Source organism: Jaculus jaculus, chromosome 8, assembly GCF_020740685.1.
Source record: "Jaculus jaculus isolate mJacJac1 chromosome 8, mJacJac1.mat.Y.cur, whole genome shotgun sequence".
Classification (NCBI taxonomy): domain Eukaryota; kingdom Metazoa; phylum Chordata; class Mammalia; order Rodentia; family Dipodidae; genus Jaculus; species Jaculus jaculus.
Genome location: NC_059109.1, coordinates 129,754,861 through 130,039,947, shown reverse-complemented (window position 1 = coordinate 130,039,947; position 285,087 = coordinate 129,754,861). Strand labels below are relative to the sequence as shown.

At 49.9% G+C, this 285,087-nt stretch overlaps 3 protein-coding genes and 1 non-coding gene across 8 annotated transcripts; 2 read left to right on the top strand and 2 right to left on the bottom strand.

Annotated features, from left to right (window-relative positions):
- Window positions 1-16,532: 16,532 nt before the first annotated feature.
- On the bottom strand, window positions 16,533-40,091 carry Pard6b (par-6 family cell polarity regulator beta). Its single transcript, XM_045155665.1, has 3 exons — window positions 39,940-40,091; window positions 33,592-33,814; window positions 16,533-19,577 (listed from the first exon to the last, which is right to left on the bottom strand). Exons 1-3 carry the CDS (start codon window positions 40,003-40,005, stop codon window positions 18,748-18,750), a joined length of 1,119 nt encoding a protein of 372 aa, XP_045011600.1. The 5' UTR covers window positions 40,006-40,091; the 3' UTR covers window positions 16,533-18,747.
- Window positions 40,092-53,396: 13,305 nt separating this feature from the next.
- LOC123463230 lies at window positions 53,397-53,527 on the top strand. The gene has a single exon (XR_006638821.1). It is a non-coding gene; the product is annotated as a small nucleolar RNA SNORA33 (small nucleolar RNA).
- A 37,287-nt stretch (window positions 53,528-90,814) lies between these two features.
- On the top strand, window positions 90,815-176,253 carry Ripor3 (RIPOR family member 3). 2 transcript variants are annotated; one of them, XM_004663864.3, is made up of 22 exons: window positions 90,815-90,836; window positions 143,192-143,310; window positions 151,954-152,100; window positions 154,027-154,105; window positions 156,858-156,881; window positions 157,287-157,340; window positions 158,442-158,591; window positions 158,684-158,747; window positions 158,999-159,042; window positions 159,154-159,279; window positions 159,357-159,502; window positions 160,412-160,541; window positions 162,443-162,994; window positions 167,049-167,179; window positions 168,036-168,159; window positions 168,677-168,812; window positions 169,287-169,448; window positions 169,962-170,123; window positions 171,435-171,637; window positions 172,517-172,600; window positions 174,794-174,884; window positions 175,282-176,253. In XM_004663864.3, the coding sequence occupies exons 2-22, from the start codon at window positions 143,201-143,203 to the stop codon at window positions 175,380-175,382; spliced, it is 2,820 nt and encodes a 939-aa protein (XP_004663921.2). In that variant the 5' UTR covers window positions 90,815-90,836; window positions 143,192-143,200; the 3' UTR covers window positions 175,383-176,253. The 2 variants fall into 2 exon arrangements, with proteins under 2 accessions (XP_004663921.2, XP_045013657.1); XM_045157722.1 differs by lacking the exons at window positions 90,815-90,836; window positions 143,192-143,310 and adding an exon at window positions 148,114-148,383 and having other exon boundaries at window positions 157,284-157,340.
- Window positions 176,254-177,078: 825 nt separating this feature from the next.
- On the bottom strand, window positions 177,079-246,333 carry Ptpn1 (protein tyrosine phosphatase non-receptor type 1). Of its 4 annotated transcripts, none has more exons than XM_004663865.3 (9): window positions 246,183-246,333; window positions 197,022-197,112; window positions 193,428-193,528; window positions 190,878-190,976; window positions 185,861-185,998; window positions 182,636-182,845; window positions 181,949-182,110; window positions 181,243-181,448; window positions 177,079-180,050 (listed from the first exon to the last, which is right to left on the bottom strand). In XM_004663865.3, the coding sequence occupies exons 1-9, from the start codon at window positions 246,243-246,245 to the stop codon at window positions 179,834-179,836; spliced, it is 1,287 nt and encodes a 428-aa protein (XP_004663922.1). In that variant the 5' UTR covers window positions 246,246-246,333; the 3' UTR covers window positions 177,079-179,833. The 4 variants fall into 4 exon arrangements, with proteins under 4 accessions (XP_004663922.1, XP_045012555.1, XP_045012553.1 ...); XM_045156620.1 differs by having other exon boundaries at window positions 197,042-197,112; window positions 246,183-246,309; XM_045156618.1 differs by lacking the exon at window positions 246,183-246,333 and adding an exon at window positions 218,456-218,518 and having other exon boundaries at window positions 197,042-197,112.
- Window positions 246,334-285,087: the final 38,754 nt, after the last annotated feature.

Here is a 285,087-nt window from a genome sequence, read left to right as displayed (position 1 = left end):
CGCACACCTTTAATCCCAGCACCTAGGGAGGCAGAGGTAAGAGGATCACTGTGAGTTTAAGGCCAGCCTGAGACCACATAATGAATTCCAGGTCAGTCTGGGCTAGAGTGAAAACCCCAAAATAAAATACATTTCTGTTCATTAGATAACCCGGTCTGTGGTGTCTGTGACAGCAGAGCCAGATGGGCCGAGACAGGGATCATTGTGGCTTCCAGGAACAGGAACATAGTTGGGCTCACTGTCCTGGAAGCCAGGTAATGTTGCTTCACTGGAGGCTCGCACTTGAAGGTCATTGATAACACTGACCAATATTTAAAGCGAAGGGGCACTGACTGGCAGCCATTCCTCTCCCAGGGCTTATCCTACGGGTCTGCAGAAAGGCGAGTGCTTTTGCCCGGCTTTTGCTTTTCATTTTTTGAGGCAGGGCCTCACACAAGCTCAGGCTGACCTGGAAGTCACTCTGTAGTCCCAGGCTGGCCTCGAACTCACGGTGATCCTTCTACCTCTGCCTCCGGAGTGCCGGCATTAAAGGCGTGTACCACCATGCCTGGCAAGCCCTGACATTTTCCATTTGCAGCATGTCCATACTTTAAAAAATATTTGGGGGACGGGGCGTGGTGGCACACGCCTTTAATCCCAGCACTCTGGAGGCAGAGGTAGGAGGATTGCCATGAGTTCAAGGCCACCCTGAGACTACATAGTGAATTCCAGGTCAGCCTGGACTAGCTCAAGACCCTACCTCGAAAAACCAACAATAAATAAATAAATATTTAAAAAATATTTGGGGGGCAGGATGGAGGGATGGCTTAGTGGCTAAGGCATTTGCCTGCAAAACCAAAGGACCCAGGTTCGATTCCCCAGGACCCACATTAGCCAGATGCACAAGGGAACACACGTGTCTGGAATTTGTTTGCAGTGTCTGGAGGCTCTGGCATGCCCATTCTCTCTCCTTTCTCTGTCAAATAAAAATATTTTTTTAAATATTTGGGGATGGCTCAGGGGTTAAAGGTGCTTGCTAGCAAAGCCTGGCACCCTGGGTTCAGTTCCCCAGTACCCACATAAAGCTAGGTGTACAAAGTGGTGCATATGTCTGAAATTTGTTTGCAGTCGTAGGAGGCCATGGTGCACCCATTCTTTCTCTCTCTGCTTGCAAATAAATAAATAATATTTTTATATTAATGAGTACATTAATTATATAATTATAATAAATATGTTATTTATTTGTTTGAGAGTGAGAATGGGCATGCCAGGGCCTCCAGTCACTGTAAAGGAACTCCAGACACCTGCATCACCTTGTGCATCTAGATAATGTGGGTTCTGGGGAATCAAATCTGGGTAGGCATCAGAGTCAGGTGACTTAACCACTAAGCCATCTGTCTTTGCAGTCGCCCCATCTCACTCTTAATTCTGGCTTCTCAGAAATAAATACATAATCCCGTACACCTTGATGATTTAAAACAGAACGGAGCCAGGCGTGGTAGGAGAACTGGCTGGAAGGAGTAGGCGAAGGACTTAAGTAACTTCCCATCGAGAATCTCACACCGCCGGCAGCAGGAAAAGCCTAGTTTTAGATACTTTGTATTTATGGGTTTAAAATAGAAATGCAGAGACCTGGTATTTTCCTCCTAGCAACGGCGGACCGTAGCCTCAGGGCTTCCCGCCTTCCGGCTCGGGCTCTGCAGGAGGGTCCAGTCGGATGGGACTCCGCGTGGCCAGGGCCGAAGTGGGCACAGAGGCTGGCACACCCCGGAGTGCCTCGCAGGTACGCTGCGGAAGGATGCTCGGGGAAGCCGAGGTCGCGATCTGTGCGTTCAGAGTCCCCGATCCCCGCCCCGCCTCGGGAGCGCGGGGGCCGAGGGCTGCCCCGGAGCTGCCCGCCCCGACCCCGGCCCGCTGCAAGCCCCGAGGCCCGCCCGGCGGAGGCGGGGCAGGTGCGCACTCCGGATCCCGGTCCTCTGCGACGTCAGCGCCGGCCGGGTGGGCAGTGCCACCTGGTGGTAGCCGAGCGCACTGCGGCAGCCCCTGGAGCCGCGCTGGTGTGCAAACTCCAGGTTCCAGTGACCTGGGCCTCTCTGGGGTCCAGACCTGAGCTTCAGTATGTTCGAAACTCGGGGTGGTTCCTCACACAACCAAGTCTGGCAAGGTGAATGACCCATTGCAAACCAACCGCGCTGCTTGTGCATGGTAGTAGAAGGATCAGGAGTTCAAGACCATCCTCAGCTACATAGTGAGTGAGGCCGGCCCTGGCTATACAGGGACCCTGACTCAAAACTCTTCTCCCAGCAAAAAAAAAAAAAAAAAAAAAAAAAACCCAGAGCCTGACTTCACACTAGCTTTGGTACTCAGTATTGATTCGTGGGCTTCTTGCAGGGTAACCACACCCCTAATCCCACATCCATGGTAGTTTGTTTTGTCTCTTCAAGTTAGGGTCTCACTCTAGCCCAGACTGGCCTTGAACTCACAGCGATGCTCCTATCTCGGCCTTCTAAGTGCTGGGATTAAAGGCATGCATCACCACACCCACTCAGGCCATTCAGAACATTCTTTTTTTTTTTTTTTTTTTTTTTTTGCGTGTGTGCGGTATGTATATTGTGGTGTGTGATGTATGATGTATGCATGTGTGTGTAGATGAGGCTAGGAGACCTGGTGCCCATCGCTGTTGCTCATCCACGTAATTTTATGAGAGCATGTCTTTCTAATTCAGAGGGAGGGTCTTACACTAGTTCAGGTGACCCAGGATTCACAATGTAATCTCAGGATGAATTCAATTTTTAAATGACCTAGTCTCAGGGTGTAAATAAATTTATAGCTGCCCCTCACCCTCCTGTTATTGTAATTATTTTTGGCTTTTCAAGGTAGGGTCTTACTCTAGCTCAGACTGACCTGAAATTCACTGTGTAGTCTCAGGCTGGCCTTGAACTCACGGCGATCCTTCTACCTCTGCCTCCCAAGTGCTGGGATTAAAGGTGTGAGCCATCATGCCCGGCTTTATTATTATTTTATCTTTTTTTTTTTCTTATTATTTTCGAGGTAGGGTCTCACTCTAGCCCAGGCTGACCTGGAATTCACTATGTAGTCTCAGGCTGTCCTCAAACTCAGATATCCTGCTACCTCTACCTCCTGAGTGCTGGGACTAAAAGCGTGTGTCACCACGCCCAGCTCTATCATTTTTTTTAAACTTTATTTATTTAAAAGGAGAGAGATAGAAGAGAGTGCACCAGGTCCTCCAGCCACTTCAAACAAAGCCCAGATGCATATACCACTTTGCATCAGGTGGCTCTTCTAGGCAGTTAGGTTGACTGGGCCCCTAAAAGTAAAAAGAGGAATGTCTTTGTGCCTATTCTTGCAGTCTGCACTAGAGATCAAATGATGATCTGGAATCTTATATCTTGCCTAAAGGAGATCTGTTTCTCCACAAACAACCTGGGCCCCTCTTGGGAGGGAGGTCTCTCCTAGGATTTAAATCTAGCCCTAATGTTGTGGCTGGTCAAGTTCAGTCCCCAGAACTGGGGATCATGGTTGGTCTTTTCATGAGACAGCCCCTAGCCAAAGCCAATCAGCTGCCCCTCCGCTCACCTGGGCTGGAAGGTAGGCCCAGCACTGTAAGGTTATAAACACGACCGAGCAGCAAGGGCAGCTGTCAGCTGTGTGACCACTAGTGAAACCCCAGCTGCTGGTCAGTTTCTTGGGCTTGGTTCAGCTGGGCCGAACTCAGGGGAGAGCCCCCAGTTCCCACTTTCCACATGGGCTCGCTCTTCCACCACCTGGCAAGAGCTCTTTGTACTACTCTCTTGTCTGTTTTCTTGGTATTTCCAGGCCCACCACGTGGGCTCTCAAGCCATATGAGTGTATTCATTCTCCTTTCCCTGGTTCTGTTCTTCCCTAAACAAATATGACTTAATAACTATCTTTCTTGGTCTTATTTTGTTCAAGTCCTCACTTAAAAGTAGACACAAGTGCTGGAGGGATGGCTTAGTGGTTAAGGCGCTTGCCTGCAAAGCCAAAGGACACCAGGTTCGAATCCCCAGGACCCACATAAGCCAGATGCATACATCTGGAGTTTGTTTGTAGTGACTTGCCTTGGTTTGCCTACTCTCTCTACCTGCCTCTTTCTCTCCCAAATAAATAAATAGATGAAATCTAATTAAAAAAAAAAAGTAGGGGGCTGGAGAGATGGCTTAGCGGTTAAGATGCTTGCCTGCCAAGCCCAGAGGTAGGAGGATCGAGGCCACCCTGAGACTACATAGTGAATTCCAGGTCAGGGTGGACTAGAGCGAGATCCTGCGTGGAGAAAACAGACAAGTAAACATAAATGTTTTATAGGAAGTCAGCCCATACCTGGCAATTATCCTTCATGGTCATGGTTTTCCCAAGGTCCAGAGATGGTCACTGTCACACCCTTTTATCAAGGAGTTTTAGCTTGTGCCCTGGCCTGGCTGAGGACATGTTCTGGAAGAGTCCAGACTAGGTTGGGTTGACCTGTGGACCTAAGAGCCACAAGCCACGGGGAACACTAGGGTTAACGAATGGCCACAGGGTATCTATCCTCATCCCTGTGTTCTGTATGGACAGCTGTGGCCGTGGCCAGCCCAGCACTGCACTGAGACTGCTCCTGGCTCCAGAAAGGGGTCACACTGGGACGGGGAAAAGAGGGGTTCCAATCATAACGTTTTATTTCTGCAGATGGTATTGGTTATCATGCTTAACCTTTTAGATGACGCCCAAGTGACTTTTTCTTTTTTTCCTAGGTAGGGTCTTGCTCTAGACCAGGCTGATCTGGAATTCACTCTGTTGTCTCAGGGTGTACTGGAGCTCACAGTGTTCCTCCTACTTCCCCGAGCCCTGGGATTAAAAGTGTGCACCACCACACTGGGTAGGGTGTTTCTTTTCTTTTCTTATCTTTTTGTAAAGTTACTTGGCCAGGTATGGTGGCTCACACCTGTACTCCTAAAACCTGTGAGGCAGAGGGAGGGGAACCGACGACAGGAGTCGGAGGCCACCTTGAGACTACATAGTGAATTCCAGGTTAGTTTGGGAGACAGGGAAACCCTACTTAAAAGAAAAGATAAATAAATAAATAAAACAAGAGATAGGGAAAGAAAGAAAAGGCACACACCTTTGGTCCCACACCTCTGGACAGAGGTAGGAGGATCACTGTGAGTTCAAGGTCAGCCTGGGCTAGACTGAGACTCAACCTCAAAAAAAAAAAAAGAAAGAAAGAAAGAAGAAAACCAATCCCCCTTCTCTGGGGAGGCAGGGCTCCCAATTTCACCAGCAATCAGGGAGTCACACCCTAGGCCAAGTTGGCCAACCAAAAGTCATTCTGCTAGTATCTTTCCTCCAAATAAATAACTATGCCTTAGAAATGTAGGCTTCACCTGGGCCTGCGTGTGCCAGGGAACAGAGGCCACAGGAAGTTTCAATAAAGCCTTGCATCCTCAACATCTGTCTGGCCTCCCTGCTGCGACCGGGGTCATGCTCTGGGTCTCTGATCTTAGGGAGGCCCTGGGAGAGAGAGAGGCCCAGAGTGGTCTGGAATGCAGCCAGCCTAGGCCGCACCCAGCCCAAACCAGTTTGAACCAGCTTGCAGGAGGGAGCCAGGCGCGTCTCCGCGAGCTCCCTCTGGCGCCCAAGCGGGGTTCGGAGCTGCCTGCAACCGGAGGCCCCGGCGGTGACAGGGTTCCACAACTCTGTCTGGGCCTGGGGGTGGGGTGGCTGCCTGGCAGAGACTTGCAAGAGCCCCAGCAACCCTCCCCTCCCACACGCCCTTCCACCCCAGTCCTATCAGACATAATGGGTGGTCTGTTCTCTGCAAAATTCCCCAAACGCAGACCCCAGACCCAATGCCTCTGAGCACAGTATGAGACACACCTGCAATACCCACTAGGGAGGTGGAGGCAGGAGATTCGGGAATTCAAAGTGATTCTTGTTACATATGAGTGTGAGGCCAGCCTGGGCTACATGAGCTCTCGTATCCGGAGCTAGACATGGAGTTCAGTTGGTAGAGTGCTCGCCTGTAATCTCAGCACTCGAAAGGTAGAGGCCGGAGGATTACCAGAAGGTCAAAATCATCCTAGGCTGCATAGCAAGTTTGAGGCCAGCATGGGTTACATGAGACCCTGCTTCAAAAATAGGACTCTAGGTTGGCCTGGGCTAGAGAGAAACCCTACCTGGAAAAACCAAAATGCCCAGTCCTACCTTGAAAACAAAGCAAAAAAAAAAAAGTGGAGGGACTGTAGGGCGTAATGGTGAAAGGTACTTGCTTGCAAAGCCTGAAGACCCAGGCTCTCTCTCCCCCTCTTTCTCTATCAAGTAAATAATTAAATAAAAATGGGACCAAGGCATGGTGTCACACACACCTTTAAATCCCAAAACTAGGGAGGCTGAAGTAGGAGGATAACATGAGTTCCGGGCCAGCCTGGGGTTAGAGTAAGTTTCAGGCCACTGAGACCTGCTTTAAAAGAAAGAGAGTAAGAACAAAAAAGCCAAGCATGGTGGGAACCGAGCCTCGAACCGGGGTCCTTAGCCTTCACAGTCAAGCGCTTAACCGCTGAGCCATCTCTCCAGCCCTCATTTCTAATTTTAATCAAAGAATTGAATAAAAAAGACTGAGAGGGATAATTATTAAATTATTATATTTATTGAGGGAAGTACAGAGCCAAGGAAAGGCACTCACGTGGCTAGAGAGCCCACGCGGAGGGCCTGGGAAAACCATGCAAATGAAAGAGAGGAAAGAAAATTTCAAGGAGCTCCTGCCATGTGGTGAGCTGGAGGGGAGAAAGAATCCATGTGGAGGGTAAGGGATAGGGGGCCGAGCCAGCCCAGGCCCAGCCGAGGAAAAAACTTAGCCACAGCTGGAAGTTCCCAAGTGGTCAGAGAGCCTGCCCTCCCCTTGCAAGGGCATTTATAACCTTATAGTGGTGGGCTGTCTTCCAGCTCAGGTGAACCCGAGGGACAGCTGGTTGGTCATGGCTAGGGGCTGTCTCAGGAAGAGGCTATCCTTGACACCATGTTCCGGGGGCTGAACTTGACCAACCACAATGTTTAAATCCTCAGCCCTCCCTCCCAGGAGGGGTCCTGGTTGTTTGTGGAGGCCTAGGGAACTAGGCCAGAGATAAGAAGTCAGGTCATCTTTGATTTCTGGCAAGTGCAGACTTTCCTGCCTTTTTTACTTTCAGGGGTCCAGTCACCCTAACTGTATTCCTTCTCAATGCCTTGAATCCCAGCACTCAAAAGGCTGAGGTAGGAATATTGCTGTGAGTCCAGCCAGAGACTACAAAGTGAAGTGTTGCATGCATTGGGAGTTCGTTTGCAGTGGCTAGAAAACCTGGCACACCCATATTCATTCTCTCTCTCTTTGCAAATATATTATTAAAATTTTTTTTTAAATAGGGAGCTAGAAAGATGGCTTAGCAGTTAAGCGCTTGCTAAGAAGCCTAAGGTCCCCAGTTTGAGGCTTGATACCCCAGTTCCCACGTAAGCCAGATGCACAAGGTGGTGTATGTATGTGGAGTTCGTTTGCAGTGGCTGGAGGCCCTGATGCGCCCATTCTTCCTCTCTCTCACTCTCAAATAAATAAATAAAAATATTTTTAAAACTTTAAAGTAGAAAAAAAAAAGTTAAAAAATAATTAGAGCTGGGGAGATGACTCAGTGGCTAGAAGGCACTTGCTTACAAAGCCTGCCAGCCCTGGTTTGATTCCCCAGAACCCATGTGGCCCTCAGATGTGGAGCTCATTTGCAGTGGCAGGAGGCCTTGGCATGTCTCTGCTGGTAAATAAATAATTTTTGTTTGTTTGGTTTTTGGAGGTAGGATCTCACTCTAGCCCAGGCTAACCTGGAACTCCCTAGGTAGTATCAGGGTGGCCTCGATCTCATGGCAATCCTCCCATCTAGGCCTCCCAAGTGCTGGGATTAAAGGTGTGTGCCATCACGCCTGCCCAGATTCAAGACTTCTATGGGACCTCTGGGGAAGACCTCCAAGAAAGCCTGAGCAAGACACGCCACCTGTATGACTCTGCAAGCCTGCAGAGCACCAGTCGCCAAGGACACTGAGAATGGTCCCCGGTTCAGAGCTGCCAGGAAAGAGGACAGCAAGTTCTACTTTGGCCTGAGGATAGCTGCCCTCTAGTGGCAGGATCTGGCATGACACCCTCCTGGGAGCCTGAGTGAGCCCGAGTCATGACAGGCGGTGTCTCTGGAGATAGGGAATTGAGTAGTTGCCTGTGAGCTCATCAGAGATCACCCTGGGTGGACTGGATGTCATCAGCTCGGCCCTTAGAAGAGGGCTGGGGGCTCAGAGATGGAGGGAGTCTCATTGCAGGACGGCAGAGTTGGTGGAGCCAGGGTCTCCGACCTACCCTTGAAGCCACCGAGTTCTCCCAGCAACTCTGATGCACCTGAGGAGACCAGAGCCTCAGCCTGGTCACACACTGTGTGCCCGGGACCTTGATGTGACAAGAACCCACGGACAGGAGAGTCCATGTGGGAGGACGGCCACCTCGCAGAAGTCCTGGACACACAGGATGGACTGAAGTGCCAACATAGAGAGCTGTACGCGGGACACGTAAGGCTGGCCTGGCGTTCCTGGAGGACATGAATGCTGCAGTGACAACCCCGCTGGTGAGTCACGGAAGCCCGAGCAGGCCCGTGCAGTCACCGGGAGAAGCTGGTGGGACTTCTGATGGTCTTGGAAAAACTTGTACAAGTACTGTGTTTGTGCGGACACAGAATGGAGAATGAGCTGAGCCCACCAAAGGGTGGCTGCTTGGGACAGCAGTTGCCTCTTGTCCTGCTCTGTACGTTGCCCTCTGACAGGTGACCTGGCCCATGAAGGACATTAGCTGTCCACAGTGTCACTGACCTGTGCTCATCTGTGCTTTGGATTTTGTTTATTTTTTCTTTCCGAGAGAGGGTCTCCACTTTAGCCCAGGCTGCCCTGGAATTCAGTGATCCTGCCACCTCTGCCTCTCGAATGCAGGATTAAAGGCATGTGCTGCTATGTCTGGCTTTTATTTAGTTGTTTACAGGTAGGGTCTCACTCTGTAGTCTCAGGTTGGTCTCAGCCTCCCAATGGTTGAGTCACAAGTGTCACCAGCTGTGATGGTTAATCTCCATTGTCAATTTGATTGGTTTTGGGATCGCCTTGAAGACAAATCTCTGGGCATGGGATGAGATAAGCACCCACATTCATCTCTCTGCCTCTTGATCGTGGACCATGCGACCAGCTGCCTTCCCAAACTCATTAAGTAGCCCCAAGCTGGCCTCGAACTCAAAAAGTTCCTCCTACCTCTGCATCTCAAGTGCTGGAATTAAAGGCATTCATCACCTCACTGTCTCAAATAATTAAAGAAAACTCATCCCTAAAAATCATGATCAAACCAGGCCTGGTGGCTCATAGCTTTTTTGCTTTTGGGTTTTTCAAGGTAGGATCTCACTCTAGCCCAGGCTGACCTGGAATTCTCTATGTAGTCTCCGGGGTGGCCTCGAATTTACAGCAATCCTCCTACCTCTGCCTCCCAAGTGCTGGGATTAAAGGCGTGCGCCACCACGCCTGGCTTTTTTTTTTTTTTTTGGTGGGGCTCATGGCTTTAATTCCATCACTCAAGAGGCTGAGGTAGGTAGCATAGTGCCTTTGGGCCTTCCTGGGCTACTGTGAGATCCTTCCTCAAAAAAAAAAAAAAAAAAGATTAAGTGATAACCAGTGTGTTAGCGACTTTCCTCCTTGCTCTAACCAGCCAGAAGCAACTGAACGGAGGAAGGGTTTATTTTGATTCACAGTTGGAGGGCACAGCTCTTCCTGGTGGGAAGGCAGCTGGTCACATGGTCCACGATCAAGAGGCAGAGAGACAAATGGTGCTTATCTCATCCCACGCCCAGAGATTTGTCTCCAAGGCGATCCCAAAACCAATCAAATTGACAATGGAGATTAACCATCACAGCTGGTGACACTTGTGACTCAACCATTGGGAGGCTGAGACCAACCTGAGACTACAGAGTAAGTTCCAGTCTACGACAGAGTGAGACCCTACCTGTAGACAACTAAATAAAGGCCAGACATAGCAACACATGCCTTTAATCCTGCATTCGAGAGGCAGAGGTGGCAGGATCACTGAATTCCAGGGCAGCCTGGGCTAAAGTGGAGACCCTCTCTCGGAAAGAAAAAATAAACAAAAGCCAAAGCACCCAGGCGGTCTGTCTAGATGAGCACAGGTCAGTGACACTGTGGACAGCTAATGTCCTTCATGAGCCAGGTCACCTGTCAGAGGGTGTTGCAGTCCGGTTCGCATTGCTGGTAGAAATCACCCAACCAAGAGCAGCTTCTGGGAAAAAGAGGTTTATTTGGCTTACAGGCTCAAGGGGAAGCTCCACGATGGCAGGGAAAAATGATGGCATGAACAGAGGGTGGACATCACCCCCTGGCCAACTTAAGGTGGAACACAGCAACAGGAGGGTGTGCCAAACACTGGCATGGGGAAACTGGCTATAAAGACCATAAGCCCGCCCCCAACAATACACTCCCTCCAGGAGGCATTAATTCCCAAATATCCATCAGCTGGGAACCTAGCATTCAGAACACCTAAGTTTATGGGGGACACCTGAATCAAACCACCACAGAGGGCAACGTACAGAGCAGGAGAGAGGCAACTGCTGTCCCAAGCAGCCACCTCAAAAGAAAGAAAGGAAGGCAAAAGAAAGAAAAAAGAGCAGGGTGTGCCTTTAATCCCAGCATTCAGCAGGCTGAGGTAGGAGGATCTATGTGAGACTACGTAGTGAATTAAAGATCAGCCTGGGATAGAGTAAGACTACTTCAAAAAAACTTAAGGGACGGAAGAAAAGGAAGCAAGAAAGGAAGGGAGAGGAGGGAGGGAAAGAAAGAAGGAAGGAAGTTAGGGAGGGAAGGAGAGAATGCCTAGGAAGAATCACTTCAACAAGAAAAGTAAACCCATTATGGTCAGGAAGGCTAGTAAGGCTGGGCAGAGACAACGATTCCCCTAATGGAGAGCAAGCCGCTGGGCTGGAAGGAAGCGCAGGATCAGGGATAAATTATGTATGTCCCGTGGTAAATATTTTATCTGTCCTTAAGCACTGTTTCTCTTCGTACAGCTAAATGAGGACCACGGAGAACAAGCCACATCACAGCCTTGTCTGCGTCCCGTGCTGCGGACCCGCCGTCAGCTCTTCTGCAGGGGACATGGAGTGATGGAAATGAGTGGCTTCCCCTCCCCCGTCGAGCCCGTCACCCTTCAAAAATCAACATTCCCCCCACCCCTGGTTTCAAAACTGCAAGTGTGGATTCTCAGTGTCGCCTTGGCCAAGGGGGTCGCCGAGGGGAGGCCTGGTGCACAGCCCCATGCTCCGCAGCTCTCTGCTCTGTCTCCTACTGCTCATTTTCTCTGGTTTCCTTGGCTCTGTGTGCCTGGCTGCTGCTGCTGCTGGTGCCGCATGCCAGCCCCACTGGGCACGGGCCCTGTGAACCCAAGGCAAGGCCTCCTGGAGGAGGAGAAAGGGCCCTAAAGTCCCCTAGAACACCCTCCTGGGTTGCAGTCTTGCCCTCCCAGCTTCCCTTCCACAGGGCTGACAGCTTGCTGCAGCCAGTGCAAACACATCTCAAGCATTGTGTGGCACGTGTGTGTGCAGAGGCTTAATTTCACATTTAAGTAGGTCGTGTGTGTGTGTGTGTGTGTGTGTGTGTGTGTGTGTGTGTGAGGTTGTATGCATGCATACAGCTTAAAACTAGTAAAAAAAAAAAGGGGGGGGGCTGGAGAGATGGCTTAGTGGTTAAGGTGCTTGCCTGTGAAGCCTAAGGACCCAGGTTCGATTCTCCAGGTTCCATGTAAACTGGATGCACAAGGTGGTGCACATGTCTGGAGTTCATTGGCAGTGGCTAGACACTGATGCACCCATAGTCTCTCTCGCTCTCTGTCTCTAAAAATAAAAATAAAAAACCTAGTTTAAAAGTTGTGTGTTTGTGGTTTTGTACAAGACAGGGTCTCCTATGTATCCCAAGCTGACTAAAATCCTGGTCCTCCTGACTCAGCATCCTAGATGCTGGGATTACAGGTGTGCATTCTCTCTGTGTGTTTTGTTTTTTGTCATTGCTGTTTTTACTTTTATTATTTTTATTTAGTATTAGTATTTTTTTTGTTTTGTTTTGTTTTTTTGAGGTAGGGCCTCACTCTAGCCCAGGCTGACCTGGAATTCACTATAGAGTGTCAGGGTGGCCTTGAACTCACAGCAATCCTCCTACCTCTGCCTCCTGAGTGCTGCGATTAAAGGTGCGTTCCACCACTCCTGACTTAATTTTTTTTTTTTTTTTTTTTTTTTTGAGAGAGAAAAACAGAGAGAGGGGCAGATATATATAGCGCACTAGGGCTTTCAACTGCTGCAAACAAGCTCCAGACATGTATGCCACTTTGTGCATCTAGCTTACGTGGGTCCTGGGAAATCGAATCTGGGTCCTTTGGCTTTGCAGGCAAGTGCCTTCACAGCTAAGCCATCTCTCCAGCCTCTGGCTTAAACTTTTTTAAAAAATTTTTTATTTTTTGTTCATTTTTTACTTATTTATTTGAGAGCTACAGACAGAGAGAGAAAGAGGCAGAGAGAGAGAATGGGCGCTCCAGGGCTTCCAGCCTCTGCAAACGAACTCCAGATGCGTGTGCCCCCTTGTGCATCTGGCTAACGTGGGATCAGGGGAACCGAGCCTCAAACCAGGGTCCTTAGGTTTCACAGGCAAGCTAAGCCATCTCTCCAGCCCTGGCTTAAACTTTTTTAAACTTAATATAATATCAGAGAGAGCAAGAGAGGACAGAATTGATGTGCCAGGGCCTCAGCCACTGCAATTGAACGCCAGATGCTTGCGCCACCTAGTGGACATGTGCAATCTTGTGCTTGCCTCACCTTTGTCTGGCTTATGTGGGATCTGGAGAGTCGAACCTGGGTCCTTAGGCTTTGCAGGCAAGGGCCTTAACTGCTGAGCCATCCCTCCAGCCCACCCAGCTTAAACTTTTGTATTGACAATTTTATCCATGTATATGAAGCATTTTGATCATTATCTCACATTACCTTCTTGTGTCCCTCTCCCAGTTCTGCCCCACTGACGCTCTTCTTCCCAGTCAGTCCTCCTTCCACCTAGATGTGTATTCTTCATGCCTGTGTGTGTCCCGCTGAATTTAACCAGGGCTGCCTGCAGGAACCCTGGCTGGGGATTATTTACCAGAAAGAGTCAATCTACCAGGGACGTGCCCCACTGCAGAAAATGCCTCCCCTCTCCCCCACCTGGCAACCATCAGCTGCCCATAACTCCTAGGGAATGGCTGGGTCTCACGCCTCCTCTACGAAATCAACACTTTTCACCAGTTATTCCTCAAGCCAACGCTGGGATTCCTGGCCACGGGTGTACCTGGGAAGACACATGGCTGGGCATGCTTCCTGGTACAGTCACCGTCGCTGGTGTCCTTGGAAGGCACACACTGGCTGGCTCCTCTAGCCCGCCTTACTCACGGGCTGGAATTATCAGCCTCGTTAATGATTGAATTTCTGAGTCACTGAGCACACACGCTTCTGACTGAGTCAGTCGGGGCACATACCTGAGACCACAGCTGAGGGCTGCAGGCATCGGGATCAAAAGGCAGAGTGTGGCAGTGGCAGCAGGGAAGTTAAGCCTGGGGAACCAAACCTGTGTTCTAGAAGAGCTCAGTTGTGTGCTTGCGAGAGGAACCTGTAAGTGACCAGGCCGTGTGTGCTGTGGCTTCAGGCGGAAAGGAATCTGGGCTGATAGCATCTGTGGCTTGGGCTGTGAGGCCAATTCTAGCTTTTCTTGTCCCTTCTCCCGGCAGATAGCAGGAAAACCCAGCCTGAGGATCTCAGAGGCTCATTTCTGGGTGCCTGCAGGTCGTTTCTGCACTGATTCCCCTGGGTTCCCACCAACACTGCATTTCTGAAATTCCAATTCCCTGCACCATGCTGTCGCGCTCTGCAGGCTGGGGACGGGTCCCCAGCTGATGGGAGCCACTGCGGAAGGAGCTCTGGCACAGCTGCCCAGGATGTCCCAGTCCTCCCTGGGGACTGGCATTAGCAGTGCAGGCAACAGCTAGCAAATGAGAGCCAGGGAGGAAGGAGAACTCCAGCACTGAAGTTTAGCCAGAAGCATATCAGCAGTTAAGAACAAGGACTGGAGAGATGGCTTAGTGGTTAAGACACTTGCCTGGGAAGCCTAAGAATGACCCAGGTTTGATTCCCCAGTACCCACATAAAGCCAGATGCACAAGGTGGCACATACATCTGGAGTTCATTTGCAGTAGCTAGACGTCCTGGTGTGCCCATTCTATCTGCTTCTCTCTCAAATAAATAAATAAAATGTATATTTTTATAAAGTTAAGAACAAAAGCCAGGTGTGGTGGTGCACACCTTTCATCCTAGCACTGGGGAGGCAGATATAGGAGGATCACCATGAGTTCGAGGCCACCTTGAGACTAAATAGTTAATTCCAGGTCAGCCTGGGCCAGAGTGAGACCCTACCTGGAAAAACCAAAGACAAAAAAGAAGTTGAGAACAAACCAAGAATAGTGGCACATGCCTTTAATCCCAACACTCCAGAGGCAGAGGTAGGAGGATCACCATGAGTTCAAGTCCAGCCTGAGATTATATAGTAAGTTCCAGGTAAACCTGGTATAGAGACCCTACCTCAAAAATAAAATAAAACAAAAAAAGCTAAGAACGTGTGTGTTTAAGAACAGCTTAATAGGGGTGGAAAGACCTAAGTGAGATTGAGTAAAGGAAAGGTGGGGGAGGGCTAATCAAAATCTAAGAAGATATAAATAAGTCATATGGAAACCTACTTTTTTGGTCAATGGCACACCTAGAAACCATAGATTGTCACTAGAAACTGTTCAGTGCCAGGGATGGGATACCTTCCAGTGAGTTGTTGGCCAGGGAGGTCCCTGATGCCCCTGAAACATTACAGGCCATTGCCGAGGCTTTTGGTTTCCCACCAGAAATAGGTAGTAAGATCTTATAGCTGAAGACGCCACATGCTTGGGCTACAAAGTCATTGAGAAACCCTGCTGGAGCTGAGCTGAAAACCTCCTCCATGTAGACCAACTGACAGAAAGCTGGAAAAAGCTATGCTGCATGCAGCTCCATGGGACAGAGAGAAGACAGTGGAGATAATCAACAGACAACACTGCAAGCCTTAAGTTTGGTTAGCCATGTCAAATGAGCAAACAGGTGCAACAGCGTGTCTATTATGGGGGGAATCAACCACCCTCTAATTGGACTGGAGGCCTGCTCCACAGGAGGGAATACGTGCCTGATACTGAAAATCTATGATGGGGAAAGTCATGAGCGCTGCTGGTGTAATGCCTTCTGGTGTCTGGCTAAATGTATATACTATGCTCACCAAACTGCCTGGTAAACACTTCTTAGTGTTTGTACCCACGTATTGTTACTCTCACTTTTGATTAGAGAAGCTTCTCTTTTTAGATGGCGGTGACCTCTGGGATGACTCATAAAGGCACCATGGTGCTAAGAAGTGACAGAGGAGTGCTCAGCACTGAAACATCTCTATCACACACCTTCCAAGGCTCAGGGTCCATTGCAGAGGTGGTGGAAAGAATGTAAGAGGCAAAGGAAGGACAGGACTCCTTACAATGCACTCTTCCAGAGACACAAAATGGCCTGGATATCTGACCTCGCAGTGCCTGACTCTACTCACACAAGACCATCATAATAGGAGGAAAGGATGATGACATCAAAGAGAGAGACTGAGCCGGGCGTGGTGGCACATGTCTTTAATCCCAGCGCTCAGTAGGCAGAGGCAGCAGGATGACTATGATCAAGGCCACCCTGAGACAACAGTGAATTCCAGGTCAATCTGGGCTAGAGTGAAACCCTACCTTGTAAAACCATAAATAAAATAAATAAATAAATAAAAGCCAGGCACAATGGCACACGCCTTTAATCCCAGCACTCAGGAGGCAGAGGTAGGAGGATCACCATGAGTTCGAGGCCACCCTGAGACTACACAGTGACTTCCAGGTCAGCTTGAGCTAGAGTGAAACCCTTCCTCAGAAAAAAATAAATTAATTTAAAAAAAAAATAAAGTCTTGGAGGAATTCACTTAAAATTTCAATTCTGGGGCTGGAGAGATGGCTTAGTGGTTAAAGAGCTTGCATGTAAAGTCTAAGGACCTACGTTTGATTCCCCAGTACCCATGTAAGCCAGATGCACAAGGTAGCACATGTGTCTGAAGTTCATTTGCAGTGGTTAGAGGCCCTGGTGTGCCCAATCTCTCTCTCAAATAAGTAAAAATTAAAAATATTTTGAAAATTTCAATTCTGACAAACCAGAAGTGACTCTTTTTTTTTAATTTCATGTATTTGATAGAGAACAGATATATATGTGTATTTATATATATGTATATATATAATACAAAAATATAAAAAGATCTGTGCTATAACTTAGCAGATTTCCCCTTATCCTATTTCTATAATGGGTGCTTAGTGAATTTTCATGTAATTTCAAACAAGAAAGTAACCTTTATACAAGTCTATCTTTATTTGTAAAAAATAATATACAACTAAAGCTAATTTGATTTTTAAAATCAAAGTTCATTTAGTGATAATGTACATTTTATAATAAAATTGTAGTAAAATACTGACATTTGATAGTTTAAACAAAGTATTATTCATGTAAAAATCATGTTATAGCATGTAAAATTTAATTAGAAAATTCATGGTTCACAAAAGCACATATGTCATGTTGACAGCTTGAGAACGTCGTCAATCTGAAGACAGAAGAGACTTCAGCCGGGCTTGACGGTCAGGACCACGGCCTGTCCACAAGAGCCGCTGACACTTTCGTTAAGGTGCATCTGAAGCAGCAGCTCTGATACCCGTGAGTCAGCATCCGCTGTAGAACCCAGGCCGCTGGCTTTACAGCATGCCATCCATCAGTTATCTCCCCAGAAATTTAAGACAGAGAGATGGAGACCCACTGACACTGACACACCCTCACAGGACAGCTAAGAGTAGCTAGCAGCTTTCTTCTCCATTTTCACAGATTAAGATAAATCTGTACTTTACAGTTAAAATTTGTACAAAAGTCAAGCCCTGAAGTGTTTTTCCCCAAGAGAAAAGTTCTATGTTAAAACTTTGTTTAAAAAAAAAAAAAAGAGGTAGTGTGTAAAAGTACTTTTACTTACTAACATGTTGAGCCCCTGCGCCACTCCTAGTAGAAAGGAAAGGAGGCCTTCCACACCTGGCATTATCTTGCCTTTCAAGAGTCAAATATTGACGACTCCTGAGCGTGGAACTTGGAATGCCATTATCAAGTAGTGGTGTAAGAGGAAGAATGTGGAGAATGCAACAGGAGTACTGTGTCACGTGACACGCCCTCAGCTAGGTTTCGCGATCATGTGCTCGGCGGCAAGGTGGACAGCAGGGCAGAGGGCCGAGTCTAGTGGCGTTCACTCAACTGACACTTCAATTCCGAGCCTACCATGTACAGAGAACATCCTTCACAACGGAGTCATTGGAATCTTCATAGTTTTCATAGCACACGATGGTTACTAAAGGCATCCATGCCCTACCATAAGGTTAATAAATAACTCTCCAAAAGCTCCCAGAGCCTGGGTCACGGGGCAGACTGCGGTGCTATGGCCTCAGCGAGACGGAGGAAGCACTGTCCTTCCCTGACCCTCACTGGTGCACTGGACAGTAGTAAACAGCCTCATAAGTGACCCTCCCAGCCGGAGGAGAGCAGTACAGACGGGTCACCAAGTGTCAGCTGTGCTCCTCGGGACTATCATAAAGGACAACCCAGTAGTTCTAGTAAAAAGTGCACAAGTATGTCCCGTGTGTGCCTCTCTTAATCCAGGCATCTTCCCAGTCCACACGGCTCACACGAGCAACACAGGAATGATTTCCAGTGCATTGGACAAGAGCAGGTCACAGGAGTCAGTGGGCTTACGGCAGCCTGAAACTGTGAAGCTACGTGGTGGGGACACCAGTGAGAGCTGTATGTGACCCAAGCCTGGAGCAGTGAACCACCCAGAGATGGGTAACAGGAAGCACAGACAACTGGTTTGGTTCTTAGAACTGAGAAAGGAAAAAACACTAAACTAAAAACACTGCATTTGAACAAAAAAATCTGTCCCAATTAACAACAGAGGCACATTTTAAAAAGTTAAAACTGTCTTAGGAAGCTAGAGCTGAGATTCAGCATGCCAAAAGCATCAACTTCGTCCCATCACAGATTAAAAATACAGGACTGGAGAGATGGCTTAGTGGTTATGGCGTTTGCCTGCGAGGCCTAAGGATCCATGGTCTCCTCTCCAGGTCCCACGTAAGCCAGACGCACAAGGTGACGCAAGTGCCTGGAGTTCAATTACAGTGGCTAGAGGCCCTGGTGTGCCAATCTCTCCCCCCCACCCCCGCCATAAAATTTTTTTTAAACATAGTAAGAAGCCAAATGAACCAGGTTCTGAATAGCAGGTTAATATGCAACCACTTCCAAAGAACTTTCAGCATGGGGCCTGGCATCCACCTTTCAGAGAAAAAGTAGCAGAGGCCCTATGCGCACGCCCACGCACTCTGAGCTGCTTCGTACTTCCCAGCAATGTGTCAGCGTGAGGATCTTTCTCATGCCTGCTCCCAGCTTTGAGTCAGAGGTATATAGCTTTAATTATGAGCCCAACGTCCAGGTAGGTCCCCATGGCACCCTCACTCAGGAAACATCCACACAAGGTTCATAGAGTGATGATGGTCCCATCTTCCTCTAAGAGCTTTTGCTCTGGAGCACGCCTTTCAGACTCCGGGCTGGCGCGGCCGGCCGCGGGAGCAGGGCTCGCCTCAGCGGAGGAGAGAAAACCATTCTGTCCAGACTCAAAGCTGAGTTCAATCTGTGTCAAGGACTCCAGGCTCTGGGCATCGGGCACAGCTTTGGGGATCTGCTGCGGTACCCCACTGTCTTCAATAATGATGTCATCTTCGTCACTGTCTTGGTCATCGGGCTCAAAGCTTGGCTCCGCCTGCTGCGGGTAGCTAACTAGGCTGTTATCGGTAGACTGGCCAGAGCTGCCGGAAGTCCGACTGTTCCTAACAACGTTGTTCCTCTGGTTGGCTGGCCTCACCGTGATGATGAGGTTGCGGCTGTTGGCAATCATCATGTCTGTCACTTGATCTAGGCTCTTTCCAGAAACTTCGATGCCATTCACTTCTAAAACCTCATCATTAACAGCTAGCAGTCCTGTGCTTTGAGCCAGACCTCCTGGGACAAGCCTGGATATAAAGATCCCTGGGACTTTCTCCAAGCCGTGTGGGGTCACCCTAACACTGGAGCCATCCCGGATGTAGAACCCCAGAGGCTTCTCGGTGCCATACTTGTACAGACGGACTCTGCGGTGGGTTTCGGGCAGAATATCCACGTCTATGATGGAAGACACGGGCCTGAAGTCTTGGGGCATGCTGATGACGATGTGAGGCTTCTTCCTATGGTTGTCTGGGCGTAACACATTGCCTAGCACAGTCTTCTTCTTGATGAGCGTGTCAGTACCAAAGGCACTGTAGTCGGCCTCTTCTGCTCAAATAAGACAAAAGCGTTACTGAGATGCTGTGAGAGATGCACACTGCCTGCCGCTGAACGGACAGACCCTGACGGACTTGCACATAAAATTACTCCCATTCTAGTCAGACCATGTGGTAACAATGCCATGCCAGGAAGAAGCACTAGAGGGCCTCTCAAATCCATGCCTCAGAATTCACCACACATTGCATTCAATTCCTTATGGCTACAGCCGGGTGTGGAGGTGCATTCCTACAATCCCAGCACTTAGGAGAGGCCGAGGTAAGACCGACAGTTCAAGGCCAACCTAGGTTACATTAGTGAGACCCTGTCTCAAAGTCTAAAAAAAAAAACAAAACAAAAAAAAAACCACCAAAAAGTAAGGTGTGATGACCCATACCTTTAAGCCCAGCACTTGGGAGCTCGACGGCACCGAGACTACACAGTGAATTCCAGGTCATCCTGGGCTCGAGTGAGACCCTCAAACTCAGCACGATCCTGCTACCTCGGCCTTCCGAGTGCAGGGATTAAAGGTGTGCGTCATGATGCCTGGTTACTTATTTTATTATTATTAATTTTTGTGGGGTTTCAAGGTAGGGTCTCACTCTAGCCCAAGCTGACCTGGAATTCACTATGTAGTCTCAGGGTGGCCTCAAACTCAGTGATCCCACTACCTCTGCCTCCTGGGTGCTGGAATTAAAAGCATAAGCCACCATGCCCAGCTATTTATTTATTTTAAATGCTTTGTTTATTTTTCCAAGGCAGGGTCTTACTCTAGGTCCAGATTGGCCTTGAACTCACATTGATCCACCTACCTTAGTCTCAAGCCCCCCACCTTGTTTTTGTCTGCTTTTCGTAACCCTCACCCCTCTACTCCCAGGTAGGATCTCAGTTTAGCCCAGGCTGACCTGAAACTCACTCTGTAGTCCCAGGCTGGTTGATCTTGGAACTCAGAGATCTTACCTCTGCCTCCCAAGGGCTAGGATTAAAGGCATGCATCACCACACCAGGCTTCAAATTCACTTTTAAATACTTATTTGGGGGGGGTATGAATCAATATGCCAGGACCTCTTATCACTGCAAATGAACTCCAGATGCATATGCCACTGTGCATCTGGCTTTATATGGGTACTGGGGAATCAAACACAGGCAATCATACTTGGCAAGCAAGCACCTTTATCCACTGAGCCATCTCTCCAGCACACAAATTCACTTTTAAAAATAGTGGAACATGCATCTGGCTTTACATGGGTACTGGGGAATGAAACCTGGGCTGTCATTCTTAGCAAGCAAGCACCTTTAACCACTGATCTACTTCTCCAGCCCCTGAATAAAATTTTTATTTATTTATTTATTTATTTGAGAGCGACAGACACAGAGAGAAAGACAGATAGAGGGAGAGAGAGAGAATGGGCGCGCCAGGGCTTCCAGCCTCTGCAAACGAACTCCAGACGCGTGTGCCCCCTTGTGCATCTGGCTAACGTGGGACCTGGGGAACCGAGTCTCGAACCGGGGTCCTTAGGCTTCACAGGCAAACGCTTAACCGCTAAGCCATCTCTCTAGCCCCCTGAATAAAATTTTTTAAACCAACTTTTCTTGTGTGTTTTTTAAAAGATGTTTTTCCCTAATATAGACAAACACCTTAAATGCTAAGCCATCTATCTCCCTAGCCCTCTTGTGTATTTAAAAAAATAAATTTCAGATAGCTTTGGCGTAGGCCAACCTGGGACTCATTGTGTAGACCAGGCTGGCCTCACACCTGCAATGCTGCGGCACCAGGCTTAGCTTAAACCAGTTTGCTGAAATATGTTTGTCCTGCGTTTATTTTTATTTATTTATTTTTTTTAAATATGTTTTTTATTTATTAGAGAGAGAGGCAGATAGAGAGAAAGAGAATGGGCATGCCAGAGCCCCCCAGCCACTGCAAATGAACTCCGGATGCATGTGCCCCTTTGTGCACTGGATGGCTTCTTGGCTGTGTAAGTGTGAGCAGATTTAAGAGTGGAGTAGCCAGGTGCCCATCATGGTGGCACAGCCGTAATGCCACCATTTGGTGGAAACAGGAGGATCAGAAGTTCTGAGTTATTCACAGAGTTGAAGATCAGCATGGACTCCATGAGACCTTGTCTAAAAGGAGGAGGATGAGGGCTGGAGAGATGGCTTACTGGTTAAGGTGCTTGCCTGCAAAGCCAAAGGATCCAGGTTCGATTCCCCATGTCCTGCGTTTATTAAAACCCCTCTACACTTTGCATGTTTATCATGTTCAACTCAAGAACATGAGATGGGACACCTGACTCCCAAGGTAAAGCAAGGGTGCCTGCCTCCAGCACCAGGGGAGGAGGAGGAAGAAGAGGGAGGACTAACAATGAGTTAACTGCGTGAAGCAGGCAGTCAGCAAATACTCAGGGATGCGTTGGTCTGTAAGTCCATCTGCCTTTCATTCCCCACTTCCCACAGAGGCAGAGCTATAGGACTGCTAACCTTTTTCTTTAGTGTGTGAAAATTCAAGTGCAGTGACACTTGTCTCAGCCTGTGACAGGCAAGAGAGAGTGGTTAGGACTCTGGCAGCAGAAAGTACCTCCCCAGTGAATGGCACTGCTGAAAGCCTTGTTTTCAGGGGAAAGCTTCTGCCTTGAAAATGCTGAGCTGGGGCTGGAAAAACAGCCCAGCTGTTAAAGGTGCTTGCTTGCAATGCCTGCCAGCCACCCTGGTGAAGCCAACAGGCATTTGTCTGCAGCACCAAGTAATCCTGACACACTAATACACACGCACACATACTCACTGATTCACTCACAAGTAAATAACAAAATCAAGACTAACTGGGGCCGCGTGTGGTGGTGCATGCCTTTAATCCTGCTGAGGTAGGAGGATTGTGGAGTTCGAGGCCAGCCTGAGACTACATAGTGAATTCCAGGTCAACCTAGACTAGAGCGAGAAAATACCTAAAAAAAACAAGGGCTGGAGAAATGGCATAGTAGTTGAGGCGTTTGCCTACAAAGGTAAAGGGCCCAGGTTTGACTCCCCAGGACCCGCATAAACCAGATGCACAAGGGGGCGCATGCACCTGAAGTTCGTTTGCAGCGGTTGGAGGCCCTGGCGCGCCCATCCCTTCATATTCCCTCTCTCTCTCCACTGCCTACTTCTCTCTTTCTCTCAAAGAAAAAAAAGAAAAAAATTAAAGGGAAGAGAAAGGAAGGGAGGAGGGTACTTAATAGGTTGATACTGTATATATGTAAGTACAATGATTGTGATGGGGAGGGGATATGATGGAGAATGGAATTTCAAAGGGGAAAGTGGGGGGGGAGGGAGGGAATTACCATGGGATTTTTTTTATCATCATGGAAAATGCTAATAAAAATTAAAAAATAAAAATAAAAAACAAGCAAGCAAGCAAACAAAACCTAACTAGGATAACAATAAATTTAAAGTTGTGAATTCCCAAGGACAAAAAAATTCAAGAGGCTAGCCTGGGGACAGAGTGAGACCTCGCTTAGAAACAAAACAGAAAGGCTTCAGTCGAAGAGCCCAGCACTCGGGAGGATCTCAGGAGTTCAAGGTCATCCTTGGCTACACAGTGTGGTGGGAGACCAGCCTGGGCTACATGAGACCTTGACTAAAAAAGAAAAAAAGAAGAGGGGCTGAGGAGAGCTTGTGAGCAAGGCCCCGCACCAGGATTAAAGCTCCGGCTGGATAGGGTGGCCTGCCCCCACCCAGGAAGTAGGGGTACACAATGATTTCAGAGAAAGGCCAGGCTCAGGGCGGCTCATTAGGCCAGCAGCTTCCAGGTTCCCACAGAGGGGTCAGGCATGGGTGTGTCAAAACCAGGGACACCTATTTCTGGCATTTCCTCCCCCTGGGGACACTTTTACCTTCATTTATAAAGAATCTACACAGTGTTCTTTCATTGTGTAATCGTCTTACAAATTTAGTCAGAGAAGGAAACCCAATGATGGGGAGGCCCTTGCGAAGTTTGGCCCCAGCCTGCAGGGGCAGTCTTGCCCTGGGCGTGTTCTCAAACACACTCTATTTGAAAACGACGAATAACGAAAGTCTTCGTAACACTTATAGGGAAATTCCAGACCACGTAAATGGAGAGAGCAGAGCCCAGCTGCCCACATACATACTCATGGGAAAGCTGACCAAGAAACCCCAAATCTGCATATTTTGGCATAGCATCCAGCCTCCGTTTGAATGCTCTCCTGTAAGCTCTCAGAAGCAGTGTGCCCCACACAAAGACACCTTTGTTCTCCCATCTAGCTAATCAGTTTCCAGCCACTGGGAAAGAAGTGCGCTGGCAGGAGGCCAGGGCCAGGGCGCTAGCGCGCAGCGCAAAGGTGAGCGTCCAGAGCCCGGCTGACTTTCGACCAGGCCTACAGTGTGGGGCTGGGAAGGTGCAGGGTTTGCTCTAACGAGGTTCTGCTGACTTAACTCCATCTGGTTCAGGCTAGTTTACAAACACGCACATATCCCTGCCTGTCCTTAAGCCAATGATCTCCACTCTCTGTTCCTGACAAGGACTCATCCAGAAGCTTCTAAACAGACAAACAAGACATCCTCTTCCTCCCTCCCTCTTGGCCTCATCACTCATCCTCTTTACAAGTTAGTTCTGGAAGCCTGGTTCTGTCATCCTGAGTTTGCTGAAGCCCCAAGTCCAATGCTCAGAGAGTGAATGGTGAGCAAGGGTCCACTGTGGGCAAAGATACAAGAAATGAAGGCCGGATGCAGTGGCGCACGCCTTTAATCCCAGCACTGAGGAGGCAGAGGTAGGAGGATCTCCATGAGTTCGAGGACACCCTGAGACTACACAGTGAATTCCAGGTCAGCCTGGGCTTGAGAAAGAAATGAAGGCTCACAGTGGACAAAACCCTAAACAAGGGCTGGAGACATGGAGCAGCAGTTAAGGCACTTGCCTGGGAAGCCTAAGGAACTAAGTACAATTCCCCAGAATCCATGTAAGCTAGATGCTCATGGTGGTGCAGGTGCCTGGAGTTTCTCTGCAGTGGCAGAAGGCCCTGTCGTGCCCATTCTCTCCCTTCCTCCCCCTCTTTCTCTAATAAATAAATTAAAACGCACACACACACTACAGGAATCTCATACAAATGCCACCAAGCACTCCCACATAGCAAGACAGCACACACATGGGAAGGTCAGAAAGAAAACATATGGTTACACTCCATTTGGAGCTTGAAGACAGCAAAAAACGAAGTAACTGTTTAATATGTCTGCTGTGGGGGTTGGCAAACTATTCACGTCAGGAGCCAGGGTGGCATGGGCCTGTAATCTACCTACTCAGTGACTGAGGTAGCAGGATCAGTTCAAGGCCAGCGAGGACTACTTGTGGAGGCCTGGTCTCTGAATAAAGAGCTGGGCACTGTGGTTGGAAGAAGGAAGAGGAGGTAGGAGGAACAGGACCCTGGGGATAAGGAAACAGTGGGAGCAGGCATACAGCTCGCAGGCTGGTGTAGTACACTCGCCTAGAAAGTGGGAAGGCCTGGGGACCTATTCCCAGTTTAAAAAAAAAAGTGCTGGGTTGGGCATAGTGGTGCATGCTTTTAATCCCAGCACTCAGGAGGCAGAGGCAGGAGACTGCTGTGAGTTCCAGGTCACTCTGACATTACATAGTGAGTTCCAGGTCAGTCTGGGCTACAGTGAAACCCTACCTTAAAAAACTGAAGAAAAGGGCTGGAGAGATGGCTTAGCGGTTAAGCGCTTGCCTGTGAAGCCTAAGGACCCCGGTTCGAGGCTCGGTTCCCCAGGTCCCACGTTAGCCAGATGCACAAGGGGTGCACACATCTGGAGTTCGTTTGCATAGGCTGGAAGCCCTGGCACGCCCATTCTCTCTCTCTCTTCCTCTATCTGTCTTTCTCTCTGTGTCTGTCGCTCTCAAATAAATAAATAAATTAAAAAAAAAACTGAAGAAAAGAATAAAGTGCTGGGTGAGATGGCACATGACTGTGATCCCAGCACTCAAGAGGCTGAGGCAGGACTCTCATGCTTTCCAGGTCAGCCTAAGCCAGGAGCAAGACCCTGTCGGAAAAAGCCAGAAGGCTCATGCTTTAGGTCTTGCAGGCTACTCAGGTTCATGCGAAACCAGCTGGAGGCAACATATAAAGAAATCAGTAGGATGTGCTTCAAGAAACATCACCCAACTCGTAGACCTTAGCTGGCAAATCCTTCTCACCCAAAACAGTGCAATCAAATAGACCCGGCAACTTTACAAGGATTAAACCTCACTTTGGGCAACATTCAAGTTTTGCAGACCCCTTCACTTTCCACAACAAAAAAGCCAGTGAGCGAACACGTCACGAACACTGTGTGGTGCGGATGCAAGGAACACAGCAGACAGCGCGCTGCTCTCACTGGCATGGAGGTCTAAAGATGGACCAAGGGCTGCCAGCTACAGCATGAAGAGGGCACTGAGAGTTGGCAGTGTGTAGACAGGGATCCAGCCTGGCTGGCAGGGGAGCAGGCCCTCTCCAGGAAGTGAGATTTCCATGGACAAGGGAAGCAGCAGCAGGTGACCAGGCAAAGAGAAAGCAGGTCCCAGGCATAGAGCATAACAAACAGCAGAGTGAAAGTGGGGGTGTGCAGGCTGGGGGGCAAGGGCCAGGTTGGAAGGGCAGGCCAGCCTCCGGGCAGTGTTGTGGCTTCAGAACTTTAGCCTCAGGCCCAGGAGGAACAGGGCTGTGATGGTGATCTCAGCAGGTCTCCACAGGCTCTCCTGTGCCAGCAGGTAGGAGGGTGAGCCTGGGGCAGGGGCAGGGGCAGGGGCAGGGGAGGGGATAAAAACGTGAAAAGTAACAGTCATTGACTTCAAAACGAGAATGGGCAGAGGCTTCGGTCTGAAATGGGACTACCTCTCTCATAGCAATCCTGGGATTAAAAGCTTGTGCCACCTCACCTGGCTACAGTTCATTATTATTTTTGTTTTTTTGCGGAAAGCCTAAACAGACTTTGTTTTTTTTTAAAAATTTTTTCTTTTTATATGTGTGAGGGAGAGAGTGAAAGAGAGAACTGGCGCACCAGGACCTCCAGCCACTGCGGTCCAGCTCCAGACACATGCACCCCTTGGGAACATGCGCAACCTTGTCCACTTGTGTCACTGGGCATCCCGTTAGCTTCGCAGGCAGGCGCCTACACCGCTAAGCCATCTCTCCAGCTCCACTTCACTGTTTTTTGTGGAAGTACTTAGGCTTGTTTTCTTTTGACATGGAGTCATGCTATGTAGCCAGGGCTGATCCTGCCACAGCCTGAGAGGGCTACGGGGTCAAGGCATGCATCACCATGCCCGGCTCACTGTGAGACTATTTTTGCTATTTGCTACTACAATGTACATCTTTTCGATGACCATTCTAAAACCAAATCTGGCCCATTAAAATGTTACCCTAAACTGGGCCTGGTGGTGTGCGCATGTGCGTGTGCACACACACACATATCACCTTAAAACACACCTATGAGGAATGGAGAGATAAGACACTTGCATGTAAAGCCTAAGGACCCAGCTTCAATTCTCTAGTACCCACGTAAAGCCAGATGCACAAAGTGGCACATGCATCTGGAGTTCATTTGCAGCGGCTGGAGGCCCTAGCACACTCATTCTCTCTCTCTCTCTGCTTTCAAATAAATATTAGAAAAAAACATATATACTTATATAGATTTATTAAATATAGTTATATACGTATATAAATACACACACACACACACACATATAAATATCTTTTTTTTTTTCGAGGTATGGTCTCACTGTAGCTCAGGCTGAGCTGGATTTCACTATGTAGTCTCAGGGTGGCCTTCAACTCACTGTGATCCTCCTACCTCTGCCTCCCCAGTACTGGGATTAAAAATGTGTGCCACCACACCCGGCTCTAGAAAATATACATTTTTTAATTTAAAAATAAAAACCACACATCCACGAAACCATAGCCAGGTGAAGCTTATGAGCAGATTCTGCTGCTTGGTTACAGGTGTGGACCACAAAGGCCATGTCCTTGTGAGATTCACCTTGGCACAAGGCCCCAGTACCGCAAACAAACTCCTCTGAAAAAAACCAGGATGCAGCAGTATGGCCAGTGCACACCTTTAATCTCAGTGCCTGGGAGGCACAGGTAGGAGGATGACCATGGGGTGGAGTCCCTACCTGGGGGGGAGGGGAGCCAGGATGTAAACACCTTCCTCTGATCCTCAGCAAGAAAGAAGTCTGGTAATGATATTCTGATTAGATAGGAGGGTGAAGGGACTACTGCCTAGAAAGCTATGAAGAACATTTCCCTGGCTCAATCCCACAGAAGTGATTTTTTTTAAGGACTCATGTAAGCCCAGGCTGGCCTCTAACTTATGTAGCAGAGGATGACCTTGAACTTCTCATCCTCCAGTTTCTCCCTGGAATGACTGGCATGTGCTTCCACACCACGTTTATATAGTGCTGGGGATTAAACCCAGAATTTAGGGTGTGCTAGGGTAACACTCCCAAACTGACAGTTATTCAAAAATATTTGTATTTATTTGTAAGCAGGGAGAGAATGAATATAAATATGGTGCCCCGGGACTCCAGATGCACGTGCCGCTTTGTGCATCTGGCTTCATTTACATGGGTATTGGGGAATCTAGCCTGGACTTTGCAAGCAAGCACCTCTAACTGCTGAGCCATCTCTCCACTTAATTTTTTTTGCAGGCAAGCACCTTTAAACATTGAACAATTGCCTCAATTTTTTTTTTTTGTTTGTTTTTAGAGGTAAGGTCTCACTCCATAGTCTAGGCTAACCTGAAATTCATCATGTAGTCTCAGGCTGGCCTCGAGCTCATGGTGATCCTCTTACCTCTGCCTCCCAAGTGCTGGGATTAAAAGGTGCGCCACCACGCCTGGCTACGTCATTTTTTTTTTTTTTTTTGAAGCCCAGTCTCACTCTAGCTCAGGCTGACAGTGTTTTTCTGTTTCTATTTTTAAATACTTTCCTGTGTGCACATGTACATGTTTGCCTATGGCCACACCAGGGTTTCTTGCTGCTCCAAATGAATGCCAGATGCATACATCAATTTTTGTGTTTTTTGCTTTGCTGGGAAACTGAACCTGCAGACTTTGCAAGCATGCATTTTTAACTGCTGAAATATCTTCCTACCCCTTATGATTTTTTTTTTTTTTTTTGAGGTAGGGTTTCACTCTAGCCCAGGCTGACCTGGAATTCACTATATAGTCTCAGAGTGGCCTTGAACTCACAGTGATCCTACTACCTCTGACTCCTACTCCTGAGTCCTGCAATTAAAGGCGTGCACCACCATGCCCAGCTTCCCTTATGTTATTTCTGAGACAGGTCTTGCTATATAGTCCAGGCTGGCCAAGAACTTGTGGAAAATCTGCTGCTTTAGCTCTGAAGTTTGAAGTGTGCAGCACCACACCCAGATCCCCTGCGTATTTTTTGTTTGTTTGTTCGTTCTTGTTTTTAAGTAGGGTCTTATTCTATCCCAGGCTGACCTGTAATTCAGTAGGTAGTCTCAGGCTGGCCTTGAACTCACAGGGATCCTCCTACCTCTCCTCCACGCCCAGCCACTGGATATAAGGCAACTTTGAAGATTTTCTTTTTTAAAAAAAATTTTTTTTTTGTTCATTCATATTTATTTGAGAGTGACAGAGACAGAGAGAGAGGCAGAGAGAGAGAGAAAGAGAGAATGGGCACGCCAGGGCTTCCAGCCACTGCAAACGAACTCCAGAAGCCTGCGCCCCCTTGTGCATTTGGCTAACGTGGGTCCTGGGGAACCAAGCTTTGAACCAGGGTCCTTAGGCTTCACAGGCAAGTGCTTAACCGCTAAGCCATCTCTCCATCTCTGAGACTGCTTACTTAGTGCAAAAAGGAGCACTCTCTTCTGTGCCTTCTCTTTCCTCCTCCAAATGCAGCAGATAAATTCCAACATCCTGACAGGGAAGCTGGAGAAATACTTGTGAAAATAACTTCCACCAGCTTTTACTTCAGAGAGGCTTTATCAGGCAGAGTATCTGGTTTTTTAGGTCTTATGGGGGCTGCAGCAATGGTTCAGTGGTTAAGGAACTTGCATGCAAAGTCGAACAACCTGAATTAGATTCCTCAGCACCCACATAAGGCGAGATGTACGATGCTGCATGTATGTGGCGTTCATCTGAAGCAGTTGGAGGCCCTGGCTCACCCATTCTGTGTCTCCCTTCCCTCTATCTTTCTCTGTTTTAAATAAATAAATTTTGTTGTAAATAAATAAATAAGAATATTTGGAGTCAGGTGTGGTGGTGCATACCATTATTTAATCCTGACACTCAGGAGGCAGAGGTAAGAGAACTGCCATGAGTTTGAGACCACCCTGAGACTACATAGTATATTCCAGGTCAGCCTGGGCTAGAGTAAGACCCTACCTCGAAAAACAAATGCAAAAATCAAACAATAAAAAAACCTGTTCTTTGCTTTCCTGGGTTTGGTGAAACTAAAGTGCAACACAAACCAAGACCAACTTCAGTCTGCATCTCTTGACTGATGTATAGAATAATCTTATGCACACGTTTATTTTCCAGAGTCCCCACATGTGGATGGCAGGCTCTGTAACAGGCATGCTATGGGCAGGGGCTGACTGCAGGAGGGACCCATGGCTGCTCAGAGTGAATCAGTGTGTAGCTGTCCTACTGTGGAGAGCCCAGAGCAGGAGGCAGAGAGGTAAAACCCTGCTCAGCCTTGGCTCCTAGGAGTTTCCTGCTGCACCGTGAAGGACTCGCAGGGCACAGCTAGAAACGGGTTGCGTCAGAAACCAGCAGAGATGGACTTGGGGAAACGATGTTTGGGCCTAGGACAGAATCTCAACGGACTATGGAATTTAACATGCCATGCAAGAGACTGGAGATAGCAGATGAGGCCAGGGTGGAAATAAGGAGATCAGTGGGTTCAGAACAGGACAGTTGAGTGGGTGGGAGATGTAAGAGCCATACCAGACATCTGGAATCCCAGCCCTTGGGAGGCTGAGGCAGGAGGAGTGCAGAGAGTTCAAGGCTAACCTGGGCTAGCGTGAGACCTTGAATACACACAAAGAAACCTGTAATCCCAGCACTGGGGAGGCAGGGACAGGAGCATTACCAGGACTTGTTGGCCAGCCAGTAGTCTATGTGAATGATGAGCTCCAGGTTTAGTGCAAGAACCTATCTCAAAAGGTGGATGGGAGCCAGGTGTGGTGGCGCACACCTTTAATCTCAGCATTTAGGAGGCAGAGGTAGGAGAATCACTGTGAGTTTGAGGCCACCTGGAGACTACATAGTGAATTCCAGGTCAGCCTGGGCCAGAGTGAGACCCTACCTCAACACCCTCCCCAAAAAAAGTGGGTGGGCTGGAACAATGGCTTAGTGGTTAAGGAGCTTGCATGCAAAATCAAAGGACCCAGGTTTGATTCCCCAGGACCCACATAAGCCAGATGCACAAGGTGGCACATGCATCTGAAGTTTGAGGCAGCTAGAGGCCCTGGCACACACATTCTCTCTGTCTCTCATTCTATCTGCCTCTTTTGCTACCTGTCTCAAATAAATTTAAAAAAAAAATTGTTTTTAAATAGGGACTGGAGAGATGGCTTAGTGGTTAAGGCGTTTGCCTGCAAAGCCAAAGGATCCCGGTTCAATTCTCCAGAACCCATGTAAGCCAGATGCACAAGGGGGCACATGTGTCTGGAACTCGTTTACAGTGACTGGAGGCCCTGGCACGGCTATTCTCTTTCCCTTCCTCTCTCTTCCTCTCTCTCTCAAATAAATAATTAACTAAATATATTTAAAATATTTTAAAAATAAGTAAGGTGAGCCAGGCATGGTGGCACATGCCTTTAATCCCAGTACTCAGGAGGCAGAGGCAGGAGGATGACTGTTGGCTCATGTTCAATTCCTTGATCACCTATGTAAAGCTTAAGCCAGACAGGCATTTGTTTGCTGTGGCATGAGACCCTGCCCACCCATATACAGCTATGAGGGTGTGTGCAGGCAAGCAAGCAAAATAATTAAGTAAATAAAAAGGCTTGCCAGATACTTGTATCCAATGTTTTTGTGTAGTAAGACATTTACAATCCTCCAAAATCATGACTTACTATCTCATTTCACAGCCAACTTTATGCTGTTTATGTGAAAAATACATTAATAGGGAAAAGAGACATTCCCTGGGCTCCATTCTAACTTAAGGCAGTGTACTCCACTCATGTAGCCTGCATAATAAGGCCTCAAGGTGCTAGAGTCACTCTATGGAGATATGGAGGGAATGGAGAGATGGCTTAGTGGTTTAAGGACTTGCCTGTGAAGCCTAAGGACCCATGTTAAATTTCCCAGATCCTACATAAGCCAGATGAGCAAGGTGGCACATGCATCTGGAGTTCGTCTGCAGTCACTAGAGGCCCTGGTGCGCCCACTCTCTCTCTGCAGTAAATAAAAATAAAAATTAAAAAAAAATGGAGGCAAGAGGGAGCCAGCAGGTTTGATCAGGGTCCAGTGGGTGATAAATTCAGAGCTTCCCCTTAGTTTTTTTTTTTTTGTTACCGATGTAGGGTCTTGTTCTAGCTCAGGCTGATCTGGAATTCACTCTGTAGTCTCAGGGTAGCCTCAAACTCACGGCAATCCTCCTACCTCTGCCTCCCAAGTGCTGGGATTAAAGGAGTGTGCCACCAGGACTGGCTCCCCACAGCTTTTTGAATGGACAAAACACCAATCAATGTCAGGCATAGTGGTTCACCCCTTTAATCCTAGCACTCTTGAGACAGAGGCAGGATTACCATGAGTTCAAGGCCACCCTAAGACAACAGAGTGAATTCCAAGTCAGCCTGGGCTAGAGTGAGACCCTACCTTGAGAAACAAAACAAAACAAAACAAAACAAAACAAAGGCCGGAGGGCTTAGTGGTTAAGGCGTTTGCCTGCAAAGCCAAAGGCCTTGGTTTGATTCCCCAGGACCCACATTAGCCAGATGCACAACAGGGCGCACACATCCAGAGTTTGTTTGCAGTGGCTGGAGGCCCTGGTGCACCCGTTCTCTCTCTCTTTCCCTCTTTCTCTGTCAAATAAGTAAATAAATAAAAATAAAATATTGAAAAAGAAAAAGCTAACCAATGAAATAAAGATATAAACTTCTGGGCTGCAGAAACGGCTTAGCAGTTAAGGTGCTTGCCTGCAAGGCCAAAGGACACAGGTTCGATTCCCCATGACCCACATAAGACAGATGCACAAGGTGGGCACATGTGCCTGGAGTTCATTTGCAGTGGCTGGAGGCCCCAGCGTGCCCATTCTCTATCTGGCCCCCCCCTCTCAAATAAAATATTTTTTAAAAAGATATAAACTTTTAATTCCTAGTTTTTGTTTTTTCTTCTTCTTCTTTTTTTTTCCGAGGTAGGGTCTCACTCTGGTCCAAGCTGACCTGGAATTCAAAGGCTGAAGGAAGATGATCACGGCCTGCCTGAACTACATGAGATCCTATCTCAAAAAACAAATGAAACATTGAAAGAGAGTCAGCTCAAGGCCAACCTGGGCAAGCTTGTAAGACCTTATCTCAAAATTTTAAGAAAAATTAAGTATAGCTTGGTAATAGAGTACTTGCCTAGCATGCTCAAAGACCTAAATTCAGTCCCAGTACCACCAAAAATAAAAGAATAGCTCAATTCAGGAGCTTAAGGCCAGTCTGGGCTACATAAGACCTTGTTTCAATTTTTCTTTTTTTTCGAGGTAGGGTCTCACTCTAGCCCAGGCTGACCTGAAAGCCACTATGTAGTCCCAGGCTGGCCTCAAACTCACAAGTGATTCTCTTACCTCTGCCTCCCGAGTGCTGGGATTAAAGGTGTGTGCCACCATGGCCAGCTCTTCTGAGTAAAAATTATTCAAAATACAACTGTATAGATACTAAGCCAACAGCATCACAAATATTTTAATCTACTTTTTTCCTAACATAGTAAGATTTACACAGAATGTTTATTCAGTAGGTTTGTGGTCAAGTCTGTGTATCCCATGCAAGAGGAAAATACACTCATTCCACTTCTAAAACAACTTTTCTAAACAGCGGTACTCACCCTTCTTTTGTATAAAAATCCTAAGCAGTGGGTTGGCCGTGGAAACCGCCTTGTGATAATTGTCGTCGTTGTTTATGGGCAGCAGGTCTCCGTGGATGTCTGCGTAGCCCACCAGAACCTCAACATTGGGAATCTTGTGGACATGCTGCAGTAAGCCGTAAAACTCCTCAAACTTTCCAGGTTTTGATCTTTCCAATGAAAACCGGCGAAACTCCGCTCCAAACTACAAATACAACATGCACGTTAAGGCGACAGAAGACTCACTTTGGAAATGCAGGCTACAGAAGACGAAATGAACCAGCAGAGCAGCACGTCCCTTAGCAAGAACCATGGCCCATGTCGGCAACCTCAGTGCTGGGAGAAGCACAGGGGCACCTAGTGGGCCTCTTCCCTGACCCCCTCCTCCCCAAGGGTGCTCCTGTCAAGAGATGCTGCACTCAGTCAGTCCCCAGGTGCCCAGGCCCCATGGGGGCAGCCCTGCAGTAACTCCGCTCAAACTTTGTCTGGAGCTCACAGTGACAACCAACGCTCTCCCCTCTGATGAAGTCCCAAAGCCCAGCCTGGGTCTTTGTCCCGGCTACTGGCAAAAGCATGTTTCCCTCCCCGGCAGGATCAGCAGTGGAGTGTGTCCAGAGCCTGGCAGCGTCCTGGCAAGGCAGTGTTTCCACAGAAGGTCTAAAGAGAGGTGTCTTCCCTCAGTTAATGCTCACCCTACAACCACCCAATTAAGTCCTAGTGTTTATTTGCTTGCCACAGTGCTGGCCCCGGGGACCAGAGGCTCAGGTCTGCTTCAAAAGCTCTCCAATTAGGGGGTGAGAATAATTACTTCAGGGAGACAGGCAGGATCACACAGTAGGGAGGCAGGCAACTTTTTCATTCCCCATTCCATGCTCCTGGTTCCACAGCCCCACAGCTCTCCTCTCCCAAGAGGAGGCTCTGCAGTGCCTCGGAGGTCTACGCCAGCCAGCACATCCAGCCAGCCCATCGGAGACAGAGCAGAGCCCACCCACAGCGGGCCGCAGGACGTGCTCTCCGGCAGGAAAGCCTCAGAGAGGCCCATCGGCCTCCTTCGGAGAGTGTCCCGGTCTGAACAATTTGGGAAGTGAGCCCTAATGTTAAGCCCCTTCTCGGGAGTCACTAGATACCCCAGCAACATATGAAACACTCAGTTAAATGGCAGGGGCTGTGACTCAGGGATAGAATGCCTGCCTAGCATGCTCCAGGCCCTGGGTTCCATCCCAGCACTTTAACAGGAAAAGTGGGGTGGGGGGGAAGGCCCAGTTAAAGCCTTACAGTTTTGTTTTTTTTTTTTTAAGTTTAGGCCAGGCTGTAGCTCAGAGGCAGAGCACATGCTTATCATGTGCAAGGCTCCAGGTTCGAACCCCAGGAACAACAAAAAATGTTTTAAACAAATGTCTGGCAAACGTGTTTGACCACCTAACTTGTTTTTCTTCTAAATCCCTGTTATTACCAGGAAATGTACTATACCACAGCCTTAAGCGCCTGCAGAGAAAAGCCCTTCTAAGTCTAAGCAGTTTACAGACATGCGGCTGGCTCCCTTTCCCCAGGCTGGGCTGCCATCTGGACTTCCCACCCTCTCCTCTACAAGGTTCACCCTCCAGGCTCACACTCCACCACTCACCAGTTGCTTGTTTGTTTGTTTTGGTTTTTGGAGGTAGGGTCTCACTCTGGCCCAGGCTGACCTGGAATTCACTATGTGGTCTCAGGGTGACCTCGAACTCTTGGCAATCCATCTACCTCTGCCTCCATGCGCCACCAAGCCTGGCCTCACCAGTTTTATATTAAGTTAAAATCAAATTTCTCTGGGCATGGTTGTACACACCTTTAATCCCAACACCTGGGAGGCAGAGGTAGGAGGACTGCAGTTGAGTTCAAGGCCAGCCGGAGGTGACACTGTGAATTCCAGGTCAGCCTGAGCTAGAGAGAGACTCTACCTCGAAAAACAAAACAAAATCTCAATTAACCAAAACCACCTCTTACCTGCAACAAATAAGTAAAAGTTTCCAAAATACATTCCTGAAATATAAACACCAGCATTTGTCAAGAATATAAGGTGACTCATATCTAAAGCTCTCAAAAAGTCAGTCACACCTTCTCAGTTCAGAGTAAATAAAAACCCTGGGAACACCCTTCCTATCAGTCAGCCTCCAGATGTTATCAAAGTCACAGTTTCTCCTCCATTTTCTGGAGCTGGTATCACAGTCCGGGTCCACAGTGCGCTGACTCACCAGCGGGTCACTGATTCCAGCGGTGCACACACGATGAGGCGTGGGAAAGGCAGCTAGTAACTGAACACTGGAAGCTGCTATGTTGTGACTGAAGCTCTGGAAGTACGTTCTTGGCTCAACACCCCCCAACCGTTCAGATCAAAGCAATGGGAAGAGGCTGGGCAAGCAAGCAGCTTAGCATGCACGGGGCTCTGGGCTTGACGGCAAACACCGCACGAAGCATGGCCATAGTTCTGGTACTTAGGAGGTAGAGGCAGGAGGACCAGCATTCCTGGTCATCCTCGGTTACATAGAGGTTCAAGGCCATCCTGGGCTACATGAAACCTTGTTGCATAAAAAAAGCAAGGTGTGGTGGTGCATACCTTTAATCCCAGCAGGCAGGAGGCCAACCTGGGCTAAAGTGACCCTACCTCAAAAGAGAAAGAAAAAAAAAAAGAAAGGGAAGGAAAGGAAAGGAAAGGAAAGGAAAGGAGTGTGGCTTCCCAATTCAGAATTCAGATGTTCTTTTTGCAAATGTTGGGGTGGGGAATGGTTCAGCTTCTTACCTGAAACAATAGGTAAGGAAAACAGGATAGAGATAAAACCCAATCAACAAATTACTCACCTGGTGAACCATACACAATTTTGTTTTGGTGTTATTTTTCCCCTGAGATAGGGTATCTATCACTCTAGCCCAGGCTGACCTGGAACTCAGGCTATAGTCCCCAGGCTGGTCTACAACTCAGTCATCCTCCCACCTGGCTGGGATTAAAGGCACACCTGGCAATTTACCTCAGCAATCCCCCCCCCCCAAAGCCCCCAAGTAGGGTCTCACTAGCCCAGGCTGACCTGGAAATCACTCTGTCATCTCAGACCGGCCTCGAACTTGTGGTGATCCTCCTACCTCTGCCTTCCAAGTGCTGGGATTAAAGGTGTATGCCACCATGACCAGCTTGATCCAGCTCTTTTTTAAAGAATATTTTTATTTATTTGCAAGCAGAGAGAGAGAGAGAGGAAAAAAAAAAAAAGCAGAAGGCTGGGCATGGTGGCTCATTCCTTTAATACCAGCACTTGGGAGGCAGAGGTAGGAGGATCGCTGTGAGTTCGAGGCCACCCTGAGACTCCATAGTGAATTCCAGGTCAGCCTGAGCTAGGATGGGGCCCTACCTTAGGAAACCAAAAAAAAAAGAGAGAGAGAGAAAGAATGGATGCACCAGAACCCCTTGCCATTGCAAGCAAACTCCAGACACATGTGCCACTTTGTGCCTCTGGCTTTACTTAGATACTGGAGACTTGAACAAGGGCTACAAGGACTGTGAGGCTTTGCAAGCAAGCACCTTTAACTGCTGAGCCCTAGTCCAGTTCTATCTAGGCACCAGGCATGTGAGTGAACTCCTCTGCCCCAGAATCTGTTGACATAGTCCAGAATTTTTATGGATTTTTCGTTGTTTGAGACAAGGTCTGGCTAAGTAGCCAAAACTCTCTGCCCTGGAGTGCTGGAATAGGCATGCGCCACCATAATTGGTTCTAGTAGTTAGTTACTATTTCATCTGTTCAAGAATAATAATGAGGAAGTTTTGTGGCTCGAATAGGTCACCAAGGTTTGGTTCGGGGAAGGTTATGTTGAGTTTTGCAGGGGCCTGGAGCTCACTAGGCGAGCCCTCTACCCACTTGAGTTCTATTCCCAGTCCCAGTTCCAAGGTTACTTAAGGACATCACCACTATTATTGAGAACTTTCCCAAGTCTAGGGAAACAATCAGGAAGATAAACCAATCACCACAAAAGTCACATAGTTGCAAGTATCACACATCAAAGCAGTTATGTTTACATCACTTGTTATTTTACTATCTGGACCCCCATTCCCTTCCTGGTGCAAAGATAGTGAAGTTGGCACTACTGTTTGAATGCAGGAGGAAAAGATCTGCACTTCTCCGACTATGGTTACAACTGCTGTCACTCCAGCAGCATGAAAGGCTGGATCTCCACCACCTGAGCCCGGGCACAGGCGGCACGCAACTGGGCTGGTGGGCCCCACACTCGGCCCAGCGCACACAGGCTCTCGTACTGCCTGGGCTCTATATGAGAGAGATATAGCCCACTAGCAGCCAACGTCCCTCCAGACAGAACTACATGAAAGAATCAAAAATCAGTAGACAGAGAGGCAGAAAGCCTGAAATTCCAGTCTCCAAGAGCTCATACTGTTTCATACTTCAGGAGACGGATTGCTCAACCTGTATCAGCAGCGTACCCAGAATCTCTACTCATTTTTTCCTATGATAAAAAATTAAAGACTTGCTACCAAGATCAGGCCCATAAACTGAATTTTAGCATTATGTAATATCAAAGTGTTTTTCCTTTTCTAACCCCAACTCCCACAAGTCCAAACTACATTTACAACAGAAATGCCAGAAGGTTCAAGTACTGGGCACAGAACCACAACCACCATCATACAGCTACAGGAAAGGCGCTACCTGTCTCCGGTGGTCCTCAACCTTCCATTCAACCTCGCCACTCCATGCTGCGTTCCCCAAGGACCCAGGGAAGAGTGCACTCAAACTGCTAGAGTAATGGCTCTCTTATTATTAAATAGATTTGCTTCTGAAACCAGTGCCTATCCTGACATGAAATCCCTTTCTTTAACGTTTATTTGCAGGGAGGGAGAGAGAGAATGGGTGGGCCAGGGCCTCTAGTCACTGCAAACAAACTCAAATGCACGCACCACTCTGTGCATCTGGCTTTATTTCTTTTTTCCTTTTTTAACAGGGTCTTAACACACAGCCCGGGCTGGGGAACTAGATCTTCTAGCTTCAGCCTCCGGAGTGCTGGGACTACAAGCATGTGCCAGAAGATCCATTGATATGCGTTCTTAAATAGAAAATATTTAAAATGACATTTAAAGCTGGGTATGGAGGTGCACACCTGTACGCCCAAGACAAGAGGCCAAGACAGGAGAGGAGGGCTTCGGCAGTTCCAGGATAGCCTGCCTAACAGAGTGTGCTCCAGGCCAGCGGGAGTAAAAAAAAAAAAAAAAAAGGATACTCAAAAGGAATGTGGCTTTGTGATTCGGTTCAGTTACAAAGTTACAACTTTTCCCTAAACCCTGAACACCACCACCATCACACCCACAGGCTCCAGGCACTTTCTTCACTCCTCTCAAACCACTCCAGGGCGCCCAGCATCATTCCCCTAGAGGTCGGGGGAAAAGCCAGGCTTCATTCCCTTGGTAGAGGATGTGCCCTACAGGCTCTTTTTGTGACTCGGGCTTTCTAAGTTCTAGCCTGACCCCTCTCTGATTTGCGTTCCACGGGGTCAAGAAGGTATTCTGTAAAAACGCCTTTGGTCAGAGCTCGGTCCTACGGCTGAGCTGGGGGAATCCCCTTTCTGAACCGTTCTTGTCATCTCACAGTCTTCACACCAAATAGGCACACCAGATGACCCTCCCTTCCCTCCTTCGGACTCTCCAACTCACTCCACAGTTTGCTGACCAACATTCCCAGGACTGCAGATCATCTTCAAATTCCGGCTAAGCCCCCAGCTCCTTTGGAAAGCATTCCCTAACTAATCCCCCGCAGACTACTGTGCTCACCGGGCCTTGCGACTGAGGAATTCGGTGGACACCCAGGTCCTATCAGCAGACCGGCGGGGCGGCAGCCAACGGGTTGGGGTGGGGGCAGGGAGGTGGGGGGAAGGCACTTGATGGGAAAAGGTATCCAGGCGGAACGAAAAAGAGCATCGGCTCTGCCTGTCAAGTGCTCCTCCAGCGTAAGGCGATAGTGCTCATTTCACAGATTAGATGCATACCGAAGTTGGAGCGGAGAAGAGCCGGGCAGGAAGCTCAGCCAACTTTAAGACGGCTGTTTAGTTCTCAGGACTCCCCTGCGCCACTCCATGCACCCCCCCCACCGAAGTCCTGAAAGGAGTGACAATATGTGACAACGGGGGAGTCCCCGAAAGCCTTTCACCCATGCCCACGGGGCCGGAGTGCCCCAAACCTTCCGCACCGCCCTGCGTTCAAATGGACCCCGCGCCCTCCCCCCCCCCGCCCCGGGCAGCCGGAGCGCGCGCGGGCGCAGCGTCTCCTCCGCCGGGTGCCCGCCGCCCAGGCCCGGCCCCGCGCACCTTGCTCTTCACCTCCATGGTGCCCAGGTAGCCGCTGCTCGCCCCGTGCCGGTGGCTACGGTTCATGCTGAGCGCCGGGCCCGCGGCGGCCTCTTCCCCGGAGGTGGAGGGTGGTGGTGGTGGGGGCAGCGAGCGAGGACGCGGAGGACGGGCTGGGCGGGCCCGGGCGCCTCGTCCCAGGCACCTGCAGGAGGGGACGTCCGATGCGCGGCGATGCGGCGCGCGATGCGCCCGGCCGGCTGCTCCCACGGCGGCCCCGAGGGTCTGAGTGGCGGCGCGGCGGGCGGGGACACGGTTCCCTCCCTCGGGGCCTGGGGGGGGGCGGCGGCGGCGGCCGAGCTGAACAAGAGGGCGGAGCGGAGGCCCCAGGCGCCGCAGCCTCGCTCTCGGCCGCCTCCCCCGCGAGCCCGCGCCTTCGTCCTCGCCCCCGCCCGTGCGCGCGCCCGCGTAGACACCCCGGCCGGGCCTGAGCCGCGGCGCGCGCGGGCGCGGGCGCGCTCACCTGCAGCCTCCCAGTCACCCGCGGCGGCTCGCGCTCCGCCCACATCCAATAGGAAGCGCGCACCTGCGCCCGCCGCGCCAACCAATCGGCGCACGTCCTCGTGAGGCGCGCATCTGCATCGGGGAGGGAGGGGAAGAAGCCCCGCCCACCTCCTCCTCCGATTGGTTCTGAGCTGCGAGGGAGGGGCGGGATCACCTGAAGCGGGGGGAGGGAGGAGGGAAGAGCCCAACTCGACGCAGCCAGCGGGCGAGCGGCAGAGCGCATGCGTCGACGTTGGAGTTTCCGCCTCGGGAAGGCGATCGGTGGAAGCCGGCCGGAAGCGCGAGCTCACCTGGACAGCGGCTCGAGCTGGGGGTGTTTTGGCGCATGCGCGGGCGCGCGCGCCAGTCACTCTGGATCCTGGGGCCGGAGCACTCAGGCGGCCCGGCTTCCGGGGCATCTCCGTGCTTGCGCGCCCCTCCCCGCCCCCACTTCCCCTCGACCACCCTGCTGCGCCCTTTCGGAGTCCGGCTGCAGCTCTTGGTTGCAAAATTTCAAGTTTTCCCGCCTCTGCAGCATTTGCTAGGGGGAGAACCTCGGGCTTCTCCTGGCCTGGTTTTGTACCAGGAGACTACTCCTTGCTCCGGGTCTGTCCTGCCCCCAGGGTCCAGCAGGCCCGGGGATGCTCACGCGGGCCCTGGCACCCTGCGGACTAATCGGTCCGCCTCTGGGACTTTATTATTAAACCCTGCTGGAGCTCTTTCTTGTCCGTTTACAGTTTTCCACCAGCGCGCCAGCCTCCAGGTTGTGTTGGTTCCCCCGAGTGACCGAGCTCGGTGACCCGGGAAACGACACCAAACCCTCCTGAGCGCTCCAGGCCTGGGCTCCTGCTGCGCCCCCTGTTCTGTCCTGTTCTGCAGTGGCCACGATGACGCTGGGAGAAGGCTGCAGATCACGGCTGGAGGAGACCCCGCAGGTTCCTGCACCTCATCTAAGCGCTGTGGGAGCCTGGGGACGGCTGGGCTGGAGGAAGGAAGGGCTTTAACCGAAGCTGGGCTGGAAGAGTTGGTAGCAGGGTTTCAGGTCACCTGCTTCCTGCGGTGTCGCCTAGCACCTGTGTCCAGTTTCCCCCATTTTTCTTTGTGTCCGCGAGTTTGGAGTGGTCTTCCTCACCCAGATCGACAGCTTCCCAAAAGCATGTGGCAGGCGTTCAGGTATTTGGAAGTGGAGACTATGGCCTCTCCAGATACCCTGTCCCCCCCGCCACACACACGTTTAAACACAAGAAGTCATCTTTCCCCGGCACTTCTGGGTTTTCCTGGTCATTTGGGGATGAAAGTACACATGGGAAAGAAACTGTCCCTAACCCGCACAGTGGCACACACACACCGTTTGGTCCCAGCAGGCCGATTGGGGCTACAGAGTTCCAGATTAGCATGAGCTAGAGTGAGAACCTGGTGGAAGGGAGTGGCTAGGAAACCTTCGAAAGCTGAGTCATAAATATGTCTTCTCCCTCCCCACCCACCTCCCCTTAGAAAAGTCCCCAAGTGATTCAAACTCAGGTAGAAATAAGATGTGGGAGGTGCCAAGCATGGTGGCTCACACCTTTCATCCCAACGCTCTGGAGGCTGAGGTAGGAGGCTCCCCATTGAGTTCTAGGCCAGTGTGGGGCTAGAATGAGTTTCAGATGAGCCTGGGCTAAAGTGAGACCCTGCCACCAAATAAAAGATGTGGGACTGTGATGGATAGCTGCAGACCTGGAGCTGTTGTTAGTTAACTGGATTAGTACAGATGGCAGTTCTCAAGTATTTGGGTCTCATGACCCCTATGGACTAATAAAACATGGAGTGCCAGGTGTGGTGGGCACATGCCTTTAATCCTAGCGCTTGGGAGGCAGAGGTAGGAGGGTCACAATTGAGTTGACGGCACCCTGAGTCTACATAATGAATTCCAGGTCAGCTTGGGCTACAGCAGGACCCTACCTCGAAAAACAAACAATAACAACAACAAAAAAAAAACATTATGGGGTACCTCAAAGTATTTCATGGGTGTTCTATCATTATTTAGCGCATGAGAGGTGAAACCCAGAGGTGTTTAAAACAATACACAGCTTACATTCCAGTAGTCACCAGTGATGATGTCATTACCTGTCATGTCCCTTCTTTTGGTCTTGTGAGGTAGGGTTTCACTCTAGTCCAGGCTGACCTGGAATTCACTATGTAGTCTCAGGGTGGCCTCGAACTCACAGAGATCCTCTTACCTCTGCCTCCTGAGTGCTGGGATTAAAGGCGTGCGTCACCACGCCAGGCTTCATACTTAATAACTGATGTGCTAGAAAACATGTCACAACCTTTGGGGAAGTCTAGTCTCAGCTTCCACCCTTGGCAGGGCCACACCTGGGGAACCAGGGCCACAGCTCTGTGTGGGAATGATGGCTGCATGGTTGGGCTTTATTATCAGGACTGATCCATCTAGAGCTTTCAGAAGGAAGCTCATGGGTGCCAACACACCTGCGTGGGCCCCACATTCCTGTAAATGTCGTCACATCCGCCTTCTCTTCCTCCTGGGTGTGGCATTTCTCTGCTTGGACTTTCCTTTCTAGAAGAGAGGGCAAGGCCAGAGCTTCCTGGGTCTCCTAGGCCAGTCTGCTGTGTGAGCTTGCGTCACCACCGAGAGCCTGGGTTGTGTTAGGAAGGAATGTGGACCGTATTTGGGTTTGATAAGGGTGTTGTGGAGGAGGGGAGCCGGTCTGCGTGAGTTGGTTCAGCCTGAAGACCACAGAACCAGCGAGGGGAAAGTTGCTACGCCTGCTTCTTGGGCTTGGAGACTGACTGATCCTAACCTCATTTCTCTGCTTCATCCCTCCCCACCCCCAAATCCTCAACCAAAGCTGATAAAGACCTAACATGCAGAATGAGAGGCTAGGAGAATTAGTGCTCAGTGGGTCAGAGATAAGGAAGGTGACTCCATAAATTATAGGCTCCCAAAAATCATTAGACTGGAGTGCGTTACCAGGGAGCATTGCACCCACACACCACCAGGCTCTGGCCTGTCTCCGCCCTCTGAGGGAAGGTAGTTAGTTTTATGTTGTCTTTTTTTAAAAACATTTTTTTTGTTTATTTATTTGAGAGCAACAGAGAGAGAGAGAAAGAGGGAGAGAGGGAGAGAGGGAGAGAGAGAGAGAGAGAGAGAGAGAGAGAGAGAAAAAATGGGTGCATTGGGGCCTCCAGCCACTGCAAATGAACTCCAGATGCGTGAACCCCCTTGTGCATCTGGCTAACGTTGATCCTGGGAATCGAACCTTGAACCAGGGTCCTTAGGCTTCATAGGCAAGCACTTAGCCGCTAAGCCATCTTGTCAGCCTCCTTTTTTCCCTTTCTTTCTTTCTTTTTTTTTTTTTTTTTCCCCAACACTTTGTCTTTAGAGTCTAAAATACACTCAGCTGGTTGTGGTGGTTCATGCCTATCATTCTAGCCCTCAAGAAGCTAAAACAGGATTACTTCAAGTTCAAGGCCAGCCTAGGCTACCGAGTAAGACTGGTTGTTTTTTTTTTTTTTTTTTTAAATTTATTTATTTGAGAGTGACAGACACAGAGAGAGACAGATAGAGGGAGAGAGAGAGAATGGGCGAGCCAGGGCCTCCAGCCACTGCAAACGAACTCCAGACGCGTGCGCCCCCTTGTGCATCTGGCTAACGTGGGACCTGGGGAACCGAGCCTTGAACCGGGGTCCTTAGGCTTCACAGGCAAGCGTTTAACCGCTAAGCCATCTCTCCAGCCCTGGTTGTTTTTTTTTTTTTAAAGGCTTTAATCCCAGCCCTCAGGAGGCAGAGGTAGGAGGATCGCCGTGAGTTCGAGGCCACCCTGAGACTACATAGTGAATTCCGGGTCAGCCTGGGCTAGAGTGAGACTCTACCTCAATTCCCTCCCCCCCCCCCCCGGCAAAAAAAAAAAAAAAGTGGAGGGAGGGGACTAGGGAGATGCTCAGTGGGCAAAGTGCTTGTCACACAAGCATGAGGATATGAATTCGGATCCCCAGCACCCATGGAAAAATCAGGCGTGGTGGCATATGCCTGTAAATCTCAGCAGTGGGGTGGCAGAAACAAAAGGACCCCTGGGGCCTGCTGCCCAGCCATTGTGGTCAAACTGGGGAGCTCCAGAAAATACAAATACACACAAAAATACAAAGCTCTACACTCTGTTATGTTCCTATTAGATCTACCTTGTGAGGTGAAGTTTGTAAATTTCCACAGTTAGATTTTTTTTTTTTTAATTCACACTTTGTATAATGATCTTTTTCCTCCAACTCTTAGGAAAGAAAAAATAAGTGGTGGTGCATGCCTTTAATTCAAACACTTGGGAGGCAGGGGTGGGAGGATCCTCGTGAGTTCGAGGCCAGCCTGAGACTACATAGTGAATTCCAGGTCAGCCTGGACTAGAGTGAGACCCTGCCTCGTAAAACAACTACAACAATGACATAAAAGAAGAGGGAGAAGAAGAAGTGGCCCAAAATCATATACAGTGCAGTTGAACTTTTTTTCAAGGAATTTCTCATGCCAGCTCTTTTTCCCCTTGGTCGCTCACGGCGCAGTTTTCGGACAGGGCTGGTTAATAAGTCTTTGAGAAGGAGCTAAAGTGAGTATTTCTGAATCTCAGACTACTCACTGAAGCATTCTAAGCCCTTTAGCTGAGGTGGAATCCAGTCACATGATCTGCTCTCTGTTAATAGCTTCTAATGCTTTACTGGTTTGGTTGGGGGCTGGGGAGTGGGTTACCGCTAGAGACAGGAATGAATTATTTCCTGTAGCCTTCAAGAAGCTCGATGTCCTTTAGGGGGGAACCCGTCTCAGCCAGGCAGTGGGTCTAGGTTGCTAACCCTGAGTTTGCTTTCTGATCTTTGCCCTCTCGGGGACCCAATTTCTCCGTGTGGAAACTCCAGCCCGGGATGAGCTCATCTCCACCATCCCTTCCAGCTCTTAACAGTTTGTGGCTCCCTAGGGATTGTGGCCATTGATCATTAGTTCAACATGACCAGGGTGAACTGGAGTGAAACAAGAATCACTCCACCGGGGTCGACAGACGGGCTGCTGCTCTGGCCTGACACTTCCCCGGAGGAGCTGCTGATCGCGTTAACATTTATAAGAATCTTAACAGGTGCCGGGAACGGGCTAAGTGCTTTTCCATGGACTAACTAACTTAATCTTAGATTGCACGAAAGGACTTTGTGTCTGGAGGAACTTACTAGAGGATCTCATTTATCCTTTTTTTTTTTTTTAAAAAAAAAATATTTTATTTAGGGCTGGAGAAGATGGCTTAGAGGTTAAGGCGTTTGCCTGCAAAGCCAAAGGATCTCAGTTCAATTCCCCAGGTCCCACGTAAGCCAGATGCACAAGGGGGGGTGCATGCATCTGGAGTTAGTTTGCAGTAGCTGGAGGCCCTGGAGTGCCTATTATCTCTCTGTCTCTCTTTCTCTCAATAAATAAATAAAATATATTAAAATATTTAAAAATATTTTATTTATTTGAGAGAGAAAGAGAGGAAGAGACAGAGAGAAAGACAGAATGCCTGAGACTACATAGTGAATTCCAAGTTAGCCTGGTCTAGAGCAAGACCCTACCTCAACACCCCCCCCACACCACCACCATGAAAAAAACATTGAGAGAAAGGGAGGGAGCAGCAGAACACACCAGGCCCGCTCTGTGCCTGGCTTTTCATGGCTACTGGGGAATAAAACCCAGACCAGCAGGCTTTGTAAGCAAGCATCTTTTTTTTTTTCTTAAAGTATTTTTGTTTTTATTTATTTATTTGACAGCAACAGACAAAGAAGAAGGCAGATAGAAATAGAGAGAATGAGCCGGGCATGGTGGCACACACCTTTAATCCCAGCACTGGGAGGCAGAGGAAGGAGGATCACTGTGAGTTCGAGGCTACCCCGAGACTCCATAGTGAATTCCAGGTCAGCCTGGGCTAGAGTGAGACCCTACCTTGAAAAGAAAAGAAGAGAAAGGAAATAGAAAGAATGGGTGTACCAGGGCCTCCAGCCACTGCAAACGAACTCCAGACTCATGCACCCCCTTATGTATCTGGCTAACGTTGGTCCTGGGGAATCGAGCCTCAAACCAGGGTCCTTAGGCTTCACAGGCAAGTAAGCATCTTTCAACCACAGGGTCATTTCTCTAGCCCCAGGGCAACCTCTTATTTTTATTTTTAAATTTTTTTGACTTTTCAAGATTTTAATACAGTCCGAATGGTAGTGTCTGGTTCATTTCAGCAACTTTGCTGCCAAACAGGGGCTGCTTCAGTTTCTTTGCCTTCTTGTCTGTGATGACCAAGGGGTACAAGTAATTGCTGCAGAGCACTTTGAACTTCACATGTCCTTGTTCTTTTTGATCTTGACAGACTTGGCATCCTTTGTCCTGGCTGTGAGCAGGAAGTCCTTGATTTCCTTAATTTTCTGAGGCATGGCAAAGCAGCAGACAGAGCAGACCTGCACCCAAAGAGAGCAGAGAGGGTTAGTGGGGAGAGCTGAAGAGAAGGAAAAAGCCCCACGGCAGCTCATTGTTGTTTTTGGAGGGAGGGTCTCACTCTAGCTCAGGCTGACCTAGTCTCAGGGTGGCTTCAAACTCACAGCGATCCTCCTACCTCTGCCTCCTGAGTGCTGGGATTAAAGGCGTGCGCCACCACGCCCAGCTTTTTAAAAAAAAAATATTGTAGGGGCACACTCTGTTGTTCCGGTTGTCCACCTTCCACCTTATGTGGGCCAGAGAGGGTGATGTCCACCTTCTGCTCATGCCATCGTTTTCCCCTCCCATTGTGGAGCTTCCCCTTGAGCCTGTAAGCCAAAAGAAACCTCTTTTTCCCACAGGCTGCTCTTGGTCGGGTGATTTCTACCAGCAATGCGAACCGGACTGCAACAGTAAAGTGGTACCGAGGAGTGGGATTGCTGCTAGACCCCTGACTGTGTGGCTTTGGCCTTTTGAAGCTGAATTTCAAGAGGAATGTGGAAGGATTTGAACCTTGGCCTAAGAGATGCCTTGCAGTGCTGTAAGTACAGCTTGATGGACTATTCTGGTGAGGGTCGAAAGACCTGAATGCAGTAAGAACTATAGACTGTGAGGTTTGGTTTATGAGGGTGAGAAAGAGCTTCGCCTGGACTGGGCTAGCAGTTTGTGTGGGAAGCTTGCTCTTATGTCCGTGTCCCGAGAAGTTGTGCAGGGTTGCTTTGCGTAGAAATGAACTGGTGTGAGCAGAGGGATATGGCACAGAAAGAAAAATCTTGGGGTGAACTGCTGTCTATTCAGCTGCAGTTGAGAGGTTACAATCTTTGAGATTGGACCAGTTGATCTGCAGTGGGGCAATAGGAAGAATGTAGAATCTTTTGAAGGGGCCTGAGTGCTCAAAGAGTATCCTCTTCTTCAAAGTCTGCTTTATTCCCCCTGCATTAACAAATTGGCACCCTACCTGGTATTGTGGAATATAAGATATGCAGGAAAGAAAGGATCATTGAGTTTGCAACATGGCCTTGTGTTTTGGAAATGGCCATGGGCAGTGTGAAGCAGGTTTGCTGGAAGCCTATATGGAGACCGGATGGAGCCATGAGGATGGACTGTGGGTTGTAGTGGAGACCCAGTGGAGATGCCCAAGACCATGAAATGGCTGCCAAAGATTGCTGGCAGCCCCATGAAGTTTCCCAGGACTGTGAGTAGCCTAGCTGGAGGGGTAAAATTGAACTCCAGAGACTTGCTGCTGGTTAGAATTATCGGATTTGGAGACTTGTCACTGACTACAATTGTTGGACTTGAAGCTACAGAGTTTGATGTTTGCCCTGATTTTGTTTTATTTTTTATTTTTTGTTTATCTTATTTATTTGAGAGTGACAGACACAGAGAGAAACAGACAGAGAGAAAGAGAGAATGGACATGCCAGGGCTTCCAGTCACTGCAAACGAACTCCAGATGTGTGTGCCCCCTTGTGCATCTGGCTAACATGGGTCCTGGGGAATCAAACCTTGAACTGGGGTCCTTAGGCTTCACAGGCAAGTGCTTAACCGGAAGCCATCTCTCCAGCCTTGCCTTGATTGTTTTAAATCTAGTATTTGTTGAATATTTTTTGCTGTGCCCAATGCCATCTTTTCAGTGTGAATGTTTATCCTGTGCCATTATAGTTTTTTTTTTTTTTTAGGTTATTTTTTGGTATTATGGCTCAGTTAAAAGATGTTGGACTATGGGGCTGCACGAGCATCATTGGAATTGATAAAAACTATGGGGACTTTTAAAGTTAGATGAATGCATTGCATTTTATATCACGTATGGATATCATGATATCAAGGGGGCCAGAGGTGGAATATGGTGGTGTCATTCAGGTGTCCCCCATAAACTTAGGTGTTCTGAATGCTAGGTTCCCAGCTGATGGAGATTTGGGAATTAACGCCTCCTGGAGGCAGTGTATTGTTGGGGGCGGGCTTATGGGTGTTATAGCCAGTTTCCCCTGGCCAGTGGTTGGCACACTCTCCTGTTTCTGTTGTCCACCTGATGTTGGCCAGGGGTGATGTCCACCCTCTGCTCATGCTGTCGTTTTCCCTGCCATCATGGAGCTTCCCCTTGAGCCTATAAGCCAAAATAAACCTCTTTTTCCCACAAGCTGTTCTTGATTGGGTGATTTCTATTAGCAGTGCAACCCTGACTGCAATAGAGAATTTCAAAGACTACACAGGAATGTTTATACAGTGATTTTTATATTTAAAAATGTATGATATTTGTAGTACAATAAATAAGTCAAAATCAATTTTATTATATTTGCAAACAATTATTTTGACATGGAATGATCATTTCTGTTAATTTTTGCCATAGTCACTTTGAATACCATTAGCAGCTTCTAATATTTTTCTGTTTCTTCAAGTCTAAGTTTTATAGTAACAAATAAATAAATATAGATTATTAAGCTTTTTTCCAGGTGCTTCCAGCATACTAGTTGCAGATTATTTCCTAAAGGAGATTTTTTTTAGTGGTCGAAATTTAATGTAATACTTATGGCATATTAAATTACTTACATTGCTAAAAGAAAAACATAGGGCTAGAGAGATGGCTTAGTGGTTAAAGCGCTTGCCTGTGAAGCTTAAAGACCCAGGTTTGATTTCCCAGTACCCACATAAACCAACTGCATAAGGTGGTGCATCCATCTGGAGTTTGTTTGCTTGCAATGGCTAGAGGCCCTGGCTGGCCTGTTTTCTATCTGCCTCTCTTCCTCTCCCTCTTTTTCCCCCTTTCTGTCAAATAAATAAAATATTTTAAAAGCTGAGTATGGGGCTGGAGAGATGGCTTAGCTATTAAGCGCTTGCCTGTGAAGCCTAAGGACCCCGGTTCCAGGCTTGATTCCCCAGGACCCACGTTAGCCAGATGCACAAGGGGGCACATGCATCTGGAGTTCATATGCAGAGGCTGGAGGCCATGCTGCGCCCATTGTCTCTTTCTCTCTCTCTGCCTCTTTCTCTCTCTGTCTGTCTCTCTCAAATAAATAAATTTTAAAAAATTTTCTAAATAAATAAAAGCTGAGTATGGTTTTATATGCCTTTAATCCCAGCACTGAGGAGGCAAAGGTAGGAGGATCACTGTGAGTTCAGGACCTGCCTGAGACTCCTGTAGTGAGTTCCAGCTCAGTCTGGGCTAGAGTGAGACCCTATATTGCAAAAACAAAAACAAAAAAAAAAAACAAAACAACAACAACAAAAAAAACTTATTTATTTATTTGAGAGGGAGAGAAAAAGAGGCAGATAGAGAGAGATAGAGAATGGGCACATCAGGGCCTCTAGCCACTGCAACACTGCAAATGAACCCCAGAAATATGCCCCACCTTGTGCATCTGGCTTATGTTGGCACTGGGGGATTGAACCTGGGTCCTCAGGTTTTGCAGGCAAGCGCCTTAACCACTAAGCCATCTCTCCAGCCCTCCTTAGTATTTTTTATTTTTTGTTTTTGTTTTTTGAAATAGAGTCTTGCTCTAGCCCAGGATGACCTGGAATTCACTATGTAGTCTCAGGGTGACCTTGAATTCATGGCATTCTTTCTACTTCTGCCTCCCGAGTGCTGGGATTAAAGGCGTGTGCCACCACGGCTGACTTTTTGGGTTTTTTTTTTTTTTTTTTTTGTTGTTGTTCTTGTTTTGGACCTCAATTTAGCCCAGGCTGACCTGGAATTCACTAGGTACTCTCAGAGTGGCCTTGAACTCACAGTGATCCTCCTACCTTAGCCTCCTGAGTGCTGGGATTAAAGGTGTGCATCATCACACTTGGCTCCTTAGTTATTTATGAGAGAGGGAGAGAGAATGAATGGACACGCCAGGACCTCTAGCCACTAAATACTAAGGAGGGCCTTTGCTTGTGAAGCCTAAGGACCCAATTTGTACATTTGGCTTATGTGGGTTCTATGGAATCAGACCTGGGTCCTTAGGCTTCACAAAGGTCTTAACTGCTAAGACATTTCTCCGGCTTCCGACGTAGTCTTCAGCAGATGAAACCCTGCTATGGAAGGCATGTCACTGGGGACAGATCTTAAATCCAGCCCTATTGGGTGTGTGGAGAGGCAGCTTGAGCTCTGGCTATTCGCACTTGCTGATGCTGGATTCTCTCTCTCTCTCTCTCATTCTCTTCTGTAGATGCTAAAGTGAACCAGCTTCTTCTGCCATGATAGAACGTCCCCTGGATCTGTAAACTGAAATAAACCCTTTCTTCCCATTAGCTGCTTCTGGTCAGGTGTTTGTCCAGCCATGAGAAGTAACTGCAACAATGACCTTAGTCAAGTTGACGTCTCTGAGCCTCTGTTGTTAACTCATCTATAAAACAAGGTTAATAAGAACTATTTGGCCAGGTGTGGTAGCTCACGCCTTTAATCCCAGCACTCAGGAGGCAGAGGTAGAAAGAGTGCCATGAGTTCAAGGCCACCCTGAGACCACATAGTGAATTCCAGGTCAGCCTGGGCTAGAGTGAGACCCTACCTTGAAACCTCCACCGTTGAATGAAGAAAGCAGCTCCTGTCCACAGGCATCTCGAGAGGAACTGGAAGGATAAGGATGCTAAGTTCCGGCTGATTCTGATATAGAGCCGAGTTCACCGACTGGCTCCTTACTGTAGACCAAGCGGGCGCTTCCTTCCTATTAGAAACATGAGTCATCCACGGCCTCTACCCTAGTGGCATGAATGGATTTTGTGAACTCCAGCAATAAAATCTCTCGAAGAAGAAGAAGAAAAAAAAGGGACACAGAAAGAAAGTAAACAATGGGATAATACTTAAAATATGTAAATTTTTTGGCACATGAAGATAAGAGCCACAGAGAAAGTAGAGAAGGAGGTCAGGAGGACTGGGACAGAGTGCTGAAAGAAAATGTGTAATAGGGCTGGAGAGATGGCTTACTGGTAACGGCGTTTGCCTGCAAAGCCAAAGGACCCATATTCAATTCCCCAGGACCCACATAAGCCGGATGCACAAGGTGGCACATTTGTCTGGAGTCCATCTGCACTGGCGTACCCATTCTTTTTATATATATATATTTCTCTCTCAAATGAATAAACAATTTTAAAAACATTAAAAAGGAGCTGGGCATGGTGGCGCACGCCTTTAATCCCAGCACTTGGGAGGCAGAGATAGGAGGATCACTGTGAGTTCGAGGCCACCCTGAGATTACATAGTGAATTCCAGGTCAGCCTGGACCAGAGTGAGACCCTACCTCGAAAAACAAAAACAAAGAATTAAAAAGGAAGTTGGGCGTGGTGGCACACACCTTTAATCCCGGCACTTGGGAGGCAGAGGTAGGAGGATCGCCGTCAGAGACTACCCAGATACTCCACAGTGAATTCCAGGTCAGCCTAGGCTAGAGTGAGACCCTACCTCGAAAAACAAAAAACAAAACAAAACAAACAAAAGAAAACTGTGATCGGATGGTAGGAAGCTGGGCAGAGGGGAGGCTGAGGCGAGAGGGTTGCTTGAGCCTGCAAGTTTGGGCCAAGCTATGGAGAGCCCGTCAATTAATTAATTCAGTTTAATGAATGTCAGGCCTGCCTATGGGCAGCAGAAGGTTTGGAGTGAGGCTGTGCTGGGTCAGGGCCAGGGCAGCATCTCAGGCGGGGCTTGGGATGGTGTGGGAATTCACGAGATAAAGGGCGCTGGCATTCGGTGCCTGGCACACACGCCCAGGGCTGAAGGGAAGACACCAGCTGCTATTTTAAGCTATTACTCAGAGCTGAGGCCAGGGTTCGAGAGGGGGAGGTGGGAGCAGGGGTGAGAATGACTCAGTTGGTGGGGGGGGGGGCGGAGTGTTTCCCGGGTGAAGTGGCCTGGCAGGAATGAGTAGGAGGCTCTGGGGCTGGAGGCAGGGGCATTCCAGGGAAGAGAGCTTGACCGGGGTGTGGGGGAAGGGAGAGGACAGGGTGGCTGTAAGCCAACCAGAGGCCTGAGGATGCTGTGGAGATGGAGGCTGGAGATGATGGGGAAGGGCCTCGAAGGCTGCGGAGCCACGTGTACGTGAAGAGACGCCTAAAATGCTTAAAGCCGGGGGTTGAAGAATCACATTTGTGTTTCAGTAGGAACTTCTGAGGAGGCCGTGCTTGGGTAGCAAATTAACAAGTCTTGCAGGCCGGTGTGAGTAAATGGCCAGATGAGTGGGATGGCCCGTGGGAGATCGAAGGGCATTCCTTCATCAGCTCACTGAGGTCCAGCTGTGTGCCAGGCACAGGCCAGATGCTGGGCTACTCTATGGGGTGAAACTGTTCACTCAAGGCAGACGGGCAGCGTAGCTCAGTGGATGAGAGCACGAGTGAGGCTCCGGGTTCATTCCCAGCACCGTCCAAAACAAAGGGCTGGAGAGATGACTTAGTGGTTAAGGCACTTGCCTGCAATGCCAATGGACGCAGGTTCGATTCCCCAGGACCCACATAAGCCAGATGCACAAGGGTGCATGCATCTGGAGTTTGTTTAAAAATAAATAAATAAGCCAGCCAATTGGTCTGCTTATGTGAATGTGTTTCTGCAGAAATGTAGAGAGAGCTGGCAATGGTGATGCCGTGTTATGAGCCTTAAGGACAGTTGAGGTCGTTAAGGTCCCTGAAAATGGCTACAATACCTTAATGTTGAAGCATTTTCATAAAACTTATTTTAATGTAACTTGTTCTCAAGTTTAATGAAAGCTAAGAGTTAATAACTTACATGTATTTTTTGTTGTTGTTGTTTGAAGTCGGGTCTCACTCTAGCCCAGGCTGACCTGGTATTCACTATGTAGTCTCAGGATGGCCTCGAACTCATGGCAGTCCTCTTACCTCTGCTTCCCAAGTGCTGGGATTAAAGGCGTGTGCCACCACGCCTGGCACATGTATTTTTTTTTGAGGAAAATAAATAAATGAATAAATAAATAAAGGTTAGGGTAGCTTGAATGCCTTTAATCCCAGCACTTGGGAGGCTGAGGTAGGAGGATCACTGTGAGTTCAAGACCAGCCTGGGACAACAGAGTGAGTGTCCAGGTCAGCCTGGGCTAGAGTGAGAGCCGACTTTGGGGTGGGGGGGGTGGGGGGAAGGATAGGGAGACACTGAACAAGCGACTTGAACTTGAGGGGTGGGAGAGCACCACGAACCCCATACCTCACATCTGGAAGGACTGCAGAGGACAGGAGCTCCTGCCCAAGGGAGACTTTGCCTTTAGTCCCCTTGGCTCTGGGCCACATGGCTCCAGAGTGGACAGCCTTTGGGCTGGACACGTGAGACTTCTGATTTATGAAGGTGACTTTCAGGTCAAACAGGATGCCGGGGCTGGAATGTATGGTGTGTGTGTGTGTGTGTGTGTATGTGTGTGCATGCGCGCACACGTCTGTGCTTGCACGGTGCTACTTAGAATGGGCTGTTCAAAGCTCTGCAGAGGTGACATTTAAGGGCTATAAAGAAGTGAAGGAAGTGGTGGTGGGGTCTGTGGACAAGAGCAAGGACCTTGGGGAATTCAAAGAACGCCCACCGGCTGAGGTGCCACTCGCTGGGAGAGCGCTTGCCTACTGTACAGGAGACGCTGGGTTTGAGCCCCAACATCAGAAAGAAAGAAAAAAATGAAAACTAGCTGGGCGTGGTGGTGCACGCCTTTAATCCCAGCACTTGGGAGGCAGAGGTAGGAGGTTCGCCGTGAGTTCGAGGCCACCCTGAGACTACATAGTGAATTCCAGGTCAGCCTGGGCTAGAGTGAGACCCTACCTCGAAAAACCAAAAAAAAGAAAAAGAAAACTAGAAAATAAAACAAAGAAAGCTCAGGATAGGATTTTGTCTGTGGCTGATGTTGCTGGTCAGAACGAGTTTGGGTTTTATTGTGAGGCCGATGAGAAGCCAGCCTGGGTAATCAGAAGTCACCCTGAGGACTGTGATTCGCGGTGGTGAAACCTGTGATCCCAAAAAGCACAACAAAACAAAGCTACAACAAAAGGCACTGGGCATGGTGGCACAGATCTTTAATCCCAGCACTCGGGAGGCAGAGGTAGGAGGGTCGCCGTGAGTTCGAGGCCACCCTGAGACTACATAGTGAATTCCAGGTCAGCCTGGGCTAGGGTGAGACCCCACCTCGAAAAAAAAAACAAACAAATGCAAGGTATGGTGGCATACACCTTAACCCCAACAGTGGGGATACAGAAGCAGGGAACCCCGTGGGACCGCTAGCCAGATACTTTAGCCGCACTGGTGAACTCTTGGTTCAGTGAGAGACTGTCTTAAAGAGTAAAGTGTGGGCTGGAGAGATGGCTTAGCGGTTAAGCGCTTGCCTGTGAAGCCTAAGGACCCCGGTTCGAGGCTCGGTTCCCCAGGTCCCACGTTAGCCAGATGCACAAGGGGGCGCACGCGTCTGGAGTTCGTTTGCAGAGGCTGGAAGCCCTGGCGCGCCCATTGTCTCTCTCTCCCTCTATCTGTCTTTCTCTGTGTGTCTGTCACTCTCAAATAAATGAATAAATAAAAATTAAAGAAAAAAAAAAGAGTAAAGTGGAAGATGTCGTGGTGGCGCATGCTTTTATCCCAGCACTCTGAGTGTGAGGCCAGCCTGGGGCCGCCGAGTGAGTTGCAGGTTAACCTGAGCTAGAGTGAGACTGAGGAGATGGCTCAGTGGTTAAAGGCACTTGCTACCAAAGCCTGCAGCGATTGGTTAAATTTTCCAGTGCCCACATGGGGAAGCCAGTTGTACAAAGTGGCACATGCATCTGGGGTTGGTTTTCAGCAGCTGGAGGCCCTGGCACACCCATTCTCTCTGCCTGTCTCTTTTCCCTTTAACTCTGTCTGCTTGCAAATACATACATACATACATATATATACATAAATATATATGTATATGTATGTGCATATATATATATATATATATATATATATATATATATATATATATTTGGGACTGAGGAGATGGTTTAGGGATTAAGCCATTTGCCTGTGAAACCTAAGAACCCAGATTCAATTCCCTAGAACCCATATAAGCCACATGCGCATAGTAGTGTATGCATTTGGAGTTCATTTGCAGTGGCTAGTGGCCCTGGCTCACCTGTTCTCTCTCTCTCTCTCATAAATAAGTAAATAAAAACAAAATATATTAAAAAAATTTTAGATTGAGATGGGGAGGTAATATGATGGAGAATGGAATTTCAAAGGGGAAAGTGTCAGGGAGGAGGGAGGGAATTACCATGGGATATTTTTTTATAATCATGGAAAATGTTAATAAAATTTTAAAAATTAAAAAAAAATTTAAATGCAGATTCCAAGTGTTTCCTCTGAGTTCTAGGGTGGGACCCAAGGAATTTGTAACTTTAACAGTTACCCTGATGAATTTTGTTTTGTTTTGTTTTGTTTTTCAAGGGTTTCACTCTAGCTCAAGCTGACCTGGAATTCACTATGTAGTCTCAGGGTGGCCTCGAACTCACAGTGATCCCACTACCTCTGCCTTCCGAATACTGGGATTAAAGGCATGTGCCATCATGCCCAGCTTGCCCTCATGGGTTTTTAGTTTGCTTGTGTGTGCATGTGTGTGAGGTGTGCATGCACACATGTATGTATGATGCATGTTTGTGTTTACATATATGCATGGAGGTCAGAGGACCACCTTGGTGTCAGCCTCAGGTGTGCGGTCCCCCTTTTTTTGAGAAAAGATTTGTTTTGTTGGCCTGGAGTTCACTGATTAGTGTAGACTGGTTGGCTAGAGAGCTTCAGGAATCCTCCTGTCTCCACTCCCCCAGGGCTGAGATTACAAGTACCACACCCAGTTTTTAATTTTATTTTTATTTTTTTATTTTTGGTTTTCAAGGTAAGGTCTCTCCCGCTTTATCCTAGGCTGACCCGGAATTCACTACATGGTCTCAGGGTGGCCTTGGACTTATGGTGACCCCCCCTACCTCTCTGCCTCCCAAGTGCTGGGATTAAAGGCGTGTACCTCCACATCTCGTTGACACCCAGTTTTTTTTTCAATTTATTTTTCTTTTCTTTTTATTTATTTGACATAGAGAAAGAGGGAAAGAGAGAGAGAGAATGAGAGAATGGGTGTGTTAGGGCCACCAGCCACTGCAAACGAACTCCAGATGCATGCGCCCCCCTCTTGTGTATCTGGCTAATGTGGGTCCTGGGGAATCAAACCTGGGTCCTTTGGCTTTGCAGGTAAATGCCTTAACTACTAAGCCATCCCTCCAGTGCCCCCCACCCAGTTTTTAAATTCAAGTTCTTGGGGGCTATGTTAAAGACTTGCAAAGCCTGTTGTCCCAGGTTCGATTCCCCAGCACAGATGTAAAGCAGGAAGCACACAGTAGTGCGTGCGACTGCAGAGGCTTTGCAGTGTGCGTTCTCTCTCTCTTTTTTTTCTTTTTTGAGGTAAGGTTTTGCTGTAGGCCAGGCTGACCTGGAATTCACTATGTAGTCTCAGGGTGGCCTTGAACTCAAGGCAGTCCTCCTACCTCTGCCTCCCGAGCGCTGGGATTAGAGGCGTGCGCCACCATGCCTGGATGCTCACTCTCTCTCTTAAATAAATAAATAAATAAGTAAACTCAGGTTCTCATGCTTGTGAAGCAAGCACTTACCCACATGAACTGTCTCCCCAGTCCTTGAAGTTTCATTTATTTCTTTTTTAAGGTAGGGTCTTCCTCTAGCCCAGGCTAACCTAGAACTCTCTCTAGTCCCAGGTTTGGCCCTAAACTCACAGTGATCCTCTTACCTCTGCCTCCCAAATGCCAGGATTAAAGGTGTATGCCACTATGTCCAGCTTTATTTATTTTTCAATATTTTATTTTTTATATATTTAATTTATTTGTTTATTTGATAAGGAGAAAGAGGGAGAGAGAGAAAGACAGAGAGACAGAGAGAATGGTACACCAGGGCCTTCAGCTACTGTAAATGAACTTCAGATGCATGTGCCCCCTTGTGCATCTGGCTTACATGGGTCCTGGAGAACTGAACCGGGATCTTTTGGCTTTGCAGGCAAATGCCTTAACAGCTAAGCCATCTCTCCAGCCCCCAGTATTTTATTTTTACTTATTTATTTGCAAAAAGAGAGAGAGAATGAATCAATGAATGAATGGGAGAGGCAGGGAATGGGTACACAAAGTCTCTTGCCACTACAAAGGAATTCCAGATGCATGTTCTACTTCGTGCATCTGCTTTATGTGGGCACTGGGGAATCGTACCTGGGTCCTTTGACTTTGTAGGCAAGCGTCTTAACCACTCAGCCATCTCTCTAGCCCTTTTGGATTTTCTATTCTTTTAGAGAGAGAAAATTGTCATGCCAGGGCCTCTGCCACTGAAATTGAACTCCAAATGCTTGCACCAGCGCCACCTAGTTGGCTTGCGCAACCTTGCATTGCTTTACTTTTGTGTGTCTGGCTTATTTGGGATCTGGAGAGCTGAACATGGGTCTTAGGCTTCTCAGGCAAGCACCTTAGGTGCTAAGCCATTTCTCCAGCCCCCTTTTGGAATTTTTTTAAAAAAGATTTATTTATTTATTTATTTAAGAGAGTCAGAGAAAGAGAGACAGAGACAGACAGACAGAGAGAATAGGCACACCAGGGCCTCCAGCCACTGCAAATAAACTCCAGATGCATGCACCTTGTGCATATAGCTTATGTGGGTTCTGGGGAATTGAACCTGGGTCCTTTGGCTTTGCAGGCAAATGCCTTAACCGTTAAGCCATCCCCTCTAGCCCCACTTTTGAATTTTTTTTTGATTTTTTTTTTTTTTCTTCTTCGAGGTAGGGTTTCACTCTAGCCCAGGCTGACCTGGAATTCACTCTGTAGTCTCCGGGTAGCCTTGAACTCACAGCAATCCTTCTACCTCTGCCTCCTGAGCATTGGGATTAAATGTGTGCGCCACCACGCCTGGCTCCCCAAAAATATTTTTAAAAGTGTTTAAGGCCCTAGCCAGGCGTGGTGGTGCATGCCATTAATCTCTGCATTCGGGAGGATCGCTGTGAATTTGAGGTCATCCTGAGAATACGGAGTGAATTCCAGGTCAGCCTGGGTTACAGCAAGACCCTACCTTGAAAAAAAAGTTTAAGGCTATAGTGAGACCCTGACGTACGTGTGTGTGTGTGTGTGTGTGTGTGTGTGTGTGTGTCTTGAGAGTGCACTGAATGCATCTGCTTGTCCTAGCAGCTCCACTGTCCACTGGCGAGTCTGTGCTCCGCTCTCTTTGTCTCCTCATCCTCAGTTTACTGGAGCTGTGGCCGGCTGCCTCTGCCCAGCACCGTGGTGGAGTATCTCACCAGGTGCTGTGAGCCTGGGAGAAGGTCAAGTTCAGAGGTTGAGACAGGGTTTCTACTCAAGGACTGACTGTGCCACACCAGACCGCCTAACCCACGACGTGTGCTTTCTGCAGGTCTGGAGGCTAGAAGAGAGATCAAGGTATGCACAGGGCTGGTCCCTTCTGGAAGCACCAAGGGACAGGCTGTTCTGGTGGCACTGGAATTCCTGAGCTTGTAGCTGCGTCACTCCGGGCTCTCCTCCACCATCCTTGCTGTTCCTCTGGAGTGTTTGTGTATCTTTGTTTCTGTTTGGATAAGGGGACCAGCCACAGGATTTCAGACCTACCCTAATAACCTTATCTTAACTGTGATTGTACCTGCAACATTCCCCTCCTGCCTTTGTTCTGGGTCCCCTTCCCTTCCTTCCCCTTCCCTTCTCTTCCTTTCCCTTCCCTTCCTTCCCTTCCCCTTTCCTTCTCTTCTTTTCCAGGGTCTTACCTTTTCTGTAATTGTTTGAGGCAAGACTTCACTGTAGCCCAGGCTGACTCACTCTAAAGCCCCAGGCTGGCCTCAAACTCTTGAGGTCCATCTACCTAGGCCTCCTGAGTGCTAGGATTAAAGGTGTACACAACCACACGAGGCTGCTTATTTGTGTTTTTTAAACTTCCTTTTCAATATTTTTATTTATTCATTTGAGAGAGAGAAGGAAGGAGAGTTCGAGGCTCCAGGGCCTCTAGCCACTGCAAATGAACTTTAGAAGCACATGTCACCTTGTGCATCTGGCTTTTGTGGGTCCTGGGGAATCAAACCTGGGTCCTTTGGCTTTGCAGGCAAATACCTTAATCACTAAGCCATCTCTCCGGCCCTAAACTTTTTTGGGTTTTTTTTTGTTTGTTTGTTTCTCGAGGTAGGGTCTCACTCTAGCCCAGGCTGACCTGGAATTCACTATGGAGTCTCAGGGTGGCCTCGAACTCACAGTGATCCTCCTACCTCTGCCTCCCAACTGCTGGGATTAAAGGCGTGTGCCACCACGCCCAGCTTTTTTTGGGTTTTTAATGTAGGGTCTTGTTCTAGCCCAGACTGACCTGGAATTCACTCTGTCGTGTCAGACTGGCCTCACTCAACTCGTGGAAATCTTCCTACCTCTGCCTCCTGAGTGCTGGGATTAAAGGTATTTATCACCATGCCCAGCTATTTTAACCGTATGTATGTATGTATGTATATGTATATGTTTATAATTTATTTGCAAGTAAAGAGAGAGAAGAGAGAATGGATGCATGAGGGCCTCATGTCCTTTATGAGGATGTTTAACACTTGAGCCTGGGCTGTCAAATTGAACCACTGAGCTAAATCTCCAGCCCATTATAACCTCTTCTTTCTTTTTTGGTTTTTGGTTTTTGGTTTTTGGTTTTGGGCTTTTTGGATCTCACTCTAGCCCAGGCTGACCTGGAATTTACTATGTAGTCTCAGGCTGGCCTTGAACTCTCACAACGCTCCTCCTCCTTCTACCTCCTGAATGCTGGGATTAAAGGTGTGTGCCACCACACCCAGGCCCTCATTTTAACCTTTAAGTGGCACATTTGGATGTGGAAGGTGATACCCAGGAAGAGGGTGCACAGGGCCTTTGGGCGGCTCCTTACTGGCACCTGTCAGGTTCTCTGCATGTCCTGTGAAGAAGGTCTTAGGAATCGAAAGTGCACAAGGGGCTGAAGAGATGGCTCGGCGGTTAAGCGCTTGCCTGGGAAGCCTAAGGACTCTGGTTCGAGGCTCGATTCCCCAGGACTCATGTTAGCCAGATGCACAAGGGGGCACACATGTCTGGAGTTCATTTGCAGTGGCTGGAGGCCCTGGTGTGCCCATTCTCTCTCTATCTGCCTCTTTCTCCCTGTCTGTCGCTCTTAAATAAATAAATAAATAAGTGCACATGGGCTGTTGCGAGGTGGCTTTGAGGACATGAGGACCGTGACCATGAACAGCAGGAAACTGAGGGAGGCAGAAGGTAGTTAAAAGCAGCGACAGCCTGGGAACCCGCAGCAGCGAGAGGCTCAGGTGCTGTCCCTGAAGGTGTTGCACATTCTCTCCTAAGGACCTCAGCTTTCCTACTGGGTGACCCCTCAGGCCCTGGAAGACCCTACTTGATCTTTACAAAAATATATGGATAAAAGTGCTATTGTGTGGGCTGGAGAGATGGCTTAGTAGTTAAGGCACATGCCTGCGAAGCCTAAGGACCCAGGCTTAATTCTCCATGTCCCACATAAGCCAGTTGCACATGGTAGCCCATATGTGTGGAGTTAGTTCATTTGCAGTGGCTAGAGGTCCTGGTATGCCCATTCTCACTCTATTTTTCTCCCTGTCTCTAATAAATAAGTAAGTAAGTAAATAAATAAATAAACAAGGGCTGGAGAGATGGCTTAGCAGTTAAGCGCTTGCCTGTCAAGCCTAAGGACCCCGGTTCGAGGCTCCATTCCCCAGGACCCATGTTAGCCAGATGCACAAGGGGCGCACACGTCTGGAGGTCCCTTGCAGTGGCTGGAGGCCCTGGCATGCCCATTCTCTCTCTCTCTCTCTCTCTCTCTGCTTCTTTCTCTCTCTGTCTGTCGTTCTCAAATAAATAAATAAAAAACAAAAAAATTAAAAATAAATAAAAATTAAAAAAATCTTTTAAAAAAGTGCTATTGTGCTCAGATTATGAATTTTATGGGTATTAAAAAATTAATTCATTTAAAAAGTTTTTTTGTTCATTCTTATTTATTTATTTGAGAATGACAGAGAGAGAGAAAGAGGCAGACAGAGAGAGAGAGAGAGAGAGAGAGAATGGGCGCACCAGGGCTTCCAGCCACTGCAAACAAACTCCAGACGCGTGTGCCCCCTTGTGCATCTGGCTAATGGGGGTCCTGGGGAACTGAGCCTCGAACCGGGTCCTTAGGCTTCACAGGCAAGCGCTTAACCGCTAAGCCATCTCTCCAGCCCTTTTTTTAAAAATTCATTTATTTCTGAGAGAGAGAGAGAGAGGAGAGAAACAGAGAGAATGGGCACATCAGTCCTCCAGCCGCTGCAGACAGACTCCAGATGCATGCTGTACTCTGTGCATCTGGCAGGATGCTTTTTTTCTGAGGCAGGGTCTCACGTATCTCAAGCAAACCTTGAATTCCTGCTCCTCCAGCTTCTGCCTCCCAAGTGCTGAAATTACAAATTACAAACCTGGAACCCCTGTGTTTCTGGAAATTCAGCACAGGAAAGTTAAGTCCCTTGTCCCACTGCACATAGATTAGCATTGGACCGGACTGCATGGGTCAGGTGGATTCAATGATTGGCTTAAAACCATTTCTTCTTTGATGAAATGATTATTTTATTTGTGAGGGACGTATCCTGAGTCTTTCTCTTCTCCAACACAATCCCACAGGTAAAAGGTGAGTCAAGAGTTAGGTTACAAAGAGGAGTGCCTTCTTGAATCTTCTAGCAACACGACGCCCTCCATGGTATCTGCCCCGCAGCTCCAGCGACTGGCCACAATCCCTCATGGTGTCTTTAAGGAGGGGGGAGAGGGGTTAGGCACAGAAAAGAAGTTTCAAGATGAAAATAAGCAAACAAGCAACCCAACCTGCAGCAGAGACCAGGCTGACAAGGAGTTGGCCCGATGAAGTTCGGCCATTAGGAGGAGAGATCACAACAGTTTCCCCAGGGACATTTAAGAGGTGAACGTGGCACTAAAAAAATGTCAAGTAATGCCAAGTTTATGTAAGATTAAACCAGTGGTGACAGAGGTTTGAGAACAACAACAAAGCCAGCCAAAGGTGACACGCATGATTCCATGTGGCTGGGGATCACAGAAGGGACCAGAAACCTGAAGCCTGGCACAGGGAAGGTGGGCAGAGCCAAGCAAAAGCTGATAGCTACCCACTCTGCCTTCCACTGAACAGCTTTGAAAACAACGTTCCTTCTTTTTCCTTCCCTCCTTCCTTCCCTCCCCTCTTCCTTCCTTCCTTCCCTCCTTGCTTTTGTTTTTGTTTTTTTCGAGGTAGGATCTCACTCTAGCCCAGGCTGACCTCGAATTCACTATGTAGTCTCAGGCTGGCCTTGAACTCACAGCGATCCTCTTACCTCAGCCTCCCAAGTGCTGGGATTAAAGGCGTGCGCCACCACACCCGGCTGTTTATTTTTATTTATTTATTTTTTGAGGAAATGTATTGCTCTAGCCCAGACTGATCTGGAATTCACTATGTAGTGTCAGGCTGGCCTCGAATTCACAGCGATCCTCCTACCTCTGCCTTCTGAGTGCTGGGCAGTTGTTTTTTTTTTTTTTTTTTCAATTTCAGATCTGTTTGTCTCTGGAAAGCGCGACAAGAATTTTCAAAATGGAGCCAGGTATGTTTGGCAGCCTTCTTGGCTGGGGAGTTTTTCTCATGTTCAGACAAACACTTCAGGTGGAGGGCCTGCGTGCCCAGCCCAAGGACGTCAGGGCACACCGGAGGCCCCGTGCCCTGCGCTGGAATCATGGCCATGCTCCATTCCCGAACCTTGTGTGTTCAAAGCCTCCATTTACAGTGCTGGGCTTCAAGGAGGACTGTGCGTGAGGTCCGAGGCCCAAGTGCCAGTGTGCCCACATCCCTGCCAATAGCTCAGGTCAGGAGGCTGAGGGGATGGTCTTGTGCAGGTGACCACAGTTGCTGTGAAGTCCCGACAGGTAGACGGCACTCCAAAGATCTCCTCCTGTCCTTGGGTCCTTGGGCTCTTACATTCTTCCCACCTCCTTTTTCGCAACGTTCCATGAGCTTTGGCGGGTGCGACAGAGATGTCACTGAGCACTGAGCACTCCACAGTCACTTCTCAGCTCTTTGACTAGTTTTGAGTTTCCCCAGTTGTTATTGCCATGTGCAAAAGGAAGCTTCTGTGACCAAAAATGAGAGCAGCATTACAAAATAATTTTTTTTGTTTCTTCTTTTGTTTTGGTTTTTTGGTATTTATTTCTTTAGTATTTAGTTAGTTATTTGAGAGAGAGAAAGAGGCAAATGGAGACAATGGGCACACTAGGGCCTCTAGGCACTGCAAACAAACTCCAGATGCATGCGCCACCTTGTGCAACTGACTTACATGGGTTCTGGGGAATTGAACCTGGGTCATTAGGCTTCACAGGCAAGTGCCTTAGCCGCTGAGCCATCTCTCCAGCCCTGTTCTTCTTCTTCTTCTTTTTTTTGAGGTACGGTCTCATTCTAGCCCAGGCTGACTTGGAATTCACTATGTAGTCTCAGGCTGGCCTCAACTCACAGCAATTTCTACCTCTGCCTCCTGAGTGCTGGGATTAAAGGCGTGTGCCACCATGCCTGACTACAAAAAATATTTTATTGCAGTTATTTACTAAGAGAGAAAGAGGGGGCTGGAGAGAGATGGCTTAGTGGTTAAGCACTTGCCTGTGAAGCCTAAGGACCCTGGTTCGAGGCTCGATTCCCCAGGACCCACGTTAGTCAGATGCACAAGGGGGCACATGCATCTGGAGTTCGTTTGCAGAGGCTGGAGGCCCTGGCATGCCCATTCTCTCTCTCTCTCTATCTGCCTCTTTCTCTGTTTGTCACTTTTAAATAAATAAATAAACATTTAAAAAAAAATTTAAAAAAAGAGAGAAAGAGGGATTGAATGTGTGCACAATAGCGTCTTACCTCTGCAAGTGAACTCTAGACACATGTGTCATTTTTTTGTGTCTGGCTTTACCTGGGCACTAGGGAATTGAACTCAGGCTGTCAGATTTTGCAAGCAAGCATCCTTTACCACGGAGTCATTTCTCCAGCCCCGGGAAGGAATATATATATATGCTTTTACTTGGGGTGGCCTCGAACTTACAGCAATCCTCTTACCTCTACCTGCTGGGTTCTTGGATGAAAGGTGTGCACCACCATAGCACACCTGGCTTTAATTCTTATTATACAAATAAATTTTTCTGTAGAGGAAAAACCACCCCTTTACCCTTCTAAGTCTGTCACTACTCATGTCCAAAAACTAGCAGTGGGCTCATGCCAGGCATAACTTTCTGACAAGTCTTGCTTGTTACATGGTGTCATGACGTTACCTCCTCTTTACCACCTCCGCGCCTTCCTCATTCTTCTCCCTGTCAAGCATTCCAAGGCAGAGGTGGGTCTTCACCTGCTGAGGCAGTGCAGTGATGGCCTCGAGCTCAGGATTACTCAGTGTTGCAGTAAGCATCCTGTGTGTGCCTCCCGTGAGTTTGTGTACATGTTTCTCTAGGACAGAGTCCAAAGGTTCTCTGAACGTACATATTTTACATTTGGCCCATACATTTGGCTGCTGGTCCCCAGTTAACTGCCCCCTCCCCCGGTTTAGGAGGGCCCAGGAGGCTGAATGTTGAAGAACTGGGTAGAGGACTCAGGAGGAAAAGGCACCAAGGTATCTCCAGAGCCTGCCCCTCCCTCTAAAGTCCACAAGGGCAGGATGGAGATGGAAACATCTCTCCAGGGCCTTCTGAGCTCATTAATCTCCATGTAGTCTCAGGCCGGCCTTGAACTCACAGTGATCCTTTTACCTCAGCTTCCCAACTGCTGGGATTAAATTAAAGGCATAGGCCGCCACATCCGACAAGTTCATTAATGTCAAGGTGACTAAGTGAGAAGGTTACCACCATCTCCCAGATGGGGAAGTAGAGGCACAAAGAGGCCAGACACCAAGACTTAGGTCTCAAAGTCAATGACAAGTTAAGACTGAAGCCCAAGTCAGCTGCCTCCAAGACTCACACTGGCTCACTCACTAGCTGCACCTGGAGGTGATAGGTGTGATGTGACAAGGGAATTCAGACAAAATCTTTACTGTTTGTTTATTATTTGTTTGTTTCTAGCATTTATTTTCGGGGGTTGGGAGAGAAAGAGAATAGATATGCCAAGGCCTCTTGCCATTGCAATTGAGTCACTTTGTATATCTCTGTTTTACCTGGGTACTGGGGAATCAAATCCTGGTCAACAGATTTTGCAAGCAAGCCTGGGTCAACAGGTTTTGTAAGCAAGTGTCTTTAATCACTGAGGCATCTCCCAGACCCTGTTTTTTTTTTTTCTTTTTAAATATTTGTTTATTTGCAAACAGACAGAGAGAGAGAGAGAGAGAGAATGAGCATGCCAGGGCCTCTAGCCTTTGCAAACAAACTCCAGATGCATGTGCCACTTTGAGCATCTGGCTGTAGGAGGCTACTGGGTGAATTGAACCTTGGTAGGTTTTTCAGATAAGCTCCCTAACCACTGATCCATCCTTAGGAACACCATCTACTTTTTTTTCTTTGTTTCTAGGAAGGGTCTCAATCTAGCCCAGGCTGATCTCAAACACATTCCGTAGTCCTTGGCTGGCCTCGAACTCACAATGATCCTCCTACCTCTGCCCCCGCTAGTGAGTGCTTAGACTAAAGGCGTGTGCCGCCATGCCCTACTAACAACTATTTTTAAATTTTTTTTTGCCAGAGTTGGGTATGGTGGTGCATATTGAATTCCAGGTCGGGCTCGAGTGAGGCTCTACCTCGAAAAAACAAACCAAACCAAACCAAAACAAACAAACAAACAATAAAAAACAAATATAGGCTGGAGAGATGGCTTAGTCGTTAAAGCATTTGCCTGCAAACCAAAGGACCCAGGTTCAGTTCCCAAGTGACTCACATAAAGCCTGATGCACAAGATGGCACATGCCACCTAGAGCTTGTTTGCTGTGGCTGCAGGCCCTGGCATGTGTATTCTCTCTGCTTCTCTTTCTTGAACAAATTTTTTTTTTGTTATTTTTATTTATTTGAAAGCGACAGAGAGAGAAAGAGGCAGATAGAGAGAGGGAGAGAGAATGGACCCACCAGGGCCTCCAGCCACTGCAAATGAACTCCAGATATGTGCGCCCCCTTGTGCATCTGGCTAATGTGGGTCTTGGGGAATCAAGCCTCGAACTGGGGTCCTTCCTTAGGCTTCACAGGCAAGTGCTTAACTGCTAAGCCATCTCTCCAGCCCTAAATAAATATTTTTTAAAACTGTTATTATTTTCTTTTTCTTTTTTTCTTTTTCTTTTTTCCGAGGTAGAGTCTCACTTTAGCCCAGGCTGACCTGGACTATGTAGTCTCAGGGTGACCTCGAACTCACAGTGATCCTCCTACCTCTGCCTCCCAAGTGCTGGGATTAAAGGCGTGCGCCACCACACCAGGCTCTATTATTTTATTGATAAGCATGGAGAGATAGAGAAGAGAGACAGAGAGAGAGAATGGGCACAGCAAAGGAACTCCAGACACATGCACCTTTGTGCATCTGGCATTACATGGGTACTGGGGAATACTACCTTGCTTGTTAGGTTTTGCCAGCAAGTGCCTTCACAGCTGAGCAATCTCTCCAGCCCCTCGTGACTTTATTTTATTTTTTATTTATTTATTTTTTTTAAGTTTTTCTTTTTTAAAGATTATTTATTTATTTATTCGAGAGAGAGACAGAGGAAAAGGCAGAGAGAGACAGAGAGAGAGAATGGGCATGCTAGGGCCTCCAGCCACTGAAAACGAACTCCAGATGCATGTGCCCCCTTGTGCATCTGGCTTATGTGGGTCCTGGGGAATTGAACCGGGGACCTTAGGCTTTGCAGGCAAACACCTTCACTGCTGAGCCATTTCCCCAGCCCTTTATTTTATTTTTGAGAGAGAGAGAGAGGGTGGGCATGCCAGGGCCTTTCAGCTGTTGTGAATGAACTCCAGATGCATGTGTCCCTTTGTGCACATGTGCAACATTGCATGTTGCATATTGCATGCTTGCATCAGTGTGTGTCTGGTTACATGGGACCTGGAGTTTGAGCGTTTATTCTTAGGCTTTGAAGGCAACTGCCTTAATCCACCTTTCCAGCCCTCCAGCCCTCCTCACTCCCCCACAACTCTCTCTCTCTCTATATATATATATATACTTATTTATGAGAGAGAAAGAGGCAGAGAGAAAGAGAGAAAGAGCAAGAGAGAGAAGGGGTGCACCAAGGTCTCCAGCCACTGCAAATGAACTCCAGATGCGTGCATCCCCTTGTGCATCTGGCTTACTTGGGTACTGGAGAGCCGAACCAGGATCCTTTGGCTTTGCAGGTAAGCACCTTAACTGCTAAGCCATTGCTCTAGCCCTCGTGACTTTATTTCCTGTTCTCTGGTCCTAGCTCCATGCTGTTGCTTGATTCAGGACACAGGACAGCAGGTCCTTCCCTGGAACGCTGCAGTGTCGCCACACCTACTGGAACGGAAAGCCATGCCTGCAAAGCCCTGGCTCTGTGGTCAGAGCAGCCCGTGCTCTTCTGTCTGTCTGTCTGCCCTGTCTGTTCCTCCCTTAATGACACCTTGTGCCCTCTGGGCCTGGTCCCAACCCTCAGCGTTTGTTTTCCGCTGGCTGCCGCTCACAGGAGCTGACTATGCACACCTTTGTAGGCCTGATGTCACGGGGCTCCTGCCCTGGGAGACAGCAGCTATTATTGTGCCGGGATGAGGAAACAGACGGCCAGCTGGGTGACTGGCTCGAGGCCATACAATGAGGAAGTGGGATTTGAAGTCCCCTGGGTCTTTACTGTTTTGCTTAAACCATGGTCCTCATATTCCCTGAGGGATGTTAGAAGGGTTGGTTCAGGAACTTGGGGTGACATACACCTGTAATTCCAGCACTTGGGAGGCTGAGGCAGGAGGATTACTGGGATTTATTTAATTCCAGCCAGGCTTACATATGAAGATACTATTTTAAAACAGAAAACCAGCACTGAAGAGTTGACTCCGAGGTTAAAGATGCTTACTTGCAAAGCCTGATGGCCTAGGTCTAATTATCTAGCCACCCATACAAAGCCAGATAGGCATACATTTGCAGTGGCAGGACACTCTGGTGTGCCCACATGTGTAAATGAACTCCAAACCCATGTGCTACCTTATGCATCTGGTTTATGTGGGTACTGGGGAATTGAACCTGGGTCCTACATGATAAGCCATCACTCTGGCCCCTTCTTCCCCCCCACCCCCCAAGGTAGGGTCTCACTCTAGCTCAGGGTGACCTGGAATTCACTATGTAGTCTCAGGGTGGCCTCGAACTCACAGTAATCCTCCTACGTATGCCTCTTAAGTGCTGGGATTAAAGGAGTGTTCCATTTCAGAGGCCCCCAACACCTCAGCACTGAAGCAGACCAAAAATGAACCCAACATGGCTCAGGGAAATCTTGCGGAAGAGGGGGCGGAAAGAATGTCAGAGTTACATGTTGGGTCATGATTTTCAGAGACATTTATCATACTAATAACTGGGGCTAACTCCACAATGCACGACCCATTTTCAATAATAAGGAGGGTCTAATGGGAGGGGGTAGATCACAGATGAGCCTAAATAATGGTACCAAACTGCCTGTATTTACTGAAAAGAAAACTAATAAATTAAATTAAAAAAAAAAAAAAAGGAGTGTTCCACCACGCTCAGCCATTTTTTCCCAATGTATTTATTTATTTATTTGAGAGAGTGAGACAGAGACAGAGCAGAGAGAGAAAAAGAAAGAATGGGAACACCAGGGCTTCCTGCCACTGCAAATGAACTCCAGACACATGAGCCATTTTATGCATTTGGCATTATGTGGGAACTGGGGAATTGAACCTGGGCCATCGGGCTTTGTAAGCAAGCACCTTTAACCACTGAGCCATTTCTCTAGCCCTACCACAGCTTCTTATGCCAGAGTCAGTGCCAAATTGCTCAGAATAGCCTGATAGACACCTTTCCTCTTTTTTAAAAATTAAATTTAAATCATTTTTATTTATTTATTTGAGAGCGACAGACAGAGAAAGAGGCAGAGAGAGAGAGAATGAATGGGCGCGCCAGGGCCTCCAGCCACTGCAAACGAACTCCAGACGCGTGCGCCCCCATGTGCATCTGGCTAACGTGGGTCCTGGGGAATGGAGCCTCGAACCGGGGTCCTTAGGCTTCACAGGCAAGCGCGTAACCTCCCACTTTTCCTCTTTTTTGCATTTTGGTTTGTTTCTTTGAGGTAGGGTCTCACTCCAGCCCAGGCTGACCTGGATTTCACTATGTAGTCTCAGGTGGCCTTGAACTCACAACGATCCTCCTACCTCTGACCTCTACCTCCCGAGTGCTGGGATTAAAGGCGTGCGCCACCACGCCCGGCCTCATCTTTCCTCCTTAACTCTGAATCTAAAGCCGCGCTTCCCATCTGCTACACCCCAAGCTCCTTCCTCTGGCTCTCTGCTCCTGACGGGAAAAGTCAGACAGTGGACATGTGTGCTTGTGCACACTGTTTTATCTGCTTACGGCTTACCCCCTCCTAGACAGTGGTGTGAAGGCACCGTGGGAGGGGGTTCTGGAGGACCAGGAGTTCTGGGCTACCCTAGAATTACAGGATATCCCACCACCACAAAACACAAACAAACAATGGGGCTGGGGGGATGGCACAGTAGTTAAAGAAACTTCCTTGCACAGCCTGCCAACCTGGGCTTGATTCCTCAGCACCCACATAGAGCCAGGCCCCAAGCGGTGCACGTACATGTGTCTGGGGTTGATTTGCAGCAGCAGAATAAATAAATAAGGGCTGGAGAGATGGCTTAGCCGTTAAGGCTCTTGCCTGTAAAGTCTAAGGACCCAGGCTCAGTTCCCCAGGACTAGATGCTACGTGCATAGTGGTGCATGTGTCTGGAGTTTGTTTGCAGTGGCTGGAGGCTCTGGTGCGCCCATTCTTTCACTTTCAGATACTTAAAAAAATGTTATTTGCTTATTTTTAAAAAAATTTTTTTTGTTTATTTTTATTTATTTATTTGACAGTGACAGACAGAGAGAGAAAGAGGCAGAGAGAGAGAGAGAGAGAGAGAGAGAGAGAATGGGCATGGCAGGGCTTCCAGCCACTGCAAACAAACTCCAGACACGTGCACCCCCTTGCGTATCTGGTTAATGTGGGTCCTGGGGAACTGAGCCTTGAACCGGGGTCCTTAGGCTTCACAGGCAAGCGCTTAACCACTAAGCCATCTCTCCAGCACGTATTCACTTATTTATTTGTGAGAGAGAAGGGAGAAGAAGCAGAGAAAGAAAGAGACATAACAAGGGTGCAGCAGGGCCTCTAGTCGCCACAAACAAACTCCAGATGCATGTGCTACCTTGTGCATCTGGTGTATATGGGTCCTGGAGGATCAAACCTAGCTCCTTTGGCTTCGCAGGCAAGTGCCTTAACCTCTAAGCCATCTCTCTAGCCCTCCCCTCAAATAGTAAACAGTAAAAAATTAAAAATTAGCTGGGCGTGGTGGCACATGCCTTTAATCCCAGCACTCCAGAGGCAGAGGTATGGGGATCACCATGAGTTCGAGGCCACCCTGAGACTATAGAGTGAATCCTAGGTCAGCCTAGGCTAGAGTGAGACTCTACCTCGAAAAACAACAACAAGAAAAAGTAAATAAAAATAATAATTAAAGCTCCTTTATTTCCGGCATCCAGAGTGGCTGTGAACATCCCCTGTGCTTATGAGTGAACGAGGGCTGTCAATCAAGCAGCAGAGTGTTGCCCTGCACAGGGAGATGTCCATCAACAGACGGCGTGAATGAACGGAACAGAGCTGAAGAGATCCTGTCACCGGGTGCTGTGGCTGTGTGACATGGCAGCACAAGGAGTTCCTCCTGCCTCATGTGTCCGTGGTCATGCTGGTTTGAACAGTCATCCCACGAGCCAGTGGGGCGGACACACGGCTCGTGCAATTACGCTCAGTTATAACACTTGACGGTGGTAATGAATGGCTGGGGTGCCTTTTTGGGTGGTGACCATACTGTCCTTTTAATCCTCATGTCAGGCTGCACTCCTAATTACGACCAGAAGAGTGGGCTGGCCAGTAGTCAGACATGTTGTCTCCGCCTCTTTGGGTCATTTTTCCCGCAGGCTTGATTTAATCTTCCGTAGTTTTGTTTCTTGTGGCCCTGGAGCCATCAGACTGACTGTCTCTACAGCCCACAGGCCAGCTGTGAAGCAGGTCACTCCTCCTCACACGGATGACACTGTTCTCAGTGCATTCTGTCCTCAAGCCACACAGGTGTAGTTCTTTTTTTGTTTATTTACTTTGCAAAGTAGGGTCTCACTCCAGCCCAGGCTGACCTGGAATTCACTATGGAGTCTCAGGATGGCCTCGAACTCATGGCGATCCTCCTACCTCTGCCTCCCGAGTGCTGGGATTAAAGGCGTGCACCACCAGACCCAGCTAAAGTGTTTTTTTTTTTTTTTTTAAATTTATTTATTTGCAAGCAGAAAGATATAGACAAGACGCAGAGAGAATGCCTCCTGAGTGTTGGGACTAAAGGTGTCACCATCCCCAGCTTTTTTTTTTTTTTAATGAGAGAGAGAATTGGTGAGCCAGAGCTTCCAGGCACTGCAATTGACCTCCAGATGTGTATACACTGTCTTGTGTGCATGTGCAACCTTGCACACTTGTGTCACCTTATGTGTCTGGCATATGTGGCATCTGGAAAGTCAGCTGGGAACCTAGCATTCAGAACACCTAAGTTTATGGGGGACACCTGAATCACGCCACCACAGGGTCTGTAGCAGACAGCCACATGTTGCTGAGATAAACCCCCAAACCAGGCACAGTTTATGGGAGGAATGGCATTTATTTGAAGCTTACAGATCCAGGGAAAGTTTTATAATGGTGAAAAAGAGAAAACCCACTATCACTACCAAAAGCTAGTGAAAAAAAAAAGGTAGCCACGCCACAGGAATGCAGGCAGACCTCTGGTACTTTGTGTATTTTATACCCCCACACCTTAGGGGAGGCTCCTAGGCTGTTCCCACAGTGACAGCAAGTTACAAGTTTTTTTTATTTTGTTTTGTTTTTTGTTTCTTGAGGTAGGGTCTCACTCTAGCCCAGGCTGACCTGGAATTCACTCTGGAGTCTCAGGGTGGCCTCGAACTCACAGTGATCCTCCTACCTCTGCCTCCCAGGTGCCGGGATTCTGGCTTTGTTTTACTCCGTTTTGTGGCTGAATTGGATTCCGTAATGAATATGGAAGATATCATGTTTGGTTCGTCTGCTCACCACTTGGTGAGCATTCGGGTTGTTTCTTCTTTTCTGGCTATCATGAGTGTTCTGAACTTTCATTTTCCTTTGGTATGTAGTAAGTATGCTGAGGCATGGAATGGCTGGTTCAACCCATGCTCTGTATTTAGCCATTTTGTTTTGAATATATATATATATATATATATATATATATATATATATATATATATGTATGTATATGTATATATGTATATATATATATACATGTGTGTGTGTGCGCACGTGTGTGTGTGTAATTTACAAGCAGAGATACAGACACAGAGAGAGAAAGAGAGAGAGAGAGAGAGAGAGAGAGAGCAAGCAAGCTCTAGCCACCACAAAAGAACTCCAGATACATGTGCCACTTTGTGCATCTGGCCTGCGTGGGTACTGGGGAATCAAACCTAGGTCATCAGGCTTAGCAGGCAAGTGGCAAGCACTTTAACTGCTGGGCGATCACTCCAGCCCCTTTTTTGGTATATTTTTTGAGACAGGGTTTCACACTGTAGCCCACACCAGCCACAAGTTCGAGGCAATCATCATCCTGCCTCAGCCTTTCTAGTGCTGGGATTGCGGGCTTGGCCCAGTATGCCCGGTTTACGAATCACATGGATTTTGGAAGTCGTGATGAGGTAGCCAGGTATAGAATTGACAGGTGGAATCACTGCTTGTGTGGGAGACACTCGTGCAGGTGGGTGGAGGTGTCACTGCTGTGTATAGAGTTGAGGGGCACCTGGTATTGTTACCCCAGAGTTGAGGACACTGCTTGTAAGTTTCCAAGTGCCCAGCAGTCGCTTTTCCATTTCAGTGTCTGGAAATGCAAGCCCTGGGTTTTAGTGCTCCAGGAAAATGCAGTCTATGCAAATTGTGAAGAGCTATGTGAGCCTGACGGCTCCAGATTAGCCTGGCTCAGGCTGAGAACCTCTGGCCAAGAGGTTCCTTCCCTTCCTCCTATAGGACTCAGGTCACTTACTTAGCCTGCCTCTGTAGGCATCAGCCCCTCACCCAAACTTTCCCGACCCCAGGGCCAGGGCAGGTGCCCAAGCAGGTGCATTAGCCTTTAACCCCCTCAGCAATCTTAAATTTTCATCTTTTTAAAACATAGTTTTTTGTTTATTTTTATTTATTTATTTGGGAGTGACAGACAGACAGAGAGAGAAGGAGAGAGAATGGGCCCATTAGGGCCTCCAGCCACTGCAAAGGAACTTTAGACGCATGAACCACCTTTTGCATCTGGCTTACGTGGGTCCTGGGGAATCGAGCCTAGAACCAGTGTCCTTAGGCTTCACAGACAAGCGCTTAACCACTAAGCCATCTCTCTAGCCCTCATCTTTTCTTTTAATATTTTTATTTCTTTATTTGAGAAAGGCAGATTGATAGATCAACAGATAGATAGATAGACAGAAAAATAGATAGATAGATGATAAAGAGAATGAGTGTACCTGGGCCTTCAGCTGCTGCAAATAAACTCCATACATGTGTGCCACCTTGTACATCTGGCTTACGTGGGTTCTGGGGAATTGAACCTGGGTCCTTTGGCTTTGCAGGCAAGTGCCTTAACGGCTAAGCTATCTCTCCAGCCCTAATTTCATCTTTTCTTCCTATGAATGTTCATGTCCCCTAGTAGGCGCAGGATCCCAGGAGATCTGGATTTGTGATGTTCCTGTCAGTCTATTCCCAACCCTTAACACAGCGCCCTCTATACAAACATTTCTTGAGTGAACGAGTGATCCTATCAGATTGATTTCCTTTGTAGTGCCAGGGTTGGAACTCAGGCCTTGTGCATGCTGCTGTACTGCCCAGCTGTGCCCTCACCCCAGAGAAAAGACCCCCTCTCTCCCTCCGACCACCTCTTCTTCCCAGAAACTCCTCCAGGAAGGACCCTTGCGACTTTCCTTTGTCCCTAGTGTAGGGATAGCTTGCCTTTTCATATGGAGAACAGGGGATAATTCTGAGTGAATGACAGCAAAAAAGGGTCAGTTTCCTCATGTGAGCTACGGACACATCTTCTGTGTCAACATGACCCCAGGACCTGGATTACCAGGAGCTGACATGGCCTGTAGTAGTCCCCTCCCAGCTTTTTAAAACTTAAAAAAAATATATTGTATTTTTATTTATTTATTTGAGAGAGATGAGTCAAACAGAAGGAGAGTGAAGGAGAAAGCGAGACAGAAATGGGCGTGCCAGGGTGTCCAGCTACTACAAATGAACTCCATCTTGTGCATCTGGCTTATGTGGGTCCTGGGGAATTGAACCTAGGTCATTTGGCTTTGTAGGCAAGCGCCTTAACTGCTAAGCCGTCTCTCCAGGCCCCTCTCTTATATATATATTTTTTAAATTTATTTATTTGAGAGCGACAGACACAGAGAGAAAGACAGATAGAGGGAGAGAGAGAGAATGGGCGCACCAGGGCTTCCAGCCTCTGCAAACGAACGCCAGACGCGTGCGCCCCCTTGTGCATCTGGCTAACGTGGGACCTGGGGAACCGAGCCTCGAACCGGGGTCCTTAGGCTTCACAGGCAAGCGCTTAACCGCTAAGCCATCTCTCCAGCCCCCCTCTCTTATATTTTGATGCCATCATTTCCCCCTCCTATTATATAGGTCTTGTGTAGATAGCATGAACCACTGTGAGGTCATGAATGTCAAGGCTATTTTGTGTCTGGAAAACAGTATTGCAAAGCACTCCTCACCTTTCTTTGGCTCTTACATTCCTTTTTAATATTATTATTTAAAAATTTCATTGACAACTTCCATAATTATAGACAATAATTATGATAATTCCTTCCCTCCCTTACTTTCTTCTTTGCAACTCCACTCTCCATCATACCCTGTCCACTCTCAATTAGTCTGTCTTGTATTTTTTATTTTATTATTATTATTTTGGTCTTTTGAGGTAGAGTCTCACTAGTCCAGGCTGACCTGGAATTCACTATGTAGTCTCAGGGTGGCCTTGAACTCATTGGGATCCTCCTACCTCTGCCGCCCAAGTGCTGGGATTAAAGGTGTGTCCCACCACACCTGACTCCTCTCTTTTATTTTGATGTCATCATCTTTTCTTCCTACTATGATGGTCTTGTGTAGGTAGTGCCAAGGACTGTGAGGTCATGGATGTCCAGGCCATTTTGTGTCTGGAAGGCTGTATTGTAAGGAGTCCTACCCTTCCTTTGACTCTTACATTCTTTCTACCACCTCTTCTGCAATGAACCCTGAACCTTGGAAGATGTGATAGAAATATTGCAGTGCTGAGCACTCCTCTGTCACTTCTCAGCACCATGGTGCCTTCTGAGTCATCCTAAGGTCACTGCCATCTGAAAAGAGAAGCTTCTCTAACCAAAAGTGAGAGCATGAATATATGGGCATAAACATAAGGACTTAGAGGGCAGTTTGGTGGGCATAATATATCCATTTAACCAGACAGCAATAGTAGGGGTTATGGTCTCCCCAGCCACAGGCTTTTGATTGGGTTTTCAGTATTAGGCAGGACTTCCCTCTTCTGGAGTGCTTCAAATCCAATCAGAGAGCAATTGGTTACCCCCATAACAGACATGCCACCATTGCACCAGTGGGCACAGCTTGCCTGCCTGGCCAATGTGTAGCTTGCAGAGTCCACTGCTGGCTAAACTGTTGATGATCTTTCTCCTCAACAGGCAGCTTAGCTCTTTCCAGCTTTCTGACAGCTGCTCAGCAGGGAGGAGGCCTCCTGCTCAGCTCCAGCTTGACTTCCAGTGAGTGCAGTGCAAGCAAGTGGAGTCTTCAGCAGTAGGGTCCTTTTCTTCTCTCTCTCTCTCTTTATAATTATTTATTTGCAAGAGGGGAGGAATGGATACACCAGGGCCTGCTGCAGGAAACTGACTCGATTCACTGCTTTGTGCTTTGAGTTTATTGTATACTGGAAAATCAAACTTGGGCCTTTAACTGCTAAGCCATCTTTCCAGCCTGGCCCCTCTTCTCTTCTTTCCTTCCCACTTTTTTTTTTTTTTTTTTTTTTTTGGCTTTTCAAGGTTGGGTCTCACTCTAGCCCAGGCTGACCTGGAATTCGCTCTGTACTTTAAGAGTGGTCTCGAACTCACAGCAATCCACCTACCTCTGCCTCCCAAGTGCTGGGATTAAAGGTGTGTGCCACCATGCCAGGCTTATTATTATTATTATTTAATTTCAAACTCCTCCTTCCTTCCTTCCTTCCTTCCTTCCTTCCTTCCTTCCTTCCTTCCTTCCTTCCTTCCTTCCTTCCTCCCTCCCTCCCTCCCTCCCTCCCTCCCTCCCTCCCTCCCTTCCTTCCTTCCTTCTTTTTGAGAGAGCAAGAGACAGGGAGTAAAAGAGAAAATCAGCCTGGGCCTTTCAGCTGCTGTGAACGAATGTCAGACGTGTGCCCCCTTGTGGGCATACATGCCATTGCATGCTTGCGTCACTGTTGGGTCTGGCTATACGTGAGATCTGGAGGATTCAAACCAGAGTTAAGGCAAGTGCCTTAACCGCTAAGTCATCTCTCCAGCCCTTCCAACTATTTCTATTTATTTATTTGAGAGACAGAGCGTGCGTATGGGCACACCAATGGCCTTCTGCCATTGCAAATTAACTCCAGATGCATGAACTTCTTTGGGTATCTGGCTTTATGTGGGCACTGAGGAATTGAAACCAGGCCTATAGGCTTTGCAGGCAAGTGCCTCCAGTCCTCCACACCTGGTTTTAATAGAGAACTTTTACTTTGGTCTGCTGGTAGTGGTGCATGCCTATAATCACTGCACTAGGGAAGTTGAGGCAGAAGAACCATGAGTTCCAGACCAGACAATGTCTCAAAAAACAAAGATTGGAAGCTGGGCATGGTGGCGCATGCCTTTAATCCCAGCACTCGGGAGGCAGAGGTAGGAGGATCCCCATGACTTCGAGGCCACCCTGAGACTACATAGTGAATGCTAGGTCAGCCTGAGCTACAGTGAAATGCTACCTCAAAAAAAAAAGGGGGGGAGGGGTTGGAGAGATGGCTCAGTGGTTAAGGCCCTTGGCTGCAGAGCCTAACAACCCAAGTTCAATTCCTTAGCACCATATAAAGCTAGATGCACAAAGTGGTGCATGCATCTGGAGTTCATTTACAGTGACTGGAGGCCCAGACGTGCCCATTCTCTCTGCCTGTCTCTCTTCTATCTCTCTCCGCTTCCAAATAAATAAATAAAAATATTTAAGGGCCAGGTGTGGAGGCTCACGCCTTTAACTCCAGCACTCCGGAGGCAGAAGTAGGAGGATCGCTGTAAGTTCAAGGTCACCCTGAGACTACATAGTGAATTCCAGGGCAGCCTTGGCTACAGTGAGACCCTACCTCAAAAAACCAAATAGAAACACACACACACACACACACACACACACACACACAAACACACACACAAAACAAAAACAAACAACAACAACAAAAAACTGGTGTGGTGGCTCACACTTTTTGAAGAAAATATTTAAATTTATTTAAGAGAGAGAGAGAAAGAGAAAGAATGGGCCTCCAGCCACTACAAAGGGACTTCAGACGCGTGCATCTGGCTTACATGGGTACTGGGGAACCAAACCTGGATGGATCCTTTGGCTTTGCACACACATGTCTTAACCACTTAGCCATCTTTCCAGCCCGGCTCACACTTTTAATCCCAGCACTGATGAGGCCGAGGTAAAAGAAACAGTGTGAGTTTGAGGCCAGCCTGGGCTACCAGATGAGTTCCAGATCAGCCTGGGCTCCAGCGAGACCCCGCCTCAACAAACAAAGAAACAGATAAAACCCGAGGCGGGGATGTGGCTCAGCGGGGAAGTCCTGGCTGCACATGCAGGAGGCTCTGGACTCCCTCCTCAGCACCACAAATGGCAACAAGCTCCAACCCCCCCCCCCCCCGCAGCTCTGCCGATATGGCAAACTGTGGAAACCGGAGCAGGGTTTTCACTTCCTGTCCTCAGTTTCCCCCTCACTTTGATGGGGTTGTTCATGCCTATGGGTGCTTGGGAGGGTACCAGGAGGCAGCTAATACCAACCCCTTAGAGTGTGGGACACTTACAAGTGTTAGGTCGCAGGACTGAGCAGGTGCCACCAGGGTGACAGCCAGAAAAAGAGCCAGCCCAGCCCAACGGCCCAGAAGCCAGGTGGGCCGTGTGGCTTCTGCTTAATGGACCTTTCTAGCATGCGAGCGCCCGTGTGTGTGTGTGTGTGTGTGTGTGTGTGTGTGTGTGTGTGTGTGTGTGTAACAAGGTGGCTTAACTAAAGCCATTTGGATTGTTTTACCACAATCCACGCGGTAGGAATGCCAGCCTGGTCCTCATTCTTAGCCCTATTACGAGGTATTTGTGCTTTGGATATAAATTATAAATCTAAACACATGCAGGGTTTGTTCCCCTCAAAGCAGATTCCAAGCAGCATGAGACCAGCCAACCCAAATAAATTGTGAAGTCTATTGTTTCCAGGCACATGTAAACTGGGGGCCTTTGAGGAGGGCACCCCACGAGCACTCCCCGCATCAGGGTTCAATTTAGGCCATGCATATTTGAACAGTTTACTAGAAATCTGTGGCAAAGAAAGACATGCTTGGAGGGAGGAGGCAGAAGGTTCTTATCAGATCGTACAGGGGACATGTGGGGTGCTGTCGTCAAGCCAGGGACAGCAAGCAGAAGCCGGGGACTCCAGGGGATGACAGAATTCCCCAGCTGGTGGAGTCATCTTGGGAATGCAAGGATCGCTTTCAGGGCTGGGTCTGTAAGGAGGTGACAGTCACCACGTGGAGAGCGGCAGCTCCTCGGAGAAGCCCTGTGGGCACTCACGTGCAAAACCTGTTTACTTAACTGGACTCGGTTTCTGCCAAGATTCCATTCTGGCGAGTCCCAGGGGCGTACGTGGGGTGTGTGTGTGGGTGGGTGGGTGGGGGGTATCTGAGGTTTTCTTCAGGGTCAGGCCTGGGTCTCTGCTAATCTCCAGACTGATAAGGCTCCCAGCTTTCAGGATGGCTTCATTCCTCCAAGGCTTCTGGTTCCGGCCCGAGGCACAACCTTGTCATTCCAGAGACTTCCTGGCTAAACAGAGCCGACTTGTGCCTGCCCTGTTGAGGTTTATCACAGGGGCAGGGGTGTCAAGGGAGGCCTGGAACAGGGCTCCAGAGGGGTCAGATGAGAGCAAGGCGGGTGCCTGGAGATGATGAATGGAATAGTTATCTCCAGAAAGAATCCAGCAACAGGAGCCGGTCTTCTGAAAGTTAATGGGGGCGGGGTGTTTAAAGGATGACTTTTTCCCAGGTAGGAGGGCCTCTGAGGTGGTTCCCCGGAATGGGAGGCGCCTTCTCGGTGCTCACTTTGTCCCTGGCATCCTCAGGAAGCTGGACATTTGAAAGGGATAAACCCCAAACTGCTCAGTAAGAGTCCGGCCACATGGATTTCACCAGGCTGTTTCTTGTGAATTAAACAGGGGACTTCAAGGGTGCCCCTGAGACGGTGGCAGTTGAGGTCTTTTTTGGTGCGGGGAGATGATAGAAAGGAGATACTGAGGCTGTGGGCTTGGCTCCGTTGTTGGTAAAGTGCTTGCTATGCAAGCGTGAGGAATTTAGTTCGGGTCCCCACCCGTGAATGCCTCTGTAATCCCAGCACTGGGCGGGGGCGGGGGCATGGGGTCCCTAGGGCTCCAGGTTCAGTGAGACACCCTGTCTCCGAAAACAAGGTGGGCCCGGGTGTGGTGTTGCACGCCCATTCTCTCTCTCTCTGAAATAAATAAAAATAAAACATTAAAAACAAAACAACAAGCCGGGCGTGGTGGCGCACGCCTTTAATCCCAGCACTCGGGAGGCAGAGGTAGGAGGATCGCCATGAGTTCAAGGCCACCCTGAGACTACAGAGTTAATTCCAGGTCAGCCTGGACCAGAGTGAGACCCTACCTCGAAAAAAACCAAAAAAAAAAAAAAAAAAAAACAACAACAACAACAACAAAAAGACAGAAAGCCCGGCTGGTGGCGCACGCCTTTAATCCCAGCACTCGGGAGGCAGAGGTAGGAGGATCTCTGTGAGTTCAAGGCCACCCTGAGACTACAGAGTGAATTCCAGGTCAGCCTGGGCTAGAGTGAGACCCTATGTCAGGAAACCAAACAAAAGTAAACAAAACAAGGTGTAAGGCTGGCAAGGTGGCTCAGCAGTTGAAGGCACTTGTTTACAAAGCCTGCAGCTCTGAGGTTCAGTTCCCCAGAAACCATGTAAAGCCAGATGCACAAAGTGGTATGTGTCTGGAGTTGTTTGCAGCTACCAGAAGCCTTGGGACCTTTCTGTCTGCCTATCTATCTGTCTAGATATCTAATCTTAATTGTTTGTTTTGAAACAGTGTTTGCTGTAGTCTAAGTGCTGCATGCACCACCACTCCCGACCAAAACCCAGGGCTAGGCAAGCACTCTACTAATTGACTGGCACCCCAGCTCTAGTTTTTTGTTGTTGTTGTTGTTGTTACTTTTATTTATTTATTTGAGAGCGACAGACAGAGTGAGAAAGAGGCAGAGAGAGAGAGAGAGAGAGAGAGAGAATGGGCATGTCAGGGCTTCCAGCCACTGCAAATAAACTCCAGACGCGTGCACCCCCTTGTGCATCTGGCTAATGTGGGTCCTGGGGAGTCGAGCCTCGAACCGGGGTCCTTCAGCTTCACAGGCAAGCACTTAACTGCTAAGCCATCTCTCCAGCTCCCCAGCTCTAGTTTTTGTATTTAGATTGCTTTGATTTACTAATGCCTCCCAACTTAAAAAAAAAAAGATTTTATTTTTGTAGTTTTTTATATGTGTGTGAGAGTGAGAGAGAGAGAAAGAGAGGATTGGCGCTCCAGCCCCTCCAGCCCTGCAGTGGACCACATTGTGTGACCTTGAGCTATTACATCGCCTCATTCTGTGTGGCTGACATGGGATCTGGAGAGTTGAACATGGGTTCTTAGGCTTCCCAGACAAGTGCCTTAACTGCTAAGCCATCTCTCCAGTCCTCCTCTTTTATTTTTTTTCAAGGTAGGGTCTCACTTTAGCTCAGGCTGACCTGGAATTTACTATGTAGTTTCAGGGTGGCCTTGAACTCATGGAGATCCTCCTACTTATGCCTCCTGAATACTGGGATTAAAGGCGTGCACCACCACGCCTGGCTCTTTCTTTCTTTCTTTTTTTTTTTTGAGGTAAGGTGTCCCTCTAGCCCAGGATGACTCACTCTGTAGTTCTAGGCTGGCCTCCAACTTCCTCCTATCTGCTCCTCTTGAGGGCTGGGTTCTAAAGATTGAGCTCAGGGCCTTGTGCCTTTGTGGCAAGCACTTTACTGACGGATCCATTTCCTCTGACCCCTGCATGGATTTCTTTCTTGCTTGCTTTATTTAAAAAAATATTTTATTTTTGCTTATATGTGAGAGAGAAAGAGGCAGAGAGAGCAAGAGTGAGAAAGAGGCAGATAGGGAGAGAATGGGCGTGCCAGGGCCTTCAGCCACTGCAAATGCACTCCAGAAGCAAGCGCCACCTTGTGCATCTGGCTTATGTGGGTCCTGGGGAATTGAACCTGGGTCCTTTAGCTTTGCAGGCAAGAGCCTTAACAAGCCATCCCTCCAGCCCCTGGATTTCTTATAGTTCCCCTTCATGGTCCACATCTTCTATCATCATGAGATATTTGTCCCAGCTAAAGCATCAGTACTAAGATCTCATTGCTAACTAAACTCCACTTGAGATTTCCTTAGTTTTCCTCTTATGTGGTACACTCTATTTACTTATTTGTGTGTATACGCATGCATGTGCCAGAGTCTCTTGCTGTCTGACACATGAAGCACATTTTTCTTTTTTCTTTTCTTTCTTTCTTTTCTTTTTGAGGTAGGGTTGCACTGTAGCCCAGGCTGACCTTGAATTCACTATGTAGTCTCAGGGTGGCCTTGAACTCACGGAGATCCTCCTACCTCAGCCTCCCAAGGGCTGGGATTAAAGGTGTGCACCACCTGGCTAAGCCACCACTTTATGTCTGACTTTACATGGGTACTAGAGAATTGAACCCTGGACCTCCAGACTTTGCAAACAAGCATTTTTAAATAGATTTTCTGGATTTGCTTTTAAACATCAAAAAGTGAAAATGAGGGCTGGAGAGATGGATGAGTGGTTAAGGCATTTGCCTGCAAAGCCTAAGGATTCAGGTTCAATTCCCCAGAACCCAAGTAAGCCAGATGCACATGGTGACACATGTGTCTGGAGTTCATTTTCTGTGGCTTGAGGCCCTGGAGTGCCCATTCTTGCTCTCTCATAATAAATAAAAATAATTTTTTAAAGGTATGGTGTCACTCTGGCCCAGGTTGGCCTAGAATTAACTATATAGTTTCAGGCTGACCTAGAATTCACATAGATCCTCCTACCTCTGCCTCCCAAATGCTAGGATTAAACGTGTGTGCCACCAACCCCAGAAAAAATATTTTTAAAAAAAGTTAAAATGGGGCCCTGGAGAGATGGCTTAGCAGTTAAATGCTTGCCTATGAAGCCTAAGGACCCTAGTTCAAGGCTTGATTCTCCTTTACCTACATAAGTCAGATGCACAAGGTGGTGCAGACATCTGGAGTTTATTTGCAGTGGCTGGAGACCCTGGTGAGTCCATTCTCTCTATCTCTCGTCTGTTTCTCTCAAATATGTAAATAAAAATAAAGAATTTTTTTAAAAAAAAGTTAAAATGGGGACATGCCCATAGCAATTGTCATACCTGGACCAAAAAGGTTGGTTTTCATATATATATGATTTACTTATTTATTTATTTGAGAGAAACACACACACAGAAAAAGAGAGAGAGAGAGAGAGAGAGAGAGAGACAGAGTGTGTGTAGGTGCACCAGGGCCTCTAGACACTGCAAACAAACTCCAGATGCATGAGCCACCTTGTGCATCTGGCTTTACGTGGGTACTGGGGAAATGAACCTGGGTCCTTTGGCTTTGCTGGCAAGCACTTTAACCGCTGAGCCACCTCTCCAGCCCTAGAAGGTCAGTTTTTCTAAGTGCAGCTCAGAGCACTGGCCTGAGCCCAGGGTCTTGTGCCTGGGGCTGCCTTTGTTAGGAAGGGATATAGGGCTATCAACCTTACAGAGGTGTATAAGACAGAACTGCCCCAAGGGAGAGTTTCTCCCATGCCCTTGGGGATGGAAAGGATTTGTCAGAGGAGATTTAGTGGCTCAGAGCCCAGGCTGCCAGTCACCATTCCTGTGTGAGTCCCCCATTGGGAAACACCCTGCGTTAGCTGTGCTTGGAACCCGGAGGCTTGCTCTCTGCTCTGGAGGATGGGAGGAGGCCAGGAGCTGTGGGACACATTTGTCCTGGCTTCTGGGTTGGTACTGCTGGTCTCCTCCAGCCCCCAGGGGATTGCTGGGCTCAAGGAGGGACAGCGCCCCCTGGAGGATTCCCCAGGCAGCACCCGAGTGAGCCCTGGGTCAGGGACACTGGACCACCAAGGCAGGAAAAGGCCAGGTGAATCTGGCTGTCACTACAGCCTTTGCGTGACCTCTGAACTGGTTTGCACTCATTCCTTCAAAATTAGTTTGGGTGGGTGGTATTGCTTGCCTAAACTAGTCATGGCTGCCCCCCACCGAACGGAGGGGGGTGTGGGGCCCCCCTCCTCTGAGCCTGGCAGAGCTGGACGGCAGGGTAATCAACAGTAAGTCACTCTCCCGCCCTGACACGGGTGACTTTAGCGATACCCCCGGGTTGCTCATCCACCCAGAGGCGATTCAAACTAGCGCTTGCAGAATTTCTGGTTTGCGCCTAAGGATTTCTGCCCTGACCTGTGATTATTCTAGAAGCCTTCCATGCTGGCCAAGGAGGCAAGATGGTTGGGATAAGCAATCCATTTCCCCTCCTCTTCTCTGCCTTTTCTTTGATTTTATTTGACTCTCTCTCTCTCTCTGTGTGTGCCAGATTCTCTTGCCACTGTTTAGGTGTGGTTTATATGGGGAATTGAACTTTGGCAAGTTTTTCAAGCAAGTGCCTTTGACCACTGAGCCATCTTCCTAGCCCTTTCCTTCCTTCCTTCTTTCTTTCTTTCTTTTTTTTAATTTCTGATTTTTCAAGGTAGGGTTTCACTCTAGCCCAGGCTGACCTGGAATTCACTATGTAGTCTCAGGGTGGCCTTGAACTCACAACGATCCTCCTACCTCTGCCTCCCGAGTGCTGGGATTAAAGGCGTGCGCCACCACGCCCGGCCATCATGCCCAATTTTTAATGTGTTTTTTGAGATGAGGTCTTTCTGTGTAGCTCGGACTGACCTTGAACTTGAAGTTGTCCTCTCCCTTAAGTCTCTCTCTTTCTGTCTCTCTGGTACTGAGGATTGAACCTAGGGCCTCACACATGCTGGGCTAGGGTTCTACCACAGAGTTACATCCGCACCCCCATTTTCTTCCCTTTTTGAAAGAATATTATTTTTATTTTGTTTATTTGCAAAGGGAGACATAGAAGAGAGGAGAGAGAGAGAGGATGGGCACTCTAGGGCCCATCTAGGGCATGTGCATCTGGCTTTATGTGGGTACTGGGGAATCAAACCCAGGGTGTTAGGCTTTGCAGGCAAGCACCTTAACTGCTGAGTGGTCTCTCCAGCCCCTTATTTTAAATTTTTCTACTTTTTTTGTTTTGTTCTTCGAGGTAGGGTCTCACTCTAGCTCAGGCTGACCTGGATTTCACTATGTAGTCTCAGGGTGGCCTTGAACTAATGGTGATCCTCCTACCTCTGTCTTCCAAGTGCTGGGATTAAAGGTGTGCACCACCATGCCCAGTGTATTTTTATACTTTTATTGACAACCTCTGTGCATATAACAATATGCTATGATAATTCCCCTCCCACCACCCTTCCTTTTTCCCCTCCTGAGTCCTCCCTCCAGTAAATCCCTTCTTTCCAGCCAGTGTCTCTATTTTGATGTCATCATTTTTTAAAAATTAGAACAATTTATTTTTAATTTTTAATTTTTTGGTTTTTCGAGGTAGGGTTTCACTCTGGCCCAGGCTGATCTGGAATTAACTATGTATTTTCAGGGTAGCCTTGAATTCATGGTGATTCTCCTATCTCTGCCTCCCGAGTGCTGGGATTAAAGGAGTGTGCCACCACACCCGGCCTTTATTTTTATTTTTAAAAAAGTATTTAATTTTAATTTAGTTGAGAGAGAGAGAGAGAGAATTGGTGTGCCAGGGCTGCCAGCCACTGCAAAGGAACTCCAGATGAGTGCGCCCCCTTACGTGGGTCCTGGGGAATTGAACCTGGTTCGTCTGGCTTTATAGGCAGGTACCTTAACTACTAAGTTATTTTTATTTTATTTATTGTTTATTTATTGTTTTTGCAAGCAGAGAGAGATAGAGAGATGACAGGCAGACAGAGAACGGGCACATCAGGGCCTCTAGCCATTGCAAATGAACTCCAGATGCATCCACTTTGTGCAAAGGAACTCCAGATGAGTGCGCCCCCTTACGTAGGTCCTGGGGAATTGACCCTGGGTCTTTTGGCTTTGCAGATAAGTGCTTCAACCACTAGACCATCTCTCCATCCCTAATGTCATTATTTTAAAAAATTATTTTGTTTTTATTTATTTATTTATTTGACAGAGAATGAGGGAGAGAGACAGGGAATGGGTGTGCCAGGCCCTCCAGCCACTGCAAACGAACTCCAGATGCGTGTGCCACCATGTGCATCTGGCTTACATAGGACCTGAAGAACTGAACCTAGATCCTTAGGCTTTGCAGGCAAGTGCCTTAACTGCTAAGCTATGTCTCCAGCCCTCATTTTCATTTTCAGAAATGAAATTATTGCAGGTAAGAACAGCACCCTCAAGAGGTTACAAGTCAGTTTGTCAGACCTTCTTTCTGGCTTTCTGTATGTTTCTACCATATTGTAGTTGTGTGTGTGTGTGTGTGTGTGTGTGTGTGTGTGTGTGTGCAGTGGCATAGGCTACAGTCACAGCTTCTTGGCGGCTCATTTGACCTCAGGAGTTCAAGGCCATCTTGGACAATATAGTAAGACCCTTTCCATCTTTTATTTTATTTATATTTTATTTTAGAGAAGGGGAGAGAGAGAGAATTGGAATGGCAGATGCTTGCACCACCTAGTGGGCATGTGTGACCTTGTGCTTGCCTCACCTTTGTGTGTCTGGCTTATGTGGGATCTAGAGAGTTGAACATGGGTCCTTAGGCTTCACAGGCAAGTGCCTTAATTGCTAAGACATCCCTTGAGCCCTTATTTGGTTTTTAATTATTTATTTATTTAAGAGAGAGAGAGATGGAGAGGGAGAGAATGGGCACACCAGGGCCTCTAGCCACTGCAAACAAACTGCAGATGCATGTGCCACCTTGTGCATCTGGCTTTCATGGGTCCTTGGGAATTGCACTTAGGTAGTTAAGCTTTGCAGGCAAGGTGGCGTATGCATCTGGGGTTCATTTGCAGTGGCTGGAGGCCCTGGCATGCCCATTTTCTCTCCCTGCCTATTTCTGTATCTCTCTCTTTCTCTCCCAAATAAAAAACAAACAAACAAGGGTTGGAGAGCTGCTCAGTGGTTAAGGTGCTTGCTGGTGAAGCCTAAGGACCCAGGTTTGATTCCCCAGAACTCTTGTAAGCTAGATGCACATGCGGGCACATGCATCTGCAGTTTGTTTGCAGTGGCTAGAGGCTGTGGCACACCCATTCTTTCTCTTTAATAAATAAACAAGTAAAAACTTAAAAATCTAGTTTTTCAGGAAGGCTCTGGGTGCCTCGAAACAATGCAAGGCATTACCAGGGCTCTTGGTTGCCCATCAGCACTAGATGGTATGACTCTGTTGCTAAAGACTCCACATGCTTGGGCTGAAGGTCACTGAGAAATCAAGCTGGAGATGAGCTGGAAGCCTGCTCCCTGCTGGCTGGCTGTCACAGTGCTGGGAGGTATGCAGGCTGCTGGGGGAGAAAAGCCATCATCGGTAGATCCTGCAAGCTGTCCAACCCCCTAGCCAGGCAAGATGTGCTCACTGGTGCAAGCCAGGCATCTGTTATGGGGAGCCGTAACCAACTGTTCTCTGATTGGATCTAAGGCCTGCTCCACAGGAGGAAATTCATGCTTGGTACTGAAAATCATGGCTGGGAAGGTTGTAGACTCTAGGGAGGAAGCTTCTACTGTTGTTTGGCTAAGTGGGTAGGTTGTATCCATCAAACTGCCCTCTAAATATTTATATTTATACCCATGGATTAGTACTGCTCTCACTTTTGGTCAAAGAAGCTTCGTTTGCGGATGGTGGTTACTACCAGGGACACTCATGACTCCTGCAAGTTCTAATATTTATTTATTTATTTATGAGAGAAAGAAAGAAAGAGGCAGATAGAGAGGGAGAATGGGTACACCAGGACTAACGTCAGACACATGTGCCACCTTGTGCATTGGGATTACAGGGATACTGGGGAATTGAACCTTGGTCCTTAGGCTTCACAGGTAAGTGCCTTAGCCACTAAGCCATCCTCTAGCCCTCATCTAAGTTCTGAGAAATGACAGATGGGGATTCAGTTCTCAATGAGACATCCCTGTTACCGTCTCCAAAGCTCAGGGAATATTGCAAAGAGGTGGTAAAAAGAATGTAGGAGCCAGGGGATGGGGAGGAGTGCTTGGGAACACTGTCTTCAGAGATAGGAAGTGACCATTGCCTTTATGACCTCACAGCGGCTGTTGCCTGCTGTGGGCCATCAACATGTTGTCATGGATGATGAAGGAAGAGAAAAACAAAACAACAACAACAACAACAACAACAACAAAACACATCAAAATAGAAGAGGGAAGCTAGGCGTGGTGGTTCATGCCTTTAATCCCAGCACGCAGAAGGCTGAGGGAGGAGGATTTCTGCGACTTCGAGACCAGCCTGAGACTGTATAGTGAATTGCAGGTCAGCCTGGGCTACAGAGACCCTACCTTGAAAAAAACAAACAAACAAAAAGATTGAAGAAAGACTTCTTGGAAAGAAAAAAAAAAGGGGGGGGTTCAGTAAATGGGACATAGGATTTGGGGGACAAAAGAAAGTAGTATTTTATGTACGTGTATGAAATTTGTCAGTTAAAAAGTCTTTTTTTTTTTTTTAAAGGGCTGGAGAGATGTGGCTAAAAGCATTCTTGCAAGGCCTGACTGCCCAGGTTCAATTCCCCAAATTCCCATGTAAAGCCACATTCACAAAGTAGTACATACGTCCTGAGTTTGCAGAGGCAGGAGGCTCTGGTGTACCCATTCTCTCTTTCTCAAATAGAAAAATATTTTTAAAAAACCTTTAAAAAACTAGCCAGCATGATGGTGCACGCCTTTAATCCTAGCACTTGGGAGGCAGAGGTAGGAGGATCACCATGAGTTCAAGGCCACCCTGAGACTACAAAGTGAATTCTACATCAGCCTGGGCTAGAGTGAGACTTTACCTCGAGGGGAAAAAAAAAAACAAAACAGCAACAACAATGAAAAAAACAAAAAACAGGACTGGGGAGATGGCTGGGTGATTACAGGTGCTTGTGTGAAAAGCCTGTGAGGCAGCGGTTCGATTCCCAAACGCCCATGTAAAGCCAGATGCACAAAGTGGCCCACGCATCTGGAACTCATTTGCATAGGCAAGAGGGTCTGGTATGCCCATTCTCTCTCTCTCTCCCCTTCCAAATAAGGAAATACATACATACATACATATAGATATACATATATATATCTTAAAAATCATCAGGCATGGTGGCACACACCTTTAATTCCAGCACTCAGGAGGCAGAGGTAGGAGGATCACCGTGAGTTGGAGGCCACCCTGAGACTACATAGTGAATTCCAGGTCAGCCTGGGCTAGAGTGAGACCCTACCTCGAAAAATCAAAAAAAAAAAAATAATAATAATGTAACCCTCCCCCCCCCCCCCCCCCCCCCGCCTAAACAAAACCCACGGGCATGGTGGTGTAAACTTCTTGTAATCCCAGCACTTGGCAGGTGGGAGGCAGGAGCATCATGAGTTCAAGGTTATCCTCAGCTACTTAGTTTGAGGCCAGCCTGGGCTAAATGATTCCGTCTTTTTTATTTTTTAGTTTTTACAAAAACAAAAAAGGTTTGGACGGAGCCTGACCCTGAGAAGGAAGGGCCCTGCAGTCTGGGCCGAGGTGTTGGGAGGGACAGGACGGTGGGGAAGGGGCTGGGGAGGTGGGCAGAGGCCGGGGAGCTGCGCCCGTCCTGGGTGGTTGGCACACAGCCCCGCGGGCGCCGAGCGCGGCAGCGACCGAAACCGGCGGGCGTCCCCTGCGCGCCCTTCGGCGGCCAGGCGGGCTCGGATGCTCGTGACTAATCGCTGAGGACTCGGGACCCGATGGGAGCCGGGGGCGCGGCGTGAGGGTGGGGCGGTCTGCATGGACCCGTCCCCGTCCCGGTCCCCGTCCGGGGCGAGCGGGGCCGGCCGGGGCGGGGGCCCCACGCAGGCTTCCAGGAACCCCGGCCCCGCGGCCGCCGGCAGCCTGACCCCCGCCAGATAAGAGCTCGGGCCGCGCTATCGGAGCCCGCAGAGCCCGGGCCACCTCCGGACGGACAGACGGACGCGGGGGGGGGTGGGGGTGGGGGTGGGGGAGCTCCGAGGAGCAATCCCCCGGACCGAGGACCCGGACCACGGCCACCGCGATGCGCGGAGCTCCCCGCGGGCGGGCTGGCGCTTGCTAGCTGGACTTGGGGACGGCGGGACCCGGAGCTGACCGTGCAGACCTGCCCCACGGTGAGTGAGCGGCTCGGGTGGCGCCGCAGCTTCCAGAAGGAGGTGGAAAAAGGAGCCAGAAGGCACCTTCCATGCATGCACCCCACCTGCTGCATGCTGCATGTCAGGAGACAGTCCGGCTGTGTGGCCTTGGTCAAGTTCTGGTCCCTCTCTGGGCCTCCATCTGCCCATGCTTACTTTATTTTATTTTAGTTTGGTTTTTCGAGGTAGGGTCTCATTCTAGCCCAGGCTGAGCTGGAATTCACTATGGAGTCTCAGGGTGGCCTCGAACTCATGGTGATCCTCTTTACCTCTGTCTCCCAAGTGCTGGGATTAAAGGCGTGCCCATGTTTAAATGGACTGGTGGATCGAAGTGACGGCTAAGGAGCTAGCTCCCTTGGGCATGGGCTATATTTATGCCAAGTAAGGTGTCACTGAGCACTTTGAAGCTTTCCCTCCGGGAATCCCCCTGCATCCCGCTGCGGGGTAGAGGCAGGGTACGCAGAGGCTCAGAAAATGAAGGAACTTGCCTAGGGTCACACAGCGCATCAAGACCCACAGGGGCAGGTCTTTTTACTTGACGAAACGTGTCTGTCTGTGAGTCTGTAGTCCGAGTTCTGTGACTGTGTGGGTGTCTGTCCCAGGGTTTGAGGAGACACTGCCTACGAGTAAGTAAGCCTTGCCTTAGGAGGGGCAGAGGAAACAGCTGGTGGGAAGTCTGCAAGCTGCTTTTGGCCGGGAGCCCCGGCGCATCCAGTGGCATGGCTGCCTGGGGGGCTCCTGGGGCATGAGAGGAGGTTCATGTCAGGATGGGGAGAGAGTGGTGTATGCCTTCCCCTAGGATTTGTTCCAATTTTATTTTGCCTTTTCAAAAATCTGTTTTAAATCATTCTGGGCCGGCATACCTCCTTTGGACAAAACAAAATTTCGAAACACATATAGCACTTTCCACACACCTCCCCTGGGGGGGGGGGATGCATATTAATCTGATCTCAGGCTCTTTTTGCATAGGCATCTCCACAGCAGTGGTTGGCAGCGGGCAAGAGGCAAGATGCACGCACATGAGGTCAGCTCCATCCCCGCTGGCACTGGGAAGAAAGGCCTAGTGACCTCTCAGGGCTAGGAAGTCCTCCATGGGTGACAGCATGTGGGAAGCCCCTAGAGTGCCAGGCTCCATGCCAGAGGTGAAGGTCTCAGCATCCAGATGTGACCTCCTTTTGCTGCCCTTGGAAAATTCCATTTGGTGGAAGCTTCTGGGTAGACCCGGCTTCCCTTCCCCTTGGCTGGCTGAGAAGCCCTCCCTCTTGGGAGTGAGTGGAGGCTCCAGCTGCGTTCCTGCAAACCTTGGCAGCTCTGGAGAACCTGGGGTCGCTGGTCATCTTCCCAGGTCTGCCCTGGACTTTCTTTGTGATCTTGAGCAAGTCACTTCCCTTCTCTGAGCTTTGGGTTCCTCATTTGTAAGGCAAAGGGGTTTATTTGAGGAAATCTCTGAAGTCTTCTTTTCGAGGTAGGGTCTCACTCCAGTCCAGGCTGACCTGGAACTCACTATGTAGTCTCAGGGTGGTCTCAAACTCAAGGCGATCCTCTTACCTCTGCCTCCTTTGCCCCTCAGCGCTGGGATTAAAGGCGTGTGCCACCACGCCTAGCCAACAAAATTATTTTAAAAAGACTTTGAGCCGGGCATGAGTTTGAGGCCACCCTGAGACTACATAGTGAATTATTCCAGGTCAGCCTAGACTAGAGTGAAACCCTACCTTGAAAATCAGCAACAAAAATTTTTGTTTATTCATTTACTTATTTGGCAGGGAAGGGGCAGGAAGAGAGAGACACTATGGGCATGCCAGGGCCTCCAGCCACTGCAAACAAACTCTCCAGATGTATGTGCCGCTTTGTGCATCTGGCTTTACGTGGGTACTGGGGAATCGATAATCCAATGCGAGTCAACAGGCTTTGTAAGTAAGTGCCACCTTTAACCACTGAGCCATCTCCTTAGCCTAAAAGTCTTTTTTTTTTTTAAGATTTATTTTTATTTTATTTATTTATTAAAGAGAGAGGGAGAATGGGCATGCCAGGGCCTCCAGCCACTGCAAATGAACTCCAGATGCATGTGCCACCTTTTGCATTTGGCTTATGCTGGACTTGGAGAATTGAACTTGGATCCTTAGGCTTCGCAGGCAAGCGCCTTAACTGCTAAGCCATCTCTCCAGCCTCTAAAAGTCTTTTTGCAACCCTGAGATTCTGTGCCTCTGGCTAAGGAGTATTTACAGGCCTGGGAATGTAGCTCAGTGGTTAGGGTGCTGGACTAGTATGTACAAAGCTCTGGGTTCTATCTCCAGCAGAGAGACAGAGTCAGAGAGAAAGAGGGCACACGGCGCACAGGGAGGAATCCTTTTCCCAGGAACTTGGACTCCTGAGGGCAGCAGGGGATGGGGTGCCCTAATGCAGATGGGCATGGGGACATGGCTATTTCCTCATCAGCATCAGCAATGCCTGACGGCTCCAGTTCCCAGGGTGCTCTCACCCAGATGTCTGCTGGTAGTCTCTACTTCCCTGGGTTGGGAACCTCAGCAGGCATACCAGGGCCCTGAGTTCTTTCTGGGGTCTCCCACAGGGGCACCTCACACACGCTCACAAAGGGTCCCTCACTCTCTTTGTCCCTCCTCAAGCCACTTGGAGCAGTTCGCTGTCCATCTGGAGCACCCAGCTCCAGTGCTGCAGGCTCTGGAACACTCCTGAACATGCCAGACTCCGTGCTGCATGCACTGGGCAGATGTGCAGGAACGTAGACATTCTTTGCCGCGTGGTCCCTGTCTGCAGGCGTGGCCACAGCCGGCTTGCGCAGGCTGTGAAGACCACTGTTTTCGGGAACAGGGCCCACTGGTTGCTAAGCACAACTTTTGTTTAAGATTTATTTAAAATAGGCAACAAGTACTCAAAACTCACCACTTTCCTTTTTCTTTTTTTCAAAGTAGGGTCTCACTCTAGTTCAGGCTGACAACCTAGAACTTACTCTGTAATCCTAGACTGGCCTCAAACTCGTGGCAATCCTCCTACCTCAGCCTCCTAAGTATGGGGACTAAAGGCGTATGCTACCACACATGGCTTACTATATGTATGTATGTGTGTGTGTGTGTGTGTGTGTGTGTATGTATATATATATATATATGATTAATTTATGAGAGAAAGGACATGCCAGGGCCTCTAGCCACTGCAAACAAACTCCAGATATACATGCGCCACCTTGGCTTTAAGTGGTGACTGGGAAATCAAATTTGGGTCATTAGGCTTTGCAGGCAAGCGCCTTGACTGCTGAGCCATCTCTCCATCTCAGGCTTGCAGTTTTGAGGGAAAACTTCATTATGGAAGAGAATTCTGGTTCACTGCATCACAGATCCACAGCAAACCTGCAACACACTCCTCTAGCAAGGCTCCACCTTCCCAAAGACTCCGCCAGCTTCAGATTAATTAGGAAGCTCAATCACAAACACCTAAGGCTGTGGGCAACATTTACATTCAAAACACCACCGTGTGTGTGTGTGTGTGTGTGTGTGTGTGTGTGTGTGCGTGTACGTGTACGTGCACGTGTATGTATGGCTGTATACTCACACAGAGCCCTGGGTGATCAGTTGTTAACCCTTGACCAGCACACCACTGACCCCTCAGCTTAGGTATTGAGCCCAGAGTCTCCAGCAGCCTGTCGTGGACAGTTCTAGGCCCACCCAGAATTTCAGAACTCACACCTGGGGCAGAAGACACCAATCCCTCTGCTTCTCCTTTTACTGAAGTTGGACCAGCTGCCAAGCCCTGTGCCCCAGAACTAGAGTGAGTGCAGAGGCTGGAAGGGTGGAGACCTGACCTCTTCAGCAGCATCCAGGCCTAGCCCAGACATAACGACAAGCTTGGAGACCCACTCTTCTCTCCCCGCATTCCCACTCACTCTGCATCTCTCTCTGTCTGCATCTCACTCACTCTACATCTTTCTCTCTGCATCCTCTGTCACTCTGCATCCTCTCTCACTCTGCATCCTCTCTCACTCTGCATCCTCTCTCACTCTGCATTCTATCTCTCTCTCTCTGCATCCTTTGTCACTCTGCATCCTCTCTGTCTCTCTGCATCTCACTCACTCTGCATCCTCACTATCTGAACGCTGGTGTACTTCTCTTCCAATTGGTGGCAGCTCCCTTTTAATTCCCTACTGGTTCAGTTCTTGCTCCTGCCATTCTGTATTTTCCAATGCAGGGACTGATGCTCTCTTAGAGAGTCTCTTGGAATAACTCAAAGGAACAGCTAAGCCAGTCCTGTAGAAGAGTTAAGACAACTTTCTATTTTTAGAACCCCAGAGGAGCCAGGTGGGCCCTTTCCAGCTGCCCAGAGCCAGCAAGCATGAGAGGAAAATCTTTCTCACTCCCAAGTCCCTCCTCTCCTCTAGTGTGGGCCAAGGCCGAGGCCCCAGGTGGGTACCTGAGCCCAGAGAAGCTCGGCTGTGGTAGGAGGGCCATGGGCTAGAGAGCTGGCTCAGAGGTTAAGTGTGCTTGCTGTGGGCCAGGTCTCACTGGGGAGCTGAGACCTGAGAATTTTTGGAGGACTGCATACTCTCAAATCAGTAAAAAGTGACTCAAAACATGACCAGGCAGAAAAATGGAGTGTGACACCCAATGATCTGGCAAGTGACTCCACCACCGGCGAGCATATGGGGCGTTGCAAGCGTGCATACATGACAAACACCACACACACACACACACACACACACACACACACACACACACACGTGCAAAAAATAAAAAGAGTGCCATGTCCATGGAAATGGTAACAAGAGCTAAAAAAAACCAATAAAGTGCATGTTTTATTATTTGAAGTGGTAGGAAATGCTATTGTGGCATGGCACATGCCTGCGTAGAGACTCTGAAGATGGCCACGTGGTGCCCTTACAGCCTTGGACCTGAGTTTTAGCCTCAGGATCCTGCTGTAGCCTGGGTGACCAGTGTCCAAAGTCAGATGTCTATTCTTTCGGACTTTCTCTCCTTCCCTTCCTTCATTTTGGAAGCTTTATTTCTTTATTTTTTGTTTTTGTTTCCAAGGTAGGGTCTCACTCTATCCCAGGCTGTCCTAGAACTCTTCCTCTAGTTCCAGGCAGGCCTTGAACTCACAGCAATCCTCCTCCTTCTGCCTCCCAGGTGCTAAGATTAAAAGTGTGTACCACCATGCCTGGCTAAATTAAAAACAAAACAAAATCCAACTTTTCAATTTTATTTATTTATTTATTTGACAGAGAAAGAGGGGGAGAGAGAGGGACAGAGAGAATGGGCACGCCAGGGCCTCCAGCCACTGCAAAAGAACTTCAGATGCATGTGTCCCCTTGTTCATCTGGCTAATGTGGGTCCTGGGGAATCGAACCTGGGTCCTTTGGCTTTGTAGGCAAACGCCTTAACCGCTAAGCCATCCCTCCAGCTCCCCCCAAACAACTTTTTATTAGAAAAAGAGAGACACAGAGTGAGTGTGGGTGCACCAGAGCCTCCTACCACTGCAAACAAACTCCAGATGCTTGCACCAGTTTGTGCATCTAGCTTTACATGGGTACTGGGGATTCAAATGCAGGCCATCAGGTTTTGCAAGGAAGCTCCTTTAACCAAGGAGCCATCTCCCCAGCCCCCTTCCTTCATCTTGGAACCCTGCTTTGCTGAAGCGGTTGGGGCGGGGTTGTAGCGCAGTGGCAGAACACCTGCCCGGCACGTATGAGACTCCGGGCTCCGTCCCCAGCACCACCGTCCTTTCTGTGCAAGCTCGCACGGTGGGACCATTCCATGCGTTTATGGGAGCAGGACCTCATGTAGCCCAGGCTAGCTTTGAACTTGATATGTGGCCAAAGATAACCTTCTGATCCTCCTGCCTCTACCGCCCTGGCACTGGGATCATGGGTGCCTTTCTGTCACACCCCACACTTTCTTAGTACAGTAGTCAATGCAGAGCCAGCAGCTCTCACCTATTGTGTGTGTGTGTGTGTGTGTACTTGGTAAACATGTGGGCATATGTGTGTGCATGTGGAGGCCAGAGGTCAACCTTAGGTATCTCCCTCAATTACTCTCCACCTTATAAATATTTTTTTTTAAATTATTTATTTATTTATTTGAGAGCGACAGACACAGAGAGAAAGACAGATAGAGGGAGAGAGACAGAATGGGCGCGCCAGGGCTTCCAGCCTCTGCAAACGAACTCCAGACGCGTGCGCCCCCTTGTGCATCTGGCTAACGTGGGACCTGGGGAACCGAGCCTTGAACCGGGGTCCTTAGGCTTCACAGGCAAGCACTTAACCGCTAAGCCATCTCTCCAGCCCCCTTATAAATATTTTTAAAGGTTTTATTTTTATTTAGTTATTAGAGACAGAGAGGAGACAGAGAGAGGGAGGGAAAGAGAGAAAGAGAGAGAGGGAGAGAATGGGTGTTCCAGGGCCTCTAGCCACTGCAAACAAACTCCAGACACATGCGTCACCATGTGCATCTGACTTACGTGGGACCTGGAGAATCAAACCGGAGTCCTTAGGCTTCGAAGGCATGTGCCTTAACCATTAAGCCGTCTCTCCAGCCCTCCACCTTATTTTTTGTTGTTCTGTGTGGTGTGCATGTAAGTATGCATGTATGTATGTGCATCGACACACATGTGTGTATGCATGCACAGCACAGTCCAGATATCAGCTTTGGGTGACTTCCTCCATTGCTCTGCTCTCCACAGTGTTTTTTGTTTGCTTGTTTTTTGAGATAGGGTCTCACTCTAGCCCAGGCTGAGCTGGACTTCACTATGGAGTCTCAGGGTGGCCTCGAACTCACAGCTGATCCTCCCACCTCTGCCTCCCGAGTGCTTGTGCCACCACGCCCGGACACAGTGCTCTTTTGAGATATGGTCTATGAACCTAGATGTCATATGGCCAAGTCCTCCAAACAGAAAACAACAGCCAGCCAGTGTCAGCTTTATCAAAAGCAGCTGGGACAATTCATGAGCGACTTTCGAGATTGGACCTGTTGACATCCCCCCATGCAAAGAAGGGCTTGGGGAGGCCATCAGACCCCCAGCCAGGATCTCAGGCATGCCCCGTGCCAGCTGTGTGCAGTGACACATGAGTTGGGGAGTGTCCTAGAGGGAGGTAGAGTTTATAGAGGGGAACAGATCAAGGGACACAGAACTTGGAGTGGCCGTGTGGAAGTCGTCATCGACTCTGGGATGGGACTTCTCGGTGGTGTGAGTGCTTTGGGGTCTCTGTGTCCTGCAAGTACCCCCTCTCCCTGCTGTGCGAGTGACTCCATCAAACTGCTTGGCTCGCCAAAACTGGTCAGACTTGGGTCTATTGCACATGTCCTCTCTGGGGTGAACAGACGTGTGTTCGCGTCTCTCCAGGGAAACCAGTTTCACACACACTGGACGGAGCTTGCTGATTTGGTTAGACTGGCTAGCCAGTATCCCCAGGGCTCTTCTCATCCCTGCCTCTCCAGCGCTGGGATTACTGTCATTTATTTGGTGCTAGGTGTCCAATTCAGGTTCTGCTGGAGAGGTGGCTCTGGGCTTAAAGGCGTTTGATTCCCAGTTCAGGTCCTCACAGTTTCACAGCAAGCGCTTTACTGACTAAGCCATCTCCCGAGAAACTGTTCCCAGTTTTCAGTCAAAAAGAAATTCCAAGCCGGGCGTGGAGGCGCACGCCTTTAAGCCCAGCACTTGGGAGGCAGAGGTAGGAGGATCGCCGTGAGTTCTAGGCTGCCCTGAGACTCCATAGCGGATCCCAGGTCAGCCTGGGCCGGAGTGCTGACATCCGGACTCCATCGTGTACCCATACACACAAGCATACCTCGAAAAACAAAGCAAAACAAGAAAAGCAAAGAAGTTCCAGGGCTGGAGAGATTGTTTAGTGGTTAAGGCACTTGCCCAAGAAGTTAAGGACTCAGGGCTGATTCCCCAGGACCCACATAAGCAAGATGCACTAGGGGGCGCATACTTCTGGAGTTCATTTGCAGTGGCTGGAGGCCCTAGCGCGCCAATTCTCTCTCTATCTGCTTCTTCCTTCCTTTGTTCGTTCCTTCCTTTCCTTCCTCTTTCCCTTCTCCTCCTCCTCCTTCTTCTTTTTTTGTTTTTTTGAGATAGGGTCTCATTCTAGCCCAGGCTGACCTTGAATTCACTATGTAGCCTCAGGGTGGCCTCAAACTCACAGCAATCCTCCTATCTCTGCCTCCCAAGTGCTGGGATTAAAGGCATGTGCCACCACACCTGGCTTTGCTTCTTCCTTTCTTACTCTGTCTCTCTCCCCCTCCCCCTCTCTCAAATTAGTTAATTAATTAATTAAAATTTAAAAAGAGAGACAAGGGGCTGAAGAGATGTTGAGTACTTGCCTGTGAAGCCTAAGGACCCCGGTTCGAGGCTTGATTCCCCAGGACCCACGTTAGCCAGATGCACAAGGGGGCGCACGCGTCTGGAGTTCGTTTGCAGTGGCTGGAGGCCCTGGCGCGCCCATTCTCTTTCTCACTCTCTTTCTCTCTGCCTCTTTCTCTCTCTGTCGGTCGCTCTCAAATAAAAAGAGAGAGAGTAGCTGGGTGTGGTGGTGCATGCCTTTAATCCCAGCACTCGGGAGGCAGAGGTAGGAGGATTGCCATGAGTTCAAGGCCACCTTGAGACTCCATAGTGAATTCCAGGTCAGCCTGGGCTAGAGTGAGACCCTACCTCGAAAAACCAAAAAACAAAAAAACAAAAAAAAAGACAGAGACAAACAGAAATCCCAGCGGCTCTGCCCTCATGAGATGCCCAGGAGTGGACGGTGTTTTGTCACCTCACTGTCCCGTCAGGCCCAGGCAGTCATTCTGTGACTACAAGTGGCTTTCACTGTGTTTGTTTCTCCTCGCCCACCCTCCTGCTTATTGCGCAGCAGGAAGACCACCTGTCAAGACCCCCCTTTTTCCAGCCCCAACTCCCTTCTGTAGGATCTGGATGTCTCCATATGTCACATGGCCTTGCCCCAAGACCTTTGCACTGCCTCTCCTCCATCAGGGGGATCTGAGTAGCTCTCTTTCTTGGATCCCTCGGTTCCTTGCACAAACACTACCTTCATAGGCTGAGTGTGTGGCCAGCAACTTGCCGAGTATGCCTTGGTTCTAAACACACGACAGCCGGGTCCCCTTATTTCTAATGGACGGCAGACAGATCCTGGGTGGGATTTTGTGCAGGCTGTGACCACTGCCGCGTGATTCCTGATGTTGCTGACCATGGTGTCATGTGTCCCTGGGCTGTGGCCATTCCTGGAGGGATGGGAGCCTGGCAGCTGTGCTGCAAAAGGACCTGACAGAGCAGGGTCTTGGGGACTTGACTACACCAGCCTTGTCCTCACCTCTACCTGTCTCTGTTGAGGCCATGACGGGCACTGGGCCACACTGACTCCATGACGGGCTCTGGGCCACACTGACTCCATGATGTGCACTGGGCCACACTGACTCCATGACGGGCACTGGGCCACACTGACTCCATGACGGGCACTGGGCCACACTGACTCCATGTCTGACAGGCACTGGGCCACACTGACTCCATGACGGGCTCTGGGCCACACTGACTCCATGTCTGACAGGCACTGGGCCACACTGACTCCATGACGGGCTCTGGGCCACACTGACTCCATGACGGGCTCTGGGCCACACTGACTCCATGATGTGCACTGGGCCACACTGACTCCATGTCTGACAGGCACTGGGCCACACTGACTCCATGACGGGCACTGGGCCACACTGACTCCATGACGGGCACTGGGCCACACTGACTCCATGACGGGCACTGGGCCACACTGACTCCATGACGGGCACTGGGCCACACTGACTCCATGTCTGACAGGCACTGGGCCACACTGACTCCATGACGGGCTCTGGGCCACACTGACTCCATGATGTGCACTGGGCCACACTGACTCCATGTCTGACAGGCCCTGGGCCACACTGACTCCATGACGGGCACTGGGCCACCCACCTCACCCGTGTTGCTCTATTCATTCCTCCGTTCCAGAGGTGCTCTTATGGTCTGTGCAGACGTGGAAACCGAGAAGCTGAGAGGCGGGTCACTTGCCCCACTGACACAGGTTCTAAGTGACAGAACTGGGTGTGGAGGCAGCTCTTCTGTCCCCGCTCCCACCTTGTGCATCTGGTTTTACGTGGATACTGGGGAATCAAACCTGGGTCCTTTGGCTTTGCTGACAAGCTCCTTAACTACTAAGCCATCTTCCCGGCACATCTTTCTTTAAAAAAATATTTTATTTTCCTCTCCTTCTTTTGTGGTACTGGGGGTTGAATCCAGGCCCTGTGCCTGCATGCTTGGCAAGTGCTCCACCACTGAGCCACATCCCCAACCCTGGCTTCAAACCCTTGATCCTTTTGCCTCAGGCTCCTGAGTACCTGGACTGAGCCTACAGGGGTGGGGGGCACCTCTGGAGCCAAGGCATATCCACTCCAACCCTCCCATTCCCTGGGCCACATGCTGTGCCCAGAAGGACAAACCTGGTGCTGGGTGACAGGAAAGCAAGCATCCTCTTGGGCAAGGGTCCACATGGGGCCATTCACCCTGGTGACCATCCTGCTGTGAGTAAGCAGTGTGTGCTGTCTTTGGCCCCACTGGATGACCTTGGGCTGTGGGCCATGGAAGCTCTCCCACACAGTGTGTCTGGATACTTGTTAGGAAGGGCTCTGGGTGCTGCGATCATGTGCGTTTATGCTTCTAGTTCATTCTGTACGAGAACAGGGGGTCTCTCAGCAGTAGTCAGGGGCCACCCGGCCCTGGCTTACACAAAGCAGCAACAGGGTGAGTTTGTGTCTTCCTTGCATTTGGAACCAGGAGACTGGGCTGCTAGTGACACCGGTGGTGACGGAGATGAAAGAGTCCCGAAGGTTATTTTGTAGCTGGGCGTGGTGGCGCACGTCTTTAATCCCAGAATTTGGGAGGCAGAGATAGGAGGATCGCTGTGAGTTCAAGGCCAACCTGAGACTACATAGTGAATCCCAGATCAGCCTGGCCTAGAGCAGGACCCTACCTCAAAAAACCAAAAGAAAGAAAGAAAGAGAAAGGAGGGAGGAAGGAAGTTATTTCGTTTCCTTATCACCATTCCAGGAAGGCTAGAAGAACCCATGGCCTCGCTAACCACTGGGCCCATGGAGAACACGGGTTTGTCCCAGTTGGCTTGGGCCAAGGCTGCCAGCCACCTCTGTGAACTGTACCTGTACGCCAGGCTGGTGGAGCCTCTGTGAACTCCACCCGTTTCCCCACAGGCTGGTCGATTGCGGGAGAAGATGACTGGAGTTCTCCACTCCAGCTCCTGGCGGGAGGGAGGGTCTTGACAACACCAAGTGGAGCAACTGGGAGAATGTTCTAGATGGGATCCTTGTGCTCACCGCCCGCACCAAATCTTAGCTCTTCAGCTATGAGGCTGAAGCCTTGCACAGGAAGCTTGGCCCTCATATATATATATATATATATATATATATATATATATATATATATAATTTTTAAAATTTATTTGCAAGGAGAGAGAGAGAGAAAGAAGAGAGAGACAGACAGAGAGAGAATGGGCACGCCAGGGCCTCCAGCCACTGCAAACAAACTCCAGACGCATGCGCCCCCTTGTGCCTCTGGCTTACATGGATCCTGGGGAATCGAACCTGGGCCCTTTGGCTTCTCAGGCAAATGCCTTAACTGCTAAGCCATCTCTCCAGCCCAGCTCCGCTCTGTTGACTTTTGGAGATCACAATTCTGTGTTGAAGGCTTGTGACCTTCTGTGCTCCTCGTTCAGGTAGGCGAGCCCTGTAATGACCTTGGCCCTGGGCCGGCAGGGTGAGGCGAGCATAGGCCAGCCCTGCCTGGCATGTGGATGGGCCTGTGGGGGCAGGGTGAGAGCGGCTAGGTCCTTCCCTGCTGGAGGGACAGATTCCTCCAGGGTACCTGGGAGAGTAAGGCAGGGGAGGCCATCCAGCCCCTGCTTCCTGGCATGTGCCCCGTGTGGTGTGGACAGAGGCTATATGCTGCTAAGGTCCTAGCCATCCTCTTCCTCCGGCCTCCCAGGACCTTGGCTCCAGCACCTTTTGCTGTATGTACTTCGAGTTTAGACCCTTGTATCTGGCTGTCTCTCTATTTAAAATTTATTTATTTATTTGCAAGCACAGAGAGACAGTGCATGGCACATTAGGACCTTTTGCCACTGCAGACGAACTCCAGACACATGCACCACTTTGTGCATCTGGCTTTACATGGGTACAGAGGAATCAAACTCAGGCTATCAAGCTTTCCAAGTAAGTACCTTTAACCAGTGGGGTACTCCCCAGGCCCTCCCTCCCTCTCCCCCCCGACACCCCGCTGTTCTTCGAGGGCACAAAACACATGCAGACTGAGACCTTGGCATGTGGAGGAATCAGGCCAGGTTCAGTCTTGACCTCCTGCATCCATGAAGCCTCCAGCCTACGAGGCCTCATCCGAAAACCAGGGAAATAATCACCTTGCTGACCACTCCCGCGAAGGTCTTGGAAGTCTAACCTGTGGGGACAGTCAGGCCCTGTGTCTGGCACAGGAAGTAGCTGGTACTTGGGAAAGTCCCGTCCACAGGGGTGCCTGGCCACCAGGAGCAGAGCAGGAGTGACCTGTGGTGAAGTCCGCCAGCATTTGCTATCAGTGGGGACTCACCCATAGCCAGTCGGACATGGAGTTGGTGCTTAGTGACCACAGACAGGCAGGGCCCAGTGCTCACACGAGAAAGTAGAGCTGGGGGAGCTGAGAGAGGAGACTACTTTTTGGGTTGTTCACAGCCCCCCAACACACACTTTTGTTTTGTTTTGTTTTGAAACAGGGCCTTGCTTCATATCTCTGGCTGGCCTTGTACTGACTATGTAGCCCAGGCTAGCCTCGGACCTGTGCTGATTCTCCTGCCTGCTGGAACTGCCCAGTTTGTTGCTGAGACTGAAGAGAATCAAAGAAAAGCCTAGCTGGACAGTGGCTTATGGCTGAAGGGCGTGACAGATAGGGCCGCTCCATTCATAAGTAGGAAGCAGCAGCCAGCGATGGGGGTCTCTCCCCCACCAGGGCATGATAAGCAGGAGCCAGACCTGCTCCCCCAGACCCTTAGCCTCATTCAGGAAGTGGACACAAGGGTCGGATCGGGTCCCTTTGTGGAGCCCGTGCACATTGCTGACATTTTTGCGTCTTAGGACAAAGGGTGAAGAAACTCTGAAGGACCTCGCCTGCTTCCTGCTGGAAAAACACGCTCGAGCAGCCGACCAGCCGGGTGGGGACCTCGGAGCCTGTCCTCTCTTGTCCTCCCCACTGTCCAGTTATGGCCATGGTGGAAAACCCAGGCTTGGGCTGGAGAGCTGGCAGTGGCTTGAGGAGCGTGTTCGGTGTCCGGGTGTCCGCCCTCTGTTGCTCGCTTGCCTGAGATGGAGTCTCTCTCTGAGCGCACGTGACTATAGTTTTCTCAAGCCCCCGTGATTCTCCAGCTCCGCTCCCCACGGGACTCTGCCGCTGGCTTGTGCGGCTGTGCCCAGCTGTTTATGTGGGTCCTGTAGGGTTGAAGTCAAGCGGCCTTAGTTAGGTCCTCTTGCACTCTCATACCGGTCCAAGGGCTCTTATCTACTGACCATGTCCCCAGCCTTGTTTTGTTTTGTTTCGTTTTTCAAGGTAGGGTTTCACTCTAGTCCAGACTGACCTGGGATTCACTATGTAGTCTTAGGGTGGTCTTGAACTTATGGGCTAGAGATGGCTTAGTCGTTTTGATTTATTTATTTACTTGTTTTTGGTTTTTCAAGGTAGGGTCTCACTCTAGCCCAGGCTGGTCTGAAATTCACTATGTAGTGTCAGGGTAGCCTTGAACTCGTGGCAAGCCTCCTACCTCTGCTTCCCAAGTGCTGGGATTAAGAGCGTGCACCACCATGCCTGGCTTTCAAAACATTTTTATTGACAACTTCCATAATTATAGACAATAAACCATGATAATTCCCTCCCCTCTCCAACTTTCCCCTTCACAAGCCTACTCTCCACCATCTCCCCTCCCCCTCAATTAGTCTCTCTTTTATTTATTTACTAAAACTTTTAGTTTTTTTGAGGTAGAGTCTTCTTGTAGCCCAGGCTGACCTGGAATTCACTATGTAGTCTCAGGGTGGCCTCGAATTTATGGCGACCTTCCTACTACTGCTTCCCAAATACTGGGATTAAAGACGTTTGCCACCACACCTGGCCTGTCTCTCTTTTATTTTGATGTCATCATGTTTTCCTCCTGTTATGGAGTCTTCTGTAGGTAGTCCTAGGCGCTGTGAGATCATGGATATCCAGGCCATTTTGTGTCTGAAGATTACATTGTAAGCAGTCCTGTTCTTCTTTTGGCTCTTAACATTCTTTCTGCCTCCTCTTCTGCAATGGACCCTGAGCCTTGGAAGGTGCGATAGAGAGGTTTCAGTGCTGAACACTCCTCTGTCACTTCTTCTCAGCTCTGTGGTGCCTTTTGAGTCATCCCAGAGGTCAGTGCCACCTGAAAAGAGAAGTTTCTCTAACCAAAAGTGAGAGTAGCATTAATATATGGGTATGGATGTTAAGAAAAGTACTTACAGGGCAATTTGGTGAGCACGATACATGCATTTAGCCAGACACCAGGAGGAGCTGCACCCCTTGGGCTCATGACCTTCCTGTCATAGGCTTTGGACTAGGTTTTTAGTACCAGTCATGTATTCCCTCCCGTGGAGCGGGTCTTCAGTCCAATTAGAGGGCGGTTGGTTCCCCCATAACAGATGTGCCACTGTTGCACCTGGTGGCTCATTTGGCCTGGCTATCCAGACTTAAGGCTTTCAGTGTCCACTGTTGTTTATCTCTACTGATGAGTCCTCTCTCTCCCATGGAGCTGCATGCAGGGTAGCTTTCCCCAGCTTTCTGTCAGCTGGTCTACAGGGAGGAGGTTTTCAGCTCAGCTCCAGCAGGACTTCTCAGTGAGCTTGCAGCCCGAGCACGTGCAGTCTTCAGCAGCAGGCTCTTACCATTTATTTCTGGCGAGAAACCAAGAGCCTCAGCAATGGCTTGTAATGTTTTGGGGGCATCAGGGACCTCCCTGGTCAACAACTCACTGGAAGGCAACTCATTCCTGGCACTGAAGTTTTTCAAGTAACAATCTATTGCTTCTGGGTGCGCCATTGTCAAAGTAGGTTTCCATATGACTTATTCATATCATCATAGTTTTATTCACCATCCCCCGCCCTTCCTTTACTCAGTCTCTTCCTCCAGCCTCACTTAGGTTTGTCCACCCCTCAGTGCTCTGTTCTTCTACTTACATATGTACAAAACCATCTCTTAAGTCCCCCCCCCCCCGCCAACTCCCTCCCTTACAGACCCTTTCTAGCTTCCTGGCCTCTGCTATTGATTTCACTCCAACTCACACACAAGTCTAAACATTTGTAGCTAGGATCCACATATGAGGGAGAACATGTAGCATTTGGCTTTCTGGACCTGGGTTACATCTCTTAGTAACCAGCCCTTAAATTTTTTTTTTTTTTTTTTTTTTTTTTTGAGGCAGGGTTTCATGTCGCCCAGGCAGGACTTGAACTCCCTATGTAACAGATGATGACCCTGACCTCCAGTTCCTTCCGGTTCTACCACCATACCTAGCTCACAGTGTTTGCTTCCTACAGTTGTCGTTGAGGTTGAAGTGAATTCACACACAGAGAGTATCTGGTTGATGACAACCACAGTATTCATTTCCTGGGGATCCTGGAACAAAGTCCCACAAACACGGTGGCTCAAAACCACCACAGTTCTGGATGCCGGAAGTAGATTCCCTCAGAGGATCCTTCTTGGCCACTCCTAGCCTTGGGAGGTGGCGGATGGAGATCCTGGTTGTCCTTGACTTGTGATCTCAGCACTCCAAACTCACTGACGCCCCCCCCCCGTGTGTAATGTCACTGGACTCAGACCAACTCCATTCCAGGATGACTGTCCCCTAAAACTGCTCCACCAGCAAAAGACCTATTTCCAAACACAGTCTCATCCCGAACCTCTGGATAGGTCTGTTTTGGGGGACATTATTCAACTCACTGTGCCACTTAATGTGTTTCCACTGTTGGTGGCCCTTCCTGTCCTCTGTGGTCACACTGTGCGCCCAGCACGATCCCCATTCCTTTTGTCCCATCTTCCTTTTTGTACTTGCCGTGACTCTGTGCAGTGAGGGCCAGAGGAGTGAATTGATTTGCCTGAGGTCACACAGCCAGCAGTGGGGCCAGTCTGGGCGGAAGACTCCTTTCTCTCTGCCCCGGCGGATGGCCAGGTTTGGAACTGGGGGCTTTGCATAAGTGACATGCTCTCCTTCCGGGCCTGGGCCTCCCAGACACACGTTCCCTGAGCGGTTGTGCAAAGTGTCTTTGCACACCTGCCCTGGGCCGGTCATGCTCGGGCTCCGGTGGTGGAAGGCCGCCCATCACAGGCACGTGGCAGTGTGCCAGAGGCGTGCATTGCACTCCTGACATCTGGTAACATTTGGGGCGTCTCGATGTGGGGTTACACAGATTGAAAAGAGGCTCATTAAAGTGCGATTCGTTCCTTACCCAGATGCTAACGTTAAGTGTTCACAAGGCGGTTTGCTGTGCCAGGTCAGCGGGCCGGAGCCTGTTTGGCCAGGCCTGGAGATGGCCCTTGCAGGGTGCGGCTGCTGCCGTAGTGTGGCGAGGGTGGAGGGGACACAGTGCCGGGGCCAGACGAGGCCTGACAGAGACAAATGGCCGTCCCACCCAGTGATGCATGGCGGTTTACATTCCGGCATGCCGGGATCTCAGGCGCGGAAATAGCGCGATGGGAGACGTGTGCCGTTAGCTCTCGGGGCCAGGAGCTGGGAGCAGGGAGGGCAGGGCTGTGATTTCCAACCCCCCGGGGCTCTGGGGCCAGGAAATAGCTGCTCTGTCAGCAGGAGAGCCGAAGGGTGGGGTGGGGGTCCCTGAGAAGATCGGGGGGGCTTCTGAGGGACAAACCCATCAGCCAACCTTTCTTTGAGGCTGCTGGTGGGTGGGTAAGGAACCGGCTAAATCCAAGACAGCCAGATTCCCAGGTTCAAATCCAGCCTCCGTCCATCCATCTGGGAATTCCACCGCCCCTGGGAAGCATTGGGGGCTCATGGTTTCCATGAGCTGGTGCACCTAATTGAGGTCTCATTAAACGTCAATCACTGCTGGGGGCTGGAGAGATAGCTCAGCGGTTAAAAGCACCTGCTTACAAGGCACGATGGCCTGGGTTCGATTCCCCAGGACCCACGTAAAGCCAGTTGCACAAAGTGGCACATGTGTCTGGAGCTTGTTTGCAGTGGCAGGAGTCCCTGGTGCGTCCAGACTCCCTCCCTCCACCTCTCTTTCTCTCCCTCGGCTTCTTTCTCTTTGTCTCACATAAATAAATGTTCTTTAAAAACATTACCCACTGTTATCATGGTGATGTGGTAGTGGTAATCTCTACAGATGAGTCCATGAGGTGCTGTCCAGGACCCTAATAGAGCCCATTTAGGGCAGCTGGGGTCCTTTTCCAGCTGGGTCCTTAAGCATCCACGTCCCACTACTGGGAGTCATTGTACTTGGTGGCCCAGGAGCCCTGTTGTGGGATCAGATGAGTGTGGCTGACATCTACCCTTGCATGCTGCAGGGCCAGCTGCCCGTGGAACTCGGCAGTCCTTGCGTCTGTGGACCTCAGAGTCTGTGAGCACCCCCTCCACTTAGGAGTGAGGGAAGAGCCGGCGATGGCACGAGGCCCTTTTTCTTTTTTTTTAATTTTTTAAAAATTTTTTATTTATTTATTTATTAGAGAGTGACAGACACACAGAGAAAGACAGATAGAGGGAGAGAGAGAGAATGGGCCCGCCAGGGCTTCCAGCCTCTGCAAACGAACTCCAGACGCGTGCGCCCCCTTGTGCATCTGGCTAACGTGGGACCTGGGGAACCGAGCCTCGAACCAGGGTCCTTAGGCTTCACAGGCAAGCGCTTAACCTCTAAGCCATCTCTCCAGCCCGAGGCCCTTTTTCTACATGGGAGCCTTCCGGGGCCATTTCTCTGGGGTGGTAGGCCAGAGAGTTAGCGAGTCTGGAGCCAGCTTCTGGGGTACGAGTGGACAGCTTGGTGGTTACACCCCAGGCTTGGGGATTGTACAGATTGGGGTGTGGCGTCCTAGACATCCTGTTTGTCATAGCTCCAGGGCTTGTGAGAGACACCGGGGTGGAAAAGCTGCTCCCCACCTTGGAGTCATTGTGGGCAGCCTTAGCCTCACAGGCAACATCATCAAAGAAGGGAGGGAAGAGTCCATGAGGGTGTGGCCCAGAGGAGGCTGTGCCCCTCCCATGCCCTCTTGCCTGGCCGCTGCCAGCTTGATCTGGCCACGCGCCGCAGATCTGAGCAGCTGGTTCTGTGAAGTGAGGTTGGAGGGATTCCTCTGTGAGGGACTTGCCCAGTGGGACAGCTGATGGCTTGGCATTGTGACAATTGCTTAGGGCTTCTCACAGCCTCATCTGGTTCCACTCTGCAGCCTCATTTTCCCTCTTTCTTTCCTTCCTTCCTTTCTTTTTTTTTTTTTAAATTTTAAATTTTATTTATTTATTTATTTATTTATTTGAGAGCGACAGACACAGAGAGAAAGACAGATAGAGGGAGAGAGAGAGAATGGGAGCGCCAGGGCCTCCAGCCTCTGCAAACGAACTCCAGACGCGTGCGCCCCCTTTTGCATCTGGCTAACGTGGGACCTGGGGAACCGAGCCTCGAACTGGGGTCCTTAGGCTTCACAGGCAAGCGCTTAACCGCTAAGCCATCTCTCCAGCCCACCTTTTTTTTTTTTTTTTGATGTCATGTTTTATTATAATGTTCCAAAATTTACGTTACTGGGTTCGGTTTAGACTCCTGAGGCTTGCAATTTTTCTAAAACAGTGGTTTGTAAAATTGTAAAAAATAAAAATAAAAAAAGCAGTACCATATATTGTTCCGTATATGTACATCAATAAAGACGTGGGCCTGGAGAGATGGCTTAGCAGTTAAGGCGCTTGCCAACAAAGCCTAATGGCCCAGGTTGGATTCCCCAGTAGCCACCTAAAACCAGGAGCACAAAGTGGCGGATGCATGAGCTCGTTTGCAGCGGCTGCAGGCCCTCGCTCACTCATTCTCACTGTGTCTGCTCTCTTCTATCTCTCACCGTTGCAAATAAATAAATTTTTGTAAATATGAAGATGTGAATAGGATGCATGCCCAAATTTAAGAGAATAAAGGTAGAAGGGAACCGTTTCAGGGAGGTTTTGTGATTTTTTTTTTTTTTTTTTGGTTTTTCAAAGTAGGATCTCACTCTAGCCCAGGCTGACCTGGAATTCACTATGGAGTCCCAGGCTGGCCTTGAACTCACGACAATCCTCCTACCTCTGCCTCCCGAGTGCTGGGATTAAAGGCGTGCGCCACCACGCCTGGCTCTCCTCATCTAGCCTTTCTACCCATCATTCATCCCATTCATTTGTTCATTGAATAATTTTTTTTTTCTTTTTTCAGTTTTTTGGTTTTTCAAGGTAGGGTCTTAGTTAGAATTCACTATGTAGCCTCAGGGTGGCCTTGAACTCATGTTGATCCTCCCACCTCTACCTCCCAAGTGCTGGGATTAAAGGCATGTGCCACCATGCCACCATGCCTGGCACATCTCTCTCTCTTTCTTTTTTGGTTTTTCGAGGTCAGATCTTACTCTAGCCCAGGCTGACCTGGAATTCACTATGGAGTCTCAGGACTCATGGTGATCCTCCCACCTCACCCTCCCGAGTGCTAGGATTAAAGGCATGCACCACCACGCCTGGCTTTCTCTCTTTTATATAAAAGAGCATTTTGTTTATTTATTTGAGGGAGAGATAGACAGAATGGGCATGCCAGGGTCTCCAGTCACTGTAAATGAACTCCAGATGCATGCACTGCCTTGTGCATCTGGCTTTATGTGGGCTCTGGGGAATCGGACCTGGGTCCTTTGGCTTTGCAGGCAAGTGCCTTAACTGCTAAGCCATCTCTCCAGCCCCGTGCCTGGCATCTTTATACTGGTTCTGGAGATCTATACCCAGATCCCCGTGCTTGCGTGGCATGCGCCTTACCCACTGAGCCATCTCCTCAGTCACTTTATTTCTTTGTTGAGACAGGGTCTTCTTATCTCAGGCTTCAGGCAGGGCTGGGTCTCAGACACCCTCCCCGCTCCCTTAACCCTCGGTTAGATGGCGTTGACATCTGCATGTTCAGGCCAGGAGTCAGGGTCTCATGCCCGTGGTCTCTGCTGGCCCTGCTGGCACCAATTGGAGAGTTGGCAGGAGGTAGGCTGGGCAGGGCTTCAAGGTCATTTCACGTAGGTCTGGGCTGGAGATGGGAGGGTCTTTGCCACATCACCCCCAAACCAACTTTAAATGCCCTTTCCGGTGTCCTATAGGCCTCAGAGCTGAGGGCCCAGAATGGAGCCTGTGGGTCCAGCCTTAGCTTTATCGCCTGTGCAATGGGGACGAAGGGACCTGTCACCGGGTCTGGGAAGGTGGCCCTGTGGGTGAAGCACTTGCCATGCAAGCCTGAGGACCCGAGTTCAGATCCGCAGTACCCCACCCCCCAGGAAGCCGGAGGCTATGGTGCTAGTGCCCGTGATCCCAGGACTCCTCCGGCGAGATGGCAGGCAGGAGACTGGTCCGGAAGCTGGCAGGCCTTGCACTGATGAACAGTGGGAGACCCTGACTTAAACAAGGTGGAAGGTGAGTTGTCCTTTGACCTCCACACATGCGTACCCTGTGCCCACCCGCACAAATGTTCTGGCATCTGTGGATGGGTGAAGTGAACAGGCCTCAGGTCAGACAGGGTGAGTCTCAAACTGAGGATGCCTGCCGCGGTTGGTGAGGACCCCTGTGGTGGAATGTTCTAGTCTGAGGGTCCCATACATGCTTCCTCTCCATACTGCAGTTCAGGCTGCTCTTAAGGAGGAGGCCTGGGCACTAAGGTGTGCTGCCCTCATGCCTGGGCACTAAGGCACTAAGGCATGTACACCCTTGGCTATGGCAGGAATCGTGCCTGGAATCAGAACAGCCTGACACAGTGGACTGCGTCACCCCCATTTTGCAGAAAGGAAAAATGAAGCTCAGAGGGGCTAAGCAATTTGTCCATGACCACTCGGCAAGAACGTGACAGGCTGGGCTTTGTCCCCAAGTCTGTCTGACTCTGGCAGCTCTGCCATCCTGACTCCCTCTCCCTGGGCTTCTCTGGGGCCTTGCCAGTTCCAGCCTGGGAGAGACTTAGGAAACCTCCCAGAACCAAACCTCAGAAAAGACCAAAGGTAATCACTGGGCATCATGGTCCATGCCCTCCCCTCGTGTGACCTGAATGGCCGTGAAGAAGTTAGGGACTCAATGCAGAAGGACACTGTAAAATGTTCAAGGACAAGCTGGATGGGTCTCTGGAGGGGACAAGTAGGGTAAAAGGACTTAACCTTGCCAGCTGATGGATCCTACTGCCTCCCAAAGGAGTGCCAGTGCTTTAAAACAAAACTCCCCCTGGCTGAGTGCCATGCCCCCGGAAGCCAAGAAGAACATATTCATGAGAGTATTATTTCGGGGGGGGGTGGTTGAGGGTATAGAACATTCCAGTCACTTGTTCCTTTCAAGCTCCTCACACAGAGAAGTGGCCATTTTATCACTGCAGACTGTGCCGTCCAGGCATGGTGGCACACACCCGTGACCCCAGCACTAGAGAAGAAGCAGAGGCAGGAAGAGTTTGAGACCAGCCCGGGCTATGTTGTGAGATGGTTTCAAATATAAAACAATGCCAGGCAGGGAGGTGCACACCTTTAATCCCAGCACTCAGGAGGTTGAGGTAAGAGAATTGCTGTTGAGTCTAGGCCAGCGTGGGAGTACAGAGTGAGTTCCAAGTCAGCCTTGCCTAGAGTGAGACCCCACCTGGAAACAAAAACAAGCAAACAAGGGCTGGAGAGATGGCTTAGCGGTTAAGGCGCATGCCTGCAAAGCCTAAGGGCCCAGGTTCGATTCTCCAGGTCCCTTGTAAACCAGATGCACAAGGTGCCATATGTGTCTGGAGTTCGTTTGCTATGGCTAGAGGCCCTGGTGTGCCCATTCTCTCTCTCTCTTTATCTCCCTCTCGGTCTCCAATCAATCAATAAAAATAAATCTTAAACATGGTGGTATGTTTCTTCTCACGTTGGAAGAACAGAATTCCCTTTCATATTTCCTGCTTGGCCTTTTTTCTTGGCTGGGTTAAAGGGAAAATGTTGCATGGTGTCATTGTCCCATTAGCCAAGCCTTTCCTTGATCCTCACTGTGGAGTTTGACATGGCGTCACAGAGTTGTGAAGCCCTAACCAACATTGGTGTAAAACGAAACAGAAACGTGCTGGCTTGTGAACCTGCAAGTCTAGAATTGAACTGGCTTCAGGTGTGGCTGGATCCAGCCCAGTACATGAGAGTGGGGGATGGGCTGGGTTTCCTTGGCAAGGCTTGGAGATTTCCTTGGCTAAATCTGTCTTGGTGGCTATAAGGACAGGCCCAGATCAGTGACTCACCCAGAGAACACTGGGGGAGCTGTTAGAAGTAAGAAGAAATGGGTAGGGACCTCTAGGAGGTGGGCCTGGGTACACAGAAAACCCTCCACAGGAATAGTAGCTGATGCCTGTAATTCTAGCATGTGGAAGGCTGAGGCAGGAGGATTGCTGTGTTTGAGGCTAACCTAGGCTACATAGTGAGTTGTTGGCCAACCAGTGGTGGCTAGAGTGAGACTCTGTGAAAAATGAAATCGGACAGGAAGTACTCATTGAGCTCAACACTTTGCAAATGCAGCCCCACAATCCTCAACACTGCACCCAGAGCAACAGTCCCCGCCAGCTGCTGTCACCCACGAATCAACGCTTACACCCAATTACTACTCTGAGGGTGGGAGGGATGGCTTAGCAGCTGAGGCACTTGCCTGCCATGCCTAAGGATCCAGGTTTGATTCTCCAGATCCCACGTAAGCCATGATGATGCATGTATCTGGAGTTACTTTGCCATGGCCAGAGGCCCTGGTATGCCCATTCTCTCTCTCTCTAATAAATAAATAATTTTTTTTAAGTTACTGCTCTGTGCCTGTGATGATAGAAAACCACAGATCTGAGAGTCGGGTGGCAACTTAGCCAAGGTCACAGGAGTCCTGACCCTCTAGCTGTCCCCATCCAATGGGCTCCACGTGGCCCAGCAGCAGACTTGAGGTTTGGGCAGCTAGGTCGGGGCTGATGCCCTTGCAGAAATGAATGAGGTGCTGTCGCAGGGGGGCTATGGGTAGGTAGGACCCGCCGGTCAGACCCCTGTTCCCCAAGGATCTATTGGTGCTGGTTTGGTGTCTCCCTCACAGATGGGAGCATCGGCGATCTGCCCAGGGTTAGAGAGCCCCATTCTCAAGGTACACTGCAGCTGTCCATTTTAGGAGAGGTCAGAGTTGTCCTGCAGGGAAGTAGCTGGTGCCCAGGCAGCTCCTGTTTCTCCTGCTTAGCTTCCCCAACCCCAGGGGGATGCAGGGGCACCTGTAGGAAGGTATGGGAGGGCGTCCGTGCCTCAGGCAGCCCATCGCGATGTGTGTGTGTTGGGATGTACTTAGTCACTGTGGCCAGGGTGACACTGGACTCACTGTGGGTCTCAAGCAGAGCCCAGAGCTTCATTTGGGTCACCCTGCTCACTGTCCACAGGGGAACCCGGAGAAGCAGGAGGGGCGTTCCCTGGGGACAGCTTTGGAGCAGGGGTCTGGGGAGGTGGGGTCTCCCTCTTCATTTGGGTCACCCTGCTCACTGTCCACAGGGGAACCCGGAGAAGCAGGAGGGGCGTTCCCTGGGGACAGCTTTGGAGCAGGGGTCTGGGGAGGTGGGGTCTCCCTGCCTGGCCCCGGTTCTCAGCCACACTCTGGGTGTCGCCATGGGAAGAGGAGTGGGACAGAACCCAGGAGCCATAAGAGGGTCAGTAATGGCACCCAGACTGGAGCTGCTCTGTGTGAGGCATGGGGGAGGCCAGAGGGCAGGTGGGGGGTCCCCAGAAAGGATGAGGGGCACTGGGGAAACAAGGACTGTGGAGGCCAAGACTGCCCAGTGAATGCCAGGTCAGCCTGAGCTGGAGCAAGACCCTACCTTTAAACCCCACCCCCCCCCAAAAAAAAGAAAAAAAATGCCTGACTTGGCTCAACCACACTCAAAGCCTACATGAGAAGGTTGAGAGTCCCCTCGCAGCAAGAGAGACCACCCTGGCGCTCAGAGAGGAGAATTAACGACACCCAAGCCCCACTCAGGGAACAGTGGGGCAGGGTGAAACCGTTCATTAGGGTCCAGGGCCTGTAAGCCCCTGGGAGCCCATGACGGATGGTGTGGAGCATGGGAAATGGGTTAGAGGCATCTAGGAGGAGGGCCTGGGTGTGCAGAGACACCCCCAAACACCAGATAGAGGGAGACACGGGGATAGGTTTTGCTGCTTGAGACTGTGCCTCAGGGGCAGGAGTATCTATCAAGTCTACCACCTGGGCTCAGGGCCAGGGGTGACCTGAGTGTGACCTGTCATCTCCCGGAACCTTTGACACATCCCTCTGAGCTGTGCCCTGAGCCACAGCAGACGTGGACGTGCTGGGAGTCACTGATGTGGCCAGTTGTGATCACTACTGACTCCATTCGCATCTTTGCCTTTCTTCTTTGGACCTTGCAGTGCTAAGCAGGGCTCTGCCCCTGAGCTACACCCCATGTTTAGCCCCAAGAGGTTTCCTTCTACGTCTTGCTGGTTTCCCCTCTTTCCTGAGAGCTCTGTCTTTGGGGCATCCGACCCTGGCTGATGACCGTAGCAGCTGCTCCCAGGTCGTCTGGGATGCACCCACGCATCAGTGGGTCTGTACGCAACGGGAGGTCAGGCTTGTGGTTGATCATTTCCTGCATCCACAGTCAGCTGCTGATAGCAGAAGCAGCTGGAAGGGGAAGAGGGCAGATGTGGCCCTGCGGAGGCCTGGCTGACAGCTTCAGAGCCCAGTGGGCTGGTGGGAGGGGGTCTGCTAGAACCCAAGGCCAAACCCAGCGCCGGCACTCGCTGCTAAGCCCCTTCGTCCCAGTGGGGCTCAGTCTACCTCAGCTGGTGGGCGCTCCCTGCCCATCCAATGAGGCCACTTTTCCAGGCATCTGCACTCATCTCACGTGGACTACAGCTGTGTCGTTGAGCCCCAGGGAACGGAAGACACTTGTCTGTCTGGTCCCAGCCTCCCCTTCCTCTCCCAGGCCCCCTTGACCTGCCCTTTGACCTCAGGAATCCCAGGTCTCACCTTTTGTCCAGGACTTTCGGACACCACAGCCAGACTGTGATCAGCACAGCTCGGCCCTCGCCTCTTCACCTCTCCCCCAGGGGTCTGGTCCCTTGAGACGTGCAGGGACACTGCTTAGAACGTCACGTCTCCCAAGGGGCTTCATCTACCTGCTCTAGTGAGGTCGGAAAACCACTGAGACAAGTTCAGGATAATGTATGTGGAGGCACACGCTTGCGAGAACAACCACTCACGGGAGGTAGCAGCAGGAGGATCAGGAGTTCAAAGCCAGCCTGGGCCATATGAATCCCTGTTTCAAAATGTCAAAAACCAAAAGAAGGGCTATGTTGCCAGGTTATCCATTTTTGTTGTTGTTGTTGTTGTTGTTTTCCCAAGGTAGGGTCTCTCTCTAGTCCAGGCTGACCTGGAATTCACCATGCAGTCTCAGGGTGGCCTCGAACTCACGGCGATCCTCCTACCTCTGCCTCCCGAGTGCTGGGATTAAAGACGTGTGCCACCATGCCCAGCTGGACTTTGATTTTTGGAGCCCCAAAAAACACCTGTAAAGCTCGGCATGGTAGATCATGCCTTTTGTCCCAGTACTCGGGAGGCAGAGGTAGGAGGATTGCCATGAGTTCGAGGTCACCCTGAGACTCCATAGTGAATTCTAGGTCAGCCTGGGCCACAGTAAGACCCTACCTTGAAAAACCAAACAAAAACCAAACAAACAAAAACAAAAACAAAAAAACAAAGTTCAGTGCTAGTGAAATGGCTTAGCAGTTAAGGTGTTTGCCTTCAAAGCCTAAGGACCATGGTTCAATTCCCCAGGACCCACATAAGCCAGATTCACAAGGGGGCACATGCATCTGGAGTTCATTTACAATGACTGAAGGCCCTGGCACACCCATTCTCTCCTTCTCTCTCTCTCTCCCTCTCTCTCTCTGTCTCTCAAATAAATAAATAAAATATTTAAAAATATTAAAAAAAAAACAAAGTCCAGAAACCAGGCATGGTGGCTCACGCCTTTAATCCCAGCACTCAGGAGGCAGAAGTAGGAGGATTGTCATGAGTTCGAGGCCAGCCTGAGACTGCAGAGTGAATTCCAGGTCAGCCTGGGCTAGAGTGAAACCCTACCTAGAAAAAGAAAGAAAGAAAGAAAACAAAGTCCAGATCAACCAAGGAAATTAATTTGAAGAACAATTGAACAACTTCTTGGTTTTCATAATTGGAAAGTCTAGTAAGTAGGATGGGTTTCTGGGGGAAGTTTGATGCTCATTGGGACCCCAAGACCCGCAGCACCTCTTCTTCGACATCCGTGTGTGTGTGCACGTGTGCGTGTGTGCGTGTGTGTGTGTGTGTGTGTGTGTGTGTGTGTGTTTACGTGCTCCGGGGAGGCTACCCAACCCTCAACACTGGGCCTATGGCTCTGGCACCAGTTGCAGTGAGAACGCCCTTCGGTGCCTCCCAATCTCCAGCCCTGAGGGAGGGAATCTGGTGGCCAGCCTCGTCCTTTGGGACCAAGCACCAGAGGTCATGCTCATGGCTCATGAGTGGGTGGCCTCTCCTGGGTCAGTGTCTAAGGACTGTGCAGTTGCTGATGGACAGACTGGATGGGCAGTTGCATTCCGCATTGGAGGAGGCCAGATGGGTGGGGGGCATGGGCAGGTCAGCCCCCTTCTTCCCAGAGAGTCCTCAAGTACCCTAGGGTGCTTGCCTGGACTGGAGACCACAAGAAGAGTCTTACCTTGTTCTTAATTGCAAAAAATTTTAAGACTTCTCTCCTCTAGCCTCCCCTCCCTCCCTTCCTCTCCTCTCCTTTCCCCTTTCCTCCCTCCCTCCCTCCCTCCCTTCCTTTCTCTTCCTTCCCCTTCTATCCTCCCTCCCTCCCTCCTCTGCTTTCTCCTCCCCTTTCTTTCTTTCTTTGGTTTTTCGAAGTAGGGTCTTGCTTTAGCCAAGGTTGACCTGGAATTCATTATGTAGTCTCAGGCTGATGTCAAACTCATAGCCCCCCCCACAGCAAGTGCTGGGATTAAAGGTGTGCGCCACCATGCCCAGCTCTCTCCTCTCTTTCTATTGTTCATGTGTGTCTGTAGTGCAGGCTGGTCTCACACTTGCAAAATTTCTCCTGCCTCAGCTCCCCAAGTGCTGGCTGGGATCACAGGCAGGAGCCGCTGGGCTCCTCTCTCAAGGTTTCTTTTCTGGCCCCTTTGGGAGCAGCACTCCGACTTGGGTTCGGGAAGTGCTGCTAATCACTGTGCCCGAGAAGTCAGTCAAGGACCCTGACCTTCTGCTGGTGGACTTGTGGTCACTGAGCGATAGTGAGGGACACGGATGGCCCCTGCTGCAAACAGCCGCATTCTTTTATGACTTGCACACCAGGAAAAAAAAAAAAAAAGGTTTGAGCCTCCCGAGCCTCCCAACAATGTACCACGTCATCGATTGGGCTGGAAGAACTTGTTTGGCCAAATTTAGAACCCACAGGAAGGTCAGGGAGGATAAATTAAGAACTAAACTCTGAGCCTTCGGGCCCATTGTAATGCTTGGCACTGGGCACCTGCCCACTGGGTGTGCCGCCTTGAATTTGGTCGTACCTGTGCTTTCCTTGCCAGAATCCTTGAGCGCAGTGTATGAGGCGAAACATCTAAACCTGTCGCCGCCCTTGTCAGCTGTGTGACCTCCAGTCTTCTCAGAGAAGGGGAAAGCAGCAAGGACATCAGCCTCAGGATGCTTGAGACAGGGTCTTGATATGTAGCCCGGGATCGTTTTGAACTCCTAATCCTCCCGCTGTGGCCAATTGAGTGCTAGAATTATAAACATCAGCCCAGCCCTAATTTTCACTTCTTTTCTTCATGCTTGTCTATGTTTGTTTATTTATTTATTTTTCGAGGAAGGGTCTCACTCTGGCCCAGGCTGACCTGGAATTCACTATGTAGTCTCAGGGTGGCCTCGAACTCACAGCGATCCTCCTGAGTGCTGGGATTAAAGGCGTGCGACTCCACACCCAGCTTCATTTTTTTTTGGTTGTTGTTTGTTTGTTTACCTCGAGCTGGAGGATGGGAGAGGAAGACAGGGTGTTAGCTAAGAGGAGAAGGTGAGTAACTCTTACCCACCCCCTTTGGGCATTTTTGAGGCGAACGCCTCAGGGCCGTGGCTTAGGCTGCAAACTAAGTTCATGTCTGTGGTGCTGCCATTGAAGGAGAGCGCGGTTCTCAGGCTGTGTCTTTTGGTGGAATGTTTGCAAGTGGGTGTGTGTTCCGTGGAGGGACACACCCACACCCACACCCACACGTGCGTGCACACACACAGCCCACGCACGCACGCAGGGCCAGGACGGAGACAAAACCTAGCCAGAGCTCTGCCAGGTCACTCTACTGTCTTGCAGGCACAGCTTTCCAAAAAGCAGAGCTCGGTGAAATAAATATTTTTCCTGTGAGAAGAGGCTCCAGTCTGCGATCGTAACAGCCTCCGATTCATTCCAGACCTGCTCTGAGCGCTGGCGTCAACCAGCCCATCTTGATGTACTTAGAGTCGCTTGAGACTGCGGCTGGCCCGCGCGTGTCTGCCCGCTCCCTCCCGCCAGGCCATGTGCCAGGGGTGCGGGCAGGACGGGAAGAGTTTGTTTCTGGGGATTTGCTTCTCTCCAAGCACTCTGAGTACCCCACTGCTTCCCTCTTTCTTTCTTTTCTCTTTTTTAAAATGCATCTTGATTTTTTTCTTCTTTTTATATTTTATTTTGATCTATTGACTGGGGGGGGGGGGGAGAGACACATAACATGGGCGCACCAGGGTCTCCAGCCACTGCAAACAAACTCTAGATGCAGGTGCCACCATGTGCATCTGGCTTACATGGGACCTGGAGAATCAAACCTGGGTCCTTAGGCTTTGCAGACGAGTGCCTTAACAGCTAAGCTATCTCTCCAGACCCCTTTCCCTTTCTTTCTTTAATTACGTATATATATATGTGTGTGTGTGTGTGTGTGTGTGTGTGTGTGTGTGTATGAATATGAGAGAGAGAGAGAGTTGGCATGCCAGGGCCTCCAGCCACTGCAATTGAACTCCAGATGCATGTGCCACATTGTGCATCTGGCTTACGTGGGTACTGGGGAATAGAACTTAGGTCCTTAGGCTTTGCAAGCAAGTGCCTTAACTGCCAAGCCATCTCTCCAGCCCTCTTTTTTCTTTCTTTTAAAAAAATATTTGTATTTTATTTGAAAGAGAGAAAGAGGGAGAGAGGAAGAGAGAGAGAATGGGCACCCCAGGGCCTCCAGCCACTGCAAATGAACTCCAGATGCATGCACCCCCTTGTGCCTCTGGTTTCTGTGGGTTCTGGAGAATTGAACCGGGATCCTTTGGTTTTGCAGGCAAACGCCTTAACTGCTAAGCCATCTCTCCAGCCCTCTCTTTCTCTCTCTCTCTTTCTTTCTTCCTTTCTTCTTTTTTGTAGTGTTAGGGATTGAGCCCTGGGCCTTGTATCTGAAGCACATGCTGGTCTATGCAGTATTAGGATCCAACCCAGGGCCTCCTGCATGCTAGCAACTTAGCTATACTCCCCACTCCTCCTCGCCACTTAATCAACCACAGGTCCAAGAACTCAACCCCTTTTTGGCAAAAGACAGCTCTCTACATCCTGGAGAGGATTTACAGGAAGGAATTACAGTTGGAGCTTGGGAATCTGGATGAAAGAGGTCTGAGTGATCCCAGTCTCCCTGCGCCTGGCTCTGCAGGAAAAAAAAAAAAAATCCATCTGTCAGTTTATTCACTCACTCTATCACCGAGTGTTCACCGAGCTACAAGACTGGACACGCAGATTCACTCACTCAGAGGACATTTGCCCAGTCAGTGCCTCCTGAGTGCCTGGTACTTTCCTTGGAGTGCCAGGGGCATGTCTGTGAACCATGTAGAGAAATGCCTCAGAGTCTTGCGCCACAGTTAGGGGCCTGGCAGCAGACAATGTGCGCGGTGCTGGAGTATGTCTGACAGGATTCAATGCAAAAGGCAAATTAAACTAGAGAGGGGCCAGAGAGATGGCTCAGCAGTTAAAGACATTGGCTTGCAAAGCCTAAAGACCCAGGTTCAGTTCCCTAGTACCTATGTAAAGCCAGATGCACAAGTTGGTACCTGCATCTGGAGTTTGTTTGCAGGGGCAAGAGGCCCTGGCATCACATTCTCTCTCTCTCTCTCTCTCTCTCTCTCTTTTTGCTTTCAAATCAATAAACAAACAAATGGAGAAGGAGCTGGCTGTGGTGGTGCACACCTGGAATCCCAGCCCTAGGAAGGCTGAGGCAGGGGGAGCGCCTTGAGGTGGAGGCCAGCCACTGCTACATATCAAGACCCTGCCTCAAAACAAAAGCAAAAACAGAAAACAAAAACAAAAACAAAAACAAAAAACAAAGCTAACAAACAAAAGCAAAACTAGCGACAGGAAGATGGATGGGGTGAGGTGGTGACAGATAAGGGACAGGGAAGCAATATAAGAAAATGGTGTTAAAGGGCTGGAGAGATGGCTTAGTGGGTAAGGCACTTGCCTGCGAAGGCTAAGGACCCAGGTTCGATTCTCCAGAACACATGTAAGCCAGATGCACATGGTGGTGCATGAGCCTGGAATTCGTTTGCAATGGCGGGAGGCCCTGGCGCACCCATTCTCTCTTTCTCTCTCTGTCAAATAAATGCATAAATATATTCTTTTGTCTTTGTGTGTGTGTGTGCGTGTATGTATGCATGTTTGTATGTGGGTGTATGTGTATAGGCGCATGAGTGTGGAGGCCAGAGATCAACATTGGATGTCATTCTCAATGGCTCTCTACCTTGTTCTCTCTCTTTTTTTTATTTGAGAGAGAGAGGAGAGAGAGAAAGAGGCAAATAGAGAGAGAGAGAGCACATGAGCATGCCAGGGCCTTTAGCTGCTGCAAACAAACTCCAGATGCTTGTGCCACGTGGGCCCTGAAGAATCCAACCTGGGTCCTTTGGCTTTGCAGGCAGGCACCTTAACTGCTAAGCCATCTCTCCAGCCCTCTTTAGCCTTTAAGGCACGTTCTTTTAAATATTTTACTTATTTATTTGAGGGGGGGGGAATCGGCATGCCAGGGCCTCTAGTCACTGCAAATGAACTCCAGACATGTGCGCCCCCTTGTGTATCTGGCTAACATGGGTCCTGGGGAATTGAACCTGGGTCCTTTGGCTTTGCACGCAAATGCCTCAACCGCTAAGCCATCCCTCTAGCCCACCCCCAGCTTTGTTTTTTTGAAAACAGCAAATGTTATTGTTACTATTTAATTAACTTATTTATTTGCATGTGTGTGTGTGTGTGTGTGTGTGTGTACCAGAGTTCTTGCCATGGCAATTGAATGTCTGTTTGACTTTATGTGAGTGGGTGGGGAATTGAACCTGGGCCTGAAGGCCTTGCAGGCAAGTACTTTCAGCTGCTGAGCCATCTCCCCAGCTCATGCCTATTGCTTTTTATGTGGGTGCTGGGGTCTGAAGTCAGGTTCTCAGGTGTGGGAGGCAAGTCCTGTGAGGACTTGGTCACTCCTCAAGACCCGAGCTCACCGGGGTTATCTTGATTCACGTGGCAACAGGACTAAGGTTCCTTCATCCCTGGAAGCCCCGTGCTCCTCTCCAGGTGACCCCTGGGTCTCCAAAGCCACTTTGATCCGCTTCTGCCAGGCTCACTCTTGCTGTACTTACTGTAAGTGTAGTCTCAGGATTCCTAACCTTGTATGGATTGAGGACCAGGGTCATTCCAGCATCCTGCATAGCGGAGAAGGCCTTAGGCCAAAATAGTGAGGATCACAGTGGGGACCCCGGAGAGCCTTTCCTTTGTTCAGAACTTTGTGGATTCAGACTGGTCTTATGTATGCCATCCGGGGAGTCCATTACAATTGTCTCTGTCACCCCAAAATGCCAATGTTCACATACCAGCTTCAGTGTGCCTTCCGAGGTGACTGGGTTGGGAGGAACCTTCCTGAGTGGTAAAAAAGAGGCCCAAAGAATTTTTTCTTTTCTTTTTTTTTGAGACAGGCTCTCACTATGTGACCTCAGCTGGTCTTGAGCTCATGGCAATGCTCTTGCCTCTGCCTCTTGAGTGGATTCACAGGCATGTGATGACATCCTGGCTCTAGAGAATTCTTTCACCTTCCTTATGCCGCATGACATGCCTGGGGTGGGGTAGCGGTGAGTCTTCACTGTGTTCAAGCGCACGGACATCTGTTCCTGGAGTCGCAGCCTGCACGGCCTTGACAGATACGCGTCAGTTTTTGAGGGGCGCGTGGCCTGTGGGACCCTGCTCTATCCAGGAAGGCCGCGGAGGCTGCCTTGCAGCCCTGTCCCCAAGTCACCCTCCACCTCCACAGTGTGGAACATGGCCGAAGCTGGGACCCAGATTGGCAGGCTCCTTGCCAGGGCTCTTGGCACCCACGGCAGCCCCTGGCTCCCATGAGCAGCCAGGGGAGCTCAGCATTGGCCTTGGAAGGGGTGAGGATCTGACTCCAGCCAGCTCAGCCCTCGGGGAGTGGGGAGTGCTTCCCTGGAAAGTCACCCCACAAAGAGGATCCAGAGCCAAGCAAACCCACCTCATCAAGCAGGAGAAGCAGGAAAGTGAAGGGAGCAGGCTCGAAAGAGCCTGGGAAGGAAGGGCTGCAGCGAGAGGCTTGGCAGGGCCTACGGCGGGCTGACCCAAGCAAACGGGCCCACGCTGCCCAGAGGGGCCGGGCAGAGCCTGGTCAGTAATTCCACATCTGTGTGCCACCTTCCAGCCCACGTCCTTCCAGGGTCTCTCCTCCCCCCACCAAAGTCACTCCCCCAGGGGAAAATTCAAGCCCTTCCCCCACTCTCTCCAAGGAGTCTCCAGAGTTGTAATGTTTCTTCCGGGAAGCTCTGGGCTGCTTTGTTATTTTATGATTTTGTAGCACTGAGAATTGAATCCAGGGTTGGTTGGGTCTTCGCTTTGCACCTTGTGGGAGGCTGTGAGCGACCTGGGATCGCCCCGCCTCCGCTGCCCACCACACTGTGGGCGCTCTGAAGTTGCAGACACCCCACAGCAGCTGGCTTTAGGTGGGTGCTGGGGGTCCAAACGCAGGTCCCCATGCTTACACAGCAAGTGATTTATCCATGGAGCCCCCCCCCAACCCCCATGTCAGTGTGTGTGTGTGTTTGAGGTAGGGTCTCACTCTAGCCCAGGCTGACCTGGAATTCACTATGTAGTCTCAGGGTGGCTTTGAATTCATGGCAATCTTCTTATCTCTTCCTCTCGAGTACTGGGATTAAAGGTGTGCACCACCATGCCCGGCTTTTTAGCATTTTTATTTATTTATTTACAAGGAGACAGAATGGGCATGCCAGGGCCTCTAGCTGCTGCAAATGAACTCCAGATGCATGTGCCACTTTGTGCATCTGGCTTTATGTGGGTACTGGGTAATCGAACCTGGCTTGTTAGGCTTTTTTTAAAAATTTTTTTTTGGTTTATTTTTATTTATTTATTTGACAGTGACAGACAGAGAGAGAAAGAGGCAGCGAGGGAGAGAGAGAGAATGGGCATGGCAGGGCTTCCAGCCACTGCAAATGAACTCCAGACACGTGCGCCCCCTTGTGTATCTGGCTAATGTGGGTCCTGGGGAACCAAGCCTCGAACTGGGGTCCTTAGGCTTCACAGACAAGCGCTTAACCGCTAAGCCATCTCTCCAGCCCCTGGGTTGTTAGGTTTTGAAGGCAGGTGCCATAACCACTGACCTATCTCCCCAACTCCATCATGCCAGCTTTAAAAAAATTATTATTTTTATTTTAGAGAGAGAGAGAGAAAGAATTGACATGTCAGGGCCTCAGCCACTGCAATTGAACTCCAGATGTTTGTGCCACCTAGTGGACATGTGTGACTGTGTGCTTGCCTCACCTTTGTGTGTTTGGCTTACGTGGGATCTGGAGAATCAAACATGGGTCCTTAGACTTTGCAGGCAAGCGCCTTAACCACTAAGCCATCTCTCCAGCCCTATGCCAGTATTTTTTTTAAAATTTTTATTAGCATTTTCCATGATTATAAAAAAATCCCATGTTAATTCCCTCCCTCCCCCCCTGCATTTTCTCCTTTGAAATTCCATTCTCCATCATATTACCTCCCCATCACAATCATTGTACTTACATATATACAATATCAACCTATTAAGTACCCTCCTCCCTTCCTTTCTCTTCCCTTTATGTCTCCTTTTTAACTTACTGGCCTCTGCTACTGAGTATTTTCATTCTCACACAGAAGCCCAGTCATCTGTAGCTAGGATCCACATATGGGAGAGAACATGTGGCGTTTGCCTATGCCAACTTTTTGACATGGGTGCTGAGGACTGAACTTAGGAGCTGTCTCCACCCCCTGCCCCACCTCTGTGCATTCCTTCTTTCTTCTTCTCATTTAATTTTTCCAATAATACTTTATTAGCTTATGCGACATGTTCTCTGTGCTTTATTTATTTGCAAGGAGAGAGAGAGAGAGAGAGAGAGGGAGATAGAGAGAAACGGGTGTTGCAGAGCCTCCTGCCACTAAAATGAACTATGGACACTTGTGGTGCTTTGTGCATCTGGCTTTACGCAGGTCCTAGGGAACCCAGGCTGTCAGGCTTTGCATTGCAGACAAGCACCTTAACCACCGAGCCATCTCTCCAATCCTTTCTGTGCTTTCTGATACAGCCTAGTCTTTTCTACCCATTCAAAGGAAAAACAATTTATTAATTTGAGTTGGATATAAAAAAAAAAACCATTAAGTTGCTGAGATAAACAGTTTTTTCTTTCAGTTATTTGTTCAATTGTGTCCCTTAAAAAAAAAAAAATTGAAGTCTCAACCTCTGATACCTGTGAATGCGACCTCAATTTGAAAGACAGTCAAGCAAGACTGAGGCCCTCGTCTGATGACATGAGGTGGGTTCTCAAAAGAAGAGTGAGGTGCTTTTGCAGGTAGACTCAGGGACAAAGCCACATGAGAACAGAAGCCGGGACTGGAGCAAGGCAGCCACTAGGTAAGGGACACCTGACATGAGCAGAAGAAGGAAAGACCCCCCCCTCTCTCTCTTCAGTATTTTATTCCTTTATTTGCAAGCAGAGAGAAATAGAGACACACACAGAGAATATGGACGCGCCAGGGCCTCCAGCCACTGCAAACAAACTCTAGACACGTGCACCACTTTGAGCATCAGGCTTTTACACGCGCACTGGGGAATACAACCGGGGTTGTTAGGCTTTGCAGGCAAGAACCTTAACTCCCGAGTCATCTCTCCAGCCACCTCCTCCCTTTAAAAATTATTTATTCATTTGTGTTCATGCGTGTGGGCTTGTAGACACACCAGGGTCTCTTGCCACAGCAAACAAATGACAGATGCCAAGGCCACTTTGCATCTGGTGTGACATAGAAGCTGGGGAACAGAATATAGGCCAGCAGGCTTTGCAAGCAAGTGCTTTTAACTGCTGAGCCCCTCTTATCCTTTGCCCCTCCTCTAAACTTTGTCTATTTACGTGTGTGTGTGTGTGTGTGTGTGTGTGTGTGCATGCATGCACACACGGGCACCGACAGCATCTCTTGCCAGTACAAATGAACTCTAGATGGATGCACGGTTTCTGCTTTGCATCGCGCTTTATGTGGGTGCTGGGGAATCAAACCTGGGCCCGCAGGCTTTGCAAGCATGTGCCTTCTAACCACTGCGCCATTTCCCCAGCCCGGAAGGACTCTTTCTAGAGCCTTCAGAGTGAATACTGCCTGGCTGACACCTTGATTTTGGACCTTTGATTTATTTAGTTAGTTAGTTTTGGTTTTTCGAGGTAGGGTCTCCCTCTAGCTGAGGCTAACCTGGAATTCTATGAAGTCTCAGGGTGGCCTCGAACTCATGGAGATCCTCCTACCTCTGCTACCTCCGGAGTGTTGGGATTAAAGGTGTGCGCCACCACGCCTGGTTTGGACTCTTTCTTTCTTTTTCTTTTTCTTTTTCTTTTGCTCCAGGGTCTTATTATAGTCCAGGCTAACCTGGAACTCACTCTGTAATCCTAGGCTGACCTCACACTCACAGCAGTCCTACTTCAGCTTTTCAAATGCTGGGATTAAAGATGTGCGCCACCATGCCCAGCTCTGGATTCTAATCTCCAGAACTGGGGGCAGTTCCTGTCATCTAAGCCTCCACACTTCGTAAAACTTTACGACAGCCTAGAGGTCAACACGTTACCCCTGGTCATCACAGAGCTACAAGGAAAGCTACAAATTGTGACCCGTGTTTCTCTCTCCTGAGGAGAAAAGCAGGTCCTTTCGACAAAAACATCATTGGAAGATCCTCTCAGTAGCTTCCATTTCATAGGTGAAAAAACTGAAGCTCAAAGAGCATAAGTGACTTGTCCCAGGTCACTCAGAAAGAGGTGAAGGCTGGACTTGACCTTGGGTTTTGTGTGTGTGTGCATGTGTGTGTGTGCACGCACGTGTGTGTGGGTGAAGGCCAGGGGTGAACATCAAGCATCAAGTGTCTTCTTCAATGGCTCCCCACTTTACTTTTCCCCCTTTTATCTAAAAATTTATTTATTAGAGAGAAGGGAAAAGGGGGGCGGGAGAGAATAGGCACACTAGGGCCTCCAGTCACTGCATACAAACTCCAGACATGTGCACCATCTTGTGCATCTGGCATGTGGGTCCTAGGGAGTCAAACCTGGGTCTTTAGGCTTTGAAGTCAAGCACCTTAACTACTAACCCATCTCTCCAGTGTTCCCTTTTATTTAAGAGAGACAGAGAAAGAGGGAGAGAGAGAGAAAGGGAGAGAAAGAATGTGGGTGCAAGAGCTTCCGGCCACTGCAAATGAACTCCAGACGCATGAGCCACCTTATGCATCTGACTTATATGGGTCTTGGGGGACTGAACCTGGGTTCTCAGACTTTGCAGGCAGGTGCTTTAACCCCTAAGCCATCTCTCCAATCCCCAACTTTACTTTTTTGTTGTTGTTGTTTGTTGTTTTTTCGAGGTAGGGTCTTACTCTAGCCCAAGCTTACCTGGAATTCACTATGTAGTCTCAGGCTGGCCTTGAACTCATGGCGATCCTCCTACCTCTACCTCCTGAGTGTTGGGATTAAAAGCGTGCGCCACCACACCTGGCCCCCACCTTACATTTTGAACAGGTTCTTTTGCTAAACCTAGAACCCACAGATTTGACTAGACTGGCTAGCCACCAAGCCTAGGGACCCTCTTGTGGCTGCCTCCCCAGCTCTGGGATTACAGGTGCTCAGTGACACACCCAGCTTCTAAGTGGATGCTGGGGAACCAAACTCAGGTCCTCTTTAGCTCAGACCTTGCTTTTGACACCCAGGTTCACTGTCACCATCAATCCTGTGAGTTTGTGAACGTGTCTCTAAGGTCATGAGCAGTCTGCAGACAGCTCCCAAATCCTAGCTCCGTAATGGAGCGCCCTTCCTTGTTGACTCCCATTACTGTGCTGAGACACATCCCCCCCCCCACCCAGTCATCTCCCGGGAGACTTAAGGAAGAATGCTTGGCAAAGAAGGAATGAATTGGTAAACAGCTTGCAATACACACATTGTGGTGTCTCCTAGGAGTTTTGCAACACTTCTGGAAACTCCAGGATTACAATTCCAGTCCGAAGCTGCGGACATGTCTCCCACACTTGGGTCCCATCAGCTTTGCTCGGAGCACCCTAACCCCTCTCTCTTTGGGGCCCCGGCTCTTGTCCTGGCTGGCAGAGCAGGCCCGCAATACCCAGGAGACCAGTAGGGGGCTACTCCTAACAAATGGGTGTCAGGGACTGGAGAGATGGCCCAGTGGTTAAGGTGCTTGCCTGCAAAGCCTAATGACCCAGGTTCGATTTCCCAGTACCTATGTAAAGCCAGATGCATGAAGTGGCGCATGCTTCTGGAATTTGTTTGTGGGTACAGGCCCTGGTGCACCTATTCTCTCTCTCTTTCTGTTGCAAATAAATAAATAATAATACTTTTTTAAAAGAGAAGCTGGGTGTAGTGGCGCACACCTTTAATCCCAGCACTTGGGGAGGCTGAGGTGGGAGTATTGCCGTGAGTTCAAGGCCACCCTGAGACTACAGAGTGAATTTCTAGGTCAGCCTGGGCTAGAGCAAGACCCTACCTCGAAAAACAAACAAGCAAACAAAAACCTCCCATAGAAAGTTGGGCTCCAGGGGCTGGAGAGATTGCTTAGTGGTTAAGGCGCTTGCCTGGAAAGCCAAAGGATCCTGGTTCGATTCCCCAGGACCCATGCAAGCTAGAGAGATACACAAGGGGGTGTGCACATCTGGAGTTCGTTTGCAGTGGCTGGAGGCCCTGGTGCACCCATTCTCTCTCTCTCTCTCTCTCTCTCTACCTGCCTATTTCTATATCTCTCTCTCTCAAATAAATAAATAAAAATAAAATATTAAAAAAAAAACAAAGTTGGGTTCCAGAGGAGAGCTTTCTGTTTAGGATGAGCCTTGATCACTTGGCTTGGTGTGTCAGTACTGAGCATGGAGCAAATAGTATGATGGGAAAACGCTCTCCCTGCTTCCCCTCACAGATGGGCTCCTGGCTGGAGCCGGGGTCCTGGAACATCCCTCTGAGGCAAGAACCGGGAGACAAAGGGAAACACTGCTCACTGCAGAGGAAACCCAGAAGGGCAGGCTAGCCTGCTTTCTCTTGTAAATTGTTTACTGTGGGAGGACCAGATGGCTCTCGTCTGCCTGAACCCCTGACCACTTCCCCGGCTCTGAACAGCCTCTGTCAGCAAACAGACTCAGCTACATGGCCCACGTGCCTGTGAGGGTCCCCAGGCCTTGGGGTGGAGGAGCGCCTGGGCTGGGGAGCCTAGGGGTTAAGAGGCAGCAGGGACTTGGCCAGCCAGCTTGTGGCCCAGGCCCCACACCTCTCCCACCGTGGGGCATCTATGGAGGACCCGTCTACCCTGCATCGCCGCTGTCCCTGCTGGGACATCCCCGAGGCTGTCTTTGTCTTGCCAGCCTCACAGTGAGCACTGTGACTGAGGTGGCCTGTGGCAGCCTTTGCCTTACTGTGATGGCACTTGGGGCACCACAGTGGCTTAGCCTGACAGGTAGCAAGTCCTTGTCTTTCCCGGTGCTGGTCCTTTGCGAGCCACGGCAGAACCAGGCCTGTTCAGGGACAGCCGCTTGCCCTGAGTTTGCAAAACTGATTTTTATTATTTATTTATGTTGGTTTTTCGAGGTAGGGTTTCACTCTAGCCCAGGCTGACCTGGAATTCACTCTGTAGTCTCAGGGTGGCCTTGAACTCATGGCAATCCTCCTACCTCTACCTCCCAAGTGCTGGGATTAAAGGTGTGCGCCACCACTCCCAGTTTGTTTGTTTATTTATTTATTTATTTATTTATTTATTTATTTATTTATTTATTTATTTTGAGGTAGGGTCTTGCTCTAGCCCATGATGACCTGGAATTCACTACATAGTCTCAGGGTAGCCTCAAATTTATTGTGATCCTCCTACCTCTGCCTCGTGAGTGCTGGGATTAAATGTGTGCGACACCATGCCTGGCTATTTTTTATTTTTTTTCTAATGTATATTGTTTTGTTTCTATTTATTTTCAAGATGATAGAGAGAAAATGAATGAGCATGAGCACGGAGCCTCGGACCACTACAAATGAACTCCAGACATCTGCATGCACCACTTTGTGCATCTGGCTTTGCATAGGTACTGGGATATTGAACCCAGGCTGTCAGGCTTTGCAAGCAAGTGCCTTTAACCACCAAACCATCTCTCCAACCCATTGTCTTATTTTTATTTGAGAGAGAAAGAGGGAGAGAGTGGATGTCCCAGAGCCTCCAGCTGTTGCAAATGGACTCTAGACACATCCACTACTTTGTGCATCTGGCTTAAATGGGTCCTGGGGAATCGAACCTGGGTCCTCTGGCTTTGCAGGCAAGTGCCTTAGCCACTAAGGCATCTCTCCAGCCCTGCTTTTTTTTTTTTTGAAACTGAGTATCAAGAAGCCCAGGATGGCCTCAGATTGGCTGTGTGGCTGAAGCTGACTTGGCACTTCTGACCCCCCTGCCTCTCCCTCCTGAGTGCTGGGATTATAGCCATTCACCACCACATCTAGCCAGTGTTCTTGTAAGAAATGAAGAAATACCTGCCAAGCATGGCAGCACGTGCCTTTGATCCCAGCTCCCAGGAGGCTGAGGCACGGGGATTGCTGTGAGTTCAAGGTCAGCCTGGGCTAGAGGGAGATCCTACCTAAGTTAAAAAAGGAAAAAACTGAGACATCACTTTCTTACTGTTGAAAATGGGAAGTTTTATTTCTTTGAGAGAGAGAATCAGTGTGCCTCTGCTTTATGAGGGGCTGAGGAACCTAACCTGGACCTGCGGGCAGTGCAAACAAGCCCCTTTAACTTTCATGCCATCTCCCCAGCTCCCCTCCCCTGGCAATTTTTGAAAAACACTGAGTCTTTTATTCTACTTATCCAAATGTAACTATGCGTTTCTTTTTTTTTAAAATTTATACTTTATTATTTTAAAAAATTTTTTATTAGCATTTTCCATGAGCGTTTCTTGCACTGTGCTAGACTTAAATATTTTGCTTTGTTTTATTGTCGACATGAGGGTGGAACCAAGGACCTTGCCCATGCCAGGCAGGCACATTACCGCTGAGCTACACCCCAGCTCTGTCTTTATTTTAATTTTTTTTTTATTTTTATTTTTTTAAATTTTTTGTTCATTTTTTTTTTTTTTATTTGGTTTTTCGAGGTAGGGTCTCACTCTGGCCCAGACTGACCTGGAATTCACTATGGAGTCTCAGGGTGGCCTTGAACTCATGGCGATCCTAACTCATGGCGATCCTCCTACCTCTGCCTCCCGAGTGCTGGGATTAAAGGCGTGCGCCACCACGCCCGGCTCATTTTTTTATTTATTTATTTGAGAGCGACAGACATAGAGAGAAAGACAGATGGAGGGGGAGAGAGAGAGAATGGGCGCGCCAGGGCTTCCAGCCTCTGCAAACGAACTCCAGATGCGTGCGCCCCCTTGTGCATCTGGCTAACGTGGGACCTGGGGAACCGAGCCTCGAACCGGGGTCCTTAGGCTTCACAGGCAAGCGCTTAACCGCTAAGCCATCTCTCCAGCCCTTTATTTTTTAACCTAAGTCTGCAGGCAGCTGGTGGAAAGCCGGTTTACCTGCTGCCCAGGGCGCCCCCTAGAGGCAACTCCAGGGATTTTAAACTGTAATTGTCCCACCGGTCCATGGTGGGTTCCCAGCACTCACCTGGATTAACCATATGTATGTTTCATCGTGAGACACAGGTGGTGATGCCCAGATGGGGACGTAAGTGTGTGCAAATGTGTGCAAAGGAGAAAGTGAGTGCCAGTCAGGGTCCTGACTGTGGTAAAGAGGCCAGATTTTATTCTAAGAATGCCTGATGGCCCTAGCCTGGAAGGGGTATAGCAAGCCTGCTGGGTCTGTTTTGTTTTGTTATTTTATTTTGCTTTTTTTGCACCCCCACCCAAGGTAAGGACTCAACTTAACCCCGAATGACCTGGAACTCGCTCTGTAGTCCCAGGTTGGCCTAGAACTCACAGCTGTCCTCCTATCTCAGCCTCCTGAATACTGGGATTAAAGGGGTTCATGGCTCAATCATTTTATTTCACTTTTTTGTTTTGTTTTGGAGGCAGGCTAACCCTGAACTCACAGTGTTCCTTCTTCTATCTCAGTGTCCCAGGTGCTCATTTGACTTAGTTTTTAAAAATATTTACTTGGGGCTGGAGAAATGGCTTAGCGGTTAAGGCACTTTGAACGAGAAACCTACAGACCCAGGTTCAATTCCCTAGGACCCACATAAAGCCAGATATACAAATGGCGCACATGTGTGGAGTTCATTTGCAGGGGCTGGAGGCCCTGCTGTGCCCATTCTCTCTGTCTGTCTCCTCTCTATCTCTTTCTCTTCTTGCAAGTAAATAAAAACAAAATTTCACCAGGCGTGGTGGCACACATCTTTAATCCCAGCACTTGGGAGGCAGAGGTAGGAGGATCGTCATGAGCTTGAGGCCACCCTGAGACTACACAGTGAATTCCAGGTCAGCCTGGGCTAGAGTGTGTAGAGTGAGACCCTACCTCTAAAATAAATAAATAAATTTATTTGGGTTGGAGAGATGGCTCAATGGTTAAGGTGCTTGCCTGCAAAGCCTAATGACCCAAGTTCACTTCCCCAGTACTCATGTAAAGCCAGATGCCTCTGGAGTCCATGTGCAGTTGACCGGAGGCTCTGACATGCTCATTCCTTGTCTCTGCCTCTCTTCCATCTCTGCTTGCAAATAAATAAATTAAAAATATATACATATATAAAATATCTATTTTGGGCTGGAGAGATGGCTTAGCGGTTAAGCGCTTGCCTGTGAAGCCTAAGGACCCCGGTTCGAGGCTCAGTTCCCCAGGTCCCACGTTAGCCAGATGCACAAGGGGGCGCACGCATCTGGAGTTCATTTGCAGAAGCTGGAAGCCCTGGCGCGCCCATTCTCTCTCCCTGTATCTGTCTTTCTCTCTGTGTCTGTCGCTCTCAAATAAATAAATTTTTTAAAAAGTTGTTTTTAAAAAATATATATATATTTATTTTATTTGAGAGAGAGAGAGATGGAGAGACTGTATGAGTGAGAATGGGCATGCCAGAACCTTCTGCCACTGCAAGTAAACTCCATATGCGTGCACCCCCTTATGCATCTGGCTAACGTGGGTCCTGGGGAATGGAGCCTTGAACAGGGGTTCTTAGGCTTCACAAGCGCTTAACTGCTAAGCCATCTCTCCAGCCCTCCAGCCCTTTTTTTGATTATTTTTTTTCAAGGTAGGGTGTCACTCTAGCCCAGGCTCACCTGAAACTCATCTGTAGTGCCAGGCTGGCCTGGAATTCACAGCATTCCTCCTATCTCTGCCTCCCTAGCGCTAGGATTAAAGACGTAGGCCGTCATGCCCAGCTCAGTCCTTATGATTTATTTATTTTGTTGTATTTATTTTTGTGGTTCTGGGGGTAGAACCCAGGGCCTTCTGCATGTAAGCAAGGGCTCCACCCTGGAGCTTCACATCATCCAATAGGAGCTTTAATGGCTGTGTCCTGGCTGCCAGGTGACCCACGGGTGAGATGGAGGTAGAGATGTCCCGGTAGCGGTGGGGGGGGGGGGGGCAGGAGGCACTGACTCTGGTGTTCCCAAGAGGGTCAGAGAGGAGACACAGACTCTCTGGGCTTGGTCTTCTGTGGGGACGGGGGAAGGATCTGCTGGGCCGGGCAGGTGCTGGGGAGATGGAGCCTCACGGGGCCTCAGGCCTTGGAGGTCCACAGATCTGCAGCTCCATCTCACTCTGGAAACCATAGGAGGGAAAGAGGGACAGGCTGGTCACTGTGCCTTCGAGGTGTCTCACACACGCACACACACACACACACACACACACACACGTGCGCGTGCACGCGCACACACACAAACAAACGAGAAGAGCTAGGCTGGAGGGTCACACAGACCCAAGGGAGGCAGACAAAGCCCCATGAAGACTGCTGCTGTGGGCGCCAGGTCCTTGACCCTCCCCGGATCCCTCCAACAAGAGGGCTAAATACCACGTTGTGACTGTGTTGGTATAAGAGCGATTATATTAAATTATATACTAAAACATTTTGGGGGGGTTTACAAGGTAGGGTCTAATTTGGCCCAGGCTGACCTGGAATTCATTATGTAGTCTCAGGGTGGCCTCGAACTCACAGTGATCCTCCTACCTGTGCTGGGATTAAAGGTGTGAGCCACCATGCCCGGCTCTAAAACTTTTAGTTTTTTAAATTTATTTTTATTTATTTATTAGAGACAGAGAAAGGGAGGGGGAGAGAGATACTAAGAGTGAGAGAGAATGGGCGCACCAGGGCCTCCAGCCACTGCAAACGAACTCCAGACGCATGTGCCACCTTGTGCATCTGGCTTATGTGGGGCCTGAAGAATTGAACCTGGGTCCTTAGGCTTCATAGGCAAACGCCTGAACTGCTAAGCCATCTCTCCACCCCTCTAAAACTTTTCTTTTACCTAAAAGTTCATGTTTTTTTTTTCAAAGTTAATTTTTATTTACTTATTTGAGAGAGGCAGAGAGAAAGTGAGAGAGAAAGAAAGGAAGGAAGAGAAGGAGGGAGGGAGGGAAGGAGCGGGGGAGGGGGAATGGGTGTGCCAGAGCCTCCAGCCACTGCAAACGAATTCCAGACGCATGTGTCACTTTGTACATCTGTCTTATGTGGGTCCTGGGGACTCGAACCTGGGTCCTTTGGCTTTTCAGGCAAGCGCCTTAACTGCTAAACCATCTCTCCAGCCCCTAATTGCCTTCTACTGACCAGTGAAAACTATATGCCCAGGGCCAGCATGCAGTAGGTACTCAGTACGTGCACACAGATGGAGGGAAGAATCTCATATACATCCTTCCATCATTTATCCATTCATTCATTCATCCATTCATCCAGTCAGTCAGTCATTACTCAGCCACACTCACAGCTGTCAATTTTCCCTGTCCTTGGAGCTTCTTGTGAGGAGCTCAGTGAATCGTAAACAAGCAAGTTAGCCGTCCTCTGCTTCAGCCAGGGCACAGACAAGAATGGGCTCTGAGGAGGTGACCTTGGCCATGAGAGGCTGAGAGGGAGCAATTGTGTGTGTGTGGGGGGGGGGGGGAGAGATGGGAACCAGGAAAAGAGTGGAGGCAGAAGTCATGGGGAGTGCAAAGGCCCTGGGGCAGCCCCAGTAGAGGGCTCTGGTGGAGCAGTGGATGGCGGAGGAATTTTACTCCAGGCACCTTTGGTGACCCAGGCAAGTCACATGAATACGTGGGCTTGGTCCTGCCTTTGGCAAAATGAGAGGTTGGCCTCCTTGGGTCCCATCCGGGGCAGACAGTCTGGTTCCAGAGCATTCTGCTGGGAGCATCCACCTCCTCCTGTATACACTCCCATTCCTGTCCAGGGCTCTTGTCCCATTTATTTCCTTTCACTCTGAACCAAAGTAGCTATTTTAGAAGCTTCTAGAAGCAAACTCAGCCCTGGGCAGCAGTTAGGGGGAGAAAAAAGAGCCATAAGTGAGGGACTCAGGCATAAAAGCCACCCAGCCCCTCAAGCCTGGGTTGCTAAATTTAGCCACTTCACCTCTAAATGAGGTAAAATTGCAGGTTCCTGGTGGGCGGGGCAATGCCGGGCGGCTGTGGTGGCGATGGCGGGTTAGGGTTCCGCTCCCTCTCTCAGTACCTGGGGGGCAGAGGCACAGGACAGTCCCCAGGTCCAGTGTTGTCTGAGGAGCAGCTGAGTGGGAGCCCCTTCTGCAAGCCGGCTGGGAATCACATCGAGGCAGCGAAGGGACAAAGGAGATGAGAGGCTCCCCTGTCTGCTGCCAAAGGTTTGGGAGCTGCGTGGGTGCTGTGCCCCTCCTCTGCCCAAGGCCTCGGGGGGGGGATCTTCTCAGTTACCCTACCTCCTGCACAGAGCTGCTGCCCAAGGCTGCCCTGAGCCACCCGAGGGTTCCTCGGAATAAACTGGGTCTCCCCAGATTGGTCCCTAGACCAACTCACAACCAGTAGCCATGAGGTCAGTACTAGCCACAGCAAGAGGGTTGGTTTGGACAGGCAGGAATGGGGGGTTGTACAGGGGTCCTCCCTGGGGGCTGCATCCCCACAGCGGTTGAATGGATCTCAGTGCCCCTTTGGTGCCCTGTGTAAACATTAGGAATGTCACCATGGGCATGGGCACCTTTGGTAAAGTCCTGAGCTCCTGTCAAAGTCCCACCAACTAAGAAGGGGGGCTGATTGTCACCTGCAGGGTGGAACTCCACCTGAGCTGGCTAGGAAGGGGTGCTGCTGGCCTCACAGCAACACAAGGCAGCCAGGGAGCCACAGGGATGTTTGCAAGGGTGGCGCCCTCTGGCTAAGCAAGTCCCTTTGCAATCTCGCCGCTTTCTTGGGCCTTTCCTGTCCCTCAAAATCTGGCTTCTGAACAGGGTGGTGGCGCGCACCTTTAATCCCAGCACTCGGACAGAGGTAGCAGGATCACCCTGAGTTCAGTGCCACCCTGGGACTACATAATGGATACCCGATCAGTCTGGGCTAGAGCAAGACTCTACCTTGAATCCCCCCCCCAACAAAAAATTCCTGGCTCCTGGATGGGGGGGCGGTGGTCTTCTCTGCTCACCTGGAGAGGTGGATACAGCTCAACTCCGAGTGACGGGCATGGGTCCCAGCTTGGGGGTTTTTGACCTCAGTGACCTCGGAGGCCCCACCACCCCTCCCAGCCTCAGTCTTTTGTTTCGTTAATGGGGGTTTCACTCTGTAGCCCAGGTTGGCCTCAAACGTGTGGTGATCTTTCTGCCTCAGCCTCCTGAGTGCTAGAACGAGAGGCCTGTCAGCCTCAGTTTCTTTCTTTGTAAATCGAGACCAGAAAAGTCCTTAACTCCCGTGGCTCTGGGAGGAACCTTAACCGCCGCCCCACCCCCACCCCCCGTGGTCCCCGGGTTTCCCATGGGCAGGCAGTGCTGCCAGCCTGGTGTGTGGGATACAGGTGGGTGTCAGAGCCACTGTAGGGCCGCAGACCCCTCCTCGTGAGGACAGTGGGGCTAACTGTTAGGGGGACAGTGGCAATTGCTGTCTGGGACCAGGACTGTCTGGCATCTCACAGGGCGCTGGGGGTAGAGGAGAGACCCATGCTGCCAGCCTGCCTGGCATGGGAGAGGATGCTGGCCACCCTAGTCTGGGATTCGCGGGGCGCCGTGGTGAGCTGGCAGCAGAGATGCAGAATCACGGGCGCGGTTTGTGGTGTCAACATTCCCACGGTGGCTGAGGGATGTCACCTCGCTCACAGAATTGCTGGAGATACAACGGTCGAGGGGGTGGCTGGACAGGGGTCCTCCCTGGGGGCTTCGTCTCCACGGTGGGTACACCGCCACAGCAGGCGGTTCCACACACAGCCAGCACTGACGCTGGCCTCGGGCGCTCCCGGGCTCTCGGTCTGGCTCTGCGACTGAGCTTGGCACTTCTTTGGTCGTTGACAGTTCCTGCTCCTTAGAAGGCGATGTGTGCGTGCATGTGTGTGTGTGTATGTGTGTGTGGTGTGTGTATGCATGTGTGCGTGTGCACATGGGTACATGTGGAGCCCAGAATTGAATGCCAGGTGTAGTTCTTAAGAACAATTGTGTGTGTGTACATGTGTGTGTGTACTGGGTGGGTGGGTGTATGGGCATATATGTGTGGAGAGGTCAGGGGAGCACCTTTGGGTGTCAGTATGCACGTTCTACTTTGAAGCAGGGTCTTCCTTATTTGTCACCGAGAAGGCCAGGCTAGCTGCACCGTGGCTTGGGTAGTCTTCCGGCTCCATCTTGCATTGACGTAGGAACACTGGGGTTACAGAGGCATGAGCTACTTGCGTCCAGCTTCACAGGGGTCCTGGGGATCCAAACTCCTGCCGTCAGCCTTGTATAGCCACCAAGCCGCTTGACGTTGAGGAAGACATCAAGTGTTTTATCCAATCATCTCACACATACATTGGTTTTTTCGAGGTAGGGTCTCACTCTAGTCCAGGCTGACCTGGAATTCACTATGTAGTCTCAGGGTGGCTTCGAACTCACAGCATTCCTCCTACCTCTGCTGGGACTAAAGGCGTGCGCCACCATTTCTGGCTTTTTCTTTTTTAAAGGCATGTGTCACCAAGCCCAACCTCATTTATAACTCTTTTAAAAAAATTTGTTGGGGCTGGAGAGATGGCTTAGCGGTTAAGCGCTTGCCTGTGAAGCCTAAGGACCCCAGTTTGAGGCTTGATTCCCCAGGACCCACATTAGCCAGATGCACAAGGGGGCGCATGCGTCTGGAGTTTGTTAGCAGTGGCTGGAAGCCCTGGTGCGCCCATTCTCTCTCTCTCTCTCTCTCTCTCTCTCTCTCTCTCTCTCTCTGTCTCTCCCTCTGTCACACTCAAATAAATAAATAAAAATGAACAAAAATTTTTTTAAAAATTTATTGGGCTGGAGAGATGGCTTAGTGGTTAAGGTGTTTGCCTGCAAAGCCAAAGGACCCAGGTTTGATTCCCCAGGACCCACACTAGCCAGATACACAAGGTGGCGCATGCGTCTGGAGTTTGTTTGCAGTGGCTGGAGGCCCTGGCATGACCATTCTCTATCTGCCTTTTCCTCTCTCTCTCTCCCTCCCTCTTTCTCTGTCAAACAAACAAACAAATAATAAATAAATAAATGAAAATATTTTAAGAGAGAGGAAGAGGCAGATAGAGAATGGTCATGCCAGGGGCTCCAGCCACAGTGCAAACGAACTGCAGACGCATGTGCCACCTTGTGCATCTGGCTTACGTAGGTACTAGGGAATCAAACTGGGGTCCTTAGGCTTCACAGACAAGCATCTTAACCACTGAGCCATCTCTCCAGCCCCACTTTATTCCTTGAATCAGGGTTTCTCACTGAACCTAGAGTTCACTGATCTCATAGACTAGCTAGCCAGTGAGCTAGAGGTTTGCCCCTGCCTCCTCCTCTCCAGTGTTAGGATGGATGACGGGTGCATGCTCTGCCACGCCTGGCATTTTACACGGGCCCTGAGAATCTGAACTTGGGTCTTCAGGCTCACACAGCCACAGCCTTACCCACTGAGCAATCTCTCAGCCTGAGCTTAATAAGCAGTTTACACAAGACATTTAGAACAAGGTCTAATACCCAAATGAGAATCTGATAAGCAACAACCAGTTTTCATCCACATTTTTAAATTTCTTTTTTTTTTTTTTCAAGGTAGGGTCTCACTCTGGTCCAGGCTGACCTGGAATTAACTCTGTAGTCTCAGGGTGGCCTCGAACTCATGGTGATCCTCCTACCTCTGCCTCCCGAGTGCTGGGATTAAAGGCGTGTGCCACCACGCCTGGCTAAATTTCTTTTATTTATTTGCAAACAGAGCATGGACATGTCAGGGCCTCTTGCCACTGTGAATGAACCCCAGATGCATGTGATGCATATGCCATTGTTGTGCATCTGGCTTTATGTGGGTACTGGGGATTTGAACCCGGGCCGTTAGGCTTTGCAAGTAAGCGCCTTTAACCACTGAGCTCTCTCTCCAGCCCCCTGTTTTCGTATTGCCTTGACCCCCCCCATGTGTGTGCAGGATGTTCAGTGGTCTCTGGGCCTGATGATGGCCAGCACACCCTGGCCCTCTCCTTGTCGGGGTGAGAAGTCATTTCCCGGTTCCCCATGGGGCCGGGGTCCTTGCAGGCAGATTGCTCAGGGAGTGGCTCTCCAGAATGTCTCTTATACCCTGTGGGGTCCCAGTACATCCGGTCCTTGTCTCTCTCAGAGCCTCTATGGGGGTCTTTACTGATCGCCTGCTCTACATTCATAACGGGGCTGCCCCCTCCCCCGCTGCTTCCTATACCTTCCTGTGTACCAGGCTGTGGGGTCATTCCATGGGGTGGAACCGTGGGGTGGGCAGTGAATAGTGAAGGCTTTTGGGGCTACACAGATGTGCGTGGGGTGTAGAGTGGGTGGTCTGAGCGCCCGGCAGGTGTTGACTGTAACAAAACTCAAGGCTGAGCACTGAGGAGCTATGGCTACTCCACACAGGGGTCCCCTGATGTGAGCCAAGGCATGAAGGAGGTGCCGGGGTACAGAGCTCCTACCGTGCAGGAAAGGGGACTGCAGTAGACAGCCACGCGCCGCTGGGATGAACCTCCAAACCAGACACAGTTATGGGAGGAAGGAATTTATTGAAGCTTACAGGTTCAGAGCAAGTTCCATAATGGCAGAAGACGTTGGCCTGGTTTGCACAGGCCCAAGCAGAGACAAAAAAAAAGCAAACACTACAAGCATAAGCAAGCACAGTCTAGGGACCCCATAATGGCAGAAGTCAGGCATTTTGTATATCTTTAGACTGGGATTCTGGGTCGGCCTGGCCCCCACACCTTAGGGCTAGACCCTAGGATCCGTCCACAGTGACACCAAGTTCCAAGCTTTAATAAAACTCCTGAATTGACTGGGGGACATCCATTCAAACTACCACAGGGGGTCTTTGGGGTGGTGAGTTGCTTGTAGGTTTTGTCTGGGCAATGTCCCTAGGGTCCTTGGATTGGCTCTGTCCTGGCTAAGGAAGCAAGTATGAAACTGTAGCATCAGAGATTTAGGTTAGATATGAAGGAGAACTTTCCTATGGTCCGTGCTAGAAGATGCCAGTCAGAAGGACTGTGTTCCCCAGGGACACAGTGGCATTTTTTCCAACCCAGAGATGTTTTGGAAAAACAGAAGAGAGCCAGGGCTGGTCTCATTACGTCCCTGGCCAGAGGCGGGCAGTGAGTCCAAGGCCACGGCAGTCTTCCGTGCAGGACTCTGGGGTTTGTGTGTCACCCTTGCCTTGCCCCTTTTCAGGGCTCCCATTTACCTTTGCCCAGTGAAAAAGCCGAAGGTCCCCTGGGCCACTGACCATCTCTAGAACTGCATCCTGCAGCCTTCATGAGCCCATCAGCAGCCCCGGCCCTGCCCACTGAACGCCCTGTCTCCGGGTCACGCCTGGTCCTCACGGGCCGCACGGCCTTTGCCTACGTTGTTTCTGTCTTGCTCAGTCTGGGGCTTTCATCCAACACAGTTTTTTAAAAAAATTATTTATTAATTTTATTTCATTATATTTTTTAAAATTATAGTTTGTTTGTTTTTTTAATTTTAAAATTTTTATTAACATTTTCCATGATTATAAAAAATGTCCCACGGTAATTCCCTCCCTCCCCACCCCCACACTTTCCCCTTTGAAATTATAGTTTTTTTTTTCCTAATAACATTTGATACCACTGCTATCTATTTGATTGTTTTTTTTCTTTTTAACTTTCTTTTCTTTTTGCTTGATTTTTAAAATTTTTCTATTTTTTATATTTTGGGTTTTTCAAGGTAGGGTCTCACTCTGGCTCAGGCTGACCTGAAATTCACTCTATAGTCTCAGGGTGGCCTCGAACTCTTGGCGATCCTCCTACCTCTGCCTCCTGAGTGCTGGGATTAAAGGCGTGCACCACCACGCCTGGCGATTTTTCGTTTTTTTTTTTTTTTGGTTTTTCGAGGTAGGGTCTCACTCTGGTCCAGGCTGACCTGGAATTAACTCTGTAGTCTCAGGGTGGCCTTGAACTCACTGCGATCCTCCTACCTCTGCCTCCCGAGTGCTGGGATTAAAGGCGTGCGCCACCACGCCCGGCTGAAATTATAGTTTTAAACGTTTTATTTATCTATTTATTTTAGACAGAGGGAGAGGGAGAGAAAGATAGAGAGGATAGGCACACCAGGGCCTCCAGCCTTTGCAAACAAACTGCAGATGCATGCGCCACCTTGTGCATTTGGCAAGTGGGACCTGGAGAATAGAACCTGGGTCCTTAAGTTTCACAGGCATACACCTTAGCCACGAATCCATCTCTCCAGCCCTATTTTTTAGTTTAGAGAGAGCAAGACGGGGAGAGAGGGAGAGGAAAGTGGCACACCAGGACCTCAGCCACTGCACTCAAACCCCAGATGCTTATGCCACCTAGTGGGCATGTTCAACCTTGCGCTTGCCTCACCTTTGTGCACCTGGCCTTAGGTGGGATCTGGAGAGTCAAACATGAGTCTGTAGGCTTTGTAGGCAAGTGCCTTAACCACTAAGCCATCTCTCCAGCCCCTACACAGTTTTTTAAAAAAATATTTTATTTTTATTTATTTGAGGGAGAGAGGGAGGGAGAGAGAGAGGCAGATAGAGAATGGGCATGCTAGGGCCTCCAGCCATTGCAAAACAACTCCAGATGCATGCACCACCTTGTGCATCTGGCTTTACATGGCTACTAGGGAATCAAACTGAGGTCCTTAGGCTTCGCAGGCATGCGCCTTAGCCACCAGCCATCTCTCTAGCCTCCAACAGTTTTTGCATGCAATAGCCGCTCACTGAGGGCTCTGCAAGTGGCTAGGGCCATGTGGGGAGGGGGAAGCAGTTGGCTTCTGTTCTTGGCTCAGCAGTAAAAGGGGAGGCCTGGCTTTGAGTCCTTCTCTTGCCACACGCCCCAGGCTCCCTCCTCATGCAGCCTGTGAGCAGGACAGAGCCCACCGGGGGCTCGAGATGTGGCTTAGCTGACTGTCCTGTCCTCTCCTCGCAGGTGACGGCCATGTCGGTGCGGGTGCGCTTCCTGTCCCCGGGGGATGCTGGGGCCGTGGGGACCGTGGGCCGCAGCGCCTCCTTCGCGGGCTTCAGCAGTGCGCAGAGCCGGAGGATCGCGTAAGTGCCGCAGGGCCCAGGGTGCAGGTCCCGTGGAGACCAGGAACACAGAGCCCGGCCAGCAGATCAGGACACGGAGAATGGGTGGGGTGCGTGTGCATGTGTGTGTGTGTGTGTGTGTGTGTGTGTGTGCACGTGCACTTGTGAGTTGGGGCCTTGCAGGAGCCCCTCGTTTCCTGAAAATGTGAACAGTGGTTATTTCAAATGCTCTGGCAACCCATTGACTAAATTGATAGGGTCTGCTTGGCAAGTCAAAAACCAGGCTCAGGGCTGGAGAGATGGCTTAGCAGTTTAGGCACTTGCCTGCAAAGCCTGAAGATCCTAAAGGTTGGATTCTCCGGGTCCCACATAAGCCAGATGTGTGTCTGGAATTTGTTTGCAGTGGCTAGAGGCCCTGGCGTACCCCTTGTCTCTTTCTCGCTCCCCTTCTCTGCCATAAATAAATAAATAATAAACAAAAAGACCCCAGGCTCAGAGAGATGACTCTACCAGCCCAAGGTCACACAGCAAAGTGGCTCCAGAGTTGGCCTTCCATCTTCTTGGGGGCGGGGTAGGAAGGAATGTCATTCCTGTTTGGTGACCTGGACAATGGGGTCACCGATCCCAGCTCTGTGACTTCACCTCTCTGAGTCAGTGGTTTCCCCATCTTAATATGAGAGGCAGGCGTACTTTAGGGTGCCTCATGGGATTGTCATGGAGGGAGGAGACATGGCCGGCTGCTGGTCACACGGGAGGTCTCCGGGGTGGTCTTCAGTTTAAGGAGGAGCCTGAACATGCCTGACATTCTGCCTGTTCTCCTAGGATGGACCTGTGAGGCCAGGCCTTCCACCCCCAGGGACCAACATCTCGTCCTGGGCACAGTGCAAGCCCTTAGGAGCTACCAGCTAGCAGCCTGGGGGTCGGGAGCTTTTTAGGCAACCGAGAGCCCCAAACCTGTGCGTGTCTGAGCCGATGGAGCAGGCGGGTGAGGGTCTCTAGCCAGACTTGCTGTGTGGAGCTCCCCGAGTCTGCTTAGGGTGTTGCTTGCTGGTCTTGGAGGCCCAAAAGCCCTGGGGTCAGCCGCTCAGCCTCCCTCCCTCAAGTCTTCACACACGCTGTGCTCCCCCCCATCCAAGTCCCCTTCCTAGGCCAGACCCTGCTTCTTCCCAGGCCCTGCTGCCCTGACACCCTTGACCCCACCCAGCAGGGCCCCTCCTATCTGTACCCTGGAGCTGCCCCATGAGGTCCTGTGTTGTCCTTTGCCAACACCCACTTACCTTGCCCCTGCCCTAACCTATCCAAGCTCTGCTCAGAGGAGCACACTGCTGAGATTCTGGGGTGCCTCTGTAGGACACCTGTTTCTAGCAGACATTTCTGGGATCCTTGACCTAGCCGGTGGGACAGACCCATGTCCTGGACTCACCACCAGAGGACAAGGAACGATAACAAAGCTGAGGCCTATTAGGTCGTGGCTAGAGCTGTTCAGAGCCTCCAACAGGGTATGGAGGTATGGTGGGGTCTCCCGAGGGCCTGGGGCGGGAGCTCGGTTCAGCAGGAGCTGATGGTGGCACTGGGAAGGACAGCAAGTGGGAAGGTCCTGAGGTGGGAACGGGCACGGAGGGGCAGTAAGCAGGCGTGTGGTGGCATGTGGGCTGTGGTCAGAGAGGAAGGAGTGGCCTGCACTCCGGGGGTTCCGCTCTCTGTGCGGGATCAAGGAAGGCTTACGCAGAAGCCCTGGATAGGAAGCACCTGGCCCCCAGCCCTGACCTCACGTCTTGGAGAAATGTGGGTACCACTGTGAGGAAGGCACATGGTGGGCATTCCATAAATGCTGCTGTGTTGGGGGGCGGTGCGTGTAAACTGGTAGGAATAATGCTGTTTCTCAGCTTGGCCATCTCTGAGCTCCCTCCTTTTGGCCTCTTGGGGCACCACCCCTGGGGTCTGCATGTTGCTCGCCTGGCCAAGGAACAGGCAGCCAGGTGACCCTCCCTGAGCTGCACCACCCAGACCCATAGGACCCTGTGAGGCCTGGTGGGAGAGGAAGGGCCTGTTGCCCCCAGCCAGTCTGGGATGTGGACTGTGGCTTAAGGATAAATGGGTTCTGTGCTTGGATTTAGGACCCTGAGAAGTCACCAGGAGACTCAAGTGTTGCAATTGTTCCCACCAGTGGCTGCCTTTCCGCTGGGTTTCTGGGGAACTCAGGACTCTCTGTGTCCAGGGAACATGTCCCTTCCGTAACCACTGACCCATCTCCCCAGCCCCCAGCACAGCTGGTTTATTTTATTTTATTTATTTTAGAGACAGAGAGAAAGAAAGAATTGGTGTGCCAGGGCCTCAGCCACTGAAATTGAACTCCAGACACTTGCGCCTCCTAGTGGGCACGTGCAACTTTGCACTTGCTTCACCTTTTCTGTGTCTGGCTTATGTAGGATCTGGAGAGTCAAACATGAGTCCTCAGGCTTTGCAGGCAAGTGCCTTAACTGCTAAGCCATCTCTCCAGACCAAAGCTATTTTTTAAAATTTTTTTAATTTTTTATTTATTTGAGAGTGACAGAGAGAAAGGGAGAGAGAGAGAAAGAGAGAGAGAGAGAATGGGCACACCAGGGCCTCCAGCCACTGCAAATGAGCTCCAGATGCATGCACCCCCTTGTGCATCTGGCTAACGTTAGTCCTGGGGAATTGAGCCTGGAACCAGGGTCCTTAGGTTTCACAGGCAAGCACTTAACAACCAAGCCATCTCTCCAGCCCCCAAAGCTATTTTTTGAAAAATATTTTTTAAATTTATTTGCAAGCAGAGAGATAGATAGATAGAGAGAGAGAGAGAAAAATGAATGTACTCATCAGGGCCTTCATCTACTGCAAATTAACTCCAGACACATGTGCCACCCTGTGCATCTGGCTTTATGTGGGTATTGGGAAATTGAACCTGGGTCCTTAGGCTTTGCAGGCAAATGCTTTAGTTGCTAAGCCATCTCTTCAGCCCTTAACTTCCTATTTCTTTAAAAAAATTTTATTTATTTACTTGACAGAGAGAAAGGGGGGGGGAGAGGAAATAGGTGCACCAGGGCCTACAGCCACTGCAAACAAACTCCAGATACATGCACCACCTTGTGCATCTGGCTAGCATGAGTCCTGGGGAATAGAACCTGTGTCCTTTGGCTTTGCAGGCAAACGCCTTAACTGTTAAGCCATCCCTCCAGCCCTTAACTTCCTATTTCTATCTGCTCTCTTGGGTGCTCACCCTCGGCTCATCAGCACCTCTTAGATTGGTTTTGGGCCTCACTTCTGCCCTGTGTCTTCTCTCAGGCCCCAGACAGCACTGCAGGGCTCCGCTTAGAGTGTGTTGACATCACTTGTGGTTCTTCTCCACCCCACCTTCACCTTTTAAAAATATTTTATTATTTTTTTTTTTAAATGCATCCCTGAATTCTTTTTTTTTTTTAATTTTTATTTATTTATTTGAGAGCAACAGACACAGAGAGAAAGACAGATAGAGGGAGAGAGAGAGAATGGGCGCGCCAGGGCTTCCAGCCTCTGCAAAAGAACTCCAGACGCGTGCGCCCCCTTGTGCATCTGGCTAACGTGGGACCTGGGGAACTGAGCCTCGAACCGGGCTCCTTAGGCTTCACAGGCAAGCACTTAACCGCTAAGCCATCTCTCCAACCCAATATTTTATTTTTTTAATGAAAGAGAGAGAGAGGGAAAGAGGCAGATATATAGAGAGAATGGGTGCACCAGGACCTCTAACCACTGCAAATAAACTCTAGATACATGCGCCACCTTGTGCATCTGGTTTTATGTGGGTACTGGGGATTCAAACCTGGGTCCTTAGGCTTTGCAGGCAAGTGCCTTAACCACTAAGCCATCTCTCCAGCCCTATGAGAGCTGTTTCCCCCCACCCCCCCAGAGGTAAGGTTTCACTCTAGCCCAGGCTGACCTGGAAGTCACTATGTACTCTCAGGATGGCTTCGAACTCACCACAATCCTCCTCTGCCTCTCCAGTGCTGGGATTAAAGGCGTGTACCATCACACCCGGCTTCCCACCTCCACCTTTGAATGGTAGGAGCTTTCTATCCCCAGACAGACAATTCATCTGGGGAAGTAATCAGATGGAAGCTTATACTAAGGTGTGAATGGTTAATATAACAAGGCTATTTCCCTTTTCCAGGCCCTGAGATGGAGGAAGGCAGGTGAGCGTCTGACAGGGCCCCAGTGTTCCCTAGGCTGTGAGGCAATGACGAGTCCTCACTCTGGAAGTGCTCCCGTTGTGCTGTCTGGGAAGCGGGGTCACGTGAAACAGAAGGGAAGGACATGGAAGGGGTCAGGCAAGGGGGGCCCACGCTGGGCCTTGTGTGTGTGTGACCAGTAGGGCAAGTCACCAAACTCAGACCCTCCACTGTGTAAGGGATAGGCTCACAGACCTACGGGGGTCAGGAGGAATGCATGTGAAGCTCAGAGCTTCTGCCCCACAAGGCTGTGTCATTGTCCCCCCACTGTGGGTCCCCAGCCACTTGCTGTGCCTGAGACCTGTGCAGCCAGTCCTAGGAGGGCCCTGCCTGGAGGCTGCGGCAGGTTCGGATGCAAGCCCGGCCCTGTCTGGCGGCAAACCTTGACTGAACACGGCCGGTGCCAGGCCGAGGCCACACGTGAGACCAGGGACCGGGCCGCACGTGCCTCCTGGAAGCCTGTCTGGCAGGCCCAGGGCTGTTGAATATTTATTTACCGAGTTCTCCTGGAGCCGTGACACATCCGCCCCCAGAGGCTGCTGCGGCCGGCCACGCAGCACGCGGCCTGATTTCACCATCCCGGCTGCTCGGGGCCGGCCCTGGGCAGCTGCCCGGAGTCCCCAGATCAGAGCCGCGGGAGCCCCGGGTCACCGGGGAGAGGGAAGGGGAAGGCTGACGGGCTGCCTGCCAGGACTGTGGGCCCTGGCACGAGCTCCTGAAGCCCCACTCAGCGCCACCACTCCCACCTCATCCGTCACGACGGCCGCCGGGACCGTCACCCATCAGAAACCCACCTGTCCCCTTGGCTGCAAGTGGGGGGTCCATCAGGGCCCGAGATGGCAACTTTATGGAGGGCCCGTTCCAAGAGGTGGGTGATGTGACCTCAGGGAGGCTGTTGTTGTGGGGCTTTGTAGCCCATGTGGATACCTCCAGCAGGGATGGAGCGCCAGCGGTGGAGGAGGTTTCTGTCCAGGGCTCCAGAGTCAGTTCCCTCTCCCCAGCCACCTGGTTGGAGGCTGTACCTTGCTCCTACTCTGCTTTCCTTCTTGGTGCTGGGCCTCATCTGATAAGATTTGTCCAAACTCGCCACATACGAGGTGCTTGCTGTCTCCCCGACAACCGTGCTCAGTCCTGTGGGTTCACGCCTCCCATGGAGCTCACGGAGCAACTGAGCCCTGGGTCCCATTTCACAGATGAGAAAACTGAGGTCCAGAGAGGTTCCATGACTGACTCGGGGCCACGCAGCTTGCAAGTGTGATAAAAATCCAGCGCCTGGCTCAGAGCTTGTGCCGATTACTAGTTCCCGTGACTTTATCCAGCTGGCCTGTGTCACCCCTTGGGGGCAGGTGCTTGTCTGTCTTGGTCACTGTTCTGTCCCTAGCCCCTAGAAATGGTGGCTGGGGTCTAACTGGGACTCAGTAAATGGCTCTGGTATGAATGAATATCTCATGACAACTCAGTGGCAAGGTCTTATTATTACTCTCCACGTCTTTACCCATGGGGAAACTGAGGCTAGGGTGGGCTTAGGGCTTGGGGCTGCTGGAGTTGGGTTTGAACACATGGCTGAGAGGATCCCACGTCTCTAACCAGCAGATGGCCAGGCCCCCATGGTGGTGAGGCCCTGAGGATGTGGGTGAATGGGTGTGGAAGTGGGCTGTCCCATCGGCAGAGTGATGAGGACAGTGGCCGCTGGAGTAGGCAGCGTGTGTCTGTGTGGAATGCCCGGCATCTCGCCCAGCGGGAAGCACAACCTGGCATCCTGCCCTTCGGGCTTCTCGAGGCCAGGGAGGGGTAGTAGCATCGCAGCTTTTCACAGGGCCCAGGAAGGAGCTGGAGCCTGTTTTTGCCTTGGCTTTCCAGAGGACAGGGGCCTGCCTCCCCTGTGCACTGTGACCCTCCTAGGGGGGACAGGGGCCTGCCTCCTCTGTGGACTGTGGCCCTCCTGGGGGGGACAGGGGCCTGTTTCCTCTGTGGACTGTGACCCTCCTAGGGGGGGACAGGGGCCTGCCTCCCCTGTGGACTGTGGCCCTCCTGGAGGGGACAGGGGCCTGCCTCCCCTGTTGACCGTGACCCTCTTGGAGGGGGACAGGGGCCCGTCTCCTCTGTGGACTGTGACTCTCCTGGGGGGTGAGGGACTTGTCTCCCCTGTGGACTGTGACTCTCTTGGGGGGGGACAGGGGCCTGCCTCCCCTGTGGTCTGTGACCCTGGGGTGGGGGGGCAGGCACCTGCTTCCCCCTGTGGACTGTGACCCTCTGGGGCACGTAGGGGCCTGTCTGAATTGAAGAGTCTTGGGCCTCTGATGGGCCAAAGTCCAGTGGTGGCTGGGTGTGGTAAATCATGCCTGCTATCTCAGCATTTAGGAGGCTAAGGCAGGAGGATTGCAGTCAGGAGGCAAGCCTGGTCTACTGAAAGAGAGACTTTTATATATTTATAAATAAATATATTTATTTTAGTTATTTACTAGAGAGAGAGTGAGAGAGGCAGATAAAGAGAATGGGCATGCCAGGCCCTCTAGCCACTGAGAATGAACTCCAGACACATGCGCCACCACGTGCATCTGGTTTACATGGGTTCTGGGGAATTGAACCTGGGTCCTTAGTCTTCACAGGCAAATGCCTTAACTGTTAAGCCACCTCTCCAGCTCTCCCCAGCCCTTTTTGAAGACAGGGTCAACCTGGCCTCCTATTCAATGTGTAACCAAGGATGGCCTCGTATTCTTTTTTTTCTTCTTTGGTTGGCTGGTTTGTTCATATTTATTTACTTATTTGAGAGAGACAGAGAGAAAAAGAGGGAGAGAGAGAGAAAGAGAGAGAATAGGTGTGCCAGGGCCTTCAGCAACTGCAAACGAACTCTAGATGCATGCGCCCCCTTGTGCATCTGGCTTATGTGGGTCCTGAGGAAGCAAGCCTGAACCAGGGTCCTTAGGCTTCACAGGCAAGCGCTCAACCTCTAAGCCATCTCTCTAGTCCTGGCCTTGAATTCTTGATCCTCCTGACGCCACCTCCTGAATGCTGGGTTGTTTGTTTATTTTTTTAAATGACTTAATTTATTTATTTGAAGAGAGGGGAAAAGAGGCAGTGAGATAGGGAGAGAGAGAGAATGGGTGCACCAGGGCCTCCAGCCACTGCAAACAAACTCCAGCTGCATGTGCCACCTTGTGCATCTGGCTTACATGGGTCCTGGGGAATCGAACGTGGCTCCTTTGGCTTTGCAGGCAAACACATTAACCACTAAGCCATCTCTTCAGCCCTTGTTGGTTTATTTTTGAGGCACAGTGTCCATATGTTGTCCAGGCTGGTCTCGAACTCATAGGCTCAAGCATCCTCCTGCTCCCAGCTTCTGACAAAGCTGAGTCCAGGAGCCCCTGTCTTGTGGGTTTGTTCTGCCACCATCTGCTACTGTCTATGTCACAACGGAAGGGCCTGGGGGCTCCAGGGTGTTTTCCCCAGGTTAGCAAATCCCACAGAAAGAACCTTTTGTTGTTGTTTTGTTTTTTTGAGGTAGGGTCTTGCTCTAGCCCAGGCTGACCTAGAATTCACCATGTAGTCTCAGGGTAGCCTCGAACTCATGGCGATCCTCCTACCTCAACCTCCCGAGTGCGGGGATTAAAGGTATGCACCACCACGCCTGGCTTGTTGGCCAGACTTTTATCCCCTGTCTGTCTGAGGCCAAGCAGGAATGAAGATTGTTGACTAATCCACGCCAGGGCAGAGGTGTTTTTGTCTCAGAATGCCTCTGTGTGTGGTCATGTGTGTGAGCATGGACTTTGTTAGAACACCTTTCTTATTTATTTATTTATTTAAGAGCGACAGACAGAGAGAGAAAGAGAATGGGTGCACCAGGGCCTCCAGCCACTGCAAGGGAACTCCAGACGCATTCGCCCCCTTATGCATCTGGCTAATTTGGGTCCTGGGGAATTGAGCCTTGAACAGGGGTCTTTAGGCTTCATGGGCAATCAGTTAACCGCTAAGCCATCTCTCCAGCCCAGAACACCTTTCTTGAAAAGCACCCCTGCAGAGCTGGGGAGGGCTGCCCCTTGACGAAAGTCCTGGGGCTGTTAGTAGAGGAAGAGGCTGGTGCCCAGCTGAAGCCCGAGGGCTATGATTTGGCCTCTCAGGCAGCATTGTCCGCACAGAGCAAGTGGTCACAGGGCCTGGGCCTTTAGGTCACTTCATGTATTTCTCATTACAAGCTCCTTTCTGAGATCAAGCTTTCATTACTATTTGCTCTGCCTGCCAACCCGGGCCTCCCATTTTACTTATGAGGAAACTGGGGCCCAGAAGGCCTCAGCTCTCTCAAGAACACACGGCTTAACGGTGGTGGAAGTGGGACCCATCCAGTCTCCTAACTCTGTGGCACCCTGGTCCCTGTCCCCAAAGTGCACTCCCCGGGGAAGTTTCCTCCCTGACTCTCCCCTCCTTCCCTTCTCTCTCACAGAAAGTCCCTCAACAGGAGCTCTGTGAGGTCACGGGTGCTGGGCAAGTCAGCCAAGGCGTATGGCACACTGCGCAAGGGCTCTGTCTGTCTGGACCCCAGGCCGCAACAGGTGAAGAAGATCTGTGAAGCGCTAAAGAGAGGCCTCAGGTGAGCCGAGAGGGTCGCCGCTCCCCCCTGCCACGCTTTCACCTCTTCATGGGATGCTGGGGCTGCCCCAGAGAGGCCCCGAGAGTCTCCCGCTGTAACCAAAGTCACCAAGCAGGACCTGGCTGCAGCCACCCCCTCAGCTCCAGCAGGGAGGAAGGCAGAGGGTCTCTGATCTGCTAGGTGGTGGTCACACTGTCACACAGACGCTCCTGGGCACTTGTGGGGGTGGGGGGCTGGTGTCAGAAATTTCTAGGATGTGAAAGGCTGAGACGGGAGCATCAGTACCCTGCTGGGTGCGTGTCAGAGGGAATGGCACTTGCCGAGGCGCCGGGGTGGGCACCTGTGTCTTGCACTCTCAGAGTTTCAGAGGCTCAGGGCAGTGGGATGGTGAGTGAAGGGGATGCTTGACCAGAAACCAACAATCAGCTGGGCAGAGGCTGGAATGGGTCAGGGGGGAGGGTTCAGATGTAGATTTTTATTTATTTATTGAGGCTGACAGAGTGCAGGCCAGGGTACAGAAGTGACTCAAACAGCCAATGATCCTCCAGTGGGGGACAGGCAGGCAGGCAGACAGACAACAGAATGACAGAATGGAGAAGTGGTCTTCAGGTGTGGGTGCTGGGCAGGAAGGTACTGGAGTCGGGAGTGGAGGTGGTGGGGATTCGAACAGGCAGCTGGGGGAGCCCTCGCCAGGTAGCATGGCAGTAAAAGTCCTTAGGGGAGGAAGCACCTCACAGGCCAGAGGAGCTCGGGATGCAGAGGCCCCGGGGCAGGAGCATCAGACCCGGAGGTGTGCAGCGGTTCAAACAGAGGGACAGAGGGCGTTGCCAGGGGACGATGGGACCAGAGCTGTGTGGGCTGTGGAGGCCCTTAAGTGGGAGCCATGGGGGAAGGGCAGGAGTGGGACACCAGAGGGGACCATGGTGACCCAAGAAGGGCTCGGTGGTGGACTCACTGTAGTGTGGGGTGGGAGGAGTGGCAGGGAGACAGAATGGGTTTGGGGTACAGTGGGGAGTGGTGCCAGCTCTGTGACTGGGGTGGGGTGGGGCAAAAGCTGAGAGAGGAGAGGAGACAGGTGACCCAGGTAAAGACAGGAGAGATGTTGCCTGTTCCCTGGCCTGCAGGGGCCACTGGGGTCAAAGCAAACAAGCCTCCCCACTGGCCAAATTTAAAGAGAAATGCACGCACACACACACACACACACGCACACACACACACACACAACAGAGAGAGAGAAATACACAAACCATCTGGGTCCTCCAGCTCCTGTCCCACTGAGCCTGTTGGGGCAGCCAGCATCACCTTTACCAGTGGTTCAGGATCCGAGTCTGAAGAGATGTGCCCAGAGAGAGAGGGAGGAAAAGAGAGAGAGAGGGAGAGAGAGAGAGAGGAAGATAGAGAGGGGGGTAGGGAGACTGGAAGGCAGGGACAACCAGGGCAGAAGGAATCTGGGGGAACAAGGGCCTCCCAAGGGAGTTCCCAGATGCTGTGGTCCCCTGGGCATCAGAGTGTCCAGGAGACAGGACAGTCATCCTCCTCCCAGAGGGAAACATGGTACGCTCACTTCTTCTGAGCTGGGACCCCCACCTAAGGTGTGGCACAGGGCACAGCTGAGGGCTTAGGCCGTGGCGGCCACGGGTGGTCTCAGATCTGAGTTCAGCCTCCCCCTTCTGGGCAGCCCTGGCGTGTCACTCGATGCCCGTGAGGGGCGGCGTGCCCATCTTCACACTGAGCCTGGTCACAGTTGGACTGATGTATGCTGTGATGGACAATAACCAAAAGCCCTCCAGGTCTGTTTGTGCAGAGCTCGGTAGCAGTGAGGCGGCCACTCGGCTGAGGACACAGTGGCCCTCGTGCCGGGATGAGACACGGTCAGCGGACCTGCTTCTCCTCTCCGCTCCAAAGTCCCTCTCACTGTCCCCTCAGGGAGCACCTGTGCGAACAGCAGGCTGAGCTGGACTACCTGTGTGGACGCCACACAGACACCCGGAGGGGCTCCAGGCTGGTGAGTGACTGGGGGGTCAAAGATGGGCAGCCCTCGGCCACCTGTGTCATGGTCTGGGTCTGGGTCTCCAATTTGCCTTCTGTGGAGGTTAGGCGACCTTTGTGGCCCGCTGGGTTCAATGGCACAGGTGAGTCCTGAGGCCTACCTCACCTTCCTCTTGGTTCTAGAAGGGACTGCCACGTAGAACACTGCCGAGTATCTTCCATGTTCCTGTTTTCCAGCCCTCAGCCATCTGGTGCATAGAGTCACTGGCTTATGTGACGTTTCGATGTGTCACGGGTCCTGTGGCAGAGACTGTATGTTCCCAACGTCAGCATGCGGCAGTTTCCGCCCCTACCAGGATGGAGTCCGAGGCTGGTCTGGGGTCCGGGTCAGCCCAAGGCTTTTGTTGCCCTCAGCAAGGTCAGAAACCAAACCTTAACCAAGGGAGAAGACAGCATGTCCAGTTAAACTTTTTTGTTTTTGAGGTAGGGTTTCACTCTAGCCCAGGCTGACCTGGAATTCACTATGTAGTCTCAGGGTGGCCTTGAACTCATGACAGTCCTCCTAAGTGCCGGAATTAAAGAAGTGCCTCACCACTCTCGGCTCAGTTAAATTTTATTTTCAGACTTTTTTTTTTTTTTTTGAGGTAGGGTCTCATTCCAGCCAGGCTGACCTAAAATTCACTATGTAGTCTCAGGGTGACAATCCTCATACCTCTGCCTCCCAAGCTGTAGGATTAAAGGCGTGTGCCACCATGCTCGGCTAATTGTTTTTTTAAAAAATATTTTATTTAATTATTAGAGAGAGCAGAGAGAGAATGAGCACACCAGAGCCTTCAACAGAGAAGACCTGGGATCAACCAAGTGGGTGGTATGAGGCCTCCACCCCATGTGGGTGCCAGCTATGAGGGGAAGATAGGGCCTGGCCAGCTCAGTGGGTAGCTGGGCAGCAGCCAGCACAGACACTGCTGAGACCGTGCCCATTCCCAGCACCAGCCTTTCCCAACACATAGTGGTTCCCATGCCAGGCTCCATTTTCCACGTCTAGAAGTTGCCTTCACGCAGGCGATGTGTAAAGAGGCGTGTCTGTTGTTGCCATTGCCAGGATGTGCTGGGCACAAGGCCCAGATGGCAAGCACGGACATGGTGTCTCCCCTGGACGTGGTCGGTTTGAATTTCAGCATGGCATTGGCTTCTGAGAAGCCCACACAACCCGTCTCTTCTCAGATTCAGCTGCTTTCCTAGTTCTTTCTTTTTCTTTCTTTCATTCTTTTCTTTTTCAAGTTAGGGTCTCACTCACTCTAGTCCAGGCTGACCTGGAATTCATTATGTAGTTCCAGGCTGGCCTCGAACTCACAGCACTCCTCCTATTCCTGCCTCTGGAGTGCTGGGATTAAAGGCGTAGGCTATCACACCTTGCTTTCATTTCATTTTTTTTTCAATTTCTTTTTCTTTTTTATTTGAAAGAGGAGAGAGAGAGAGAACATGGGCACGCAAGAGGCTTCTGCCGCTGTAAATGAACTCCAGATGCATGTGCCACTTTTTGCATCTGGCTTTATGTGGGTATTGGGGAATCAAACTTGGGCCATCAGGCTTTGTAAACAAATACCTTTAACTATTGAGCCATCTCTTCAACACTATTTCCTCATTTATTTATTTATTTGAAAAAGAGAGAGAGAGAGAATGAAAAAGGCAGATAAAGACAGAATGGGCATGCCAGGACCTCAGACCATTACAAACGAACTCCAGACACATGCACCCTCTTGTGTGTGCTGGGGAATCAAACCGGAGTCCTTAGGCTTCCTAGGCAAATGCCTTAACGGCTAAGCCATTTCCCCAGCCCCCTAGGTCCTTGTTTCTTAACTGAGATCTGGATTTTGTGATCTTATACATAAGTTTCACAAATGTGCACGCAGGAAAACAGACTTGTTCCGATGGTTAGTTATTTTTCTTTCCATTAGCCCTCTCTCCTAGCCTCCACTGTCACCTGTGTGCCTCATCCTCAGTGTCCCATTGTCCTTGTCTTTTTTCTGCCCTGTTCACGTGTCCTGCAGTTACACATACACAAACTGACAGAAGTGTTGGAGTGTAAAAAAAAAAAGAGACCTAAACAGGCATTCCTGGATTCTTGGGACTCTCACTTGTGTTAAGCAACCAAGAGGCTGTTTTGTAAATGGAATATTTGGTCACACCCCTTCCTTGGCATCCCGGCTGTGAATTCTTACACTGGCAGAGGTGTGTGGTCATAACAATACCAGGAGGCCTGCCAAGCCTAGATATTTACTATCTGACCCTGTATAGAAAGGGCGCCCACTTCCGACAACATCCTCTCCATTGGCGGGGTAGAAGCCCTTCATGGAGATATGGGAGTGTGTCGTTGCTAGGGTTTGGTTCTGGGGTGATCCACCTGCCTGCCTGAGCTCCCCACTATCTAGTTCTTCTAGCCACAAATGGTGCCAGTCCTTAAACACTCGGTAGTGGGCCGCTGGTGTCGAGGATCCGCTGTGTCTGATGGGCTAGGTGGGGTGGCGCTCATTTCCTGTAAAAGGAAGGCTCCGGGAGGTTCAGTGACTTGCCCAGGACACACAGCTGGGAACTGGGCTCAGACCTAGAGCTGGCTTCCTCTGCACTGTCAACGGCCCTCGGTCTGCAGGCCTCACGGGACACAGTATGATCGGCTTTTGTGCTTGACTCTCAAATATTCTCCTCAGTCACACAGGGGGTGTCTGGGACTCTAACACCTATTTCCTCCTCTCTCTTCTCCTCCACAGGCGTTCTATTACGACCTGGACAAGGTGAGCAGACTTCCTGTGTTCCGTGGTCTCTATGGTGGCCTAAGGCTGGCTGGGTTGGCCTTCCACACTTACCGCCCTTGAGTGGAACTCCTGAGTCTCCTCTCATGTTACACATGGGGAAACTGAGGCTTGGGGTGAGCTGCCCTGAAGTCTAGAGGTGGTCAGTCTGACGTCCCTGAGCCCAGTTCTCTGAGCCAGCCCCCGTGTGGAGAGCAGTGGTGGGGTGGGGGTCTGGAAGGCTGACCTATGTACTACACTATGTAATTCACTATGTAGTCTCAAGCTGGCCTTGAACTCATGGCGATCCTCCTACCTCTGCCTCCCGACTGCTGGGATTAAAGGTGTGTACCACCATGCCTGGCCCCAGGCCCCCTTTTAAAGCATCTTTTCTTTCTCTGGGAGAAGCAAACCCGCTCTGTGGAAAGGCAAATCCGGAAGATGGAGTTCCACATCAGCAAGGTCAGAGGTTTGGGGTGTCACAGGGGGGAGTGAGGTTGCCCAGCAGGAGCAGGGGAGTCCCCAGGGCAGGTCAGGGCCCCTGTCTTGGGTAGGGCAGCCAGAGAGCACTGCGGTAGGCAGGACATGGGCCAGTGGAAGGGCTCAACCCTAGAGTAGAGATAAGGGGTGTCAGGGCTCCCCAGGACTGTGGAACTTTGTCCTCAGTGGGTGCAGAAAAGCCTTCTGCTCAGTCTTAGAGGACTGCACCTGCCCATTGTACAGATGGAAGGTGGAGGCCCAGGACACAGGGATAATCCCCTAGCAAGCCCCTTGGGCTTTTTTTCTTCCTTCCCCTCCTTTTGGTTTTCTCTCTCTCTCTCTTTTTTTTTATTTCATTTTTATTTTTGAGAGAAAGAGGTAGACAGAGAGAATGGGCATGCTAGGGCCTCCAGCCACTGCAAATGAACTCCAGATGAATATGTCACCTTGTGCATCTAGCTTATGTGAGTCCTGGAGAATCAAACCTATGTCCTTAGGCTTAACAGGCAAGCACCTTAACTGCTAAGCCATCTCTCCAGTCCCCAGTTTTTTTTTTTTGTTGTTGGTATTATTGTTGTTTTGTTTTTGAGGTAGGGCCTCACTCTAGCCCAGGCTGATCTGTAATTCACTATGTAGTCTCAGGGTGGCCTCGAACTCATGGCGATCCTCCTACCTCTGCCTCCCGAGTGCTGGGATTAAAGGCGTGCGCCACCATACTGGGCCACCCTTGAGCTTTCTTACAGTCTACAGACGCCTCCAAGATTTTTACTTCCTCCCCGGGATCACAGAGGTGGGCAGCCACCACGACCCCACCTCACAGTGGCTACTGCGGCTGGGCGGGAGGTGGGAGGAAGGAGACAGTCACAGCTTTTACTGTGCTCTGAGTCCGTGCCAGTCACCTGCTGGTGCCGAGGTGCTGAGTGGTGCCGAGGAGGGCCCCGCCCCTGTGGGCTCCCACCCATGGCCGTGGGGCTAGAGCTTGTCCCAGGAGCGGGCTGGGCTGAGCAGTGGCTCCTGGGGAAGCAGCTGTGGGTAGTCGTGGGCTGTCCTTCCGAGGTGACCCTCAGCCTGTGCCCACGGCAGGTGGACGAGCTCTACGAAGGCTACTGTATCCAGTGGCGCCTGCGGGATGGTGCCTCCAACATGCAGCGAGCCTTTGTGGGGGGCCCGCAGAGCCGCGCCTCGCGGGAGAGCCTGCAGGAGCTGGGCCGCAGCCTGCACACATGCACCGAGGTGGGCTGCTGGAGAAGCCCTTTCTGACCCTTCTCCGAGGCTCGCGGGCAGGGGTGGGGTGCCGGTGCCTGAGCTACCTGTGGGCTTTTCAGGACATGTGGCTCATCGAGGGGGCTCTGGAGCTTCACCTGGGGGAGTTCCACGTCAGAATGAAAGGTGAGGGTCTTGAGACGTCTGCGCAGGGGGAGAGGTGAGGGCTGGAACCCCAGAGGCCTAGACCCGTCGTGGCTGTTTCCCCTGCTATGACACAGGGTGGGCTCGCTGCTCTCTGAGCCTCGGAGTGGGTCCTCCCCCACTGCCCATCATGACCGCTTTCTTCTCCAAGCTGCTGGGCACACCCAGTGGGGGTCTCCCCTAGTCCCTGGGGCAAAGGTAGGGAAAGAGACGAGCCCATTTCTATGTTCCAGGCTTGGTGGGCTATGCACGCCTCTGTCCCGGAGATCAGTATGAGGTACGGCCACGATCTGAGGGGCTGTCCTTGGGACTTGGGGGGAGGTACCCAGGCACTGGTGAAGGGTCCTGCTGGTGCTGTCACTGCGCCCATTCCTGGGCCTCACTGCAGGTGCTCATGAGGCTGGGCCGCCAGCGCTGGAAGCTGAAGGGCCGGATTGAGTCAGACGACAGTCAGACTTGGGACGAAGAGGAGAAGGCCTTCGTCCCCACGCTCCATGAGAACTTGGAGATCAAGGTGGGGTGGGGTCTGGGGCGGGGCTTGGGCACCCTGGGGGCTCAGCTCAGACACCACCGTCCAGTTCCCACTGCCAGGTGACCGAGACGCGTGGCTTGAGCTCGCTCGTGGTGGGCACGGTGACATGTGACATCGCCGACTTCTTTGCTGCACGGCCACAAGTCGTGGTGGTGGACATCACCGAGTTGGGCACCATTAAGCTGCAGTTGGAGGTGCTGTGGAAGTGAGTATGGCCAGCTATGCCTAGCTCTGGCCTTCTCCGGGGCCACCTAAACTGCCGTGGGGTGGGTAGGAAGCCAAGAGACCCTGTGAGCTCCCAAGGTGTTGGCACAGTCCTGACTGGCTTCCATAGCCTCCAGTGCGAGCATCCACCCTCACCAAATCCTCACTGCCTCTCACCTCCCACCCCATGGCCAGAATGACTTGGCAATTGCCCACCCCACCACCTGGCCCCTCTGACCTTGAATTCTACTCTCACTTTTGGACACATTAAGTGTGACAGCCCCAGTGGCTGCCTGACTTTGACCCTTGCCAGGGCTCCTCTGCCCACAAAGGTTTCTTTGCTTCATCTGTCACGTGTGATTGGCTGTTCGTTCCACCTTCTCAGGTCCAGGGCTAAGTGGTCACCTTAAGCCTCAAGGGGCCCAAGTGCAGGAGAACAGCCTCAGCTCTGTGGGGTCTCCGTCCAACATCACCAGGGGTTTTGTTCTTGGTCGGAGAGCTTTCTCCCAGACAGAACTGTGTGTAGGGAGCCCTTTCCTATTTCCCAGAGTAGGTACAACAGGAAGGGAGACCTGGGAGTTCTCTCCCTGAGATCCCTTTGAGCATTAGGATGGTGGCTAGCTGGATACATTCAACCCTAGGCCAGATGTTCCCAGGGCCCAAAGCTCTCCTGGCTACAGGTGTCTCACGAGGAGGCGCTGTGGGCTGCCTGGCTTCTGGCCCTCCAGATCAGAGTGGCTTCCATGCCCCGTGGCTCAAGCAAGTTGATCACGGTGGAACTTTGTTTACCTCTGTGTCAATGACCTGGCCTTATAGGCCTGTCACTAGCCAATAGGATTTGTGGGAAGAGCGTAACAGAGCCATGGGGCCTCCTGGCACTGAAGACATTGGCCTCTGCCTTCTCCTGCAGCCCTCTGGACTCCGAGAGCTTGCTGGTGTCGCCGAGCCCCGCTGGCAGGTTTTCTGTGGGCAGCAGGAAGGGTTCCCTGCACACCTGGACTCCTCCAAGCACCCCCAGCTTCCGGGAGAGATACTACCTGGTAAGCGAGCCTCCCCTGGCTGGTGGGGATGCAAGGGATCTCTGGGGACAGAAGCCCTGGGCTGGCCAGGGCAGGTGTGCCCCACTTGGGACTTAGCATCATGTGAGGCTCCGCTGACCCCCGGCTCAGCTCATGCTGTGCGTATTGAGAGCCGCGCTCCGTGGAGAGTCCTGCTGCCCAGCCATGACCTTGGCCTCCACCTTGCTGGTGTCGGACGGACTTCGTATGTGCGTCCAGAAGTGTGATGTGGAGTTGTGCGCATCGGAGCATCCATCCGCCCGTGACCTTCAGGGACCAGGATCCCTTCAGAACCACTGCTGCCCCTCCTCCCATCTCCCCCTAGGGACACTGCCAGCTGAGCCTTGTCCCCGGCGCTGTCCTTGGGTTTTTTCCTAACTTCCATGTGTACTTGTCCACATGTGATTTCTTCAACAGACATGGAAGTCATTTCAGTGTGGGGCTATGACTAAGGCCACAAATCATCTCAAGTGGACACGCCTCCCCTGGGCTCTGGGGCTTGTCCCCCCCCCCCGACTTAGATGTGGACTTGGGCACATGGAGGTCACCATATGGGTGGGGAGACACCTGACCTCTTCTCCATAAGGAGCTTGAGAACAGAAATGAAAATAAGACATTTTGCCCAGCCCAGGAGCCCATGGATGGATGGATAGCCTCGGCCTCCGACTTGCTGTGTAACCTCAGCCTCTCTGGGCTTCATTTTCTTTATCAGAACAATGAGAATAGCAGCGCTTCTCAGCTGGGTTGTGGGGAGGCTAAATGAGTTACTGATCTTCTGGACACTTAAAAGGACACTTTACTAGCGAGGCAGGGCTTTGTAGACTCCAGGCCATCCCAAAGGTCCCTGTGCTGTGTGTGCGTGTGTGCGTGTGCGTGTGTGTGTGCAGGTGGGGGGCAGAAAGGCAGTGTGTGTTTTCACACTCGATTCAAATCCTTACTCTCCTCATGGGAACATGAGTTAATGAGGTGACAGGTACATAGGGAACACCCAGTGACCACTACTGTTCCTGTGGAAACAAACACTGTGTGAGTCTGGGTTTCATTCAGACCTTGGTGAAGAATGCCCTCGGGGAGGTGACCAATGACCAGATGAGGGACACACCCAGTGCCAGCCCAAGGGGTGAGAGGGCCCCAGGGCAACAGAGTAAAGGGGGAGGAAGCTGCTGAGGCAGGTGGGAGCTGCCTTTTAAAATAAGGTGTCTAAAAGAAGAAAACAACAACAAAAAAAGAAAAAAAAAAAAAAGGAAAGAAAAACACTAAGGTGACTGGGACTGCAGAGATGGCTCAGCCGTTAAGGCGCTTGCCCGTGACGGTAGATGCATAAAGTGGTACACGCATCTGGAGCCCATCTGCAGCAGCTGGAGGCCCTGCTGCACCCATCCTCTGCCTCTTTCTGCTGGGCACAGTGGCGCCCGTCTTCGATCCCAGCACTCAGGAGGCAGAGGTAGGAGGATCCTGTGAGTTTGAGGCCAGCCTGAGGCTATGTAGTGAATTCCAGGTCAGCCTAGGCTAGAGTGAGTCCCTACATGGAAAAACAATAAATAAATAAATAAATAAATAAAATAAGGTGTCTGGGCATGGGGATGTCTGAGTCAGGACCTGCAGTGATGAGGGAAGAGGCCTTGAAGACATGTGTAGGGACACTGAACACAGGGAGCAACGTGCTGAGGTCCTAAGGCAGGTGCATGTGACAGAGCTGGAGGATCAAGCAATGAAGAGGCTGAGGTGACAGGGTCTTCCCAGCACCTCTGAGATGCCACTCGCCTTGACAGACCTCTGCTGTCCCGAGCATCTGGGCATGCAGAGGTCTGTGGGCAGCCCCTCTAGGGCATCTTCCCGTGGTCCTCGGGCGGCTGTTGAGCCTGTCCCCGTGTCCCCTCCAGTCTGTCCTACAGCGGCCAGCTCGGCAGGCCTTGCTGCTCCATGGGCCAAGGGCCACCTCTGTCCTCAGCTACCTGTCTGACAACGGACTTGAGGGCTCCAGCCTGCGGAGCCGGAGTCAGGAGCTGCTGGAGATGGACTCCTTCAGTTCCGAGGACCCCCGAGACCCTGAGACGAGCACGTCGGCATCCGCCTCGGACGTGGGCTTCCTTGCCCTGGCCACAGGCCCCTCAGCGGGCACGGAAGAGGAGACCCGGGAGGAACCCCCACCCCCGGGCTTGCTGCCAGCCCTGACTCATCCGACCAGGGGCGCACCTGTGGAGCGACCCGGCTGGAGGGGCTTCGGAGGAGAGAGCCAAGCTGTGCCATGGGACTCCCCGTTCCAGAACCACAGGGTCCCGCCAAGCCCAAAAGGCCAGGAAGAAGAAAATACAGGGGACGGAGTGGAAGGGCCCCTGCAGGAGGTCCTGGAGCTGCTGCGAGCCACGGACTCCACCCAGCCCCAACTCCGGGAGCTGGAGTACCAGGTCCTCGGCCTCAGGGACCGGCTGAAGGTATGCCCACCCTGCGCTGGACAGCCACCCTGCTTTGCTGATGGCCTGAGGCTTGGGAGCAGGCTCAGGGGCCGGTTGACCTCACCCTCATGTGACCCCAGTGGGCCATGCCTCCCTAGGCCTCAGTTTCCTCACAAGTCAAGGGCTGGGAAGAGGATTCAAAGGGGAGGCTCGCAATGGGTCACTTGTACCAGGCAGAACCTGGCATCTTCGAGATTCTCCTGACGTGAGTGGGTGGTAGGTTTAGAACCCACACTCCGGACCAGAGCTGACTGCATGGAAGGTCTCCAGCCTCCTTCACACACACACCCAGAACCTTCTCCGCAACTCACGAGAGGAGACCCTCGATTCACCAGGTGGCACTGACCTCAGAGATTACCTCCACAGATGATCCCATTTTGTTTCCGTGTTTAAAAAAGAACATAAAATAAAATGTAGATCACACGAACCAATCTATGAACTCTGCACCAGCACCAAACTACTTAAGTTTCTTCAAAATTATTTTTGTTTTATTCCTACCCCTACCTCATGTTACAGATTAGCATAAGCAAAAGTTTTTTTTTTTTAATTTTTTTTTTTTTTTTTTTGAGAGCGACAGACACAGAGAGAAAGACAGATAGAGGGAGAGAGAGAGAATGGGTGCGCCAGGGCTTCCAGCCTCTGCAAACGAACTCCAGACGTGTGCACCCCCTTGTGCATCTGGCTAACGTGGGACCTGGGGAACCGAGCCTCGAACCGGGGTCCTTAGGCTTCACTGGCAAGCGCTTAACCGCTAAGCCATCTCTCCAGCCCATAAGCAAAAGTTTTATTTCTCATTTTACTGATTCGTGGCTAAAGGTTTTTGTTTTGGCTTAGTTTTTTTTTTTTTTTTTTTTTTTTTTTTTTTTTTTTTGAGGCAGGGTCTCCCTCTAGCTTAGGGTGGACCTGAAACTCACTCTGTCGTCCAGGGCTGACCTCCAACTCATAGCAATCCTCCTACCTCAGCCTCTGGAGTGCTGGGCTTCAAGGCGTGCACCACCACATCCTGCTTCATTTTTTATTTTATATGACTGCTAACCACTTTACAAAGGACTTGCCTGGACACTTCAAGAAAAATAATTTGAGAATGTATGTCACATTTTTTGTACTTTAAAATATTAAATTTATTTTATTTATTTATTTGGGAGGGAGAGAAATAGGCACATAGGCAGAGAGAGAAAGAGAGTGGATGTATCAGGGCCTCCAGATGCTGCCAACAACTCCAGACACAAGAGCCACCTTGTGCGTCTGGCTTATGTGGGTCCTGGGGAATTGAACATGAGTCCTTTGGCTTTGCAAGCAAAGCCCTTAACCACTAAGCCATTTTTTGTACTTTTTAAGTGTGTTTCTGTGTGGAACAGTTTGAGTCAGGGAGCACACGACTTCTACCACACTCCTGTATTTTGAAAAAATGATGCCCACTTTATATAAAAATCTCAATCTTACAATAACATAAGACCTTAAAGCATCTCTAATAAGTAATTCCTCCTTCTCTTCCCTCTCCTCCTCTTCCTTTTTTTTTTTAATTGTTTAGTTTTTTAAGGCAGGGTCTCACTCTAGCCCAGGCTAAACTGACACTCACTCTGTAGTCCCAGGCTGGCCTTGAACTCACAGCAGTCCTTTTTGGCAAACCATATGAGAACAATAAAAATACTTCAGTTTTTGTTTGCCCTTCTAAAGAGAAATCACTCACAGAATCATATATATAAAAAACACCTTATGGCCATATTTTAATATTTTATTTATTTGAGAGAGAAAGAGAGACAGATTGAGAGGCCTGTAGCAAATGATCTCCAGATAAATGTGCTATCATGTGCATCTATCTGGCTTACATGGGTGCTGGGGAATTGAACCTGGATCCTTAGGCTTCACAGGCAAACACCACTAAGCCATATCTCTCCAGCCCCCACCTTTTTTTAAAAATTTTTTTTTATTTTTTGGTTTTTCGAGGTAGGGTCTCACTCTGGTCCAGGCTGACCTGGAATTAACTCTGTAGTCTCAGGGTGGCCTTGAACTCACGGAGATCCTCCTACCTCTGCCTCCTGAGTGCTGGGATTAAAGGAGTGCGCCACCACGCCCAGCTCTTTTTTTTTTTTTTAAGAGAGGATCTCAAACTTGCTAAGAAGCCCAGGATGACCTTGATTTCAAGATCCTCCTGTAAGCTGGGGATGTGGCTCGGTGGGTAGAGCGCCCACCTAGTGTGGACAAAACCCTGTGCTCCATCCCCAGCACCGCATCAATCAAGTGTGGTGGTACACGCCTGTAGTCCTAGAGCTCAGGAGCTGGAGGCAGGAAGATAAAAAACTCAAGACTATCCTGGCTTGCCTGGACAATGTGAGACCATGTCTCAAACAACAACAACAAAAACCCAAAACAAAAAAAACGTATGTTCATTCAATGGGCCAAACAGTAGGAGACCTAGAAGGTTAACTTGCCAGTTTGAGGTTAGCCTGGGATACATACGACACGGTCTCAAAACAAAACAGAGATCTTCCTGCCTCGGCCTCACCAGTGCTGGGATTACATACCACAGCACCACACCCAGCTCATTCATACACATTTCAGACGTGCGTGTTAGTGTACACAGATGCACACATGCACAATACATCCTCTTATTTGTGTATTTTTTTTTTTTTTTAATCCTTGAGGTAGAGTCTCACTGTAGCTCAGAGTGACCTGGCCTTGAACTCACGGCGATCCTCCTACCTCTGCCTCCCAAGTGCTGGGATTGAAGGCGTGCGCCACCATGCCCGGCTTATTTGCGGATTCTTCCTGTTAGACTTAACTTGGAACCCTGAGCAAGATTAACCCATGAGGCTTCTCTGCAGTCACTTCTGGGGATATGTGGTGCCAATAAATTAGTTATCCACGACGCACCTTCCCAGCTGAGGTCCAGGAGCTCTGCCTTCCTGCCTCGGCTCTCCTGCGGCGAGCACGCGGCCTGTCCCCCTCCTTGCGGGCACTTTTTTCAGACATTGCTTGCAGGGCTGCTGTTGGGTTCTGTTCCTGACATGAGGCTGGGCTGTGTCTGGTGGAGAGAAGTCGTGTTAGATGTGTTCCCTTCGGGTAGCGGTGACAGCTGCGGGCCCAAGAGCTCGGGGCTCCCACGGCTTATCAGAGCAGGCGTCTGCAAGCAGGGACGCATCCGGGTGTGTGCCAGCCTGAGCCGGTGTTGCCCTGGCACCGTGGCCCAATGTTTGCTAATTCAGGGCTTCGGCTGGCAACTGCCTTGAGTAACAGCAACCGGCCATATCTGGGCCTGTGCACACATGCATGTATGCGTGTTTTTGCCCTGACAGGAAGGAGTCTCTGTAATCAGGCTTGCTGCTCTGCTGCTGCCCAAAGATGTTTCTCTGTGGGCTCAACGGTTAGGCCCTGGTTGTGACTGGGTTGTGCCTAGCGTGTGGTTAGTGTGGGCTGAGGAGACCTGGTGTGCTGGACATGGGGTCCCAGCTCTGCAATTAGCCCTGGGTTGGAGATGGAACGATGGGGGTCTTCAGGGGCCACTGGGAGGGTCCAATGACTTGACAGTAGCAGGAGGTGGCACCCTGGTTTCCAGGGAGAAGCAGAGCCTGGGCTCCACGGCACACCTGCAGCTTCTGAGCCCCCAAGGGTGCTTGTCCTCATAATAAGCGCTTTCCCATAAAAAGCAGGTTTCCTGACTTCCTTAGACATAAGCCATCTGCTGGCATTGGCCTTGTATGTCCACATGGCAGATGTCAGCTAGGACAGAGTGGCGCCTCCTGGTGGGGGAAGCCCCACTCTGCATGGTCCACACCTCCTGGGTCACTCACTCATCCTGTCCTTTGTCCCATCTGGGTGCTGGGGACTCAGGTGAAGTGTTCTAGATCTTTCTCGCTTGTCACAGGCCACACAGGTGGGATGGTGCTGAACTTACGGCTTCACTGGCTGTGCTGGGGTTGGCATGTGGGGCCGGAGCTATGATGGGAATGCTGTTGGGCCTGGATGAGACCCCTCACTAACATCCTGAGCAGGTGGGGGGAAGACAGTGCCCTTACTTGGTGCTTGTCCACAGCCCCGTGGGGCGCAGCAGGAGCCCGTGTCAGCACAGAGCCTGATGGACTGCATCCTAGAGAGCTTTGCCTTCCTGAATGCTGATCTCGCCAGTGATGAGCTATATCTGTTTGGGGGATCTCAGGCTCCAGGGTAAGTGCACCCCAACGGGGACCAGACCCAACCTCACTTTGGGCTGTCTTAGCTCCTGAGCTGGCTAGTCACTGGGTCTACTCCTGCCCTGGCCCTTGGCCCCAATTGCATGTAGTTTTATTATGCATGGTAACCCCTCCATGTCACTATCCCCAAAGAACAAGCCCTTGTGGTCACTGAGGAACTGAGACTGGCCTACCTAGGCCCCAAGCTTCCTGCTCCATGGAATGGTCTTTATAAACCTCTAATAAAGCTCTACCGAGCGGGAAGTCCTGGGTTCGATCCCCGGCATAGCATCAATCAGGCATGGTGGTACACAGCTGTAATCCAAGTGCTAAGGGGTGGAGGCAAGAGGATCAGGAGTTCAAGGCCATTTTATGCTCCACAGGGAGTTCTAACAATAACAGCAGTGCAGTATAACGCAGCAGACCTGTGACCTTGAACGCACTGCTGTGCTACAGTGACTGCCTGGTGACCATGGCTCTCACTCGCACCACTGTCCAGCTCCTACTCACGACGCCATCTGCTCTGATCACGCTCCTGTCCCCAGACCTCTTCAGCAGTGTCTGGGGCCTGTTGCGCTCCTGGAGCCTGGCTGGGTTCAGTGCTGAGCTCTGTGAGCTCTGTGCTCAGACAGAACACTGAGGCTCAGAAGGTGACTTGCCAAGCAGCACAGAGCAGAGAGCACCCCAGGTTGTGACCCCACACCCTGCACCCACTTGGCTGGCAGCCACCTTGCTCCACTGAACCCCACCCACCCCACGGGTCTTGGAGATGGCCTCCGTGATGGAGAGCAACCCGAGGAGGCAGGGACCCCTTTACTAACCTAAGTGCTTCTCCCCCCCACCTCCTCCAGGAAGGACAGCCCTCCAGCCCCTCAGCCATCACTGAAGGCATCTCCCAGCGAGCTCACAGCCGGTGGCCTGGAGCTGGACCAGCTCCTTATGGTACACCTCCAAGTCTGCAAGGCCCTGCTGCAGGTGGCTGGCTGGGTTCAGGCTGGGGCTGGGGGCTGGGCTTGAAGGTGGGGTCAGAAGCCCGTATCCTGAGAGCCGCTACCACGGAGGCTCCTCGGTGGGAGGTGCTGGCCAGGGTCCAGGAGCGCCGAGTCCCGAGCCGAGGCTGTGCCGTCCATCTGTCAACTCCAGAACCCCCATCCAAAGTGGCTCAACCACAGGAAAAGGCTCTTGGTGCTGAAAGGGCTCCAGGGTGGGCTTCAGGCTCAGTTGTATCCAGAGGCTCAAGTGCCCAACACCACGGTCCTTGCCTTCTTCCCACTGCCTTCCGACGTGGCTTGGCTTCACTTTTGGGTGGGCTGTCCCCTTTCGGTGGCAGAGGTGGCCTCTGGGTGGCTCAGCCTGCTTTTTACTGGCTCTGCTTGGAAGTTCTCAGGGATCTCCCCTTGCAGCAGGACAGCCTTGGGCAGCGTGGAGCCATAGCGTCATGGCGGACCTTGGCGGGCCGGGAGGCTAACCTGAGCGTCACGACTGCTTCCAGAAACTGGCCTCCCCTAACGTGTCGGCGATGGTGCGGAGCGCCCTCCTGGAAGAAGTGGCCCAACAGAAGCGGGTTCTGGAGGTGATTTCTGACCTTGACTCCGAGAAGGTCAGCAGGGCGACCTCCGTGGAAGACAGTAAGTAACGCAGGCACGGGCCGCTCATGTGAAAACGCGAGGTGGCCCGTTGGCGTCCAGGGTCCTGCCCCCACTTCCTCCGTCTCCCGTGGGTGGGGCAGTGATGGGCAAGGCCGTAGCTGGGTTGCATTCACACCCGCCTCTCAGGCTCACCGAGGCCATTCTCTAGTTGCATCACGACACACAGTGTACCCTCCCACAAGCAGCGGCTGTCACCCCAGCACCCTGTCTACGCCCCCACGTTCACCTTCTGCATGGTCCAAGCTTCTCGTCCATTGTGGGGGCTGGTGACAGTAGCTGTCCCTGCCGGTGCTGTGACGACGGTAGGTGGGGAGGGGCTTGAAGCCCGCATGGCCTGCAGAAGGAAAGGACTGTCCGTGCGTCCTGGCTGACCTCGCAGGTGCTAGCAGAGGAAGATTCTAGAGCCTCTAGGCTCCTCCAGCCCAGGCCGCTTAGGCGTCTGTCTGTTCCCAGTCATCCCGCAGGCCGTGCACAGGAAAAGTGGGCTGGCGCTATGGCGAGGCTGCACGCAGCCTGGCAGGGTCCTGGCCTGCCCTGGCACCACGCTCCTGAGTCAGCTCAAGAGGATGTTTCTGCATCGTGTCCGTGGGAAGTACCCTGGCCAGCTGGAAATAGGTAGCGTCCTCTTCCTGTTCTGTCCCACCAGGGTGGCATGCCGCATCTCCTGTGTGCAGCCCTGTGGTAACAGGGCCTTCTCGACCCTCACCCCCCCATCTTTATGATGTCTGCATGGCACCCAGAGTCCGTTTCAGATTGGTGCCCCCGTGCCTCTGGGAGAGTAGGCTACAAACCACTGAAATGGTGCCAACACCAGTGAGCCTGGTGCATCTCCTAGGGACCTATTTTGTGCCTGCCACTGAGCCTTAAAAGGGTTCAAGGATTACCAAAAGGAAGGTATATAAGCAAGGGGTGATCCAGACACCCTGAAACGCTGCCTAGGTTCTTCCTAAGTGAAGGGTGAAAGTCCTATGCCAGGTGGTGGCATTTGATGTCTAGACGCTCCTCCCAGCCTGGGGGCTGCTGCTGGCATCTGAGTTCTGGCCTGAGGATCCAGAGTCCACTGGGGTGGTTGTAGGGCACCTACCCTTCCCTATGAGCTCTTCCCATGATGTCCCCTCCCTCCGTCAGTGTGCCGCAGGCTCCTGGAGCAGGTGGTGAGCTGCTGCGGGCTCCTACCCTGGGCAGGGCTCCCGGAGGAGCTGAGGGTCACCTGGTTCCAGCTGCACAGCTATTTGCAGCGGCAGGGCGTCGCCGACCTGGAGAAACACCTGTCCCAGCTCACCAAGGAAGGTAGGCTGGGCGGCAGCAGCCCCTGAGTGTCCCTTGGGAGTGAGACAGGAAGGAAGAGCCCCGGGTGGCTCCCTTTCGGTTCCCAGAAGTCAGCCAACTCTCCCTCCAGCTGTTAGGAAAACCCTAATGGGGCACAGAACCCCACAGTCAGCAGGGGTGGGAGTTAGCCCCCAAGGGCTGTGGCCATGACCCTCGGCAAGGGAGTAAAGAAAGCCAAAGCCCAAATCAGAAGTCAGAAGTCCGCATGCATTTGGATTTGGGACGTGTGTGTAGCAGTGTACTGTGCGTGCATGCCTATGGAGGCCGGGCTAAGATGGAGGCTGTCTTCCTCTGTCGTGCTTCTGCCTTTTCTTTTTAATATTTTATTTCTTTATTTATTTAAGAGAGAGAGAGAGGCAGAGAGAAAGAGAGAATGGGCACGCCAGGACCTCCAGCCACTGCAAACAAACTCCAGACACATGCGCCCCCTGTGAATTTGGCTTATGTGGGTCCTGGGGAACTGAACCGGGGTCTTTAGGCTTCGCAGGCAAACGCCTTCACCACTAAGCTATTGCCCCAGCCCTGCCTTGTTTCCTTTTTCTTTTCTTTTTTAAATTTTTATTTACGAGACAGAGAGAGAATGGGCACACTAGGGCCTCTGGCCACTGCCAACAAACTCAAGACACACGTGCCGTGTGCATCCGCCTTTACGTGGGTCTTGCTGCCTTGTTCACTGAACCTCAAACTCCCTGCTCTTTGGTTAGATTAGCTCCTGCCTCTATCCCCTCAGTGCTGAATTTACAGCTCATCTGGATGTGTAGGTGGGCACTAGGGCTCCAATTCAGGTCTTTATTCAGACATCTTCCCAGACCTTTTGTTAATCACAGTTTCCTTATTTATTTATTTATTTTTCATTTTTCTCTGTAGTTTTGTTTTTTGAGGTAAGGTCTTGCTCTAGTCCAGGCTGACCTGGAATTCACTATGTAGTCTCAGGCTGGCCTCGAAGTCATGGAGAACCTCCTACCTCTGCCCCCCCAATGCTGGAGATAAAGGCGTGCGCCACCATGCCCGGTCCCTAGACTGATCTTGCATTCGTGACCCTCCTACCCTCACCACCCCAGCGCTGGAAAATAGGTCTGAGTCATGGGCCCAGGCTCAGCTGTGGTTCTGTTTATTTCAGTGTGTGTCCCTTCCATAGAAAGCCATCCTAGATCCCAGGAGGACCCTTTGCAATGTGTCCAGCAGGGGCTTGCTGGCACCCCCCCCCCCAACACACTGCTTCTCTGGGGCTCTGGGCAGTGAGGTGATTGGCCCCCTCTGCCCATCCTCCAGTTACTCTCATTGAGGAGCTGCGCTGCTCAGCACAGGCCAAGGCCCTGAGGAAGCTGCAGGGGAAACGGCTGGGTCAGCTCCAGCCCCTGCCGCAGACCCTGCACGCCTGGGCGCTGCTGCAGCTGGACGGGCCCCCGAGAGTGAGCCGGGCGGCCAGTGCTCGCCTGGCCAGCGCGGCCGGGAACAGGCGGTTCCGGGAAAAGGTACGGTGGTGGCGGTGCACCCTGGCTGGGTGTGCACTCTTGCACAAGTGAGTGATCAGGGCTGAGTTCACGGGGCGATCTGGGTCCAGAGATGCTCTGAGGAGGCTGAACGTGGACTGGGGTGGGATCTAAGCTGCGGTCATCAGGACACCCGAGGGACACAGCACTAGCTGACACCTTGCTGTCAACTGGACTGTTAGGTCCAGAGGTGCGCAGAGACTTGGCCATGGTATTGTATTGATTTTTTTTTTTTTTTTTTGAGGTAGGGTCTCACTCTAACTTAGCCTGACCTGGAATTTACTCTGTAGTCTCAGGGTGGCCTCAAAATCACGACGATCCTCCTACCTCTGCCTCCCAAGTGCTGAGATTAAAGGCGGGCACCACCATGCCCTGCTTTGGCCATGGTATTGTTGTGATAGAGGGGTTGGGGGGGGGGCAGAGCTGCTGCTGGAAGGGGCGATGTGGAGCTGGAGAGATGGCTTAGAAGCTCAGCCTGCAAAGCTTAAGGACCCAGTGCCCAAGTAAAGCCAATGGTGCACGTGCCTGGAGTTCACTTGCAGCGGCTAGAGGTCTTGGTGTGCCCATTCTGTTTCTTTTAAATAAACGAGTAAATAAAATAGAAGGGGCGATGTGGGGAAGACACACTTTCCCCTTCTGTCCTGGGAGCAACACTGCCCTTTCCACCCTGTGAGGTGACCCTCTGTTCAGCTCTCTCAAGTTGGCATGTGACAAGGCACAAGATACCTTCCAGAGGGGTCTTCATGTCGTTGCCACAAGCCTCGGGGTGGGTGTTGGGGGCTAAGCTAACGCATCTCCTGATAGAATGACAGACCTTCCCCTGAGTTGTGACTCACTGCTCACAGCCGCTCCATCCCCCAGGCTCTGCTCTTCTACACCGACGCCTTGAGTGCGAACGATGCCAAACTGCAGCAGGCTGCGTGTATGGCGCTGCAGCAGCTCGGGGTGAGTCCTGCGCTCTCTCTAGCGGCTGGCGGGCAGGACACTGCTTTCAGGGGACCAGAGAGAGGGAGTCACTGCTAGCAAGAGGACTTGGGCAGTTCTCCCGCTGGGGCCACCAGGGGACTCCCTGCTGAGCTCTATCTTTAGAAGTTTCAACAAATTTTAAATACAATGCACTTGTTGTAGGAGAGAGAGAGAGAAAAAAGTAAAATTCAGAAATGTGAATGTTACCAATCACCCTAGTTCTTCACAGAGGACTGGTGGTCTTTTGGGATATTCCCTTTCTGCCTGCTGGAGGGTGTCTGCACTTAAAACTCCGGATGAGGGCTGGGGAGATTGCTCAGTGGTTAAAGGCACTTGCTTGCAAAGCCTGTCAGCTCAGGTTCGATTCCCAATACCCATGTAAAGCCAGACACAGGACTGGTGCATTTGCAGTTGTGAGAACCCCGGGCGCACCCATACACACACAGTTTTAAAAACGTGGGGCTGGGTGTAGTGGTGCATGCCTTTAATTTCAGCACCCGGGAGGCAGAGGTAGGAGGATCGCTGTGAGTTCAAGGCCAGCCTGAGCCTACATAGTGAATTCCAGGTCAGCCTGGGCTACAGCAAGACCCTAACTCAACGCTCCCCACCTTAAAAAATATTTGCAATCAGAGGACAGAGAAAGGACACACTAGGGCCTCTAGCCACTGCACGTGAACTCCAGATGCATCTGGCTTATTGTGGGTACTGGGGAATCAAACCAAGGTCTCATGACAATCTTTCTACCTCTGCCTCCTAAGTGCTGAGATTAAAGGCAGGCACTACCATGCCTGGCTCTAAATATATATATATTTAATCATGAAGCCAGACATGATGATGCATGCCTTTGATCCCAGCACTCGGGAGGCAGAGGTAGTAGGATCAATGTATGTGAGTTTTAGGCCAGCCTGGGACTAAAGAATGAGTATCAGATCAGCCTGAGCTAGAGTGAGACCCTACCTCAAAAAAAAAAAAAAAAAAAAAAAAAAAAAGGCTGGAGGCTTAGCGGTTAGGCGCTTGCCTGTGAAGCCTAAGGACCCCGGTTCGAGGCTCAATTCCCCAGGACCCACGTTAGCCAGATGAACAAGGGTTGCGCACGCATCTGGAGTTTGTTTGCAGTGGCTGGCTGGAGGCCCTGGCACAGCCATTCTCTGTCGCTCTCAAATAAATGAATAAAAAAATTAACAAAATTTTTTTAAAAAGCATGAATAGCCAAGTGTTATCACAGATAACCCTATGAACACTTTTCCACATAAAGTTTTATAAAATGCCATGTGGACTACACCTTCGGGGATTCGTGACTCCCAGGCCAGAGTATGCAAGTGTCTTTGGAGTCCTCTCTGTCCCAGGGATGTGAGGGGTTACCTGCTCTGCTTCAGTCCCATCCACAAAGGGAATTCTCTCTTTTTTGTAGAGTCTTACTCTAGCTCAGGCTGACCTGGAATTCACTTTGTAGTCTCAGGCTGGCCTCGAACTCTCAGAGATCCACCTACCTCTGCCTCCCAAGTGCTGGGATTAAAGGTGTGCACCACCACACTCCGCCAGATTCTCATATTTAAACTTGAGAAACAGACAGTGGGGGGGAGGCAGATAGAGAATGGGTGTGCCAGGACCTTTAACCACTGCAAACAAATGCCAGACGCATGTGCCCCCTTGTGCATCTGGCTTATGTGGATTCTAGGAAATGGAACCTGGATCCTTAGGCTGAGCAGGCAAATGCCTCAACTGCTAAGCCATCTCTCCAGCCCAATTCTCATTAAAAAAAACATCGCCCACTTGTTGGGTAAGAGTGGGTTCAATGCTCATCAAACTCACTGATACTGCTCATCCTGGGAGAGCATCAGCTGAGGCTCGGTTCCCAGCAGAGGGCGCCGTGGTACAGGAGGGGCAGGCCCCTCAGAGAGGGTTCTATGGCAGGGGGGTGGGAATCAGGCCCTGGTTCTCAAGGTTGTTGGAGGGCAGTCAGATGAACTAGGAGGTGTCAAAGCCTAGAAGGAAGAGGGACTCATTTTCAGAAGGTGCCTGTTGGCAAACCCATTGGCCCATGCTGGGGTTGTAAAGAAACAGTTCCAAAGGTTCTTCTGACTGGAGGCCCCCTAAAGAATGGAGACCCCAGAGGCCAAGCCAACACAGACCCCCTCTGCTCAGCAAGCCATTACTCTCCTGACCCCACAGGGCATCGAGAGCATCGACCAGATTGCGAGCCTGTGCCAGTCTGACCTGGAGGCCGTGCGAGCGGCAGCAAGGGAAGCCACGCTGTCATTTGGTAAGGCTGTCCGACGTCCTGTGCAGTGCACTGTCGTGCGTTCTTAGTGGGGACAGCCACACCTGGCTCTGGGCACACACAGGTGCCTTTTGGGACCCACCACGGGTTTCCCCCACACTTACCTGTCCTCAACCTAGGGCAGGCTACCCTCACAGCTGAGTGGCAGGGAGTTTTCTTTTCTTCTTGAAAAGTAACTGTAGGTCAGCAGACTCTGACATAGGCCAGCCCTGTCACAGCTGTGAGGGAGGCCCAGTTCATGTGTCCCCTCCTGACATTCCTACCCTGGTCCCTGACAAGATACCCAAACCCATGTGTCTAAGTCTTAAGGCCACCCTGACCTGGCAGAGTGGGACATCGAGGTGGGAGACAACCAGTGACAGCCACTTGTGCATTTCAGGTGAAAAAGGACGGCTGGCTTTCGAGAAGATGGACAGACTCTGCTCGCAACAAAAGGATGTCTTTTGCCCGGAGGCAGATGTTGAAATCACAGTGTTTTAACAAGGTTCAGTGGGTGAGCTCAAATCTCGTGTTTTTACCACTGCTGCCCAGTCTCCACTGTACCCAAGCCTTGGGTGGGCACTCTGGACAGAGCACCTGCCTGAGGCATGGACCACTGACATTGCCCAGGGCACAGTGGCACTTCCGGGGCTGCCCGGCCTCCACTGAGCACTGCGTTTGCATCTGGGACTCTGGCCTTCCCAGGGAGCGGCGCCAAGGCAAGCATCAACCACGTACAGTGGGGACCAGGACAGCCATGTTGGGGGCCTGTGCACAGGTTCCAACGTGGACGAGTGTGTGGCGAGTGAGTGCCCTGAACACTGGCTGGCAGGCCAGCCGGCAGGGGTGGGAGGAAAAGTCTACAGTGGCTCGAGACTTTTCAACAGCACCAGCTGTCACCTTGGGGAGCTGGGGACCGTGGGAGAGTTGAAGGCAGAGTTTCTACACCCTATGTCCTTGGCCCAAATGCCAGTGGTCAGCCAGACAGCAGCCGGCTGGCCACGGACCTTCTTTCCCGTGTCCCCAGTGTAACAGTGCTCAATGGACGCGAAGTGGTCCTGGCAGGAACGCCATGTGCTGTGTCCGTGCACATCAGACCCAACAATCTAACATCAGGCCTGTCAGCTCAGGTGCCCCTGAAGCGGGCGCTGGGTGGAGGGAGGGTGTGGTCGTCACCCGGGAGCACGATGCGTTTCTCATTCAGGTGTCCTGAGAATCTGAGGATCTGCTGTGAATGGCACTGCTAAATGTTCCCATTTGGACTTCCTGTGGACACTTTGTGCTTTCCTGATTCAACTTGTATTTATTTAAGTTGTACTCGTGTCTATTTTCTAAAATTTGCAATTAAAGTCTTTTAATGACTGCTCTTTAATGGATGTTAGCTTTAGTCTCCACAGTAGACGATTCGCTTCCCCAGACAGCATGCTCTGGCCTCTGCTCTCTGGTGGCAGGGCCGTGGCCCGGAGCCCTGGGCTCCGCAGAGCAGGGCTGCCAGCAGGCCACCTCCGATGTGGACACACCAGGGCAGGGCCTTTGTCAAGCCTTTATGCCCCACCCTGGATTTCTGTCCCAGAGTTACAAACTCACTCTTTTTCACACTACATTGTCTTCTACAGCTCAAATGGCATTTCATACCTGAAGCCTTCAGCTGACGGTGCCCCCCAGGCTCATGTGGCCCTGTGACCATGGCCCCACTTGTTTTCTAGTGTCATGGGCCCTGCTGGGAGGTCATGGCATGGACCCCACTCCACAGGCAGCCTTGAGAGTCCTGAAAGCCTGGATTATCGCTGCCTAGAGCTAACATGACTTTGATGCAGGAAGCCACACCGCCACCTGTAGGAGGGGCGTCATACGGTGTTTTGTATCAAAGGAAGCCTTCACTAATCCTTTATGTCTCAGTATCATGTCTAAGCCAAACACCTATCAAACGCAACCTTACATAGGTACTAAGATGTGGAAACCACAGCGTCAGACAACAGGCTAGGAGACCTCTTGGGAAGCTAGAGCAGAGCACAGGGCTTCAACTACTAGTTATTTCTGAGTGTTAGGTACCTGAGGGAGGCCACAGTGTCCAAAACACTCCTCAGTGAGGGAAGGCACACTGACTGGCTGGAGACACCTGCGTGCATCAGGGATGGAGACAGGCGCCACTGGGGTCAGGTGACAAAGCAAAGAAGTGCTAAGCATGCCCACACTCTTTAAGGAAACCATTTTATTGTTGCAACTAGAACATAACTCACTGCTGACAGGGTGGCTGGGCAAGTGCCCAACAGAAGACCCAGAGGTCCCCTGCCTGCATGCACCCATACCTGGAAAGGGATTATACCAAACACCCCACTTTTTGTTGGTTTCTATTTTTGTAAAAATGGTTTAGTCCATGGCCACTGTAAAAAGAACGACCTGCTGAGTAGATGACGGCTTAAGGCATAGGCAGAGCAGCTTGCTAGCTCTAACGTGACGGCAGAGCTCTCGGGGCAGGAGCTAACCAGTGCGGCTGTCTAGAAGGCCACCACCGCACAGAAACCTCAGCTACTACAGATGCAGGACTTCAGAAAACAAGCCCACAGCCAAATGCTCGCAGCCTGGCCCCTGGCCCCACCCACACCTCCCTGGGCTCTGCAGGCTGCTCCGCTGACACCTCCCTGGGCTCTGCAGGCTCAGCCTCCACAGTCCCACCAGAGTCGCTCTGCACTGTGGCTTCTCCGGAGAAAGGCAAAATGTGAAAATGCTGGCAAGAGAGCAGCTCGGGGGCTCCAGCTGCCTTTTTCTTATTAAAAAATGCCACCAAATGTGGAGGCCTTAGGTTCCCCTCGCAGGAAGAGTGGTGAGCACCGTCAGTCCCCATGGGGCTCAAGGGCGGCAGGCACCCTCACCCCTTGACTAGGTGACCGGGGCAGCAGACTGACTCTAAGAGCTGTCACCCAGGCTGTCCCAGGAGGGTGGCTCCCAGTTGCCTTGATTCCAGATCCTGGTCTGCTCCAGCAGAGCATGAACTTGGAACGGAGGCGGCTGACCCCAGGGGTGGGAAGGGGAGCCCTGCTTTTCTAGACGTCCAGGGCATGAGGTGTGAATATGGCTGGCCATAACCTTGGAATGTCAGAGTTACAGTGGGGCCTGGCTGGACCAGGCCAGGACTGGAAGTCACCAGTGTCACTTTCACACGGAGTGGCAATTACTGCAGCAATGGCCTTGGGGCTGTGGTCTCGTACCAGTCCCATCGTGCAGAGGCGCAGGACTCATGTCGACGTGGAGTAATGCCTGGGAAAGGCGGCGGGCAGAAGAGCCAGCCCAAGTCCTTGCACACTGTGATGCATGTGAGACAGCCAGGGGCTTCTTCCACATTGCCCACGGTCCCCCTTCCCAAATCTCTGCCCAGCACCTGGCATCACTGTGGGCTCCCAGCATGACCTGAGGGTGTTTCTTATTGTCCTCCTTGATGGAGCCCTGGAAGGCCAGGCCGACATGGAAACATCTTAATACATTACTGGTTTCAGAAAATGCTAGTGCAGTGTGGATGCGGGGGGGGGGGGGGTAAATAAATATGGTGAACAGGACGGCAGACGCCGAGCAGAGGCACAGGCCTGCGGCACGAGGGCGCACCGGGGTGGGCGAGCGGCACACCAGCACCGGCTCCCTGGCTCTCCACCTCTCCCTGGTTCTCACGAAGATGGTGGTGGCCCTGTACTAAAGGAGGCAGACAGGGAAAAGCAGGAAAAGGACACATGGCCCGACGGGGGCTTAGTGTGGAGTAAGTGTCCTTCCCAGCCAGCTTCCTGCCAGGCAGGCCCGGGAGAGGAAGGCCGGGCCGTGTGTGGCTGCGCATCAGGAGCCAGCGGGAAGCAAGCGGCGCAGCTGGGCACAGACTCGCAGCACAGCACTGCCCAGCTCGTACGCCACCCAGGCCACACGCACCTCCGCAGGGACAGAGCTAAGGGTCTGAAACTATGTTTTGAGAATCCTGACTCTAAAGAAACCACCCTGAGGACAAAGTGTCTACATTTTCTAAGCCATCTGGTGCGCTAGAAGATGGTCCCTGGATGAAGGGAAACGTGAGGCAGAAGGCCCGTGAGGCCCAGGCTCTGCCTGCCTTGCCCCGTCATCAGCTCACCTCACAGGTGCGGGTTCTACGGTGGTGGCATTTCTTTTCCATGAGAAGTGGAAACAGCAGGGTGGGATGCTGGCGACCAGCAGGTGGTGAAGCTAACCCCGAGGCAAGGCCCTGGGGGAAAGCCTCTGACAGGGTGAGGTGCGCACGTGCAATGGCAGCTACAGGAGAAATGGAGAGCGAGCGAGCGAGCGCGCAAAGGGACACAGGAGGGACACCCTGAGCAAAGCAGAAGCCGGCTTGCTTTCTAGAGATGCCTGCATCATTTCTCTCCTCAGGACGGGGCGGCTCCAGGCACCATCCAGGCCCAGGGTGCAGTCAGCTGCGCGCTGCCCGGGCCGAGCCGGCAAGTTACATTCGTGGCAGTTGGGGATTCTTTCCCTGGGAAATCAATTGTAGACTGTGAATCCAATTCACTACTGAAGGGTTCAAGAAAGCTTCCTAAGTGCCCAGTCATCTGTTTTTTTCCAGAAACAACAAAAAAGCTGCTTTTTATAAAGGTTAAAAACAACAATGTGTTGTCATTCTATTTTTTCAAAACAAACACAAAGAGATGAGAGAGAGAAAGAGGTGAGGAGAGCGAGCGAGAGTGCGAATTATTTGGCATTTTCTCTACTTCTCCTGAACAGGTTAAGGCCCTGAGATTAGACTCTTGTATTCCTGGGACCACAGGGCTCCTTCAAACCCCAGTGCATCGATCCTCCGTCCTCTGTCAGCCCTTCCAGTTCCACTAGAGAGCCTGCGAGCTGCTCCTCCGAGGCTGGCTCGGAGGCTCCAGAACCAAACCCCAGCATGGGCAGCGCCCAGCGCCTCCTGCGCACGCACGCACGCCTCGCCGGCACGTCCGTCAGTGGAAGCACAGCCGGTAGCACAGGTAGGCACCAGTTGCCAGGACTGTGGCCATGCACACGTTGACCAGGAAGGGCTTCCAGTGACTTGGCGTCGCGTGCACCTTCTGTTCTTCCTCCTCGGGCGGGGACACCTGCCCCTTGGCGACAGAAGCCTGGGTGCTGTGCAGACTTGCACCCACCATCCGCTTTCTAACTTCAGTGTCTTGACTCGTGCTGAGGAAAGAGGCAGAGACGGTCATTCGCCTTGGGGAAAGGGGATGGGACGAGGACAGTACCATAATGGAGGTACTTTGGGGAGAAGCCAGCCCCACAGCAGAGACAAGTGGGCTGGCTCTCTCTGCTGGATGGGAAGACCAGGCCAGAGGAGACAGCTCACGGGCTGGAGGGACAACTTAGCGGTTAAGGCATTTGCCTGCAAAGCCAAAGGACCCAGGTTTGATTCCCCAGGACCCATGTTAGCCAGATGTACAAGGGGGCACACATCTAGAGTTTGTGTGCAGTGGCTGGAGGCCCTGGTGCACCCGTTCTCTCTTTTTCTCCCTTTTTCTTATTCTCTCTTTCTCTCCCTTTTTCTCTGTCAAATACATAAATAAAAATACTATATATATATAAATAAATAGTCAACTCACAGGCCACCTGTCCTCTCCTAAACCTCAGGCACCTAGAACAGCACCCACAGCCAGGTTTACTGTGAGGATCAATTCAGCCCAAGGTCCACTCACGTGCAGTGCACAGCTTGCTTTACTGTGTACACAGTCCCTGGTCTGGTCACACCGGTGTCCCAGTGTGGAGAGGGCACGGCTTCCTGAGTCCAACACACACCGGCGCTCTGCCTTCTCACTACCCGTGACACAGCGGACTGCCACACCTCTGCATGCTCATGTGACCAGACAGCTCTGGGTGTCCCCATTGTGGGTCAATGTGTACCCATCTCAAAACTACCCTCCCCAAGGAGGGACCATGGGCCACCAATGTCTCAGAATCTGGCGCATGCCTAGTCGTCTCTTGCAGACAGCCTCCCCATCCCTAGCTCCTCCTGGCACCGTGAGCTGGTCCCTTTCCCAACAGGATGGTCTGCAGCAGACCACCGGACACATCCTGGTGTATCTCAGTGTTACCTCAGCACTTCACAGATGTCAATGTGCTTGTGCTGATGTAAGGGAGTAAAGGCAGTGAGGTCTGGGTGGTCACTGGGTCTGACACCACCTCAGTCTCAGTGCCGAGCGTGATCTGCAACCACCACAAGGTGGCGCTGAAGCATCACTGCAGTTACCGGCTCCCAGGTGGTGCTTCTCACAGGAGGGCAGCTCTAGGGCACAAGCACCTTTTACCAATGTGAGGCCATGGCCCCGTTTTTGATGCTTACGTGTTTCTGTACGGAAAGTCACTTCCCTTCGTTCCTTACCTGCCCATGCTGTGGGTGGCATTTACGGGGACTCTGCTTTCTTCTGTGATGGGCCCATCTCCATCCTTCTCCCACTGGTGGTTAGAGAAGAATTCCTTGCATTTCCCATTGTGTGGCTCCAAGATTCGCTTGGGTGGCCGGGGAGGTGGGGGCACGTGCTCGGGAGGGGGCTCCAGGTCCTCATGGGAGAGCTCCTTCCACTGGTCCTGGGAGAGAGTGAGGAGAAATCCTATCAGCACCTGCCCTTCGACCCTCTCCTCCCAGGATACGCGATGGGCGGCTTCCTAGGTTCCAGCCAAACACTTGGAGGCAGAGGCACATGTAGCTCAGGCTGGCCTCTGACTTGCTATGTGGCTAAGGATGACCTTGAGCTCCTTCCTAGTCCTTCTACCTCCCTCACCCCTGCGTGCCAGGACACAGGCTCAGTGCACCACCACACACACCCAGTCCATGATGTGCTCTACCCGCTGAGCTCTCCCCCCCCGCCCAGGCTGGCCTCAGTTTATTTCTTGGTTCATCCTCCCTGTGAGGTGAAATCTCTGGAAAACCAAGTCTTCTCTTGCTATTGGGACACTCAGCAAATATTCAACAGCTTTCCACCTGTTTCATTTACAACAGGGCTCAGGGTGGAGAGCACTGGCCCTTACGCACTGGCCCTGGGGCGCCAGCCCAGCTCCACAGACACCCAGACCTGAGTGCGGCTGACCTGCACCGAGGAGTCACCCATGATGAACTTGGCCCCTTCGATCACAGCCAAGTAGGAGAAGCGCAGCTGGTCGGCTGTCTGGATCAGCCCCATGCGGAACTTCCTCATCTCCAGCAGCACTTTCTTGATGTCCACAGAGGAGGGGTCTTTCCTCTTGTCCATCTGAAACCCAGAGAGACCACCTGAGTGGGCAGCACTGACTGCGGCACACCGTGACATTGTGCTTGGGACAGGCGGAAGCCAACCTGCGACTAGAACGGAGGCCTGAGAGTGTGGGCGGCAGCCGGACAGGGCAGTGTGAGCAGCTGTGGTCCCAGTGCATTAGAGCAAGTGGGGAGATGGAGCAGGAGAAGGCCCGAGCCTGGGACAAGGACCCTGCCTCACACAAGGGTGGAGATACGCAAGGTTGTCCTCTGACTTCCACAAGTGCTCTGTGGCTCATTGACAGTCCCCCCCCCCCCCCCCCCCGCCAAATATCACAAAGGAAAGCTCAGAACAGCAGAGAAGGGGTTCTCAGGCTCCTTTACAGCTGGGAGTGCTCTACAAGCAAGGATGGGTTACGGTTTAACAGCAAAGGCCAGAGTGTGGTGGCATCTGAGGAAGGGCACTGTGGATAGTGACGGGAGCTTTGAGTGAGCGAGCAACGTGGGCTCAAACATGTTCTGCCTGGGCTCCCCAGGCCCTCACCAGCAACAGGCAGGTGTCAGCCAGACAGAAGGTCCCCGACCTGCCGATGCCTGCGCTGCAGTGCACTACAATGGGGCCGTGCTCTGCGCTGAGTGACCCCGACTCTCGGACTTTGAAAAGAAAGTTCAGGAACGAGGCTGGCGATTCAGGGACTCCAAAGTCAGGCCATGTGGTATAATGGAAATGCAAGATTTCTCGAGTTTCTTGAGTCTGAAAGAGAAAAACATATGAAATGCATGTTCAGCACTTGGGAGGCAGAGGTAAGAGGATCACTGTGAGTTTAAGGCTACCTTAAGACTACATAGTAAATCCCAGGTCAGCCTGTGCTAGAGCAAGACCCTACCTTAGGAATGAACAAACAAACATACGGTGATAATGAACAAATCACTGGGACAGAAATTAGGTTCCATGTGCACACCAAGTACTTCGCAAATAGAAAGAAGCAGCAAGCCTCCCTGGTGCCCACCGCGCTGGCCAGGCAGCTGATGATCTGCTCGCTACTTCTCACGCGGCCAGCCCCGGAAGAGCCTCCCTCACTTTCTCTCGCTCCCACCCACTTCCATCATATTCATGGCCACAGCCTCACAGGTCACAGGACAGTGTGCTGCCATCCACAATAATCTTCTCAGAAACAGCGAAGCTTCCTGTGTGTGGTCGTTTGAATGGATGTCCCCCAATAGACTCAAGAGTTTATTCAAGCTTGTAACTTGGCTGAGAACAAGGGGTCACTGTGGGTGGATTCTAGGATCCAGTCCTAAGATGACTTTGGGGCAGATATAAAATACTAAGGTACGCTGAGAACAGTGCTTGTTTATGGTGCTGGTGGTAGTTTTTCTCTTTGCAGTGACCTGTGAAAGTGACCAGCTTCTTCCACCACGGTGGAACTTCCCCTGGATCTGCAAGCCTGAAACAAACCCTGTTCCTCCTGTAGACTGTGCCTGGTTTGGATGTCCACCTCAACACATGGAGCTGGCAGCGACACCAAGAAAGGGGTGAGAGAATACGCGGCAGGCACTTGCTCTGGGTTGCACTGGGCTTTGGGACCACTGGGACATTTGAAAGGACTGTCACTTCAGAGGACATTTTGGTCTCCAAAGACTGGGGACTGCTGAGGAGGACGCCATATGTGAGCACAATCAGCTATGAGAACCACAGCGTCCTGGCCTGCTGGCCTGTCTGTGCGTTCTCCACTTCCAATTCCAGGAATCGTCAGTGCCCCTAGTGGGTGCGCCAGAAAGAAAGAATGGTCCTGGTGCTATCTTCTGTTGCACGCACATGGTGGGGCAAGGCTGCCAGGGGCAAGGGGAAGACTCCTCCTCCTATGCCTCCTAAATGTGAGCAAAGGGTGAGGCTGCAGAGGGGAGCAACAGCAGCCTCGCGAGGCTCCCTGCCACAGGGTGACCCCAGGACACAGCCTGGACCACCTGAACGGCAGCTGACAGGCAATGCTTCCGGCCAAGAACCAGTCTAGGCACAATGACACCAAGCTACCAGCTGCCCTCCAAGAGATCCCAGCATGCCCTTGCTGTGGTATAAACATACACACAAAAGATGCAACCACCTTCCCTCTATAACACATGGGCTCTTGGCAGAGCTGGGAGACACTGCATAACCACAGGTAATTTACAGAGAACCCCCTCCAGCAATTTCACCCTTCCTTCCCTACAAAATGACCTCACACAGCTGCCACAACACTAAAGGGAAGTGCCTCTCCTATGGGAGGTGGGGGGGGGGGCAGGGTAGGGCACTTCAAATACATTTAAAAAACAGGTCAGCAAAAAGTATGCCAAAATGAATCTTTTGGTCCCTCCAATGAGGTTTCTCATGCCTGCCCACTCCTTTCACAAGGACTCTGCTCTAGATCCCAGACAAGGGCTTTTAAACAATAAAGATCCTAATGTTACAATCTACCAGCTGGCCAGGTACGGGAGCACAACATAACTCCATCACTCAGGATGCGCAGGGTGGAGGACTTCAACTTTGATAGTAGCTTGGTCTACTAGCGAGACTGTCTCAAAACCAACCAACCATGCCGGGCATAGATAGGTACATGCCTTTGATGCCAGCACTGGGGAGGCAGAGGTAGGAGGATTGTTTTAGGTCTGAGGCCAGCCTAAGGCTACATAGTGAATTTCAGGTCAGCCTGGGCTAGAGTGAGACCCTACCTCAAAAAAAAAAAAAAAACTGAAAAGAAAAAGAAAAAAAAAAAAGCAATCAGTCCACCCCCCATAAACCTGCAACAGCGGCAAAAGCCCTTTCAAGCCACCTGTCACCACGGCCACGCAAGAACACAGCTCCGTGCTCCATCCGGTCTCTCTCCACAAGCAGTTTCCCTGAAGTCACTCTTCCTACCTGGCCTTCCTCCCACCACTGCCACCATCACTCCTGCCAAACCTCCGAGGCAGCCACCTCATGCCCCTGGAAAGCGGAAGCAGCGTTTTCCTTCCTCTCTTCTGGTACTCAGGCTAAATTCTTCACTGTGAGCGTGGAGTCATGACCTTCACTCAGCAGATCCTGCCCTTCCCACAGCCCAGAGAGAGCAACGCGGAAGTCGTGCCGCCGCTCCACCCCTCTATGGGAGGCCCTCGCTGAAGCGCGACAAGGAAGAGCAGCCAGGATTTAGGCCCCGACTGCGGCTCTACCACGGTTAACCGTATGGCACTGCCGCGGTGAGCCCCTTCAGCAGTGCTCGGGATGGGCTGGGGCTCAGTGAGTCACTGTGAGGGCCCTGGGCAGGGCCTCTGGCACTGGTTCTCAGGAAAGGGCCTTGCCATGATCCAAGACCTTTCTGTAACAAGCGATGTGACAATTTTTTTCCCCAAAGCAGATCTAAGGCCTGGCCTACAAAACTTCCACTGGCCAGAAAACAGGAGGACTCTCCCTCCTTTCAGATGCACAGATTGCTAGAGAGACTGGTTTTGGACATGAGAAAGGTGGTACGCTCCACTGCCATGTCACCAACAGGTGCCACTTCCATCCTCCACAGTTGCATACAGGACCAAGAAATCTCTTTTTCCCTTGGAACTGGTTTTAGCTGGTATCCGGGTGAAAGAGAGCTGGCTCCACTGGCCCCAGTCACTGATGAGCATGCTAGCTCACACTGGTGCAGTGCCACATGACCCATGGGGCACAACTCCTGTGAGCACTGCAGCAGGGACCAGAACGCAAGGGACAAGACAACCCACCGGCAGGCACCCAAAGGACATGAACATGTGCCATACTTACAGTCAAGTTTTCCAACTCTAACTGCCGTACTGTGTAATAGGACTTGACGTCTTCTGAGATCAGTGTCAACTTCAAGTTTGTATCCTCAAAGACCATCTCTCTCTCTTCTTTCTGTGGCCAATACTGGGCGCATTTTAACTAGGAGGAAGGAACACTGAATTACCGTGAGCAGAGCAGATGGTGGGTGAAGGCCTGGATCCAGGTCTAAGAGCAGCGCGGCCAGGGCTGAGTCTCCTCACAGGCCACAGCACTGGAGTGTGGCAGGGCTCTGAACCTCACCCTTGGCTGCCAGGTGGAGCTACACTGCACACCAGGTATGTCCTCACGAACACCTCTGGTAGTGTCTCAATGTGACCAGGGGACAGGAGACAAGGCTGGGGAGTCTCAGCAGGCTAAGAGCTGCAGTCACACCAGTGGCTCACCCTTGCATTACTCTGTGTTGAGTGCGATGTGTGTGTGTGTGTGCGTACGTGGTCCTTCAGTGTGTGTGTGGCACAGCACACGTGTGGAAGTCAGAGGGCCTCTCCTACCTGGCTTATGGCAGAATCTCACTTGCTGCTGTGTGTATCAGACTAGGTGACCTGTGGACTTACAAGGATTCTCCTGTCTCCACTCCCACCACACCACGTGTGCGACTGCATCCAGCTGGGGGCCGGGGCCGGTGATCCCAATTCAGGGTGTCACGCTGGCACAGCAAGGGCTTTTACCCAACCAGCCATCTCCCCAGCCCCAGAAAAAATACTTCTGATGTTCTATTTGATACATTCAGAAAACACTTGATCTTGATTCAAATATTATCATTATGGTTTTAAAACAAACAAACCCAAAGGTTTGTTTCTTTGAAGTTTCAGGAAGGAAACCTGGCTCCAAGACAGTGCTTGTACTCCCCAGACACTTCCGCCTGCAGGTAACGCTCCTGACAAAAATGGCGTTTACCTGGAAAGCCTGCTGGCCAGGGTTCAATTCCCCAGCCTCCCACGTAAAGCCAGACACCAAAAGGTGGTACATGTGCCTGGCATCTTACAGGGACAAGAGGCCCTGGTACACCCACCCAGCCGCCCACACATACACACATGAAATTAAATTTTAAAATGGCTGCTGGGTCTGAGGCAGGATGACCATGTCTGCAGCTCGAGACCTCAGAGACCTTATGATTCTCTTCAAAAGACAGAGGGGCCAGTTCTAGAACATAGCACTAGTAACTCATGGGCAGTGGACCAACTGGATATTCCTCTGGAGCAAAGGGTGACCATGCGACTGGCAAGACTGTCACTCCCCACAGGGACAGGGGGGCAGCATGGCGGGAAGTTGCTGTGAACGTGCCCTGGGGATCCAGAGCGGTGAGACGTTTTGGGCTGGCCGAGCAAGGTGAGGCGGCGGCCATGTTTCAGGGGAGCAGCGGGAGACTGGCCAGTGGAGGCCCCGAGTGCTGCGGGGCTGAAGCAGTGCCAGCCTGAGGACCCGTGTTTCATCAAGAGTAGGGTGGCTGAAGCCGCCCCAACAACAGCAACCCAGAAAGCAAGAGAAACAAGAAGGGAGAGTGGGGTAATGAACTGTCCAGTCTCAGACACTGGCCAGAAGGCTTCTCAAGAGCCCACCCACAGTGAGCCTATTCTGATTATGTGGCTGGCTACACCATTTCTTCCCCACCTCTGTGAGCAGTTGGCACAGCCAGGCCCTCTAGTGAGGGTGACCTGTCAGTGCAGGAGACCTGCCCACAAGTCACAGAGGTATGACCACACGGCAGGACGCTGGTGGTCTGTGTGGGGCAGCTGGAAGCAAGATCTCAAGACTTTGGGGGCATCTGAAGGGGAGATTTATGCCCACAATCCCACAGTCAGACTCTAGAAATGAAGAATGTGGGCTGGAGAGATGGCTTAGTGGTTAAGGTGTTTGCCTGCAGAGCCCAAGGACCCAGGTTCAATTCTGCAGGACCCACATAAACCAGATGCACAAGGGGGCGCATGTGCCTGGAGTTCGTTTGCAGTGGCTGAAGACCCTGGCGTACCTGCTCTCTGTTTGCTTCTTTATCTCTCTCAAATAAATAAAGTTAAGTAAATTTTAATTTTTAAAAAGAAATGAAAAATGTGACCTAGTAGGCTCAAGGCAGGTGGGCGCCCACCACAGCAAGGAGGGATCAAGCGCGTTACGGAAGCGGCGCCGCTCCTCTTGAGAAGCAGGAGGCAGGCACCACTCCAAAAGCATGCGTAAGCCTGGCAGGGCTTTGCAATCTGGTGAAAACCAAGATTCTAGAGGCATCCTGGCCCATGCCCAAGTGCCCATCAACCAGCAGTTAATTAGACATCTACAGGAACATGCTTTGCTCTGTTATTTCCCATAGATATTTATTTTAAACATAAAACCAAAAAGCATGAGATCTCTACTTCCAGTTAGCAGATGGCACCAACCAGATGCCTAAAACACAGCCTAACTTTGACTGAAAGGTGAGCAGGCACTGCTAGAGTCAAGCCAGGACCTCTCTTGCTTACTACCAGACAGGAAGGCAGCAATGCTTGTGGCTGGTGTCCCTAGTAGCTGTCACTTGTCATGAGGGTAGATGTTAGCAAGGGTTCTAGAGGCTCCTGAGGACATCTGCAGAACCTTGAAAGTCAGTGTTGTGACCCCGAGATGGAAGGTTTGTGTTCCATCCCCCGGGCAGTGATTAACAGAGACCTAAGTGAGCAGGTCTCCGAGGATCTTAGAGCACAGGCTCTGGAATATAAATGACCTGAAACCCAGCGCTGTCTTTCGGAAGGGCTCTCTGATAGAGACTGGGCTTACTTTCCATCTGAACAACAGGCCCTCCCTCACACTCACAACACTCTATATTGATGTGTCTAAGGTCAGTTTTAAACTGAACCCAGGGCTGGAGAGATGGCTCAGAGGTTAAAGGAGCTTGTTTGCAGAGTCTGACAGGCTAGTTCAATTTCCCAGTACTCACATAAAGCCAGGTGCACGCACCTGGACTTCATTTGAAGTGGCAAGAGGCCTGGTGTGCCCATTCTCTTTTTATCTTCTCTCTCTGCTTGCAAACAAACAAACTCTGGCCCCTCAAACGATCCCAGTCCAACACACACAAGCACAGCACAGCTGGCTCTCAGGCACTTAGTCCTCACTGTCAGGGCCAGGACTACTTTCTCTACAGGGGTGGCGTCTCAGGTGCTCCCATGTTCTTCTCACCACTCAAGGCAGCCAGGACAGCTCTGGGAGCAGTGCCTCAGCTGAGCCCCAGAACAGTGCCAAAATCTGAGATGGCTCTGCACAGCACAGGAGCAGGAGGGTGACACCTGGACATGGGAGACAAGTAGATGCTGTGACTAAGACCCCTGATTCAAAGAACATGGAAAGAAACGGAAATTGTAACTCTGTCCCATCTGGAGTTTGGACAGGGAATCTAGGTGACCAGGACCAGCCATCCAGGGTCCGGTGAGCCACAGCATGACTATTCCGGAAAGCAAGCAATGCTGAGGACTGGGCAGGAGGTGGTGCTGGAAGCATGGAACCGAAGGGGCTGAGGAGAGCAGGCCGAGAGGCAGGGCTAGCTGAAAGTACAGAGGCTGAAGGGTGTTAAGAACTTGGAACATGCCGGGCGTGCTGAATCATGCCTTTAATCCCAGCACTCAGGAGGCAGGCCGAGATAGGAGAACTGCCATGAGTTCAAGGCCATCTTGAGACTACATAGTGAATTCCAGGTTAGCCTGGGCTAGAGTGAGACCCAACCTCGAAAAACAAAAACAAACAAACAAAAAAACTTGGAATGAAACCAGTAGCTCCCACAGCTCTGAAGAGCCACCTCTGCAATCATGAGAAGACAAACTGACCAGCTAACAAGGCAGGTGAAGAAGATACACTAAAAAAGGAGCTTTTGCATCTGTCTGTGTTCACCCCACTACCCAGACAAAAGCTGAGAAGGGAGATGAGGGTGCGGAGCAGATGGCTGCATCAGGCTCCCAAGGGACAGACAGCTCCTCAGCTCTCCTTTCTACTCACCTACTGACTTACTTGTTTGTAACTCACTTGTGTTGACAAACGGTTTTATCAGTTTGTTTGCCTGTTTCAATGAAGGGTTTTGCTCTAGCCCAGGCTGACCTCGGATTCACTATGTAGTCTCAAGGTGGCCTTGAACTCATGGCAGTTCTCCTATCTCTGGCCTTGAACTCACAGGAATCCTGCTCCCTGAGTGCTGGAATTAAAGATGTGAGCCACCATGCCCAGCTACTAGTAGTTTTTTGTTTTTTTTAATAAAAAGGTACCAGGACTGGGGAGATGGCTCAGTGGGTAAAGGTGCTTATCTGCCAAGCTTGCTGGCCCAGGTTTGATTTCCCCAGTACCCACATAAAATCAGATGAACTATGTCGTCCACGCGCCTGAAGTTCGTTTGCAGTGATAAGAGCCCTGACATGCCCATTCTCACTCTCTCAAATAATAAGTAAACAAATAAAAATTTTGTTTTAAAGATACCATGTAAAGGAACTATGAGAGCACTGAAGGAAGCACAGGGGACTAAGGAGATGGCTCAACACTAAAGACGCTTGCAAACCCTGTAGTCCCAGGTTCTATTCCTAGCACCCATGTAAGGCCCGATGCAAAATGTGGCACAAGCATCTGTCATTTGTTTGCACTGGCAAGAGACTCTGGTATGTGTGTGTGGGCGTGCATGTGCACATACACGTGCACAGGCATCCACATGCAGATAAAAAATATGAAAAAGGGTTGCAGAGATGGTTTCACAGTTAAGCTGTGAAAAGTTGGTGAAGCTTAAGGATACAGGCTCCCTTGTGCCCACATAAGCGAGACGCAGAAGGTGAGTTATGTGTCTCGAGTTCATCTACAGCAGCTAGAGGCCCTGGCATGTCCATATTCTCTGTCTCTCTACCTGCCTCTTTCTCTCTCAAATAAATAAATAAATTAAAAAATGGAAAAAATAAGAAAACACAGACCCTGGAGGACAGTGGGAGCTTTAGGGACTGGTAGGCACATGGGCAGCAGCATCAAGGGGAACCAGCCCCCAACTTACCGACCCTTTCTCCATCACTCGGTTGAGCATGACCACACCCCTGCTCTTCTGCTCCCACACCATCTCCCAGAAGTGGCCACAAGTGTTTGGTAAGGGGCCCTGCAAACACACAAGTTACATGCTGAGTTACACTGGAAACCCACTAGTAGGACTTACGCTGAAGAGTCAGCCGATGGCAGTGGCCTCCCAGGCCCACGGGGAGTGCTAGGCAGGCGGGCTGGGGCAGGGCCGCCTCCCTGCTCAACAGTTGGTCCTCGTCCCATACGCTGCCACGCGGTGAGAGGTGGTTTCCACCTCCGCCTCTGGTCTGGGCGGGCTGGCTGGGGGTGGCACCGGACTTCTGGACTCAACAGGGCAGAGCTGGGGCCCAAACTACCGAGTACAGGTGAGAGCCAACACGATGCGCCGACTGTTCCAGTCCCAGCTCCAATCTCCCATTCTCTTGTGACCCCACCTCTCCATGCCTGTTTCCAGCTGCCCCCCTCACTTGACTAAACAGGACATGTTCACAGGCTGTGCATGTCGGTGCTGGATGTGAAGGTCTTAACAGAAGCTGGAACACAGTGTGCTGGGCTCCTACGACTAGAAGTGTCAGGTCTGAGCATGAGAACCGGCAGCTCTGGACCAGGGAAGGGGAGAGGCATGGACACGCCAACAGTCAGACAGGTGGCTGGAGGGCCAGAGGCCTCAGGCACAGTGGGTACTCAATGATCAGCAAGCTCATCTAGTAACGGCAGATGCTGGTAAACCCAGGTGCAAGTGCCTGGAGCCGGCCTCAGCTCGTCGGCACTGTAGAACATCACCTGTGCCTTCGACACCAGGGCTGAGCAGTTCTCAGGCTAGCACCTCCTCTAGAACAGTCTCCATTCTTACCTATTTCCACCCAAGTTGTCTTTTTCCTTCTTGGCACTAGCACCCAGTGTCCTCTCTTCCCACTCCAACTCCCCCCCCCCCCCGTTTCTCCTGTGTCTGTGTGTGTGACTCAGGGATTCTGACAACAGTCACCAAACAGGTAACTCTCCCTCAGCCTGTGGCACGCAGCAGTCTGTGGTACCTGCTGTTCCCCCCACCCCCCAAGGCCCTTCGGCCCTCTAACCCTCCTGCCAACAATCTGCATTCTGCTACTCACCTGTAGCCTTCCATGGACCCTAGTGCCACCTGGCTTAGAACATGTCTCAGGACCTGACACGACACATCCTTTGTGGTGAAGGAGAAGGAGCACGAGCGCGCGACAGTCACACTACGAGGATGTGGCTGGGACGTGCACTGTGCACACGGAGCCCTGCGCATCAGTGGAAGGGCTCTGGACGTGTGGCTTGGAGCCTGTCTACAAGTCCTACTTTGGGGTCAGACTTGATTCCTTCCCTAACTCCCAGAGTAAAGGAACTATCTAAGAGGGCTATACATATCCATGGCACCATCTTACAGAACAGAGGCCACAGGCTCCGTAGCTCCTAGGGTGAGGGGAGAGGAAGGGTAAATATGAACAGGGCTCTTCCCTCCATTTTCCCCTCTCTCCTTTCCTGAGACAGGGAGCTTACTACATAGTCCAGGATGATTCTGAACTCATGGAAATCCTCAACCTCCTAAGTGCTGGGATTACAGGTATGAGCTACCACATGCAGCTCACCAGCCCTGTTTCTTAATGCTCCATTTGACTCTGACACACCCTACCCTATGATGGGGTGACCCCCATACCAAGGGTTCCTGACTCCCATTACAGATGAATGGCTAGAACCAGAAGGAATTGTGACTTCTCTGTGAAAGAGCTTGGAGAAGTCCCTTGTGTCTCAGCTTCTCCTCACTCCAACTGCTGCCCACCTCAAATGCCCACAGGCACTATCCACGAAGCTTCTGGGTGCACTCGAATTTCCATGCTCCAGGTGTGCGTTCTAAGCCACACCTAGCACTGGTAAGCTGATGTAGAGTGACAAAATGAAAATTATGATTAAAAAATCTACTGAAGGCTTCTTAAGCCAACTTGTACACAACAGGCAAAAACTGGAGTAAATGCTGCCATCCCCTTTCCCAGCTTACTCATGGCTTTTGGTTATGTGCCGGGGAGCGTCTTACAAGCTCAGTGACACACCACTTTTGTCACTCCTCTATCAGAGCCCACAGGGATTTCAAGTGATCTGTCACATTCACCTGCTCTGATTTTTTTTTTTTTCTGGGCCAAAGAATGAGGCCAAAGGCAAGGAAGGCATTCTGAATGATTCTCTGAACAGACACCTGGAGGAGCACTAATGCTCTAAACCTGCCGCCAGAGGCACCTGACATGAGGTCTAGCTAGTGCCCAGCCCCCTCACCCACCCTCAACAGACCACCGCAGTGTACTCAGTGTGGCTCTCCTTACCTCCTACTGCCTAGGAAAGACTAGCAGCCCACCCTGAGTCTCCGAGGGAAGACTCTTTCCTCTCCTGTTCTTTTTGGTTTGTGAAAACAATCTAAACCTCTTGAACTAGGTATGGCAGGTTCTGGGCAGGTTTTATTTGATATGCGCACAGCAGCTTTCTAAGACTCCTCAGCTGACACTTGAAGTCTGCTCACCTGAGTAAGGATGTAGCTCCTTTGGGCTTCTTCCATCTTTATCAAACTGGCATTGATGTAGTCATTATCTTCCTGGTGCAATTTAATCCGACTGTGGTCAACTGGAAAGGGAACCAGAGTGCAGTTAGTCCTGAGGGGCACAGTCAGCGCCCTCCTGGAGTAGCAGAGCAGAGCACCTTGGCATGGCATGAAGGGTGCTAACATGGGGAGATGCCTTGCTGTTTTAGGCGGTGACTGGCATGTTCAGAAGGTTTCTCTGAGGGCCAGAAGCAAAACACTAAACAGCACCACCTGTAAGCAGCAGGGAAGCCCCCTTTGGAATCTGGCTCATAGGCCTATGTCCTTCCTGCAACTCATAGCTCTCTCCCAACTTGGCAGGCCCAACACCCTTTTATAGGGTAAAAAGGACAGAGGGAAAAGAAACAAAATTCACCAACACCTGGCCCTGCTGTGCCCATCACTGGTCGAATGAGCTGAAGTAGGCAGAGTTTGTGGCCACTGTGGAGGTGACACGCTCGCACTGGGTGGAGCGCAGGCACTCCCTGAAGCCCTTCCGTCTGTAAGTGTTCTTTCACAGATCCAGTACAAGGAGCTCAAGTGGCTAAATGATTCAAATGTTATAAGACATTTAAGAGAAAAATTAATGATGACACTGAAAAAGTGGAAAGACTAGCTGGAAAAAAAGAGATTCAGTAGTAGGGAGATTTGGGAAGGGGAAAAGGAAAGACAGTGGGAGAAGATTATAATCATGGTATATTTATGGAAGTTGTCAATAAAAAGTTTTTAAAAATAAAGAAAGAGGAAATTTACCTGAAAAAAAAGCTCCCAAACATTCAAAGAACATAAATGTAATTTTTAGATTTGTTTTTTAGGAATAAAATCACTTGTGAAGCTTTGCCATTGGTTATTGAAAAAAAACAAAGCAAGGTTTCAGGTTTGTTTTTTTTTTTCTCCCTCTCATGATTACTTTGTCATAAAAACAGAAGTTCCCAAGGATCACTCTGCTTATCCAGAGGGCTAGCAGGCTGGGTGGGTCCTGAACGGTCCTCTGAACAGAGACGCCTGGCTGAGTGCTGGTGCTCTTCAGCTGTCGCCAGAGGCACTTGACGCGAAGCCAGGCAGCGCCCAGGCCTTGGCTGGCATGGCACCTAGACAGTGAACTTGGGTAACTGCCTCTAAGCAGCAGCTTCACTCTGAGCCCAGCTGGGAAAAGGAGGCAGAACTGCAAGCAAGCATCTGGGGCTTTTGTGCTAAAGCAGGATTCTAAGAAGAGGTATGTTTGCAAAAGAGCCAGGTCTGGAACACTGGTTCTCCTCATGGAGGCTAACACAAAATGAGACTCATGGACTATTTGTATCATAAAGTTAAAAGATCTGGTGGGAGGAAATTATCATGGTTTATTGTCTGTCATTATGGAAGTTGTAAATAATAAAAAATTTAAAAATTTCAAAAAGCAATTTATGACTGCTTGGTGTGGTGGCACAAGCTTGTAATCCCAGCACTGGGCAGGAGGATCAGGCGGTCAAGTTTGTCTTCAGTTGCACAGAGTCTGAGGTCAGCCTGGGCTACACGAGACCCTGTCTCAAATACAAACTCACACACACCCTGTGTGACTGGCCTGGCTAGTTGAATGGGTTCCAATAGCATTGGCTGCGCCCTTGAACAAACTCTGAGTTGTGAGCCTTGCCTCTTCCCCTGCTGAATGCAAGCAAGCAAGGTACCAAGAGGGCTGTGGGACGGCCCGCAAGTCAGGAAGTGCCATGTGCAGCTCTGAAGCTGTGTGGCCGTGCGAGGGCTGGGACCATCAGCACTGCAAGGTAGGCACAGGGGACTCTTTCTTTCTTCTTTTCTTTAGAAGAGAGGAAGAAGCGGGGCGGGGGGGGGGGGGATATGAATGGGCAAGCCGGGGCCTCTAGCCACTGCAAACAAACTCTAGACACGCGCCCTACCTTGTACTTCTGGTTTACATGGGTCATGAGGAATTGAACCTGGGTCCTTAGGCTTTGCAGGCAAGTGTCTTAACTGCTAAGCCATCTCTCCAGCCACAGGGGTCTTCTTGAACATTAAACTATTTCCCTCTTTCCTCATAACACAAGCAGCAAATCTCTGTCTGGGGTAGGGTAGGGGTAAAAGAGAAGAAGAAAGGCACCAGGACTAAACTCGGGGTGGGAACACTCAGGAACTGTGTCTTGGGAGGAAGATCTGAGATGCTATATAAATGGTTCACAGAACCACCTACCAAGAAGGGATCCTAGTCACTATCGCCTCAGCTCAGAGGAGCTCAGCAGGAGCTGGCGGCTCAAGGCCTCCTGGTGCTCAGTGAAGTGTCTGTCAAACTCACATGCATTGGCCAGAACTTCACAGCAAGAACCACCAAGACCTTTGGTCTCATTGCTCTGCTTTCTAAACAAACACCATGAGGTGCCTCAGCTAAACAATCTATAATCAAAAGCAGTGAGCAAGTGGTACAGTCACCATCACCCCAGGACCCGAGGTGCGCTCTGCATGCCGTGGGGATGAAATGCAGGCACCTCTGAGCAGGGCACTTGCTCGAGCCCAGGCTGATCTGGAACTCACTCTGTACTCTCAGAGTGGCCTCAAACTCACAGTGGTACTCCTACCTCTGCCTCCCAAGTGCTGGGATTAAGGGCGTGTATCACCACGTCCAGTTGTTCTTTTTAATCAATTATTTTTGTTTTCAAGACAGGGTCTCATGTAGCCCAGACTGTCCTCAAACTATGCAGCTGAGGATGAGCTTAAGTTCCTGATCATTCTACCTCACTCCCAGCACTGGACTGACAGGTGTGAGCTGCCATGCTCCATCTATGTGGTGCTGGGGATGAAACCCAGGGCTTTGTGCACGCTGAACAAGCACTCTACCCACTGGGCTATATGCCAGCTCCCAAAGCCATCCGATTCTAGGTGGCAGAGCTGAGGTGCAAAGGGCACCAGGGCCTCTGGCCAAGAGGCACAAGATCAGCCCCAGTTCTGGGCTCATCTTACGTTTCCCAGGAACCTGAGAGCCACACATCCTGTTGACTGACAATGTCTGCAGATCCTGGCATCAATGCATTATTTATTCACTTTGAAGACGGGCAGACTGAGAACCAGTCAGTCACATGGTGGAAACTGCTGTAGTGCAATGCCAATCATAAGAAGCACTGACACAGGTGGTTGTGAGCATGTTCCATGCAGACCAGCACATCTGGAGGAGGGGTGCCCGGCCCCCAAGACCTGCCTAAATGCCTGAGTGGGTGTGGGGATGGCTGTGATTCAGAAGCAGCCTGAGGTCAATGAGACTGCTGCTGAGTCACCCGGAAAAGGCTGCATGAAGGCCCGTTCTACTCTGCTCCACCGGCTAGGAAAGTGAGTCACCACAGACAGAGCTAAAAAGAAGTGCTTTGAACTTCACTGAATTTTCCAGAAACTAGAGCCTTGGCCCTTCTACACGAGCAGAAAAGCGAGCTTTTCCCCACAGTCTCTAGTGCTCTTATAACTAGACAGTTATAACAGTTGAGCCCTAACCCCCACTAAACCCTGGGCTAAGGGAGGCCTGCAGCTGAGGAAGTGGGGTGGCAGTGGATGGGTACTTACAGGGACTGACGTCTCGGTACCTGTTTCGGTTTTTGTTCTTAGGAAGCTTTGCCACCCTGCATGGGAAATCGCTGGCTTCGTGTCGGATGTCCTACAAAAAAAGATAAGAGTTCTGGAATCTCTTTACCAGGAATTCATCCTGACATTTAACTGAGCACTGGCTATGGGCCAGGAACTGAGGAGCAGAGCAGATATCAAAGAGGGCTGGGTGGACAGGCGGGAGGAGTCAGGGGTAGGCACAAGGTTGCAGGAGACCAAGAACGAGCACAACCCCAGCTGGGCGGTGGTGTGCAGATGGACACTGGCCAGACAAGGAAGGAGGCAGAGGCGGAAGGGGTGCATTTGCTCAGGAACACCCAGTGTGCAAAGAGGGGGACTGCCAAGCCACCCTGTGTTGGGAACAGTGAGTGGGCAGTGAGGAGGAACAACAGACGGCTGAGGGACATGGTGGGCAGGCCAGATCTTTAAGTGCTGGAATGCCAGGGCTCTGAGTTCTAAGTGGAACCTTCTGTAAAGGAACACTTAATGCCAACAAACCACCCAACAGCTCTCCCAGGAGGCCAACAAATATGCCACCCCGCGAGAACAGATCAAGTCGCACTCTGCTGCCCGCTGAAACAGCACCACGGCCACAGGGGCCATCTCTGGGCATAATCTGCTGTGACCACACAAAAGGCGAGTGTGCTTCCACCATGAAACCGCATGGCTACAAGTGGATGCAGTGGGAGATTCCACGCTGTGTACATTTTCTACAGTTAAAAAAGAGCGAGAAGAGACAATGGGCAAAGAAAGTCTGGAAAGATCTTTCCACTCAGCAGACTGGCAGACCTGGGAGAGCCAGGAACAGCCCCATGCTTCCCCTCAGGAGATGGCTGGCACACTGGCAGAGGGGCAGGTACGGTGCAGTGAGCAGAGCTAGACGCATCCCCCACCCCAAGCTGCCGAGCAGCGCAAGCTTCAGGAGGAAAGTGAGATCAGCTTCTGGGAAAGTGAATCAGAAGTCTCTCAGTGAGCTGCGACGACACGGGGTAAAGCGTGACCTTTTCACCAAACACGGTGCAAGTGGCCTCAGCACAAGCCCGACACTGGGCCTCACGCAACCTGCTCCCATCTGACACTCGCCCTGTCAGCAGGCCCACTTCCCCGCCAGGCAGGAGGCAAGTGCTCCCTGTGATCTAACCAAGTCACCGGGGGGACCAAAGGCACTCCACCAGGTGTGCGGCAGGCCTTCCACCTGCTCAACACTCCCAACCTGCCTGTGACACAGCCCCTGATCTCCACCACACAGGCCACTGGTGGCCGAGATGCACCCACAAAGCCTCCCCTATGAAACCAACATCAGGCAGAGTCCCTTGGAGGACACAAACCACAGGGAACAGAAAACCTTCCCTACTACTAGCGTACTTCGGGTGGGGACCGGGAGGCAGCTCAGTGGGTAAAAGTGCTTGCTATGCAAGCGTGGGGGCCTGCACTCCATCTCTAGCACTCACGCGGTCACGCGTGCCTGTAAAGTTCCAGGCTTGATAAGACTTCATCCCAAGGAAGCTTGCCACAGAGTGATAGCTGGAGACCCTTGATGTTCTCCTCTGGTCTCTGCACATCTGTGCATGGGGCAGTGGGCATCAGTCACTCTCTCACTGCTGGGACAAAATACACAAGCAGAAGGAGCCTAAAGGGGAAAGGGTTTATTTTCAGCTTGCAGTCCTGAAGGGCAGACAGACCATCAGGGCAAGGAGAGCATGGCAGGAGCAGGAAAGTAGAGTCACATCCGCAGGAAGGACCAAACAGGGCTGCACTAGGACAGCTTATGGCCCATCCCCAAGGACACTGCCTCCAACAAAGCTCCACCTCTTAGAGGTTCTGCAACCTTCCCAGACAGCGCTGCCAACTAGGGATTAAGTATTCAATCACGTGCCTATGGAGAACACCTTACATTCAAACTACCACAGGCAATGTGTGCACACACACTTATGCATACAACTCTCTCTCTCTCTCTCTGGTAAGATTTTATTTCTATTACTTAAACATAGGGTGTTATATCAAAATGTCTTTTGGGAGGCTGGAGAGATAATTCAGCAGTTAAAGGTGCTTACTTGCAAAGCCTGGTGGCCTGGGTTCAATTCCCCAGTACCCAAGTAAAGCCAGATGCAAAGTGGCACATGTGTCTAGAGTTCATTTGCAGGGCCAGGAGGCCCTGGTATGCCCATTCATTCTCTTTCTCTCATAAATAAATAAATTACACACACACACACTTCTTTTGGTTTCCTGAGGTAGGGTCTCATTCTAGCTCAGGCTGACCTGGAATTCACTATGTAGTCTCAGGGTGGCCTCAAACTCACAACGATCCTCCTACATCTGCTTCCCAAGTGCTGGGATTAAAGGCATGTGCCACCATGCCCGGCTAGAAATACGTATTTTTTATGAGAGACAGAATTAGCCAGGGCTCTAGCCATTGCAACTGATCTTCAGACACATGCACTACTTTGTGCACATGCATCACCTTGTATATCTGTCTTACGGTGGTTCTGGGGAGTCGAACCTGGGTTCTTGGGCTTTGTAGGCAGGCACCTTAACTGCTAAGCCATCTTTCCAGCCCATATTAAATATTTTTTAAAATGTCTTTTGGAAATTACCATGGCAAAAATGAACAAACTCAGTTGAGAAGTCAGGTAAAAGTAGAAGCAGCCCAGGCCTGAAAGTAATCCCAGCACTTAGGAGGCAGAGATAGGAATATCGTCATGAGTTCGAGGCCACCTTGAGAGTCCCAGTGAATTCCAGGTCAGCCTGGGCTAAAGTGATCCCCTAACTCGAATCCCCCCCCCCCAAAAAAAGATAGCCGGGCGTGGTGGTGCATGCCTTTTAATCCTGCATGTGGGAGGCAAAGGTAGGAGGATCACCATGAGTTCGAGGCCAGGTCAGCCTGAGCTAGAGTGAAACCCTACCTCGAAAAAAAAAAATAATAATAGATAATAAATAAGCAAGCCAAAATAAAACCCAAGGAAAAGAAGCATCAAAAATAATTCCTAAATGGAACACTCAGGAGCCATAGATCGTTGTTAGAAAATTTTCAGTTCCAGGGATGGGATACCTCCAGTGAGTTGTAGGCCAGGGAGGTCTCTGATGCCCCCAAAACATCATAGGCCATTGCTGAGGTCCTTGGTTTCCCACCATGAATAGATAGTAAGACCCTATTGCTGAAAGCTCCATATACTTGGGCTGCAAGGCCACTGAGAAATCCTGCTAGAACTGAGCTGATAACCTCCTCCATATAGACCAGCTGACAGAAAGCTGGAAGAAGACATTCTGTATGCAGTTCAATGGGAAAGAGAGAAGTCACCAGTGAAGATACTCAACAGTGGACACTGCAAGACTTATATTTGGCCAGCCAGGCCAAATGAGCCAACGGGTGCAACAGTGGCACATCTGTCATGGTGGAAACCAACTGCCCTCCAATTGGACTGGAGGTCTGCTCCATGGGGGGCAGGGGGAATACAACCCTGATACTGAAAACTTAAAACAGGGGTAGTCATGAGCCCTAGGAGTGTAATTATCTGCTGATGTCTGGATAAGTGTATATACTACGCTTATCAAACTGCCCAGTAAGCACTTCTCTTAATATTTATACCCTCATATCAACGCTACTCTCACTTTAGGAAGAGAATCTTCTCTTTTCAGATGGCAGTGACCTTGGGATGACCCAGCAGGTATCACAGTGCTGGAAAGAAGTGACTGGAGTACTGAGTAATATCTCAATCACACCTTCCAAGGCTCAGGGTCTAATGCGGAAGAGGTGGCGGAAAGAATGTAAAAGCCAAAGGAAGCATAGGACTCCTTACAATGTGCTCCTTCCAGACATAAAATGGCCTGGATATTCATGACCTCATAGTGCCTGACACTACCTACCTACACAAGACCGTCATAAGAGGAGGAAAAGATCATGACATCAAAATAAAAGAGAGACTGATCGAGATGGGGAGGGGATATAATGGAGAATGGAATTTCAAAGGGGAGGGAGGGTATTACCATGGGACTTTTTTATAATCATGGAAAATGTTAATAAAAATTGAGAAAAAGAAAAAAAAATTCCCAGCAATCTTCCAGACCCATCCTAAGGCACACTCATGTGCAAGTCCAGCAGCCTGTGGACACAAAGAAGAAAAAACCTACCCAATTTCAAAGGGAAGGATCAGAATGGCTTCAAAGTACAACTTGACCCCTGGCCAGCCGGGAGCAATAGCTGCACATTGTAAAGCACAATCTATAATCTGACACCCAGCCCAACCAGGTAAGGCGCGAAGATAAAGACACTCCCAGCATCCAGGGTCTCCTCACTCCTGCCACCCGTGTTCCCTTGTTTTCAGCATGCTTTTCAAGTGAAGAAATAAACCAAGAAAAAGGGGGATGAGAACACAAGGGTTTGAAAATGACAAGTAAAAATGAAAGTGAAGAATATTTCCACAGATGGAAACCACGGAGGCAGGCAGACAACCTCCTGTGGGACCAAGAGTCAGAACGAGCAGGGGCAACAAGAGGCTGCCTCCTCACCACTAGTGAGCAAAAACTGCCAATGTTCTGTAGAGAAGTACTGCTCAGGGGGACTGGGGAAATGGCTTAGCGGTTATGGCATTTGCCTAAGAAGCCTAAGGACCTGGGTTTGATTCCCCAGGACTCACATAAGCCAGATGCACAAGGGGGGTGCATGTGTCTGGAGTTCGTATGCAGTGGCTAGAGACCCTGGCATGCCCATTCTCTCTTTCTCTCTCATAAATAAATAAATAAAATATATTTTTTTTAAGTACTGCTCAGGTTTGGAAGACTTGGTATAAGAGAGAGAGCACACTTATCTCAAATAGTACACATTAATTTCATCTGCCTGTTTTAACTGTTGTGACTACTAGGCAAAGTTAAATTATAACATGGGGACTGAAGAGATGGCTTAGCAGTTAAGTGCTTGCTTGTGAAGCCTAAGGACCCTGGTTGGAGGCTCGATTTCCCAGTACCCACGTAAACCAGATGCACAAGGTAGCACATTCATCTGGAGTATGTTTGCAGTGGCTGGAGGCTCTGGCGCACTCACTCTCTCTATCTGGCTCTTTCTCTGTCATTCTCAAATTTAAAAAAATGGCATGTGCCACCATGCCCGGCAATAAAAATGTATGTTAAAAAATTTTTAAGATAATGCATCCATGTGTATAAAGTATTTTAAATTCTATTTATTATTATTATTTTTTGAGGGGAGAGGGGTTTTGAGGTAGGGTCTCTCTCCAGCTCAGTCTGCCCTGGAATTCACTATGTAGTCTCAAGGTAGCCTCAAACTCACGGTGATCCTCCTATCTCTGCTTCCCCAGTGCTGGGATTAAGGGTGTGCATCACCATGCTCGGCTTAAAAATCTTTATTATTTATTTGAGAGAGAAAAAGGCAGATACAGAATGGGTGCACCAGGGCCTCTAGCCACTGCAAATGAACGCCAGATGCATGTGCCACCTTGTGCATCTGGCTTTATGTGGGTATTGGGGAACCAACCCCAGTCCTGCAGTACCCATATAAAGCACCTTAAACACTGTGCATCTCACCAACATGATGTGTTTTTGGACTGTGTCCACTGATGTGCAGAAAATGTTCTGGAAGGCTCTAAGAAGGCATGGGAGAACAAGCAGTAGGTACAAAGAAAACTATACAAAGGAAAAATTGCACATGTAGCAGCAGTACAGTGCACTCACTGTGGTGGCCAGTGCATTCAACAATGAGTATTAAGTGAGGGTCTAAGCTCATGAACTAAAGAGAATCAGTGTACTGAAAAATCATCGGAGATGTACACAAGCTGAAGTCAACGCGCAAGGGGTTGACAAGGATCTCCACGAGGAAAACACCAAGGAATGACCGGCCCATGAACAGCAAGCTGCAGGATTTTACTCTACTGATTACAGCAGTACTTGAGATGCTGCTTGTTTGATTTGGAAACAGGATAACGTGTAGCCTGGGCTGCCCATGAACTTAACCCTCCTGCTTCGGCTTCCTGAGTGTACCACCATACTGAGCCTATTTGAGAGTTCTTGACGCATCCAACTTGGATTTAAAAAAAAAAAAAAGAAAAAGGAGAAAAGACTTGGGCGAGGTAGTAGTACACACCTTTCACCCCAGCACTCAGGAGGCAAAGGGAGGAGGATCACTGTGAGTCTGAGGCCAACCTGGGGTTAAATAGTGAATTCCAGGTCAGCCTGGGCTAGAATGACTGCATTCTGTTTCTGCAATTGATATACTTGCAAAATGGCAATGAGGAGTTGACGAATCAGAGGCTGGCTGATAATTTAAAGTACATCCATCAGTTATAAACCTGTGACCAAGTAAATTAATATAGCAGTGTTCACAGGAACATACCCAACCATCATTTATGGACAAAGTCGAGCTTTCAGGGAAATACTACACAGATAGCAGGAAGAACAACGAAATTCTTGAATCTGTTTTTCTGCAAAGTTAGTAACAGGTACAAATTCTCATGAGGTGAAAAAAGGGTGGTCCAGCAGGAGTGCCTGCATGGAGAGGTCACTGGATGTGGAGAGACCATCAGACGAACAGATGGATATGGACCTGCAAGACACTGCTGATCACTTGTTTTCTCTGTCCTTTCCCTGAACAGTTTAGCTAGATACTATTTATGATTATTTAAAGCAAAACCAAACAAACCCAGCCTTTTCACTCTAAAATCCACAGGTTGCTTCTGGTGAGTATAATGTGTGGTCTATCTCCACCCTCCTAACTACCCCTACCTATTTGAAAGTAAAGAAAAGAATGTGCTTGGGTCATATTTTAAATACAAATTTGGGCATCTTTGTCCTCTAACCCAGGTATTTGGATCACCTACATTTAATACAATTTTTAAAAATATTTTATTTGCTTATTTGAGAAAGAGAGATGGGGGGAGACAGAGAGGGGAGGGGGAGAGAGAGCAAGAGCAAGCATGCACCAGGGCATCCAGCTGCTGCAAATCAACTCCAGACACCTGTACTACCTTGTACATCTGGCTTACATGGGTCTTGGAGAATTGAACCTACGTCCTTTGGCTTTGTAGGCAAGCGCCTTAACCACTAAGCCATCTCTCCAGCCCTTACTACAAGTTTTTAGACTTAAATCTGTCTGGTTGTTTGGCTGCCTTATATTTGGTCCATTTGATCTTTGTACTTCTTTCCTTATATTTGTTTTTTCATTTTTTTTTTTTTTTTTTTTCCGAGATACAGACCAGTCTCACTCTAGCCCAGGCTTACGTGGAATTTACTCTGTAGTCTCAGGGTGGCCTTGAACTCATGGCTACCCACCGATCTCTGCCTCCTGAGTGCTGGGATTAAAGGTGTGTGCCACCTTGCCTGGCTTTCCTTTTTTTTTTTTTCCTTGTATTTATTTTTGAATTGTGAGACAGGGTCTCACTATGTAGCCCAGGCATGACCTCCCAGGCTTCCTGCCTCTGCTCTACCCTGTCTTAGACGCACCACCACATGTGGCTCTCCCGCTTTGTCTTTCTTTACTTTCTTGGTATTTCACCTTATTTCCACTGCTGCCGGAGCCATATCACATTCACGTTTTAGTGCTTTTGTTATCTTTTAGCTCACAACAGCCCACCTTCAAATACACACCACCACACCACGGCGCTTTTCCAGCTGTGTGAGCAAAGCATGCCTGCGTGCTCATACTTCCTGCCACTGTCATGTCTGTATTGCAAACACTAGAATGCATTTTCATTTCTCGCTTTAAACAGTTACCTAGTGACTTTTAAAATGAGGATCACTACATTGGCTATTGATCACATATCCACCACATGGGCTGCTCATTCACCTGGACAGGCAGAGCGCCCCTTCTCTTCTCATTTCTTCTCTGCGTGAAGGACTTTTAATAGTTCTCATACTAGTCTTCTGGGAAAACATTCTCAATTTGTTTGTTTTTTAGAAAAATACTGATTTTGCATTCATTCTTGAAAGACTGTTCCATTGGTTAGAGCATAGTAGTTTTTCCTTTTTTGGGGTGGGGCAATTTCAAGGTAGGGTCTCGCTCTAGGCCTAGAATTCACTATAGAGTCTCAGGGTAGCCTCGAACTCATGGCAGTCCTCCTACCTCTGCCTCCCAAGTGCTGGGATTAAAGGCGTGCGCCACCACGCCCCGCTGCATAGTAGGGTTTTATTTTTTTGCAAAGTAGTTTAAAAAAAAATCTTTTTCATTGTAACATTCCACCATTTTTTCATTCAAAACATTTGATAAATGTGCTACTATTTGTTTTTCAATCCTGAACTTGCTATGTAGTTGAAGATGACCTTTAGAATTGTTTTGAGATAGGGCCTCAACTTAGCTCAGGCTGACCTGGAATTCACTAGTCTCAGGGCAGCCCCGAACTCATGGGGATCCTGCTACCTCTGCCTCCCAAGTGCTGGGATGAAAGGTATGCACCATCATGCTTGGCTTACTGTCAGATTTTTCTTCTCCTCAGGATTCATAATTCTGATTTTTTTGGGGGGGGGGCACTTCTAATATATTTTATTTTTTATTGACAACTTCCATAATTATAGATAATAAACCACGATAATTCTTTCCCCCATCACCTTCTCCTTCACAACTCTACTCTCCATCGTATCACCACCCCTTCTCGGTCTCTCTTCCATATTGCTGTCATCGTCTTTTCTTCCTATCATGAGGGTCTTGTGTAGGTACTGTCAAAGGTCATGCATGGATCCAGGCCATTTTGTGTCTGGAAGAGTACACTGTAAACAGTCCTTCCTTTGGCTCTTACATTCTTTCTGCCCTCTCTTCTGCAATGGACCCTGAGCCTTGGAAGGTGTGATAGAGAAGTTTCAGTGCTGAGCACTCCTCTGTCACTTCCTCTCAGCACTATGGTGCCTTTTGGATCATCCCAGAGGGATCTGTCTGAAGAGAAGCTTCTCTAACCAAAAGTGAGAGTAGCATTAATATATGGTATAAATGTTAAGACAAAAGCTTACCAGGCAGTTTGGTGAGCATACTATATGCATTTAGCCAGACACCAGCAGGGGTTACACCCCTAGGACTCATGAACTTACCCATCATAGGTTTTCAATACCAGGCATGTATGTATTCCCTCCCATGAGGTGAACAGTTGGTTTCCCCCGTAACAGACATGCCACTATTATACCCACTGGAAAATGATGGGCTCTGGAAAGTACACTTCCCAACATTTGTCCTCCATTCAGGTTCAGAGAATTTTTCACCCAATGAGATCTTGGCTGGCCAAACTTAAGGCTTGCAGTGTCTACTGTTTATCTTCACTGGTAACTTCTCTCTCTCATGGAGCTGCATGCAGCATAGCTTTTTCTAGCCTTCTGTCAGCTGGTCTACAGGAAGGAGGTTTTCAGCTCAGCTCCCAAGAGGATTTCTCAGTGACCTTGCAGCCTGCACGTGTAGAGTCTTCAGCAATAGGGTCTTACTACTGGTGGGAAACCAAGGCTTCAGCAATAGCTTGTAATGCTTTGGGTGAATCAGGGACCTCCTTGGCCAACAACTCACTGGTGGATCCTATCCCTGGCACTGAAATTTTTCTAATAATCTATTGCTTCTGGGTATGCCACTGTCCAAAAAAAGTAGGTTTCCATAAGGCTTATTCATACCCTCTTAGTCTAATATAATTTATTCTTATTTTTCAGAGAGAGATGGAGAGAGAGAATGGGTGCACCAAGACCTTCAGCTTGTTGTAAATGAACTTCAGATGCATGTGCCTCTTTTGGCTCATGTGCAACATTGCATGCTTATGCCACTATGCATCTGGCTACGTGGGACCTGGAGATTTGAACATGAGTTCTTGTGCCATCTCTTCAGCTCTCTAATATAATTTTTAATTGCATATTTATTTCTGCTGAATGCCTTACATGTTACCAGGTTTCTACATTCTGGCTACTGTGAACATGATGGACGCTGGAAAGCACACTTTGCAGCACTGGTCCTCCATTCAGGTTCAGGGAATTTTTAACCCAGTGACGTGCATGCTGTAGTGTAGTTCCAGGGGCCTCTCAGGCTTTGTGCGTGATGTCTGTACACGTATGCAGATGGGTGCACCCTTTCTTCCTCTATTGCTATTGTCTCATTTCCTTGAGACAGGACCTTCCACTGAACCTACAGCTTGGCTATTTTTCTGCTAGCTAGACTGGCTGACCCACAGCAAGCCCCAGTGACCCTCCTGTCATTTCTGTCCTCAGCACTCAGGTCCTCAAGCTGGCAGAGCAAGCACTCTTGTGGGGTTTGCCCTGCACTCTCTCACCATATTGTAGCTGTTTCAGCCTCCCTGAGCTCCAATCTGTCTTCTACACTGAGACTGGCTGGCAGAACTGTTCAGAGGGCTCATCTTACAACAGGCTGCTTACCACGATGACAGTGAACTCCTACACTGGATGCACAGCCACCATGCCTGCCCGTGACCTACGCAACTTCTGAAGCTCCTGACTTCCCACCCTCCCTGCTGATTCATCAGCTAAGCTCAGCTGTGAGCACGAAGGGTTGATCTGCTGGAAAACTCTGATAAACAGGACAGGGTCTCAGTGCATTAATTTTTGTGTCAGTAGCAGCCCACACCTGTAATCCCAGAACTCAAGAGGCTGATGCAGGACTGCTCAGAGTTGAGACCAGACTGGGCTACACAGTGAGAACCTGTTAAAACCAAACAAAATCAGGGCATGGTGACACACACTTTTAGTCCTAGTCCTGGAGAGGCTGAGGAAGGAAGATCTTGTGAAATGGAGGTCAGCCTAGGGTTACGGAATATATTCCAGATCTGGCTGGGGTATAGTTGAGACCCTGCCTTGGGGAAAAAAAATCTAGTAACTATACTATTTTTCCAGGAAGGCTTATTTTTCACCACTATTCCTGTATCTCTTAAGTCCTTTTGGGCAGAACATTCAACTTGAATGAAAAGCTGACTCCTTTAAAAAAAATTATTTGAGAGACAGAGAAGGGGGATGGGCGCACCAGGGCCTACTGCCACTACAAACCAACTCCAGAGACATGCGCCACTCTGTGACTCTTATTGGGGAATCAAATCCTGGTCAGCAGGCTTTACAAACAAGTTCCTTTAACCAGAGTCCCCCAGCCCCCACTGACACCTTTTGATTAGAGGTCTCTATTTCTCTTGAAAGTGAGTGGGACAGTCCCACAGAAATACTTCCATGTTTGTACAGAGCACTACATTAACTGAAAGAGCATTCCTGGCTGTAACATACCTCCCTTCTGGTGCTGCAATATGACAAATGTGCCATTGGCTGCATTGTTGAATGGCATACTCATTTTAAAAAACTACTTCCTGAGAAAAGGTTAGGTTTCCTGTCAGTGGTCTGGAGTCTGACAAAAATGAGGCTAGGTGTACCCGTCACCTTGAGCCCAGAACCTGGCAGGTACTCACATGACTGAGTGAAAGGAGCACATAACTCACCACACAAACATGCTTCCAGTCACATAACATAAACATCCCCAGAGGGAGTATGCATAAGAGACTGTCCCATCCAGCCCATTTTCTCAACTGCAAGTTCCTGGGGAGGGGGTGGTTTTGTTCTGCAGTATGGGCACACAGCCTCCTGAGAAGACAGGATCAAAATGTCACTAAACATGGGCTGAAAGAAGAAAAGGTTTGTGTGGTGGTGCACACCTGTAATCTAAACACTCAGGAGGCTGAAGCGGGGTAGAGTTCAAGGCCAGCCTGAACTATACAGTGACATTGTCCCCCCAAAAAAGGGGGCGCTGGAGTGATGGCTTAGTGGTTAAGGCACTTGCCTGCGAAGCCTAAGACCCATATTTGATTCCCCAGGACCCACATAAAGCCAGATGCTCCAGGAGGCGCATGTGTCTGGATTTCCTTTGCAGTGGCTAAAGGCCTTGGCATGTCCACTCTCCCCCCCCTCCCTTTTATTCTCTCTCAAATAAATAAATAAAAATAAAGGAGAAAGGGTTACTGATGAGAAGTCTGACAGGGGCATCTCTAGGGAGAAAGCAAGCCTCCAACAGCAGCATATCTGTCACTATCATGTGTTAGAACTTGGGGACTGAGGCCCCCGCACTTGCCATGTCACCCAGCTCCCCTACCCCAGGCTGGCTCCAAATGGCTGTGGTCTGATTGGTTCTCGTTACTCAGTGCTTCAGTGAAGCTGCTGGTTCTCAGAAACGGACACCAGTCAGCCTGAAGGGAAGGCGCAAGTCCAGAGAGGCCGTGACTGAAAGTGCAGTAAGTGAGCCTGGAGGCTGCTTCCTGGAACTCATGCAGCAGTCAATGTAGGAAGCACATACAGAAATGGGGCTTTGTGGGGTTCACTTGGCAAGCCACATATATGCAAACTACAAGAGAATATATGCTTTTTCAATCAAAAGCAATGTTTGATTCTTTACAACAAGTTCAGGAAACAATACTACTTATTACAAAAACCTTACATGAGTCCTGAGTGTGATCCTGAGTATTATAAATTCCTCCCCAGCGAAAAACCTTTAAAAATATATTTTCACCTTATTTGCATTTATGTAAGTAACACAAGGAGGTAGTGTATTTTAATATAAACTATAACACTTAAATAAAAAGAAAGCTAAAAACTGGGCTGGAGAGATGGTTCAGCAGTGAAAGGCACTTAGTTATAAAGCATGACAGCCCAGTACTCACATAAAGACAGACAAAAGTGGCACATATAGGCTGGAGGGATGGCTTAGCGGTTACGGTGCTTGCCTGCAAAGCCAAAGGACCCAGGTTCGATTCCCCAGGACCCACATTAGCCAGATACACAAGGGGACATATGTGTCTGGAGTTCGTTTGCAGTGGCTAGAGTTCCTGGCACACCCATTCTCTCTCTTTCTCTGTCAAATAAATAAATAAAAATAAAATATTTTTGAAAGTGATGGATATGTCTGTAGTGCATTTGCAGTAGCAAGAAACCCTGGCAGGAAACCTCCCATCTAATATTTTTTTTCCCTGAGGCAAGGTTTCTCTCTAGTCTAGGCTGACCTGGAATTCACTATGTAGTCTCAAGGTGGCCTTGAACTCACAGTGATCCTTCAACCTCTGCCTCCTGAGTGCTGGGATTAAAGGTGTGCGCTACCACAGAGAAGCATCTCTTTTCAGATGGCAGTGACCTTGGGATAACTCAGAAGGCATCATGGTGCTGGAAAGAAGTGACAGGAGTGCTCAGCAATGCAATATCTCTATCACACCTTCCAAGGCTCAGGGTCCATTGCGGAAGAGGTGGCAGTAAGAATGTAAGAGCCAAAGGAAGGGTAGGATTCCTTACAACGTGCTCCTCCAGACACAAAATGGCCTGGATATCCATGACCTCACAGTGCCTGACACTACCTACACAAGACCATCATAATAGGAGGAAAAGATCATGACATCAAAATAAAAGAGAGACTGAGTGAGAGGGGGAGGGGGTATGATGGAAAGTGGGGTTTCAAAGGGGAAGTGGGGGGAGGGAGAGAATTACCATGGGATATTGTTTATAATCATGGAAATTGTTAATAATAAAATAAAATAAAAGGTATGTGCTGCCATGCCTGCTCCATCCAATGATTTTTTTTTTTTTTTTTTTGAGGCAAACCCAACAGCCTGGCTTTTTTCTTTTTTTAAATGAGAAAGAGAGAATTGGCACACCAGGGCCTCCAAGCCACTAAAATCAGACTCCAGATACTTGTACCACCTTGTGTGCATGTGCGACCTTGTGTGCTTGCGTCACCTTGTGCATCCTCCTTACATGGGACGTGGAGAGTCAAACATGGCTCCTTAGGCTTTGCAGGCAAGTGTCTTAATTGGTAAGCCATCTCTCTAGTCCCATCCAATAACTTTTTAAAAAGCTAAAAATTAGTTCACAGAGGACTGTGGCCAGGTTGGATGGGAACCAGGAGGCATGAAGATGCAGCCCAACCCAGCACGCATCAGCTGGAGGGAGCACAGGGGAGAGGGGACCAACAGCTGCAGGCACCTGGAAGCTTCCTAGAGCTTTAACATGCCTACCCACATGAGTTGTTTAAGGCTCAACTGGCTATACGCCATTCAAAACACAAAACTCTGTTGTAAAAAATTTTATTTAGGGGCTGGAGAGATGGCTTAATGGTTAAGGCCCTTGCCTGTGAAGCCTAAGGACCCAGGTTCGATTCCACACTAGCCATGTAAGCCAGATGCACAAGGGGGCACATGCCTATGGAGTTCATTTGTGGTGGCTGGAGGCCCTGGCACACCATTTCTCTATCTGCTTCTTCCTCCCTCCCTCCCTCCCTCCCTCAAATAAATAGATAAAATACTTTGAAAAATATTTATTTTATTTATTTACAAGCAGAGAGAAATAAAAGTGAGACAGAGATTAGGCATGCCAGGGCCTCCAGCAGCTGCAAATGAACTCAAGATGCATGCACCACTTTGTACAGCTGGGGAATCAAATTAAGAGAGACTAATGGAGAGAGGGAGGAGATATGATGGAAAGCAGAGTTATGAAAAGGAAAGTGGGGGAGGGGAGGGAAATACCATGGATTGTTGTAAGTACAGAAGTTGTCAAAAAAAAAAAAAAGGGCTGGAGAGATGGCTTAGCGGTTAAGCGCTTGCCTGTGAAGCCTAAGGACCCGGGTTCAAGGATCGATTCCCCAGGACCCATGTTAGCCAGATGCACAAGGGGGCGCACACATCTGGAATTCGTCTGCAGTGGCTGGAAGCCCTGGCGCACCCTTTCTCTCTGCCCCTTTCTCTGTCTGTTGCTCTCAAATAGGGTCTCACCCTAGCTCTCTATGTAGACTCAGGGTGGACTTGAACTCATAGAGATCGCCCTACCTCTGCCTCCCGAATGCTGGGATTAAAGGTGTGTGCCACCACGCCCAGCTCACTTTACAGATTTTTGCTAACAACTATTTTGAGTCTCCTGAGGTCCAGTGCTCCTTTAGAACTGAAACCTCTCTCCCAGCTACAATAAGTAATGCACAGGACATGGGCATTCTTCCCCTTTGAAAGAAACACTGCTGATCCTGGATGCACAGATGCATGACAGAGTAGGTGTACAGAGAAAAAAAAATTAGGCCTAAGGCAGGAAGATCAAGAGCTCAAGGCCAGCCTCAGCTACATAGCCAGTTTGAGGCCAAGCTTGGTGAGACTATGTCACAAACTACACTTGAATGCAGATGAAATGAACTAGGGCCTCCCACTAGGTTCAAAAGCAGCAGAGTTCTGGTTCATTACAGCAGCCCTGGAAGCCTTGATTTACAAGATTGTATAGATAGTTAGGCTAGTCACTTAGTAGACTAAGTGTCCTTTCCAGTGCCCTGACTTTAAACCTTAGTTTTACTGTCCTTATTAGTGTTTTCCCCCCTTTCAATCACTGTGTTTTTTTTTTTTTTTTGCTAAATGTCATTAATTTCACCTTGGACAAAAATCAATAAGCAGAAGATGAATCAGATTTACAGTAACTGATGTCAATGAAGTGTATGGGAACTCTATCTTCCTAAATGCTGAGAACCACAGAACCATTCCTGTAAGAGCCAGCTAAAATCTTCACTCTACTTTCACTTGTTTTGTTTACCTCCCAATTTCCAAAATCCTGCTCAAGAATTTCAGGTCCAGGCTCATCAGGGGACAGGAGTACAGCTGTCTAAGGACACAGGAGCAGATACATAGGGCCACAGCTTCCCCTTAAAGGGACAGGCTTCCCGAGGTCTCTCTCCAATGTCAGAGAGAGGGGCCACATAAGCCCCTCATGAAAGTCTCACTCTGAGGTGACACCACCATCCTTAGAAAGGATTCTCAGGAGCACAGCCAGGAGTACGAACAGGACACAGTGATATGTTGACACAAAAGTGGCTTTTATGGGTGAAACACTTGCTACATGTTCTGAAAGTAGCACTAGGGAAAGGCCTGGGTGTACGAGCTCCCTTAGAAGCCAAGGCTCTGCTATCACCAAGTGCTCCTAGTGGCCACAGCTTGTCTGTGTACCCACCACCTGAGGAAGGAGGCAGGAAAATGGACAAAGAGTAGACATGACCTTCCTCAAGACATCTGCTCAGTATCTCAATGTGGCAACTAAAACGACAGGCCAAGCAAACAGCACACGCAGCCTGCTGGAGCTGAGCAGGCCATCCCACTGCACTAACAGCTCAAACCTTGCAGCAACTGTGCAGGACAGACACACCCCGTGAAGACGGTACTCAGCCGGCTTCATGCTCTTACCCCAGCCAGAGTCAGCAGGACAGCCCCAAACCCACAAAGCCCAGGACAAGTAAGGTGCTTTGAGCACTATTTTCGGGGCAATCGCAATTCATTAACGTGAAGAGACTTGCTATCAGGATGGGTCTTGTGGCTGTGCTATTCAGGTCCTTTCCCGAGGTTATTCAGAGCAAGCAGTGTCAGCCTCACAAAGCTGGGCTCCCTGGAGCAGCCTCTGTGAGGCGGAAGAAGCCCACAGAACGTTCGAGGACCTCCTTCAGAACCAAGAATGCAGCAGGTTATGCAGTCGCCACCAACTTCTGTCCTGGCCTTTCAGGTTGGGCCAAGTACTGATGGTGGTCACCATCAACCCAAGTGAACCGCTGGTCATGTCACACTCTCTGTCCTCAATGACCTAATGTGGTCACAAACTCACTGTACTGAGTCGTAAGCACTCATGGGGCGCGAGGGGGGGGGGGGGCTCGTGTACAGGAAGGACAGAAGGCGCCCAGGTTGTCTAGTGAAAACCAAAGTGGACCGACTTGGAAAGTAGCTGTCAAGCAGCTCTGTGGGGCCTGTTACCGGTCCTCAGAGACTGAGGTTGGAACCGATGGCAGGAAACTAATCACATACAAGGTCCAAGCTATGTCCCCAGTTACTTCTGGCACTGCTGCTCTGAAGGAAAGCTCAGCAAGGAGAGATGGGACACAGGGACAACAGGTCTCTCTCCCAGCCTTCTGCCATCATGTGCAGGGCAGCCCAGAAAGCAAGCTTGCCCAGGACTGCAACGGTGGCTTGGTCTGAACGAGGCATGCACACTGCTAGGCTTCTTGCCTCTGCCCATCAGGGGGGTCAGGCCTCCCACACACTCAGAGCAGCCACTGTTCTAGTGTGTTCATAAGCTCAGCTCACTGCCTGGCCAACAGGAAGGACTGAGCAGGGACAAGGTGAGCGTGGTGGGCCAGCAAAGCACTAATGGTGTGAGAGTCAGTCTACCACTGACCAAACCCACTCAGAAAGCGCCACCCTCCCTGACTTCCCGGACACGAGGCCAAAGGTCACTGGCAGGGATGGCAATGTCCTGCTCTGGCATCCAGGGAGTAGCTGGGTGTGAGATTGTCAGAAGAACGCACCTCGGCCCCTTAGTCCTGTTGCAGCAGTCCCAGACAGGTCATGTTCCTGGAGAAGGCCTCATTCTGTGGGACCAGCCTCCCTTCGGAGAGGGCAGGTGTGGGTCCGTGGCAAGGATATCAAGTTGGTCACAGGGTGTCCTGCAGCACACGGACAAACACCAGCAGGGTACACAGAACCCCAGGCATAAGCCAGTGGGCACTGCTCTTGAGCTCTGGGGCCTGGAAGAACTCACCTGGGGGTGGTACCCTGGAGGGAAGCCAGACAGAAAGCACCTGCAGCTTTGCGTGGGGCACTGGGCAACAGGCCCTCCCCACATTCCTTTCTGCATTCAAGCTAGACATGGAAAACTAGAGTAGAGGCTCTCTCAATCTCTGGACATTCCTTTTTCTTTATTGAAAAAAGCTATGACTGGGCTGGAGAGATGGCACAGCAGTTAAGGCACTTGCCTGCAAAGCAAAAGAACCATGTTCAATTCCCCAGTGCCCATGTAAGCCAGATGCACAAGGTGGCACATGCATCCGGAGTCTGTTTGTAGTAGCTAGAGGCCCTGGTGCACCCATTATCTGTCTCACTCAAGTAAATCAATAAATAAGTTTTAAAAGACTATAAATATATATATTGGCAAGTTGAGAAAGAGAAAGGGGAAAAGAGAATGAGTGCACCAGGGCCTTTTGCTGTTGCAAACAAACTCCCTGGCACCTTGTGTGTCTGACAGCATGTGGATACTAGGGAAATGAACTCAGGCCAGCAGGCTTTGCAAACAAGCATCTTTAACTAGCCCTAAAAAGACTTTTTAAATATGAGGGAAGTACCAGAGGAAAAAGAAAAACAAAGGTGAGGGGAGCCAGGCATGGTGGTACACACCTGTAATTTCAGCACTCATAAGGTAAAAGCAGAAGGAAAAGGAATTCAAGGTCATCCCCAACTACATACTGAGTTCAAGGCCCGCCTGGGCTACATAAAACCTAAAATAAATAGTAGGAGGATCACTGTGAGTTTGAGGCCAGTCTGAGACTACATAGTAAATTCCAAGTCAGTCTTACCTCAAAAAACCAAAAGAGAGAGAACTGTTTATCCTTTGCCTGTATTTATAATGGTTAGAGGTTTAAGATATAATATACATGCCTTGTCTTTCAGGCATAGCTTCCCAAGTTTTCTTTTGTAAGGGTCTTCTTACAGCTTTTTAGGTTTTCATTTAAAGTAAGATATAAGACCAGAGGGATGAGTCAGTAGTTAAAAGCACGTGTTTACAAAGCTTGCTGGCCTGGGATAAATTCCCCTGTATCCAACAGCACATGCTTCTAGTGTTCATTTGCAATGCCAAGAGGCCCTGCCTGGCCCTCCTACTTTCTCTCTTTCTCGGTCTTTTTAAAAAAAATAAATAAAGTGAAAAGTAGGGGAATGATCCAATCCACCACATGTTTTTGTGCTACCACTCTTGACCCAGTGGCTCTGAAAAAGTGGGGGAAAGTAGGGACAGTCTCTAGGGCCCCTCCCAGGGTAGAACTAGCTGTGACAGAAAGTGGGGTAGGGCCAGGCATGGTGGCTCACACCTTTAATCCTAGCACTTAGGAGGCAGAGGTTGGAGGATCGTCATGAGTTAGAGGTCACCCTGAGACTACATAGTGAATTCCAGGTCAGCCTGGACCAGAGTGAAACCCCACCTTGAAAAACCAAAAAAAAAAAAAAAAAAAGTGGGATAGGATGGAAAAAAGAGAGGTAAAGATACAGCTTGTTAGGAAAGTCCAAAGCCATTTTAAAAACCCCTTCACAAAAGAACTCAAAGAGGGAATCTAAGAGCCCTGAACTAGAGAATGTGTTCTGCTGACACACCCCTTCCTTCCTAAAACTACAGGGAAACTGTTCCCTTAAAAGGGATGGCTGGGCTGCAGAGATGGCTTAGCGGTTAAGTGCTTGCCTACGAAGCCTAAGGATCCTGGTTTGAGGCTCGATTCCCCAGGACCCACATTAGCCAGATGCACAAGGGGGCACATGCATCTGGAGTTCGTTTGCAGTGGCTGGAAGCCCTGGTGCACTCATTCTCTTTCTCTCTCTCTCTTTCTATCTACCTCTGTGTCTGTCATTTTCAAATAAATAAAAATAAACAAAAATAATTTATTTTAAAAAAGGGATGGCAGCCAGGTGTGGTGCACACCTTTAATCCCAGAACTCAGGAGGCAGAGGTAGGAGGATTGCTTGAGTTCCAGGTCAGTCTGGGATAGAGGGAGACCCCACCTCGAAAAGGAAAGGGAAAAGAAAAACGATGGCAGTCAAGGAAGAGTGGCCTCCACACAGCTCTCTAAGAAGCCAGAAGCAGGCTGGAGACACCCCAGAGAAAACCACTCAGATAAGCTGAAAGAGACTAGACACAGCTGAAGAACAGCACAAATGATAATGAGAATGAAAGAAGCAGTACTAGAAATAAAAAAATAAAAACAAAGAAAAGATCAGAAAGACATTAAGAAGTAAGTAAGGTGCTGGAGAGATTGCTTAGTGGTTAAGGTACTTGCCTGCAAAGCCAAAGGACCTAGATTCAATTCCCTAGTATCCATGTAAAGCCAGACGCACTATGTCCCACATGCATCTGGAGCTTGTTTGTAGTGGCTAGAGGCCCTGGCATGCCCATTCTCTCTTTCAGGCTGGAGGGATGACTTAGCAGTTAAGATGCTTGCCTGCAAAGCCAAAGGACCCAGGTACAATTCCCCAGGATCCACGTTAGCCAGATGCAGAAGGGGGTGCATGCGCCTGGACTTCATATGCAGTGGCTGGAAGCCCTGGCGCACCCATTCTTACTCTCTCGTGCTCCTCCCTCCCCGACTCTAATAAATAACAAAGAAAGAAAAAAATAAGTGAATTATTCCCAGAAATAAGGACCAAGGAGAAGGAAGGTGAAAGCCAATGAATGTATTTAAGGAGTTTTTTTTTTTAATGAGTAAGAGAGAGAACTGGTGAGTCAGGGCCTCCAGCCATTGCAATGCACCACCTGTGCACATGTGTGAGCTTGCACACTTGCCTCACCTTGGGCGTCTGGCTTATATGGGACTGAAGAGTTGAACCTGGGTCCTTAGGCTTGGCAAGCAAGCACCTTAACTGCTAAGCCATCTCTCCAACCCTAAGAAGATTTTTTTAGTATGAAGAAATGGGTTCCTTTCATTGTTTTCCTAAATGTTTAAAGTTCTATGAAAATGTTTTAAGAAATGAAGATTTTCTAGCACTCAGGAGGCAGAGGCCACCATGAGACTGCATAGTGAATTTCAGGTCAGCATGGGCTAGAGGGAGACCTATCTTGAAAAACCACAAAAGAAGAAGAAGAAGAAGAGAGAGAGAGAGAGAGCAAGGGAAGGAAGGAGAGAGGGAGGGAAAGGAGGGAGGAAGATCTGGAGAAGCCGAGAGGAAGTAAAAGACGGGGATGGCAGGAAGGAAGGTTAAGAGCAGACAGTGAGGCCAGGGCAGGGAACAGTGATGTCACAGGAGGAATGCCAGGGTGTGTAAGTTCAAAAGTTCCAGAGTTACAACAACAGAAAGACCAGAAACTACATTTTGCAAGAGCAGTGTGATTATGGGGTAACATGACCCAAAGCGGTGAATGGCAAGATACAGTTAAATAAATGACTAGACTTCAAGATAAATGGTTGAAAAAAACCAAAAGCCCCCAACCAAAAAACAACCCAAGTCACTTTATATGGGTGACACTAAAGGCAGTGTCCTCGCCTGTTTAAATTACTTATGAAGCCTGTAAAGTGCTCACTGTTAGCCCACAGAACACCATGGAGGAACCAAACAGAATGAGCTTCAGTCAGCCAAAGTGACCCGAGATGTCGAGCTCACAGTAGGAACTAGTTTTCACTATTAAGAGTAAGCCAAAGGGACAGTTGTAAGGGGAACACCATACCATGGTTATGGAACCTGAAGGGCAGAATGCAAATGCAGAGGAGGGGTTGGAAAAGCAGAATCTTGCTGACTGGTTATACAGATACCAACTGAGCACATTTCAAGTCAGCTTTTACATGGGTTGAGGGAAAGACTTTTTTTTTGTTGTTTGTTTTGTTTGTTTTTCGAGATAGGGTCTCACTCTAGCCCAGGCTGACCTGGAATTCACTATGGAGTCTCAGGGTGGACTCGAACTCACGGTGATCCACCTACCTCTGCCTCCTAAGTGCTGGGATTAAAAGCATGTGCCACCACGCCCGGCTAGGAAAGACTTTTCTAGCTGTAGCAGTTCCCTTCTCACTGCCGGGATAAAACATCTGCTCAGGTGCAGCCTGTGGGAGGAAAGGGTTCGTTTCAGCTTACAGTTTAGTTTCAAGGTGAACCTTCACAACAGCAGGGAGGCAAAAGCAGAGAAGGCAGCAAGCTCACATCTTCATACTGCGGCAGAGAGACAGAGACACAGAGAGAGGGAGAAAGAGAGCGAGGGAGGGAGGGAGGGAGGGAGGGAGGGAAGGAGGGCATAGCAAGAAACAGAGAGAGAGCTCTGAATGGGCCAGACTAATAAACCCCAAAGTCTACCCTCAGCAACAATACTCTTCCAGCTCCCAAAGCCTCCACAAGTTGGGGATTAAGTAGGAAAATTAATCACAAACATTTTTACATTCAAACCACCTCACTACCTAGCTTCACAATAACTCAATGAAGAGTATCATGGCAATAGCTGAAATGAGGAAACTAATGTAATATAATACACACATGCAGAAATAACCATCAGGAAATATCAACTCTGAAATACCCGTAAGTTTAAACATTTATAAAATTCCTCTGCCAAAATGATGCTGAAAAAGCATATCCAGTGTGTCCAACACAAAATATGATGGAGAAACTCAACCAGTGCCAAGCCTAACAGTGTCCACTCCCCTACACCTCCCTCCAAACCCAATGAACACACGTCTCTCTGCATGCAAAGACTGCTATGACACAGCTGCTGTGGCCAGCCATCCACACCTCAGCTCTTAACAGAGCTTCCAGGAGCATCAGCCACACTGGCAAGCAGAGTTCTTTCGTCTCTCCCAGTGGCTTAGCAATCATGTCATGTTCTTACCTCATTACTAACCTCCAAAATAACATTAAGCTGAGTTAACAAGATGATTCTAGCATTTTCAGAGCCAGCTCTGACAAGCAGGTTCTCTGGTGAGCAAGCTTCAGTTTGGAAGAGCTTCCGAGGAAGGTCAGCTGGAGCTCAGTGTCTTCCTGGGAAGAGCTGAAGTCACTGACCAGTTCTAGACACTGTACCCTTTCCTCCTTAGTCACACTCTAGCCAGACCACCACCCAACCAGGTTCCTGCTGGGTCCTCTGTGCTGGAGAGAGCCCCTCAGCAGCTTTCCAGCCCATTTTGTGCCTGAAGTGGTTTCAGCTACCCAAGCAGCTTGCATCCACCTTTCTCCTTCTTGCCCTGCTTTCTGACCTCAGTCACTCTAAGACAGGTGCTGCAGTCAGGTTCGCATTGCAGGTAGAAATCACCCAACTAGGAGCAGCTTGTGGGAAAAAGAGGTTTATTTTGGCTTACAGGCTTGAGGGGGAAGCTCCATGATGGTAGGGAAAACAATGACATGAGCAGAGGGTGGACATCAACCCCTGGTCAACATAAGGTGGACCATAGCAACAGGAGAGTGTGCCAAACACTGGCAAGGGGAAACTGGCTATAACACCCATAAGCCCGCCCCCAACAATACACTGCCCTCCAGGAAGCATTAATTCCCAAATATCCATCAGGTGGGAATCTAGCACTCAAAACACCTAAGTTTATAGGGGACACCTGACTCAAACCACCACCAGTCCTTTCTTTTCCAGCCAATGAGAATTGAGGTGTCCTACCTTCCTATGTAGATGTCAAGCAACACTGGAAACAGGAAGATACCTCAACCAAGCACGTGTGTGAGCCATGGTGGTAAGCCGCGGTGGCTCAGTCAGTGGGTGTTTGTGGTGGACATCCACTCAGGATTCTGAGCAAGACCCCGTGTCCTTTGCTCCTGCTGTGTTCCCTGTGGGCGTCTTTTACTCACTCCAGTCTGCCTGAGTTACAGGCATCTTGGCATTCCTGACCCTGCTGGGCTGTTTCTGTGACATTCTCAACAGTGCTTAAAGGTCCCTCTTGGTTAGATACCCACCAGGGTTCCATTCATGGAGCAGGCCAGAAACCATCACCTGCTCAACAGTCTCAAAACAGTCAACAGACTGGAAATACATTCAGATGGACACTGTCTCCACCTCATTACTTCTCTCACAGGTAGCTGCTTCCTTTTGTGCAATAGTGTGTAGTCTGAGGCCAACCTCAGACTCGCTGTCCTCTCCTTCCATCTTGCTTGCTGTTTGTGTACCACTGAATGTGTGCCAGTCTAGCTGGCCCACGTGTGTCCAGATTCTCCTGTCTCCCCCTTCCATTGCCCTAGGAATGTTGAGATTACAGAAGTGTGTGCCACTTTGTGTCCAGCTTTGTGTGGGTGCTGGAGAATTGAACCTGGGCCAGCAGACTTGCAAGCAAGTGCGTTTAGCCACTGAGCCATTTCCCCAATCCTGGTAGCTTTTAGTTAAAAAAGTTTAGACACATATGCATGTGTCTAGGAGAGATGTGACTAGGGAAGGGGTTCTTTCTTTTTTTTAAATATTTTTTTTGTTCATTTTTTTTTATTTATTTGAGAGCGACAGACACAGGGAGAAAGACAGATAGAGGGAGAGAGAGAGAATGGGTGAGCCAGGGCTTCCAGCCTCTGCAAACGAACTCCAGACGCGTGCACCCCCCTTGTGCATCTGGCTAACGTGGGACCTGGGGAACCGAGCCTCGAACCGGGGTCCTTAGGCTTCACAGGCAAGCGCTTAACCGCTAAGCCATCTCTCCAGCCCATGGGAAGGGGTTCTTTCTGAGGACAAAATTAAATCACACTAAAGACAGCACAGCATTACTGAGATGGGTGTGACAGTTTAGGCTGAAATCCCAGCATCTGAGAGGCTGAGGAGGAAGTTCTTGAGTTCCAGGCCAGCCTGGGATAGACAACGAGATTCTCCCTCTCTCTCTCTCACACAACCCCCAAAGATTACTAAGTACAGAGTTTACCACAAACAAACACTGCATACGTAACTGTGTACAGGTGGGTCAGGTCCTCTATAACGCGCACAACACAGCACCACCAACCGCCAGCTGCGGTGCTGATTCAGCATGAAACTACAGGGCGGCAGGAAAAGGGTGCATTGTCGCTTACAAATGCACAGGAATCTGCAATTCTCTCACTAAAATTTCAATGAACAGGGCTGGAGAGATGGCTTAGCGGTTAAGCGCTTGCCTGTGAAGCCTAAGGACCCCGGTTCGAGGCTCGGTTCCCCAGGTCCCACGTTAGCCAGATGCACAAGGGGGCGCACGCGTCTGGAGTTCGTTTGCAGAGGCTGGAAGCCCTGGCGCGCCCATTCTCTCTCTCTCCCTCTATCTGTCTTTCTCTCTATGTCTGTCGCTCTCAAATAAATAAAGAAAAAATGAAAAAAAATTAAAAAAAAAATTTCAATGAACAGAATGTATGTGGCATAGCACATCAAATATGTCTGCAGTGTACATGCTGTGGTGACAGGAATCAGGAGAATATTATCTTTTTTGTTTGTTTGACAGGAAACATGAAGTACAGCATAAGATTAGAAAAACAAGGAAAAGGCCAGGTGTGGTGGCGCACGCCTTTAATCCCAGCACTTGGGAGGCAGAGGTAGGAGGATCACCTGAGTTCGAGACCAACCTGAGACTACATAGTGAATTCCAGGTCAGCTTGAGCTAGAGTGAGACCTTGTCTTGCTTCCCTCAAAAGATAAATAGATGCTCCAACCTTTGGTCTTCACCTTCTTCTTGACTGGAGCCCTCCTCACCTCTGTCCTTTCTTTAGTCACCTCCACTGGTGCAGGCTCTCTGCTCCTGCCCTACCTGAACAACAAAACCAAAAAAAAAAAAAAAAAAGGAAAAAACCCACAACCAACACTTGGGCTCTGTGTACATGTATAATGTGTAGAGATTCTCACATAAGAAAAATCCTTAAAACATTACAAATCTGGATCAACGAAGGGGCTGCAGGCTCAGAGACGTGAGCTCTGCCACACGCCCTCCTTCCCCACACAGGAGTGAAGCCACCTCTAAGGCCCACTGCCATGCTCACGGCTCCCCAAGCCAGCCTGCGCCCACCTGGAGTGCTCAGTGCACCTCTTACTGCTCTTCTCGGCCCTGCCCCAGATGTGCGACTACTGCACTTCAGGCTCTCTCCTGTGACTACAGGGGCCTCAGGCCTGGCTACTGAGGTTGCCAGGGGCTGCAGTGACTGCAGAGCCAATGTGATGCGCTGAACTGACAGACAGCTCTGCTCCAAGAGGAACTGCTGGGGAGCTACACCTAAGTGGCCAAGTCCTTGAGTCCATCCAGCTCCACAGACATTTCTGAAGAGTCTACAGAGGATCCCATCTTACAGAGCAACTCACTTCCACAGCAGGTCAGAAGGTAAAAACTTCACACAATGAAAGTCACTTGTGGGGGAGGAAGCCACACTTTAGGCCTGAGACCTGTCGCTTCCAGAACTCTGTTCCACTGCAGCCTCCTCCCAGTCCCCAGGGCACACCAGGCTATGGCTTGATATTGGCAATGTGGAAAGGGGTGATGTGCAGAGTCAGTGTGGGAAGGCTATATGATGACAAATTCACAGGACTCCAAAATGGGAAACAAGGACACTAGATGCCAAGGATGCCAGGACAGGAAAGACAACCCCAATTCCTGAAGCATGCACCTTGTCAGAAGAACCAAGTAGACAAATGTTAGACGGATTTAAGTGGACGGTGGGCAGCAAGATCCCACCTTACACACGAGCCAAGTCCATTCTCTCTGTGAGTAACCCACCTCCCTGTACATGCTTGGTCAGGTGGACAAACTCTGGAGGCAGCAACAGCTCAGCCCTGGGGTGCAGGGACCATGTCCAGAATGGTGGCTATACAGGGGCTGTCATGCAGGCCAAGGAGACCCCCAACAGAGGCAGGTATGGAGGGCATGTGCAGGAGGTGGGTGGTCTCTACCCAGCAGGTCTCACAGCCTATGTCAGTCAGGTGAGGCAAGGACTCTGAGGTGACTGGCAGTGCCAGTGTTCCTGACACTGCTCAGGTAGGGCAGGAGCAGAGGGCCTGCACCAGTGGAGGTGACTAAAGAAAGGGCAGAGGTGAGGAGGGCTCCAGTCAAGAAGAAGGTGAAGACCAAAGGTTGGAGCATCTGTTTATCTCTTGAGGGAAGCAAGACAAGGTCTCACTCTGTAGTCCAGGCTGGCCTCAAACTCCCAGCAATCCTCCTGTCTCAGCCTCTCAAGTGCTGGGATTCCAAAAAGTTAGCCACAATGCCCAGCTCTGGGACGTCCATCTCAAGAAAGCTGGTAGGCAGGCATCACCTGCAGTGTGGTGAGGTGACTTCTACTTTAGATGCCACGCCAGTGCCACCAAGGCTAGAAACAAACATTAATGTAAAAACACAGGTATCCATTGGCCTTAAAATCACTCAGTGACTTCTCACACTATAAAATGTTTGTGGGAAACATAAGAACTGAGGTAAACAACAGATAAAGTAGCCTTCTACAATGAAAAATACATCCTCCAAACAAAAGTAATGGAGCCCCACTTTGGAAGACTACACTAGAAAATGTGTCATACTTCATGGGCAACCGACCTCTGATACATACTGTTGTAGTCAGGTTCACACTGCTGGCAGAAATCACCTGACCAAGAGCAGCTTCTGGGAAAAAAGGGTTTAATATTTTGGCTTACAGACTCGAGGGGACGCTCAATGATGGCAGGGGAAAATGAAGACATGGGTAGAGGGTGGACATCACTTCCTGGCCAACATCAGGTGGACAACAGCAACAGGAGTGTTCCAAACACTGGCAAGGAGAAATTGGCTATATAATAAGCCTCCAAGAGGAGTTAATTCCCAAATCCCCATCAGCTGGGAACCTAGCATTCAGAACACCTAAGTTTATGGGGGACACTCGACTCACACCCCCCACACACATATGGTATATATGTGGCATTATGTATCTGTATGCTGTAGGGACTAGAGGTCAATGTCAGGGGATTTTCCTCAGTCACTCTGCACCTTTTTCTTTTGAGACAGGGTCTCTTGCTGAACCTAGAACTCACCAATTCAGTTAGACTGACTGGTCACTAAGCAATGAGGATACCCTGTCTGCGCCTCTCCAGTGCTGGGATTACAAGCACACGCCACTCAGGTCCTCATGCTATGGCAAACACTTTATCCACTGAGCATCTTCCCCACCCAACCTCTGCTGTATTTTTAAGAAAGTGGCATGTTTTCACAAGTGAAAATGTCATAAGTAGTTGAGTGGCTTTTAGGCTAAAATAAGACACTTTTCAGAAGAGCTTGCAGTAAAAATTCAAAAAGCTTTGCAGTCTCACTGGGCGATAATTTACTAAAGCAGAACATGCTGCTTAATACCACGGCTTCTATGGCCAGACAAACAACCAACTTTGGTGCTTTTCCTTGTCTTCTCATTTCTCTCAGGAGCCCACGCCCTTGAGCGTGCGAGGCAAGCACTGTGCGAGGAGCTCTGTCTCCAGCCCCTTCCTTCCATCACAGTGCACAAGGGCACTTAGGAGCAATGTGTTCCCCTGGGAGCAGCTGGGTCCAGCGCCAGCTTTAGCTGTCCCCTTCTTGTCATAGCACTTCCAGTCAGGACTCTTCCAAAGCAGTACATCAAACCTTCCTTCCTGGGTGCACAAGGGCCAGGGGGGTCCCCTTCTGCAAACCAATGAAGTCAGGGACACCACCTCATGAGAGCAGGCAGGGAGCCCTGGCTCAATAGCACTCCAAAAGCCAGTTTACATGAGCGGCTTTGACACCTTGGCCTGCTCTGTGTGGCTCCAGACGAAATGAAGTGCAAGTTGTCTGTGGATGTGTTAAAAGACAAGCTGCAGAAGAAAACCATTTTGTCACAACACAGCTAGGCCTGGCCAGGCAGTGCCATACTGACCCTTCCTTGGGACCCCTCTGCTGTGGCTGCCTAAGCCACAGGGCTTTACTTTACCCCAACAGCTCCACAGGGGCACCATCAGGGACCAGAGACTGCTGCCAGTGGTTTTCCAGCCACACCCAACTGAGAGCATGGACTGGTTTCAGGCAGTAGAGTAGGAAGTGTGCACATGTTTTTACAAAGCGTTTCTCAAACCTTTGCATGTTTGAGGTATGTGTGTGCATATGTATGTGCATGTGTGGAGGCCAAAGGTTGATGTGATTATCTGCCTCTGTCACTTTCCACTATATTCACTAAGGCAGGGTGTCTCACCTGAACTCAGAATTCACCAATTCAGCCAATCTAGGGTGCTACATTACTCCAGTGATGCCCTGTCTGTCTCCTGAGCACTGTGATTACTGATGGGCTACCACACCCACCTGGCATTTATGTAGGTGCTGGGGATCCGAACTCAGGTCTTTATGCTTGTGCAGCAAGTGCTTAATCAACTAAGCCATGTCTCTGACCACTGCAGAGCTTTACGGCCTCTCATGGAGGGAATGGCATGGAGGGCGGTGCCGTCCTCTAGGAGCTGGTATCCTCTGCAAATGTGACACGCAAGCGGCGCATGCCATCTCCCACAAGCTGCCTGAGGTTCCACAGCTTCCCTCGGCAACACCACGCCCGAGAACTTGTCATAGCACTCAGAGTTGCTAGGACGTGGCAGAAAGCTATGTATTCTAAGAGGACACTCCAATGAGGCTTTTAATCATAAAGTAGAGGCAAACACCCTGGTCTCAAGTACAACAACACAGCAGGCCCAAGCTCGGGAAAGCAGAGGAAAGTGAAAGGGGAGGGAGGTCCATGAAGAGAACAGGCCCGACATGTGTCCTTGGGAGGGTGACTGTCACTGATCTCCAGCCTGTGTTCTTCAGGGACCAAACCTATTATTCCCTGTATGCCTCAATCAGCCTGTGCCCCAAAAGCCATGGGCACAAAACAGACTCAGAGGAGTGGCTTAAGAGCATGGGAAGACACAAGCCATCCAGGGGGACCCTCAATGATGTCCATTCATAAAAATCACTACTGCATAACATTAGGTATTACATGTAGCAATCATCATACCAAGGAGCTAGCTCTGAGGGGAAACCTTTTAGGTGTACTGCAGATCTTACAGCCTCTAGGGTGGCTTGGAATACATCTGCCATTCACAACACTGATTCTTGGGACAAATGCATCCACAAACACGGCCACCTTCATAGTCTCTGAGGCGTGACACATGTAGGCCAAGACTGTCTGTGCTCTCATGCGTGGTTGGCATTCTGGCCCTGTGCCAGCCAATAGTCCATGTGAACATCATTCTGTGAACTGACTCCAAGTTAAGATTGAGGGACAAGCTGTAAGTAAATCAATGCTGAGCCTCTCAAACCAGGTAAACCAAGCTACTTAGACTGGGCACAACTTTTTACCCAAAGACTCTCTCAATTTAGAAGCAATCACATGACCATATTTCAAAGGAAACAAAACACATGAACATGGCATGTGCCATTTTACAGGCTGTCAATCAGTTTCAGGTTGGGTAACCTCTCTCCTGCCTGTCCACTTCAGCACATGCTTGCTGCTGTCTTCCACTCTCTTCAACCGACACTGGCAGGGTCCAGAGAGACCCTAAGCGCAGAGGCAGAAGTAACCATGGCAGATGGACACCAGGCAAGCATCCTACTGCTTGCTGGATGGCAGTCCATCCATAAATGTAACAAGGTGCCCACAGGAGAAGCCATGGAGTTTGGTTTCCATATCTATGACAACATCACACACTTGTGTCCTTATACGGAAACAGCCCCAAGATCCCACATGTCTGTAATTGCTAGTGGTCACTGTGGTGGCCAAGGGGGAGGGAGGGGTGAGGCTGGCAAGGAAGGAGAAAGCAGGACAGAAACAAAGACTGAGCCAGGCGTGGTGGCACACACCTTTGATCCCAGCACTCAGGAGGCAGAGGTAGGAGGATCTCAGTGAGTTTGAGGCCACCATGAGACTACACAGTAAATTCCAGGTCAGTCTGAGCTAGAGTGAGACCCTACCTCAGAAAAACAAACAAACAAAATAAGGCCCCTGTGGAAGGGGCCTCAGTAACACACAGGACACTCTGGGGCTCCAGCATGGTGTTAAACAATGGCCAGCGGCTCACAGCAGCTTTTATGACAACTGCCAACAACCGCTTGCTCTCCTTTGTTCTCAATGCTCCACCTCTGCCTTTCGCGGTTGTCAAAAGGGGACAGCCCTGCAGATTCTGAGTCTCAACCCAGATGGAGCCAGGAAGAATGGCAGATGGTGGGCACAGGAGACAGGGAAATGTCTGCTCCTTTAAACCCAGCTCATCTGATGAAAGGCACCCGAAGGGCTTGAGGGCAGTAAAGCACCAGAGCAAAGGATGCTGGGACAAGAAGAGAGAGAGAGACTGCTTTTCTCTGGGCCCCAAGCCTGCTCCATGCCACTGATCACAGAAGGTCTCAGTTCATTTGAAAACCAATCTTAGCCTCACGTCACTCAAGGGTTTCTTCTCTTAAAATAGGAACAGAAGAGGGCCCCGCAAATTGTGAAAGAAAATGCTTCTGTTCTAAATTCAATTACCATCAAACAGAAATTCCGGTTAAAAGACAATAAATAAAACAATAAATATATCAAATGCACCGAGAAGCCAAGCCATCCCTGAATACTCTTTTTCACAAGAACAGACATGCTGTTCAGCTCCAAGCTACAAAGTTAAGCTGGCCCAGGCCAGAGCAAGGCTTTCCAGTTGATGGCAGTGCTGTCCCTCCTCTGCTCAACCACTCCTCTAACAAGCTCCAAAAGACAGAACCTAGAACCTCAGAGAACAACCTTCAGGGCTGGATCAAGGATAATACTTTTATTATTTCTAAAATATTTTATTTATTTATTTATCCATTTGATAGAGAGAGAGAAAAGGAAGCAGAGAGAGAGAGAGAGCACAAATGGGCACTCCAGGACCTCCAGCCACTGCAAACGAACTCCAGACGGATGCTCCACTTTCAGCATCTGGCTTTACATGGGCACTTGGGTAATCAACTCAGGTCCTTGGGCCTTTTAGGTAAGTGCCTTAACCAATAAGCCATCTCTCTAGCTTGATAATACACTTAATATACATATATAAAATCTCAAATGCAAATTAAATGCCTTACCTGATCTAAGTTTTTGCTGAGAACTTTCTGGAAAGATCAAAATCTCAGGAAATTCCAAACAAATCAAACTATAAAGGCATCTTAGGAAAAATGACCTTACTGTTCAGAACACACACCTGACCATTCTCACCATCTCGTGCTATCTAGAAGCCCAGCAAGCCAGGCACAAAATCACATGCTAAACAAAGGTATGCTCTGCAGTTCCATGGGAGAGAGAGAAATCACCAATAAAGATACTCAACAGTGGACACTGCAAGCCTTGTATTTGGCCAGCCAGGCCAAATGAGCCAACGGGGGCAATAGTGGCACATCTGTTATGGGGGAAACCAGCTGCCCTCTAATTGGACTGGAGGCCCACTCCATGGGAAGGAATACATCCCTGATACTGAAAACTTAAAACGGGGGTAGTCATGAGCCCTAGGGTGTAACATCTGCTGATGTCTGGATAAATGTATATGCTATGCTTATCAAACTGCCCAGTAAGCACTTCTCTTAACATTCATACCCTTACATTAATGCTACTCTCACTTTTAGTAGAGAATCTTCTCTTTTCAGATGGCAGTGACCTTGGGATGACTCAGAAGGCATCATGGTGCTAGAAAAAAGTGACAGGAATGCTCAGTACTGCAATATCTCTATCACACCTGCCAAGGCTTAGGGTCTATTGCAAAAGAGGTGGCAGAAAGAATGTAAGAGCCAAAGGAAGGGCAGGACTCATACAATGTTCTCCTCCAGACACAAAATGGCCTGCTTATCCATGACCTCACAGTGCCTGATACTAACTACACAAGACCATAATAGGAGAAAAAGATTCTGACATCAAAATAAAAGAGAGACTGATAAAAAGAAATTATGCTAATAAATAAGCAAATAAATAAATAAAAAGAAAGGTTCACTAACTGTGAGATAACCTGGGACAGAGACTAAACCCCTGTACTTCCTGTCAGCACTGGTAGGTCCTGGCTTCCAAGCCTATGAGTTCTGAATGCAGGAGACTGGTTCAGACCACTGGTATCTCTCAAACACTGGGCTAGCTAGACCAGTTTGATACAGTCATTGAAGCATCAACGTGGCTGGGACAAGCCCTCAAAGATGAAGTCCAACTTCCATGCAAGGTGCTGTGAGGGAGACATCCCAAGTACACACAGTTCTCCTTCAAAAAGGCTTTCAGAGCTGGGAGATGGCTCAGAGGTTAAAGGTGTTAAACTAGGTGTGGTGGCGCACGCCTTTAATCCCAGCAAAGGTAGGAGTATTGCTGTGAGTTCAAGGCCAGCCTGGGATAGAGTGAGACCCCACCCAACACACACGCCCTGGAAATTTGGCTTAGTAGTTAAGGCACTTGCCAGCAAAGCAAAGGACCCAGGTTTGATTCTCCAGTACCCACATAACTGAGATACACAAGGTGGCACATGTGTCTGAAGTTCATTTGAAGAGACTGGAGGCCCTGGTTCTCGCTCATGCTCTCACTCTCTCTCCTTGCAATAAATAAACAAAAATATTTTTAAAGACAGAAATAAAAATAGGTGTTTGCTTGCAAAACCTGCTGGCCCAGATTCAATTCCCTAACACCCATGTAAAGCCAGATGCACAAAGTGACACATGGAGTTTGCTTGCAGTGGAAAGAGGTCATGCCACATCCACTCTCTCATTCTCTTTCTGCTTGTAAATAAACAAATAGAGTTTACACACTCACTGGGGGCTAGGCAGTTAATAAAATATGTGAGAATAGAGAAAGTGCATGCTAGGGGCTGGAGAGATGGCTTAGTGGTTAAGGCACTTGCCTGCAAAGCCAAAGGACCTCAGTTTGATTCCCCAGGACTCATGTAAGCCAGATGTACAAGGTGGTACACACGACTGGAGTTCATCTGCAGTAGTTGGAGGCCCTGGCGTGCTCATTCTCTTCTCTCTTCCTCTCTCTCCTCTCTTCTCTCTCTGCCACTCTCTCAAATAATTTAAAAAAATTAAATTAAAAACAAATGACAACGTACATGCTACACTGATGATCTGGAAATGCCAAACCTTCAGATTCACAAAGCTCACCCACTTGCCCAGGAGCTACTTGTTCCTCTAGACTGGTCTGACTGGGGACTAAGAGATCCGAATGACTGAAAACGACTTCACTATGTGGCAGTTAGAGAACGCAGGGTCCAGCTGCAGTGTAATTACATACAATGCTATGAAAGGGAAAGCGAGGGAACCCAGGAGGACCTGGAGGTTGCCTTTGAAGGATTGTGGACCTGGGGAGGGGGAATCATAAAAGCCCCGCCCTCCATTAAAGAGATGACGACTCACTAGACTGGCAGGAAGAACAAGAGCTGGCTAGGTGGAAGGCAGCCAGTTACAGGAAGGAGAAAAGACATACTTGTAAGGCTTCATGGATGACAGCAGCACCCTGTCAGGAACTGAAAGAGCCTCTGAAGGCTGCACAGCCCCGGGCCATCAAGCCTGGTTGAAAGGGTGAGAAGGAAACAGAGGCCCTGGAGGAGCTAGCTCCCACACTACAGAACCCCCTTAGGAGCCAGGCCTGTAGGAGACAGAAAAAGAAAGGGAGAGTTACTGAAGCCCCAGAAGGGAACATTCAAGAAGCAAACATAGGTCAACCCACTGACTAGCACAAGACAGCTACCTTGTCAGTCAGCCTGTATGCCAGAGGCTTGGAAACCTGCAGCCCAGCCGGTGCCAGGGAGGAGCTAGAAGGGGAACAGCTGGCAAGGGAACAAGCGGCTGCAGATTCACCAGGAGAAAAGCTACAGGACAATGGGTCAGAGAAAGTTCTAGAGAAAGGGAGGACTGAGGACCTATCCCTGAAGGAGTCACAAAGCCCCAGAGCAAATACCTGGGACAGGTAAGAAGGGAGGGTATGGCCAAGATGCAGACTTAAGGGGTGCCTTAGGAGCAAGGGGGCCTTTTTCTTGCGAACTTGAGAACCAGGGTGGGAGGGGTGGCAAGTGGGCTTAGATCTGATGGCCAGAAGCTCCTACAGACAGACACTGTTTCCAGTGAACAGGAGACAGACCTCAGGGTCCAGACTGGAATCCTCACAGCCTAATCTACACAGCTCAGGCACTGTCTTCAGCAGCACTTGGGAGCCTTAGAAGAAAAGCAGGTGACTAGCCCATCCAGATTAAGAGTCACCAGGCATGAGGATGCTAAGATAACAGGCGCAGCATTGAAGGTGACTGAAGCTACTTATGGTGGCACATGCCTGCAGTCACAGGTCTCCAGAGGCTGAGGCAGGAGACTGAGAGTTCAAGGCTAGCCTGAGCTACATAGTGAGTCCAAGGCCAGTATGGGCTACATAGTGACACTATTTCTTTATTTAAACATTGCATTTATTTATCTGAGAGAGGGAGGGAGAGAAAAGAGAATGGGCCCGCCTGGGGTCCCTGCCGCTGCGGATGAACTCCAGGCGCATTCGCCACTTGGTCCATCTGGCCTTACTTGGGTACTGGGGAGCTGAATCCATGAAGCCAGGCTTTGCAGGCAAGCGCTTTTAATCACTGAGTTATCTCTCCAGTCCATGACACTCCATTTAAATTAAATTAAATTAGATTAAATAATAAAGTAAGACCTGGGTGAAGGAGAAAACCCAGAAGAGGGACTCCACAAGCAGGGCTATGGCTGGAGACTGGCAGGCCTGAGTGTAGAGGTCAAAGGCAGGGGCGCTCTCACTGGGAAAGGTGCTGACGGCCACCCACATAGACATGGTCCAGGAATGTGTCTAACCTTGGAAAAGCTACACAGGCAATGAACCAGGTAAGGCAAGGAAGGAGGCAGTATAGGGACCTGTTTAAAACACAACTGCCATGAAGCAAGGTAAGGCAGTAATGCCCTGGACAGAATCCCAAAATGCATACATGTGAGTGAGCACGCACACACCTGCACGTTGCTCGTACCTCAGCAACCTGGAAGACAGCATCATTAATGAGCCAGGTTGTAACCCAAGGGGTGGGCTCCCACTCGTCACTTTCCTAGAAGCACTTGTCTCTCCCTGTAAGGGTCTGGCCACGGAACAGCTGGCTCTCAGAAACCTTGTCAATGTGCTCTCATCAGTGACTCCACAGTGAGGCCGTAAGAGCCATAAAAGGAGAGCCCCACTCAGTCCCTACTTCACCATCAGGAGAAACCACACTAACTCATCCTACTTTGCCATGTGTTCCCTTTGAGACCTTCAAGCAATCAACAATATGTATGTTTGTCAAGACAGGTCTGGCTGTGTAGCCTGAGCTGTCCTCAAACCCATGATTCTCCTGCCTCAGCATCTCAAATGTTCGGATTACAGGGGTGTGCCATGCCTGGCTCAAGTATCACATTTATTATTTGTTGGGTTTTCAAGGTAGGATTTCACTCTCACTCAGGCTGACCTGGAGTTCACTATGTAGCCTCAGGGTGGCCTCAAACAGGGTGGCCGGGCGTGGTGGCGCACGCCTTTAATCCCAGCACTCGGGAGGCAGAGGTAGGAGGATCGCCATGAGTTCAAGGCACCCTGAGACTACATAATGAATTTCAGGTCAGCCTGGGCTAGAGTGAGACCCTACCTCGAAAAATCAAAAAACAAAAACAAACAAACAAACAAAAAAAGATGTGCACCACCATGCCTGCCTTTTTTATTTATTTTTGAGGTAGGGTTTTACTACATAGTCTCAGGGTGGCCTCAAATTCATGGTGATCCTCCTAACCTTGCCTTTTTTTTTTTTTTTTTTTTAATGAGAGAAAGAGAGAGATAGAGAGAACTGGTGCACCAGGGCCTCTAACCACTGCAACTGAACTCCAAATGTGCACAACCTTGTGTGTATGCGTCACCATGTGCATCTGGCTTACATGGATTCTGGGGAGTTGAACATGGGTCCTTAAGCTTCACAGGTAAAGGCCTTGACTACTAAGCCATCTCCCCAGCCCAAGAATTACTTTTTAAAGCTACTTGTATTGGTGGAGATAGCTCTCTGATACAGAACTTGCCTATATTTAGAGACCTGGGTTTCACTGTCTGTGCACCAAGTACATGTGTGTACACACACACACACACACACACACACACACACTTGCACACCTCCCCTCAAAGCACACTGTGGTTTTTGCTCCAGGCCTACTTCTACTCATCAGCTTCCCAACCAGAGCTGCCAACAGTGAAAGTGCCGAGGCTTCCCCAGGGCAGCTCTGTGGATCTGCCTCTGCTTCTGGCTGTCAAGGAGAGATTGCGGACTGGGACTGGGACAGGAAACCATTCACAGGTACTCCAGATGATTTCTGTTTTTAAATTCATGTAGCCACAAAAGTCCTGCAATCTGTAATCCTATCTGAAGAGTTAAAAGGCCTAAAAATGAAGGCCCATCAGCTACTTAAAAGCAACAAGTAAAGCCGGGCGTGGTGGTACACGTCTTTAATCCCAGCACTCGGGAAGCAGAGGTAGAAGGATCACCGTGAGTTCAAGGCCACCCTGAGACTATATAGTGAACTCCAGGTCAGCCTCAGCTATATTACGACCCTACCTTGAAAAAAAAAAAAAAAAGTAACAAGTGAGCCAGTCATGGTGGCACACGCACATACACACACAGCAAGAGAAACAGACTACCCTCCACTTGGGTTGGTGGCAGGCTTCTTGGTTCCAAGTCCCAACTAGTGTCCTCTTCCAAGTGTTTCCAGGGCCCCTGAGGCTTAGGCCTAGGGAAAGAGGGCTCATGGCACTATGGCCAGGGGTACTCACTGTTCAGCCACTCTATTGCTTGGACTAGACCTCCCAAGGGTGGGGTCCGAGTGGTCTTGCTAGCACAGAGCCTGGCACAGTGGCTGCTTGGGTGGTGACTGGATGAGCAGCTCTGCCTGTCGGAGTCCAGGACGGCAAAGAGGCAGCCCCCGGAGTGGGGAAAGCTTCTGCCTATGCCATTTGCCCATGATCCACAGGTGACACAACAGGGGTGACTTACACTTTGGGGCTCCAGCTTTGTGGAAGAGACCACGACTTCTGCAGTGGAAAGAGACACTCATCTACAGTTTGTCTCATTTCCATACGCAGCACAGCTCTAGGGGGCTAACAGGGGTTCAAAGATGGAAGGAAAAGCCCAGCCTACAATCTAAAGAAGTTTGCTGCTAACAGGTAGAAAGACTAGATACACACTCCCTGCAGCTTCCCCACCTTCTTTGTTATTTATTTATTTATTTATTTTATTTGAGACAGACAGAGGGAGAGAGAGACAGAGAGAGTAAGAATGGCTGCACCAGCGAATCTTGCTACTGCAAACGAACTCCAGATGCATGTACCACCATCATGTGCATCTGGCTTATGTGGGACCTGGAGAATCGAAATGGGTCCTTCAGCTTTCCTTCACTGTCAAGCCATCTCTCCAGGCCACATTTCCCACTTTCTATTCATCACAGCTCTCAACCACCTCATCCTGTAAAAGAGGGGTGAAGTAGAGAAACCACTTAGCCAGAGCTCAGACAACAGGCCAAATGGCATCACTCCTCACCTTTCACTGTCAACACTGCTTTCCAGTTCCCACCAGGTCACAAAGCACACCGTCAACACTGCTTTCCAGTTCCCGCCAGGACACAAAGCACACCGTCAGCACTGCTTTCCAGTTCTCGCCAGGACACAAAGCACACCGTCAACAGTGCTTTCCAGTTCTCACCAGGTGACAAAGCACACCGTCAACACTGCTTTCCAGTCCTCACCAGGTCACAATGCACCATCAACACTGCTTTCCAGTCCCCGCCAGGTCACAACGCACACTGCTTTCCAGTTCTCAGTGCAATCAAACAAGCAAAATAACTCTTCATGGATCCCTGTGGGGCCCATCAAAGTTAACTTCTAATTCAGTAAGCCAAGAAAATTCATGGAAGCTGAGAGTAATGGTACATGACCACAGTCCTGGCACTTGGGAGGCTGAGGCAGGAGAATCACCTGTTTAAGGCCAGAGTACACACAAAGAGACTATATCTCTAAAATAAATTAATAAAGTTCTTGGAAACCGCTGAATATGGGACAAAAATATAGTCATATTCAGTTGCACTGTTCTATGGATGGGAGGGATGCTTGGGTCCAGCCACAAAATCCTACAGTCTTCTTTAGACAAAGGAATTTCAAAAGAAACAGCAAAGCTGGGCATAAAGCGCATTCCCACACGAGGCTGAGCTAGGAGGACTACCATGAGTTCCAAGCCACCCTGAGCCTACACAGTGAATTCCAGGTCAGCATGGGCTAGCATGAGACCCTATGCCCAAATAAGCAAGGGAAAAAAAAAACTGCATTGGAGCTGGGGAGATGACTGCTCAGTAGATAAAGGGCTTGCCGCATAAGCATGAGTTTGGATCCCCATCCCAGCATGCCTATGGATGATGCCTGGAAGCTTGTGGGCCAGCTAGCCTGGCTTTCACAGTGGCAAAAAAACAGAAGACCCTGCCTCAAGATGCAGAGGGCAAGAATCAACGCCCAAGGTTGCTGCTAACCTCCATAAGCACACTTGTCCTCACATACAAGTCCACGCATTCTCATGCGTGTGCACACAAACACACAAAAGGAACATGAGTCGCCCATGTGGCATTCAGTAATTTTATAATATAATCTAATTTTAAGGCTCAAAGGACACCTTATTATTCTAAGGATATAATAATAAGTCCCTAAAACTTTTTGCTTGAGAAACACAAAATTTTGAAGTGTATTTTTTTCCCCACTTTGATATGACAGGAATCATGAAATAGCCACATGATGCTACCAAACTCAGCAGGAGAACTTAAAGGTCAATTTTTCCAGAAAGAGCAGCCCCTCTTTTTTTTTTTTTTTTTTTTTTCAAGGAGGTAGGGTCTCACTCTGGCTCAGGCTGACCTGGAATTAACTATGCAGTCTCAGGGTGGCCTCAATCTCACAATCCTCCTACCTCTGCCTCCCGAGTGCTGGGATTAAAGGAGTGCCCCACCACACCTAGCTTCCCTCTGACTTTTAAGTGACCGTGGAGTCAGATGCAAGCTATGCCCTCAGGCTGGCAGCTTCTCAAGGTCCCACAGTAAGTAGTGGGACACAGACTGATGCAGGCTGCCTCATCCAGGAGCACCAGGCCCCGGGCCATGTAAGTTTAGGGTGGACAGTGAAGGGTAGCCAGCTAGCTTGGGACTAATGTTTTGACACAAGTGTCCTATGTAAACCAAGAGGCACTGTGGACAGCCAAGGGGGCCACCAAGGGGCCAACCAGAAGAAGATGTCCCAGCTGCTCAGCAGACCCTGCAGCAGCACACTGCGCACTGGCTCTTTAAGCCACAGCAGAAGGAAGAGTTGCATAGTTACTTGCTGAAAAAAGCCAAGCACCACTGAGCAAGGGGGGAGGTGACTGGAAATAACCTTCCTATGCTTCCAACTGCCCAGGCTTTCAAAACACTGGGAAGAAAGCTGTGAAAAGTGGAGCCAACTGTAGAATATGGATAGATGGTGTCCTACATTCAAAATGTGTCTTTTAGAAAGTGTTTTAATGGCAAAGGATATAGAGAAAGCTGTGAACAGGAGACTAAAATTGACTCAAACCACAAGTAATCTAACATATGCATCACTTCCTTGTGATCAAACGACAAAGAAAGTCAAATATTTAAAGGCGTCTGAAAAACTGTGGGGCTGATGCCCACTGAATCTGGGTGCTCAGCTACGTCCTTTCTTCTTCCTTCTGAAAGGGCCTGGCCTGTGAAGATGACGGAAGGAAGACACTTCATTAATGCAAGGGCAAGGGAAGCCATTCGAGCCCGGTCTGGCCCTGTCAATAAAGCAGTGTATTCCATGCAGTTCTTCAGCGGTTAGGGCAAGCACCTCCTCAAGCTGAAGATAGGAAACTGCCCAAGACGGCCCACACCCATCCCCAGTGGCAGCCACACTGACAGCCACAGAAATGCCACACTCTCCTGAAGCCACGCATCTGCGCTCCTGTTCCAAGCAAAGTCAGCTGGGAAGACCAAGCCTGACACTATCGAAGAGTGGAGCAAGTGACTGCATGCAAAGGACAGCTGAGCTGACACGTCTGCATTCAGGGAAACAAGGGACTAGGCTTCTAGGCTTCTCAGACAGGGACTCCCTCTGCACAGTAGCTGCTCTGATCAATTCTGCCATGTGCTTCGAGGGACTCAAGCTCACACAGGAGAAAGCAGGTGGCTGAGGACCAGAGACAACCTGCAGACCCCTGGCGGCCTCACTGCTCCGGACTTGCCAGCACTCTCACTACCACTGAGTGGGAGGCACACACGGGAAGGGAGCCGCCTGGGCGAGCGCAGCGTCCCCTATGAACACAGTTAGTAAAACGTTGCCAATTACTCCTAGGACTCTGTCAAGAAAAACTGTCAGGAAGACATAAAACAGTATCTAGAAATGACTAGAAATGGTACCATGATGAGGACACAGTGAGCTCACTGAAGCAAGGGAAGGTGAGTGCTCATGGCCAAGAGTGATACCAGCAGGTAGACCTGAGACTCAAGAAATCTGCCTCCCACCCAGCATGTGCAACTTCCTGGTCTCAGCAGAAGGTCTCCACCCCACCCCTGAGAATGAGCCTGGGGCCCCTGGCAGTGAGGAGACAGGAGATGGGTCAAGCTGCAAAGGTGGTGGTGTTCTTACTCCAAGGTGCCATTAAATACAGACCATATAGGGCCCAGATTAAAGAAATACAGTGACAACCAACAAAATGGAGTAATTACCACAGAAAATATTCTCCCTGCAAAAAGACCACATGGCTACCTTCTTGTAGGCCTCTCTCCATGTACAGAGCTGCCACACAGATGGCCATGGTCCCCACTCTGCCTTTAGCCCTCCAGAAGCAAATGAAGGACAGCAGAGCAGTACAAAATCTACATGGGATAAATGTAACTGTGACAAATGGTCAGCCACTAGGGGCCTTTAAAGCTAATTGACTGTATTTACACCCAGTTCAGTGTGCTGTCTGAGTGAGGTTATATATTCAGAAGTGATTTCATCCTAAGGCATTTTTAAGTAACCCACATTCTGAAGAGAACTCCAGCCATTTGGAATAATTGATGTTTGCTTTCCTGTAAGCCATTCTGCAACAGCGCACACTGCTCTGAGCAACTAGTCTCTGTCAGAATCAAAGCGAGCGAGCTACACTTGGGATGCAGAGGTAGGAGAATTGCCCTGAGTTCAAGGCCACCCTGAGTCTACAGAGTGAATTGAAAATAATAATAAGTGAGCAGGAACTTGGTAGGGTTTCCCTCTTCCCCGGCCCCCCCACCCGAGACTGAGGCAGGAGGATCCTAAATTCCAGACCAGCCTGAGATATATAGCAAGACCTGATCTCAAATGCTCAGGATCTTGTGGCATGGCCCTGAGCACAAGGTAGCAGTTGGGAACTGGGACTGTGTTCAGAGCTAGAAACTTGGGTTCTTTCTCCTCAGATCAGCAGATGGACAAGGCATCATCCGTAGTCAGATGGAGCTGGGACCAGATGTAAGTTTCTTTCTAAAATTACAACATAGCTGGCGTGGTGGCGCACACCTTTAATCCCAGCACTCGCGAGGCAGAGGTAGGAGGGTCGCTGTGAGTTCAAGGCTAGCCTGAAACTACATAGTGAATTCCAGGTCAGCCTGGGCTAGAGCAAGACCCTACAGAGAAGATGGCTTAGTGGTTAAGGCATTTGCCTGTAAATGTAAAGCCAAATGATCCCAGCTCAATTCTCCAGGACCCATGTAAGCCAGATGCACAAGGGGGCGCATGCATCTTGTGTCTGTTTGTAGACGTTGGAGCCCTGGCACACCCATTCTCCCCCACCGCACCTCTCTCTCTCTCTCTCTCTCTCTCTCTCAAATAAGTAAATAAACAAATTTGTAAAAATTACAACATAAGGACCGGGTGTGGTGGCGCATACCTTTAATCCTAGCACTTGGAAAACAGAGGTAGGACTCCACAAGTTGGAGGCCAACCTGAGAACTATATAGTGGATTCCAGGTCACCCTGGGCTACAGCAAGACCCTACCTCTAAAAACCAAAAAAAGCAACAACAAATTACAACATAAAGGGCAGCTATCCTTCAGCAGTTGCTCTATCTTTGCAGGAAAACCACCCAATCACTTGTGAAAGAAGAGCGCACCTAACTGTGCCAGGCTATTCACTTTCTCACATCACTGACTCCAGTGAGCTGCACTAAGGGAGAACGCTGAATACTCCTTGGAAAAAAGGGCCAATTATTTTGAGCTGTCAACCATATTGTAAAATATGTAATTTTTTTTTTCTTTTTGAGGTAAGTTCTCACTCTAGCTCAGGCTAACCTGGAATTCACTATCTAATCTCAGGATGGACTCGAACTCACAGCAATCCTCCTTCCTCTGCCTCCCAAGTGCTGGGATCAAAGGCATACACTACTATGCCTGGTGAAAAATGTATAAATTTTTGAGTCTAATCATACCTAGCTATATAATACAAAATTAAGAAACACTGAACTTTTACAAAGATCACTTCAGAAACACTGGAGTCTTTTATTACATGAGGTGAACTTAATTGCCTGTTCAGGAAGAGAGAGAAAAGAGGAAGGAAGAAATATGGTCAGCAATGCTATGCTACAGCTGAGACTATAACATACAGTCAGACACCAAGGACATTAGAAAAAACAGAAGTTTACACTCTTGTCATGACCTAACAGTGGTCTCACCAAAGGTTGAAAAAATGCTGGCTTTGTAAAGTTGCTACCATATCATGTTTCCCACAATTAAAAAACAACTTGTGAACCAACTAATACGAAGTGTCTTCAGAAGGCTTACAAGACTTGTGAGAACAAGTCCAGAGTGATGAGGCCTGAGTAACGCAACACTCCTCGTAGAGAAAGCCGCAGCACCACCCAGCTGCCTCCCAAGCTCAATTTGCAGCTAGCGCCAAGGTCCTGTCACACTAACGTAAGCTGCTGGGAGGCGAGCAGATGCAGCAGGTTGTACAGGGAACATCTGCAGCCTCCCTCTGGTGACACTGCATGCCAGCCACATGAACTACTCCTTTGGGCCAGGGCTCAGTGTGACCTCCACTGCTGGTCCTACCATGGGTGAATCTCCATGCTCCGTCATTCTCCCTGCACAGGGGATGCAGGAAGCATGTCTTACACATCTATAGGCACCCAGGTGAGCAAGGTACTAACAACCAAGTCAGTCCCACACTTGGGGGTATTTTGTGCCAGGTTCAGAAGACTCTTAAGATGAGTAAGGTGATCTCAGGGGTGTGGGCCTGGGAGAGGCACCAGTAGATGAAGTGTAACGAGCACAGGGCCTCAGAGAAGACGTCAGGTTGTTCAGCAAAGCACAGGGCATGGAACAGAAGTCCACGCGCAGAGACAGAAATGGAAGGAGGCCCTAGACGAGCACGAGTGGTACAGGAACGAAGCCTTCTGGACGGCTGCTTGAAGCTGCAGGAGGGACAACCCCACAGCCTGCCTGCCACGGCAAGGCGCGTAGGTCTCAAGTGTGTGAGAACACATGACGTGACATGCTCATCTCTGTTTTTGGGGGGGGGCTGGGGCACATGTGTGCACTTATGCATGGGTGTACACATGGGATGTTGGTCCTCACTTCCACCTTGTATGAGACAGGGTCTCTCCTATCATTTGCCACTGCAAAGGCCTGACCCACAAGCTTCTGGATTCTCTTGGCTCTGCCACAGTCACACTGAGATTACAGATCCATCTGCTACTGTGTCTGGCTTTGACGCAGGTTCTGGGGATGGGAACTCCAGTCAAGAGGCTTGTGCAGTAGGCTTTTTGTTTGTTTGTTTGTTTTGTTTTTCGAGGTAGGGACTCTCCCTGGTCCAAGCTGACCTGGAATTCACTATGTAGTCTCAGGGTGGCCTCGAACTCATGGAGATCCTCCTACCTCTGCCTCCCAAGTGCTGGGAATTAAAGGCATGTGCTACCACACCCAGCACAGTAGGCATTTTTAACCACTAAGCCATCTGTACACACTTCACATCTGTTTCTAAAATAAGCACACTAGTGACAATGTGGACAATCCACACAATGGAGGAGCGGAGTGTGGAGAGCTGACTGAGTGGCCACATTAATCAGCAGCCAGCTTTTTGCAGGGCAAACTAAGAGCGAGTGCAGCAGACCCACAGCCACTTCTACCTCTGGGTGGATGCCAGGACAGCCAGCCAAGGAAAGGTGGGAAGGGACCTGCCAACTACTCCAAAGTCCCTAGCACTCCTTTCCTGTCTATCCCAAACACACAGGACATGGTGAGTGCCGGGCATCAGTAGTGGCCCAGGTAGCAGTCCTCATCTCCAGAACAGAGACAGCCTCCTTATGGTATGAGCTGTGACTGACCGGGAACAAAGTCACATCCACACTGCAAGGAAGAAGGCCGAGTTATGCACAATACACATGTGCTCAGGTAGGTCTTGAGTAAAAACCCAGCAGAGCCAACACTGCCTGATGATTCTGCAACCAAAACAGACACAGTGAAAACAGAAGGCACTTGGTGTGCTGGCTCAGGCCTGTCAGAGGTGGTGGCAGCAAGGAAACTTGAGGCTAGGCTGAGCTACACAGATGAGACTCAGCTCGAAATAACTAAGGGCCTGGAGATATAGCTCAGTGGTAGAGCTTGTTCAAGGAAGGAAGGAGGAAGATCTTAGGAGGTCATATTGTGAAAAACCTCCACAGGAGAAGTCATATTTCACTCATGAAACTCAGCACGCCTTCAATGAGCTACATTATTCATGGCCAGGTAATGTAACAGCCCAGGCTGACCTGGAATTCACTCAGTAATCTCAGGATGGCCTCGAATTCACAGTGATCCTCCTACCTCTGCCTCCCAAGTATTGGGATTGAAGGCATGCGCCACCACGTCTGGCTATGTGACAGGTTTTGAGAAGCTATTCATTCTAAAACAAATGGCAGCAGACAGGCCAGGATCCAGGCAGAGAACATTTAACTGGCAGCAAAACCATTGCTTTTACTTGCTTTCCCACGACCCCCAGGTGACAGGGCTTGGGACTCTATGAGGTGCCCAGATCCTACAAATATGCCGGTAGCTGCAAAGAAAGAGGTCTTCCTTCCTGGGCCTGCTTGGAAAGAACTCAGCTGATTCAGTACCAGTCCAGACGATTACAAAGGTCTTTACACCTCTACAAAGGGCCCATCAGACATCCACATTTAGTTCACTCAACAAGGGCCTAGCAAGAACATTTAGACCTCATGGGTCACTCAACATGAGAATTTCCCAATCTCTCCTTGTCATTTCTGTTACTTTTTCTTTTTTTTTAAGTGAAGTGAGTCATGGTGTACAGACCTCTCTCCTCTGAACAAGATACAGAGAATGGTGTTTAAATAAACCTTACTGGGAAGCATAATTTTTGTCTTCTTGGAGTCTGATGACATAAGCTTCTATCCAGTAAGGAAGTGCAGGGCACTGCTGTGGTAAGACTTGAGCCTAGTGAGACATCAGATCACATTTCAGAATGAAGGCAGATATAAAATTCAAATGTCAGCTGGAAGAGTAGCCTGTTTTACAGTCTGCTGTGATGAGCATTAAGTCCTGCCTCGATCGAGTCATGAGCTACTTGGACATCTCCTTGATCTGAAACAGTCATTCACACAGAAAAGGAGTGAACTGTGGCAGAAACCCTCAGAACTCGGGGATGAAAACACCACTTGACCCGTGCCCTCTTCAACTGCAGCTTTTCTTTTTACCCGGAAACACCATCCATCTCCCACTGGGCTTGCTAAAACCAGTATTTTGGGCTCTGTGGATAGCAAGACTGTCATGTGCACATGAGGCGTACTCAGTACTAATTACTTCCCCTTTGCAAGCCAGGAGCTTAAATTTCTACCCAATAGAAGACAATAAATATTAAAGCCATCTCCACATGCTGACTTCTAGCTATGCTATTCATTAGCACTAAAGATTAAAATACACTGACACTCACCTTGTTACACTAGCCAGCAGAATGTGCCCAACACGTCTTCCACACTGCGTCATCCCTGGCATCAAAAGTCCACTTCACCCTTTGTTCCTGACTTTGTAGTTATTTTTTTAATGAGAGAGAGAAAGAGAGAGAGAGTTGGCATGCCAGAGCCTCCAGACACTGCAATTCAACCCTAGGCCTTGCACACTGGTGTCACCTTATGCGTCTGGCCTATGTGGGACCTGGGAAGTTGAACATAGGTCCTTAGGCTTCACAGACAAGCACCTTAACTGCTAAGCCATCTCTCCAGCCCTGTAGATCTTTTTGTTCGCATTAGACAAGAAGTTAGAACACTGAGAAATGCCTGTCTTGCTTATAAACCTTTAAGCAAATATTGCACACTGCTTCTGTAAGTGCAACAGACAAGTTCAAACTACAACTTTGGAAAAAGCTGCCACCATTTTGATACATGATAAAATATTAATTTTTAAGCTTCCATTCCCTACCATTGTAAACATATTCCTTTGAACTCTTAAAAACAATAGTTTGGGCAAACTGGCACACACCTTGGAAAATCAGCCACTTCAGAGCCCCCATGGTCATTTGGCAAGTCTGTATTTTTAAAGAATAGCACAGTTGTAAGATAAAGAACCACTCATTTAAAAAGAAGCACTTCTGTTTCCTTTTAGAAAAGAAAACATTTAAAAAGGAGAGGCAACAAAAGACCCAAGGTGGCAATTCTTCAAGATCAAAAGGAACTCCTCCAGGGCCGTAGCAAGCAGTTACCAAGCGGAAGCCTACGGCCCTGACTGACTGGCAGAGGTTAAGTGTGGTGGGGAAATTTAAGAAGAATGAGGGGAATTAATGAAAGCTAGCACACTACAATTCAAAAAGATTTCTGCTGCTTTGGCAGGTTGCGTTCAACAGGCCTAGGTGTCAGGGCAGGCCACTCTGACCTAAGCTGTAATAAACCATTCTAGCATGACTTATTTGTAACATGAATTTGTTGCCAAATCACCCAGTTTCAGTATAAAAGGACCCCCCCCCCCCCGCCACCCGCAATGCCTCCACTTGGGTTGGTCATCTCAAGGCTAACTTGAGACAGCACTTTTCATGGAAAGCTATTCTAGGCTCCACTGCATTCAATCTGGTACAGAAAGTTCCTCCACAAATTCTCAAGACAGTGGGAGAGAGAGTTCATTGAGCTAATTCAGAGACAAGGTATAGAAAACAAATGTCCCATATTGATCCGTCCCACTTACACGATTACAAGTGGTTAGAAATGTCTGCTTGGAAGCTAATGCACATCCCAGCCCCAGTGAGAAAAGAATCCCTTCACCGATAATCAAAATCAAGGCCACCCAAAAAACAGCTCTTGTCAGCTGAGCACGCCAAAGAACCGCCGAAAGCTTCTGCTTTTTTAAGGGAGGCTCAAAATAGACTTCAATTCTCCAGTGGATGGAGCTCACTCTGGGCCTTTTGAGCCTATAAGCCGAGAACAGAACAAACTGCCTTCTCCCTTTACACAAGTAACAAAATCTCGTTTGCACATGCTCATTCAAGAAGCCGGGCAAGTGTGGTTTTGGCTGATCCCCACAGCCCCCACAGTGACATTTCATCAGAAGCACTTATTTTCTTTTAAAGGACTTAGCTGCTTGTCAAAGACCTCTTCATGTGTCCAGTCCGATACGTTTTTAGGTAGAGGGAGAAATCCTACTTCCCTTAAGCTTTATTTATGAACCCCCAGAACCCACAAGGGAGGAGGGTGTCTCAGAAGCCAGGGTCACTTCAGCCATGATGAAAGGGTAACATGCCATTTGGAGAGGGTGCAAGCCTTCACAGTCCCCTACTCCCTGCCTGAAAATGGAATATTTCTGTCCCTGGAGGGGGCACCCCCACCCCCAACTGGAAGGCCAGTCTGCAAACCTTGCGGCTGCCGGCTCCTCATTCTGTTCAAAGAGCACAACCTCCCCCACAACACACCGGCCCGATGCCCAGCCCCTTCCCCCACCCCACGGCAGCTGGCACCTGGATGCAGTCACCCTCCATCCCCTTAGGATGTCGTCTCCACAACACTTGCCACCATCTGCAATTCTCGGGTTTTGCTTTCGAGTGTCCTAAAGCGACTCGGAGCTTCCCTGAGGAGCCGGGTCTAGCTTTGTCCTATTCAACGCACACCATGCCCCAGTGCCTAAGCAAAGGCACAAGCTCGCCAGCTAAACGTCCAACAAATGAATGAACAGGAAGGGGGCAGGGGACCATCTTCCTGGGGACTCGAGGACACACATGTGCGCGCGCGCACACACACACCCCGAGGTTAGAGGAAAGGAAATGTGAAGCGAGGGGAGGAGGAGGAGGAGGCGAGACGTTCCCCCAGGGAGACAAAGGAAGAGGGTCCAGTGCAAGAAAGGAAGCAGTTGGGGGGGGGTGTTTTTGCCAACCCTGTTGGGGGGGGAGACAAAGGGTAGACAGGCCGGGGGGCGGGGTCGGGAGAATGGGGAGGAGGTGAGACCAGGAAGGCACACCGGTGGCCTTCGACGTGAGGTCACCCGGGCTGGATGGAAGGTCCATCGGTGGGTGGCGGGGGAGGGGGGGGAAGAACCGACAGACAGAGACACGAGGCCCCGGGCGCGACGTGGACCCGCGCCGGGTGTGTGGGGCGGGGTATGGGGACGACAAAGACAGGCGAGCAGCCGGTGGGCTCGAGGCGTCCGGCAGGGCGGAGGTGACGGAGGTTGGGTGGGGAGGAGGATGCGGCCCCGAGCGAGGACACACCGGGGACCCGGCACGGCCCAGAAGGTGGTCGCGGCCTAAGTTACCGGGCCGGCCGCGCCCCGGCGCACTCCCGTACCTGGTAAATGGCCGCCCAGCTCCCGGCCTTGTCGATCTGCTCGAACTCCTTCTCCATCTCCATACCGGGGCCAGGGCGGCTGCCGCGCCTCTTCCTCGGACCCCGCCGCCGCGAGCCCGTCTGCCGCGCTAAGGCCTCGCCGCGCTCTGAGCCCCCGGGGCCCGTCGCACGCCCAAGCTGCCCGCCGCTACCGCCGACCCGGCCGCCGCCGCCGTCGTCCCCGCCGCCACTGCTTCTTCATGTCAACCCGGCGGCCGGAAGTACGCACCCCGCCTGCGGCAGGCTCCGCCTCCCTCCCCCCCCCCACCGCCGACGAGAAGGACCAATTAGCGCTCGGGAAGGTCTCTTAGGACTTCCGCGAGGTGGGCTTCGGGGAAAGGGGCGGAGTCAGGGGCGTGGTCTCGGGCTCAACAGACGTCAGGCTGCGCGCGCCGCTCCTTGGGCTTACCCGCTCGGCGGCTCGGGCGTGGTGCGAGCGCGCGCGTTGCCCGGGCGACCTCGGGCGCTCCGCCCACCGCACGTGGGCTCGCCCGGGGCTGGGCGCGTCTCGAGTTCAAGTCTCAACCGGGAGGATTTGAGTCACAGAGACGACCTTGAGATGGTCATGCGTCATTCCTACTGCACCAGGGCGGAGGGCAGCCTGCCCCACTTCCTGCCTCTGGGCATCTGTTTTGTTGTTTGTGTGCTCTCAGACAGGCTCCTGCTTGGAGCCCAGGCTGTCCTTGAACTTGCAATCTTCTTGCCTCTACCCTCCCAACTAGCAATTTGTCTCTTTTTTTTTTCGAGAATTTTTTTTTAAAGCCTCATGATTCGCTAGGTTTTGGAGGAAACCCACAACTGAATGCAAGATTTTCTGTTTTCTTTTTTAAAATATATTTTTCTTTATTTATTTGAGAGGGAGAGAGAGAGAATGGGCATGCCAGGTCCTCCAAACCACAGCAAACGAACTCCAGATGCATGCGCCCCTTGTGCATCTGGCTTACATGGGCCCTGGACAATCGAATTGGGCTCCTTTGGCTTTGCACGCAAATGCCTTAACTGCTAAGCCATCTCTCCAGCGCCTCTTTTCTTTTCTTTTTTTCTTTTGGTTTTGCTCTAGCCCAAGCTGACCTAGGATCCTAGAAGCCACTCTGTAGTCCCAGGATTCCCCAGTATCCACATAAAGTCATATGCACAAGATGGCATTATGCACGTGGAGTTCCTTTGAAGCAGACAGAAGCCCTGGTGTGCCCATTCTCTCTCTCTCTCTCGCTCTCTCTCTCTCTCTCTCACACACACACACACTCTTTCTCCTAGGAAAGAAAGAAAATGTTTTAAAAATATTTTTAAACCGGGCGTGGTGGTGCACTCCTATCGCTATAAGTTCGAGGCCAGCCAGTCTAGAGTAATTGGAGAAATCCACACTCTCTCCCAACAAAAGATGGTCAGCACCTGAGAGAAATGACACTGGAGGTTGTCCTCTGGCCTCTATATGCAGTGTGTTGCAATTATCTGGGAAGTGTGGTGAATGATCCAAGTCCTCAGGCCCTACATCCAGAGGATTCTAACATGTGAGGCCCTTGAAGAGCAATGAGAAGCGCACTTCGGCTGCCTTCCTCTGGGACTCCAGGCTTTAGCTGTCATCACCTGCCCTGGGCTTGGCACCTCATAATAAGACTGTGAATGCATTAGGATCAGAGCACTGTGTCATTTCGGTGCCCTACACCAATCCCCAGCACCTGGTGTTATAGGCTGGGTTCCAGCTCATTCCTAGGATGCTCATGGTAGACACTGCCTTGCTGGCATTCCAAATTCCATTCTCATTTACAGTCCACAGCTATCTTCCAATGAGGCACTGTAGTTCCTGTCTTAAGGAAGAGGATAGTGAGGCATGGAGAGGCAAAATCACCTGTCCAGAGTGGCGTTGCTGAATGGAGCTAGGGCTGCACTGGGCAGTCCCAGGCTATCGTAGGCTATGTAAAGAGTGAAAGCCTGTCTCAAAAAAGCCTCAAACAGGGACTGGGGAGATGGTTCAGTGGTTAAGGCACTTGCCTACAATTAACTACCTAGGTTTGATTCCCCAGTTTCCACATAAAGCCAGATGCATGTGGTGGCACATGCATCTGAAATTCCTTTGAAGCAGCTAGAAGCCCTGGTGTGCCCATTCTCCACCCCCCCCCCTTTTTTTGGAAAAAAATAAAATACCTAAAAAATATTTTTAAGCTGGAAGTGGTGGCGCTCACCTATAATCCCAGTGCTTAGAGGAGGATCACAATGAGTTTGAGGCCAGCCTGAGACTACATAGTGAATATCAGGTCAGCTTGGGCTAGAGAAACACCCTACCTTGAAAAACATATATATACATACATACACACATACATGCATATGTGTATGATGTATGTATATTTAAAGCCACAGATGGGCTAAAGAGATGGCTTAGAGGTTAAGGCTCTTGTCTTTGAAGCCTAAGGACTCAATGTTTCACTATCCAGGTCCACAAAGCCAGCTACACAGGTGAGGTGTCGCAAGCGGGCAAGGTCGCACATACACATATGACCTGCCCTGCCTTACCTCCTCAGCCTCTTTCCTTCTTGTCTTCTTCCTTCCATCCTGGGCTCTTCCTCTTTACACTCAGCTGGGGTCTAGCTCAGGACCTTCGCTCAAGCCAGTCCTTCTGCTCACGGATCTCCTCACCCTTCAGGCTTAGGGTCACATCCCCAAACAAGTTCCCTCAGTAACCCCCTCTCCCCTGCACCCTACCACAGTCCCTGCTTGCTTGTGTCACAGCCCTTGGGTGTCCCTTGTTTTGTTGCTTACTCTCCTCCTGCCCCAGCAGTCCTGTCCTATTAGGGAGGGACCTCAACTTCTTGTCTGGGTCCCAAGCACCTGACATTTAGCCGGGAGAAGGGACTTCTTTGACCATGAGGCTTGGCTTTCTCCGAAGAGCTCTGGCCAGAGCCAGCCCCACCCTAGGGGCCTCCAGCATCCTGAGGATGGTGGCTGGGAATCCCTGATGACTGATGACAAAGTAAACAAGTACCATGTGTCACGATGGCTGAAACAGTTTCCAGGCAGGCAAGGCTGTGGAATGGTCTCATGGTCTCAGTGGGAGTTTGCGGTCACTCTACAGGTTCAGCCACTACAAGTCAGTGACTGCTAACGTTGTCAGTTGTCACTGGAGAATGACAGCTGTTTACCAAGCCAGGGAGGGACATTGACCTCTTCCCGTGCTGCCAGCATGCATCCGGGTGCAGTGGGTCTTTGTCCCAGGAGACAGCACACCTTGGAGCTTGGGATCCCTAGTGACCCTCAAGCCGGGACTCTTAACAAAATGTCACTTCCTCAGAGAGGACCCTGCTGACCTCTCCTAATACACAGTGCCCTGTCCCCAGGTCCTTGTTCCTCCTTCACACTCACCTGGCATTTGACAACATTTTTCTCCCTAGTGTTACCGTGTGACATGATGTGGTATGTTCAGTGTTACCATGTGACATGATGTGGTATGTTTGTTCTGTGTTTGTATGGTCTGGCTGCCAATGACTGTAAATTTCAGGAATAAAGTGGCCTAAGTTGCTTTGGCTCGACGCTATCTTCCTCTAGCTACAGAGCACTCCCAAAAGCACCCACCAGCTCTTGGAAGGCTCTAGAAAGTTCAGATGATGGAGCTTCTTTACATCTGATAGACTCAGAGCTCCTCCAGATAATTCAGCTCACCTGCCCGCAGTTGAGAGCCCACAAGGGAGAAGGGTGGTCGGCCTGCCCTGAGGGCCCAGATTTACTCTCTGCCACCTGGACTACTTGTGTGACCCTTAAAGTGGAGTAACTGGTGGGTACAGCCGGGCAGCAGGGGTAGGGGCGAGGATTTCAGGGTTTATGCCAGCGGCCATTAAGGGTGTTACTAAATGTGAAGTTTCTTTTTAAAATATTTTATTTATTTATTTACTTATTTATTTATTTATTTTGAGATAAAGAGAGAGAATGGGTGTGCCAGGGCCTCCAGCCACTGCAAATGAACCCCAGACACATGTGCCAGACACCACGTGCATCTGACTTATGTGGGTCCTGGGGACTCAAACCCAGATCAGTAGGCTTCACAGGCAAATGCCTGAACACTAAGCGATTTCTCCAGCCCCAACATGAAGGATCCCCCCCACCCCCCAGCAGTCCCCCTGTTCCAGATGAGAAAATGACTGCTCAGAGGGTGGAGGGGTGAAGTCTGAGAACAGCCCTGTGCAGACTTGGCTGCCTGGGGGGTGGAGTGAGACGCTGCATGGAATCCAAATTCCCAAGCCCCAAGGGCCTCTGCTTACCCTAGTCACAGGGGCCAAGTTGCTTAAGCTCCCGTGAAGTGTCAACCAAGATATTTTCCTCTGAGAAAAAACCAACAGAAAGTGGCTTTTGCAAAATGGGAAATTTATTAGCTCATGAAAATGGGAAGTCCAAGAGTGGCTTGCTTCAGGTGCAGTTTGATCCAGGAAAACAAATGCCATCATGATCCCTCGGGGCTGCCTTCAGGCATGGGTGGGCTCTCCAGGGTGGCCCAGCAGCTATAAGTGGGATGGGAAGAAAGTAGGCCCCTAGAGTCCAGGCCCAAGTCCTGGCTGGAGTCCTGTTAGTCCATCACAGCACCCACGTCTCCAAGCCAGTCTCTCTTTCTAGGGGAGAACAGGGCACATAAAGAAAGTGAGGGACAGGCCAGGCATGGTGGTGCACGCCTTTAATCCCAGCACTCAGGAGGCAGGGGTAGGAGGATCACCATGAGTTCGAGGCCACCCTGAGATTGCATAGTGAATTCCAGGTCAGCCTGGGCCAGAGTGAGACCCTACCTCGAAAAAAAAGAAAAAAGAAAAAAGAAAAAAAGAAAGTGAGGGTCCCAGAGACCAATGACTTCAGCAAGGCCAGGTAGCTAGCAAGTCATAAGGAAGGATTTGAATCGGACCTCTGACGTCAGCCCATGTTCTCTGCTATGACTCTGTAAATCACCCAAAGATTCCCCCAGAACATTGCACTATCATTACTGAGAGTGAAGGCCATACCAATCACGTTATCATCGCTTTCCAAAGTGGGTACAGTGGTGCGTGCCTGTTATCCCAGCACTTGGGAGCTGGAGGCCAGAGGGTCAGAACTTCAAGGCCAGCCTCAGCTATATAACAAGTTTGAGGCTAGCCTGGGTTACACGAGACCCAATCTCAAAAACTAAAGTATTATTTAACAACACTATGAAACCTGTGCTATTATAATCCCCATTTGAACTGTGGCACAGAGAGGTTAAGCAATTTGCCCATGGCCACACAGGACTTGAACTCAGTTAATCTCAGGATGCTGCTTCCAGCTCTTAAGTTCTGGTCATAAATAAATAAATGATACACACACAGGCACACACACGTAGAGACACACAGGAGTTCTGTGCCATCTCAGGAAGGGAGAAGGCCCCTCATCAGAGTTCCTCATCACTCACATCCTTTCTGGGCTCTTCTTCAGCCTCACAAAGACTCCCCTACCTCTCCACCCCCGGAAAACATTTCAGACTTGATTCTAAGCCATTAAAAATAAATACATGAATATAATCCCAAGCTGGCCATCTCGTAAGAGGAGTGAGACAGGAGGAGGAGGAGGCATTTAGGGGAACTGGGGGAATCACGTGTGTGCTGAGAAAGGCTGCTCACAGGCCTGGGGGGGCGGCGGAGGTCGAGGAGGGAAGTGGAACCCAAAGATGGAAATGAGCCCTGGGCCTGAGCTTTCAGCAGAGGAGGTGTCTGGCGAGGGTTTCTAGAGGCCCTGGCACTTCCCCACCCTTGATTTTACAAGGTCACGGTTGGGGCAGTTCTGTTTCACACTGTGTTTTGGGTGCGGATTCTGGAACCTGGCTGATTTGGGCTACCGTGTCCTTGGGCAAGTTCCTCACCCTCTTGGACCCCCAGTTTTCTGCCTTTTTACTTTGGCAGGGATGGGGTGGTTAAACAAGGCAGCGTGCCCAGCCGGCTACACTGTCTCTAGTTAACAGCAGGGACCTGGTACGTTTGGTTCCTGCGATCACAGCTGGGTAGGGCACAGAGTGGAAAAAGCGGGCTCTCGTCTCGCTCCAGATGTTTTCATAAAACGTCTTGCAGCTTGCTCTTTATGTCTCTGGGCCTGGGCCCGGCTGCTGACTAGTGAGCAGGGCTGCTGTGGTGGGTGTGGGCACAACACACAGGGCCCAGCCCACCTGTGGTTTGTCCTGCCCTGTGATCTTGAAAAAAAAAATATTTTTAAAAATATTTTAACTGGCATGGTAGTGGATGCCTTTGATCCCAGCACTCAGAAGGCAGAGTAGGAGGATTGCTGTGAATTTGAGGCCACCCTGAGACTACATAGTGAATGCCAGGTCAGCCTGGCATGCATATATATATATATATATATATATATATATATATATATATATATATATGCAGATAGAGGTGTGGAGAGAGACTGAGAGAATGAGAATGAGAGAGAGGGAATGGGCATACCAGGTCCTCTTGCCACTGCAAATGAACTCCAGTCAATTGCGCCACTTTGTGCATCTGGTTTACGTGAGTACTGGGGAATCAAACCCAGGCCATCAGGCTTTGTAACCAAGTACCTATAACTGCTGAACCATCTCTGCAGTACACACACACACACACACAATATATTTTGAGGGCTGGAGAGACGGTTTAGTGGTTAAGGTGCTTGCTTGCAAAATCTAAGGACCCAGGTTTGATTCCCCAGAACGCATGTAAGCCAGATGCACATGGTTGCACATGCATCTGGAGTTCTGTTTGCAGTGACTAGAGGCCCTGGTGTGCCCATTCTCTCTCTCTCTCTCTCTCTCCCATAGATAAATAATAAAACTTTTTAATTTTTTATTTTAGAAAGAGACAGAGAGAGTTGGCCCGCCAGGGCCTCAGCCACTGAAATCAAACTCCAGACACTTGTGCCACCTAGTGGGCATGTGTAACCTTGCAATTGCCTCACCTTTGTGCATCTGGCTTACATGAAATCTGGAGACTTGAACATGGGTCCTTAGGCTCACAGACAAGTGTCTTAATACTTAAGCCATCTCTCCAGCTCAATAATATTTTTATTTATTTATTTATTTTTAATTTTTAATTTTTGGTTTTTCGAGGTAGGGTCTCACTCTAGCCCAGGCTGACCTGGAATTCACTATATAGTCTCAGGCTGGCCTCAAACTCATGGTGATCCTCCTACCTCTGCCACCATGCCTGGCTTACCCCCTTATTTTTAAAAAATATTTTTATTTATATTTATTTATTTGAGAGAGGGGAAGAGGCAGAGCACGTGTGTGCGAGAGAGAGAAAGAGAATGGGTACACCAGGGCTTCCAGCCACTGCAGATGAACTCCACATGCATGTGCCACCTTGTGTATGTGGCTCATGTGGGTCCTGGGGAATCAAATCGAGGTCCTTTAGCTTTGCAGGCAAGCGGCTTAACCGCTAAGCCATCTCTCCAGCCCTTACCTTATTATTATTATTATTATTATTATTATTATTATTATTATTATTATTATTTTCTGTGGTAGGGTCTCAGTCTAGGTCAGCTGACCTAGAATTCACTCTGTAGTCTCAGGATGGCCTTGAACTCACAGCAATCCTCCTACCTCTGCCCCTCTAGTGCTGGGAACTTACAGCTTCTGTTCAGCTAAATGGTTAGCCGGCAAGCCCCAGGGATCCTGCTGTCTCCACCTCCCCGCACCAGGATTACAGACACATGTGCTTCATACCGAGCTTTCACACAGGTGCCAGAGATCTGAATCCAGGTCCCAGTGCACACAGCAAGCATTTTCCCCACTGAGCCATCACCCAAGACCCCTTCCTTTTGTGAGGCAGGTTCTCTTGTTGGCCTGGAGCTCACAAAGTGGGCTAGACTTACTGGCCAGTGAGCCCCAGGAATCCTCCTGTTTCCTCCTGCCCAGTGCTGGGAGTGTAAGTATCACATCTGGCCTTTGTCTTTCTTTCTTTCTTTCTTTCTTTTTTTTTTTTTTTTGAAGTAGGGTCTCACTCCAGCCCAGGCTGACCTGGAATTCACTATGTTGTCCTAGGGTGGCCTCGAACTCACAGCAATCCTCCTACCTCTGCCTCCTGAGTGCTGGGATTAAAGGCATGCGCCTCCACACCCAGCTTACTCTTTAAATTATATATATATAATATATATATATATCATTAATTTAATTTATTTATCTGAGAGAGAGAGAGGCAAGTGGTGTGGGTAGGGGGAGAAGAATGAGCTCACCAGGGCTCCTTGCTGCTTCAAATGGACTTCAGACACATGCACCACTTTGTGCATCTGATTTATATAGGTCCTTTGGCCTTAACTGCTAAGCCATCTCTCCAACCCTCTACTCTTTTTTTTTTTTCAAGCAGGGTGTCACCCAATGCAGGCTAACCTGGAACTCAGTCACCCCATGCTCGCCTCTAACTCATAGCCGTCCCCTTGTGTCAGTTCCTGGAGTGCTGGGATTGAAGAAATTCTCCAACATGTCCGTTTTTTTCCATTTCTTTTGCTTTTCTCGAGGTAGGGTCTCACTCTAGCCCAGGCTATCCTAGAACTCACTTTGTAGTCCCAGGTTGGCCTCAAACTCATTATGACCCTCCTACCTCTGCCTCCGGAGTGCTGGCATTAAAGGTGTGTGCCACCATGCTGTGATGTGCCTGACGTTCTACATGGGCTCTGGGTATTGAACTCAGGTTGTCATGCTTACAAAACAAACACTTTCCCAACCAAGTTATCTCCTCAGTCATTGAAGTTTTAAATGATTTTTTAAGTCTTTCTTTTTTCTTGGTGTTTTGAGGTAGGGTCTCCCTCTAGCCCAGGCTGACCTGGAATTCACTCTGTAGTCTCAGGCTGGCCTCAAATTCACAGCAATCCTCCTCCTCTGCCTCCTGAGTGCTGGGATTAAAGGCGTGCGCCACCACAGCTGGCTTTAGTTTAGTTTTTTTTTTTTTTTTTTTCTTTGCAGTGCTGGGGAATTGAACTTAGGGCTCTGTGTGGGCTAGGGAATTGCTCTAGTGATGAGTTCAGCTATGCCCCCGGCCCTTAGCCTCATTCTTGAACAAGGAGTATCCAGAGAGGTCTAGATTTTAGTGCTCCTGAAGAGGGAGGGTCATATTCATAACTTTTCTCATCACCCTGAAAGAAGCCTTGGCAGAATCAACTTGAGGCAGGAGAGGTTTGTTTTGGCTCACGGTTTTCGGGAACACAGCCCCACACAGCAGCGAAGGCATGCTGAGGCAGGCTGGTCTTGGACGGCTTGGGTTTTGGCCACAGCTCCTCACTGCTTAGTGGGTGACATAGCAGAGAGATGGGGTGACTGGGAAAGGGCTGGGCTAAATCCTCAAAGACCCTCCCCTAGTGGCCTGACGCCAACCAGCTAGACCCTACTTCCCAAAGGTGCCATAGCCTTCCAAAACAGTGCCACTAGCTGGAGATAAGATGTTCAAGTCCGTGGGGCTGTGGAGGACATTTAACACTTTGACCCTGAGTCAAAGGAGTTTCTGTCTTTAAATGTGGAGATGGAGCCAGGCATGGTGGTAAATGCCTTTAACCCCAGCAGAGGTAGGAGGATCTCTGTGAGTCTGAGGCCAGTCTGGAACTACAAGTGTGAGGTCCAGCTCTGTCTGGGCTTAGATTGAGACCCTATTGTGAAAATACAAAAAAAAAAAAAAAAAAAAAGGAGGGAAAAAAAGAGCCAGGTGTGGTGGTGCATAACTTAATCCCAGCACTCAGGAGGCAGAGGTAGAAGGATCACCAGGAGTTTGAGGCCAGCTTGGGGCTACAGGGTGAGTTCCAGTTCAGCCTGGGCTAGAGTGAGACCTTACTTTGGTGGGGGAGGAGGGAAAGATGAAAATGATTTGAAATCCTCTTGAGGTTGGGGAAAAGGCTGGCCAGAACTTTTTCTCCCTTGTCCTTCTGTGGAAGAAGCTTGAGAGAGCACTCACATTTGGAGTGTTTGGAGTGGTGAAGGTGGAAGGGGCTTCCAGTTCTCCTGATGGCCTCACCTACATCATGAGGACCCTACGGGGTAGAGTTTTGTGCCCAGGACTATGGCTCATAGCTAGGCCAGGAAACCAGGCTCCTACTTGGGTGCCTAGAGTCTAGAGACAGAGTTGAGCAGCCTTCATACAGGGGACACGGGCTTCCACAACTGGGTGCCAAGCTGGCAGAAGGAATGTAAGGCCAGCAGGAGGGAGGTGTGAAATCACATGAGTCCTGCAAGGTATATTTTTATATAATTTTTTTTATTTGCAAGCGAAGAGATAGAAGAGAGAGACAGAGAAAACGCACACGCCATGGCCTATAGCCACTCCAAATGAACTCCAGACGCATGTGCCCCTTGTGCATCTATCTGGCTTATGTGGGTCCTGGGGAATCGAACCTATGTCCTTAGGCTTCACAGGCATACGCCTTAATCGCTAAGCCATCTCTCCAGCCCTAGGTGTTTATTTACATTTCATCTTGCTTTTTCCTTCTTATTTTATTTTTCTTCATTTTTTTTTATTGACAACTTTCATGATTGTAAACAACGTCTCATGGTAATTCCCTCCCTTCCCCCACTTTCCCCTTTGAAACTCTACTCTCCATCATATGCATTTTCCTTTCTGCCTTGCATTTCCTATTATCCATCCTGTTGTCCTCACCATTTCAGTTCTGTTTACTGCCGTGGGTTCATCCAAGCCATTGAATCAGATCCTAATTATCTCCAATATCAGTTCCCTTTTTTTTTTTTGATGTTTAAAGTACGGTCTCACTCTAGCTCAGGCTGACCTGGAATTCACTATGTAGTCTCAGGGTGGCCTCCAACTCACAGTAATCCTTCTACCTCTGCCTCCCGAGTGCTGGGATTAAAGGCGTGCGCCACCACACCTGGCTTCAGTTCTCTTGCATAGAAATCGAATTGTAGCTGGGCCCAGGCCTGCCCAGCTAAGGACTACATTTCCCAGCTGCCTTTGCATCTAACATGTCATCTTGGCCAATAGGATGTGTGAGGAAGTGATGCCAACTAATTTTAAATCATGATCTTAAAATATTGGTGAGGAGGGTGGGGTGGGGGGAACACAAGGGTCTTTTGTTCACCTTTTCCTCCAGCCTACTACAGTATGGACAGTGACATGGCCAGCACCATTTTTCATATGAGGGCTAGCTGGGGGAATGGAAGAGGATGGATAGAGGGAAACTGACTGACACACAGGACCACTCCCTCAGCCTCAATCTGACCCCACACAGCTGACCACAGGAGAGGGACATCAGAAGGGCCTGTATGCAGCTGCTCTGCCCAGCCCCGCTCATTTTGGTGGCTTCCAAGCCTCATTCTGATGGCTACAAGGAACTTCTCTGCTCCGGCCACTGTAGTGAGAACCTCAGTCGTAGTAACTAACCCCAATGATTCTACTTACTTTAGCTTGTGGAGGAGGGGCTGCTCAGGAAGAGGACTGGTACCATGTTCAGGTCCTGCAGGTGCTAGGGGCAGAGGCAGAAAAGAGACAGAAAACATGGGGCTAGAGAGGTGGCTTAATGGTTAAGGTGCTTACCTGCAAAACCTAAGGACCCAGGTTCAGTTCCCAAGTAAGCCAGATGCACAAGGTTGTATATGCATCTGCAGTTCACTTGCAGTGGCTAGAGGCCCTGGTGTCCCCATTTTCTCTCTCTCAAATTAAGTAAATAAAAGAGATAGGACACACGGACAGGGGAAGCCAGAGGAGCACTGGCGCTGGGCAGTAAGGATGGTCCATCCTCCCCCAGAGGTTCTGAGCAGCGTCCTGGGAGATAACCTAGTTGCAGTTGGGGCTTCTTCTCGCCCCAGTATTGGCAAGACATTAAAGGGAAAGGTGCAGCTGGGCTAGGAACAGTGCCCAGCTCATGTTCACTCCCCTTTTGACCACCTATGATCTCACTCCTCCCTTTCCCCTTCTCCGCACCCCCTGCAGCATCCCAGCATCCCAGCAGAGGCTGAAGGGGGGTGGCCCCTTTCCAAGCCTCCTTGGCATGGGCATGGATGTGTTGCACAATGCTGGAGCTGGGGCGGGAGGCACAGCCTGCTTAGGGCTTCTGGAACGGTCCCCCCTCTTATAAAGAGGCGTGTAGGAGGAACATTTTTTGTTTGTTTGTTTTAAAAGGTAGGGTTCCACTCTAGTCTAGGCTGACCAGGAATTCACTATGTAGTCTCAGGGTGGCCTCGAACTCACAGTGATCCTCCTCCCTCTGCCTCCCGAGTGCTGGGATTAAAGGCATGCGCCACCACGCCCGGCTAGGAGGAACATCTTCATGGGCTAAGATGGAAGGAGGAGGAGAGGAAACACCTGTGCTGCACACAAAACCAGCATGCTGGCTTGTTGGCAGAGACCATAACCCTTCACTGCCCCCAGCACTGGGGTGGTTCCTTTGCTGCCGGGAACATGCTAGACCTGACTTTCGTCTTCCCGTCTTCTTCCCTCCAGACCTGAGCCCTCACACCTGACTTCATTTCAAGAGTGAGCTCCAAGGGCGGTGCATTGAAAGCAGAACCCTCGGCCTCAGTGGGAATTTCTGTAGGTCACTCCTCAGCTTGTATGTATCTCAGCAAAGCGCAGCCTCCAGGACATAGACCCCACAATTCATCACTGCCTTTTCCTTAGGGCCTCAGGCTCTGCCTGGGCAGAGGAGGCCCTTCCCGAGTGCTTGTTGAATGAATATATAAAAGAATGAATCATCGAAGCCCAGTTTTTTGACCTGCCAGGACACAGCCCAGCTCCCTCCGCACAGCGCTCCTGTGTCACTCTGGACAAGATAGTTCTTGAAGAGAATGAACCTGGAGGAAAGCAAGGCCAACTCACTGCCCAGTGCCTAGCCCAGAGCATCTCCCATCCTTCCTCATGAGCACTCTTCCTTGGCCCTGGTCTGACTCTGCCCTACGGCCTCTCAAAGAAAGGAAGGAGGGTGAGAGGAGCAAAACTGTGCTCAACAAGCACAGAGAAGCAAGAGACAAATCCCCTGAGGCAGACACCTACTCACGTAACCTGTACACTTCCACCTTTAAGGTTCAGTACTTTTATTTATTTTTTTAATTTATTTATTTATGTGTGTGTATGTGTGTGTGTGAGAGAGAGAAAGAGAGAGAGAGAGAATGAGAATGAGTGCACCAGGGCCTCTAGCCACTGCAAAAGAACTCCAAACATGCACCACCTTCTACATCTGCCTTTATGTGGTTGATACGAATCAAACCCAGATCCTTAGGCTTTGAAGGTGCCTGAACCACTGAGCCGTCTCTCCAGCACCTTATAGGTTTCTTAATTTTTTTTTTCCTAGTCGAAGAGGTGATATACATTTAATAAAAAGACTTGAAATGTGATCGGAGAGAAGCATGTCTTGTCTGTGGTCCCACCACCTTGAGCTCACAGCAATCCTCCTGCCTCTGCTTCCCAAGTGCTGGGATTAAAGGCGTGAGCCACCACACCCGGCCTGAAAGCGTGTTTTTATTGTGGTGGTTGTTGTTTGGGAACTTTTCTTTTCTTTTTCTTTTTTTTGGGGGGAGGTTCTTGAGACAGGATCACATGTAGCCTAGGCTGTCTTCAAACTCACTATGTATCCTAGGATGACCTTTAATTCCTAATCCTCCTGCCTCCACCTCCCAAATGCCTAGGATGACAGGTGTGTGCCATCACACCTGGCTATGATGATCAGCATGTTTTGACAAGGTCTCACCCTGCATGTCAGGCTGCCTGCAGCTCAAGGCAGTCATCCTACCTCAGCCTCCCAAGTGCTGAATGACAGCCATGTACCCTACACCAGCTTGCGCACCATTTCTTTGGTTCTCTGTCTCTTCATCTGTCCCCATGGACCCCCTTCCACAAACTTCTCATCTTCCCTCTGGTCATCTGGCCATCTTTCTCCAGGTCTCTGCCTCTCTTTCTCTCTCTTGTTAAACATCTTTGCTTCCAAGTCTTTGGCCTCCAGGGTCACCCATCTCCTTACCAACCAAGCTGGGTGGCTCAGTGCCACTCTTTGGACACAGTAGGAAACACAGGTTCCCGTTCCTCCACAGGAATTTCTAAGATGTCTGGATACTTCGTTCCTAAACTCTACTTGTCTCCTGTCTCTCCTCGCTCTGACCTGTGGCTTTGATCCCCTCGCCAGCTTCATCCTGCTCTTTATTTCTGAGGTACGCTTTTGGAGGGACTGGAGATGAGTTCAGTTGGTAAAGTGCTTGCCTTTGCATGCACGAAGTCCTGGGTTCGATCCCCAGCACTGCATCAACCTGATGTGGTGGTGTGCGCATATGCCAGCATTCAAGAGGCCGAGGCAGGAGGATCAGGAGTTCACAGTCATCCTCGGCTACATAATGAGTTCGAGGCCAGCCTGGGCAGGACGAGGCCCTGTCTAAAACACTGCTATCTGCTAGGGCTGACGACTCCATCAGGCTGCTGGCATCCTGAGCAACTCCTCGAAGAGTAAGCACTGTAGAGCTCAGCGGGCTCTGACTCTGCGGCTGACCTGCCATGCCCCTCCTGCCCCCAGCCCGCCTCCTCCAGCTCTGTGCTGGGCACTTGCCCAGGCCGTTGAGTGGCCTCTGCTCCTACCAATGCGGGAGAGTGAGGGCTTAGGTAGGAATGGCCCATGGTACTGGTGACATGGGGAAGTGACCGGCTCAGCTCCCTGTTCCAAAGACAAAGTGCCCCAGTGGGACAGTGCCCCACCTGACAAGTGACAGGCTGCTCACTAACGTCCACTCCCTACGCAGTTCCCCGTGCTTCCACTGGGCCTCCTGGGACCTCCTGCCAGACAGGGTACTTGTACCAAGTCCTTGTTAAAGAGTTGGCCTCTGAAAAAAAATTTTTAAATAAATAAATTTAAAAGAAGAGTTGGCTTCTGAAAATTTTAGGTGAATGCTAAACCACATACAGAAAAGCATACATATGTCTTACTAGAAAAATACTGTATACACACACACACACACACACACACACACACACACACACATGCGCGTGCGCACATGCTTGCACAAATGAATACCTTAAGGTATTTCTGAGTCAGGCATGGTGGCTCATACCTTTAATCCCAGCACTCTGGAGGCTGAGGGAGGAAGATCACAGTGAGTTCAAGGCCGGCAGGGGCTACAGAGTGAATTCTAGATCAGCCTGATCTAGAATGAGTCTAAACAAGACAAAAAAAAAAAAAAAAGTATCATGCTCAGGTAACGAGTACTCAGACCACCATATGGAACTCCACAAGTCCCCAGAAAGCCACCTTGCACCCTGCTAGTCACTAACCCTCGCCAAAGGTGCCACCTGCCTGCTGTCTAACAGGGTGGGTCTACTTTACTTGGCTTTGAACTTCCTGTATTTGCTCCCAGGTTCTGCCTTCTTCTGTTGGGTGCTGTGACCCTCAAATTTCCTCTGTGCTGCTCCGTGCAGTTGTGGGCCACTTGCTGAGACTGATATTTTTTTTTTTTTTTTTTTGAGGTAGGGTCTCACTCTAGTTCAGGCTGACCTGGAAGTCACTATGTAGCCTCAGAGTGGCCTCGAACTTGTGGTGATCCTCCTGCCTCTGCCTCCCGAGTGCTGGGATTAAAGGCGTGCGCCACCACGCCCGGCGAGACTGACATTTTAACACGAGGAGATTCAAGCTCAGAGAATGGAAATGAAAAGGCTCTGGAGACTGAGAGAGTCTGGCAGGTTGTGGCATCCTTCACAGCTGCATGTCTGAGGGCAGATGGCTCTGTGTCTCTAAGATGGGAATAAATATGGAATCCTCCCTCCTGAGGTCATTGAGCACTTGAGTTAAGATGCAAAGTGTCCTGAAGTGTGGCCATCTAAGGATTGGCTGTTATTTTTACTTCTGCCCAGAGGGGAAAAGGAGAGTTCAACACAGACTATTTGGTAGCAATTACCATAAAAATAAAATAATTCCATAGGCACTCCTCAATTCCTCAATGAGTTGAGACACATCACTGAACTTGGTCAGACGTGTGTCATTCCAGTTCAAGTTCAGGTTCACCCTGAGAGGTCGAGATGGTAAATGACCATTTGACCAGAGGCTCTGAGTGGGCAAGCAGCAACCCCATGGTCACAGAGGGAGGACATGATCCTGGCAGCTTCTGACTGCTTTTCTCTGTTTTGCCAAGTTCTCACCTCCCAATGGGTCTCAAGGTCCTCAGGGGCATGGAGATGACCACCACACTGCCCATGACAAGGTCCCTTGGTAGTATTGCCTCAGGGCTTGGCATCATGTTTTATGTTGGTTTTTCCATAAGTCTGTTCCCACCAGGTTGGGTGCAAATCGCTCATGAGGAGCAGGGGGAGAGGCCTGGGCTGTGAGGTGCAGGGCTGGGGGAGGCATAGGAAGAGAGCCAGGGTATTCAGCCAGCAGGTTCCATGGAGGTGGAGTGATACACCCAGGAAGGCTGAGCGCCTGCTGGAACTAGCCGGTGGAGAAACTGGAATTCTCCAGTACCTGCTGCAGAAACTAGCTCTGGCCAACAGGAAGAGGAAAGGAGTTTGTGAGAATATTGGGAAGCTCCTCATATAAACAGAGAAAGCTCTGGAACCAAGCTTGGAAAGAACTGGAAACATATCCCCACGGGATCTTGACTGTATCCACCGATGTTCTCATCTCTGAAGATCTCCCGTCCACCAGCCCCACTGGCTTTAGCAGCGTAGCTCCGTGGCAGGAGTTCAGATCCAAGGTGAGTCAATTCTGAAGGTCAAGAGCATCACTGAGAACCAAGTTCTCTGTTTCCCCTCTCTACCATCTACCCACTGGCTTCACTCAAAAGCCGCTTGCTATGGCAAGATGTGGCTTCTGGTGATAATTGTGACAACAGGGTCAATTGTTGGAATGTCCAGCGGGGAGAGAGGGAGGGTGCTTTGCTACAGAGGTCCTTGGAAGTCGCTCCAGGTATTTCACTGGCCCAAACTGGCTTAAGCTAGTACACCCACAAGCCCACCATCAGCTAGAAACACCAAGGGTGAACCTGGCTCTCAAGGGACATACGGCATATGTGAAGACACTTAAACTTAATTAATTGATTTGTTCCTTATTTGTATGTGTATGAGTGCATGTGTGGCGTACGGGCTCCGCTTTGCATCACAGCTTTCTGTGGGGCTGGAAAATTGATCCCAGGCCAACAAGCTTTATAAGCAAGTGCCTTCTTTAACCATTGAGCCATTTCCCTAGCCCTTAAATTTGCACAACGGTTAAAGGCATTTGCTTGTAAAACCTGATGACCCAGGTTCAAGTCCCCAGTACCCATGTAAAGCAAGATGCACAAGTGGCGCATGCGTCTGGAGTCCATTTGCAGTACAAAGAGGACCGGGCATGCCCGTTTTCTCTATCTCTCTCCTTGCAAATAAAGAATAGATTAAAATTTAAAAATTATTTTTAGGGCTGGAGAGATGGCTTAGCGGTTAAGCGCTTGCCTGTGAAGCCTAAGGACCCCGGTTCGAGGCTCGATTCCCCAGGTCCCACGTTAGCCAGATGCACAAGGGGGCGCACGCGTCTGGAGTTCATTTGCAGTGGCTGGAAGCCCTGGCGTGCCCATTCTCTCTCTCTCTCTGCCTCTTTCTCTCTCTGTTACTCTCAAATAAATAAATAAAAATGAAAAAATATATATTTTTAGCCAGGCGTGGTGATGCACGGCTGTTAATCCCAGCACTCGGGAGGCTGAGGTAGGAGGATCGCTGTGAGTTCAAGACTACATACTGAATTCCAGGTCAACCTGAGCTAGAGTGAGACCCTACCTTGGAAAACCAAAATATAAAATAAAATAAAATAAATAATTTTAATTATTTTTAAAATAATTAATAAATAATTAATAATAATAAAAATAATTTTTAAATACATGAAAGCATAAAAGTTCCAACAAATGTGTGAGTGCACATGTTCATTGTGGCTGTGTGTGCACACGTGTGCATTACGTTATTTCTTTTAAAATTTAATTTAATTTAACCCTTCTAAATTTAATTTATCTATTCTTTATTTTATTTTTTCTTTTTTTCTCAATTTTTATTAACATTTTCCATGATTATGAAAAATATCCCATGGTAATACCCTCCCCCCACCGCCACTTTCCCCTTTGAAACTCCATTCTCCATCATATCCCCTCCCCATCTCAATCAGTCTCTCTTTTATTTTGATGTCATGAACTTTTCCTCCTCTTATGATGGTCTTGTGTATTTTCTTGGGTTTTTCAAGGTAGGATTTTGCTGTAGCCCATGCTGATCTGGAACTCACTATGTAGTCTTGGGGTGGACTCGAACTCACAGCAATCCTCCTACCTCTTCTTCCCAAGTGCTGGGTTGAAAGGTATGCACCACCATGCCCGGCCTATTTATTTATTTATTAGAGAGAGAATGGGCACGCCAGGGCTTCTAGCCCTGCAAACAAACTCCAGACACATATGCCACCTTGTGCATCAGGCTTACGTGGGTCTTGGGGAATTGAACCTGGGTCCTTTGGCTTTGCAGGCAAGTGCCTTCACCGCTAAGCCATCTCTCCAGCCCAACAATATTGATTCTTTTAATGCATGAACGTAGTATATCTTGCCTTTTGTTTCTTCTTTTTTATTTGCAGTGGTGGAGGAAGGGGATCATGGACACACCAGGGCCTCCTGCCACTACAAACAAACTCTTTGTCTATGGCTTTGAGTGGGTAATGGGGAATCAAATCCCCGCTGGCAGGATTTGCAAGCAAGCGCCTTTAACCAGTGAACCATCTCTCCAGCACCATGTCTTTCTTTTTTTTTTTTTCGAGGTAAGGTCTCACTCCAGCTTAGGCTGACCTGGAATTCACTATGTAGTCTCAGGGTGGCCTCGAACTCTCGGCAATCCTCCTACCTCTGCCTCCCGAGTGCTGGGATTAAAGGCATACGCCACCATGCCTGGCCAGCACCATGTCTTTCCTTTTGTTTGCTTTTTTATTCTTTTTTCAAGGTAGAGTCTCATTAGCTCAGGCTGACCTAGAAGTCACTACATAGTTTCAGGGTGGCCTAGAACTCACTGCAATTCTCTTACCTCTGCCTCCCGAGTGCTGGGATTAAAGGCATGTGCCATCACACCTGGCATAAGAATTTCTTTTTTTCTTTTTTTTTTTTTTTTTTTGGTTTTTCGAGGTAGGGTCTCACTCTAGCTCAGGCTGGCCTGGAATTCACTGTGGAGTCTCAGGGCGGCCTTGAATTCCCAGCAATTCTCCTATCTCTGTCTCCCGAGTGCTGGGACTAAAGGCGTGTGTTGGGCTGGAGAGATGGCTTAGCGGTTAAGCGCTTGCCTGTGAAGCCTAAGGACCCCGGTTCGAGGCTCGGCTCCCCAGGTCCCACGTTAGCCAGATGCACAAGGGGGCACCCGCGTCTGGAGTTTGTTTGCAGAGGCTGGAAGCCCTGGTGTGCCCATTCTCTCTCCCTCTACCTGTTTTTCTCTCTGTGTCTGTTGCTCTCAAATAAATAAATAAAAATTAAAAAAATTAAAAAAAAATAAAGGCGTGTGCCATCACACCTAGTTCTTTTTATTTATTTTAAAATATATTTTATTTATTTATTCATTTATTTGAGAGAGAGAAAGAGGCAGAGAGAGAGTGAGAGAGAGAATGGGTGCGCCAGGGCCTCCAGCCACTGCAAACGAACTCCAGATGCACGTGCCCCCTTGTTCATCTTTATGTGGGTCCTGGAGCATTGAACTGGGATCCTTTGGCTTTTGCAGGCAAATGCCTTAACTGCTAAGCCATCTTTCCAGCCCTCTTTTTATTTTTTAAAAAAATATATTTTTAAAATTTATTTGAGAGAGAAGCAGCGAAAGAGGCAGACACACAGAAGGGGGGGGGGAGCATGGGCACACCATGGCCTCCTTGTGCATCTGGCCTTACACTGGGTACTGGGGAATTAAACCCCAGATGCCAGGCTTTGCAAGTGAGTACCTTTAACTGCTGAGTCATCTCTCCAGTTGTCAGTATATGAAGACATTTCTGACTTTCACATGTGAGGGGCCTGTTACCCCGTGGCATCTCATGGGCAGAAACGAGAGACACATCTAATTATGTGCAGTGTCTAGCAAACGCCTCCATGTGCACCCCCAAACGCCACCAGGATCTTCTGTTCCCAATGGCTGTGCGTTGAGGTGGAGGCATGCTGCCTCAGCCGTCAGGTCTGTCACTGTCCCTGAGCCACCACAGTTGGTGGCACTCAGTGAAACTTTCTTCAGAACATTTTTGAGCATTTGTTTAGCTTGGCTGGGTCACATCCCCACGCATGAGCTAGGAGAGGGCGAGGATGGTGGCTGACCCACAGCTCCCGGGCCACCACGTCTTGGCACAGGAAGTAGGAGAGAATATTAAATTAAGGAAAGGCAATGCCCACCCCAACTTCCCCAAGAAGTTCAGCTCCTGATTGTGTGGGAGGGGACAAGTTTCATGTCCTTACTGAAACCTGGAGTTGAACTTCCCCTGGAAGAAGGGGACAGCCTGAAGTGACACGGGAGGAGGGGAAGGACACATATGAGCCTGGCTTCAAAGATGGCCATTCCTTCCTTCTCTTCCTGGATGTCTGTGCCTCTCTCTCTCTCCCTCAGGATATGGAATCCGTGTCACCCTCTGGCACTGGGCTGCTCTTGACCTTGGCATTGTCTTGATGAACAGAAGATAGTTGAGGTGAGGCTGGCTCACTTCTAAGCCCCTAGCCCCTTGCTGTCGTGGAAGGAGCGTGCCACTTCATTAGAGGTAGAGGACTGTGAGTTGACTGTGGTTGTCCCACCCAGGCCATATAATGCCAACCCTAGTGACCATCCGCTGAAGACCTGTGCGAGAATCCCCAGGTGTGAGTCACTTGGTCACGCTCAGGTGAGCCACAGAACTATGATGATAGCAATAAAATTTTCACTTTAGAGATGGAGTTTTGCTGTCATTGATACAGGAATTTTGGGGTCCCCTGCCAATGCATCACTATACACCAATGCACAAATATATGCCAACACAATGGGCTGCTTCCAAATTCTTGTCTTGCCGGGTGTGGTGGTGCAAGCCTTTAATCCCAGCACTCAGGAGGCAGAGGTAGGAGGATTGCCATGAGTTCAAGGCCAGCCTGAGACTACATAGTAAATTCCAGGTCAGCCTGGGCTAGAGTGAGACCCTACCTCGAAAAAAAAAAAAAAAATTCTTGTCTTATGAATTCAGCAAATGAGATCCACAGACCAGAGGATAACATTCAATGACTTTATCACAGCTTAGTGTTTTAGAAGAGAGAGCTTTAGAGAAGGGGAGGTTAAGCCCAGAATATAAGACAAGGAAGCAAGGCAGAGCTCGTGCTCAGGGAGGGAAGAGGGGGTTTGAGAAGCCCATCTCCAGACTCAGTTTGTGTATGTATATATATATATATATTTGAGAGAAAGAGAGAGAATCGGCACGTCAGGGCCTTCAGCCACTGCAAATGAATCACACACACACACACACACACACACACACACACACACACACGTGCCACTATGTGCATCTGGCTTACATGGGTCCTGGGGAATCGAACCTGAGTCCTTAGACTTTGCAGACACATGCCTTAACCATTAAGCCATCTCTGCAGCCCTTTTTTTTTTTTTTTTTTTAACTGAGCCCAGTGGGTAGGCAGCTGGTTTAGCCAGTTAGTCCTGGCATCAGGTGTCTGGAGTCAAGATCTCTGGAAAAGGGCCATCTTCCCAGAATCTGAATTCTCCAAGAAGGGCCTTCTCGGAAGGGAGTAGGACTCCCTAAAGGGGCCCAAGATGACCTGTAGTAAGGTGCAATGATCTATATTGTTCCCTCCAGGCTCAAAGACAATTTTGGCATTGAGGGGAGGAGAAGGCTATTTGCTTTGGGGCCCATTCGCCTTAAGCTGCCTAGCCAGTTCCTATCTCTTGGATTATCAGACTGGTCTCCTTTTCCTGGACTCAAGGGGTCCTCCTGCCTCCTGGAATTACAGGCCTGAGACACCACACCCACTGCTAAACTGGGAGGTTGTTTTCACTTTGTTTGTTTATGTATTTGTGTGTATACCTGGCTTACCTGGGCTTGCTTCATGTCATGTAAATAGATGCCAAATATTCAAATGACCTTTGTTTTATCTTAATTTTATTTATTTGAGAGAGAGAGAATGGGTGCACCAGGGCCTCCAGCCACTGCAAACAACTCCAGATGCATGCACTTCCATGTGCAGCTGGCTAACATGGGTACTGGGGGATTGAACCTGGATCCTTTGGCTTTGAAGTCAAGCACCTTAACCACTAAACCATCTCTCCAGGTCCCCATAAACAAGTTTTTTTTCTTTGGTTTTACAGGTCTCCATCTAGCCTAAACTGACCTGAAATTCACTATGTGGTCTCAGGGTGACCTTGAACTCACAGTGATCCTCCTACCACTCTGCCTCTTGAGTGCTAGGATTAAAGCATGTGCCACCACACTTGGCTACAAATGACTTTTTCCAAAATCTTTTTGCTGGCAACTTCCATACATATAGACACACAGGTGTGCCTCAGCTAAGGATCCTGGGAAAGCACCCAGGCTCATCCAGACGGGCCCAGTGCAATCACAAGGGTCCTTATAAGAGCAGATGTGAAGGTCAAGGTCATAGAGAGTGCGGGATAAGCAGAAGGAAGCACGGGCTGGAGAGAGGTTGGAGCATCGGGAATGGGAAGGGCCAGAGGACGCCGTCTCCCCGGAGCCTGCCGTGACGGCGGCCGTGGCAGCAGCTCTCTGAGACCCACTGTGGGATGTGTGACTCCAGAACTGTAAGGTCGTGTTATGTGGCTTTAAATCACTGTCATAACTGGCAAGTTTTACTGACATCACCTCCACTAGAGGACTAGGGACTAGCAGGCTGGCACTCAGGGGGACAAAGGGACTTCCTCAGCCAGCAGGCTGCTAAGGGTGCTGCTAAGGGACACACGGCTGTGTGGGAAACGCCGCAGGGTGGGTTTATCTGAATTCCTGTAAACAGCATATACTGCTCTGTGCTCTTATTCCCCCCCCCCCCCCCCCCCCCCCGGGACCAACACTACCACTTTTGTGGAAGTCCCCACTGGCCGTATGATGGAAACCACACTGTTGAAATCACAGGGCTGTAGACTTCCTGGACATCTCTGCTACTGCCACCAAAGGGCTTCATTTATTTATATATATAATTTTTTTGTTTATTTTTATTTATTTATTTGAGAGTGACAGACAGAGAGAAAGGGGGAGGGAGAGAGAGGGAAAAACAGAGAGAGAGAATGGGCGCGCCGGGACCTCCAGCCACTGCAAAGGAACTCCAGACGCGTGCGCCCCCTTGTGCATCTGGCTAACGTGGGACCTGGGGAACCGAGCCTCAAACCGGGGTCCTTAGGCTTCACAGGCAAGCGCTTAACCACTAAACCATCTCTCCAGCCCAAGATCTGAGTTTTAACTGCTGTGTGTACACCTCCTGTTTGGGACGTTAGGCGTCTATGACTGACTTGTGGACCACGTGCAAGTTTCTGAGCTGGAACTGGGATCAGAGGCACCTGCCGAGGGCCGGGGCCCAGAGCTGAGGCAGGTGGGGTTTGTGTCAGAGTGGCTGTGTGTCCCCTCCATTGCTCACGGTGGGGCTGACCTTGACCTGAGCCTGCCAAGTTCCATGTGAGGCCCAGTGACTCCCCAGCCTGCTTTGACCTTGATCTGTTTGGAACAATCCTTTCATCTTGCTGGAAAGCAGTCCTCCGGCCCCAACACCATCCCTTGCACTCCTTAAAGCTCGCCAGCTGCCCACAGGTGTGTGCGTGTGGCCAGAATGGGTGTCCTTGACCAAGGACCTGGCTCTCCAGCTTCTGCCACTCAAATGCCCCACTGGGGTCAACGTTTGCCTCACAGTTCTCTCCCAGCTCCGTTTACCCAAAGATGTAACTGATGGTCCAATTATAAAATCTTTTATCTTATTCTCCCCCCACCACTTTTTTTTTTTTTTTTTTTTAGTATTTATTTGAGAAAGAGAGCCACTGCGAACGAACTCCAGACACATGTGCCACCTTGTGCAGCTGGCTTACGTGAGTACCGGGGAATTGAACTTGGGTCCTCAGGCTTTTCAAGCAAGCACCTTAACCACTGAGATATTTCTCCTACCTTAGGATATATATATATATTTTTTTTCAGAGTGAGCCACCCTATGGTGTCCAGACTGTCCTTGAACTTTTTACCCTCCTATCTTAGCCTCTCAAGGAGGAGGTAATATAAATGCACAAGTCGCCAGGCCTGGCTACCCACCGTAGAGTCATATTCTGAATTATTTTGTCATGCTCTGGCATTAAGGGAGAGCTTACCTGCTGTGCAGTCTACCTTATTTAGTGTACAATCCTGAGTTTTGACAAATGCACCCAGACACGGAGCCACCACAAACGTAGACGTATTAATGTAATAGACGCCACAAATAAAACAGAATCATGCTGACACCCCTTGTTGTCCGTCCTTGTGCCCACTCCCAGCTCTTAGCAACCAACCTGTCACCTTAGCTTCCCGAAATGTCATGTCATGGACTCATATGGCACCTGGCTTTGGAGACTGACTTCTTCACCTTGGAATGCTGCTCTTGAGATCCATCCATATGATTAGATGCACAGAAAGTTCCTGCTTTTTTTTAAATTAAAAAATTATTTTGAGAGGGGAGGCGGGAGAGAATGGGAGCACCAGGGCTTCCAGCTGCTGCAAACAAACTCCAGACTCATGTCCCACCTTGTGCATCTGACTTGCAAGGGTCTCGAGGAATCAAATCTGGGTTCTTTGGCTTTGTAGGCAAGCGCCTTAGCCACTCAGCCATCTCTCCACCCCCAAGCCTAAGGTGGGTTGTGTAACTTTACTTTAAAAAACAACAACAACAACAAAAACTTGCGCTGGAGAGATTGCTCAGTGGTTAAGGGGCTTGCCTGCAAAGCCTAATGACTCAGATTTGATTCTCCAAGTACCCATGGAAAGCCAGATGCATAAAATCCTGCATGTATGTGGAGTTCATTTGCAGTGACTGGAGGCCCTGGCATGTCCATTCTCTCTTTCTGTCTCTCTTCTCTCTATTATTTCTCTCTCTCTCTCTTTGCAAACAACAAATAATATAATTTTTTAATTTTTTTGTTTATTTATTTGAGAGCAATGGACAGAGAGAGAAAGACAGATAGAGAGAGAGGGAGACTGGGCACGCCAGGGCCTCTAGCCACTGCAAACAAACTCCAGACGCATGCGCCCCCTTGTACATCTGGCTAATGTGGGTCCTGGGGAATCGAGCCTTGAATTGGGGTCCTTAGGCTTTACAGGAAAGCGCTTAACTGCCAAGCCATCTCTCCAGCCCAAATAAATAATACTAAAAAAAAAAAAACCTGGGCTAGGTGTGGTGGTATATACCTTTAATTCCAGCCCTTGGAAGGCAGAGATAGGAGGATCACTGTAAGTTCAAGGCCACTGTGAGACTGCATAGTGAATTCCAGGTCAGCCTGGGCTAGAGCAAGACCCTGCCTTGAAAAAAGAATGGAAAAAAAAAAAAAAAAACCCCGGGCTGAAGAGATGGCTCAACCTAATGACTCTGGTTTAATTCCCCAACACCAACATGAAGCCAGATCATTTGCAGTGGCTGGAGGCCCTGTGTGTCCATTCTCTGTCCTGCTCTCAGTCTCTCTGTGTCTATCTCTTTCTGCTTGCAAATAAGTAAAAATAATTTAAAAAAAAAAACCACTCTGTCATGCTGTCTTCCAGGAAAGCTGTGCGGTTCTGTAATCCCCCAGCATGTCAGAGAGGTCAAGTTTCATGTCCTCCTTAGCACTTGATGTCTGCTTCCATTTAGTTTATTTATATTTCATCCATGCCTAACTGATCTAACAAGTCAAAGTGACCATGGATGCAGCTTAAAGTGCACAACTCAGACCCCATCCCCCCGTGTCACCAAGCCCAGCGCCTGTTTCAGGGCTGTGCTCTGTCCACAAGCTTGTCGCTTGATCTTGCTGCGAGACCTTTGCATGCACAAGCTGTCGCTTCCACTCAGGCTTGTATTCCCACCTACAGAGTAATGGCTCCTGTCACATGGCCTCCTCCAAGGGCCACTTCCTCAGGGACTGAATAGGTTCTGTGCCCTTCCCTTATTACATGCTTCTGCGTGTGTTTATGCGTGTGAGCGCAGGCACCCGCCCATGTGCCGTGGCACACGTGTGGAGGTCAGAGGACAATTTGGGGGTTTGGTCCTCACCTTCTGACTCATTTGACGCAGGGCCTTTCATGTTCACCTTTCCATTGGCCAAGCTCACTGGCCCATGAGTTTCCGAGACATTCTCCTGTCTCTTCCTCCCTCCTCGCTGTGGATACACTAGGGTGACAGCCGCAGTGCTCCCGTGGCCTCTTTACACATGTTGCAGTCAGGCTGGCAGAAAACACCCGACCAAGAGCAGCCTGTGGGAGAACACCCATAAGCCCGCCCCAACAACACACTCCCTCCAGGAGGTGTTAACTTCCAAATTGCCATCAGCTGGGAACCTAGCATTCAGAATACCTAAGTTTATGTGGGGGGACACCTGAATCAAACCACCACATTCCACCCCTGGCTCCCATAAACTGATAACCATCCATGATGTACAATGCAATGCATTCTTCCAACTTTAAAAGCCCCCATAGTTTTTAAGCAACCCTAATGATATTCAAACACTCCCATAATCCACATTTTTTTTTAACTGAGCCATAATACCAAAAACAAAAACAAAAACAAAAAGAGCCCATAATGGCACAGAACAAACATTCACACTGCAAAAGATGGCAATGGGCACAGCAAAGAAATATCCAACTAATATAAGATTTAAAACAACCAGGGCAAACATCAAACTCTGCAGCTCCAAGTCCAATAACTAACCAGTGGCAGGTCTCCTAGTATTATAATTCTAACCAGCAACAAGTCTCTGGAGTTCCAATTCTGCCCCTCCAGCTAGGCTACTCACAGTCCTGGGAAACTTCACCCAGTGCTGGCAGCTCTCCTTGGCAGCCATCCCATAGTCCTGGCATCTCCATTGGGTCTCTGCTGCCTCCCATGGTTCATCCTCACAGCTCCATTGGATCTCCACACAGGTAATCCAACAAGCCTGCTTCACACTGCCCATGGCCACTTCCAAAATACAGAACCACATTGCAAATTCAATGACCTTCTCTTTCCTGCATTTGTTATGGTGCCAATTTGTTAATCCAGGAGGGAATAAAGCAGACTTTCAACTTTGACCAAAACGATCCATCAAACTGTACTTACAGTACTGCAAGGCATCTCTTAGGCCAAGGTTTCAAATCCTTCCACATTCCTCTTAAAACTTAGCTCCAAAAGGCAAAAGCCATGCAGTCAGGTTTCTAGCAGCAATGACCCCACTTTTGGTACCAACTTGACTGTTGCAGTCAGGTTCACATTGCTGGCAGAAAACACCCAACCAGGGCTGGAGAGATGGCTTAGCAGTTAAGGCGTTTGCCTGAAAAACCAAAGGACCAGGTTCACCTCTCCAGGACCCATGCAAGCCAGATGCAGAAGGTGGCATATATGTCTGGAGTTCGTTTGCAGTGGTTCGAGGCCCTGGTGCACCCATTCTCCCTCTCTCTGTCTGTCCCCTGAAAATAAATAAATAAATAAGAGTTAAAAAATATATATACATATGAAAACACCCAGGGGCTGGAGAGATGGCTTAGCGGTTAAGTGCTTGCCTGTGAAGCCTAAGGACACCGGTTCAAGGCTCGATTCCCCAGGACCCATGTTAGCCAGATGCACAAGGAGGTGCAAACATCTGGAGTTCGTTTGCAGTGGTTGGAGGCCCTGGCGCACCCATTCTCTCCTCTCTCTACCTGCCTTTCTCACTCTGTCTGTCACTCTCAAATAAATAAATAAAAAATGAACAAACAAATTAAAAACACAACACCAGACTGAGAGCAGCAAAGGCCACAGATACTATCCATGTTCTATTGTTCAGAGAGCATTGTCCTGTTGCACAAAAATGTCCATTCCCAAATGCCACAGGGTTGCAGCTGAGAAACCCATGTTATACTTCTGAGATGTGACACCCAAGTGCCAAGTGTGACTCTGATGTGTTCTGTGTCTGTGGCATGCCCATGGTATTTAATAAATGTTGTGAATAGTGATGAGCAAATGAGAAAGATCCTTAAAAGAAAAATTGTGTGGAAGCCGGGTGTGTTGGCGCACACCTTTAATCCCAGCACTTGGGAGGCAGAGGTAGGAGGGTCACCGTGAGTTCGAGGCCACCCTGAGACTACATAGAGAATTCTAGGTCAGCATGGGCTAGAGCGAGACCCTACTTAAAGAAAAAAATTGTGTGGGCGAGCAGGCGTACTATGGTATGCTTGTTGAAGTCAGAGGACAACTTCAAAATGCCTGTGCTCTAGTTTTTTTTTTTTAATTTTTATATTATTTATTTATTTATTTGAGAGAAGGAGAGAGAGAGAGAAGTGGGTGCATAAAGGCCTCCAGTTGCTGCAAATGAACTATACACATTGCCCTCTTCCTTGCCCATTTAGCTTAAGTGGGTACTGGGGACTCAAACCTGGGTCCTTAGCTTTTCCAGGCAAGTGCCTTAACCACTAAGCCATCTCTCTAGCCCTGCTCCAGCTTTTTTTTGTGTGTGTGAGGAGTACCTTTGAAATTATTTTATGATAATTGCTACCAAATAATCTGTGTTGAAATCTCCTTTTCCCTTCTGGGCAGAAGCAAAAATAATAGCCCAGTGGGGGTTTTGGTGCAGAGAGAGGCAGGCTTCTCCAACTTTTTGAGACAGAGCCTGTTGCCATCGCAAAAGAATGCCAGGCTAGCCAGCCTGGGAACTTCGAGTTCTCCTGTCTTAGCCGTCCTCGCCATAGGTGCGTGGGGCTCACAGAGACATGCGCCACTTTGCATCGGCTTTACATGCACTCTGGGGAATTGAACCAGGGCCAGCCGGCTTTGCAAGTAAGTGCCTTTAGCTGCTGAACCACTCCTACAGTCATTGAGAGTGATCTGAGGGTGTCAGAAAGCTCTTCTCTGGATCTCTATCTTCATAACTTTCTCAACATTATTTAGGGAAGAGGAGAAAAAGGAGGAGGAGGGGGAGGAAGAGGAGGGAATAGAGGGAGAGGGAAAGTGCTACCTTGCTGTCTCATGGCTAACCCTGAGCTGGATTCCAGCCCTGCCAGTTAACTGCTGTGTAACCAGAAACAAGTACCGTCCCTGCTCTGAGCCTTAGCCTTCGCATCTGCAAAACAGGAATTATAATCACCACTTCTCTGTGCTAGCTGGGGCCCAACACCCTGTGCTCCTCAAAGCTCCCCAACTCACAGGAGATGAGAAATGTCAGAGGCTCTGTCCTTTCCTTATCTCCTCTTCCCTAAATGAGCTCTCCTTCCCTAGAAGAGATAAGGTGACACTCTTCCTGAAGGATTAGAATTCCTGGGAAGATTGTCCCTTCCCCAGAATACCTGATTCCCCACCTAGAAACCTGATTTCTGAGGCTGATTAGTTCAGCCCCAATCTAGTCCACAAAAAAACAAAACAAAACAAAAAAAAAACCCAAAAGACAATCTGGGTCTCTCGGGGGCTTTCCCATTTTCCAGGAGCTCTGTGTTCTCTCCTTCCTTTAAACTGTCTCTTAAGCTCTGTAAATTCTATCTCCATAATCTCTATAACAAAACTTCTCTACACTACCCTGTGTCTGTGGGTTTCATTTGTTGAAATTCACAAGCACCTGGAAAGCCACTTACTCGGTGGACTCTCTGTGTAACTGTGACCATCTGGCACCTTAACTGCTAAGTTATTGCCCACCCAAGAGTCAAGAAGCGCTCTGATGCTGAGACACCCCAGACTCCTGTATCACAGGGCTTTGTGTATGCTAGGCAAGAGCTCTGGCAAATGAGCCACATTCTCAGTTCCCAGGCCCCCTCCCTCCCACCACTTTTTCTCACTCTAGCCCAGGCTGACTTGCAACTCACTATGTAGTCTCAGGGTGGCCTCGAACTCACGACGCTCGTGCTGGGATTCAAGGTGTGCACTGCCGCGCCTGGCCCTTTTTTGCTTTTTCCCTTCATATGGTGGAGTTGAGTGGATGGAGAATAACCCACCTCCTCTCTCCTACAGCCTCCTTGGCACACAGGAAGTGTCCATGGTATGAAAATTCCCCCAGCCCGATGCCCCAGGCAGAACGTGGAAGCCTCACTGCCACAGTACCTGGCCCCATAACCTAAAACTCAAGGACCCACCTTGCTTGCTCCTGTCTTCCCAGCTGGGTTTCCTTTGCGCCCTCTAAACCAACTGCTGGTTCTGGGGAAACCTACACTGAGGTTAAGGGCTGTTATCTGGAGATTCCACACCACACCAAGATGGATGTCAACTGGACCTTGTCAGGGTCCCAGTGCGCAGCTCAGGCTGGACCGGAACTCCGTCTCAGCCTTCCCACTGCTTGCGAGGGGCAGTGCCCGGCTCTGCCCCAGCAAAGTGTCTCCAAAAGTCCGGCTCCGGCCAGGCTGTCCTTCCCTTAAGCATCCCTCCTGTTTTTCCCTCTGGGGCCACTGATGGCTGTCTCATGGCCTTAACCAACCTTGCACCCCACCCCTTATGACATTAGTCATCCCCTCCCCTGTGGGGCACACGAGCTCCTTTGTTGCAAGCCACAGAAAGCTGGTGTCTCCTTGGAACACAGAGAACACAGTGTGGATGGCTTTGCGAACGTCTTTTGAGTCTCTAGCCTCGGGCGTGTCTCCTCTTGAGTTTCTTTCTGGGAAAAGCCACACGTGGTCAATGTGTTGGCAGGAAGACTCAGTTTGGTCCAACATTTCATTTGCCCAAAGTTCTGCAGGTGGCTGGCGGGAAAGCCTCTACCAGGACCAATGGCACCACCCTACTTTTATTTCTTCCTGGATTTTCCTGACAATGGATGAAAGTCGCTGATTCAGGGCCCCAGATTCTACTGTTGCTCAGCGAGGACCCATCATTTCTGGTAGATAAAAATAAGCCCCATCCTGCAGTTCTGGCCTCCACCCACAACGAAGAGCATGAGACTCAATCGCTGGCAGGACTGGCTGAGCCATGGTCATGTGGCACAAGTTGGCCCAATCAGAGCTCAGCCCGGTTGGCTGTTTTTGTTACCTGGCGCTGTTGAGGGTGGAGGGCTGCTAAGTGAGCTTGGCTGATGGGAGGTCAGAGGAGCTGTTGGTTTTCACCGAACATTACTGTTCTTTGCTGGGTTAGGATGGTCCTCCCTGGATGGCAGACTCCTTCACTTTTTAATTTTAATTTTAATTTTATTGTTTGAGAGAGGGAGGGAGGGAGAGAAATAGGCAGGTAGAGAATGGGCACGCCAGAGCCTCTAGCTGCTGCAAACAACAGACTACATGCATGCGCCACCTTGTGCATCTGACTGGGGAATCACACCTGGGTCCCTTGGCTTTACAGGCAAATGCCTTATCTGCTGAGCCTTTTTCTCCAGCCCAGGTTCCTTAACTTTGAATAAAGTCTGTAACTTTCAGGTCATTTTTGTTTGGCTAAAAACCTCAGCCTGAAATAGTCCCCGAACCTAAGTAAACACCTACCTTATATCTGTTAGTCAGGACATTAGTTCGGTGGCTATAATTAAAATCAGTGTAACAGGCATGGATAAAATAAGCCGGGGAAGTGGTTGGGGAACAGCGCAAGCATGATGATGTGAGTTCGGAGGCCCCAGCACCCATGTAAAATGGTAGATGTGAAGGTATATACATGCCTGTAAACCTAACCGCTGGGGCCATGGAGGATCTCTGGGGCTCACTGGCTAGCCAGTCCAGCTGAATCCGTGAGCTCCAGGTTCAGCGAAAGACCCCATGTCAAAAGAAAAGGTGGTGAGGGGCTGGAGAGACAGCTTAGCGGTTAAGGTGCTTGACTGCAAAGCCTAAGGACCCAGGTTTGATTCCCCCAGGACCCACGTAAGCTAGAGGTACAAGGTGGCGCACGCGTCTGGAGTTCATTTGCAGTGGTCAAGGCCCTGTTGCGCCCATTCTCTCTCTGCCACTCCCTATCTCTCTCAAATAAATAATGACTTTTTTTTTTTTTTTTTTTTTTTTTTTGTTTTTTGAATGTTGGGTCTCACTCTAGCCCAGGCTGACCTGGAATTCACTATGGAGTCTCAGGGTGGCCTCGAACTCGTGGCGATCCTCCTACCTCTGCCTCTCGAGTGCTGGGATTAAAGGCGTGCGCCACCACGCCTGGCTCTCTCAAGTAAATAAATAAAAATATATTTAAAAGATAAGGTGGTGAGTACCTGAGGAAAATACCTGGTGTCAACCTCTCCTCCGGACATGTGTGCACATGTGCACAGGTACCTGTACGTACATGTGCACCCGCCCACTCACCCACAGCTCACATACACATGCAAACATAAATACACTTTATCCTCCCTCACAGACAGTCTGTATTCATTACTTTCTGGTTGCTGTGACCAAATGTCTGACAAGTCAAAACCTAAGGAAGGAAGGAAGGGTTTATTTTGGTCATAGTGTAAGGGTCCGATCTATAGTTGGTTGGGAGTCATGGCAACAGTAGTGTGAGGCAGCTGGTCACAGCCAGGAAGCAGGGAGTAATGAAAGCTGGTGCTCAGCTCACTTCTTCTTTTTTTTTTTGGGGGGGGGTTTTTTGAGGTAGGGTCTCACTCTGGCTCAGGCTGACCTGGAATTCACTATGGAGTCTCAGGGTGGCCTCGAACTCTCGGCGATCCTCCTACCTCTGCCTCTCGAGTGCTGGGATTAAAGGCGTGCGCCACCACGCCCAGCTCTCTCTCTTTTTTTTTTTTAATTTTTTTAAATTTATTTATTTGAGAGCGACAGGCACAGAGAGAAAGACAGATAGAGGGAGAGAGAGAGAATGGGCGCGCCAGGGCTTCCAGCCTCTGCAAACGAACTCCAGATGTGTGCGCCCCCTTGTGCATCTGGCTAACGTGGGACCTGGGGAACCGAGCCTCGAACCGGGGTCCTTAGGCTTCACAGTCAAGCGCTTAACCACTAAGCCATCTCTCCAGCCCTCTCTTTTTTTTTTAATAGGAGTTTAATCTGTAAAGTCAGCATACCATGTGTCATATTTAAGATATGAAAAGGCAGACAAATGAAGGTGATAGAATAATTCAGAAAGCTCCACCTGACTCTGAAGTTTTGAGACTATGAACATTGTGCACATCGGGGGGCCAGGTCTTTACAGGCAGACTCCCTTGATTAAGTTCTTAGTCTCTGACTTTCACCTCATAAACTCTTGAGCCTTGCAAGTCACCATTTTATAAGCAGGGCATGATCCAATTTTTTTTGTTGTTGTTTAATTTTTGTCCTATCAACAGTTAAATACTTGCAAAGCAGCCATTGGAAATCCAGGCTATAAATCCCATCTTTATCAGCTCACTTCTTTCTGGTTTTTTTTTTTTTTTTTTCTCGAGGTAGGGTCTCACTCTAGCCCAGGCTTACCTAGAATTCACTACGTAGCCTCAGGGGTGGCCTCAAACTCACAGCGATCCTCCTACCTCTGCCTTCCAAATTCTGGGATTAAAAGCATGAGCTACCACACACCTGGCTACTTTCTTTTTTTTATACAGTCCAGGACTCCAGCCCAGGGATGGTACCACCCACAGTTAGGGCAGGTCTTCCCTCCTCAATTACCCTAATCTAGAAAATCCCCACCAGACATGCCCAGAGACTTGTTTCTACAGAGACTCTAAATCCTGTCTCACCCAAGGGTGAGCAAGCGTCCCTGTGGACTTAGCAGTGGTGCCACCGCGTCTGTGACTTAGACTCTTGCTGCCCTGTCGCTCTGCCCCTGAAACACTGTGGCTTACGTCCCGTGGTTCCTGAGGTGGCTGTTTCAGCTCCTGCCATCAGAGGTCCATTCCTAGTAGTTTGGAAGAGAGGAAGGGGAAGAAGGGAGCACCTCTGTGTCTTGTAATGACACAGCCTGGAGCTTGCCATCACAGTGATGGGCTGCTAGGCTGGGTCCCCAACGTGTCGCACTGAGCTCTGCGCCCTGGGGGCTGACCTGCTCTCTCCCCCTCCCTCTCCCTCCCTCTCCTCCCTCCACCTCTCTCATTTATTTTATTTTAGAGAGAGAATTGGCTGGCCAGGGCCTCAGCCACTGATAGCGAACCCCAGATGCTTGCGCCACCTAGTGGACATGTGCAACCTTGTGCTTGCCTCACCTTTGCGTGTCTGGCTTATGTGGGATCTGGAGAGGCCAACGTGGGACCTCAGGCTTCACAAGCAAGCCCTTTAATCGCTAAGCCATCACTCAAACCCCCCATTTTTTGTTGTTCTTTTGAGGTAGGGTCTCACTCTAGCTCAGGATGACCTGGAATTCTCTCTGTAGTCTCAGGGTGGCCCTGAACTCACAGCCATCCACCTACTTCTGCCTTCCCAGTGCTGGGATTAAAGGCCTGCACCTCCACGCACTGCTCTCTCTGGTTTTTGATTGCGTCTGACTGGTTGAGAAGCAGGCCAACGGACAGGCATCAGTTGTAGTTCATTCTAGTGTCGGGTCCCTCCACTCTGTTATGAGGTCATTTTGGGCTACTGTGTCCCTTGACTGGAAGTCACAGTTTCCATCTGGCCTGGCAGTAGTCCTCCTGCCTGGATGTGGCATTTACTTCCTTGCTTGATGCTTCAGACTCAGGGTGGTACCCTCACCCTGGTACTATGTGGGGCTGACAGCCCCCCTTGCTTCTAGCTAGTCGGATAAACCCCTTAATTCCTAGCCCTGGAGTGTGACCACGTTTCTGGGTCCCTCCACTCTGCTCTCACTTTATAAACAATCCATTCATAAGACTTCTTCTGCCAGACCAACTCCAAGGACTCAAAAAAATAAAAATAAAAATAAATAAAAATAAAAATAAAAAACAGAGCTGAAGACTGCTGTCAGCAGTAGAGGGCTGGCTTAGCAAATGTAAATCCTGCTTTGGTCCCCAGGCGCTTCAACAAACTAACAGAACAAAACAGGCCACCAGAATGAATATCCTGGCGCGGACCACTTGATTTCCAAGGCTCTCTGGTCCTGCCGTGGTCAGAGCCAGTGACCAGGTTCCCTCCTTGGTCTCCAGACCACCCTCCCTGTCTCACCTCTGTCCCCCCTCAGCCTAGGGGACACACAGAGAAGCATAAGTACTCAGAGACAGGCGGACAGAGGCGGACAGGCAGGCAGGGAGGCACGAGCATTCCCCAGTCACGTCAAGGACCCAGCACACACCCAGAGCTTCCCTCACTCACGCTCACGTTTGCGACCTGGGCTGCAACCAGCTCCCCACCTGAACCCCGCCATTGGCCTTGTGCCAACTCACTTCCTGCTGACCCTGAGGTGGCTAACTCACCCAAGCCTCCCCCTTTCCTTTTGGACTAAACAGGTGGCCCCATTCCAGGCGGCCCCAAATGTGATGCAAGGGTTGAGGATCCCTTGCACAAGAGCCAAATATTTGATAATTGTCCAAAGGGAGGAAGCCCAGTGAACAGGGGACACCTGGGACAGACTCTGCCAGGGACTCACCTCACTGGAGGCTGTGTTAGGATCTCATCCTCTCCTCCTACCTACCCACAAGGCCATCTCTGGTAGAAAAAGAACAAAAGTTTAGCAGGCTGGGAAAAATGGCTCAGCAGTAGAGCATCCGCCTAGAATCCCCCAGTGAGGGGCTGCGGGTATGTCTAGAATAGTCTAATGAGGGGCTGTGGACGTGCCTGAAACCCTCCGATGAGAGGCTGTAAGCATGTGTCTGACTAGAATCTTCTAGTGATGGCTGGGGGCATGGCTGGCCTAGAATCCTCCAGTGAGATAATGGGGCATGGGGTCATGGCTCAGTGGACAGCTCTTGTTCAGCAGGTTCCAGCCCTGAGTTCCACTCCTTGCGCACCCAAGAACCACCATCCAGTTCTTCCTGGGGTCAGGGCAAAGGAAGGATTATATTTCCCATGGCTAGCAAAATTTCCTCTTTTTTTTTTTTTTTTTTTTTTTTTGGTTTTTCAAGGTAGGGCCTCTCTCTCTAACACTGTCTGGCCTGGAATTCACAATCCACTCTGTAGTCTCAGGGTGGCTGTGAACTCACGGTGATCCTCCCACCTCCCCTTCCCAATTGCTGGGATTAAAGGCACGTGCCACCACGCCCGGCCTTACAAAAATATTTTAAAGCTGAGGGGAGGCTATTTTTCTTTCTGCGGAGGGAGCGAGGTTCAGCGAGATGTGAGGTGAAACGATGGACCATCGTGCCGTCACAACGACAGTGCTGGCCTTGGGGCCTTGTGTATGGCCTCACCTCACCGTGGGCCGGGCACCTCTTCAAGGGTGGATCTGGGTTCCTCTGCTCAAGGAGGATGCTGCCTCTTCAGGATGCCCACCCTGACCCCAGTCCCATGCCCCTACCCCAGGCCCAGTGCTCTCTGTCCCTTGAACCTTGGGCCACTTTATGCTGTTCCCTGAACCCCTGATCTTCCTCCCTATCTATCTCCCAAGTTCGGGGATAAGAGATGCCACACAGGGCTTGCCACGCTCTTTGAAATGATTTGACCTTGTGTCCTTGAGACCAGAGTCCATGTCATATTAGCATTGTATGTCAAGAGACCATTTTGTGGGTGCTGAGGAAATGGCTTAGCAGTTAAGTCACTTGCCTGCTAAGGACCCAGGTTTGGTACCCCAGTACCCACGTAAAAGCTAGATATACAAGGTGGTGCATGCATCTGGCATTCTTCTGCAGTAGCAAAAGAGGACATGCGCATTCTCTCACTCTCTACCTGCCTCTCTCTCTCAATGAAATAAATTATATATATATATATATATATATATTTGTTGTTGTTGTTCATTTGTTTGTTTGTTTTGGTTTTGGTTTTGGTTTTGGTTTTTCAAGGTACGGTCTTACTCTGGTCCAGGCTGACCTGGAATTAACTAGTAGTCTCAGGGTGGCCTCGAACTCATGGAGATCCTCCTACCTCTGCCTCCCGAGTGCTGGGATTAAAGGCGTGCGCCACCATGCCCGGCAAAATATTACTTTTTAATTTTTAATTTTTAAAAATTTTTATTAGCATTTTCCATGATTCAAAATATTTTTTTTTAAAGAGAGAGAGAGCATTGTTTGAATAAATGGAGTGAGACTTTTAGAAAATGATCTCAGCTCTCTGAGCGTCCCTTTCTCCTTTCTAAAACAGAGGTAAGGATAGACATCATAGAATAGTGAATAGTTACCAGGTGTCCAGATACCAGGGTTGACTGCACTTCTAATATCCACTTCTTTTTCCTTTCCTTTTCTTTTTTAGATGTAGGTTCTCATTCACTCTAGCCCAGGCTGGACTGGAATTCACTCTGTAGTCTCAGGCTGACTCAAGCTCACAGCCATCCTCCTACCTTTGCCTTCTGAGTGTTGGGAGTAAAGGCATGCACCACCATACCTGGCTTCCATTTCTTTTAAAACAATTTTATTTATTTGGTATGTGTGTCCATGTGTATGAGTGTGGGTGCACACGGGTCACAGAGTATGTGAGGAGGTCAGAGGACAACTTTTGGGTCTACCCTCACCTTTGGCCTCATTTTAAGGCAGGATCTCTTATCCTGCCATGACATTCAAAAGCTTCTGGGAAAGTCTTCTGACTCTGCCTCCTCCTCCGTATGTGTGCTGGGATTACAGACGCCCACTAGCGTGTCACACTTTACATGGGCTCTGGGGATCCAAACTCAGATATTCAAGCACAGTAAGTGCTTCATCCACTGAGCCAGCTAAACTCAGAGGGAGAGAGAAGCAGACAGACAGATTGGGCGCACCAGGGCCTCCAGCCACTGCAAACGAACTCCAGACGCATGAGACACTTTATGTATCTGGCTTACATGGGTACTGGGGAATCAAACCTGGGCCCTTAGGCTTCACAGGCAAGCGCCTTAAACACTAAGTGATCTCTTCAGCCCCCCAGGATCCATTTCCTTTTTCTTTTCTTTTCTTTTCTTTTCTTTTCTTTTCTTTCTTTCTTTCTTTCTTTCTTTCTTTCTTTCTTTCTTTCTTTCTTTTTTTTTTTTTTTTTCAAGGTAGGGTCTCCCTGTAGCCCAGACTGACCTGGAATTCACTATGTAGTCTCAGGCTGGCCTTGAACTCATGGTGATCCTCCTACCTCTGCCTCCCGAGTGCTGGGATTAAAGGCGTGCACCACCAAGCCCAGTGCCAGAGGTATTTTTTTTTTCTGTTTTCTTTCTTTCTTTCTTTCTTTCTTTTTTTTTTTTTTGGACAACTTCCATAATTCTAAACAATATCCCATGGTAATTCCCTCCCTCCAATTCCCTCCCTCCCCCTACTTTCCCCTTTGAAACTCCACTCTCCATCATATCCCCTCCCTCCTCAATCAGTCTCTCTCTTATTTTGATGTCATGATCTTTTCCTCCTATTGTGATGGTCTTGTGTAGGTAGTGTCAGGCACTGTGAGGTCATGGATATCCAGGCCATTTTGTGTCTGGAGGAGCACGTTGTAAGGAGTCCTACCCTTCCTTTGGCTCTTACATTCCTTCTGCCACCTCTTCTGCAACGGACCCGCCACAGGTATTTCTGATTAAGGTTAAGTTTCCTGCTTGAGTCTTTAGCAGCCTGCTGGAGGAGGCGTCACTGGGGGTGGATCCTGGGGTCCAGCCCTAACATGTGTCGCTGGGGACAGATCTGATCCCAGCCCGAGACCTATCTCATTTACCCTTCTTCCTGCCAAGGACATGGACGTGATGGCTGGCATTCTGGAAGCTATTTTGACCCTTGGGGCAATCTTGACGTTTGTTGGACAAAAGACAGCACTCAGGAGGCAGAGGTAGGAGGATCGCCGTGAGTTCAAGGCTATCCTGAGACTCCATAGTGAATTCCAGGTCAGCCTAGGCTAAAGTGAGACCCTACCTTGAAAAACAAAAAAAACAAAAAACAAAAAAAGATAGAAGATAGGACCCAGATAACTAGTCTTCATTCCAGAGCTGGATGCTGCAATTTTTACTTATTCG

Coding starts and splice junctions, on each gene's coding strand:
- Pard6b (XM_045155665.1), bottom strand. CDS start 40,005: ATGAACCGTAGCCACCGGCACGGGGCGAGCAGCGGCTACCTGGGCACC. Junction 33,815..39,939: donor CCATGGAGGTGAAGAGCAAG/GTGCGCGGGGCC, acceptor TTGTATTTGTAG/TTTGGAGCGGAGTTTCGCCG. Junction 19,578..33,591: donor GATTTTTATACAAAAGAAGG/GTGAGTACCGCT, acceptor TTATTTGAGCAG/AAGAGGCCGACTACAGTGCC.
- Ripor3 (XM_004663864.3), top strand. CDS start 143,201: ATGTCGGTGCGGGTGCGCTTCCTGTCCCCGGGGGATGCTGGGGCCGTG. Junction 156,882..157,286: donor TCTATTACGACCTGGACAAG/GTGAGCAGACTT, acceptor CTCTGGGAGAAG/CAAACCCGCTCTGTGGAAAG. Junction 158,748..158,998: donor GTTCCACGTCAGAATGAAAG/GTGAGGGTCTTG, acceptor TCTATGTTCCAG/GCTTGGTGGGCTATGCACGC.
- Ptpn1 (XM_004663865.3), bottom strand. CDS start 246,245: ATGGAGATGGAGAAGGAGTTCGAGCAGATCGACAAGGCCGGGAGCTGG. Junction 182,846..185,860: donor TAGAGTTGGAAAACTTGACT/GTAAGTATGGCA, acceptor TTTCTCTTTCAG/ACTCAAGAAACTCGAGAAAT. Junction 181,449..181,948: donor TGGGTGACTCCTCGGTGCAG/GTCAGCCGCACT, acceptor ACTCTCTCCCAG/GACCAGTGGAAGGAGCTCTC.